Here is a 288358-nt window from a genome sequence, read left to right on the forward strand (position 1 = left end):
GCGCAGGCTCAGCGGCCATGGCTCACGGGCCCAGCCGCTCCACGGCATGTGGGATCTTCCCGGACCGGGGCACGAACCCGCGTCCCCTGCATCGGCAGGCAGACTCTCAACCACTGCGCCACCAGGGAAGCCCAGGGACCACCTTTGGAGTCGCAAGGCTGTTGGGTTCCTTTAGGGCCCATCAGTTCCCTTCCCTCATACCTCTTCACTTGCAAGTGCCTAAAATCCACCTTGATTATACAACTAGAGAAAAGGTTCAACACAGCCGAAGTGACAGTATCAGTGACGAATTCTTCCACAGGACGAAATGACTAATGTGCCTTTTGATGGTGGAGAGAGGATGAGGCCCTGACTTTGACCCGGGACAAAGGACAGAAACAGGAGTCTGGGGAAGCCAGGATCACTTTGAAGACTTGACTGTTGTGCACAGGGCAAGCCGAGGGAGTCCTGGCAGCCGCCGTCTGTCGGTGTGGCTCTGGCTCCACGCTGCTTTGGCTGTTTACTACGTCTGACTTCACAGAAAGGGGCTTTGTTTAGGGGGTGAGCTAACTGAGGCATCAAGGTATACGATATAGACCTTGCCGTCCAGGAGTGTAATGTGATTTTTAACTGTTTCCAGAACGACTTAAGCAACCCAGCTCTGCACAAAAGCCACCATGATTAGTTTTCAGTTTCTAAGCACCTTCTCATTCTCGACCGAGAAGTGGACAGTCCTGAAAGAGCATATGTGTTCTTCTCCAAAAGCCACAGGCCCCTTACATGTCAGAATATATTCAACTTTGGGGGGAAATGACATGACAACTAATGTTCACATAAAATTCATCTTCACAAAGAACAGCAGGCAATACACAATAACCGTGCATGGGATGCCTGAGATTTATTTTTCTTCTTAAAACATGCCTTTTACTGTGGTTTTAATGATGTGCATACAATAAAAACATTCATTTTAGAAGGTCGAGTAGTCTCTGAACTGTTCCTATTGTGCATTGTATTGGTAAGGATAGAATAAGCTCATTATTCACATACAGTCAGGAGAGCGGGAAGTGATTAAACCTTTTGATAAGAAGATAAATGATAGGAAATCCATCTGAAAGCCTGTATACTGCCCCGAGTCAGAGTTTCCACTTTGAGCCAGCACAAAGCCTGCCTTCTGTGCGAGGCGTCTGGGCATCCTCCCCCTTCCTGCTGTTGTCCCACTTTGGCTGTGACCCTCTTAGAGACTCACACCTGGGGCAGTAGAGTTTCCTGAAAGTAGGAGCCGGAGGCATGGTGGGGCCCTTGCTTCTGCGCTCCTATCATACTCATTACCCTTGAAACCATTTGTTGTTCAGTGTGTCCTTCCGTGATGTTTGATGCTTCCAGATGTTGGAGACTGGGTCTCACGTGCACAACCTGGCACACATGGGCACTTGGGAATATTTGTTAGATGGATGGATGTATAGATGGACAGATGGATGGGCGGACAGATGGAAGTTTATCAAGCTTTAAAGTGGCCTTCATTGAGCGCTTGGCCGTAGGCCAGACTTTTGTACGAATTGGTAATTGACAGACCATGCGAACGTCACTTGCCCCTCCAAGGGGCAGGCTTCTCCTTGGGGGAATCAAGGGAAGCCCATCTTTTCAGGAATTTTATGCACACACTGTGATTTCTTTAAAATGCACTGAAAATTATATCTACTGATCCCCACACTCTGAAACAACACAAACCACCTTCAGTTTGTCTGCTTCAGGTACCGTAACTCGCATTCAGGGCCTTGAAGGCACTCAGGGTGTAGGACCCTCCAGCTCCCAGCTACCTCCCATTTCAACTCAGGTTGTGGCAGAGCAGGGTCTGGACTTCCGGTCCCAAGTTTAATATCCAGGAAGCAGGGAGTCACTGAGAGATTATGGAAACACCACTCCGTTGCCCACCTTCCTCCCATTTCCGTGCGTCTGTGCTTCAGGTACAGCAGAGCATGATTAGAATTAGTGACTAGCCGACTACCAGCAAGAGTCCACTCATTTCACTGAAGCTTCTGAACTTCTGTGTAGCAAGGATAAGGAGTTTTAAAAGTCTAGGTGACATTACTCTGAAAAAAAGAAAAGCTTCCTTTTCTTATGTACAGGTAAATACAAACAAAAGAAAACCCCCCAGACTTCCCATTAGACATCCTCTTTATGCCTTTGATCTTGTCTGACAAATTAACAACGTTGTCACTTCCACAAGCCATATTCAGCTCTTCACTTTTGGAATTAATTGTGATAGGCTGACAGAACTCCAGAGAGCACTGAAGAATACATTTGGCTCTGTTACCAGCTTACTGTAAATTTGGTCTCACTCATGTGAAAGCCACAGCACTTGGTCATCCTGAATCAGGAGTTTATCAAATTAGAGCTTTCTCTAGTGTCAGAGTAAATTAGAGCACAAATTATTTTCTAGAACATACTAATAAAATGAGGCCAGTGGTCTCATTTGCTGTCTTGTATATGAAATGATATTGTTTACATGGGTTGATTTTTTAACAGGTCTTTTACTCAGGAGTGCAGGATAAATTGACCCCAAATTTACCTGTTAAGACTGGTTAATAAAATATAAAAAGAGGGACACATCAATGAAATTTCTTTGGGCCCACAAAAATCTCTGGGTTAGGAATCAAAACATGTACATTCTAATACCTGCTTTGCCATTTACTTACTGGCTCTCTGTCCAGAGTGGACATCTGTTGTTTTTGCCTGCCCATCACCCATGTCCTTGTCTTCAAGTAACAGCAGCTCTTTCTCACTCGCTCATCATGTTTTCCCTGGGACTGATCCCATATCCCAGCCCCGAGGAATGTGCGAGGCCAGAACATTCAGACTCATGGTGATTAGTTCAGCATTGGGCGTGCAATTTAAACCAGGTCAGTGAAATTCAAGCTGTGACTTTTACTAGAACTACTCATTTTTGCTGGGATTGCCCAGTTGATAGACTACAATGCTAGAGCTTCTGGTGGACAGTTTTGCTCACAGGAAAGCAAATGCATTGCCAAGAAATGGAGAAACATACGTTTGGGATAACGTTAATTGAGCACCTGGATACAGCCGTACCTGCACCAATAATGCCTGGAGTTTTCAGATACAAGAGCTAATAAACGTTCCATGTATTTGCCTTCTTCTCCTCCCTCCCTCCCTCCCTTCCATTCTCCCTTCCTTCTTTCCTTCCTTCCAGCTTGGTTTTTGTCATTTGCAACCAAAAGAACAGTGACTTTAGCAAACGCCTTAACCTCTCTGGGCTTTAGTATACAATTGATACAATTAAATGAAACGAGATTCCTTTTATCTAAGAGTATTTGTGACACAAATATACACTGTAGAGACAGTGAAGCACTTTTGGAAATGTGTTTATTCTGGGACACCAACTAAACATTCAGGGACTGGAAAGAGGCAGTGCATCTCCAAACCTTTCTAAGCTCTGACTGCAGGGAGCAGTGGCTTCATTGTGTTACTGGCCATCTCATCTGTCCTGCTGGGCTGGTGAGTGGACTGACTGCTCTCACCAAGTCAGACCTGTCCAGAGGGTGATAACTTAACCCTTGCTAGTGCACGACAATCCCTGAAGCATACGTAACTGGCACATTGACTGACCCAAACTCTGTGGGGTCTAGGTAGAGAACAATTTTACTCTTTCTCATTGTTGATTCTTGAGATCCATTCTGTGGACCCGTTTTTACCCACCCATAATAAAAATTCTTGGGAATTCCCTGGCGGCCCAGTGGCTAGGAATCTGCACTTTCACTGCCATGGCCCTGAGTTCAATCCCTGGTTGGGGAGCTAAGATCCTGCAAGCCATGCAGTGCAGTCAAAAAAAAAAAAAATTCTTCCAGTCGCTTTAACTTTTAAGAATAATTTCAGTTCCATAGTTAAAATACCTGGTCTGTTGTAATAATTAAAACCTCAAACTTAATTCAAAAAGGAAAACTCTGGGCTTCCCTGGTGGCGCAGTGGTTGAGAGTCCGCCTGCCGATGCAGGGGACATGGGTTCGTGCCCCGGTCCGGGAGGATCCCACATGCCGCGGGGCGGCTGGGCCCGTGAGCCATGGCCGCTGAGCCTGCGCGTCCGGAGCGTGTGCTCTGCAACGGGAGAGGCCACAACAGTGAGAGGCCCTTGTACCGCAAAAAAAAAAAAAAAAAAGGAAAACTCTGTCCTCCCAGCTTAGGTTTGAGCAGTGGGAGAGAGGGATAATGGTTGGTTGGATTCTTTGCGGGTCCCCCCATCTCCTCCTCCTCTTTACTTCCCCAGGCTGCTTCGGCTTCCTCCAGGGCTTGGAGAGGGTGAGGGAGGAGAGGTGGGCGTAGCAAACTCATATTTGGCCGGCATCGCCATAACCCATGTTGTTGCCTCCTGGTTTGACAGGTTCCCAGCAGGGCCCATTCTGTTGGGTTTCGTGGGGGCCATTCTTGGGAGCCTTCAACTGCAAAGCGCATCACCTTTTGTCCTTCAGCCCCTGCGATCCACTGGCTCTGTTGGGTCCCATTTCCCTCCAGGTGGCCCATATGGACCAGGTCTAAGATTTTGCTAAGCCAGGTCCCTTCCTGGGGTCCCACATCTAATCCTGGGGAGATGGCCATTGTAGATGTGCAATCAGCCCTCAGTACACTTCTCTGCTCTGCCACCAGGCCGCTTCAGCAAGCCTTTGCCTGTGGACTTCTTGAGAAGTGAGTCAGACCCAGCCTCTGCCCCCTACATACTCCAGGAGACACAGGTCAGACTCTCCAAGTGGTTCTTTTGAAGCCCATGTCAGCTGAATAGAAAAGAGGGAAGCCTCATCCCTCCTCACGACCCCAGTGTAGGATGGAGCATCTGCAGACCGAGAGCACGCTCTCACCTCTCTCCAAAGAAGGTCTGGCAGCTTCCTTCACTTCAGCCCTTCTGTGTCCTCCAGGCAGACGACGGCTAGTGGACAAATCTTCGCAATGGCCTCATAATGGTCGAGCACCCCACTTTAGATTGGGGCTTCCTTGGCTCTTAGTGTTCACTGGTACCTCTCTGCCTCTGGGGCCTTAATCAAAACTGAGACATAAAGAGTCCCATATTAACATCCTGTCCATGCCTTGGGGTCTGTGTCAGAATTTTCTGGTTCCAGTTCTAAGTGTAAGTGGAATCTTCTTGGTAGAGGGGTCTCCCATCCCATCCTTGGGCTCTTCCCCCAAATCATCTCTCTGTCCAGGAGCCAATAGGATCTGGGCCACAGTGGTCCCAGGAGTGAAAGGAACTTACCTTTGCACAGGAGTATTCATTCAGATGCCTTGATGCTTTGGTCATTTGGAGGGATTTCAATCCTACCTGATGGGACTTCCAACCACTCTTACCAGTAATTTGCATCGTTATTTAGATTCTAACATAAATTATTGGTCTGAACATCTTTGTGAGTTAGACTCCTAAAAGGAGACCAGAGAGGTTAAGTAGCTCACCCAAGGTCACGCAGCGGAGCCGTGGCAAAATCTCGGAGTGTGACCCCCAGCCCGTTACTCTGGCCTCTAGACCTTGCAAGCTCCTTCCTAAGCTCATTATCATCTGTTAAAATCCCTTCTCCCGTTTTGCACACAGTCACCGAGATGTCTGCAGATTCATTTGAAACAGAATGCAAACATTTCCAGAATTCATTTCCATTTCCATTTCCAGCTCTGAGGAGGTGTTAACTTCGGAGTACTTCACTGATCATTTTTCCTCTAGCAGCAATAATTGTTTTGAAGAACTTGACACACGTTTCACCAGGGCTCAGTGCTACCAGGCAGGCAGGGAGCAGTGAGGAACTGAATTCCAAGAGCTACATTTGCATTCTGCAGCGTCCCGGAGAGTGAGCTGAACACCCCACTCCCATTAACAGTAATGAGAGGTGTGCATTAAGCTCTTCCTCATTGCCAGAAATATATTTCATCCTTTGGGGATCTGTTCTGATCCTTGGCCCTTCTGTGCAACCAGCCACCGCAGCATTTGCTCGGTAATTTATAAAAAGATGTGTGTTGCACCTGGGTGCCTCAGAAAATGTTAAATAATTTAAAAGCATTCAACACCAGCCTTAAATTAAAGCGCCCCAAATCCCTTGCCAGATGAGTATAATTAAACTCAGACCCACATAGGTGAGTCTTTTAATACATTTTAGGGATCAGGAGGCCCGGGCTGGGTCTGAGGCAGGAGCAATTCCGGAGACTGCAGGCAGCACGGCATGCTGAGGGCAGATCCCAGTCTATAACAAAGCTTGGGAGCGCGCCATTATTCCAAGGCACTCTGCCTGCTTAACAGACGTCATCTTATCCATCTGACTCCACCCATCAGGGAGAATGGCTTTTGCTTCCCATTCAACACCCTGGCCAGCAAGGTCCAGGATGGCCTGACCCCAGGCTTCTCAGCAGAGCAGGAGGGTGAAGGACTCAGAGTTTCTCCCAGGGCTGGGGTCACTTGCTCAATGGCGGTGGGTAGGTTCACGTGCAAAGTGCTTGAGGTTGGGACCTGAATAATCTGCTACAAAAATAACCACAACACTTCCCAGTTTACCTTAGATTTTATTTTCTGAAACAGTTATTTTTAAACCCAAGTCCCTGGAACCTTGGGTACCGTGAAAAGCACCACTTTGGGAATTAAAGGGACTCCAGCTTGAGTCTTGGCTCTTACTACCCACTAGTGAGTGACCTCCAATAAGTTACGTCACCTCTCAGCTGATTTTATAAAAATTTTATAATGAATCACTCATTAGTGTATAGGCTAGGCTCCTGTGAAGCAATCATATCGATTACACTAGGCTACCATAAGCCAAACATATTGCTGCTTTGTTATCAATGCATGAACTGTTATATCTGTAAATATGTTATACTTGTAAAGGGCAGGGGGATAACAGTGTCCACTCTGCCATGGCTGTCTTAACAGACAGACTTGGACACTCTTTTATGCTTCCAGGGTTGCCCTACCTCCGCGGTGCAAGCTGGGTAAATTCACATGATGCAGAATCCCTGGCACTTTATCCCAGGCTGGCAAATCATCTCCATCTTTCCCTTATTTCCAAATCTAAAAGCAAGCGTGCTCCATAATCTCCTAGGTAAATACATCCTTATGCTCCATTCGGGATGGGATTCTAGAGAAACAGAATCACTCAATTGAGACAATAAAGAAAAAGCTGAGCTTAGGACCTGAACCATCCAGATAATGGCTTTACCTGTGTACTTGGTGGGACTGGAGACCCTGACTGGGATTGTCCCTTAGAATTGCACAGTCCAATGTGTGTGTGTATGTCTCTATGTGTATATATAGTATATATATATACAAATATATATTCTCATTAAACATTTTTATATTGCTTACATGTTGAAATGGTAATAGTTTAGATTTATTGGGTTAGATAACATATTTATTAAAATTAATTTTACTGACTTTTTAATATGGCTACTAGATAATTAAAAATTACATATGTGTTTTATATTATATCTATACTGCCCTGGAGGTATCTTTCGTTTCCATTGCAAGAGGTAGATACACAGCAGGATCAGCTCAAACAAGGGGTTTTATTATCTGGATCCACGTGTAATTGTTCAGAAAACTCAGAACCTCAAACCCCAGGGTGGGTTTCGCTCAGATGACTGGATCTGGGAGGTATTCCCGGGTCCACAGTAGCTTAAAGGCCTCCAGCAACAGGGTTAGAAACGATCTTCGATCTACGTGGTTCACCAACGCCTGTTCCTGCGTTTTCTCTCTCCTTGCGTGACCAATGGGTAGCCTCTCTCCAGGTTTCCTGTTTATATTCCTGAGAGAGGGGGGATCCTACTGGCCCAGCTAATGTCATGCTTTTCCTTCAGCTCTCTTTGTCAATCCCAACAGCATCCAATTGTTGTTTGGATTCTGGACAAAGCACAGAAAGAAGCTCAAGTGAGGTGTACACAGAGTAGGAGGAAATCACGCCACTGGGGGGAGGGGGCCCTTGTTACGGGCTGAGTTTCGTTCTCCCCAAATTCATACATTGAAATCATAACCCCCAGGACCCCTGAATGTGACTGTATTTGGAGACAGGGTCTTTGAAGAGGTCATTAAGATAAAATGAGGTCATGAGGTGGGCCCTAATTCAAAATGACTAGTGGCCTTATAAAAAGATTAGGATGCAGACTTAGAGTGGGAAGACCATGTGAAGACACAGGGGAAGGTGGCCATGTACAAGTGAAAGCGAGAGGCCTCAGAAGAAACCAGCCTTGCTGACATCTTGATCTCAGACTTCTAACCTCCAGAATCGTGAGGAAATAAGTTTCTGTTGTTTAACACCTCATCTGCAGTACGTTTTCATTGCAGCCGTAGCAAACGAACACAGCCCTCAAAGATGAATTTTCCCCAGGCTCAATTTTTCTGTCTGCTCAGCCCGCCTGGGCTGCAGACTTGGGACTAATGAAGGCAGCCAACGAGATTTCCCAACAGGAAGTCAGACCATCCAGGTGTTCACTTCTCCCTGAAACCGTAGGGGGAGGCACAGGCCATGGGGGGAGCCCTCCCCTCACCCCTGCTGCGGTGGCATTTCAGCCAGCCGCTCCTTTCTGCTCCGTTAGCTCCTGGAGGACGAGGTCGGCTTTCCACACCTGCTGTTGACTGTCTTTCCCTCCTGAGTTGGCAGCAGGAATACAAGGACTTGCCCCGGCTTTTCAGCAGCTGTGAGGCAACCATTTTTGCTTTGAAAGTCACAAACCTGGGAGCCACCAGAATTACTACCCCTTGGGTGGAACAGGCCCTGAAAGACCAGGAACAGGTCCCGAGAGACCAGGTGGCAGGACCAAGTGCCAAGAGAAAGCTTAGTTGTCATCTGAGGCCTTGAAACTTTTAAAGTGACTCAGCAAAGCTGTGTACACAAAACTTTATCAATTATGCATCATAAAGAAGTCATTTAAATGCACAAAGTACTAACTGAATATTACTTTAATTCATGGCAATATGGAGCCATTATGAACCCCACTCCATCCCCTTTCAGAATGCAGAGGTGCGCAGAATGGACTGCCCTTGAGATGCCTTGCCATTGGGGAAAAATGCTCAGAGTGTATTAATGTGAGGCAGTGGAGAGATGCCTCTTTCGTTCATTTCTGTACCTGCCTTTGCCTGTCCTCCGGTGACTGCAGAAATGTGCATGCCACAATCCCCATTCCTCCTCTCTGCTGAAGGGCACACTTGGACCTGGGACACGTGTGGATGTAGCCCAGCGCCGCCCTCCAGAGAGGTTCCACCTTCACCTCCAGAACCTATTGCTTTGCATTGTCTTGGAATGTTCCTTATAGAAATCACTTGCCAGGTGTCTTGTTATATTGAAAGAAAACGGTTTAATGAGGAATCAGAGTGATAGTAATTTAGTTTTTAACAAGGGAGAGTTGAGATGCTTACAGATAAGATTCACTTACAGTGGTTATCTGCAAGGGTGTCGTCACCAGGAACTTTTCAATTTTCTGCTCCATTTTTTGGTAGGAGCATTTCATTCATTTTCTAATAGTAATAAAAGAGACAAAGCATATAAATGTCTCCTTTCTCTGGTTGAATCAGATGCCCTGCTTCATGGCTGTGACAGACCATCGAACCAAACTGCATGGAGTCTGGGATGGCATCCACCCATCCCACCAACAGTGGGATGTGTGGCCCACCAACAGTCAAGCCCATTGCTTGGAGTGGGGTCGCCAAACAGGCCTGAGTGTGGGAGAGAGCGTCCGGAAGAGGGAAAATCCAAAACGTAGCCTGTGGCAAAGGAGAGGACCTGGGCAGAGCCGGCTGTGAAGCACAGCCTTGGCGGCCTGTCTTCGCCCAGCGAAGGTCTTCGTCCGTGAGGTCTGCTCCCCAAAGCCAGATGGTGTGAAAGGAGCTGGTGTCCCTGAGAGCGCAGCAAAGCTTTCCTGTCTTGAGGCCTGGAGGCGCAGGGGTGAGAGAGTAGAACTGCAGCTTTCTGCCTGGAAAATCCACATCTAAGAGTCCTGGCAGCAAACTCTCCTTCCCCCTGCGGGCTTCGCATTGGAAGGAGCGAGGGCGTGCATTCTCCTAGGGAATGAACGGTCAGTATTTGTCAACTGTGAGCCAACTGCTCTACGTGAAATAATCCATCTGAACTGTCACAAGGACCCGGAGAGATTGGGGTGGTAATCTACTTTTTAAAATGAGGAAACTGGGGCTAAAGATCTAAGAAATGAGTCAACTAGCATCATGTAGCCCATAAGAGAGACAGTCAAGATTTGACTCCAGGTTTTCTGACTCTGAAATTCAGGCTCGTGGCTTTACTTCTGGTGCATCCTGCAGGGTTAACAACTAGTTCTAAGACTCCGAGTCTAGTTTTCTTTTTTCCTAAAATTTACTTCTGTGGGCTGAGAGGCTGTTTTGCCTGGCTTTGTGATATGCGTAGATACAGAGATGCAGATATATGGTTTCTAGAGTATTGTCCTGCAAGACAACAGGAAGGTGACCACACTAGGCTAGAAAATTGCAGATAAAACAGGTTGTGTGGCTTTGCCATCCTTCCTCTCGTGAACACGGACCTCCCAGGGCATGGGGAGTGTCATGTCCCCTGCCCGGCGCCCTGCCCCTCCTCTCCCACTACTGCACCCAGCGCTGCTCTTCTCTTTAGCAGAAGCTAGAAAAGTGTTGAACCACAGTCAAAATAAAGTTGTGAGCAGATGAACCTTTTATTATGTCCCCAGCGTGACGTCTGCCTGTGAAGTGTGTATGAGAATCACCTAACCACCGGGGCACGTTTAATCATGTAACTCATTGTTCTTTCAGCATCGTTGAGAGGTCCTTGTAAGTCCAACTGCCTGGTCACTGTTTTTACATAGCCAAATGTGACATTTCTGGGCTCAGCGGGTGTGTGTGTGTGTGTGTGTGTGTGTGTGTGTGTGTGTGTGTGTGAGTGTTGAAGGCAAGGAAAACAAAACAAAATACTTTGAAGAAACGTGGCCCTGAGAAGCCAGACGCCTTTGAAGACATTAGAGGAAGAACCAAGGGCAGAGTTTCCTAAATGGCCTTCCTTTCTCTGCCACCTTTATAATTTTTGTCAAATTTTGTCAGTAGATCACTGAGCTATTACTTATTTTATATTTTAACTTGACTCACTTGGTGAGTATTTTGGCCCCCTCTCGGGCAATCATACCCATGAAATTACTTACCAGTTATGTCTTTTTCTAAAGCACCTTTAAATTAGGATAAGTGAAATAAAAAGTGTTTGTGTGGCATTTATAAATCGTCTGAGGGGCACACTTTGGTGATCAAGGTGCAAGGGGACCGAGAATGCTTTCTCCCTCTGTGCGGGGCTGTCTGTTCTTGGGGCTCTAAGAGCTGGAAGCTGTCGGCTTGGCTTCCACCTTCCCTGGTGTTGGAAAGGACAGCGACAGCACAGACAGGCCCTGAGTGACATCTGGGCAGCGCCTACCCTCTGCCATGGGAGCTGCGTTTCCTGAGAACCCAGACTAGCTTGGCTGCCGCTCTGTGAACAGTAGCCATACTTCCAGAACCCTAGATCAGGATACATGGTTCAGTCACAGGATAGAAGAGTTTTAAATGAAACAGTGCCAGAAAATATGGAGAGCGAGGTTGTTGTAGTCACAGAGCTTCCGGAGAGGGTGGTGGGGTGACTCTTCACCCCCAGTGGACCCACCTGGAGACAGCTTGTGCCCTTTGCTGCCTCACTGGGTTTTATGGGCTAGCTTAAATGGAAAGGGCTAGCTCATTTTCTAAAACTTTAATTCCTTGTATCGTATTACTTGACACAGTCAGACTCCTTCACAAGCATGCATTGCTGTGGTCCAAACTAACTAGAGAGGGAGAGAGGGAGAGAGAGAGAGAGAGAGAGAGAGAGAGAGAGAGAGAAAATAAAAGCTCCCACTGGGATGGGTGTCTTTATAATATTTGAGCAGAGTGAACCGTTCACCATGTGCTTTTGCTGCCCCAGTCACCTCAGACAATTTTCTTTGTGTGTGTTGATTGGTTAGGACTCTTGATTACAAGTGACAGGAGAGCCAGCTCCAATCGTCTTCAGCAAAACCAGAACGTATTGATTCACGTAGGCTGCATTGCACAGGAGGAGGACTGGTTTCAGGCATAGCTGGGCATGAACCTCAGCTGTGTCCTCAGGACTCAATTTTCTCTTCATTTTCCAGCTCTCTTTACTGAGTTGGCTTCCGTCTTTTTTTTTTTTTAATTGGAGTATAGTTGCTTTACGCCGCTGTGTTAGTTTCTACTGTACAGCAAAGTGAATCAGCCATATGTATACATATATCCCCTCTTTTTTGGATTTCCTTCCCATTTAAGTCACCACAGAGCATTGAGTAGAGTTCCCTGTGCTATACAGTATGTTCTCATTAGTTATCTATTTTGTACATAGTAGTGTATATATGTCAGTCCCAATCTCCCAGTTCATCCCCCCGCTCCTTTCCCCCTTGGTATCCATACATTTGTTCTCTACATCTGTGTCTCTATTTCTGCTTTGCAAATAGGTTCATCTGTACCATTTTTCTAGATTCACATATAAGTGATATTATACAATATTTGTTTTTCTCTTTTGGACTTACTTCTCTGTATGACAGTTTCTAGGTCTATCCAAGTCTCTGCAAATGGCACTATTTCATTCCTTTTTATGGTTGAGTAATATTCCATTGTATATATGTACCACATCTTCTTTATCCATTCCTCTGTTGATGGAACTTTAGGCTGCTTCCATGTCCTGGCTATTGTAAATAGTGCTGCAATGAACATTGGGGTGCATGTGTCTTTTTGAATTATGGTTTTCTCTGGGTATATGCCCAGGAGTGGGATTGCTGGGTCATATGGTAGTTTTATTTTTAGTTTTTTTTTGTTTTTTGGTTTTTTTTGCGGTACACGGGCTTCTCACTGTTGTGGCCTCTCCCGTTGCGGAGCACAGGCTCCGGACATGCAGGCTCAGCGGCCACGGCTCACGGGCGTAGCCGCTCCACGGCATGTGGGATCTTCCCGGACTGGGGCACGAACCTGTGTCCCCTGCATCGGCAGGCAGACTCTCAACCACTGCGCCACCAGAGAAGCCCTATTTTTAGTTTTTTATGGAACCTCCGTACTGTTCTCCATAGTGGCTGTATCAATTTACATTACCACCGACAGTGCAAGAGGGTTCCCTTTTCTCCACACCCTCTCCAGCGTTTATCGTTTTTAAATTTAATTTTTGATTTATATTGGAGTATAGTTGATTTACAATGTTGTTAGTTTCAGGTGTACAGCAAAGTGATTCAGTTATACATATACATATATCCATTCTTTTTCAGATTCTTTGCCCATATAGATTATTACAGAGTATTGAGTAGAGTTCCCTGTGCTATACAGTAGGTCCTTATTGATTATCTGTTTTACAATAATAATGTGTATATATTAATCCCAACCTCCTAATTTATCCCCCGGCTTTCCCCTTTGGTAACCATAAGTTTGTTTTCTATGTCCGTGAGTCTGTTTCCGTTTTGTAAATAAGTTCGTTTGCTTCCATCTTGACTTTACACGGTCCTAAGATGGCGGCAGGAGCACCAGTGCCTACACTGTCTTTGGTTTCCAGGACATATTCAGCTGCAACTCACTCCTCTGCAGCTTTTCAGCAGATCCAGTGTTGCAGGAAGGTAAAAAGCCATTTTGTACTGAGTTCAGGTCTAGCTCTGAATTGCAAGGGAGAAAACCTGAAGGGCAATGGCCAGGCATTGAACTTAGTTCAGAAAGATCTCTTTGGTGGTATTTGCACCTTAATATACAAAGTAAGTTATGGATTTCCATCATCCAAGGGGGACTTGGACTATCAGATTTCTGCTCAGTTTATGAAATCGACATTAAAAAAGCTGGGGAAAATATTTTTTAAAAGACAGCAATACAGCAGCCCTTTGCAGTGATTGAGACTTTTGGAAATGCTCTCTGGGCCGGGCTCACCACAGCCAAGGATGTCCTCGCCCACGCAGGTGCCCAGTGAACCAGGCTGGCTCTTTGATTGGTTCCTCCCCTGAATAATTTCCCCTTTAGACTTTCTACTTGTGTTCCCTAATGTAACTGACACCATAACCCAAAGGTATGGGTCAAATAGGAAACCAGAGGCACTTGGTTTAGAATTTCCTGAACAGAGAATACAGAATAACTCACACTTACTGCTAGACACTGACATTTATCTCCTTATAGAACCTTTATAATAACATCGATATTCTTCATGTATCTGTCTGGAGGAAGGGTCTCAGACAGCCTCACAGTGTCACCTTTAGCCCCGAGATGATGAACTGCAGCAACCTGTCCTGTGTTGCTCTTTCTTCATGCCCACTTCTCCTCCAGCCTTCCTTCCCTGGTAGCTGCCTGCAGCAGCCATCTCCTCTGCCCTGAATGTGGACCAAAGCTGACTTGGCTGGGAGAACCGTGGCTCTGCTGTCTGTTTACTTTGGAATAATACAAAATAAAGCTGACCTGACTCCCTCGGGTTTACCAAGAGTTTTCACTTTTCATGCCCTCTATCTCGTTAGATTGCCATAACACTTCCACGAGGAAGGCTGAGAATATGAGCTCTCCGGATCGTTGCTGCACCACAGCCCAGCCTAAAACACAGTGTCTGAAAACACCAATAAACACCACGAGGGATGAGCAGACACAGTCTGACTGGAAGCTGCAGGATGAACTTCCAAGACGGCTCACTCACCTGGCTGGCAAATTGGTGCTGGCCATCCAGTTGGGCTTCTCCAGGGGCTAGCTGGGTTTCCTCACAGCATGGTGGTTGGGTCCCAAGAGTGAGCATCCTGAGAGACATAAAGTGAAATTTTATCTTTTTTCTTTCTTTTTTTTTTTTTTAAAGACCTGGGTCTGGACACCGACATGGCAGAATTTGTGCCAGATTCTACTGGCCAAGCTGTCACAAAGCCGAGATTCCAGGGGAAGGCACAGAGACTTACACCTCTCAGTGGGAGGAGTGGCAAAGAATTTGGGGGCCAGGTTTTAAAATTGCCAAATTGAGATGAGGGAAGAGCCCCAAGAAGTCTAGTGACTTGCCTGAGATCACTTCAGTAGACACCTTCTGAGGTGCCTGTCCAATTTGTTACCACCCTCTCTGAGATTTGCTCTTTATCCATGGGGTGGCCCCTGAAGCCCTGTTCCTGCTGCAAAGCTAGGTGTCATAGAAGTTCCTTGGTATGTGTGAATAGCGCCTCCTGGAGTTTTTCAGTGCCACCATCCAGAGACCCCCACTGTGACTCACTCCAGGAATTTAGAATTGGGGTGCAGATAGATGGAGACTGTTACTGGCTGGGGTTTACAGAGAGAGGACTTTGGGTCCAGAGCAGGGGACACCCTGATGCATGTTCAAGATAGAGGAAGTTATTTCTTTTCTCTGGGCCTCAGCCTCCTGTAAGTGAGGAGGGCGAATGATGTTAATTAATAATCTACATTCTTGTGATTCACTACAGAATGGTAGTGTACAAACGTGGCTCCCCAAAGCACTTTCTTGTTTCCTGGTATTTTTTAACCATTTTTAAATTGAAGTACAGTTAGTTTACAATGTTGTGTTAGTTTCAGGTGTAGAGCAAAGTGATTCAGATATATATATATATATATATATATATATATATATATATATATATATATAATTTTTCAGATTTTTTCCATTATAGGTTATTATAAGTTATTGAATATAGTTCCCTCTGCTATACAGTAGGTTTATCTGTTTCATATATAGTAATGTGTATATGTTAATCCCAAACTCCTAATTTATCTCTACCCCGCCATCCCCTTTGGTAACCATAAGTTTGTTTTCCATGTCTGTGAGTCTATTTCTGTTTTGTAAATAAGTTCATTTATATCATTTGTTTACATTCCACATATAAGTGATATCATAGGATATCTGTCTTTATCTGTCTGACTTACTTCACTTAGTATGATCATATCTAGGTCCATCCGTATTGCTGCAAATGGCATAATTTCATTCTTTTTGTGCCTGAGTAATATTCCACTGTATATATATACACCACATCTTCTTTATCCATTCATCTGTTGATGGACACCTAGATTGCTTCCATGTCTTGGCTATTGTAAATAGTGCTGTGGTGAACATTGTGGTGCGTATATCTTTTCAAATTAGAGTTTTGTCTGGATATATGCCCAGGAGTGGGATTGCTGGATCATATGGTAGATCTATTTTCAGTTTTTTAAGGAACTTCCATACTGTTCTCCATAGTGGTTGTACCAATTTACATTCCCGCCAAACTTGTAGTTTCCTGGTATTTTGATTCTCATCTTAGCATTGCTAGAAGACTGAGAGTAGGGTAAGAGGTGGCTGATTTTGTGATTGATCCAACATCGTGAAGTCACAGATTCTCTGCTTCAGAGTGGAAAGGCTAAGGCTGAACTCCCAAGAGCACTGAGATGCCCCGGGCAATGGGGCAAGGGAAAGTTCCCATGGGGCCTTTCTTACCCCACAGGTCTTCTGTGTCTACCAAAGGAGATCATGGCTGGAGGGGAACTTTTCAACCATGAGATACTTCATGACATTGTTTTTGGTACCATTGCTCTATCCCAGTGGTTCTCAGTTGGGGTGAATTTGCCCCCAAGGAACAGTTGGCCGTGTCTGAGACGTTTTTGGTTGTCACAAGTTAGGAGGGAGTATGCTACTGGCATCTAATGGATAGAGGCCAGGGACGCTGCTAAACATCCTTCAGTGCAGAGAACTGCCCCCTTCTTCCCCAATAAAAAAATAATCCAACCCAAAATATCTATAGTACTGAGGTTGAGAAGTCCTGCTATATCCTATTGCCCAAGGGAAAATTTGAATTTACAATCTAGATTGAATCAAAGTTTAGATTATGGCTTGAGTTTTTAACACTGGGTTTTTCTTTCTGGGTTATGGCTTTGTAATCCAGATAACAGCTGAAATCTCCCTGTTTCTTGAATTAATTTCATGAAGTTAATTCAAATTCCAAGTCCATACCTCCTTGCCTAACGTTTCTTCAAACTCCCATGTATGAGTTTCTGATCATCTTCCTTTACCACATGTGTTGTCTGTTCTGTCCCATGTCAGCTCGTATGTGAAAACTCACCTTCTGTGTCAATTTCCATTCAAATGTTAGTAGGCACACACACACCCCATGTGCACTAGACAGTTTGTATGTGTGTGCAGTATGGTAGTGTGTGTGTGTGTGTGTGTGTGTGTGTGTGTGTGTGTCAGTCAGAGGGGACTGGGATGGAGTAGGAGGTTTATAATGGGGCATTATTCCTGTTCGTAAATTTCTTAACTGCTGTGCTAATGGGCCACGTGGAAACTGAAGAGCGGCAACAGTGGGTATATGAAGAGTAGAGAATGAGCAGATGTAATAATTGGTGGCTATGAGAGAATATTTTAAAAATGGAATGTTCTGTGAATGAAGAAGCCAAGGGAAATATTTTTCAAACTTTTTTGACCATAACTCTCAGGAAAAAAATCTGACACCCACCCAGCCCTGTACCCCCATAAAATATTACCTATAATTCAAGCAAAAGTTTCATGAAAAAATACCCTTATTACATGCAGTGATTGTGGATATTTTCTTTTCTATTTTATTTTGTAAAAATGCTGCAGCTCACTAGATTAACTTCATGACTCACCACTGGCTTTGACTGGAAGTTTGAAAACATGGTGGGGGTGATGCCCTAGGGTAAAAGCCTGGGCCATGGAGGTGGGTGGGTTGGGAGAGGAGTAAGGCTGCTTGAGTTGACAGAGTTGGGAACTGCAAAGCTCAGGTACTGTATGATCACTCACAGTGCTATCCAAGTTCCCCAGGATGGTGGTGGGACTAGTGGATCAGGGAAGGTTGTAATACACGAGCCCAAGTCATCAGTGAACATAGAGGAACCATCAGGATGTCACTCAAGGTCTAAAAGGAGGATCATGAGAGGGCAGGTTGGAGAAAACCTCAGAGGTAGTGTTTTTCTCTGAGTGGAGGAGTACTGGTGGTTTAGAAGTGTTCTAATCATCCTTCTGGTCCCCGGCACCCATGGCACAATACAGCTGCATTGCACAGGTGGAAAATCCTTGCTGATGGATTCATTCTTTTGACACACATTCATTCAGCACCCACTAACTTACCACCAGATCCATACACTTCTGTGTGCTGCTTTGTTCTTCCTAAGAGCATCCTAGGGGTTCACAGCTACACCTGGGGCGCTGCCTGATAACGTCATCTTTTTCCTCCCATACTTACCTTCTGCATGAACACAGGAGTCAAATGCAAGAAAGCGATCAGAACGGGTAAAAATCTGAACTTATCGCATAAGACTTGAAAATGGCTCCTGACACCATTATAACATAGATGTTAGGGCCAGATTACATGACTCATACGGTCCGAGACTAACTTCAGTGCCTGCGAGAGTGCTGGAATAAGTAAGCAGTGAATCTGCAGTCTGATGATGAAAGACTCAGGTCACTGGATTCCAATTATTACTTCAAACATCATGTCCCTGCTTCAGGCCCTTTGGGAGAAGCCTGTGTTTGAAAAGATCACCGTTTATTTACCCCTTTCCCGGCTCAACATCCATCTGTAGCTCTGCAAGAGTAAGATAGAGGTTGCTATCTCCAGCCCTCTATCCATTGGCAAAGTCTGGGGTCTGTTGGACCCATGTGAACCCGGGATCCGTTGCTCACCAGCTTTCCCATCTAGATGTCAGTTTTCCATTTATAAAATAGGGTTCTTGTGCCTGAAACACATAGTACGATACCTGGCACAAAATAGATCTCTAAAAATATTATTTCTGTTGCCATCCTTCCATTTATCTTCCCTCCTTATGGTAGATGGCTTATTCTCAATTTTCACCCCTCGATGTGTACCATTTCCCGTGTTCCTTCTAGCGAGAGGCAGAATATATTTTTCTGCCCCACTGAGGCTGGACCTGGCTACTTGATTTGATCTTGGGCATGTGACTTGCTTTGGCCATTGGCATATTAGCAGATATGACACAAGTGGAGGCTTGAAATGTGTTTTTACGGTTGAGCTTATTCACTTACAACCCCACTTTTTCCCATGAGAACAACAGGCCTCAAAAAGCTGCTGGGCCGGGGAGGATGGGAAACCTGTGCAGAGACCTGGACCCAGCCTGCAGCTTGGAGTCAAGCCCAGTGGAACCCAGCCTAGATCAACTGAACCCTAACTGATCTTCAGAGGGAGAAACAAGTGCTTATGGTTGTAGGTCTCTGAGCTCAGTAGCATTATTGTAGCAATAGCTAACTGATAACTACCTTAAAGTTTTCACCGTCCATAATAAATGCTGCATACATTAAGTAGCAGAGAGAGTAACTTTTCTAGGGAAGCAGTAGCATAAAGTGAATCACTGGTGCATAAAAGGGACTAGAGCTTTATTCTTCTGCTAAGCCTGAAAAACATTTAGTAGGTGTCACTTGGCCAAAGCAAGTCACATGCCCAAGATCAAATCGAGTAGCCAAGCCCAGTATCAGTGGAGCTGCAACTTCCCCTCCATCTTTATTTGTGGGTAGGGGATTTCATACCAAAATGAAACTGTATGGATAGTAGTTTCATTTTTGGATAATAGATAATATTTGGATAATAGATAATAATGCCAGGATTATTGTTTCTCTGAGACTAGACCCAAACTATTGTTAATAGAAAAAATAAGCGTATTTTGCACGAAGCTAGATTCTATTGGCTTCAGAAGAAAACTAATTCTTACTGGGTGAGGTCGTTTGCTCTTAGGTAGTCATAAGGTAACCCGAACCATCATGGTGGAGAAACTAAAGTGTGTCCCTGCCACGCATGGGACAGAGCCCCCCTCTCTCTACTTTGCAGCCTGAGAAGGAAAGCAGAGGAGAAAGGGCACCACCGCACACAAGTCCTGGAGACATCTTTCACATTCGTCTGCAGACTCGTCTCCCATGGGAGGGTGGAATCCAAACAGATGGGGGCAAGAAATGGGAAGGAGCAGAGCAGAGAGAGGGGCTACAGGAGAAGAGGGATGAAGGCGTGCTGGAGACAGAGTTGGGAGACCTTGGGGCCCCCAGAGCGGGTCGAGCATTAGTGAGCTGGTGGGCGAGTGAGGACGAGAATTCCAGATGCGCTCCACTTACCAAGCCAGGGGTCAGACATGAGCTGTGTCTGCCTAGCACACCATTGAGATAGAGATAGAGGGGACTTGCTTTATTTTCTGATTCTCACAGGAGCACAGCATAAACTGGCAGCTGTTCTGGGTAAGAACAAAGCACCGCTTCTGTGGGACTGTCCCTGTGGGACATCCTCTGAAGGCCTAAGCTCTGAGGTTTTGTTCTCCCAGCTCCAAATGTGTATGGAGCAAGAAACAATGTTAGTTAAGTAAAGCCACTTCTTCCGGCCCATCTACTGTGTCTGCTGTAGAATACCTTCTTGAACCTTCAGTAGAACGTCCTGCTGAGTTCAGAGTGAGCTCCTTCTGAGGAGGACGGGCGTGGCGCTTCTTCCAAAGGGGAAGCACCTGTTTCCTGATCACCTGGCAGCGCCCGGCCCTTCCGCTTTGGCCTGTAATTCCTTTAGCCCAAGGGACCATCATGCATATTTCTCTGTTTACCCAGGTTCCCCCTTTAAGTAGTGAGGGACATCCCACTGTGAGACGAAAAGAAGGTAGGGTCCTGATGCACCCTGCTTAAATTCTATTCTATTTCAAAAGTAAAAATGTTGCTCAGAGAAGTCCTACCTCTGAGTTTTCTGGTTGTATTTCTCTTTCCTCTGTTTGTATGACACTTGGGATAGATCCAAGTTTTGTAGGGCCCCGCGCTTATACAATGTGAAGGGCCTGATTTACGAAAAACTGTAAAAGAACAGGGTGGAGCTAGGTACAGAAGTGGAGCTTTACTTAGTTTGAGACTGGAAGGGGCTGGTGTAAGTACCTGGACCTGAAACATGGGCTTTCTTTGCTTCATGGTAGTCTGCCTCTGACTGCAGCTGATTTAACTTCTCCCCTTTTTGTCTAGGAGGGTGGGAGCCAGGAGCCAGAGCCTCCTCGGGGGGCGGGGGAGCGAGCTTCCTCCTGGGCTCCCTGTGGGAATGTCCTTCAGTTTGTCCTCGGCCTGTACCACCAGGCAGGGGTACCCTGCAAACAAGGCTGCTCGCCATGTCCTGTGGTGTCACCCTCAGGAGGGCTCCAGCAAGGGCCTAGCCAGGCTGCTGGGGCAGATTCATCTCTCCAGACCATAAAATGAGTGGGATCCTCATGCAGAGGTCTTGACACATGTCAAATGTCACCCTCAGCCCTTTGTCCCCTAGGTGGAGCCTACTGGTAGAGCTGGGAGATGCTGTGATGTACCAGAAACATCTACTGGCCTTTCCTATTTTCTCAAGGAGCACACCCAACCTCCCCAAAGGCCACTTTGTCTAAAACGGTCTCTTCTAAGGCTTCCTTTTCTTAAAATGTCCACAGCTGACCATTCTTTCAGGTAAGAAATGTATTCGGGCTTTTTGCCCTGCAAACAAATCTAAGAAAGGACAAGAAAGGAACCAGGGCAGGTGTGGAGCTCTAGATAGCCAGAAGCAGTGCACAGCGTTTGGAGCCCTACTCTTGGATACATTTTTTCCAGCTGTTGAGTTATTCTTTTGTCACTTCTCTCAAGGAGAGCCTGACTGGCCTGGTTATGGTCATGTGTCCACCTCTTGTTCATGACAGACCAGGTCATCCTGAGTGATGGTCCTGTCAAGATGGCATAAAATGAGGAGCTGAGGTTCTGCAAAGGGGAGAATCTGAGAGCTGCTACAGAAAATGGGGGAGGGACGCAGGGTGGTGCCTGTACTAGATGGATACCCTAGGTAGAAGCGCCTTGTTTCACAGTCTGCCATCTGAAGAGACTTTTGCAGTAGTGTCACTTCACCATGAGATTCATTAACAGAGTCCAGGGCGTGAGGAGATGGGGCACAGGGGAATTTGATGGACATTTGGGCTTCGGGAAAGTTCTGGAACATGGAAAGTGATAAGAGGCAAGCCCGGGTGAAGGATCTAAAAGGAAGAGAAGAGTCTGAGCCCTAGAGAGGCCTGGAGAGTGTTGGAGGTTAGTGCCAAATGAGATGGGGTTACTAAGAGGAGGAGGATGGGCCCTAACCAGAAACTGTGTGGAGTTCACCAGTTCGTCTTGGTAGAACTCTATGTTTTTCCTATAACAAAGCACTATCCTTTTACAGTAGCCATTTTCAAAACTGTATCCAGGCATCTCAGCCCAAATGGGGGTCAGAGAGTAAAAGAGGTAAGCTCGGAGGAGAGAGCAATTAGAGAGCAACTTTGTCTTTACCAGCTGAGTCTAAGGCTCTGAGCAGCATCTCTGCAAGGGATTCCGGGAGCTCTGAGGTGTTGAATGATCAGAGGCAAAGCCACCTGGGAGATATTTGTGGGGAACTCATAAATGCCATGGGAAACTATGAAAGGTTGCTTCTCAGAAAGAGCAGAGGACAAATAAACCACTTTTGGATTTTAAAAAGGCAAACAGGGGCTTCCCTTGTGGTACAGTGGTTAAGAATCCGCCTGCCAGTGCAGGAGACACTGGTTCGAGCCCTGGTCCGGGAAGATCCCACATGTCGCGGAGCAACTAAGCCCGTGCGCCACAACTATTGAGCCTGCGATCTAGAGCCTGCGAGCCACAACTACTGAGCCCATATACCACAACTACTGAAGCCCGCGTGCCTAGAGCCTGTGCTCCGCAACAGGAGAAACCACCGCAGTGAGAAGACCGCGCACCACAACGAAGAGATACCACCGCCCGCCGCAACTAGAGAAAGCCCGCGCGCAGCAACGAAAACCCAACACGGCCAAAAATAACTTAAAAAAAAAAAAAACGCAAACCAATTTGACATCACAGAGTCCAGTGGAAAGACTTACTGTATCAAATAGCAGGTCACAACAGATGCTCGGGGTCTACACCGCAAGGCCTTGATAGTCATAAAATGAAGGTGTCATTGCTGGACTGCAACGTACTCCAACTTCAGGGTTTCTGGGATCGTAAGTCACTTGCATGGTCAAACTGTGGCAATAGTTCCTTTCCCAGCAGATTCCTCAGGCTCAGAACACATGCAATGAGCAAATCTGTAGAGTGCTTGTCGCGGTGAAGGACCTCGGGCTCTTGCCAGCTAGGAGAAGGGCATTTGGTTATTGTCAGAGGCTGAGCAGAGGTGAGCGGCCCCATCTTTCTTCCTGCAAAGAGCAGAAAGACCAGTGCTCTGTGGTCTTGCCTCTTCTTGGCTTCCTAGGTTCCCCTCTCCCCCACTTTTAGAACAGGTGTATTTCCTGTCCACATCCCCCTGAAACCACTGGGCTCTGCCTAGAACCACTGATGTTCATCCCTAATCCATTCTGGGCTCCTGTCGCTCATTCAGCTGTGCTGCCCTTGGCTTTTTATCCCACTAGAAGCTGCTGCACTAAGGGGAACAGGCCACTGTGTTTGTTCTTTCAACTACACAGAGAAGCGGAAAGTACCTGTGTGTCCTTCACCAAGGAACATTTTTAGTTGGTTCCCAATGAGGCTTTTCTTTTCTTTTTTTCTTCCCAAATGCCTAGATTTATTCTTGGAAGCAGCCCCTTACTGCTGCTGCGACATCTCTCCTTGGTTATGCCTAAGTAGGATCGTTGAGCCAGAGTCCCTCGTTATCTGTTTTACGATGAGCGAGATGCTCTTCTGCTTCACAAAAGAACACCGAGCTTGTAGGAAATGCCCTTGTTTCAGCTCTTGGCTGCTCCAGCTGAGGTTTTGTTGGCCAATTTTAAACTCTCTCCATAAGCCTTGTGGGCTTTGACAATCTTAAGCAAATACACGAAACCCACGATCTGAGTTCATCACTCCCTGCTTAAACATCTTTGCTGGGTCACATGCCAAAGCTCAGGCTCTTCATAAAAGGCTACATAAAAGGCCCTTCACGATTTAACTGCAGCCAAACATTCAAGCCTCCTCTTTTTTTTTTTTTAAATAGTTCTATTATTTGATTAGTGAATTTCTTTCTTGTTCTTCCTTTTTTTTTTTTAAAGAAGATGTTGGGGGTAGGAATTTATTAATTAATTAATTAATTTTTACTGTGTTGGGTCTTCATTTCTATGCGAGGGCTTTCTCTAGTTGTGGCAAGCAGGGGCCACTCTTCATCACGGTGCGTGGGCCTCACTATTGCGGCCTCTCTTGTTGTGGAGCACAGGCTCCAGACGCGCAGGCTCAGTAGTTGTGGCTCAAGGGCCCAGCTGCTCCGCGGCATGTGGGATCCTCCCAGACCAGGGCTCGAACCCGTGTCCCCTGCATTAGCAGGCAGATTCTCAACAACTGCACCACCAGGGAAGCCCAAACCTCCTCTTGTTCTACCATGACTAGACACTACACCCCAGGCGTGCAACCTCACTCCTTTCCTCTAAAACTGGCTGCCCATCCCTGTACTTCCTCTACCCATATTAGGTCCTCAGCTGGGAACACTCCTCTTCCCCCATCCCGGTCTCCTGGATGGTGGCATCTCTCCCAACTAAAGTTCATGTGTCTCCCTTCTGTGTTTCCATGCTGATGGGCATCCCTCCTCTGGGACACTTATCAAGGTTCATTTTTATTATTTGCAGACATCTCCCTTCCTTGACCATGAGTTTCTTGAAGACACCAGGTTCTTATTCTCACCTTTCAAGCCTTAGTACGGGGTCTGGCCAGCGCTGGAGCCCAGTAAATATTTGATGAGCAGAATGAACAGTTCTGCAAGGGCAACTTTTCCTTAGACACCAGAAAATTAGCCCTTTTAAAATGGACACACATCCCTGCAGGGACCGGATGTTTGGGGAAGGATTCACACCCATTCTCCCCTCAACTGGCTCTCCTCTGGCCAAAGGGGCCAGAATTCCCGGGAGGTCGCTAATGCCTCTCCTGATGGTCTGTTTCCTGTTACTAGCTAAAGGAAACTATATACCATTGTGTTTGCTTTCTTTCTTTTTTCCTTTCTTGGAGGACAGGAAGTTCGGGGTGAAGCCAGTGCTTCCTGGTATAATTATTCTACAAACCTCCTCCCCCTTTTGCCTTTTCTCCTTCTTAGCTCTTGCCTTCTGACTTTAGTTGAAGAGGTTGCATGGTTCTTTTATATCCGTGCTTTTCATTGAAAGCCGTGTCACATCCTTCTGGAAGCAGGTGGGACATAAATAATAAATGAGAGATGAACATATGATACAGTGCTCTTATGTTGCTTCACAACAAGCCTTGCTGCTAATGCGAGAGGTTTCCCAGTCCGTCTGTGGGTGTGTGCTCCTGCCCTCCCCCAGTGCACACCCTGGATACTTGGTCACACTCACGAGGCAGTGTCATTGTTTATATCATCCCTAGCTGGACCTGGGGAGAAAGTCCTTTGACTATGTCCTTCTCCAGAGCACCTCTCACAGATTTCAGAGAAGGGGTTCCGTGCATGCAATGTATTCATCTTTATTGTAGATGGACCACGCTGACGTGCCTGCCATGTGCTTTGTAGGAGATTCTGAAAAAGTAGGGTGATTGGAAAAATACTATGCCTCAGCGTGACCACCTTTCATTAGCATCTCTGTACACATACACACATATACACATGCACACAATTTTACATACACCTTTGAGGCGTTGGGAACTCTGGTTTAAAAACCCATTCTCTACAAGATGGCTTAAATAGGATGCTGTTCCCGGTCAGGGATGGCTACATCCTAATCACAGCTACATCATATGTGGGTGAATAAATATGTGATAAATGCCAAGGAAATGTTGAAAACAGAACAGTATGATGGTTTTGCTTTACCTGCTTTAAAACTACCATAATTAAAAAAGGCATGGTGCTCAGATGGCCAACAAACACATGAAAAGATACTCAACATCACTAATTATTAGAGAAATGCAAATCAAAACTACAATGAGGTAACACCCCACACCGGTCAGAATAGCCATCTTCAAAAAATCTACAAGTAATAAATGCTGGAGAGGGTGTGGAGAAAAGGGAACCCTCTTGCACTGTTGGTGGGAATGTAAATTGATACAGCCACTATGGAGAACAGTATGGAGGTTCCTTAAAAAACTAAAAATAGAACTACCATATGACCCAGCAATCCCACTACTGGGCATATACCCTGAGAAAACCATAATTCAAAAAGAGACATGTACCACAATGTTCATTGCAGCACTATTTACAACAGCCAGGACATGGAAGCAACCTAAGTGTCCATTGACAGATAAATGGATAAAGATGTGGTACATATATACAATGGAATATTACACGAAATTGAGTCATTTGTAGAGATGTGGATGGACCTAGAGACTGTCATACATAGTGAAGTAAGTCAGAAAGAGAAGCACAAATATTGTATATTAATGCATATATGTGGAATCTGAAAAATTGGTATAGATGATCTTATTTCCAAAGCAGAAATACAGACACAGATGTAGAGAACAAACATATGGATACCAAAGCAAGGGTGGGATGAATTGGGGGATGGGGATTGACATATATACACTATTGATACTATGTCTAACATAGATAACTAATGAGAACCTACTGTATAGCACAGGGAATTCTACTCAGTGCTCTGTGGTGACCTAAGTGGGAAGGAAATCCAAAAAAGGGGGGATATATGTATCCATAGAGCTGATTCACTTTGCTGTATGGGAGAAACTAGCACAATATTGTAAAGCAACTATACTCCAGTAAAAAATTTTTTTAAAAAGGCATAGTACTGACACAAGTACAAAAATTAATAAATGGAAGAGAATATGGAAAGGGATCCAGGTCAGTCTGGAGACAGTGTCTGATAAAGGTGATGACGTCACTCAGGGTTCAATCACGGAAGCGGAACCACTCTCAATGATACAGAGCGGCGGTTCTGAATAGAGGCGAGTTGGCCCCGAGGGACATTTGGCAATGTGTGGCGACGTTTTGTTTTGTAGCCCCAACTAAGGGGCAGGTGCTACTAGTGTCTAACAGGTAGAGGCCAGGGAGCTGCTGACATCCTACAATGCACAGGACAGCCTCACATAACACAGAATTCTCTAACCCAATGTTAATAGTGATGAGGTTGTGAAACCTTCCTGTAGAGGATTTATTATTTGCTAAGGACAATACACTTATAAAGGTAACTTTACTAATATTCAGGGACATGGACACTAAAAGCAATGAGCCTTTGTGACCACAAGATTGACCCAACTTAAAAATATAGAGGCCCTTCAAGGGTGGTCGTGGTGTGGGGAGAAGGAGAATTTAATTTGTGATGGGTTGTTATGGACTGAACGTTTGTGTCCCCCCAAAATTCATGTCAAAACCTTACCTGCACAATGTGATGGTATTAGGAGACGGGGCCTTTGGGAGGCGATTAGGGTTATAAGAGGTCATGAATCGTCTCACCAGTGGGATTCACGCCCTTGTCAGAGTTCCCAGAGAGCTTGCGCCCTCTCTGCTCTGCCAGGTGAGGCTACAACAAGAAGCCGACGGTCCACAGCCTGGAAGAGGTTCCTCCTCAGACACTGATCATGCTGGCACCTGATCTGTTATTTATAAGCCACCCAGTCTATGCTATTTTGTTAGAGCAGCCCAAGCTAAGACATTGGTATTACTGTGAATTATAGGAGCATTTTGGAGTGATTTTCAGAAATAATCATGGATACCAAAATATACACGTCTTTTATAATAGTACTAATCCAACTTCTGGGAATCTAATAAGTAAAAATAATTTCAGTTTTTAATGATATAGCTTCTAGTTTATGTATTATAGCCTTGTGGACATGGGAACAACTATTATAAATACGTAATGCTACATATTTACTACGTTTAAAACATGGTGAAGTTCAATACCACGGTTAACTTGGACATCTGGTTAATGCAAATAATGTGATTAGCAATATATGGATCATGGAAATATAGATAGATTCCATATTTGAAAAGAATCCTGCAAAACAGAAAGTATGTGAGGGCACATGTCAAATTGTCAACAGTGATTACAATGTGTGTATTGTGAACAAGAGGAGGAGGCTGCCCATGAAAGGACAGTATTTTGTGTAGACATTGACTGTATCTATCATGTGTGCTGACTTCAAAGACCTAAGCGTCTGCAGAAATGTGTCCATCTTACATTTGAAGACTTTGGGTGCTTGCAAATTCCTACAGGAGCCATATTCTGCTGGGCCTTTTTAATATATGCTTTCTTTCTCGTGGGAAAAGCTCTGTATGCCACCTACTCCCAGGTCCAAGTATCAGCCCCACTCATGCAGCTAATTCCTACTCATCTTTTAAGACCCAGCTTGAGGGCCGCCTCCTCTGAGAAGGCTTCTGAAAGCCCCCGCTAGCCCCACAGTCTGGGTAGGGACCCCTCCTCTGATTTCTCAATGGGTCCCACATCACCAGATCCTGCCCACTTTTCCAGCCCCTAGAATAGCAACACGCAGCATGATGGGCAATCCATGTTTGCTCACTAATGAATCAGTTTCAGATTTTCTGACAGACATTTTACATTTGTTTTCTGGTGGCCGTTAGAAGTGTGCCACAATTCTTGTCAACCTAACACTACACCAGAGTGAGGCTTAGCCAAGGGGAGAGACTATATTATTAAAGCCCCCATCCCTCCCCACTGCACTCAAGCCCCCCCACTGCCCCCCATCTCTGAATACAATGCACATATTGAGATTTTCCCTCTTCACCTGACAGCTGGGTCTCTGATATCCCGGGAAAAATATATTTCCATTTTTAACCTTATAGAGTAAAACTACATTGAGCACCTATGTGGTCCCATTAACCATGTAGAATGTCGTGTTTGTTTAAACACATTCAGGGTCCAGAGACTGCTTACAATGTTGTTACTCAGCCTAAGGCTCTCACGTGCAGAGTCTGGATGTCAGAGCAAGCTCGATGAATTTGTATTTACAGTCAAAACAGACCTTCAGAAAAGCTAAGGAAGATCCAGCACTGCCTACACGTGTCTGAAACCTCCGGACCATGCAGAAACCACGGGAAAGAGTCCCTGTCCTCTGATTCCCCTGTGGCCCTCTATGTGGCAAGGCAAGATCGAGGGGTGTGGTGGGGAGAATGGCAGTTATCCTAGGCTTTAGGGCATATGGGTATTTTACTGTCTACATCTAGAGCAGCTTGCCGCTGTAAAGGTACATCACAATGATGTACCTTCAAGGGTACATCCAGTGATGTTCCTTTTGTTCAGGCATCAGTGCCAACCACTGAGAACAGCCTTCTCCTTAAGATTCTGGGAAGAAGACTTTGGTCTAGCTTGGGTCACCTGCCTACCTCTTGGTTAGGGGAGGACAAACAACCTTAATTTATGGTCCCATCAAGACCACAGCAAAGGGGGCGTTAACGCTACAAAAGGAAAGTAAGATGCTGTTATCAAAAAAAAAAAAAAAAAAAAGCAGCAAGGAAGCATGGCACCCAAATATCTACCACTACCTGAGGCTTTCATATGTAGCCTCTGTGCGTTTTCACCTGCCTCCTCATTATACCAAGGCACATGGGAAGGACTGCTTTGTTCCCTCCCCATGCATCCCCACGAGCTACATTAAAAATTGAATTTCCCGGGGCTTCCCTGGTGGTGCAGTGGTTGAGAGTCCACCTGCCGATGCAGGGCACACGGGTTCGTGCACTGGTCCGGGAAGGTCCCACATGCCGCGGAGCGGCTGGGCCCGTGAGCCATGGCCGCTGAGCCTGCGCTTCCGGAGCCTTGCTCCGCAACAGGAGAGGCCACAACAGTGAGAGGCCCGCGTACCCACCACCTTCCAATGAGGTTCCTTATATTCAGTGTAATCCGATTCAACCTGCATTTGAAAACGTGTAGGGTGGGGTTATAGGGTCCCTCTGGGGCCTGCCCTGTCCTTTAGCATGAGCTGGGTCCCTTGAAACCTTAAGGACAACCATTGTGCGTGTCATCTTGCTTTTGGTGGTTTGGCATTTTACAGTTTCTTATCTTAGTGAAAAGGCTTCAGATTCTGGGGTTCCTCCATTTTCCTGGGCAAGTTCTCCCACTCTACCATTTACAAAGGCAGTTATTAAGTGTTCTGTTGATCCTTGAGACTCTCACACCAATTCTCAAAGATCCTGAAAGAGAAACAGTCGTATTGTTTTCAGCTTGAAGAGGTTTCCTCCCAGAATGTCACCCTTACCCAGACTCAGGGGACATGAAGAAAGGTAGGGTGTACATGGCCTGCTGATGCTGGGAGGGGGTCCACCGCCACCAGTTGTCCTCCTGGCCCCCCTGCCTTCTCTGGGCTATCCCCAGTTCTTTGCACGGAGCCGGAGGTAGGGCAATGAGAGTACCTACAAGTGAGGAAGTCCTCGTGAGACTGCAGCCCCCTCCCACCCTTGCCCATCCACAAAAATATCCCAAACTTCTTCAAACGAACATTTTCATCTCCAATTTTTGAATAAGTGAAACTTGAAGTTTTGATGCCTTATTTATTTTAAAATCAAATTTAACTCCTTCCCACACAGCCCAGATGTTCCTTCATTTTTCCTATTTTGACTTCCTCTTGACATGAATGATGAATGGTGGAAATGAGGGCCAGCAAAGGTGTCATTGCAGACAACGCTGTGCTCCTTGAAAGGTTCATGACCTGTGGATTCCCCCAAATCTTTACCCAGAGCTTCTCTGCCGCCTCGAGACCCTGGTGATCTTGCCTCTGAACTTGGGAAATGGGTGAGCCTGCTAATTCAGGCACCCTCTGTCAGCTTGCAAATGCTGGCACAGCACAGAGACGGATGAAGAGCCCGAGTAAAAATCAACCTAAAATAAACGGTATTTGAAGACCTCGAAGCAGATTAATTTAGACATGGTTTGAAAAAAGAGTGGATTGGCTTTTTTTTCCCCTTAATTTCTTCGTTGGGATTTGGAGATTTTCTTTTTTTAATGGTCGAGCAAAAGATTCAAATTCTATCCCTTTAATTTCTTACTTCAAATGGCTGCAGAGAGTAATGAAGGCTCAACTTGGCTCAAATATTTTTCCTTTGTTTAGAGCAGGCAATTAACGAGGGGACACTCGGGCTTCTGGGTACAAGAGAGCTCGTTCTACCCTCCTAGCTCCCACTGCAGAGAGAGGGAGAGGCAGATATTAAACGCTGTTCAAAAAAATTAAGTAAAGAAGAGCCCTGGTCCTTGAACTACCTCTAAAAGATATCCTATTACATTTTTTCAGTGTTTCCTAGGAAACCAGTTCAGTGTAAAAACATATTCTTTGTCTTCTGCTCTTTGCAAAATTGTTTGAACCATCATATCTCATAAAAGGTTGCTCCACCGGCAATTTGAACAGCATTAAAAAAAAAGCTTAATCTGCAGTTTGCTGCACCAGTGACGGTGATACACCTTTATCGGAGGCTTGAATGCTTCAGACTGTATTTGCTGAAAACGGATAAGATTATGCCATTATTTCTGAAGTGTCTGTGAAATCAAATCTTGTTGTCTTTTTCCCCTCCATATCATGTCTTTTTTCCCCCAACATACCCACGTTGCATTAAAAAAAAATCTCCTAAGATGGTTTTAGGAGATTCTTCTCAGTACTTACACAGCAGAGCATCAAAGAATAGAGAAATAAATCTCTCTGTCTGTCTGTCTGTCTCTCTCTCTCTCTCTGTATTCAGCACATATGTGCTTGGTGTCCAGCACTGATATGCTTCTGTGTCCCCAGTGTCATCACTGGGTCACAATCCGCTAATGCCCACTCTGCTGTCTTGAGTCATCTCTGATTTATCTTCCACTATCATTGCATGTTTAGTTCTTATTGTGGTTTTGCAGATTGAGGTATTTGAGTGTGTACTGGGGTGGGGACCTCATGAGGGTCAAGGGTTTAGGGCACTGGGAGATTTCTTTGTTTGTTTGTTTTTGACACCTGAAATTTCAGTTGCTAACTTCATCTCCTATGTGAAGGCCCTTTGGAAAACAGGAGCAGCATCTCCTTAGTACCGACGTGGGCGTGCACATATGGAATATCTGCAAGATGGGCTGCACGGTGTTGTCTGCACCATCGGAAGAGTGTCGCTGAGGGGTTAATCTGACTGCCATCCCTTGTGTCATTAATCACTTAGCTTCCTGCAGTGTTGGCTGTCTCTTGGTTTCTGATAGGCACTCTTTGTCATGTTAAAAAAGCATCCCCAAGCCCACGTCACCTAATACGACACAAGGTGATTAAAAGCACTGGCTATGGTGTCACCCAAATGTACATCCTGGATCCACAAATCACCAGCTCAGTGAGCATGGAAGTTCTTCAGTTCTTCTGTGCTTCAGTTACCTTATCTGTCAAATGGAAATGACAAACGTAGGATTCTTGTGAGGATTAAATGAGCTAATGCTGGGAAAACACGTAACCCAGTACCTGGTACCTGGTGAGTGTGTAATCAGTGGTTTGTGACAACTGCTAGCAGTAATTTTGTTTCTGTGTGGACGCGTGTGGAGACTCAACTCTTACTATCTCACGTCTGATGATAACTTAGTTTAGCAAATTTCTTGTGTGCCTACAGTTTCAGGTTCGGTGTCGACTGTAGACTTACAAAGGTGAAAAAGATTCACTTCCTGCCCTTGATGTGTTTACAGTCAAGTGGAGAAGCAAATCTTTCCAATGGATTGTGGTACAAATTAGAAACCTTTATGCACAAGCTGCTTTGGGGGACGAGAGAAGGAAAGCCCAGCTCTGCCTGGGAACTCAGAGAAGGCTTGGAGGAGGCAGGGTACCTAAACCAGGTGTTGATGTAGCAATTGTGGTGGTTGATTACATTTCATTTTTGTAAATGAAATGTTTTTATGTGCACAGAATGTGGCAGGCTGCTGATATCCTGCAGTATCCATTCCCCCTTCTTTTTTTTAAAGTCCCAGCACACGCCTGAGTTTTAGCAGAGCACAATAAACTGAAGTTTCCCAGCTTCCATTGATGCCTGATGTAGCCCTGTGGTTACACTCCTGTCCCTGGGATGTGCTAAAGAGTTCCGTGCAACTACTGGGATTAGCTCTTAAAAATGGCTGGGGAGGGCTTCCCTGGTGGCACAGTGGTTGGGAGTCCGCCTGCCGATGCAGGGGACGCAGGTTCGTGCCCCGGTCCGGGAGGATCCCACATGCCACGGAGCGGCTGGGCCCGTGAGCCATGGCCGCTGAGCCTGCGCGTCCGGAGCCTGTGCTCCGCGATGGGAGAGGCCACAACATTGAGAGGCCCGTGTACCGAAAAAAAAAAAAAAGGCTGGGGATGGTCCACCACTCTCTCCTTTGCTCTTCCGGTTGACTGAGAAAATGGCACAATTAGAAACGCTTCTCGGATCCAAAGAAGGAAGGCACACATTGAAAGTTGCAGAGCTGCCCCACCCATGCTGGATCACGTGCTTTGGGGCTGTTACATGAGAGTGAAATAAGTTTCTATCTTTCAGCCTCCACGTTCTGCTGTTACTTTTTTTCAGTAGTTAAATATGTACTGCATAGCGTATGGTGTCAGGCAGTGAATTAGGAATGGGGACGCCTGCTTCTTGCCCTCAGCCCTGCCAAGAAAGAGCAGCGTATTATTGAGCCACCTCTCGTGTCATGATTTCGTCTTCTCCAAAAGGAGAGGGGTGTTGAACTCGATTTCTCAGCACCGTGAGATATATGCTAATGACTCTCACTGACATTTTTGGTATAATGCTTTACAGTTGTAACAAAGTAGTTTTTCTCTTGAAAGAAATGTCACAAACTCTTGGGATGAGACATCCCAAGGGATGGGCTTGGGACTGAGTGAGTGGTACATCCATCCAGGCTAAATGGAGCTGAGATTGGAAACGCTCTGGACCCAGACAGGGCAGCACTGCAGGTGTGCTCAGGGAAAACGGCTGTGAGGGTGTTGGCATAGAGTCCAAGGCATCAAAGCAGACAGGCAATCCAAGACCGCCGGGCGTCATGCTGGTGCCACAAGTATTGCCTCAACAGCAAAGGCGGTGAGTGAACCTACAGCTGTGTTCCTCGCAGTGCTTTCTGGGGCCCGTTCTCGAGGCCAGAGAGTCCTGCCCAGAGGCACCACTGGGGCCAAGGAGACAGGAAGAGTCCTGGCAGCAGGGAAGGCAGGATTCAGTGACAGGACAACCTGTTCTCCCCAGCCGGCCATCTGAGAAAGGAGGAGGGGCACAGCACTGTAGTGTTTGGAGCCCCCAGGCCTCCGAACAGGCATCGTGTGGCTGAGATGGCCGCAGCAGTGAGAAAGAGCCAGAACCCTATCGGGCCAAGCAGGGCTTTTGTTTAACGAGGTCTGGCTGGCTGCTTTTGTTGGCAGATAAGGAGTGTTTAGGGGAGAGAGAAAAAAGAGACATTTTCATTATCAGCAGGATGGGGACTCAAAGTCATTTATTTAATTTGAAGATTTAAAGGACTAGGATCCCATTTTGGATGCCAAGTTGGAGAAGAAGGATACGGTGGGATTCTGGGTTTTGTAAGCACCAGTAAACGTTCACCTCATGTGCCTTTTTTTTTTTTTTTTTTGCGGTACGCGGGCCTCTCACTGCTGTGGCCTCTCCCGTTGCGGAGCACAGGCTCCAGATGCGCAGGCTCAGCGGCCGTGGCTCCCGGGCCCAGCCGCTCCGCGGCATGTGGGATCTTCCCGGACCGGGGCACAAACCCGTGTCCCCTGCATTGGCAGGCGGACTCTCAACCACTGCGCCACCAGGGAAGCCCCACCTCATGTGACTTTTACACACTTCTGTGAAGTAGACGGGGCCGCCATCATTGTCTACTTTTGCACATGGGGCAAAGGACATGCCAAGAGTTTGAATGACTGCCCCACAAATGGGGAGGCCAGCTCAGACTAGACCCACAGACTCACAGTGAGATGCACTTCCTTCTCAGCTGCTTTGCCTTGTGAGAAGTGAGAACTCCAGATTGCCAGATGAGGGCTGACTGTCCCTAAGAGCCTCTAGGGGGCTGGCCTTGGTGGGCCTGGTCTTGGAGCACCTCACCCTCATGACACCACTCCCACTGAGCGCTGCTCTGTCCCTGGGCCCAGGCCTGTCTGCTGCTCTGGCCAGGTAATTAGAGAGGATCTTTTTGGGTCACTCTTTCCTGAGGACAAAACAAGCCCTTTGGTTTCTCAATTAGAAATCTCAACAGATTGAGTGACAAGGAGAAGTTTTTGATCTTGCTGTTATAGTCACCTAATTAAAATGAGAGGCAGATGCTCCAACACCTAGTAATTTTCACCTCACTTACTTTAGCTCCAGTTACAGCCCTTCCCTACTGACTTACACTGTTTTAATTACAAAGTCAGAGGGAAATAAGACTCTTTACCTGTTTCTATTCATACATGTCAGTCTAACACATTATCTTTTCTCCCCAAGCAAGAAATGGGATTGCAGGACTTCTCTTCACTCTGGAGACAGAGGGGGATAAACCTTTGGTTCTTAAAATTAAACACCAATAAGAATTCAACGCAGCCAACACCTAATCAGACTTCAATAGACAATTTTGTTTCAGACAACAAATGTATCCTTTTCCCAGGAATGGAGGAGGCAGGTCTTCAGAACCACTGCATTTGGTATTGTCTTGGAATGCACACTTTGGAATAGAAACCTTCCTTTTCAAAGTTAATCGGTTATTGACTCGGACCCTATAGATCAGGGAAAGTTAATCGTGTCAGAGGTCGTTCAGTTTACCGAGTACGTAATTAAGTAAATAGCACCGTGCAGCAGTTGGAATTATGTGTATATTTTATACCAGAACTACCAAAGTTGGTGCCAGCCAAGCCTTCATCTTTACTAAAAAGCATATTTGTGGGCTTCCCTGGTGGCGCAGTGGTTGAGAGTCCACCTGCCGATGCAGGGGACACGGGCTCGTGCCCTGGTCCGGGAGGATCCCATATGCCGCAGTGCGGCTGGGCCCGTGAGCCATGGCCGCTGAGCCTGCGCTCCGCAATGGGGGAGGCCATAACAGTGAGAGGCCCGCGTACCGCAAAAAAAAAAAAAAAAAAAAAAAAAAGCCTATTTGTATACTGAGAAAAGGCTTGTGGACTGGGAACAGGGCTTCAGCTGGCAAACAAATAAACAAACAAGCAGCAACGCTCCAAGCAAGCAGAAAGAAAACAGTGGGGTTAAGAAGAAGGGTGATTTTCCTCTCCCTCTGAGTGAAATCTGTCTGAGGTTACCAGTTGAGCAGGCAAGTGAAGATGCTGGCTTCCTCAGAGGGCTATGGAATAGCCCGACACGGCGACTGGCTGGGCCGCACTGCCCCCAGGGCAGGAGGGAGGCCAGCCACCCGCTCCAGACAAGAGGGCCCTGCCTCTTCTGCACCATGTGCCCTCATACCAAACAGCATGTGAACTCTAGGACAGCCAGTCTTCAGCACTGGCAACATGGAACATGGGCAGTGATGTGGCAGAGGAAGATCGTTACCTAGGTGGAGGCCATCTCTACCTTCTGTCTCCCATCGGGAGAATCATCCCACCATTGACATCAGAGATGACGTCGAATTGTTTAGTTGGTACCCATAGTGCCAAAGTGGCCAATGGGCCTAACATGAGAAGTCAGCAGGGGTATTTCTTTCTTACCTCTTCTTCTCATACTTACTTTACCTCATTCTTCTATGAAGGGAAGGGTAGGCAAATGCTTTACCCTTCTAGATATAGGGCATTTCTTCGACTCTGTTCCCAATTAAGCCTGCATTCTCTTAAGCTTCTTACATTTCTCTTGTGCTCTGTGAGGCTCGGGTAAAAGGAAGAAGCCCTGAAAGCCAGGCCTTTCATCTTTTTCTTCCACTGAGGCAGCCCTTGTCACTGCCCCTGAAGTGGGAGGGTGCATCTCAAGAAGGGAGGTCACGGAATTCGGCTTCAGCTCTTTTTTTTCCTGCTTTGTTGACAGTTCCTCATAACACTGCTGGCATCAGGACTTTGCAGACGCAGGAAGGAAGAGATGTATTCTTTAATGATGGAAAAATATTAGTGCACAATACCCTTAAAATAGAACGTGTGCGCCTGGCCTTTATTTGGGGGATTTTATTGTTGTTAGCCACCGCTCCTGGGAAATGCTCTTGGGGGGCTTTTCCTCTTTGGTGAAACAGAATAATTGTGTAACCTGAGGTGTCCCCGAGAGAGCTGAGGGGATGATGTCAACACACAGGTTTTGGAAACATGACTCCATTTTTATTTCAATCACTGTTCCAATAGATCCCTCCTCTCCAAACTCCAGTTTCTGTAAAATAAGAAGAATCATACATGTGCTGCTGCCCACCCCACTAGGCTGTTCTGAGGATCTAATAATAGAACGGACAAGATTATGTCTGCGAACTGTAAAACGCCCCCGACGTAAATTGTCATGTCATCGACAAGCAGAAGCCCTGCTCCTCTTGGGTTGGCACCATTCCACGTTTCATCTTTTATGAAGCAAAAGTTAGCCCTATTATTGACATTCGTGCTTACGCACTGACCTGGGCCAGGTCTGCAAAATGTTCTGTGTCCACACCTGAGAACTAAGTTTCTTACCCTCTCTCTCAAACACCCACTTTCTCACCACCCTGTAACATGGTCAGGGCAGGTGTCATGATGAACAGGATGACAGAGAGCGTTTGGCTCACAGACAAGAGTTCTCATCATCTTCCTCATCCTAGGAGACCCCTGGGAATCCTGCTGGAGTTTCTTTCATGCTGGTTACCTGGCATTGCTCTTGTGTAATGTCACCTTCATCTGTTTTTTTTAAAAAATGAAAATCGTCAATGAGAAAAATGCCTCCAATTTCATGGTTACTTACTTTCCCCTTCATTAGCATCCCCTTATTTGGACCGTTATTGCAGCTCCATCAGCGGGACCAGTAACTTGCTCTGGGGATGATGTTAGTGATTCTCAAGGGAAAATCTCCTTTTATTTGAAGAGATTAGGAAGATTAGGAAGAATAAAAAACTGCTAGTCACCGTGGGCTGCCAGCGACCCATGTCCAGGCCCCTCTGCAAAGGTCTTGTCTCTCACTCCTGAGACTGTAATTTATGACAGTTCACATTTGACCAGAAAGTGCTGAGGTGGAATGCATGTTTTACCAGGAAGAGGGGTGAAAGACCTCCCAAAGGGTCTACCTTCAGCAGACACTGGTTCTGACCCCTGTGACATGTTTGGTATTAGACACCAAGAGGAAAAAGCCTCATGACAGCAGCTGTTGGCACATGTGTGCAGGGATGTGTTTGCAGAGGGGGATGGGGAACTCCCCACCACTCATCTGCCTCTCTTGATTTACTCAAATTTCATTTCCATTTGCTAGAGGGACATCTGCACATTTTTCTGCCCAGTCACATTGAATGCACATCAGTTCAGATATAGCTCTCTGTTGAGGTCAACTGCCCCCCACCTCCAGGCATCCCCGGGGGGTTAGAGCTAAGGATACACAATAGTCTAAATGGAATACTGAAGATCCCCATCTGTCTGGCAGGCCCGATCAATAAATGTGAGCCCTTCCTTCCCAATTCTGTACAAGAGACACATCACCACGTGGGGTTAAGACAGGCGTGAGGTGTGGGTTTCTAAGGGTTATTGAGTCCAAGCACCCAGCTGTGGCAGTGCTCAGCCAGGAGGAGGATTACGCTCTTAATTGTGTTATTTTGTTACTAAAGGGTCTTTGAAATTCCCCTTACCCCTTTCCCTCGAGCAAAATATCCCATGTCTGAAATTGATTAGTACTCCCCACTTTTGTTTTGTCTGACACTTTTGTTTCACTTGCTGAATGACTTTTTTGGAAAGAGCTTTAGTTCATGCAAACGCCTAGGCACTATGGTTCTGGGCATCTTGTTTGGCTTCTGCCAACTTAGGAGACTGAACAATGAGACCAGATTGTGTTTGCTTGGCATGGCACTTAAGGAAAGCAGGCAGGTCTAAGACATCAGCTCTGGCCCCGTGAAATACCTAGCCTGTTGGCAGTGCTGGGACAGCCACTCCTGAGAGCCAACAGTCTGAAAACATCTGGCAGAAGCCACCAACCCTGTAACAGGCAAGCAGGCAAACACAACAATTCAAAATCTAGGTTATCTGAGGCACTCCTCAGGCCTGAGCAGGGACATCCCTGGGGCTCCAGCTAAAATACAGGCTGCACCTGTTCAGCCTCTGTCACCTCTTCACCAGACAAGAACAAAGCTGACTTCAGCAAAAGCCACCATCCCAAGTATCAGGTTGCACTGCAGGGACTGTCTACAGTGTGATCTGAGCTCCAACCGACCCACTTGCCTCGGCCCAGATGAAGGAATTTGGGATGCCCAGCTGGGGAAGAGTGAGGCGTGTCTGCGGGCCTTCCTGTGACAAAGGATGGCAGAGTGATTTGGGGATGAAGTTTGGGAGGAGCGAGTGTCAGGTCTTTTTAGCTAGCATTACTCTAATGATATGAATGAAGAGGGCATGAAAGACAATAAATTCGTCCTTGGAAGAGTGTTCTACTGCCAGCTTTGGGATCGTGGCAAGTCCTTTCACTCAATGGACCAAAGCTTTCTCATTTTTTAAAATGAAAGGGTCGGACAAGCTGTTGGCCATTCTCTCCATTTGACATTTGGATATAACCAGGCAGGGCAAACCCGTCAGTCACGTAAGAAGGAAGCTCTTCTGACCGACAAAAGGAGGAATGGTCACAGAGCTGATTCAGTTCTGTTTCCTAAAGAATCCGAAACTGGATGTGGGGTTTTCACGCATTGCTCCTACCAATTTGGCATGCCACGTGGTACATCGCCCAGCAGCCAGCAGCCTCTTCCTGGACCATTTCCACATTACTGCCAGGTAGCTTTCTAAAGCACAAACATATATATGTGCTTGTGGCTTTATAGTCTCCAAATGCACTCCACTGTCCATCAGCTAAAATCCTAGCACATGGTCCACAGGCCGCTCCCGATCGGACCCCAACCCCCTTCCCAGCCCTGGCCCTGTCAGGCTCTCTCACAGACCCTGCTCAAGGTCCACTAAACCTTCTGTGTCCCAGTCACAGCACCTTCGGCACCTTTGTACAAGTTTTCCCTTCTGCCTGCCCTAGCCGTCCAGAGAACTGATTCCGTAAGGACCAGCTCGTGTGTAGCCTCGAGCCCCAAACCTCTGGGCCTTTTCCTCAGCACTTTGTTCCTGTCTCCCAACGGCAATTACAGAGGCCGTGTCCACTCTCCTTATAAATGAGGAGGCAGCAACTATATTCTAGTCAACTTTTGTGCCTGACAGCGCCTCGCCCTATGGGTGGGATTCAAGTAACACAATTGGAAATGAGTTATCAGAAGGTGACTAGACCATTGTAGGTGTAAATTGAGGTCCAGCCGCAGCTTCCCACACTCAAACTGACCCAAAACACTTGTAAAAAATTATTTCAGAAGGTCAAAAGTAAAATACTACAGCTGAAGACTTATTTAAATAACTGTTTTAAAAATATTCCAGAGGGGGAAGAAAAGCCCTGATCGAGGCATTTCAAAAGGCTACGCTGCAAAATGAAAATCAAGTGCTGCATTGCACCATAGCTCTGACCGTGTCTTCTGGCTTACAAGAGATAGATGCGAACAAAGAGTAAAATCCTGCACCCTCCACCTTATTAATATGTAAAAAGGCTGAAGTCACATCTGTGCAAGGATTTTTTTTTTTTTTGCGGTACGCGGGCCTCTCACCGTCGTGGCCTCTCCCGTTGCGGAGCACAGGCTCCGGACGCGCAGGTTCAGCGGCCATGGCTCACGGGCTCAGCCGCTCCACGGCATGTGGGATCTTCCCGGACTGGGGCATGAACCCGTGTCCCCTGCATCGGCAGGCGGACTCTCAACCAGTGCACCAGCAGGGAAGCCCAGGTTCTATTTTTAGTGGACCTTACATAGTAAAATCCTAGCCTTGATCTCCTTAACTATCAAGCCTACCATAAATGTTTGATGATGAACAAGCCCATAAAAAGAAAATGCGTGAAATGAATTGAGGGAGTCAACGCATGCTCTGCCTTTTAATTACCAGTGGCTTCTGCTCCGATCCTGCTCCAGGCTGGGTGCAGGCAGAGAGAACACTTCAATAATTTGGGGAGCAGGGTGTGGGTATTGCAGACAAATGGTTCTAACTACATTGTGATTTATGCTTTGGAAGCCAAATAGAGATGGAGGAAAGAGGAGCACCCTAGGCAAAAAGGGGGAAATTATGAGATAAATAAAAGCATTCAGGACACAAAAGAGAATGTAGAACAGTCTTGCTTTATTACTTTTAAGTAATAAAGAGCCTTTTCCTTGCCTTTTTGTCTTTTTTTCCCTTCTTTTTTTTCTTTTTTACAACATACATTAAGTCGTGAATCAGATGTTAGGGGGTGTGGAGATGGAAGGAAAATTGGTGACATCACAATATTTTTTACAACTTTACAACAAATATAAATCTGAGTTGGTTGCATCTACCAGTGTCTAGCAAGGGTGGAAAGCAAAGGCACACTCAGGTTTATGGACCCTCTCCCCACACGCTGTGGGGAGCAAAAGAAAAAGGGAAAATACTTAAATGCAGAAGACCAGCTCAATACCTGTGGGCATTTCAGGGTTAACACCACAAGTGATGGGTTGTGGGATACAGGGACTGGGGTGGAAGTTTGACACGGGACTCTGTAACACAGCTGAGGCATTGATGCCCGCACATGGGGACGAGAGAGCAGGTGTTGCACCTCAGTACTTCTGGGAGTGAAGCTTGGGGGAGAGGGTAGCAGGGTGATACATACCCACATCTTCCTAAGTTCCACATTTCTAAAGAAAATAGAAGGAAGAAGACAACATCTCTGTTCCTAGCAAAGTTTCATGGTTTCAGGGTACAGAGTTCACGGGGTGTGAACATTGATTCCACTAACAAAACAAACAAAACAAAAACATAACACAAAAATAACAAAAACCTATCCCGAACAACAGCAAAACTGCAAGGGGTGTTTGGAATAAAAGGCTGTGCACGTGCCCTTGCGACACACCCAGGTCTCACTCTGTTTACGGAGGTACCACTTTTCACAGCCAATTCAAAATTATCCCCAACTGTCTTTTCTAGAAAGTTTTCTTTTTAAGACAATACTAAACCCAGAAGATCAAACTGGAAATGAAAAAGAGACAAAGAGACCACTAAATATACTGTTTAGCTGTTTTTAAAAAACCGATAACAACCAACAATGCTCACAGTTTACAGTATGTTGACAATTCTTTTGTTCGTGATAAGAGTAAACAAAAGTCCCTTGTGTGTGCTTGAGCTAATGAAAACCAAGGGGAAAAACACACGCCCGACCCCCTCCCCCTACAAACAATACCCGCAAAAGGATAAAGAAATTTAAAAAAATTAAAAACCTTTTGCCCCAGTCAACGTTTTTGTAGCATCCATTGTTGTTGGCCTTGTACTTGGAGTTACTCATTAATCACAGCAGGGACCAGCCTGCCTGCATCTATTTCCATGTCATTTCTTTGTGAGCATTGCACCTGTGTGCTGCGCACATGGCTTGGAGACTCCACCCAGGTGCTTGCCCAACCTCACTGCTGTGTTCTTCAGGCAGTGGACACAGCAGGAATGAGGACTGGGATGTTAGTCCCTTTTCTGCTGGCTAATGAGGATATCATCATTTTGAAATGATCTGAGAATACAAGGGAAGCAGGGAGCTCTGGAGGAAGAAAGGAGATTTGCCACCCACAACACTGGGGTCCACGCTTGGCAGCATGGCCAAAGGGTGGTTGGAGTTGGCACGACCAGAAGAATGCGTGAATCAGAGGGTGTGGTGTCACCCAGCTTTCCCAGGCTGCAGGATTGTAACCATCACCACTGCATTGTTCTTCCATCTGCTGGACGCTAATCTTCCAGAGGGCTGGACTGGGGGTGGGGGGAGGGAGGGTTAAATAAATATCTGCATTTATTTCAAAAGGGGGAAAAGTTGATCATAATGACAGTTTGCAAGTGTACACAACTCAGGGTGTAAGGCACAAATTTACATGTGGAAAACAGGCTATTCACAGATGTAACCCCACGAAAAACCTGTGTGATAAAACCATTAATTGATGCAAGGTAGCAGCCAGCATATTAATTAGTTCACACGGTTGGTGGATTTTGTTTTCTGTCTCACATGCAAAGTGAAATGAGATGGCGTATCACAAGCTGGTGCCTTCACAGAAAGTAGGAACCACTGACAAAGCCATGTTGGCAGCAATGGGACGCGATGTTCCATTCTAAAAGTTCCTCTCCTGGTTGCTTTAGAAGTTAGGATCTGGAAGGACTTTTAAACTAATTACTCTTTTGCATGTTATAAGCCAGGGACCTGACCAGCAAATTTAACTGGTAGATTTAAATAAATATTCCCCTCTTAAGTTTTTCCTTTAGCTAGATATCAGTCCAAACACAAGCTCAGGATTCCAGCTGCAACTTACTTACTCAGTGAATTTATTGTAAAAATAAACTCAATTATTCCAGTTAATGGATTTCACGTTAAATAGTTTTAACTGTCAAAGGACTTTCTGAAGAGCTGTTCAGAGGACGGTATGTGGAGAGTCCTTTCCTTAAGGAAAAAAGCGTGAAAAATAAATAGTTACTTGCGTTAACGGTCAGGTTATTTCATTAAAAGAGAGGAGCAGAAATTTATGACATAGTTGCCCAACATGGCATTCATCTGCTATAACAGAAAGCTGTAACACTGGTGGGCATTTCACAGTATCTGCGCATAGTAAACTTCTGCCCTTGTTAACGTCTGAGTTAGAATTATCAATGAATTCTTTTTTTCTTTTTAATTGTCATGATTTTTAAAAATGTATCTGTGTTTTGCAGGTTGGAACGCTAGCCCAGTTGGGCAGCGCTTGGTGCAGTCATGGACACAATGTTGCAATTGCCGTTCACGCGCGTGTGTGTGCATGTGTGTGACGTGCGCGTGCGCGCAGACTTGCGCGCAGGCGCACACGCGGGGCTGGGTGGGTGGGTGCGTATGTGCTTTTGGCTCATGTTTGTGATGCTGATTGAAGTCTTTCGTGAGTCCGACCTGTTGCAGGGCGTGGGGGAAGAGTGAAGGAAGAGAATGGAGGTGAGTCCCGCGTCGCGAACCTTCACCGAACAGCTTGGCCCAATTTTCAAGAGCGCCCCCCCCGCCCCCCGCGTCTCAGGGGAGGACCCAGAGTCCTGGGCGCCGCCGCGGCCGTCTTGGTCGGGTGGGTACTCAGCAGCCGCGAACCTTGCTGAGCTGAGCGGGCGCCTAGCCTTTCCTGCTGGTTCGACACCTGACCCCTCCCCCAGGGATTATGTACACGCATCGTTGGGCTTCATGGAGGTGGAAAGGGGGGCAAAGGAAGGTTTGGGGGGCACGTCCGGCTTTAGCGAGGGCGTGCGCTTCAGCCCCGCCCGGGTCAGTGAGTTGTAGGCGTTGAGGCTGGGCTGCCTCGAAACAGTCACGGCCTGGCCCGAGGGCTGCGAGCTGTGCACCTGGATGGAGTCCACCCTCTGCGGGGCGGGGGGTGGGTTGTCTCCCCGGCCAAAGCTCTGGTTTCTGGAGAGGTGGGAGGAATTGGAGGAGTTAGTATTGTTTCTTTTGAGCGTGGCGGCCTGGTGGCTTCTCGTGAGCGAGTTCGTGGGGTAGCTCCTCTTATAATCAAGCCCGTAGGACGAGGAGTGGTGCATCTCCAGCCGCTTGCTCAGGCCGTTCTGAGACAGGGAGGCTCCGGGAGGACCCAGGGAGGCCTCCCGCTGGGGGACTTTGGGGGGCAGGCTGTCCAGGTTCTCCACCAGGTTCACCCCATGGTTGGGACTCTTGCTGCTGAGATGTTCCTTGATGGTCTTATATTCCAGGGTGGCCGCCTGGTCCTCCAGCGCCAACTGGGCCACCTCGCTCATTTTGGGCTGGTCCACGTACTCGTGCTGGTAGCCCTGCTGCGTGATGGGCAGCACGACCACGCTGGGGATGTGGCTGGGGGAGGCCCGCAGGGGCAGGTCGGTGGGGATCACGGGGGAGCCCATGGGGGGCATGTCCTTGGTGCAGGCGTTGATGAGGTTCTGGTTCCTTTCCCACTCGCGGCTGCCGCGGTTGGGCTTGCGCTTCTGCTGCAGCGTCGGGGTGGACTCTGGGGTAGGCAGGGCGGCCAGGTCCAGGTGGTGCTGGTCAGCCTTGATGAGCATCTTAGCGGTGTTGCTGGGAGTGGCGAGCTTGCCGTTGTGCATGAGTGGCGTGAGGATGGCCTCCGGCTTGGGGTCTTTGGACTGGGTGTCCCCAAAGAGGCCGCTGAGCTTGGTGACGCTGCTCATGGAGCCGCGGCGCGAGTGGGCGAGCTCCTTCTCCTTGCGGTGCACGGAGGACACGTCTTTGCGACGGTGATCACAGACGCAGTAGACGATGATGCCCGAGAAGACGGCTCCCATGACAAAAGCCAGAATGACCGCAATGGCCAGGAGGGTGACAGGAACGAGCTGGTCGTGGCCTTTGAGATAACTCTCCCGAATCACTCCTGCAAAATGCATCGCATATGGTGTTAAGAAATGAAAGCAGACCGTGAGGCTGATTTTTGTTTGGCATGCACCCAGTTAATTAATAACAGTAATAAGTGAGAACAGCACCTCCGCAGAACTCGTCTTCAAGACACCGTTTGCCAATCGTTAACTAATTAATCCTCCCCACCCCACCCCCAACTATGTAAATAGACTTCAATTGTTGCCCTCTTTGTGTTCTAAAAGTGTTTCCCCCTCTTTTCAAGTATAGGCTCTTTCTACTTTGCTTCACTCCATGGAATATGGAAGTTTTTCCTTTCCAACATTTATCCTTCTTTCCCTCTCATCTCTTTTCAATCCTCCCGGTCCTAAAACTGCGAGATATTTTGAGTCTGGGGGAATAGGCAACAATTTTATGCATGTTAAATGAACAAACTGCACATCACTCCAGGCTTCCAGGGACTTTGCTGATGACTTCCTGTGGGCAACATGGCCTCTATCTGGAGAAAAGCTGGTTAGCATTTCAACCAACTGGGGGAAAGACAGGGTGTACCATTTATAGTGTAAGAGAATAGCTAAAGTGCACAGATTACAAATATTTATGCTGATTTTGCATCACTTCTACAAGGGAGAAGAAAATCCCTTGCACACTCAATTTCAGATAAATATGCTAAATGTTTGAATGAAGCTCTTCCCTTACTTGAGCTGAAAGAATATTTAGAAAAAGAGACCATTTGGGCTCCTGTAGTGAGTTTGAGAAGTGTCAGGTATCATTATTACCGCTAGGGTTTGTTGTCACGGTGAAATTCTTCAGCAGAGCTAATCTCTTCAGTTTAATAAAAATTGTGTGGCTCTACCTGTCAATAATCTTACACTACGTAAACCAAGATGCTGTGTTTCTGAAGAAAGTGGCTTTCCCTGGTCCTGCTTAATTAGCCACCAAGCTGAGAGACTAATCAGATGCAAACACTGAAGCTTTTATTTTTTAATACCAAGTGAGAATACACATCACAATTGTCAGATCTTAAGTGCTTGATGCAGTAGCTAAAAAAATAAAATCTCAAATACCTCAATTCCTGCCTCTGGAGAGAGAAAGAACATGAATACATTAGAGGCTCTGCATGGGCTGAGGAAATGTAAACATTGTTCCTATTATGGAAATGATAGTAAGACAGAAAATGTACCTTCTCTGGTCTCAGGAGACACATTTTTCATCGACTAAATCAACTCTTTCTGGAATATGTTTAATGTGTTTTACTGGCAGATATCAGTGGCATAGAATTAGAATGAAATGAAATAAAAATCTCTATCCCTTCCCAAAGCCACAACACACAGCCCTTACACTTCTGCTGAAATGCTTTGTGTCACAGCTGAGACCTTGAAGAAATGCAGCTTTGTCACGGAGTTTTTCTGCTAAAATATTTTGATGGGTGAAGCAGTGGTTTTAAATCTCAGAAACCTTAGCCTGAAGAAGAAAACGTTCTCTTTTCTTTGTGAACTCTCCTCCTCCCCCCAATTGTGACATCGCAGTTGGTTGCTGTGGAAATGATTGTCCTGTGACAAAGGATTGTGACTTCAGGTGGGGGGATAAATAGAGGCAGCAAATATCTCTTGAGAAATAAAGATTCTGTGATTAAACAAATGCCCTTGGTAGTGAAGGGCAGGGGAGGTAATTCACCCCAGGGAAAAGATAGTAAGACACTGAATGATTTCCGTATGTGACACTTGTCAAATATTTCAAGACTTATCTTCATGAACTTTTAAGGGGTAGAAACTGAGAAGCAAAAACGAGCCGGAAATTCAGCTGTAACTCACACCTTACGTGTTGTGGAGCTCCCCAAACAGTGGGGTGTCTTGTATCCAAATATGTTTTAATACCTAGTCACCAAGGAACTGTGCCAATGAGAATTTCTTCCTTAAATTTGCATTTCCTTGTTGTAATGCTAAAATAGCAACTGATTTTCTTTCAATTTTGGTTTTGAGTGGGTTTCTACTGAACATCATTTTTAACCACCTACATATGATGGTACAAAAAATGTACACCTGTGAATAAAATGGGTTTAATTTTGCTTATTGGTGATGTCACCGATGCGGGGTACTAAATTTTTTCATAGCAGTGGGTATTTCGTGGGTCCCTTCCAGCCAACTGTATTTACGGGGGCTGGGCCTCCCCAGTAGATTCATACCTGTGATAGGTAGTTATCTACAATTGACTTGGGATTTTACAATTTAAATTACCATCTCAACAAGAGAACTATAGAAAGCCGGAGGCTAGAGCAATCCCTTTGTTTCCTTTATTGTTTAATTGGGAGAACTCCAGAATTTTAAAGTTTATCTATTGCTCCTTTACTTTTAGCTCCCAAATAATTTTCTTTCATGTCTGAAGGTCCTTAACTGTCTTAGACTCATGGACCCCACTCGCTTTTTCACTGGGAAAAACTTTTAGTGGATGATATTTGAGTTCAGGTTTCTGGTTGTTAACAAATCAAGCAGGGTCTGACCTTTGAGAAAAATAGTGTCTCAGATGGCTTTCTCTGGCTCATGTTGTTATGTAAATAGCGTCCTTAAAAATCTTTCTGCATATACATCCCTCTTGCTTATAGCTGATTCACTTTGTTATAAAGCAGAAAATAACACACCATTGTAAAGCAATTATACTCCAGTAAAGATGTTAAAAAAACCAACCAAACAAACAAAAAACCTTTCTGCGTTTCTTCGGCTTTGAGATATCCACCGTGAAGCAGGTGGCTTCCCTCATCCACCTGTGCACATTCAGAAACCCCACGTCCAAAGTTAGAAACAGATCAGAGATTAAGTTGAAAGTCAAGAAGATAAGACGTTAAAAGTTATTTTTGGAAAACACCTTCCAAACTGAAAGCTTTCTACTTATATCATGAAAAAGGGCAAATGATTAAATCAACTTTTTGCCAATGGTCACTGCACAGGCTTGAACACACCAGACTCGTCAGTGAGGCCGGGGGTAGTGCAACACTAGAGCTCTCCAAAGGCCTGGAGTTTTAAGCTCCCATTTACTGTCGGGTGACCTTTGGGCAAATGACTTAACGTCTCTGAGCCTCAGTTTTTCCCATCTGTAATGTGGGGTTAACACACTTAATGCCTTACTGTGTAGTTACAAGAATCAGTTTAAATAATGATTAAGAAAGAGCTTAAGTGCTGTAGTTTGCTGGACAAATCTAAAGGTCAGAGGAAGCCACAAAAGAGAAATGGTGGGTTAGTAGTTCACCGAGGGCTTAAGAGTAACAGTCATAGGCTTTGCCATTAGAATCCATTTGCTATAGGTCTCCCAGGGGAGGGATAGACCTGTTCTTTCCAGCTCCAAACCTTCGGCTGTCCAAATGTTGCCAAAGGGTTGCCAGAGGTCGATGAGGCAACATTGGTAACATGTACCTCTGTTTCAGAACTGCCTATAGGTCCTGAGTTTTGAAATAAGTAAAACAACAACAGTGGGAAATGTTGAGCAAAACACAGAGATTATATACTCCTAGTGGAGGAATAATAATCCTGCAGTCCAGCTCCTTGAGGGCAGGGACCATATTTTATATGCATTTATAATCCTAACCATCCCCAGGGCTCTTAGGTCGGACACTTAATAAGTGATTATGAAAGAAATGGGTTTGCAGTACATTGTAGAGACATGTTTTTAAATGGACTTCTAAATTTGCTGGGTCATCTTTGGAGTGACTATGTATAACCTTGCTTCTGAAATCACAGAAACATATCTCTAATCATGCAACAGAATAATCATACTAACATCCATTAGGCAAAAGAATCTATACAGGTGCTCAGTATGTATTCAAAATAATAATAGGATAAACTTTTTTAAAAATGAAGACATTTGTTCTGGGATAATTCCACAAGAGAGGGTGAGGGTAAATGGGTTATTTGTAACAACTGAGTGCGCCAGTAGAATTAACTAATTCAGAACAAGTGCGTCTTTACAAAGGGCTGGGGCTGGAGGAACATCATTGCTTCAGGTGCTGCGATGACACCCTGGGGAAGCGGAGGGCCTTTGTAGGGTGGTATACTCCCTCCCCACGTTCCCCCACTGTAGAGGGGGGAAGTTGGCTCCACCCTGGGCTGTTGAAATGCCTTCCTCCACCAACCCCTGGGCCTTCTGCTGTCACCAGTTGAAAATGGGGCATTAGTAATGAAAACAGTATCTGAAAAACCCTTTGCATTGATTAATTAACCGCCAGCTATTTCTCACCAGTCATGAGGTGCTAAATGGTTATTCTTTCCACCTTCCTATTGCAGGAAGCAAGACACACAATGGCTTAGAGATTTCTCTGAAATCATGCCTTAAATTGGCAGAACTGAGAAAGAATAGAATATCCACTTTTTTTTTTTCCTCTGAGGTGAGAGAGTTTTCAGATGCTGCTAGAAGGAGGTCTCGGAGGGGCAGTTTGAAGCTCTTTAGAGGCTGAAGCGATGAAAAGATTACGAACAACCCCGCCCTCCAGGCCCTACAATATGTAATTCAAAATAAGAACAATTATAAACTGCAAAATAAGAGGAAACCCAACACAGTTCTGACTTTTCCTACGATGACTATATCAATGCACTCTGAAATTTCACACATCAAATTCTTTATTTAAATAATGGTTCTTGGTAGCTCGCGGGTACTCTGCTGTTGTCTCTAGTCTGCACAGGGAGCCCAGCGCCAGGCTCTGGGACAACATACCTCAGAAAATATGCTCTCCTATCTCAGGGCTCGATGGTGATGTTCTTGGTGCCTTCACTGTCACTCTCCTGGACTAATAAGGTTTTGGTGGCAAGCACCTTGCAGCAAACATTTACTAAGCACAGATGAAAGTACTATGCTGGGTTTTGGGGAGACAAAGGTGAAGGAGGCACAAACCCTGTGATCCAGTCGGGGAGAAGGTAGGTGCGCACACATCAACTACATCCAAAGTGCGGAAGCGTCATGAGATGCATTGCTTCTACCTAATATGGATGGGCAAAGGCTTTATGTAGGAGGTGACATTTGAGCTAAGTGTAAAGGGTGCGTAGGATGTCAGCTCAAGTGGAGACAGCAACAAGAACCAAGGCATGGAGGGGAGGAAAGTGAAGGCTGTGTTCAGTAATGGCCAGTGGTCCAACTTCCTTCTAGTCTCTTAGCTGTAGGCACCAGCCTCTCCGCTGCATTCGCACTTGCTTCTGGGCTTTCACACAGGCTGCTCCCTCTGCCCGGAATATCCCTGCTTACCTCCCATCCCACTGACCTTCTCCTTTAGGTCTCAGCTTACATGAGGAAGCCTTCTCCAACTCCCTCAAGCCAGTTTAGCTCTTCCTTCTGTAAGTGTCCCCAGAGCTCTGCACCTCTCTATCCTAAAATCATCAAGGAGAGATTTCCTGCTGAACCCCCAGGCATAAAGGTGCTCAGTAAATAGCTGTTAAATAAATAGTAAATGAATGCATGAGTGAATGAGTACTTGCAGGGGAAAACTAGGAGTGAGTGCTAAACACCATTTGGAAGCAGGCTGTGAAAAGCCATGAAAGTCTGAAAAAGATATTTAGAAGACATGTCAGTTTTGGAAGGAAAGTTATTGGTTAATTTACCTGTCATTTCAATGGTCTTCTTGCTTGAGAAAGCTGACCATGGAGTCAGAGCGGGGTTCAGCTTACTCTGTTTCACATTGAATCCATTATTGAAAAAAATACAGGCTTCAAAGAGTCAGTACCTTTGCATCAAAAGCACAGCCAGTCTACTTGAATTTATTATTACTGTTACTAAAATTAAGACTCTGTCTTCAACTGTACTTATCCCCTGCATCATACAGACATACCTGGGAGATGTTATCTGTCCTATGAAAAAATGAAGCCAAACAGACCAAGAAAAATACATGAACTCTATTGCACCTATTAAAGTAAGTCCCAAGGAAGAGCCCTACCCATCCCCATCCCAGTTACCTTGCTAAGTACGTGAGGCCTTGGGCAGACAGTACCTTGAAATGGTTAAGTGCACACTTTCCTCTCTCACCCCTGTTCACTGGACTGCCTGTGTCAGAGCTGCTGTGATATGATGGATGTGTCTGTCGCCATAGTGAAGTGATTAATAGGCATCTGTGTAAAGCGGACCTGGTGACCACAAAGACAACAAAGCCCCTCTGTGTCCTTTAGAGAAATATGCAAAGGCAAAAAGGAGGATGGACATTTCCTCCATCGTAGAGCCGGAGTGGGGTTCGTGTTGGGTCTGAGAGCTAAGAAGGATGGCAAAATACCAAGAAAAGCCCTGGAGTGGGATGCCCTAAAAATAGACTCTTGATTCTGCTTTGTAGTAAGACAAGCCTGTAATTCCCTTGAAATCCTCCTAACAACTTGGGTGGATGGAATCTAACAACCCAATCCTTCTTGTTTGAAAATCTTATTGCAGCAAAATGCCAGCCTCACAGTCCTGCAAGGCAGTGCGAGTGAATGAACGAGTCCCGGGCCAAGCATCACCCTGCTAACCACAGAGGGCCTGCTGTAATCCCTATGAAAGAGAGAAAAAAGCAGATAGGGGGAAAACCCTAACTGGAGACAATTTATCCTCAAAGCCACACCCCAGCCCACAGAGATGACCACACGGGAAGTGCAGTGGGCGCTCTCTGTGGTTATCTCGGCAGGAAGCAGCCTTCTCCTTGTCTTACTGCATAATGCGAACCAGATGGCTTAGAAATGAGCTGAACTGCCAGCAGCCGTGGAAATGGACTCAGAGTTTATAACTCAAACTTTCCTTTTTCTTTTATTTTCAATTTTTTTTTTTCCTCCCCCTGGCAGGCTGAAGATTAGGTGCCGGGAGGGGCCATGGTCTTCAAGATGTATCAAGTTCATGACTGACCATGCCAAAGTAGAGGCAGCTTCCTGGCTGTTTAATATCCTCAGTTCAGAAGCTATTTTAGAACTCATAAATTGAAATAATACTGACTGTGGCTGTCTGCAGATGAATCCACTTCCATTTCTATCACCTTTGAAATTGATACATTTTTACTTCTTGTTGGGATGCCATCGCAAGAGGGAACGGGGGAATGAGCATACAACTTCATTTTTCCCTCTGGGCCAGTGGGAGTTCTGGGTTCACTGTTCCTCCTCTGCTCCACTGCTTTAGACCTGGCACTGCCAGGGGGAGTGCTACACCCAGAGTGGAGATTGAGGCCTAGACCGGGGGTCATGATGAGATCGTTTAAAAAAGCCATGCTCTGGAATGTTGATCTGTGGTTCCATGTGTTAGGACTGTCGCTGTCTTTGTAATGACTATTTCAGATGGGCAAAGTTTTAAGCAGAATTTGCATGGTTTATCTTCCTTCCTTTTGAGGCTTTCTTTCTAATAAGGCTAGAAACCCAACATCTAAATAGGTTTTGAAACCAGACAAAGCATTTCTGTTTTCCAGCTTCCTGGTCCCATCTTCCTTTGCTCTCTTAAGAGGCATCAAAGCTACAAAATAGGGAAGTGGATCTCCTTATAAAATTGTGAAATTCAGGTGATTCTTTGGATTATTTGCAGTGCTTTGATTTTTTTTTTCTCTGCCAAATGAAGATAAAACAAATATGAGGAAATAGGTTTGTTTGAATATTCCTAAAACTTAAACTTGCTGGAAATATAGTTCTTGGGATCTTGGGTTATAGATGGGGCTGGGTATTATTGGTTAAGAACGTAAATCTTGAGGTCATAAAGACCTGGGTTCAAGTCTTGGATCTATAAGTAACTAGCTGTATGATCCTGGGCATTGTGCAGGACACATGTTAATGCTCAATTAATAATGTAAGGGGAGTGTTTCTAGAATTTCTGACAAGTTACCTGCCTTCTGCATGGTCTCAGATAGGCTATTTTAATGGAACGCTCTGGTTGGGTACAAGTGTATTAGCCAAGAATGGAGCAATAAGGATTTAAAAATACAACAAAATCTTGGAAAGTGACCTTAAATAAGAGCCCATACAACTTGGAAGGTGTCCTAAATCAGTAATACTCAGCGTCAGCATCACCAGGAACTTGTTAGAAATACAAATCCTTGGGTCCTCCTCGGACCTTCTGAATCTGAATCTCTGGAGATTGGGTTCCGAAATCTATGTTTTAATATGGCCTCCAGATGACTTGTATGTTCACTAAAGCTTGAGAGGCACTGCCCTAAATGATATGAATATTCCAGAAAACAGCATCAAGGAGTTATGCTTTAAAGTCCAACCCCAGACACCCCTGAGGCAGTGTATAGCCAGACTTTCAAAATTATTTGTAAAAAAATGAATAAATAGTCTTCCTTGATGTTCACTGAAGCGTGACTCTTTAGTGGGTCTCGTGTATGACATTTTCTTGCAGTTGCCATATTCTGACAAAGAATACAAAATGGATAAGGTTTTATTGGAGAGACAAACACATCCCTAACACTTTCCCTTGGTACCTGACAAAAGCTTGACATATGGCCTAAAATGTTGTACCACTACTTCCGTAACAGAATCAACCCAATATGCCAGAGCGAAAAGCTGCTGGAAAAATGCACATGGTTTCTTTATTTGCCTCAGCATAAAGACAGGGGAATTGTTGATGCTCCCCAACTCTGTCGCAGGGGCCATCAGGTAGTGGGTGGTACTAGAGAGCCCAGTCAGGACTGAGTCCCAGGGACAGAAGAAGCAGAAGCTTGGTAGGAACTCACTATTGAATAGAGCAACCTCCTTTAAAGCTTGCCTCACATGTCACCTTGAAGTCAACTCCACTCAAGCAATGCACAGCCATCAAGCAACATCTGATAATGACTCAGGGGATCTTTTCCCTCACCCCTCCATGATCAGACAAGAGAATAAGAAACTCAGCAAGATTCTTTTCCTTTCTTTTCTGGATGGAAGGAGGGACCCGAGCTCATGTTTCATTCCCCATTTTAAGGTGCTGCTTTAGAGTAATAAAAATGCCTGGTACAAAAGTGCCCTCAGCGGAGCTCCGTGCTTACACATCTGCTGAGTTGAACTGAATCTGCAAATCCATAGAATTACATAAGACATTTTAAGTTACATTAAATTTCTGCTGTGTGCTTTTAAATCATGGAGTGCAAGACCCATCATCACTTACGGTGTATTTATTACCTTAACAAAATGTCAGATGATTGTGTCCAGTGTTATCTATTATTTAAGAATAATAAGAGGCTGTAGGACTGGAAACAACAAGCTCTAATATGTCCAAAAGGTTAGGCATAACGCAGTTTGCTGCCTTATAAATTTCTTGACATCGTTTTCCCTTCTAATAAAGCATTGTCAGTGGTGACTATACTGAACTTCCATTATTTCTATACAGTTCATAATGGCTGCCCCTGCCTTTAGCAAAGAAATCTAATTGCAGATACTTATTTGAAAAAGAGTGCATCTTTTAAAAAATACAAATTTTAAAAATAATTGCATTGGGAAGTTCCTGTTATCCCATTAAAAAGGAATCTCTTCACAAAGATAATGCCCAATTGTAGACTTACAAGAGCTTAAAAAATACTCATTAAGGATGACAGTCCTTCATACCGCCCATAATTAGCTTTCTGACACCGATTAAGAGCTGTGTACTCTGTACCCGGTGTATGTGAATTTATCCAACTGCGTTTCACTAGTAGACACCAGGGCCTTTCTACCACTAAAGTGCTGGGAGACTGACCTCTGATACCGTTCTTGCAGGTCTGCTCAGGCCCGCAGTGCAGTCCACGTGCTTTGCAGGACTTCACCTGTTTATTACTTGCACAGCCTGTGTCTCCCTGGGACCAGCGAGTGGACACAGCTCTTCTGTCCTCTTTCTCTCTATGGCAATGGCATGAATTATGTATTCTGAGCAACTCTTGCAGCTTTTAAGGCCATTCTCATGTATAATGTCAAGAAAAGAGAGGCTGTCCGCAAGAGATTTCCTGGTTTCCACTCTTTTGCCCTTGCTAGACTACTTTGTTGGTGGAGCAGCAAGGTTTGCAAAGTAAAACTTGTGTGTTACAAGCATTTTTTTTTAACTCCAAGAAACGAGGCTATCAGAAAGACAGTTTTGAGACAAAGCTAATATTATTTTCCCATTATTACACATGCTCCAAAATATATGTCGACTCTTCACAATTTTATTGTTAGGACAAAACAAATTTGAGATGAACACAGTGCAGCTGAACCAATTAAAGAGCACTTTTTTTTTTTTTTTTTTTTTTTGCAGTACGCAGGCCTCTCACCATTGTGGCCTCTCCCGTTGCGGAGCACAGGCTCCGGATGCGCAGGCTCAGCGGCCATGGCTCACGGGCCTAAGCCGCTCCGCGGCATGTGGGGTCTTCCCGGACCGGGGCACAAACCCGCGTCCCCCGCATCGGCAAGAGGACTCTTAACCACTGCGCCACCAGGGAAGCCCTAAAGAGCACATTTTTAACTACACCAGATGTTCAGTTAATATGATCATGCCTAACCTAGTCCCTGTAGTCCTTGAAATTTCCATTAAGCTGTCAGAAAACTTTGTCATTTGTGTGTGTTTTTGTGCAAAAGATAGGAGGGAATGGAAAAAAAAAAAAGACTGAAGGAAAAGGGTGGGAGCAAAATGAATTCATGTCAAGGGTGATGTGGCTTGAAAAAGTGGCTACAGATTAAAGTAAGTAGCACTTTTAGAAGGTGAATTGATTTTTTTAATACCCCAAGGTTTAAGTTGCTGATTTTAAAAGAAAAAATTAAAGTCTCGATAATCATAATTTAAGTTCTTCTTTTTTTTTTGAGAAAATGATGTTAGGCAAAGAGAAAAGGGTTTAACTGGTATCTCTAGGAAAGAACATTCAAATATTGGTGTTCAGATTCAGGCAGGCAGGGAGATGAAACAGCTTTCTACATGGCTGACATTTAACTTTTGTTTTTTTGCGGTACGCGGGCCTCTCACTGTTGTGGCCTCTCCCGTTGCGGAGCACAGGCTCTGGACGCGCAGGCTCAGCGGCCATGGCTCACGGGCCCAGCCGCTCCGTGGCACGTGGGATCTTCCCGGACCGGGGCACGAACCCGTGTCCCCTGCATCGGCAGGCGGACTCTCAACCACTGTGCCATCAGGGAAGCCCTGACATTTAACTTTATTTTTCTTCTACCCTTTCCACAATAATCTCATCAAGACCTTAGATAAATTCAGCAAGTTGTCAAGAGGATGCAAAATTAATTAGATCAAATCTACCTCTCTGCCCGCACTGCTGAAAGAACAATTACAGCCGACCACGTGGGCATCCTCCCCGCCACACACTCACAGGGAAACTTGCATGTCTTCCAGTAGAGAGCAAAGCACCTGACCTCACAACCTATCATTTTCCTGGGTGCCTCAAAGAAAAGCCAGAGACTGCAAATAGATTCCTTTTCAGTAGGTGATAAAAGAGATATTAATTTAGTAAACAAATAAATGGTGGCACCCTGGATTATATTAGCATTTCTTTCTCAGTCTCTCCACCAATTTCAAAATCTGTTCTGGATGAAAAGTCTGCCATGTGCCCTGCACCCCAGTGTTTAAACTAAAGTGATAGAGAAGGCCGAGTCTGGAGTTGAGCTTGCTTGGGGCTTTACCTAGGATAGCGCTCTTAGCTTGGCAAGGATCATCTACAGAAAATGCCAGTGATGTGTGGAAACACACTTTAGATCCAAAATTGATGCAAGATTCCACTTCCCAAGCTTATTGTGTGTACGTGCAATTAACCACCTAATATGATTGAATAATCAATTTATTATATATCTGTCATCTGTCAATCTCTTGACCTCTGTATTTCCTTCCCTACCACCCATCTTCCTTCGTATCACCCACTGCTTACAGGTAAAGCCAAAACCCCTTAGCATGACTTTTAATCTCAGTTCCCTTTCTGGCCCTTTTAAATGCTTCTCTTCCTCTCAGACTTCACTCTGCCCCACTGCTAGCCAGGATGTCACCTGTGTGTACCCCCCGCTAAACTGCAAGCTCCTTGAGTGCAGGGCTTATGTTGGATCAGATCAGTGTGTACTGTAGCATTCAGCAGAAGGCTTATGTGTAGCGCATGTTTGCTGAACGTCTGTTGAATGAACGAAGAAAGAAGTGAACAAACGTTGCCATTTTGCCTTTCTTTGAGACTAGGGTTATTGTTACCATTATTACATTTTCTCTTAAATCAGCTATTAAATTAACTATTATTTTCTAGTGCTCTGATTCCAGTTCATATCCTTCAAAGTTGTGGAAATGAGAAATGAAAACAAAGGCAGCCGTATAATTGAAGAAGAAAAATCACCCCATATAGTTTACATAACTGTTGATAAAAACCTGAGGTTAAATTAAAATTAGAAACAGTAGTTTTAATCATACCCTTGTTTAGGAACAGTTTGACTTCTAAGCCTTCTTCACTTAAAAGTGGTATTTGGAAGCTTGCTTTCAGTGATAATTTTTAAAATTACTCTAACATATTTCAAACGCATATACAACTTTTAGTGATATTTCTCTGGAATTAAATACAATGATAATATTTTTCACAGGATGAAATCTTTACTTTAATTCCTCTTATATGGGTTATTTTAGATTTTCTAACAGTTGAAGGGCAAATGTAGACTAGAGATTAGATCTTATATACTCACTGGAGAAGTTATCAGTAACCTCTTCAGTAGGCTTGCCAGGTAGCAAATAAATATACAGAACTTCTGGTTAAATTTCAACTTCAGATAAATAATAATGTTTTAGTATACGTATGTCCCGTGCAGTAGGTGGGGCATACTTATACTAAAAAATTATTCATGGTTTCTCTGAAATTCACATTTAACTGAGCACTCCATTTTATGTAGCAACCCTACTCTTCTGCCTCCAAATAATGGGCTTCTACTGGTTCCCCATAAATATTCTTCAGACTCACTCTAAACTTTCGGAGATTAAAATAGCTTAACAGAGCATAACAAAAATGATAGTAAGCCTTTATGGGGCAGGTTTAGCACAATTTACAAATTTAAAAATATACTAATGGACTAAATTTCAAGAATTGTATCTTCATCAGCAACAACAGCAACTTAGATGCCAACTTTCTTATGAACTTTGAAAGATACTTTTCCTCTAACCCTCAAAACCAGAAATAAGGAAACTCAGGGCTTCCCAGGTGGTGCAGTGGTTGAGAGTCCGCCTGCCGATGCAGGGGACACGGGTTCGTGTCCCGGTCCGGGAAGATCCCACATGCCGCAGAGCGGCTGGGCCCGTGAGCCATGGCCGCTGAGCCTGCGCGTCCGAAGCCTGTGCTCCGCAACGGGAGAGGCCACAACAGTGAGAGGCCCGCGTACCGCAAAAAACAAACAAACAAGCAAACAAAAACCAGAAATAAGGAAACTCTAATTCAGAAGCGTTGTTGGAAGAACAGCAACCAGTCCCCCATCTCTTAGTGTTCCCTGGCCCTGACCGTGCATGTTCCTACCTGGTTGAGTTAGTCATCGATTGTTAGGTGGAAGTTGCAGCCCTTTGTCCCCCCGCTAGCAGCCCCTTCCCCATCAAACAGAACCCCTCTCAACCCCCTTCTCTGAGTTCTCTTCCAAGACGGTCCTGTTCTACCATCACATTTAAAAATGGCTGTGATACTATAGGTTTTACTAATAAAAGCTATACATATTACCATGGAGTTAAGTTTTTTTTGTTTTAAATAGAGCTCAGGATGTTCAAAAAGAGCCTGAGTTTGCCAGCATTTCCACAAAACTTTTAAATATGAGTCCTGTACCAGATGTACCTCACTTCCCTCATCCTCCCTGTCAAGTGATATATGACTGCTATAATATTGGCACTGAAGGGGACGACTAAAGGGGCAGAGAAGCCGTTTCCAAGTGCTATGTCCTTGATGTGTTCAGCCAGGTTGTCTTCAGTTGTCTAATATCTTTTTCTAAAGTCTGCCGTGCACCGTTTTGCCTTGTTCACAGAGACAATAGCGGTTGTAAAGGCTTTTTGGTGCATTTTTGCGTCTTTGTGTGCTTCATCTGTCTCGCAGTTTGATATTTCTTGGACAGGAACTATGTCTATCTCTAGTTTAGCCTCTAATTCCTTATATTGGCATCCAATACTGCGCTGTAGAGCCAGTAATAAATTTTGCTTGAAGACTCCTCAGAAAACATTTTTGTTATGTAATGTTACTGAAGAAACGGCAGAGAAAATGCAGTCCAAGTTTAGGAGTCAGGGAAAGAAGAGAATCTTATTTTTCTCCCTTTATTACCGTCATCAGCAATAATTTTCTCTGTAAATAAGATCACCTGCATATGACTTGATAGGAACCAAGAAATCACTTTCCCCATTGGGAGAACTGAGATGCTTTAAAATCCTTCATCCATTAGATTTTAAGCGTTGCAGATTGTTAAAACACAGAAGCTGTCGGGCCAGGCTCTGTTACCAAATATACTCTCTCAAAATGGGATTTCCTAGCCTGTTCATGAAGAAAGCCTGGCTCTGTGGGTTTGGGACTCAAAATAGGTAAAGTTTGAAAGAGAGAAAAGGGAAAGAAGGGTCAAGTGTAGGTTACTGCCAAGTCAGGGGAACATGCTGTAGCCCAAGAGTCCTTACAGATCTCAGAAAAGTAGGCGGGAAGCAGAAGTGCTGGAGGTAAACTTCCCCGGGCCACAATTTGGGAAATAACGAGCTGCTGTCTACACTTGGATGCTCACTGCTGGTCTGGAGAATCATCTCGCCAGATGCTTAACAAGCCTAGAATGACTAATCTCTTTTTAGTCTAAATCCATTTTACTCTCAATTCCTACTTGACCAAACTTCTCATCCCTAATCGCAAAGCTCAGTAGTTGGAAGAGAAATCAGAAGAACACCAGGTCGTATAACTGCAGGGCTCAGAGCCCAGCTAGAAGGTAGGGCCATTATTCAGTCTCGTTCTTCCAAATGCCAGAAGCACAGTTTTGGTCTAGGTTAATCATCACTGGACTTTTTAAATTGCTCCAGGCCAGAGTTACCCACACTTTACTCATCAGCTACCAATGCTACAGTCCTAGTGAAATCAATGAGCCTCACTTACCATGTTATTTACTTTTTATACCTCTGTGTCCCTATACTTCCTGAATTAGTAGTTACTTAATATTTAAATTACCTTTAAGGTGAGTTTCCAGTGGAAACTTTATATAATTATCATAAATGGAAAAAAGTGTCACTTTTCATAAATAGAAGGTAACCATAAAAATAAAATTAACTGAAAGCAAAACAATGTTTGTTCCAGCTAGCTCCAGCTGCATGGCAAAGCCCCCAATCTAAAGCCTGTTCTTTCTCCTCAGAAGGGTAGTAGCAAGTTTCTGGAGTTGTTAAAGCACCAAACTGAGACTTTTGCCTTGACATAACCAAGAAGATGGAAAGAGAAATGAAAGGGGTGTTAACTTTCCACCACATGATTCAGTATTCTTGAAGGCCATGGTGTCTCTGAACCATCTAAATCAGCTCATGTAAGATGTGACATGTCCTACTTGGAGGCTGTGATGCCTTTGAGGAATAAATAATTGACTGTAGAGAGGATTGTTGATAAACTCTATGATTTATACAGTTCCATTCAGGATTGTCATGCAGTGTGGCCAGTATACTCATCATTCTTCATAGACCTTCTGAATCTTACCGGAATGTTATTTCCCAAACTAAAAATTGCTTACAAAATAGCTTGTACATTGATTAACATATATTCACCATTTGCTGTACATTTTAGGTTAAATTATTCATTTGATCCCTAATTTAAATTCTGTTTCTACATCTTTTCCTTGTCTGTAATGACATCTTCTTGACTAAATATAATAATGTGATAATATCTTGTTTTAAAGATTTCCCAAAATATATAAGCACATATATAAGCTCTGGCATTTCCAATCAAATGGGAACATTTTTGTATATATTGACTATTTCATCAGTTTTTTGAGAGCTCACAAGAACTCTAGAAAATAAACTCTGAAGTAGGGGATTTTCTTCTAATCTGATTTATTCTTGTGTCTTTGTGGCAGTGGTCCATGATTACATTAGACATTTATGCTACACAGCTCTCTTGGCAAATCTGTCCCTGGCTAATTTCCTCACCTATCTTGCAGTCTTCTTGGAAATCAGGTTTTGGAGGATTATTGCTTTTGGTCAGAAACAAGAGGCACAGGAGTGGCTATTAATTCCCAGTATTGCTTAACCTAGAAAAGAAAGCTCTTATTTCTCTTGCTGTGGGAAGGAGATGAGGGGAGACAAGCCAGATCTAAAAATAAACTGGATTTTCTTTCTTATTCATATGTAATTAGAGCCCCTTTGTAACTACTCATTACCACCTCGATAGTTATAGGATGAATAAATAATATATATTTTTAAATGTGGCAAAACCAAGAAAGAAGTAGCCAGGGCTGCTTCTAATTTATCAACTTGGTGATTAAAGGGCTGGCTCTAGAGGCTCCAGACATCTAGGGAGCCAGAGATAAAACAGGGCAGTTGGCTGTGTTTTTACTAATGAATCTAGGGCTTGAAAGATATCAGGCAATTTTAAAGAAAAGCAGCAAGGACAAGAGATATTAGACAAGGCCAGTAGGGTAATGAAGGACAAGGCCAGTTACTGAGCGAGAAAATTACTTCATTTTCTGTGATAATACTTGTGTGTGCTTTGTAGCTCTCTTCTCACGCTTTGTTAGTATGGCTGTACATATATATACATACAGCATCGGAATGCTACCCCCAGTGTAGAAGGAAAGAGCCTTGGAACGTTCCGCAGAGGGGCAGAGGGCTTGGGTCTATTATTTTGAAAGGGGGAGGCTAAGAACAATGGTAGCAGAAGGGGGTTAGATTGCAAGGTGAGGAACAGTGCTTTGACAGAACGTGAGGGACGCACAGGATTAAATCAAGACGAAAGACACAGCAAGGAAAAGAAAGAAAAAGGCAAGCAAACATACTCTGGAAATGCAGAACTGTTTGGAGGATGAGCTGGGACCCGGAGTGGGATCAACCCAGTGGTGCTCAACATTTCTGCAGAGCAGAGCTCTGGGCTCGTTTGCTCACTGGTCTTTTTTCAGCAGCCAAAGTGAAAAGGGCATGGGACACTTGACTCCTCAGCTAGCTGGTCAGCAGACACATTTTCTGCTTAGTGGGGAAATGTGCGGTATTTTACAAACAGTTCCAGAGTATATTTAGCTCCTAAAGCTGGGGCACACAAATGTCACATTCCCATAAGACAATTGGCCCAGTGAAAAGAGCACCCACCAGAGGCCCGCAGAAACCCCATTAAACTCTTGCATCCCAGGAGGTGCTGCACACCTGGATGTGACATCATTAAGGCACCCACGTCAGGGAATGGAAAGAAGCGAGGGGATCACAGGTTGGGTCAAGTTAAAGGACGTAATCATGAGTCAGAAAAGAAACAAGACTTTTCCAACGGAGAAGTAACGCCATCACCAAGTCATACCACACAGTGCTTGGCAAAACAAAAGTTCAAAATAAATCATGAACATTAAACAGAAAAACACTTCAGAGCAAAATGGAAATTAAAATCATAAAAAATCATGACAAAAGGAACATCAAGCTACATTACTTTTTTATTTTTAAAGTTTCTGCATAACAACTCATTGTCATTGCCCTATCAAATACACACGTAATCAGTTGTCAAAAATGAAGCTCAAATTTGACAGGGCAAGGCAAGGAGTTAATAGCACGAGAACAGTGATCATGTTAAACACCCATGCAATCACCTCTGCCACCATTGTTTGACAATCTGTAGACTGCTTCCAGCTTTGTCAATATTCATAATAAGACCCAAGAGAATGAACAATGCCGAATTTTAAAATGATCTGTCAAAGTGTTAATTGGACTCTTTGATAACCTCCCTCCCTCGGGAGAGGTAACGATTGGAGAAAATTCACACCATCCGTCTCAGTGAAGCGAAGAGGAAATGACTGTAACCAACAGCTAGATATTTGGTTGACATATTTAATGCTTTACTGGAAAGGCTGTTTGGTTTTTCAGAAAGTTGCAGTGGGCAAATACAAAGTGATTTTTACTGTGTTGTCTGTTCTTGAGAACTCGGCCAAGACTAACACATCTGCGGTCGGGAGCCACACAGAACAAATAATGGCACATGCTAGGGCTGGTGGCCTGCTGGGATAGTTCTGCCCCGTCACGAATTGGCCTGGTGCTTTCTTGTGATGGTTAAGAGCAGGGATCCCACCAATTTAGAGGCTGCTGAGACAAAAGCCACTTAAAAAAAAAAAAAGATTGGGGCAGGACATATTAACAGTAAGAAGTTATAGAAGAATAATAAAATCGATTAAGGGGATATATTAAAGAACGAGTTAAGGGACTTCCCTGGCGGTCCAGTGGATAAGACTTCACCTTCGGACGCAGGGGGTGCGGGTTTGATCCCTGGTAGGGGAGCTAAGATCCCACATGCCTTGCGGCCAAAAAACTAAAACAGAAGCAATATTGTAACAAATTCAGTAAAGACTTAAAAAAAAAAAGTTAAAAGGACTACATCTTCCCATTTTGGGCTTGGCATGTAGCAGCAGAAGGTACGACATTCTCAGGAGATGAGCCGCCAAAAAAAAAAAGGTGAAAATTTAGTGTGTGAGTCTGCCTAGCAAACATTCTCTAAAAGTAAAGATGGAAATATGTATACAGAAAACCCTGGGGGAAGACACGATAGAGACTGTCTTCCAAGGGTCACTGTGGCTGGTCTGCCCTTGAGACTCAAATCCCTGCTTGGATGAAACTCTTGAAAACATATAGAAGTAAACAAGGCTGAATGGGGGGAAACAGCTCGCAACATAACTGAGCTTTTCAGTCTCTGATTTACAAGACTTTTTTGGACAAGTAAAGGCCTCTTTGGTTGCAGCTGCAACTAAAGTAGGATGTGTTACCAGAAGCAGCAAATGGCGAGAAAAGAGATGACATTTCCTGTCTCTAGTTGAGCAAAGAAAGCCAGGGAGAATTTAGGACAGTTCACAGTAGAGTCCCTTTCATTTAGTGCAGCTTCCTTTCCATTTTAAATGCATAGCAATTCTGCTTGATTAAATAACATATTTTTGTTTTAGCTGTTATCCTCTAAGGGCAATGAAGTGCGTCCCAGGACCTCAGCTCTATTCAAATTCAGCACCATGCGAGAGTGAGGGATGCTACCAGCCAGAAAAGACTCAACTCTGCTATTTCTCCATTCACTGATTAAACGGGCTTTTACTTTGATTACATGTACTTGCCAAAGCCCGCACCGCATTCCATCCCATTATGGGGGGAAGAGAGGATCCAGAAATCACTGAACGAGCTAAGAGGAGTGGAAAGGGATCTCAGCGGCCAGTACCTGCTTTGGGCCAAGCCATGCCTCTCTTGGGTGGAGGAAGCTTAGAGGCTGTGTTATTTGTTTTGTGTGGTTTCTCCTTGGTCAGGGAATCATTGTGGATCAAGCCTAGCATAGAGGATCGGGTTGCAGCCTTTTCTGAGACGCTTTCAATCATAGTGTGTTGGAGGTTCGTTCCTTAAATGCTGCTATGATTCAGCTGGAAGCAGTTCCGTAGTCCTCCCCACTTTTCCCTCCCTCTCCCCCCAGAGGAAGAGGTACTTCCAAGGCCTTACCCTTCTTGTCTTGGTGATTATGGGAAGACACTGCCCCCAAAGAGTCTGTGCTGTCAGGTGAATCCTTCCAGTCCAGCATTCCTCCCCTAGACTCATACCCCTCTTGAGCCGCCGAATTGGACGTGGTGGTGCTGGGCAGGAGGGAACTGGAGTGCCCTGTTTTCATCACAAATATAGTTAGGGAAAACATCACCGGAGACACCCGCTCTCCCTTTGCTCAGAGGCCAGGAGGTTGGACACCCACTCTGGCTGTAAAAGACTCAAAGGAGATTGTCCTAGAAATAACAAGACTGGTGGGTAGGATTCAGCAGAAGACCCCTGAGATTGTCCTAGAAATAACAAGACTGGTGGGTAGGATTCAGCAGAAGACCCCTGAGATTGTCCTAGAAATAACAAGACTGGTGGGTAGGATTCAGCAGAAGACCCCTTGTACTTGTAGTTAGAGGATGAAGGGCCAGATCTCGTCTCTGCTGCTTGCTCGATGAGCCTGAGGGAATCCCTTAAGCTCTCTGGGCCTTGGTTGGTTTTCCCTGTGCACAAAGTGGAGATGATGTCGTTTACCTCCCAGTGTTGGAAGGATAAAGTGACATCACGTTGAAAGTACCTAACAGTATCTGACACACAGTAAGCGCTCAAGAAGTATCCGAGTCCTTCTTTGGTATTCTCACAGCAGCACTAAGGTAGAATGTGTCCACTCTGGGGACAGCGTTTGTGACGGATGGGGCAGGTTTATGGTAGTGGGTGAGCCTCTGCCCCGTCACAAACAGCTCAGCGGCCCTGAGCCTTTCCCATGGAGGACGTGTCTAGTTTTCAGCTGCAACTCAGCCTCACAGGCATTCCTCTTTGCGGGGGAAGTGACTGCTTTCTAAAGGGATCTGCTCCCACCCCCTCCTTCCTGGAACAGAGGCCTCAACTGCTCCATGTTGTTATGGCTGTGCCTTTTGTGTCTTATTCCAGCCAAGTTAGTTTCGTGGTTTCATGACTCATACGAGTGAGAGGTGGTTTTCTGAGGCCACACTGACTGATCCAATTCCGATTAGAAAGGGATAGCTTTTTGAGATCCAGAGCGGCCAACCCTAGGATAATGCCAGAGGAAGGATGGCTAGGTTGGGAGTTACGGCAGAAACTGGATGTTTCCTGTGAACACATTTCTAAGCTTTCCCCCCCATCATTCCACAAGGTTAAATGCAGATCATATCTGGTGCTTTGATCTAAGCTGTCACAATGATTTAAAGAAGCCCCACTACCTGTTCTCTCTGGTGGAAATAAAAAATCACCTCTCTGTGATTTTCCAGTAGAGTCTTTGGCTTATTAAAGCATCTTACCTACAGCAGCCTCTTGAACAATTTTTAAAAAGACATCAAGGCAACCACTGTGAATGTGTAATTGGGGCCTTTGGTAGAAAGTAGGACAGATTCACAAGTGGCTCCAGCCTTGGGCTGTGATCACCGCATATGTGATAAATATGATACTAGCCACCAGAAAGAAAGATGATAATGAATGCACTGCATTCTTCTCTTTTACAATTATGATTGGAAGTTGGATTCCTAGGAGACTTTAATACTGTAAATTACATACTGTGTATACACACACACACATACACACACGTGCGTGTGTGTGTGTATGAATAAAGCGGGGAAAAGCAAGCCAGCCAAGTGGCTTATCTAAGCTATAGGATTTCCATGGAGGCTCCACACTTGAAGTGTTACCACAAAGCTCTGGTAACATCTAAGAGGCCCCTTTCTGTGTAGAGCTTGTTTGGCTCTTCCACAGCTTCAAATATCTGCTTTGTTGCAAATAGTCTAGTTCGCATCCAACCGCTAAAAACCTGTTCATTGAAAAGTAAAGAATTCTTGCGTCTAGACTTTTTGTTTTTATATTTCTGGGTTTCACATCTCATCTCCCAATACTGGTAAGAGAACAAGGGTAGGAAAATTATTAACCTGGAATTGGCAATACAGACTTTCTTTTACTTCCTTTATGCTTATATTGAGGTCTAAAATATAGCCCTATTTTCTACTCTTGAATTCAACAATGCTCTCGTGCAGTATACGGTCAACCTAAGAGACTTCAGCACCCAGCCTAAGCAAACAATTAGAAATAGCTTTGCAGGGAGTCAGGAAGGGGGGAAGGAAAAATAGAAGCCTCTCCTCCAAGTAGCAAGAATTTCTTTTACCTGAATTGATATGCATTTTGAGCACTTTCAATTTAACTGTGTTCAAGGGGCAATTTTATGGTAATGCCATTAAGTATGGTTTAGGGAGAACATTTCTTAATACGGTAATCTAGGGGAAATAGATGCCTAAGGGACACATTCTCTGTAGAAAGATTTCCTGGACCATATGCTGCAAATATATGGAAAACTCATTGGTAATGGAAAGCTATGGCTATGAGAGGAAATTAATGTGGACCAGATGGTAGTTAGGTAGGAAAATGTTTCACACAAATGTGAGAAATCAGCTCCTGCCTATTGCTGAAGTGTTAGTCTAATACCCACCACATCTCCATATTCTACATGTAAATCTAGAGAAACCATGCATCTGATGTTCTCAAATGGAAAAAAAAATAGCGCAGCATGAGGTTTGTAATCTTTTAAACTTATGCTTGAGGACAGGCAATATGTGTCATGGGTGAAGCAAACAGTCGGAGAAAGCAATGCCTGATTCTCAAGAATTTTAGAACTACCATGTAGAAGCACCATGAAGCAGCCATCCTTAGTTTGAAATCAAAGAGGTGTATTATTATTACCTCTCCACCTGTTAAAAGGAAATCACTTATATTCCTTCTTAGAATCTGATTCTACAGGCTATATTGTTTTTGTGCATTCCCTAAGAGACTGTAACCAAAATAATGCTACAAAAATAGGCAATCGTTTGTGGATATGGTATTACATGTCAACAATTTGGAACCTATAATTTTGTGTTGTTAATCCAGTATGAAAAGTCATATTATCATCAATGGAGCTTATGGTGTATTATTCTTATAATATACAAAGAAATATTTAAAAAGTTAACTTTAATATGCATCATATTGTTTCTCTATATCTACAAGTCTTTGTAATTCTAGAGGTTAGAGATCCTTCAAACTACTCTAACCTATTAACAATGATTGTACCCAGTTAGACACAGAAGAGACACTAAATCAATACAAGAGAGGATGAGAGAAGGAAGATAATCAGGGTCCAATTCACTAAAAAAGGGTTCTTGTATATGTAAGTGGTGTTGCACAGAGCTTTTGCCACACAGAGAGTTTGCATGGCTTACCGAACGATCCCTTTTTCAGAGTTAGGCAGTTCTGGTTCTGCGGGTCACCCTATGAGTCTGTACTCAGCCACTGAACTTTTTATGGGAACATGCAAAGGACACAGCTAGACACAGTGGGTGCATTTTGGACTTTGGGGTTGGCTTCCTAGTCTACATCCATGCTCATAAAAACAGCAATTTGCTTTTTTCTTTGATGGTTCAAATATAGCACCTAATCCAGTACCTGGTACATAGTAAGCACTAAACTAATGTCTACAAATGAATGAGTTAAATCTCTTCTAGGTTTATTAGCTCCAAAATAAGCATCTCTTGCAGTAGTTTGTGAAAAGAAAGTCTCCTCTGTTTTTGTAAGTACTGTCTGGACCAGCCCTCATGTTGATGGTCAGTTAATCATCTAACCCCTTCACACCCGGGAGAGATTGAGCCTGAAATGGACAGGGTCATTAGTTAAAAGGAAAATTCCAACTCTTCTTTAGTTTCATCACAGAAACCGCTGACCGAGCGAATGGGCATTGTTCTTTAAAGTGTTAACACGGAGGAATTAATAAGTTCCTTTCCTTTTATAAAGGCAGTAAGAGAGATCCGTAAATTGAAGAGTGATTTTTGTTCATAAAGAGCATCCCATGGTTTAATTATTCTATCTATATGAGAAATTACCTGGGAGTTAAAATTGGCCGTAGTACTATTGATGAATGCTGGGGTTACTGGTTCAGTTAGATTCAAGACCTGAATTTCTCAATATCTGATAAAGATTATTCAATTATAGGAAATGACTGCAAAGTATGATATTGGAGAAGTGCAGATGCGAAGTGGGTTCTCTTTGTGAAGGGCAAGCTAAGCTAGATGACACTTGCCTCCTGAGAAGTGTTTCTTCCACCTGTTGGTGTTTGACATTCTGGCTTGAATCATAGACGAGAGAATGGTAAAGGTGGATGAATTCAGTGGGCTCATCTACGCCATGCTGCCTCACTTCACGACAGGAGAAACCGGGCATTGTTTTCCCTACCTGCACAGCCCCAGTTTATAAGATAGTCTTTAGGACTTTCAAAGAGGCTTTTTATTTATGCTAATTAGACACAGGAGTGAGAGTGTCCACAGAGCTATTAGATGTATTTGTAGCCATCTTGAACTATTTTTTTGAATCCTGAATCCACCTTGCTTTCTTTTCTTCCTCTTTTTTTCTTTTCTTTATTTTGTCCCCTTCCTCTATTACCTACCTCTACATTTAAAGACTGACCTAGAGCTGTTATTGTTACGTGTCTTCAACATAAGTTATAAAATGTGTATCAGTGAAGCTTGTAGTCCCCATCATAATGCAGAAGCTTAAATTTCCCATTACATATATGTTGTTCATTATCTTTAAAAAACACATGAATAGTTTACCTTAATAAACATTTGGGGAGGCTTTGAGAAATGGAACTGGAACATTTCAACTACAGTTTAACTTTTCTTCTAAAGAGTTCAGAATAGTCTGTTTATGGACTTAATGGCTTTGTTTAGTATAGTGTCTGTATATTTCAGAGCAGGAACAATGGGGTAAATCCTGTTTGCACATCATTTCCACTGCGTCACTCTTCCTTGTATACATTTAAAGACGTTTCACTGAAGATAGGTCTACGTATTCATACTCTTTGTGTGATTAAATTTCGATGGCTATATTGGAAAGCTTTGCCTAATAAGAACTTAGTATCTGCACTCTGTATAGATTTTCCTGCAGAGGGTATTGTTCTGAAAGTCAGCATTTTGGGGAATGATACTATCAGTTAAGGAGCTATGGCCTATGAGTTATAAGCACTATTCTTTTATCTTGGATGTACTTATGTCCAGAAGCAATTTCTTCTCCCTCAAGAACTCATTAAATGCATTCACCAAATTCCCTAAGGTTGGCATATTTCATGTTCTGTGGATTAAAAATATAGGACTCATTCTCACATGTCAGTTGTCTCATATATGTAGAGTAATTTTTGAAGCATCATGAAATCTATGAATAATTTTAGTGAATTGGGGCCCTGAAGTAGCAAAGAATCTGGTCCATGATGTTTAGAAATGAAGATTATAAACTACCACAGGATGAATGGCTCGAAGAATAAAAAAAAAACAACCCATAAACTGACCATATACTGTGTTGTAAGACATTTCATGATCTGGTAGAGGAGTTGAAATGTCTATAAAAAATAATGAGAATTTAAAAATTAATTTTAAAATAAACGTAAAATTCGAAAATACTCAAGAGGTTTAGTGAAACAGGATTTCTCAAATATATTTCCATTGCTATTAAATTATGAGTAATATCTTCCTTACCATTCAGTGCCACGAAGGAATCTGAAAGACAGAAGGGAGGAGTAGGTTACTTAACATTTAACACTCTGCTCAGTGTGACTTCCGTAATAAGTGGGAGTGAGCTGATACAGAGCTGTGCTAACATACGATCCCCAATACTAAGTAAGCGCTTTTTACTTTCTGCTTGTAATAGAAGATGCTTCATATTTGGTCCGATTTCATATCCTTATACTATCTCTTTCCCAAGTGAGCTTCCTCAAAGTCATGCCTTTGTTGCCAAGAGGCGGAGAAAAAGCAAGTTAGTGGAAGGAATGTTAACTGCGATTATATGTAAGCCCTACTCCATACAGAGGGATGTGTGTGTGGATAAAGTGAGTCACATCTGGACCACACTTACAAAGCACACTTTCTTTACATTCTCTCTCATTTCATCCTCCCAGCCATTCTGTGAGCAACTGTCCACTATCACAATGTTCTGAACTCAGCAGGAGTTTTAGTTAGGAAATTAACAAAAATAAAAATCACACATACAGGCAGCATACATTTGTGTGTGTGTGCACGTGCGTGCCCCCGCTGTGTGTCTGGGTCATGCCACTTGTTCACTCAGCCTGCTACTCAGCCTCTGACACTGGCTCTTTATGGTTTCCTCATTTTCCCTAAAACTCCTGTTAAAGAGTCATTGTGTACCAAATATCTAAATCCTTTGAATGCTTGTGTGTGACTGGATATGTCTGACAGAAGTAGGTCATGCTCCAGTGGGCGCCCAGGAGCAGAGAAGCCACTAGGAAAGGCGTTACCTCCTGCCCGGAGCAGGCACCCTACGTGCCTCAGCAGGAGTGGGGATCGAGTTACTGAGCACACGAAAACACAGAGGCTTGACCAGTGAGACGGAAGAGTAAATCACTGGCCTGGGGCCTGAGGGTCTGCCCTGCGCTCTGCCTGAGGACCCAGGCATGGTGTAAGCCTGCTGGTGTAGTGGATGCTCTAGAGAGCCAGTAACACTTTCACATTTTTCATATATTTACCTATTCAATCCAAATGGACACCCCTATTTTTCTAGATGCCTATATCATCGGATCATAAAAATATGGGGAAAATTATTCGCTAAAAACAGCTAATTAAGTTCACTCAGACATACATACCAACCGAAACCTGATTCCCTAAAAATGGGGCCATAAGGCACAAACGTGATCAAGACCCACCAAATCAAACATCAAATTGTTTCACTGCAGACACATAGCAGATCTTTTGGGCTCCGGACGCGCAGGCTCAGCGGCCATGGCTCACGGGCCCAGCCGCTCCGCGGCATGTGGGATCTTCCCGGACCGGGGCACGAACCCGTGTCCCTTGCATCGGCAGGCGGACTCTCAACCACTGCGCCACCAGGAAAGCCCCCTATGCTAATTTCTTAATTCAGATTTTGTGTGTGAAGACATAAGAAGCTTTTTCCGGTATATATTTGCAAACAAACAAACAAACAAAATATGACCAAGAATTTGGAGATGAGGCTCTGTGGCCCTATTTATTTGATTACGTCTGTTCTCTAGAGCATGGCTCAAAGATTTAGCGTTATATCCATGATTTTCATTATCAAATCAAATATCAGAAGTAATATAGTTTCATTCCCTTAGGAGCTATTTTTGGTGCCCTTCTGAATACAGGCTTCTTGAAATTTATCACGTACAACATTTAAAACATGGCAAACTAAATGTTTTCCAAGAGTATGGCATTATTCTCTAAATTAGCATTAATAAAGCATTTTCAGGAGAATATTGATATTAATCAGATCACTGGACAACTGGGCAGACCTTTGACCAGGTTCCTTTATATAAAGTTCTAAGTAAAACGTTGGCATGTAATAACTTTTGAAATGACCTCTGAGATTAGTATAGCAGGTCAGTTCTTATAAAAAGGTTATTTTGAGTCACCGCGTATGTAGTGGGTTCTTTCTGAAATTTTTTTCTACTGCAAATGGTAATAAACCTAAATCTAATTTAAAAAATAATTTTGTTAATCGATATGTTCAAGAGAAATAAAATAGTCCCATTCAATTAAAAAGCTAGAGTACAGTGATCAGTCTTTTTATTATTTGGCTGAAAATCATGGCAATAACATATCTTTAAAAACAACAAAACTGGTTTTAAATGGAAGTGCTGATGTAACTTACTGCTCTGCTGTAGTAGACATCCTCTAGAGTGAATTTGTTCACTCTATGTGAACAAATGAATGTAGGTGCCAGCACTTACGGCAACAGCATCGGCAACAGAGGCTTCAAAACACAGTTTTCTTTGATATTTAGAAGGTGATTTCTGTTATTTATGCATGTTTTAGAGGCAGCTGCACTCAGTTTCACATGTGGGGTCATGTTTCTAGGCCAGTCTATAAAAGCATCTTTTTTATAGAATAAATACCCAAATGGATAAAAAGCTCTACTTACTGTGACAGTCTCCCAGGCCATCTGTGTTGCCACGCTCTATGTCCTGTTCAAAAGTCAGTCTTCCAAAAAAAAGGAGGGAAGAGAAGAAAGAGAGACACAAATTCAATGATATGAGTCTATTGCAGGATGCATCTTAAGTTTCACTAAAGCAACTAACACAGTTTGATAAATTGAGTGACAGATGCCAAAAAAGTAGGTAACGGCTCGAAAGTTTATCTCCAAAGCTTACAGAAATGAGTCCTTTGTGAATCTCCCAAGAGAAGCCATGTTTTAGACAGTTAATTCAGGTATTATTCAGGGAGTTAATTAGTTTGTGGATTACCTATATCACTCTTTGCCTCTGATGCCCTGAGCATTTCTTAAATATCTAAGTTTACATGTTAACACACACTCCTTAGGTAAGTGATACAGACGTCTCTAAATTAGAAAAAAGTCTTTTCCTCTCTTTTGCCCCAACTCTTGCCTTCCTAGACCTTTACTTGTTTCTTTGCTTAGAAGTAGCTTTGTATAACAAAGTGTTCAAATGGTCAGCGGCTATGTGGGACCGAGAGGATGGACATGGCGGTGCATTTTGCTGAGACCACTCAGGTGTTTCGTTCACTGCTGCCCCAGGCCCAGTCCTCAGGAGTATTGCCCTCATGCTCCCCTACAGGCTCACTCTTCTTATATAAGGTCACCTTTGGGCTGTATAAGCTATTAATGCCATTAATAAGATCAATCCTAATAGAATGTATTTTGATTTTTAAATAAGCACACTGGAATACTCCAAAGGAGTCTTGTCCTTTTTTGGGGGGAACTTTGCACTTCTTTCTACACCATAACTGAAACTCCTGTTTTGTAACTGCCTTCAGAGTTTACTTATGAGCCATATAGGAAAACTTTTTGGAAAGTCACACCTTGATCTAATAATGCACCATGTTTGTTTTCCACTGTTTTTGTGTTGTATTAAAAATCAAATTCATCCTCAAAGGCTAAAGATTTCTAGTGCTAATGAAAGCCAGTATGCACCAGGCCCTGAAGGCCACTTTCCAAAGAGAGTTCCACATGTTTTTGAACAATGAAATGTTCTCATGTTGACTTTAAAATGATTCTTAAAAATCAGTCTGCCTACTTTTGGTCACACCTTGACTAAAGAAAGGAGACAGGTCATTTCTCAGCTTCCCTCACTGTGCATTGTGATCCTTTCTCCTTCACTTCAAGGTTCCGGTGAAAAGATGCAAAGCTTTAACACTGTAGTAGGTCAATATTGCTACTCACAAAGTTGATCTAACAGTAAATGGTGAGTCAACCCTTTGCATTAGTCAAATTTCCAGGTCAGACTTGATAGTTACCATTAGCTCTGTATATGGAAATACTTTCCCTCAAATTATGCAGGTGGTCATCAGATATGCCCTCCTGTCTGTTGACTAGCTATTCTCAAATGGGAGAGGAGGCTCAGAGTGATGTGAGGACCATCCTTTTCGCCCTTTAGATCAGAGGAAGTTGAAGAAATGGCTAAGAACTGTGCTGCCATCTGGCACGTCCCTTGAATTGCCATAACCTGTCAAGGACATGCGTTGACTATTTTTCCAAATGTCACTTTGGATTTCACATCCACTGAAGTAAAAGCATAAAACCTTTGAGCTAATACCATCCAGGCGTTTAAAGTCAGGGTAACAATTCTAAGCATCCAAATCACATGCATGGCAGACTAGCTTGATCTAGCTGATCTGCTGGAGAAATGCCAAGAATTGATTTTACTGCCTAATGAGTAATAGGGTCAACTGTCCTTCGGTGCAGGGGAGAGGTTTATTGCATGTATACACTGTGCTTGCAGTACAAACGCATTGCTTAACAAATGCTGGGCAGTTTCTTCTCAGCCCTGGATGGTCAATTAGAAGAGCCAGTTTTGCTGTGGCTGGACAAACCACATCGCTAATCTAATTGGTACCCTCCTGCTCCCTTTCTCTGCTGTTCTCGCACTGTGATGATCCAGGCATGTACCATCTTGTCCCTCTCTCCAGGGAATACGTAGAAGTCCACTGTGTTGTTTCTCTCTGTTTTTAATTAGTCTGAGGATGGATGATTAATCAATTGGAAATCTGCCACGTGATGTTGGGTTGTTCTATGAAATGGGAAAAGGAGGGAGAACGGCCGGCAGTCGTATTGATGAGGTTTGTGCACAGAAGGCTGAGTGGCGGTGGTGTGTGTGAGCGCAATTTATTGTACGTCTAGGCCGCTTTATACTCTCCCACACCTCGGGCTCCTTACCTACTGCCAGGTGACAGATGGGCACAGGCACCTCCTTCCTTTACCCACCCACAGTAGGGGTCTCTGGAAGCGATACAGGTTCTGTAGGAAGAGGATGACTGTGAGCTACCTAGGACTCTTTTCTAAGCACCGTGGACTTGCTAATGATCAATGAGGCAAATACATACTTTTTGCACTTCCCATGTCGTTCACACCGGCCAAGGGGAACCTTTATCACACAAGTGGAAAATGCAACATACAGAGAGCTGCTTGCTTTGTCCAGTTGCATGCCCATAATCCTCTTGTCTTCTACTCCGTCATAGCTGCACCTAATTTTATAAGGCAGGATAATATCATTCATAGTCTCTCTTGGGTCAGTTCTCTCTTTCCTGCCACCACCCTTACAGCCCACCTCCCAGCGCACAAGGTCAGATCTCTTAATCTGATCCAACTGAACGGGAAACAGAACCTTATGTGTGCACCCCCCCCACACACATACACATAAACACACAATGTATGTGTTTATATAAACACACATTATTAGCAAGGAGAAAGTAATGCTTTTAATGTATGAAAAGATTTTTACAAATAATACTACAAGTCACCTAAGTGCATAAAATCTAAGTCTGCCATGATTTCTCTGAATGGGAAAGGTAATAAAGTAACAAATAGTTACTAGGAAAGAACCAAACATTCTACGCACTTTTCAGGGTTGTAGACGCTCATCTCCTCCAGGAAAAGGCTGTCATTTAGGAAACCACTGTTTCCTATCCTGGCCAAGAACTTCAAGATGATTCCTTTCTCTGATCCCAGGAAAACCACAGTGTGATTCTGATATGGCCCAGCAGCGGTGTCCACCGCAATTTTGGTCAGGCGGTATCTAAAATGACAGGATCACATTTTTTATCTCTTCGTTGGTCTTTCATTAAAGTGTCCCCTTTTCCACTTCAAACAATTGGGATAGAGCTTTCTAGTAATAACCTCAAGAAAAATACATGCATATAAATAATGCTCTCAAGCTGTTCTGCTCCTTTATTTCCATATGTAGAGCATTAGTATGGCTCCAGGGGGGAGGAAAGAGGTATGTATGTGTGGAGGCCAAGTTACATAATAAATACGTAGCCATCACCATCTGAAACCACTCAGCAATTATCCCTTCCATGAACAACAAGGAAAGACTGATGTCTGCTGTGAAGAGGGGAAGAAATAATAAGTGAATTCATTTAACATTTCGCAATGCAAAGTACTAACCACTATGCGATCACAGCTAACATTTCACTGAACACTGAAAAGAAAAGCAGCGGCTACCATTTTTCCATACTCTTCCTCTGAGGTGCCAAGACTTGTCAACAAAATGTCAGACTGGAAAGCTTTCTGTTTGTGTACAGAGGGGTAGAGAGTTCTGGAGGATGGGGAGGTAGAGTGCTCATGGCAATATTAATAAAAAAATGGATATACAAGCCAAACAAGATCCACCTAAAGCCAAAGATGAAGGGCATTAGTCCTCTTGCCTGCCTAGATAAGTCCTATTGGGCATGCTCCTTCTCTGAAATCCCATAGCCGTTCAACACTCCACTCTCCTTAAGCATCATGGCAGGAACCAGGAAACATGGACTCTTCTGCAAGTTACATACCATGGTTTCCATCTTATGGGCAAGAGCCATTATAGTATTGGGTTGGCCAAAATCTGCCTTCGGTTTTTAAGTAAAAATAAAAGACACATTTTCACTGAACAACATATTCACCCTTTTGTTCCACTACCTTCTGCCATTTTTAAGGCAACTTCATAATTCCATCTTTCCAAAACTTTTAATCTTTTTGAGCATGGAACTGTTCCAGGTGCCTTTTACAGTCTTCCATGGAATTGAAATTTTTCCATTAAGAGAATTTTGTAAAGACCCAAATAAATGGAAATCCAAAGGTGCAATGTCTGGTCAATACAGCGGATGAATCAGAACCCTGGCCAAACCATAACAGTTTTTTTGCCTGGTCATTGAAGAAACACGCGCTCTTGCATTATCTAATGCATCATATAATTCTGGACGCTTTTCATCAAGTGCTGCGTTCAGTTGGTCTAATTGGGAGCAGTAATCGTTGAAACTGTTTGGTTTTCCGGAAGGAGCTCACAATAGAGGACTCGCCTCCAATCCCACCATATATGCAACATCACCTTCTTTGTATGAAGACCGGCCTTTGGTGTGGTTGGTGGTGGTTCATTTCGCTTGCCCCAGGATCTCTTCCATTCCACATTATTGTACAGTATCTACTTTTCATCACCCGTCACAATTTGTTTCAAAAATTGAGCGTTTTCATTACATTTAAGTGGAGAATCGCATGTAGAAATACGGTCAAGGTTTTTTTTTTGCTTAATTTATGTCGAACCCAAACATCAAAGCGATGAACATAACCAAGCTGGTGCAAATGATTTTCAACGCTTGATTTGGATATTTTGAGTATGTTGGTTATCTCCTGCGTAGTATAATGTTGATTGTTCTCAATTAATGTCTCGATCTGATAGCTATCAACGTCAACTGGTCTACCCGACCGTGGAGCATCGTCCAGTGAGAAACCTCCAGCACGAAACTTCGCAAACCACTTTTGACAGGTTCGATCAGTCACAGCACCTTCTCTATACACTGCACAAATCTTTTCTGGCATTTCGGTTGTGTTTTCACCTTTCTTGAAATAATACAGCATAATATGCCGAAAATGTTGCTTGCTTTCTTTCATCTTCAGTATTAAAATGGCTACACAAAAATTCACCGATTTTCATAAGTCTTTTTTAAAATGCACACTGATACGACAGCTGTCACACACAACCTAACAAAATTGCTTCGAATGAAGTTAAAGACAACTAAGTTCTACTAGAGCCATCTTATGGAAAAAACGGAATGAACCTTTTGGCCAACCCACTGCTTTAATATCTTTCAATCAAGTCACTGTTTAAAAATGGTGGTAAAGTTAATTAACATTTTGTTTGATGACTGCCCAAACTGGATGGGACTTGGGAAAGCCTGTTGAACTGTTTGGCAGTAAGCCCTAAATAAACATGAGACGGAGGAGTATTTAATGCTGTCACAGATTTCTAAGCAGCTATCCGTTCTCCATTGGCCACCACTCCAGACAACAAATGCTAAAGTACGAACCCTTCATGCTGGTTTACTTGTGCAAATGCTCCGTTACTCCATGCTCCGTATGACAGCTAACAATCTAGGGACAGTGCTCGGATGACGTCTGCAGCATGCTTTGCAACCATATCCAACCAAACAGGTATCTACATCCATTGCCTGATTCTCTTCACTGCTCCTCTACTCTTACACACATGGGATGAACAGGCTAACGCAGAAGGAGATATCTTTGTTTCTCTAATTGCTGGCAAGTGTCCAGTGAGCCTGAAACTATCTGAACTGTGTTCACTGGGAATGTGGTCATGGGGCTTGGTGGCATCCACCCATGTGCCCGGGACTTCAGAGCTGAATCAATGCCCAGGATAAGAGAAGATGTTTGTGGCATTTCAAATTGTGATCCACTGATGATAGGTTCTGTAAGCATGGGAAGGAACAGGGGAGATCCAGTGAGGACATGGTTTACTTGACACCCACCTGACCATCGTCCTAAGGAACCATGGCTTGTTGATGATGGAGGGCACGGCCTCATCCATGAGCGGGTGCGTTTTGATGAAATTCAGGGTATCGTCAGGAAATTCATTGGAGGTTGCATATTTTTCTAAGGAGGATGAGCCAGCGCAGCAGCCTGGCCTAAAAAGAAACAAAGGGAGGGGGCTTATATCACGCTTTATGGCAAATTCTTTAAATGAACTGCTTCTCTGTGCGTATTGCATGAGGGAGAATATACCGTAGGCTGAGAAGAGGAAGCTGAACAATGCATAATGCCACCAAAAAATATGCTTAGATTTCCTCAGGGCCACCTCCTCACTCCATAGAGAAGCCTGAGCCAGGACAGTTCAGCCTCGGCTGGGAGCAGCTTGGCTTCTCCGCCAGAAGCACAGACCCACCCCATAAACAGTGATGGAGCTTGAAACAAGTGAGGGTTTGGTTTGCACGTCTCCGGGACTGCTCTGTCTGTCTTAAAACACTGCTAGAGGGCTTCCCTGGTGGCGCAGTGGTTGAGAGTCCGCCTGCCGATGCGGGGGACACGGGTTCGTGTCCCGGTCCGGGAGGATCCCACATGCCGCGGAGCGGCTGTGCCCGTGAGCCATGGCCGCTGAGCCTGTGCGTCCGGAGCCTGTGCTCCGCAACTGGAGAGGCCACAACAGTGAGAGGCCCGCGTACAGAAAAAAACAAAAACAAAAAGCAAAACACTGCTAGAATTTCTGGAGGCATTTGCTCCACAAAAAGAGACAATTGGGCTTTTTCACAAATGTAGAAAACAAAGGCGTTCAAAAAGTTGCCAGCCTTACGTACCTGCTAGACTCAGTGTAACCATCTCTCATTAATAGGGGGTCAGAGAACATTTGGGTTTTGTTTTTTATTGTTTTTGTTTGATTTGGGTAGGTATGAAAAGCCATTTACAATGAAATTCTTGCCTGAAAAGGCATTTTTAAAATTTCTGAACAATGACACTGAAAATTCATTTCTAAAAGAAATTATGTGGTTTTAGGAGTCAAGGGCACATCTCAGCAAAGTCAGATCAGAGAGACACTGGCACCAGTCTTGTCCAGACACCTGCTTTGCCCACTGGTGCAGGAGAGAAAAGTGGACCCTGACAACACTGGCAGGGTCTAGCCCCAGGCACACGCTTTCATGGCACTAACCCAGCCAGCCAGTGAAAGCGCCCAGATATCTGTAAGAGAGACATGCCAGCACGTGGAAGGATGAAAGCAAACATGCTGCCACCAGTAGAAAGTCACTTGAAGTATGTGTCCTGGTGACAGCTGAGTGACACCATCTTTCGATACCCAGGGGAGCATATTACATAAGTACTCCCGAAACCTGATCCCTTAAGCTTAACTCCCCTTCCTGCTTACCTGGAAGGTAGCTAAGAATCCTAGGCAATGACTTAGAGAAGCTATCTGAGGTTACCAGGGTATGCTTTTTACACCTAGTCTGCTCTCCATAAAGAACAGAGAATGCACATGCCATTTAATTCGGGGATGAAAATGGATGAACTGTAGGGGTTTCTCCCATGGGAACAGTGTTTCATATTATCTAAGTTAGTTCAATTAAGTGAATTGGGCTGGGTATTTTGTGTGGGGGATTGGATGTCGGAGGAGAGAGTTGGAAACCAAAAAAGTTTAGAAGACACTGGGTTTCCTTCCACAAATTAAGTGGAGGAAGCCGAACACACAGGGATGTTTCTATATAACTTAGATTTCGAATGCTGTGATGGGAGGTATGCAGTGTGTGTCACATAAACAGGGCAGGCACAGGGCTGGGAGAGAGTTTCATCCTGTCCCAGTTAGGAGGAATGAGTTAACTGGTTTAGTGTGAGGATTTGATAGATATTCCACAGGACCAAAAGGTCTCTGTATTGTCTCTCAACAATAGGTTCCTCATGAAAGCACTTCTGGGGCACATTTTGGGGAGGGGAGAATCAACAGTGCATCTGGACCCCAAGCAGACCAGAACCTGACAGACCAGAGACATCCTAATAATGACCCATTGTACCTGCTGCCCTTGGCCCAGAGTCCGGGATCAGCTCTGATCCAGTCTAGTCACAAACTCCAGAGAACACCATTTATATTTTACTTTTTTTTTAAGGCTGAAAGACATGGGTCTCTGCAAAACTGAAGAGAAGCGGGGAGGGGCGGTGGAAATCATCTCCCCAGAGATGTGAACTTGCGCAACTCACTTTATACCTCTCTGGGCCTCAATTTCGTCAACTATAGACCATTGGGGCTGCTGGACCAGATGACTCCTGTCATCCTAGGATTGCATTGGATAATCCACAGATAGAGAGTCTAAGCAAAAGACTAGAGAGTCGCTGTTTTGAATACAACTATAGGTAATTTGGGGTTTCGGTTAAGGGAATGAAGGCAAACGGCCTCACCGGCCTTTCTGTTGTGTTGGCATTTGTATCTGCGTGGCCAGCATGGAAGGCACTAGTGTGCAGTTTATGAGATGCTTATTATCAGGGGAGCAAATGGCACCATTTCTAGAAATTCAAGAAAGCCGTATAAATATGTGCACATACCTAGGCTTAGGCACTCGTTCATCAGGAACTGGTGTCCACGTGGAATCTGGAGACTTCTGTTCTTTGAATCTCCCAGTAAAAACAATGGCGACATCATGCATGTCATAGGCACACACTGCAGACCCAGGGATGCTGCAGTAGGACATTTCACACAAAGTGTTATTCATGCAACAGTCACGCATGCAGTTTGGAAAATATACTCCAAAGTAACTTTCCTAGTACGGGCGGTTGAAATTTAATGTTTGCATCCTGAACACTAGAAATGTAAGGGATCCTGGCTCATAAGGAGAATGTTTCTGTGACTCAAATGTGCATCAGTGGCCTTAAAGAAAGGGCTAGTTACAGCAGGATCATAGAGGAACATCTCTTTATGTCTTGTGTCTGGCACTGCTTTTGTTTATAAAGGAGGAATGGGCGAGCTGGTGATTTATAAGTTTCATGAATTCCCTGAAATGATCAGTCTTTAAACCAAAGATAAAACGTTTGGACAACATTCTGCATCTCTAATACTGGTGAAAATGTGAAGTAAAAGTGCCCCTACTGTTCACATAGTCCTTCTTTGAATTTGGTTCCTCAAGCCAAGGGCTTCAGGAGTGAGGATGTACGCGTGAGGAACCCAACCATATTTTATGTTAGTCAGTGTACGTTGCAAAGTTTACTTCCTGTTTATTTGCATAAGACTAAACAATTGAAATCTCTAAAGCACCAACACTTTGCAAATAAAATGCTCTATTAAGTGCTAAATAATAACAATGACAGTAATCTCTACCTATAATTACATTCTTGCCTGACACTCCTAGAAGGATTTTGGGATTTTTTTTTTTTTCCATCAGTGGTGAACAGACATGAATTATTCATTCATCTAGGTACACTGCTTAAACCCATGTTTGTTTTTGACTACGGTCGTTCCTTGATTTTGATCAAATAAATTTCAGCCACTGGCTGGCCAACAGTTTTAATCGGGCTTTGAGGTAGTGGGTCACTGCACACAGAGGCATCCAGGGCAAGACACAAGCACTTTGCAGCATAAACATCATCCAGGGAGAAAGAATGATTTAGTCCTGATTTTGCAGATGTTGAAAGGATACGGAAATCACTTCATATATGATTAGGAGAATTTTATGCCATCTTTAATTTCATAACACAGTTATGAAGTATTACTAATAAAGCAAGAAATAGGGAGAGGATTAGAAAGCTTATTTAAAACAAGGTGGCAGGATGAATTTTAAAGTATGTAGCGTGTGTGTGTGTATTCATAGTACTGAGTCTGTAATAAGAAAATGATCCCCATTTGTTTTGAAATTTCAGAACCCCCAGCATTATTTAATTTTGTAAGACTCTCTCCACATCTCGCTTTCCTAAAAGAGGTATACCTATTTACCTTAAATATTAAGAAAAATAGGATAAATATTGAAGTATTTTATGAGGCACTTCCTAACAACTAGAGATACCCTAGGGTTTTATAATCTTCCTAAGGTTATACTCATTTGTAAATCCTTTCTTTTTCTTTCCCTGCTTTATTCCCTCCCTTTCTTCCCATCTTCTGTCCATTCAGCATATATTTATGGAATCCCTAATCTCAAGCAGTGAATGTCAGTAAATAAGGGCATCCTGCTCTCAGCTGACTCACAGTTCAGTGTGTAAGAAAACAACAGCAACAACAACAACAGTGATAATAACAACGATAACAAATATTCCAACACAATCTGGTAAAAAGAGGTATGTGCAGGGTTCCACGGGAGGCAGCTGGAGCCGCGGCTTGGGGCATCCCCGGGGGTTCAGTGGGCAAACCTGGCAGAGAGCAGGGCATGAGCAAGCTCCAGTAAGCCCTGTGCGCTGGAGGAGGAGCCCGTGCCTGATCACGAGGGAGCCTGCATGCTACGCCAAGGAAGCTGGGCTTTATCCCCAGGGCAGAGAGGAGCAGCTAAAGGATTTGAAACAACCTGACATGATGAAGTGTGCATGTGTGGAGGAGCCCGTGGAGAGGGATGAAACCAGAGGGAGTAAACCAAGAGAGGGACTATAATTTATATATGAAAACTGGTATGCATATCTTTGCCATTTTCTGATTTTACTAAACAGACACGGTTTCTGAGACTGCATTAGCACGCACTAATTGAATGTTTCCTAGGGCCCTTTTAAGAAAATTCTTTACATGGGAGTATACATAATACGCAGGAATCTACTACTCTATTGTAATCGTGAAGTGACTCACCCTCTCAAAAAACATACACAAAAACTAGAAATGTGCTCTGAAACTCCACTGGCACCTACATTCTGTGTTCCAAAATAGTATTCTTTTTCAACACTACTAGATACATCGGTTCCAGCAGTCAAGGCCTGAATTTTTTTATCTTTTCTATCCTCAAGTCTAAAAATTCCTTCAGATGGTTGCAGCTTATTTAAACCGAACTCAGTACCTCTTGCTGCAGTATGGGTTTATGTTTTCATATCTCTTCAGTGGGAACTCTTGACTCTTGCCCTCCATATAATTGGAGAACATTATTTCATCTTTCAGCTAGCTCTGTTCTGGGCTCTACCCAATTCTTAAGCATTTCTTCCTAGCGGCTATCCTGTCATCTAGCCACTCATCAAGTTCTTCAAAGTTTTTGTAAAAAGTATGATCCAAAACAAAACAGTGCATTCCTTATGGAAGATTATATGGAACACACAGAATTCTACATGGAAGTGAGAATATAGCACATGTATTTCAATTTCATGACAGAGTTAGGATCATTTCCACACAACGGTGCTAGTACTCTAAGGTTTGGGAGAGCCAAGTACCAGGGAACATAGTGTCCCTATTCCTTCTGTTCTTTAGTCTCTACACATTTCACTGTTCCAGGGGCAGTTATTAGTGTGCCATTTAATAGCTCAGTGTCTTAGCTTAAGTAAATACAAAAATAGGGGTGAACAGGCCGAGACGGTATTTCTCCGTGCAACGTTTGATGACTTGTAAGCCGTCAGTAGAACCCTCCAGAGTCAGACAGTAGTGCTGTGGTTGGGATCCTGGTTCCTCTGACAGGATAATAACCAGGGTCCCTTAGGTGGGATGCAAGATGGACTCATCTAATTCCTAAATTTCACTCTGTAGCATTTTAATAAGTTTCCAGTATTTTTACTTCAAAAATTACTGATCTAGTCATAGAAATATTAAAAGTCAAATAAAATGTTAGATGACCTAGAAGGGAAAGGAGGAACGTTCTTGAGTTCCAAAGCTGCTGCTTCCACCCATTGGCTACCTGGACCAGATAGTATAATTGAACTCAGTTTCCTCAAGTGTAAAAAGAAGGCAGCAGTATTCACTTTTCAAGATTACTGGAGGGATTGAGGAATAGCACATGAATAGTGTTTATACCCCAGGCATATGAAAAGACTATATTGTTATAATTTATCTAATTACTTTCTCCAGAATCCTACTCTAACAGTGCTTATAAGTGACTGATAATTTGTTGATGAAAACTGAATGTTAAGTGCTTCTTAGCTACAAATAGTGAATGGCAATTTTTCCATCAGTTGCAAATCTTGTGTGTTAGACGACAACCCCTTGGGAAAAGGAAGCCAGGAAGGACCGATTAGGTCCACACAGCCAGGGCATGGTTACCTGTTATAAGGTGTGGAAAAGGTTGCCAGGACAACATCACGGCCATTAATACGAATCACATCTGTAACGGCCTGGAGGATGTTGAAATAAAAATGAGAGTCCCCTGGAACTGAGCAGTTCAGGCGAGCTTTAAGGAAGGATGTCCACTGTTTCTCCAGGACTCTTTGTGACCCTCCCATGTCATTCTTACAAACCTGAGCCACTCTTGGGAAAACTACCTGCAGAGGAAAAACATGGAGAAAGCGGAATGCACTTACTTTTCGTGGAGATCTTAGTAGAATTTGCCTTTCTTAGAAAACAGAAACAGAACAACAAGGTGCTTAACTTAATCCTGTGTTTCTAAAATCAGTAGCAAAAAAAAAGAAGGGAAAAACTCAGCATTGGAACAGCATGTTTTGAAAGATAAGGCTGTGGCATTTAATACAGAGCCATAAATCCTTCAGGGGATCAGCTCCCAGCCACATAAACTCATTTCCATACAGACTGCTTAGCTTTTTATTTCCTCAAACAAAAGCACACTTGTATGCACCGTCTCTGCCATGCTCACTAGCTGCCTCTGGGCTCTGCATCTCATGCTCTGCATTCCTCTAACTGTGCAAGCCCCCCTGGCAGTGAATTGTGCCCTCTAACTTAGTGATCTTGATCTACTCTCTGATAAAAATAACTGAAATAGACATCCCCTAAGTGTTCTATTGCTTTTTGTAATACAGTCAAGACCCTTGGTTCTCTTAAAAGATATTGAATATTTACACTCTCTCTGGAGCGACTCAATTTAAAACAAAAAAACCCTGATGAGTGGACCTGGAAACCACATCTTAAGGTACTTGAAACTCAGTATGAAATCAACCCAACATCTGTCTATTAAATTTTCAATATAAACATTTAAGAGGTTTCCCCGTAATCTGTTACTACTCAGAAAAAGCATACAGGGGTTTGAGGAAGCGAAATGTTTCACTTCCACCCGTCTTTGGCTGGATCTTCTCAAAACGATGACCTTGTCATTCGATTTATGGTTCTTATTTCAAAGTCATTGATAACCACACTGGCCCCAAATGGAGACATCCTCCCCGCTTACCTTTCCCATGGTGTTGTACTCCACCGCTATTTCCCTAAAGAAGAAGTAGATGTAGTCTCCATAATCTACCGCTTGGACAAAATACGGTTCTGTGGACAAATGGGCACTTTAATTGGGGACATGTCACACAGAGTTAAAAGAACTGCAATCAGCTGCAACCAAAGACATGTTATTAATTAAAAGTGTAGGGCCATCAGACATTTGGTTAACACTAACCATTTCTAGTGACTTCACACATGCAAGTGCTGGTGATTTCAGAAAGCATTTAAGCCTACAGATTTTTATCTTTCAGAAGCAGTTGCAATGAACAGTGAAGAATAAATGAGTTTTGCATATCTATGTCATTTTATTTTCCACAATACAACGCTCAAATTACAGAATGGATTTTGTACACATCCCTTTGTCACCCTTGACTCATACAGTGTTGTGAACAGCTTTTTTCCTGTTCCCCACCACCTCCAATCCCCTGTTCCCTTCCATGAATGAAGTGTTTAGTTGTTTTCGCGTGGGACTCTGAAATGAGAGCTTGAAGCAGGAAAGATACATGTCACGTGTTCTATTATAGTGGCATTGGTAGTTTTGATAACACTCCAGAAACTCATGGGAAGTGAAAAGGGGAGGTAAATCAATCAACTGGGGGCAGAAGGTGCAATTTCCACCTTCCTGTCCGTGAGAAGCCATCACTAAAATGCAACTACAGTCTGGTCCATCCAGGCTCTGAATCTCCCTCAGGATATGTATCTCCCCCACCTCCCCTCCTTTTCTTCTTTTGTTTGTTCACCTTTCAACCATTTTGAATCATGCTTGACGGTCCGTAGGGTTGGGCTGTCTCCGAGACTCCGGTAGATGACTGCATCAATGGCAAGGAAGTCAGTCACTGTAGCAGAGTACAGTTTTCCGTCTTCGAAGAGAAAAAGAAGAGGTGGTCGGAGTTGCAGCAAGACAGTGGGCATGCGGGAATAATAGAGGCCTCCCCCGCCCCGGCTTTCCTGTATCAGGTAGATAAGATAGGGCACCTGGGAAAAGCCCAAGAGTCTCTGGGAAAACACTTGGCCCACATTCCTAACCATTTTCAATTGGAATCCTGAGAGATGAAACATTTTTCATTTTTTAAATTGCACGGCAATTTCTAAGCAGCAGCTCAGGGAACAGGGTAAATGAAAAATGTTGTTTGCTTCACTCGATTAGATGTACCTTGACGGAAATCTCAAGGCCAAGGCCTCTTGGACGCTGCAACTGCCACCACACCATGGTAAACTGGATTAGGGAGGAGCCCAGGGAAAGATAGAGGCTGATTTTAATCACCAGAAAATTTAAGTGCAAGCAGAAGTAACAGCGTCCTCGGCCTGAGCAGGTGAGGGAAGTTGAAGAAAGGGGATTCATAAGCAAAAAAGAGCTGACTAAAATTGCTACGTGTATCCTGCGCGTCTCTGCCCCTCTTTACCTCAGTCATGAGAGCCACTAAGCCCTGCCAATCTCGCTTTCCATTTAAGAAATATTTGCTTCATTATTTCCAAAGTCACAAACTGAGAACATTCTGATATATAAGAAGCCAAAGTAAAGTGGGGCGGGGAAGGGACGGTGCTGAGTTCAAATTGGTCTTTCTTTAAGAATTCATGCTCTTTGGGACTTATGCTTGAGGATACATTCAAGGCAAAAGAGAGCGAAGATGACTGAAGGTGAATCCTTGAAATTTTGCGTTCTTTTCGCGGATTAGCAAGCATTGTTTACACAAATAATCAAATGGGCTGTTCTGGAACAGCAAAATCTGTGTAGATGAAATGAAAACACTAATTATATTTAATATAAAAAATTACTTCCTTGGCTCATTTTTAATGGATTACATATCTTCATTAATTGTGGCTTCGAAAGCATCTTCAAAAGTGGTTTATATACAATACAGTGTTCTTTTAAGCTCTTCCACTTGTGGAATAAGCATATGGTTTTTCTTAAAAAAAGTCTTATCCAGACATACCTAAGCAAAGTTCTTGATGTCTACTTTTGGTCTTAACTGACATTTGCTTAGTTTCAGGATAGAGCTGTCTTCACATCTACACTCTTGGCATTCATATATCAGTAAGTGTTGACTGTTTGGGTTAGATTTTAACTGCAGACAGCACACCTTTCTATTGATAAACATATGTCTACAAAAATCACAACTTGTCCTATAGAATCCTAGCCCCAGGCCATCCAGATACACCTGAAGGGTGGAGGGCAGTGGCAGCGCTGTGTGTGCGTGTGAGGTTATTGCTGTTGAACACTCCCCCGTACACTGGGTGTCTCACCAGAACTTTTACTTGTAACATCAAGTACTATTTTGGCACTCTTCGTAATATGGCAACCGTTGAGGTGCAACAAATATCTTCTGTTTATAAGGGCTGAGCGCTTACGAGATTTCAGACATTTCAGTGAACACTGATTCAAGTATACCTGTTGGAGCGGGCAGAGGGGCAGTCACAGTATGGTCTCACATGGCTTGCTTCTTGAAGCTTGGTGGCCTTAGTAAACACTCTGCCCATTCTCCTCTTTCTACCTCAGGCTACTTCTTTTTAGTTAATGCTTAAACTTGTGTTCTCCACTGCAGCCCACATCCTCCATGGTACTGACGAATGCAGGTGCCAAGTGTCAGAAAAGTGTTGCTGCAGAAGTTATGCACTTAAGAATATGCTCAAACACCCTAACCACTGGCCTTGCCCCTGACCATGCTTACAAACAGGTTTACAAGACTTTGTGTTTCTCACAAGGCTGCTTCCCGACAATGCTGTGCTCTACCTTTGGAGGAGAACCTGAGAAACGTTTCCTTCTGAACCTGGCACGAACCACTTCTTCAATCTTTGACTGCAGATTCAGGCCCACAAATGGATGACACTGAGGATGAAGTTCAAGGAGCTAATCTTTTTTCATAATCGAAGCCCTAAAGTCTCTTATCTGGCTAGGATGCGCCAGTTTTTAGCTGCTGTGATGGAAATTATAGCTAACTGCTTTATTACATGCCATAACAATCACTGTTATACCAACACTTCTCCCTGTACCCACCTCCACGTGCACAGCTGGCCGTGAATTCCTAAATAAATTTCTAATTAAAACACACACACATGCGCACACAGAAATCCCAATCTGAAAGTCATGGCTTCCTTGCTGTTGTTTTATATCCTTTGCAATGGAAGGAAGGAGTAGGGATGGGGTGTATGGGTCAAGCTCCGCTAATCAGTATCATCCCCTTGGCCACTACAATTTTTCTAGCAGAGATAGGCATGCAACCTAATCAGGTCAATGATATTTGAGAAGATCTTTGCTGCTAGCTTATGAGTATGTGGTCTCACTGCTCTGATAGAGCTTCCAAAAGCTTCCTTTTGTCCCTTTCCTTCTCCCTTCTGTATGTAGACAAGAGGACATGTAGCCCTAATTGAGCCCCGGCAGCCATCCTATTATGACTCTGAGAACAGCCAGTCTCTCTCAGAGAAAGAAAGGAAGCAGAGCAGAGAAATGAAAAGGACCTGTGTCCTGGATGAGATTGTTGAGTTGTTGAATCAAACCAACCCCAAAGTCTACCCTACCTTAAATACTCAATCCACATTGGTGGTTCAAGGTGGGATTTTCTAGTATTTCAGCCCAAACATGCCCTAACCAGTATGTCGCACGTTCAGTACCAAGTTGTTATTCTTTCTGAAGGCACAAAAGCACGGGTAGGCGTGGCAAAGACTTCTCTTAAGAAGCGAAAGTACAGTTTCCATATGAATTTCAAATGGAAAAGGCGTTGTTAATTACACTGTTCACTAGAGAATCGAAGTACAACTGTGACTCTGCAAATCCTCCAGAGTAGATGTGTGGCCACAGGCTGAGCACACAAAAGCAAATGCAATGAGAAGAAATCAGGTCATTTACCTGCAAACAGTGCAACGTTGGCATGTTTGGCATCGTAAGGGCATCTGGCCATTCCACTAAATTCATCCCCAAAAGCTTCCAAAGTATCCATCTGAATGAAATAATAGGACTTAATTAAGAACAACAGAAACCAACAGTAGTAACAGCAACTAATATTTACAAAGCTCTTAATTTGCTAAGTAATTAATATGCATGGCGCAAATAAACCTCGAATACCCTTTGAGGTAAGTCTTTCGGTTTCAGATGACGAAGCTGAGGTTTAGAGAGATGAAGTCACTTGACTAAGATTCTACGGCTAGGAGAGTCAGAAATTCAGTCATGTCTGCTTGACTCTGAACCACTACAATAAAGAGATTCCTTTATTCCAGTAAAGAGTATCATTCTGAAATGCTCAAGAAGTAGCATCTTTCTCCTTGGAAAAGGAATGTCTGAGACAGACACCAGGAAAACTTAATTCCCCTCCTTCCTCTCCTCTGCATGAATTATCTGTTGAGTCATGAACTCTATAGAGAATGACTTCAGTTTTGGTTTTGTTGTGCCCGAGGAGTCCTGCCTTTGTGGGTTAAATCCTAGAAGACGACGCTGGAATTCTTTCTCGGGTTACCTGATAAGAATAGTATGGTGTCAGCAAAGGTACAAAAACATGGATGCAAGCAGAGCTCAGGTAGCCTTTGTACCTACTTCAGAAACATGTCCCATCCTCAGACTGTGCAGCTGAGAAAGGCCCAGAAGCTGAGAGGCTCCCAACAGCCACAGGCGGCTGCTTGACTTCCATCTCCTACTGCCCAACCCTGGCCTTGTTCCTGTGAGCTAGAGGTTATTACTGGCGAGGGGTTATTACTGGCCTGCCTGTGAGCCCTATTTTAAAAATTTTATTTACTTTTGCTGCGTTGGGTCTTTGTTGCTGTGCGCGGTCTTTCTCTAGTTGTGCCGAGCAGAGGCTGCTCTTTGTTGTGGTGCGCGGGCTTCTTGTGTTGCGGAGCGTGGGCTCTAGGCATACGGGCTTCAGTAGTTGTGGCATGTGGGCTCTAGAGTGTAGGCTCAGTAGTTGTGGCGCACGGGCTTAGTTGCTCCGTGGCATGTGGGATCTTCCCGGACCAGGGCTCGAACCCGTGTCCCCTGCGTTGGCAGGTGGATTCTTAACCACTGTGCCACCAGGGAAGCCCCTGTGAGCCCTATTTTAAAACAGGGAGATTGCATATAAAAACCTGGATTTCTTGCTTCTTTTGAACAAGTTGGAAAGTCAGTTTAGGCTGTTCTTACCCAAGTGGCAGCAGGCTATAGTTGAGTACTGGCAGCCCCTGCCATTTTCTTCAAACAGGCACGTGGTCTTTAGCACCAGGGCTCCTTCACCCACAGATTATCCTGACAACCTGATTGCTTCACTCCTGTGAGTTACCTGTCTGGCTCCATAGGCATTTGCAGGTGAGGCAGGGCCTTACTAGCTGTTCACCAAATTTCATTTCCCTTTCCTGCATATCCCACTAAACTACATTTCCCATCCTCCCTTGCAGGTCAGGTATGATCACATGACTGAGCTCTGGCCAATGGGGTGTGTGTAAGGCTCTGCACCACCTCTAGGTCTGGCCTCTAAAAACCTTGCAGAGTCCTCCCCTCTTGCTCTCTCTCTACATTCTTCCCTTAGATACAGAGGAGCCAGTGGAGAATTCCGAGATCCTAAGAGATGGCAGACACAAGAGCAGAATGGAGCTGGCTTTCCGAATAACTTCCTCATAGAACAGAACCTCTCTCACTGACCCACACTTGACTGTGATGTGAGCAGGAAATGAACCTCTGATGGTCAGCCACTAACACTGGTCAGCGGTTGGTCCACCTAGACCAATAATTAAGGGGGTTCCTACCACACAGGCTTCTTCCTTACGCCATGGATCGTCCTAGAATTTAAACCTCAGCAGCACAGAGTCCCTAGACAGATCTCCACACTATTAATGTTTTGACCCTCTCTGTAGTTCAGTCTTCTTTACCGTTTTAGGGTATTTTGTGTATCATGTGGCAGTTGCCTGGTTTGACTACATATATGAAAACGGAAAGAAGATAAACCTAAGACAGCCGTGGTGCTGAGGAAGGATCTGTGGAAAGGCCTTTAGCGCTAAATCAGGGTGCCTTAAATCAGGGTGCTTGGAGTTGCTGCCCAGGAGGAAGGAGCGAGGTTCTTACTGAGCAGCTGCTAGTGTTGTCCAACACTAGCCCTTTGCCCTCAACACACAGAAACCTTTTCAGGGATAGGACAGGCCATTTCTACGTACAAGCACTTTGAAATCTCCCCCATCGGAGCCATCCTGTTTGTTTAAACTGTAGCCGAGAATCCCATAAAGCAGTGTGTTAAAAATGTAATTTTAGGGAAAAGATGTTCAAGTTAGACATCCTTTAAAGCAAATGTACTCTCGCCCCAGCACATTTTTATGAAAGTCTTTTCCTGATATTTTGTCCCAAGGAGAGCTTCCTGATGAACTGTGACAGACTTTGCGGTCTGTGGCAAGTATTCAAGGTGAGGCTTAGTACACAGTGATGCAACGGAAATGCTGTTATCCCAAGCAGTGCATGCTGTAATCCTGGCAATGGGGAAACGATAATATACAGTGGGGATATATGTTTTAAAATGTACCTACTTGTAAAAAAGCGGCTATAGCTATAGCTAGTCAAGGGCAGGAAGCAATGAAGAATTAATGTATTGGTTTGGGAACTTGGAAAAGCCCAGAGACAAAACAATGCCATGGTGAAATCCTCCTTCCATGAAGTAAGAACTAATCCTTGTAGCAGTCATCAGATCTTAGACTTAATATTAGCCCCTAGTAAATTAAATCACCGTAGGGTACAGATAATTATACTAAGAACCAGCCTGACTTGTGCGGAAGTTCAAGAGGTTTAGAGAACAGGAGGGAAAAGGTGTGGAGTGTAGTTGTAGATTTATAGTGGGCAGCCTTCAGAATTCTTCCCCACATAATCTTATTTGGGGCTCTAATCTCTCTAATATATTCAGCTTACTTCTGTTACAAAAATTGTGTAAGTCAGGGCTTCCCTGGTGGTGCAGTGGTTGAGAGTCCGCCTGCCGATGCAGGGGACACGGGTTTGTGCCCTGGTCTGGGAAGACCCCACATGCCGCGGAGTGGCCGGGCCCGCGAGCCATGGCCGCTGAGCCTGAGCGTCTGGAGCCTGTGCTCCGCAACGGGAGAGGCCACAACAGTGAGAGGCCCGCGTACCGCAAAAAAAAAAAAAATTGTGTAAGTCAGGGCCCGGTGCAGAAGCAAAGACCAAAATTTTGTCACTCTCCTGCTTCAGATAGTTTAACTTGACGCTTCTGCGCTCTGAGAGTTGGGTTAGTGGAAGACTGGTCATTGTTTTTGCTTTGACCCTTTGGTCCTGATCTGGAGATAACAAGCACTTAAGAGAGAGGCTGTCCATTCTCCCTGCAGCCAAATACATTATGTCTCATATCCTCAGCAAAGTCCCTCGTGCCCCGAGAGTCTAAAAACACTTGTCTGAGCAATGCCAAGGGTTCTCACTACCATTCGCCGTGCTAGGTGTATCCTGTCTGTGGTTTCTGAGAGGCCCAGCCTCCTGGAACATGTTTCAGCAGGTGTGGCTAGAACAAGGGAGAGATGAAGGCATCCCTTAGAGATGAAGCGCCCTGGGGAATAGAACATGTGCAGGAAGAAAGAACTGGAACACTTGCAGGCCGGGCCTCACAGTGCCAAGAAAACCTGTAATTTGTCATAAAAGATAGCTTTCCAGCTAGGGAATTTGTTAGGATTTGTTAGAAGCACTGATCTTAATGAGTCCTAAACAATGACAAACAGGGATGGAATATTACGTGGTAGAATGGAAGTCCGTGCTCCAGTATACCGTTACTGGCTGAATGTTTGACTGGACTGCTGCCTCTATTACAGCCTGAATCGGCTCCTGTCATTATTTAAAATTTGGATATGACAGTATTTTTTGCATTAATTTAGATATAAAAAAATACTGCATTGAAAAAATCATTTATCTTGATTACTGAATTTTTGGATGCCCCCCCTTTACATGTTGCTCCTGAGCCAGATGCCTCACTTGCCTCACCCTAATCCTGACCCTGCTGGTGCCCGTTTCCAAACATAAGATGAAAGATGAGCATGAGGGCAAAACAGACCCTCCCTCCGATGTCTGTGCTAAGGCAGTCTTTTAAAACTGTCAGACCCAGGCTGGTGAGCCCTCTGGTCCTGATATCAGCCCAGCATTTTTTTGCTCATTCTTCACACCCCTAAGGTTTCACTTTATGCTGGTGAAACCCAAATCTAGATATGCCCCCCATGTCTCTCCCTAAATCAAGGTTGACCCCGTCCATCTTCTTGTTGGAGATCTTTATTCATGTCCTGTAGGCCTTGCCATCCATGGTGCCAGGAGTACTGCTAACATGCAAGATGGAACACCCGTGTTCTCACCACCCCCCTCAACCTCACTGCTCTTCCTTTACTCCCTGTCCAAACTGGTGGCCGCCCCATCCGTCCACCCACCCAGGAGATAGCCTCGCAGCCGTTCTTAACTCCTGTCTCTCCTTATCCTGTGCTTCTTGTTAATTAGCAAATCCTCCTGGTTTTTGTCACCTAAGTATTTCCTGAATCTCATCTCCTCCCTTAATCCCTGAGGCCACCTCCCGCTCTAGGCTCTTTTTTGTTGTCACTGTCACCTCAGAGTCCAGCACTTCAGAACCAAATGAAGTTTCTCAAGCTCAGTAGACTGTTTCTTACTCCATGCCTTTGTTCATGCTGTTCCCCTACCTGGAATGCCCTTCTCCCTTCATTTGGTAACTTCTACTTCTTCTCTAAGACTGAGGTTAGGCATTATCTCATTCACTATTTACCCCTCAAAATTAATCGAACACCTGTTCGGAGACACTGTGTCAGGTTCTGGGCAATCACAGACGCTTGGGTTTCTCCTGGGCTGGGGTGTTCGTGTTCCATACGTGGGGACAGCAGGAGGGAACACTTGAAGACAGGAGTCGTCTACCTCCTTCTGGAAGCTTTCCCTGACTCCACATCTCAGGCTGATATAAGCACTTTTCTGTGATACTTCCATCATGCTCTGCATTATGTCACCGTGGCAGCAAACCCATGGGATTGCAGTTTTCTTCTCCCTGTCTGGCTTCCCTAAGGATGGAGGCCTCCTATCTGTCTTTACAACATCAATGCCTGGTCACGGGAGAAACTCAAAATGGGTTTGCTGAATGACAGACTGTTGCAGAAAGAAGGGACAAGGAAAGACCTCAGATCATTGCCATCTCTGCTCCTTCAGCAACACCACCATCAGCTGCATCAGAACTAACTAGATTTATTAATGCTGCGAGGGTTAATTTTTTTTTTTTTTTTTTTTTTTTTGTGCGGTATGCGGGCCTCTCACTGTTGTGACCTCTCCCGTTGCAGAGCACAGGCTCTGGACATGCAGGCTTAGCGGCCATGGCTCACGGGTCCAGCCGCTTCGCGGCATGTGGGATCTTCCCGGACTAGGGCACGAACCTGCGTCCCCTGCATCGGCAGGCGGACTCTCAACCACTGTGCCACCAGGGAAGCCCGAGGGTTAATTTTTTTCCCTTGCATAAAGGCCAAGTTAAGTAAGGCCATAGTCAAGTAAGCTGAGTGCTGAATGGAATTAACTTCCTGGGTTCTTGAAAATCTTACCTAGAGGAAAGTCTGCAGTTTCCAATGACATGCTTTTGAGATCCCTTTAAAAATAGGAATCGTTCACAATATAAGTGTGTTTTTGTGCTCAGAGAGGAGATGGTAGGGTGGGAGGGAAAAAGAGAAAGGGAGAGAGAGGAAATCCACTATGTGGTACATATGTTGGCGTTCTGAACAATAGAGAATAGGGTTTTACAGAAACGAACTTAGCCGGGTCAGCTCTTTAAAGCTGCGTCAATCAATCCTGAACAAACAGGAAGCTTAGAAGCCTGCCCAGGATCACTCATGTGGAGCAATACATTAAGTCGAACAAGTGAGAGGAACCCAGGTGGTGTTGAATTAACCCTCTTAGGTTACTGCAGGCACAATCACAGTGAATTATGAAATACCTCCGGGCTGTGTGGTTCCAAGAGACAAGAGAGCATTTACCTTATAGTTTCTGCAGGAAGGGTTGAAGGCATTAGTTCCACAGACAAACAAAGTATCATCGTTTTTCTTTAGAAGCACTTTAATAAAGTTGTGACACTCATCCTGAAAAATAATTCAAACTTTTTGGTATCCAGTCCGTTCAGTATAGAGACCCCTTGACCGTGTACCATGATCTGCTAAACAGCAAGGTTAAAATGCTGGTGGCTGGAGCGTTCCCCTGTGAAAAGTTCGAGCCCCTCCTTATGTTTACCACAAGATGATGATGAGAGTAACAACTGCTTTTTCAACAGTAAATAAGAACATGGCATAGAGTGAAAATGTGTTTATGCCTCAAAAAGAAGGCAGGCCTGGAAGTACCAGCCTCCCCATCACATTAATTCTAATGCCAGAGACTCCAGGGTCCCTTGATATATAAGGTTCCTGGCTGAAGTGTGTTTTTATGTTCTATGACCAAAGGCACAGACTTTTGTATGTCTGCGGCAGCCTTTCTGAGCTCTTCTGCAGACTCCCTGAGGGCTCTGGACCGTGAGGCGTGGGCTCCCGGAGAGGGCACTCACAAGAGTCGGGGCAGCCAGCTTGGTGTCCATAATCCCTGGTGCCCCTAGATAGTTCATGACGCATCCCTAGCAGCTGTCGTAATGTTTTATCACATTAAAAGCAAACTATTTTTGCAAATTAAAGCCTTCAATAAGTTGATGGAAGAAACAATTACTGGGGGAAAAGGGACTAGTGTGACCCATTCCACATGACGGTCTACGGCTAGAGATAACAGTCAAGGACTTAGCCCAAAGTGGCAGCTGCAGGAGAAATGAAAATTGCCTACCTTATGTTTTCCCTTCATTCTGCATGTGTCTACATCGGCCTGTCTAGATTTCCATGTCAGTTTCTGCAGTGATCAAGAAAGAAATCAATTAGAACCCAGAGGTTGTTGCATTTGATTTTAGAAGTAAGAGTTCCCTGGGGGAGACTAGAGGCTGAACATATATTTATTGAAAGCTTTCCGCACCCTTTCTCCATGATTAATTCACCATAACAACAAAAGATTAGAGGTGGAAATGTTCATTTAATTTTGAACCCCTATCTATTCATTAAACTACAGAATGATCTTCTTCTCCTTGAGATGAAGATGAAGGAAAAAGGAAAGAAGAATAAACAACAGCGTGGATGGACATTTCACATAAAATCTCCACATGAACTTGCTAAATTACGCTCATTTTGATAAAATACATGTCCTTGCCCTTCTTTTTCACTTGATAAATCAGTTTCCGTGAAGCAGGCCTTTTTCTTAAAATATGGAAGTCATTTTCTTAAACATAAAGGAGACATTCACTTTAGGTTGACAATGATTTAATTCAGGTTATACTCCTTCGCATAAACTCATGGGCTGAAGGGATCATCTACTTCTGGGGCGGATTTTATTAACTAAAATACCTCCATGTGGAGTTACAAGGGAGGCTTAAGGTTATATTTTATGTGTGTCTGAAATGGGTAATTATCAAATTCCTGAACCACAACAGTCAACTCAAACTTAGTATTGCAAGATATGGAAACATAACAGTGAAACGTTTGTACGACAAAAGTTTCCATATGAAAACTGATATTTTCCAGGACAAACATCCAATATTTTATTAAAACAATTTAGCAATTACCTAAAACTCTAAAGTGTACATGCACACATAATTGATGAATAAAATATGACGTACATAACCATTTCTGGGTACGTATTAAGCCCTAACTTACCCCCAAATTAGGACTTCACAGAATGTTCCAAATTATTATAAGCCATGTCATCTCAATCAATGCCTTTAAAATACATATTCTCTTCAAGAACTATCCTAAGGTCCTTCATTTCAGAAAGAAGGTTTGAAAACTACTTACTTTGCTACAATAAATTTCTTCTGTGTGTGAGGTGTCTATATCAACAGTATAAATATGGTCCCTATAAACAAAGAAATATTAATACAACGTCAAACACAAGAGTCAAGATCGTTCATTTTCTCCTGAATACAAGTATATATCTCATTCAAGGCAGATAAACCCACATCCATGTTATTAAAAACAAAACATGCATATGCAAGAAAAAGGGGAGGGTTCAGCCTCCAAGAGATGCCTCTGGCTGACATGCAGCATCTTCTGACAAAATGTGGCATCTTGCCACAAGGGACACCTTTTATGAAAACTTTCCAGTCGTCTCTCTCATCATAGAACTATAACATCTGTATATATGTAGTTTAGTGGGAGATGTCTGAAAGTTGAATAGGCTTCCAAACTGGAACACAGATGGGTTCGCATGCCCTTTCACATGGTATTCAACACGCTACAGTTGTTCATCAAGGGAGCTAACAAAAAGCTCATCTCCATCTCTTTTTAGACAACATATTTTCAGCCTTAGCTTTGATAATTTGAGAAGATGGAAGACGATAAAAGTAAAACTGTTTCCAGGAGCCGCTCTCTCTTTTCACACGATGATGGTCAATTAAGGTCTAAAATGTACTTGAGCTAAAGTTTACATTTCTTGCTTCTGTTTACCTTCCTGTTTTGCTGAGAATTTGGTTGACTTTATGATTTGCTGCCATTCTCCCCTTGGAAGGGGAGAAACAGAATCAGCAGCTCAGGTGTGGGGCTATATTTAAACATCCCCTTCTGTGTGAACTGAGTACAAGGGCGTTTTTGTGTGGAATTCAGAATAAAGGAAAGAAAAGAACTACACTCAACTGGGGAGATGGGGGGCTAGTGAGGGAAAGCAAAACAGCTCGTTTTCCCTTGAAATAACATTGACTTTTTCTAAAATGCAGGAAGTCCTGGGGCTGGAAAATTACCCACAGCTTTAAAGCAAGACCTCAAGGCTCCAGTGCAGACTTTCAAGCCCCCTCATTACTTAAAAGAAACGGAAAGGGGAGAAGGAAAGAAAGAAAAAAGAAAGGAATCTGCTGTCAGGATTCACTTCAATTCTTTTCCCCCCAGTTCTTTGGAAATCTGTTTGCTACTGCTTTTAGGGAAAGTACAACAGAGAAAAATGGAAATAAAAACAGGCTCTCTCCTGTGAAAATAAAAGGGGGCAAGGCAGTTGGCCTACAACATTCCCTTGCTTGCTCCTGGACTGTGAAAGAGAGAGAGAGTGAGTGTGTGTGTGTGTGTGTGTGTGTGTGTGTGTGTCTGTGTGTGTGTGTGTGTGTGTGTGTGTGTGTGTAAGGGTGGTGAGGGGGAGAAAGGGGAGCCTGTTTTGTAAATTGCTGAATTGGGAAGTTCTTCAGACTTCAATAGGGTGCCAGAATCGCCCTGCCCTTTAATTCCAAGGCAGTTTTATGGCATTCCTTTTATCTCTTGTTTGCTCTATTGGTGGTGCTGTAGGTCAGGTTCATTATTGGAATGGAATTGCCTATTACTTTGGTATTAGGTTTGAGATGACTCGAGGTTTTTCCTGGCCCTGTCTCTCCTCAAAACTTTAGTAAGAGCTGAACATATGAATTGTAAACTAACAACTGATTAATATTGGCAATTCCTCAGAAAGCTCTTAGATTGCCCCCTTTTGGCATGGCCTGTTTATGTTAATTAGCAGTTCAGAGATTAAACAACAAAAAAAAGAAGAATTTACAAAATGGATAATAATAAAGCAGAACTGAAAAGCCTTCTTCCCATCAAGCTTCACTCAGTCCCTGGGCTCTGGATGGGACTTGGCTTCTGATTGCTGACACACATTGTCTAGAAGAATGGGGGAGCCTTTTAACTATAAAATTCTGTGAATGAAATCTCCTTTTGGACAGTGGCAATCTTTTTCAATCTCCAAGAGATCACATTGCCCAGCAAACAGAACGACACTGGATGCTAAACCACAGACCAGGGTCAGGGGTTATTCCCCAGCACCAGTGTGTGCATCCCAGGGTTCATACCCTGCTCTCACTGAATTAAGCTATTTGAACACAAACTGACTTAATCCAAGGACTTCCTCTTCCCCCCTTCAGTGAGTACCACTGAACTGTGTTGCCATGACTTCAGCGTGGGGGAAGGATTTCACTTTAAATCGTGTTACTTGCTGCCTGAGAATGGATCTCTCGGGGCACTGTTGGGAAACCTGAAATTAAAGGGAGAGGAGGGACCCTAAATACAGCGACCACAGAAATCATTTAGGAACTTCTCCAGGGGTGTATATTGAAGGGAAGTGGCTGCACGTAGAGTGAAAACCAACATGTCAATGCTAGGCTGTTACAAATTTGACCTTTAACCAAAGACAGTCTATTTTATGGTGTTAAAAAAGTGAATGTGTTTCCCTTTTTTTTTTTCCTTCTCTTCTTTCTCCTTTTCTTGGGGTAGGGAGTTACGATAAAACGGTCTTGGTTTTAACAAGCTGTAGTAATGGTTACTTTGAAGTCTGCGTAGCACCTTGCTCCTAACTCAGGTGCCCACCGAGGCCTGCAGTTCCCACCCATGCTAAATCATCAGGCACAAGCGCAGTCTGTTATAATGTTTCTTTTCCCCTAAAGACTCAGTTGCAAAGTGAGCAATTCATAGAAGATTCTTGAGTCAACCTATTTCTCATAGATGCAATGTTTAATCATTTGTTTTGACCATCCTTTAGCTAATTGGGTACAAATGTAATCTTCCAGACTTGCTACATTTAGGAAACTAAAAATGGGATTTAAGAAGGAGCTGATAACTCTCCCAGAGAGGCGGCTACTCAGGACTCATTGGATTGCTTTTTAATGAATACCTACAATGGCCATGTTCTTGGGCAACAGCTATGAGAAGGTTATCAGCCAGGACAAATAGTACCGCTTCTACGGCTCAGTAGGCTGCGGAGTACAGGGAGTAGTGACCCAGACTCTAGAGCAAGACCATTCCAGTTCAAATCCTGCCTCTGTCATTCTGACCCAGTCATTTCACCTTTCTGTACATGGTTTCCTCCTGTAAGACATGGGTATGATAATAGTTCCATCTCATAGGTTTTTTTCCAGGATTGAATGGATTAACATTTATAAAGGACTTACAACTGTATTTGCAATTTATATAGCACATACAACCAATAGGTACTACATAAGTATTTGTGAAGTAAAAATTTTAGAAAGTGCTTTGGCGTTGCTCCCTGTGACCAAATGTAGGGTACTCGTAGGATATTTTAATCCAGCCAGTGGATTTTTACTTTATGTTGTATAGCTTGTATTTTCAGGACATTTAAGTGCTTTGAAGGAATCCAGCAGTGTTGTTACTTACCTGTTTGTTGCCTGTGCTCACAGCCAAACAGGTACTACAAACATAATCTCTATTTCTCCTTCCCAGTGTAAAACGATTCATCAGGCTAGACCCAGGTTATACTTTATATTTTGAATGAGCTACACACACACCCCCAGATGGGAAATCATGTATTTTTAGAATCCCAAAGGACTTCATTAAGATAATCTAATCTAGTCTCTCATTTAACAGAGGACACTTACACAGCCAGAGAAGTTGTGGTCCAGGTGAATTAAGATTAGAGGTGAAACAAAAGCCTAATGCATGTAATTCCTGTCTGGGCAGTATTCTTACCATGCCATGCAGCCTTAAGACATGGTCTGTTTAAATGACATGTCCCTAGTGGATAAGTGTTTTCTTAACTAGATCCAAATCAAAATCTTCTAAAATGGATGGCTACTGCTAAAGTAATGATATATACTATACATTAGCTGCAAAAACACAAGATTAATATACACACACCCACACACTCATTGAACTTAAATCGATACATGTTTACACATTCAACTTAATTTAGTAAGTATCAAGGAGAGAAGCACTTTACTCTGTGCTTGAGCAAATATTTGTATATATATACGATGTTCAAGATAAACAGTGGATTATTTGAGTCTAAGCTCCAAAATATGCCATTATTTCTACCCAAATCCACATAATAAAGTTAAGCAGACACAGAAAATCTTGAAAGCATGACTGCTTGACAAACTAAAGTAGACTTTAAATTAAAGAACACTCTGTTGGGGATCTTTAAAACGATGCATAGCGGGGACATTTAGGTATTAGGACCCTTGGCTTGCTCTGAAGGCAAACGTGAGGAAAAGGTGGCTCACCTAGCAGCAATGTAGAGGGTTCTGTTCATGATCATGATCATCTGGATGTCCAGTCTATGCCTCTGTGTGGTGTTCCGTCCTGGCTTGTGGCCCACAAACACCGGATACTGTTTTGTATCTGTGAAAAGAGGACATGGGGCAAGAGAGGGGAAAGGAAATGAAGCCAAGAGTTGACAGGGCAGGGAGAGGAGGGGGGCAGCCACAAAACAAAACCATATTTAAGTCCAACCGGGCCACCATTTTCCAGTCTGTTATTTTAGGAAATGCTGTGATAGAAGAGTCCTCTTTAAGGATAATCAAGTTACAGTTTCATTTCCTGATGCTAATAAGACTGGGCTTAGATTTCTAAGTGTCACTCTTTCTGACTTGTCCTTCTTTCTGGGGGTTAAACTTGCCAGTGAACCCTTTACATGAAGGTGCTCTTTTCATCCACAGTTTTCTTTTCATCTTTAGAGTGCTAAGGCCCGAGGGGCAGTCTGCCAAAGATCTTGTCTCCGGACAAAACTATTTCAAAGCAGCCTTCCCATCAATCACCACAAAGGCAATGTGGTCTGGAGGCAAGAGCCCTCATCCAGGAGCCAGAAGAAAAATACAGTCTCCACAGGCGTCCAGTTGGAATAATCTACTATTGAAGGCAGCCCCGCTAGGTTGGTTGGCATTCTAGGAACTGTGGGAAGTTCGCTCTTGAGTTAAGCAATTGGCTAATCTCACAGAAATGGGGGCTTTGACAGGACAGGGTCAAACTGAGTGTAGCCAGTCGGGTGATCTGGAATTTTCCCTGACCTGGAGAGTCAGTGAGCGTATTTCTCCTTTTCTGCAATTCCCCTTTAGCTGAGAGTGGGCAATTTGTCATAATATTTGACCTTTGGAAATACCTACACCTCAAAAATCTCTCTGCCTTTAAACCTACAATCTCCAGAGCACTGGCAATCCTCCAGAGAAACTAAGGAGAAAAGAGAGATGAGTCACACTTAAAAGGCAGTTGTTTTGGGGGTGAGAGGGGTGGAAATAATGACTTGTAATCCATTCACAGATGTATGCTCAGACCCCTACACCTTAAACCCCTGTAGCATCTGAGCATGACTCACTCTTACTAGAGAGCCTCAGTATATTTCACTCACAATCAAGCTTAGTATGGGATTGTCTTGTGCTTTTTCCTCACTGCTCTGAAATTTCATTAACCCACTGATCAAGGAGGTTGCTAAAACAATTCATGTCTCTCTCCTATCAAAGATTTGACTGTCCACTGAAGCAGCACATTTGGGCCCGGGGTCTCTTCAGTACAGGGGCACCAAAGATAGAATACCTGCCTCAAATGGACATAAATAAATGCTTATTAAGGTTTGGTACCTTAAGTTAGGTGGACTCTGCCACTTCAAGAATGATGGTCTCAAACTACACAGTTTGGTCCTTAGTCATACCCTGACTTTTGTTCTCAAAGCTGTCAAGGCTTGACACCTCCCCTTCATATAAAATTATTTCCTTTTACAACCTAGACCGTCCAGCAGAAAGCTGGGTAGATCTCTTTAGTATCCTAGTATTACTGTCAAATACTTTTTTAAGGTTCCTTCAGTGTTTGGAGATTATTACTGTGAAGATAGATATTTGGGTAAAATGCTTTCACTTTTACTGTGACAAAATATTTTATCTTTTGGAGAGAAGGAAAAAAAAAAGTAATTGTCTATTTCATCCCACACACAGGTAGAACTTTCCTCTTTTTGAAGAGGAAACTGACTTTTTCATCAGGTTGCTTTCTACCCTTGACAATGAAGCAGAGATCAAAAGAAAGTTATAAGCAGTAAAAGTCAGTCTACTATGAATTCAGAATCTCTCTATGCAAATCTAGCAATGATGAAACTTCTAAGTCTAAACAAAAGTTCATTTTTGTCTCTGAAGTACTCAAAAACAGTCTTCTTTTCTGTTATCTTGTAACAATGCCTCTGTCGTAATTACTTATGAAAATGTGGAGTACTGGCAACACCCAGATGACGGTGATGTTCTCCCATAGCTGGTTTCCAGGCATGATCACAGCCTCCTTGTAGTAACTGAGACTTCATCGGAGGTATCGAGGGATGTCTCAAATCCTCACAACCACGTTTATTGGAGTTACAGAACAGTCATCCCACCAATTTTGGCTAGACTTGAATTATCTACCTCTGCCATCCACACAAGTTAAAGTGACTAACAAGTTTCCTGTTTCATGAAGTGTTTAATTTGTATGTTTTGCCTGTTGACGCAGGCTCAAGTGCCCACAGAGGGAGAGAGTGAGAGTGAGAGTGAGATTGTGGATACTTACAGTTGCCATGCGAAATACTGATTGGCTCAGAATCTTCTGGGAAAGCAGCCCCAGCGAAGTGTAGCAGTGTGAAATATAGCAGCAAAGCTTCTGACCTCATAGTAGTTCAGCGGGGAGACTTTATTTCTCTACTTCACCCTGCCAAAGAGCAAAGAAGGGATTTTTTTTTTCTTTCTTTTACAAGTCAGCTTTATTCCACTCCATAAAATGAAACGGGCTTGAAGATAAATTTTAGAGAAAGGGGCTCCAGTTTCCTGTCTCTTCCACTGTGAATTCACCGATGACAGTGTTTTGCATAAGGAACCCGTGTCCATTACCCACTGCAGCCTCCTTCCCCATGCATCTGGGCCCTTTTGCAAAGCTTCTACCAAACAAGTAACTCGGAGCCTTAACTGCTTTGTCCTGAGTCGGTGTTAGGCCATTGTGGGTGGCTATTTCACAGTCACGAAATAGCATTCCACAAAATGTGGATGATTTAGAAAGCTTTTTTTTTTTTTTTAAGGTAAATACATCTTTTTTCTTCTCAGCAGGGTTATAGCAGCATGCCATCCCCAGACATGAGTTGTTTGGGCAGCCCAGAATCTTCCACAATTTTGAAGTAGTTGCCCAATATTGAAAAATTAAATATCTGATATCATGACCTAAATGTCAGTTCCCTTCAAGCACCATGCTCCCATTCACCAACCCCCGTCCCCACTCTACTGGCCCAGTTCACTGATTTCCATTACCTGCTTGACCCCTTAGTTGAGATTTTCACTCATTTATGTAATTCTGTAGTAATTCTGTAGTGACCTTAGACATAAGTAAAATCACAGAATCTACGTTCAAAAAGAAATAAATGGATCCTTTCAGACTCTGTGGAGAATGTTATAGGGAGCACCTGAAACCACATCCTGAAATAGTATTGTTGATTTTTAAACATATCTCTGTATATTTTAGTGTCAGATACTACCTTGCAATGAAACAGTAGTGAATAAAAATGCCAATATACTGTTTTACCCATCTGCATTTTCTTAAAGATGCTCTTCATGTGTAGAAAAAATTCTTCTAAATCTTAGAAGTAAAAACATTCCCATATGGGGCTGCTGGATACAGTGAAAGGAAACTCGTAAGACAGTACATATTGCATAATTCTCAGGCATATTTCAAATAAGTGTTGATCTATCAGGGAAATTAATGTAAAATGGGGCTATCTTTTTATCTTAGTAAAGCCTTTGAAGTAGACTGCCAAAGGTCTTGTTTTGAGCAAAGCTATTTCACAGTAGTACATCAATCATTTAAGATTGGTGTGTAATAAAGTCAAACTTAGTAACTTAGATGTCTTTGAAAGTTAATCTGGCAAACAAACTGCTAACTTATGCTTTTTAGAACACACTTAATATGAGATACCTGTGTCTCTCTTCTTCGTTGCCAAAAAAAGCATTAACAAGTCCCGAGTGTTGCATCCCAACTGATAATTTCACAGACACAGCTGGGTCTTAATCATTTCTTCAGTCGAAAAGTGCACATTAATTAATTTGCTTTATCTTGAAAATCAAAGAGGGAGAGGTTGAGAGAAAAGCCTGAGCAATTCCATATCTCCATCTCTGATGTGTAGATGAAAATTAAACTTTAAATAATTACTTGTTCACAGGGCGGTCCATAACCAAGAGACACGAACATGTATTTACAGACAGGTGAAAAGCACCGGTCCATTCATTCATTTGCTAGTTCTTCCTATTCTGGAGAATCTAAAACCAAAGGGAAGAAGCTCTGTGGTGCCCTGATTTTGCTTGTCGTAGCTTCTGTTCAGTGTAACATTAAAGGCGAGAAATCAGTCACAAGAGCAAGTAAAACATTTAAAAAAAAAAAAAAGAGTAAAACATAAACCAGCCACCAGTCAGAAAGTATACGGGGAAGAGGAAGTGGCAACATTTACCGAGGGCTCAAGAGCAGTATTATAGTATTATACGGAAGCCTATTACCTCAGAGAGTTTGCAGCACGCCGTGGAAGAATAATGGAGACTCAAAAGGCTGATCCTCATTCCGTTAGAAATCTTTGGGAATACAGGTATACTTTTAAAGATTCATTTTTCTTGACATGACAAAGGAGTCTGTATCCTCCCATAACTGCATTCATCTTTGTACAGATGTCCTAAAGCTAACGAGACAGAGTCCTGCTATTTTAGTCTGTCTCCCAGTTTTAATTTTTTCCATCTTAAGATTGCATGGATTGATGCAACATTCTCAACCCAGAAGCTGGCAGGAAGAGCAATGCATGCATAAGAAATCTGTTATGCAATCCAATGGCTTTTTTTCAATCCTCATCCTAGCCAGGATCATGGCTAAGATGGGTTATTTAAATATCTCCAGGTTTACAGAAGGGCTCTCTGCCAGGAAAAATATCTGTTTTATGTGTCTTCCTGTCATCGTATCATCAGGTTGTTAACATGTACATCATGTGGGTGAAAGTGTTCTGGCAGTCCCGGTTCATCTTGGCCATTCCATACGAACGCTTTATAATTTTCTTCAGCTGAGGTTTTGATGTATTATTCCCTTCCTACACAACTTTGGGCTCTAACCCTTGTAAATATGTAGACAGTATATTTTCCTGTTGAAATGATTACTTTGTGGCGAGATCCCAATCAATCACATTGTCATTTTCCATCCTGCTGAACAGGGGCTGAGTCTCCCTGCTAAGACCTTAGCACGCAGACGTGCGCTAGCCCAGCAGAACAAAAACAAACAAGAACTTTCCACTGCGTTCAAAATCTGGAGCTAGCTGGGCTACCGCTACGAGGTTGTTGAAGCGATCTTGAAACTTTGTAAAGCGGTACCCACACATAGTACAGTTATAGGCATCTGCAGACACTTGTCGATTTCTCTCTTTGTGACTGTGCTTGTAGAGGCTAAAAATGACTTAGACTTAATCAGCTACCCAGAAAATTAGATCATGGGAAGACTGTCAACATGAGGATTCTAAACAAAAACGTTTACTTCAAAAAGAAGCTCATTATGCCTGAATTGTCCATCTGAATTGTTTCAGCCTCCCATAACTCTTAGCCTGAGGAGAAATGACCTCTGTAAAATACACCATCACTAAAAAGTGATATTCCTATTCTTCTCCACCCCAGAAAATTCACTGGAAAACCTTAAGAACAGGCAGGTGAGGTTAATGGGTAAAAAAGGCTTCCTAAGACAATGGCGGGAATGTTTCCACTGGGGGAGGGCCAGCCCCTCTACTCTGGGCACCTGCTGTTCAGCTCTGAAGTGCAGGCCCTGTGCAGTGTTGGCCCGCAAAGCCAGATCTCTGATTTTTATTTTTATTTCTTAAGAAGCCAGAAATCTGGAGTTGTATGTTAAACCTCCTATTTTTTTTTTTTTCTCTAAATGTTGGCACCTAACTTAGTTTTTTCTTCTCTGTGAGTCACCTTTGGCCAAGTCCTACCAGTTTGTGAGCCCAAGTACAATTTTCTGGGGCAGGATTTGGGGAGTAGTGGGCAGAGGATTAGAACTAGTATTGGGGAAGTATGAGGCGTACTCTGGCCAGGTGGGTTTGTCATGGCTTCTCGGTAGTAGTGGCTCTTGTGAAATTAACCTGATTAATCAGAAGTAAGATGTGGCCATTTGTGACCTGATTATCTGACTTCATAATCATTTCTGGTTCTCGTGACATCCCCTTTGCTTTATGCTCTGCTGACACAATGACTTCTTTCTTTTTTCATTTCTTTTTAGCTGTGTTGGGTCTTTGCTGCTGCGCGCAGGCTTTCTCTAGTTGCGGTGAGTGGGGGCTACTCTTCATTGCAGTGCGCGGGCGTCTCATTGCCGTGGCTTCCCTTCTTGCGGAGCGCAGGTTCTAGGTGCGCGGGCTTCAGTAGTTGTGGCATGCAGGCTTCAGTAGTTGTGGCTTGCGGGCTCTAGAGCGCAGGCTCAGTAGTTGCGGCGCATGGGCTTAGTTTCTCCGCGGCATGTGGGATCTTCCTGGACCAGGGCTCGAACCTGTGTCTCTTGCATTGGCAGGCAGATTCTTAACCACTGAGCAACCAGGGAAGTCCCAGACACAATGACTTCTATACTACGACAAGGGTATGAGGGGTAGATAGAAGTCCCAGTTATTGTCTGTACACACAAGTGAATGAACATTGCTTGTTTTAAAGACCCAGTTGGGCTGCCCCACATACCCTCTGTGTGTCCAACTGCAGCAGACAATGCATCAGTGTACTTGCACTTGGACTTGGCTGTACAGATATAGCTTGTATCTGATTTGGTACAACCATTCTTCCAGAATGTTGGTATCCAATGAACATTTTAATAGTAAGTGGTAATGATGAGAAAAATAATTTATCTGGAAACTTGCAAATGCAAAGTGCTCTTGATGGTAACTCTAAGTGTGGCCTAGAAATGGAGATGGAATCATGGTAGTGGCGCTTCTCTTTTTCTGTGGGGAAAATTATTTGCTGCCATGCTTCTTTTAAAAAGCACATTTTCTACTGACATAATAGGAAGTTTCAGAGATAATCATTAATTCATGCCGTCATTAATAGATGGAAGGTGTGACCCTGGGTCAGTCTCGTAGCTGCACTGGCTCCTAGCATCCTCACCAGTAAAATGAAAGGATATAAAATATAATGGCCTATCAAACTCCTCTGGACTCTGAGACTGTACAATTCTAGGCGATTCTGCCCTAGTGAAGAAAGGATTGGGTACCAGATGGTGACTCAGGAGGATAGTACATGAAGTGACCCTGAGCTCGGACACTGCAAGGCCACGGACACCTTCTGGAGGTGTGGGGCTGGGATGGGAGGAGTAGGCATCGACGCAGGGTGGGATACTGGAGCTCGAGACAGCGGGAGATGCAGTTGGGCTCTGGTGGCGGTTCTGTCCGCCACCCTCTGAGATGATGGCAGGGCGGGGGCAGGACAAGCTCTGTGCACTTGGGCAGTGATCTTTCCAAAGAGAACAGGGCTGGGTTTTTTCTGTACCCTTTCCTGGTTGCCCCTAAACTGCATGTGGTTTGGAAACTCAAGGAGCCATCAGTGTGTCACTGTGTGGTACTGCGTGTGGCAAACAGGAGGGATGGAACAGGTTCTCTTCAACTTTGCTCTTGGGGGACTGCAATAGGCAGAGCACACAAGTTGTAGGAAGTTAGTCAGGCTGGAGCAAAGAACTGTGACTCTGTCTAGTTTCAACATCAGGACAAAGTTCAAGTCCATTAAGTAGTTCCACCCTGGCCAAAGAGAACCACCGTTATTACCGCTGAATCATATCGGAGTTTAGTCGGGTTTTACGCTAAGATAACGTTTTCATTTTTATTGCTCCAGCCTTCTGACCTCATCCATCATCATCTTTGTTTTCACAACGGGAGTATCTTTAAAAATCTGACTTGAAACTGGCGTAAAAGCTTTTCCGAGAAATCAAACGATCGCTAATCGTACAGGGAGGCAGCGGGAGCAGAGGGTAAAAACACAGGATTTGAATGCCTCTGCTCCACTTATTAGCTGGGACCTCTGGCAAGATGCGGAAGATCTCTGAGCCTCAGTTTCCTCAACTTCAGAGTGGGGAAAAATAGCGTCTCAAGATTAGCTGTGAGATACTGCACGTAAAAATGGTAGTCCTCCATAAATGTCTGTTTATTCTTCAGTTGAGATACTAAAAATTGCCTTATTTGAATAGTTTCTCTTGGAATTCCTTAAATTCTCAGAGTAGCAGCTGGGGTTCTGTGTCTTCAGCAGGAGAAGCAGCTCTCTTCTTCTTCTCCTTGCCGGCCCCTAAGCTTCCCAGCTCTGGAGGTGGGTGTCTGGGAGAGGCAGGAGAGTCTGTCTCAGGATGGCACAGCTCGTGTTGTGTGATTTAAAAAAATGTGAATCACAGCACTCGCACAGGTGCAAAGGAAAAGATCAGTGTGGACATCAGTGAAAGGGTGGGGTGGAAGTGAAAGTTTACTGAGCACCTTCTACGTATGACGTACACGTGTGTGTTATTCTATTTAAATATGACAGCCATCCAGAGAGACAGGCCTTATCCTCTCCATTGTGCACACAAGGAAACTGAGGCTCACAGAGGTTAAGTAACATGTCCAGTCAATATCTATAGCCCATCAGTAAAAACAGAAGGCCAGGTGGCCAAGCCAGGGCTATGTGATGCCACAGTTGATGTCCTTCCCAGAATGTCAGGGACAGGGGAACAGAAGGAAGGCTGGGAAGAGAGAGAGGCTGGCATAAATGGAAACTGCACTTAAGATCATAGTTGAGTATAGGTTGATGCATCTATGCTTCCGTGGACAGAGTGGCTGAAAGTCCCTAATGGCTTCAGTAATAATAAATCTATAAAAGGAGTGCATAGTCGCTTGCAAATGTGTAGGCATGCGAAGGCTCATTCCACTTGGTGGCCCTGCGATTGCAGGCTTAAGGTGACAGAAAGATGCAAATGCTTTTCAACCACGGTTTTAGGAGGAATTGATGATCTCGTGACACCACTGGGTTAAGTGGAACCACGTGCCTGCTTGCAGCCCCCTCAAGAGTGATGTTTTAAAATAAATACACCAAAGAGAACAACGTCTGTTATGAAGGATAAAATCAAAGTTGCCTGTTTCAGGAGCTGAGAGGATAAACAGATTTGGGTACCTCTCAAATCCGAGTAGGGAACCTCTGCCCAGAGAGAGGTGGGAGAGCAGATGTTGGTGCAGAAAACCCAGCTTGCTGAATGCTGAAGACGGCTGGTTATTCCTGCACTAGAGGGACAGTTCAGGAATCAAGGAGTGTTCAAACAGCAGGTTTCCTTCGCTGGCCTGGACTGCCCTGTTTCAAGGGCTGCAGCATTACGAGGATGCTGCTGTCCACGGCAAGCACGGCCAGGCCACAGAAGGACTCCTCCCAGATGGAGTTAGGAACAACTTGGGCCCGTTGATCCTGGTTGAAATGTCCACTGTACCCAGTCTTCAGGGGTCACGCTGGCCACCTGTTTGGTGACACTGCATTAAGGTATAAGTTTTATGCAAATGAGAAAAACAGCTCTAGCCTTTTAATAAAGCATTTGATCTTTATGTTCTCCTCAGCCATTAACAGAGACATATAAGCTCCCATTTCAGAGGAAAGGGAAATGCCACAGACCTAACTCCAACACATTTTGGAGAAGGATGATGGCATTCAGTGGAGTATAATAATAAATATCGACTGTGTATAATAGATGTTCCAATTTGATCTGAAACCACTGTCACAAAGGAGAGAGAAAACAGCTGTGAATTCAGAAGTCTTTTTAGAAAAAAATTTTCTTTTTTAGGAAAATAAAAGTTGGTTGTAAACCTATGATCTTTTGAGGAGAGAAGGCGAGTCTTGTCTTTCAGGTGATCCTTTGTTATGATCATTTTCTTTCTTCCTACCAATGCTCTCCCTATCCCGTAAATGCTTGAGACAGTGCATTTAAGGCACTTTGCTTGGATGTTTCAGGTACAGTCTCATGACTCATTAGGGCTCTGCAGTTCTAGGCGTGATCTCAGCAATCTGTGCAGAATATCCTGTGGAAAACCACCTTGATCTCAAAAAGTTGCCACAGTCGCCAGCATGTTTACCCATGTCACACCTCAGCTTTTTGCCATCTCCATCTTTCTCAACTTTTACAATAGCGCTGACCTTAAACATATGCTCCAGAGACAGAAACAAATACCCGCTTTGTTCTGCTGTTAAGGAAACTGAGGCCCTGAGAAGTGAGATCATTTGCCAAATGTGGTGCAGCTCAAAAGTGGCCAAGCTGAGCCGCCACTGAGGACTCCTGGCTCCAGCACCGAGCTCTGTCCCTACATTACGCAGCTTTCAGAAAGGAAGCCAAGACTCATTCATTTCTCCTTGGCTTGCTGCCTGGTGTTCATTACTTCCATCGCTTGCTTTCCCTCTCACTGATTCCCTGCTTTCTGCTGGGAGCCAGGCTCCTGTGCTAGGTGCTGAGACAGAGATGGAAAAAATAGATCCCTTACCCTCTAGGACCTTGCTGTTTAGTAGGTGGGCCTGACAGTTCCAGATCATTGACCAAAAATAGAACACACAAACAATAATTTTTCCAAAAGAAATGAAAGTTCTGTTGGGGAGAATACTATCTGGAGGGTGAACGTGTTGCAGAGGGACGCAGGTGGGAAGCTCAGCGAAGGCCTCTGTTTGGAGGAAGCCTTGGCAGTTTGCGGGATTGTTCACCGAGGACTGGGGCGGTTAGAGGAGAGGCAGCTGGGGGGACATATCGGGTAGAAGGACCAGATCTGGAGAGCAGGGCATTGAAACGGACAACTCCGTGCTGGTTGGACTTCAGACACTTTCAAACTGGACCATTTCCCTCTTTGATTAAGGAGTTTCAAATATTTGTCTCAAGTAATGGATGGATGTTTTTTCACTTCACCCAAAGTGTGGTTTAAAGAATATAACTCAGAATAAAGATGGTATCTGATGACTTTTTTCTTCTAAGAATATGACAGAAGAAGAAGTAGTAGTGTAGGGAGGAGAAGTCTGAGGTAACAGCTGGGAATATTGGTATTTATTCTTTGAGTTATTGTCACATTATTCTCCCTAGCTTTCTGTACATTTGTAATTTCATTAAAGATGAAAGAGGGCAAACATAATATGCCTAAGCTGAAGGCACTTCTTACCAGCCCTTAGAAAGTTACTTGCAGAGCAACTTTTAAGGGAACAAACTAGGGATATTAGCGACTGGAGTTTTCCATGAACCTTTGTCAAAATCCTGAGCTGGTTTAAACCGAAGCAGAGCAATGGCTGCCCTTTGCCAAGATGACTCCCCCTCGTAATTTCTCCTCTGTTTGCTGTCAGTGTGGTTTACAGAAAACAGAATCTCCCAGCCATATCTCTCAGGTTCAGGTGGCTACGGCAGTCTCCCAGCCATATCTCTCAGGCTCAGGTGGCTGACCCTTCCTGGTTTTGAAGGGGAGGTCAACTTCAGACATGACTTGGAGAGAATTAAAAACAACCTGTACGTCTCTCCTGAATAACAGTCCCAAATAACAGTATCACCAAGCATGGATGATTGAAACTTTAACAGAACGCTACAAATTCTTACTGCTTTTTTGGTAAAAAGTCTCAAGATCAGGGAGTGAAAAACATTTCCTTGAGCTAAACTTTTTGAATCCGTTTCTCTGGTGTTTACCGCATGCCATCTTTCACTGTATTGCTTGTCTTTCTCTGTGACCTCTGATGCTCTCCCAGTACCTTGAAAGCCAAAAATAGACTTTATATTTGACTACAAGCTTCTGATTGTATATAGAGAGAGACATAATATCATTTCAGGATCTGTTCCATAACAAAGCATGATACTGCTGACTGGTACTTATCACCAGCAGAAGATCTACAAACACAGTGGACTATCTGTATGTTTCTGTATGTCTAGACACACCCAGAACAGAAATGAGATGGAACTATTGTCTCTTGAATTTCCACAATTTTCTTATATTCTTTAGGAAATTCATTTCATTTATTGAAAGGAAAAAAAAGTCCACTTTGTGTCCCAGTAAACTGCTGGGAAACTGCAAAGCCATACATTTAAACCTATTTCAGTTTATTATTGCATCTGGTGGATAGCACTACATCTTTCTGGAATTAATGATTTCTTTATTGGCTTTGTTCATGTTCTCTACACATAAAATGGACTCATTAGTCTGGCTTGATTTACTTAGAGCAGTGTCAGTTTGAATTGGGGTGGAGAAAGCACTATTTACTAGTTACCCATTCCCTAAAGTGTTCATTTGTTTTTAGTGTGAAATCTTACCCTCGAAATTACTAGCTATTTCCAAACATCCTGAAAATATGCTTCCTTAAGGCCAATGAGAGTAAGCTCCAGGAAATTATGGGTTTGTTTAAATATCTCTACCGCTTGGTGACTTGATTCCGCACACAGGTGACTTAAAGGTCACTGCACAGAAACATTTGAACCCCATCCACTGAGGTGAAGGTGGTCAGCACACAGGTGAACTATTTTGGTGGTAGTAGCTGGTTTTTTGTTTTTTGTTTTTTTTTAATTTTATTTATTTATTTATTTATGGCTGTGTTGGGTCTTCGTTTCTGTGCGAGGGCTTTCTCTAGTTGCGGCAAGCGGGGGCCACTCTTCATCGCGGTGCGCGGGCCTCTGACTATTGCGGCCTCTCTTGTTGCAGAGCACAGGCTCCAGACGCGCAGGCTCAGTAATTGTGGCTCATGGACCTAGTTGCTCCGCGGCATGTGGGATCTTCCCAGAGCAGGGCTCGAACCCGTGTCCCCTGCATTGGCAGGTAGATTCTCAACCACTGCGCCACCAGGGAAGCCCAGTAGCTGTTTTTTAAAATGCCTCACTTCTCCTTTAGTTTAAAGAAAAACAAGCAAGTTGCCGTCTGAAATACAGGTACACAATCCCTCATTTGCAATTAAAAACGAGAACAATCTCCCGCCCCACCCCGAAAACCAAGAGTTTTTTCCTTTTCAATGGGCAACAGAACTTGACCTACAGTGGCGTGACACTTTATCCCTCTTAGGATAAATATTTGTACATTTCACTGCAAAAACATTAATGGGTTTGATTACTGGATGTTGCCCACGCTGGGAGATACGTCCCATGTTACCTTTCTAAAATCTGAAAAATTTTAAATTCTGAAGCACATCTGTTCGAAAGGTTTTGAAAAAGAGACTTGTCCCTGAAGAGATTAAAAAACAAGGATAAAAAACAAATGAGGGAAGAGGAGATCCGTTAGAGCAGAATCCCCAACACTGGTTTTGCTAAGCCCAGCAGCTCTCTAATTACCCTTGGTGTATTGTGAGATTCTCACAGAATTAAAAAAATGTAATCTGATTTCATTAAAAAAAAAAACCGTATATCCTATTATACTTTGCTTGCAAGAATAATTCGGACATTAGGAACTGCAGACAGAGTCATCTAGCCTTAATTTTCTCTATTCTGTGCTCATAGTGACAGGCTCCCAGGCTCGGAAACCATTCAAGGGACTGACGGGTGCAGGCTTCCCCAAGATGAGTGATGCTCACAAGGTAGAGGTGATCTTGGTAGAGAGGGTCTCCAGGGCTCCCGTGAGTGAGCTAGGACGTCCAGCAGTAGCAGAAGGTGACAGCCTCACCAGGCGCAGCAGCCCTCTCCTGGGTGAGGGTTTTCCTCCCACCGAACAGCCAGCTACAGGCAGTTCAGCACTCCTTCCTCTCTCTGGGTTAAATGGATAAGACTTCACCAGGCTTTTTTGTGCAGTTGGTGGTGGTTTCTCCAAAGGAATGTCCATAAGGTCTGCAGCCTGTACTCTCTCTCGCCCATGGAATGACCCTGGTAATGGCTTTCTCTAGTCGCTATAATCAGAGGGAACTGCGGGCTGGCAGTGTCAGCCCTTTGCTTTGTTATATGTACCTGCCTTTAATTTTCAGTCACCTGCGATTTTCTTTCCATGGACAACACCAGTAGGTTGAAGGATTAAGTAATACCGTGAAGAATTTGAATTTCAAGAATATTTCGGGAGGACAGCTATTACCTTGGGCGGGTGGAGTGGCTGAGGAGGAAGGCATACTCTCTTCCCTTCCTGTCTGAGGGGCTCTTCCACAAACTGTCCCCCTCCTTTCTTCCTTACTAAAGGGGTAGGGGGCATCAGGCACGATGGTCATCAGTCCTAACTCTGGGATAAAATGGAGGCAAATGGTTAATAGCAGATAACCTGGACACCAGGTTAATCGCTGCAGTCTAGATTATCTGGAGGGAAGACAGCACATGGCCGTCAGCAATTAGCCTCCGAATCTAAAAATAAATAAATAAATAAACCACCATTCCTGTAATTAATAGCACGGCAGACGATCAGTATAATTACCATTTCTGTGAGAGAGTCCAGAATCAGGAGGAAAAGTGAAATTATTCAATAAGCTTGAGTGTGACAGGCAGAAACCAAATTAAAGTGCTGAGGGTTAGACAAAGGGGACACGATAAATCAGAGAGAAAGTGAGTGTGTGACCTGTGCCCAGCCCAGCAGGCGTGCCTGGGCAGCTGTCACCCCAGGAGCCCTGCAGGCACAGGCTCACCTTTCCGGGGAGGAAGTGGAGGTGCAGGAAGTGCATAAATGGCTCTGAAAGCTCATCGCCTGGTTACTGGAAAGCACAGAGGTCCATCTGGGTCACCCAGGCTTTCACTGGTGAGGATTCTAAAGGGCTGAGCCGTGAGATGGAAAAAACACAGCTGTGGAACACATGGAGAGGGGATAATACGGGAACTTCTTCCTGAAGGGGAGATTGCCCCGCTGCACTCTGAGTAACTAAAAGACTATGGCAGAATTATGTTCTACTCAAGTAGCAATATTCTTCCTGTGCAGTTCACAGAGCCTTCACCTCTCCAAAGAGTAAAAACAGAAAAGTCATTCTGAAGTGTTAGGCAAGAATAGGCAGACATGCTCCTCGAATATCTGTTTAATAATCAGTCCTGGGCTTCCCTGCTGGCGCAGTGGTTGGGAGTCCGCCTGCCGATGCAGGGGACACGGGTTCGTGCCCCGGTCCGGGAAGATCCCACATGCCGCGGAGCGGCTGGGCCCGTGAACCATGGCCACTGAGCCTGCGCGTCTGGAGCGTGTGCTCTGCAACGGGAGAGGTCACAACAGTGAGAGGCCCGCGTACCGCAAAAAAAAAAAAAAAAAAAAAATCAGTCCTTTCCAGCAGCACTAAAATGAGTAAGCAAGGCTGAGTCTCCTCCAGAATCTTCAGTGAGGAGGGAGCATGGTGCTACAGGGCACGAGGGCAAGATAACCCCCACTGGGGCACTGCTTCCCCATCTGCAAGTGAGGGACTTACGGATGCCTCCTCCTTCCTCACACAGAAGGTGTATTTGAAGGTTGAGAGTCGTTATTAGTAATTTTTCCATGTTTTGCAAGTACTTTTACTCCAAGGGAGCATTCCTTTTGTGCATCACGGATAATTTCTTTAATGTTTTGGGAGTTACCAGTAAGAACATTAGACGCGAGAAAATATCTTACAAGTGTGTAGGCACTGAAAGTAAAGTAAGAAACTGCCTTTGTTGATGGTTCACCTTGACTCATTCACTCATCTGTTCATTCACTCAAGAGTCTGATGTGAGCCAGCAAAGCACTGTGCTGGGGCAGTGGGGGAGACCCAGGTCATGGGTCGGTCTTGGGGTTCTGCCCTTGAGGAGCCCCCAGACTGCTATAGGAAATAGTACAGGAGCAGCTCTAACAAAGTGTTTATAGAAAGCATGTAAAGAAATACGAGAGGGCTTCCCTGGTGGCGCAGTGGTTGAGAATCCGCCTGCCGATGCAGGGGACAAGGGTTCGTGCCCCGGTCCGGGAGGATCCCACGTGCTGCGGGGCTGCCGGGCCCGTGAGCCATGGCCGCTGAGCCTGCGCGTCTGGAGCCTGTGCTCCGCAACAGGAGAGGCCACAACAGTGAGAGGCCCACGTACGGGAAAAAAAAAAAAAAAAAAGAAATACGAGAGTTCCTAGGACTGAGAGAGAACATCCTGGCATTGATTCTACAACCCAAACACCTGTCAAACCTCTCCTCTTCTCTACATGCTGCCTATGATCATCTGACCCTCCATCAGCTCCTGCCTGGACTACTACAGTAGCTTCCTCATTAATCTCCCTACTTCCACTTGGCCCTCCATCCATTTACTGTCCATGCAGCAACTGATGGTCTTTTAAAAACGTAGATCAGGTCATGGCCTCCCCTGCATAAAACTCTCTAGTGATTTCTTATTACATTTACAACACAGTTGAAACCCTCTATCCTGGGTGCAAAGGGCTTCACCTACCTCCCTGACCCTATTTTGTTCCATCCCACCATTGCCCACTCTGCTCCAGCCTCTCAGCTTGGGTTTCCTCCAACACAGAGCTCTCATTCCTGCCTTAGGGACTTGCCCCTCCCTCCTCGCGGAATGATCTTTCCCCACCCCGATCTTCACGTAGCGGGCCCACTTCTGTCCTTCAGAACTCACTTAAAATGCCACATCCTCGAACAGGCCTTCCCTGACCCTGAAAAGAGCCCAGTGCCTTTTCTTTCATCACTTTATTCTAAATTTCTCTGATGGATTTGCCCCTAATTGGTGTTTCTTCATTTATATTCTTATTTGTTTTTGTCTGTCCCTCCACTCCATTAGGAATATAAGCTTTGTACGGGCAAGTTTGTCTTGTTAATCATTGCATCTCCACGTTCTGGAACAGTGAACTTCCAGCAAATATTCACTGAATAATGAATAAATGTTAATCCAAGGAAGAGCATCAGAACAATTTCTGACGAATCAGTGTTAAAAGCAAAGAAAAGTGGAGATGCAAGGGGCAAGGATAGGTATTTTCAGATATCTGAAGAAAAACTTGGAAGACAGTTACGAGGGTAGAACTAAGATCAATGGGCAGAAATTATGAGGAGATAATTTCTGCTCAAAATAAGGAGGACCTTTCTAGTAGTCCCAGTAACACAAACCTGGACTGGCCCCGTAAGGGGCTGGGAGGCCAGAGGAGGGCTTGGGTGGAAGGAGTGTTGTCCACGGGAGGCAGACATCGGGTGTGGGGCTAGACTAGACAGCATTTAAGGTCCCAGTGGAGAGCCTGATTGCCTACGATTCTTGGATCTTCTGATGAGCCCTCCCCCCACGTCCTGAGGAAGCACTGCTTAGAGCAGGAAACCAGAGATGGTCCAGCAAAATCCTGCTGGTGACTCAGTCTCTTTAGATGAAATAATGTACCTGCAGTCAAAGGATCGAAGCGGAAGTCCTTGGGCTTTGGCTAGGCTTCATTCATTCAAGATCCCAGTTTGACCAGCCTGTAGAGGCTCTAGGTCAGTAGCCAAAAAAGTACATGCAAGGAGAGAGATGGTCATAACCTGCTGAGCATTACTGGCAATAATCAGAGGCCTTCTGGGTTGGGAGCATACCGTGTCCATACTGCCCTGCCTCTTCCCGTCTCTGCAAGGCTTACGGAAGGTCTTGAAGTGTGGGATACAGAGTTAAGCTCTGGTGTGTGGCCTTCCTGGGGATGCATGTCATCCACTGGCTTGTTACTAAGGCTCAATTGCCAATGACATACAGACCCCAGGAGATGATTTAACTCCACTCTTGTCTCACATCCCTTACCAGTGACTCATAACTTTCTCCCGACACCAGAGCAGCTGGGCCAGCCAGCCGGAGAGAAGACGTACAGATGTTGCTGGCTGGAGTTGGAGAGGGCTATGGGCCTCTCATCTGCAATCAGCGCAGAACGCTTCAGTGGGGCGCAGAGTGGGGTTGAAGACAAGATGTGGGTGCGGATGTCAGCTCTGTCATGGACCGTCTCTCATCCTTCCACACATCCGTGTCTTCAAGCAGAAAACACTGCAGTTCCTCTTCTTCTGCAACTCAGAGAAGTTTTATTTCTTTGGGGAATATGAGACCCTTAAGCCAATCCATCTGGAGAAGGTATGCGAGATAGTACTCTGGCCAGAACGTACCACCCACCCAGATGTGCGGGCTTAAAACAGATCTCGAATTAGAGAATTGTGAAAGGATGAGAAGACAAATGAGCGGGTGGAGGTGGGGGGCAAGGAAGAGATGATCTTTGTTTCTGAGAAAAGGATGTAGAACAAAGACATTCAATTAGATCTGTTGATTATACACCAGAAAAATGAAATATATACGTGTGAAATTCGCATTAGAAATGGCTTGCTCAGACAACATTTTGTACACTGAAGGCACTTGTTAAATATTTGTTGATATTGATCCAAGTGGCTTTGAGTATTTTTAAATATCAGTGCATTGAGTTCTACAGTGATTTGAAAAGAGGCAAATTTTTAAATGAAAATTGAAACACAAGTCAGGACTGACTGACTTTTTTGAATTGTGAACGTTGCAGTTCTGTTACATATGCAACTACTAATAGTGGCTGTCTCTGAGGGAGAAGGACTGGAGGTCAGATGTGGGAGAGAAACTCACTTTTTATGCTGTACCCTTTTATGTTTTTTGGAATTTTTTTCTTATGTATGTGTTTCATTTTTGGAACGAAACAAGTTATTTTTTTAAATCTGTGTCTCCAGAGGCAGACCCGGAACGCAGGCCTGCTGCTACCTGCCAATTCCCACAGTTTTTCCCAGGATCCCGTCCCCTCACAGTATGCTCAGCCAGTGGTCATATGCTGCAATACAGGATGAGGGTGAGGGACGTTTATAGGCATTGTAGTGTCAGTAGTGGTAACTTCATCTGTGACCCAGATGGAGATACACGGTGGCTGGTAGTTTTCACAACACCATAAACCCGCCTGTGTACCATACGAGTGGCTGCCTAATTTATTAGCTTTCAAATAAATTTTCAAATAAAAATGTAACCAACTCAGAAAAGCAGGACATAATGAAGTCAAATACAAAGAATCAGATGAGCTCAAAGCAAAACCCCTTCATATTTAAAATTTTATTTTCCATAAGGAAGAGTACAGGGCTGTGTATGGGAACTTACTTTTCCTCCCCTTGCACGTTCATATCTGGGCAGGCTCCTGCCCCCATGTTCTTTGGCACCATTGCCCTTTCTTGGCGTTCATGTCCCATGGCAAAGGAAGGCCAAAGGCTGCTTCTGAAGCATGCCCAAAGGATGCCCAACTTTTTAGAAGTGGAATGAGTGTTCTCTTCTGGGAATGGTCACCTTAGTCTCTCCCAGAATGACTTCTCCCAGAGAACAGAGGTCACTGACTAGAGAAAGAAGGAGACTTCATCAGAAGAGTGATGAGGGCTGAGTGGAGAGGTACCCACTGTACTGGGATATGATGGATGAAAAGTGTCCTTCACCCTTATCCCAGCACCCCTCTCTGGGGAGTGAGGTTTACTCAACAAACACTGAGCTAGGTGCTGAGATGGGGGCAAAGGCTTGTTTCTTCCTTCCTTGGTTTCCCTTCTCCCGAGAGCCTATTTCAACCACTGTGAAGTTGCTTCTCCTGTTGGGTGGGTCACATTACGCTCCTCTTCTTGGGGCTCTAGGTTTCTCACTGGGGTGGGAGACAGTAGTTTCTGATTTGAATTTCAACTCCAACTTGAACCTTGGAGGCAAGTGCTACCTATTGGAACATGCATGTTCTCTTTTCCACACTCCACCAGTACCTGCCGCCCTGTCTGTAGCTAAGTGCGAAAATGGACCATACTGTGGCCATAAACCACTGGTTTCCAAACTTGCCTACACATTGGAGTCACCTGGAGAGCGTCAAACGTTAAGGATGCCCGTGTCCCACACGCAGAGATTGTGACTGAATTGGCCTGGGGGTGTGACGTGTGCTTTGGAAATTTTAGTAGATTCCCCAGGTGATTCAAGTGAGCAGACAAGTTTGGGAACCGCTGATGTAAACACAAATGGTATCCAAATTACAATCCTTGTCCCTTTCATTCCAATGCCTTCAGCTACAGCCAGGGATAATTAATCATGATTCAAAAAACTTGCATTTGTGCCAGGCACATGGAGTGGCTTTTAAAATATCCAAGTTTATTTTGTGCCCACCACCCTCATGCCAAACCACTAGCAAAATATAATTTAATCCATTAAAAGTTACAGGGAGCCCTGCAGAAACTTCTTTTCCAGCATGGGGCCTGCAAAGTACTTTTAATGTAAACACAGACAATAGGTATGTTCTCTCTTATAACAGAGTTGAAATAAAGCAGATCTAATTAACCCACTCAGATGATATGGAGTGGAGGCCATGTGAACACTGCCTTAGGAAGCCTGTCTTGCAGCCTTATCAGAATGGCTTTTCTCTTCACCAGTGCCCTGGTAACCTGGGAAATACAAATTTTGATTACTAATTGCTACATTGTTAGTAACTGACTATATATCATCAGGAGCTGGTCACCAGTGTCAGCCTAGACTTAATTATCTCAGCTGAAGAGAAAGTAACCCTCTGAAAGAACTGTTTTCCAATTAAAGCAGCATAGAATATGCGATTTGTCTCTCTGGCGATATCCAATTCACGCCCCTTTTCATGTTATTTGTATTGTCTTCTTTTCCTCATTACAGGCTCAGAGTTGTGCATCTTGGGCTCCCTAACAAGAAACACATAAATATCAAGAGGGCAGCTGTCAGACCTTTGAAAAAAAATCATCACCACCACCAAAAACACAATAGTTATTACAGAGTTTCCACTAGCAAATGCTACAGCTAAGATTAAAGACAGCTTTCAGCATATCCATTTACTTTCACAGTTTCGTAACCTCAATAGAATGTGGGTATGATTACTTGTACACACACACACTCACATACTTAATTTTCAGAAGATGCTCTTTAGGGGTGCTTTGTCTTAGCTATTGTTTCAGTGACAAGGACATTTTTATAATAATACAAGAAAAAATATTTGGGGTAAAATCCCAGGCAGTACTATCTCTTTAATTCTTCATCTTTCGTATCTTGTTTCTTTTTACTGCTGTTAATTTGTTATTTATTCCCACCGAATGTGTGCCCACTTGCCTATCAAGGCAATTCTTTTTTTTTTTTTGCGGTACATGGGCCTCTCACTGTTGTGGCCTCTCCTGCCACGGAGCATAGGCTCCGGACGTGCAGGCCCAGCGGCCATGGCTCACGGGCCCAGCCGCTCCGCGGCATGTGGGATCTTCCCGGACCGGGGCACGAACCCGTGTCCCCTGCATCGGCAGGCGGACTCCCAACCACTGTGCCACCAGGGAAGCCCAAGGCAATTCTTTATCCCAGGAGAAAGTATAAGTTTGTCTCTCTGTGACTAGCTCGACCCTGACCATGCCATAAACAAAGGTTTAGAAGTCTGGGTTGTTTCAGAAAAGATTTATCGAGCACCTGCTGTGTGCCAGGCACAGGTATATTCTAGTGGGTTTCCAGCCCATTCCTTCCGTTAATGGCTACGTGGCCTTGAGTTGGCTATTTAATCTCTGTAAGCCTCTGGTTCTTGTAAAGTGGGACAGTGATGCTTTCTCTTCAACCGGTTGTGGTTAGGACTTAAAGCCCCTGGGCCCTGAAGAGGTGTTTAATATATGCTTCCATTTTCTTCTCCATCCCCTTTGTGCTTGGGGGCTGGCATTGGGAAACTAAGGATCTTCAGGTTTCAGCATTTTCAATTTTGTGTACTGTGCTTATGCATCACTTGTTTCCTAAAAATACTTCCTCTTTGTAGTTTCAATTTTCTGCTTTCCCTAAAACTTCCCAACCACACATAACCTTCTGTGTCTTGCCTTGGAGCTGCCCACATTTTGATTCACTTATGCATTGCTGCCATTCTGAGAAGACAGTAATTGCAGTTTGGTACTTAACCAAAATGTCATGGAAGTTTAAATTACTTCTTTGGGGGAGGGAGTGCTGTATTTTTTTTGATGCATTTTTCAGGGCCATGTCATTTTAAAAAGGAGGAATAGCCTATGGTCACTGGTGTTAGTCATTATCTACTAGTCTCATATCCCTCTCCCCAGCTACTTTACAGATACCTCAAAGGAAGGAGCCCTTTTATAATAGACAGTACATTGAGCATTTATTGTCTATATTGATGAGCAAGGTACTGTCTCAGGCACTGTGGCCAGTACAAAAATGAAGGATGGCTAATGTACAAGAACTTGGAAGGAAGCAGCATTAAGAACATTTCTGGAATCCTCTCACCTAGCATTTCTTGGTGAGTGCCCTGCCCTAGTGCCTTGGCTTTCCTGCCTGTGCCCATTATTGGTTTTTCTTCTCTCCTGTCAGTCCTTTGTGTCTGTCTTGCACTGCTCTTCCCTCCACTAGGGGTGGTTTCTTTTTTCCCCCAGTGTTTTCCTCATTGCCATCCCCCGCAACTCAGCCAACTTCTTTATCCCATTCTTTTTCCTGCCTTGGGAATTCCTACCTTTTCCTTAAGACACTCTTCAAATATCACCTCCTCGTGAGGTCTTGTCTTTCCTGATCTCCACTGACAGTTAATTACTAATGTCTCTCTTCTTTCTTCCACATGAAAGAGTTCTGTCATAACAAACTGACATTATTTGTTTACTGATCTGCCCGCACCACTAGACAGTGAACTCGGCAAGGGCTAACAAAATAACAAAGGTTCGATGGATAAATAAATGGATCAACGAATGAATAATCGAATACACAATCTCTGTCCCCAGAGGATTTACAATTTATGGGGGAGACAGATATGTCAATAACGAACTGCAAAGTAAAGTACAAATACGAATGTACTATAAGGAAAATGCCACACATTTTGAGTTTTTTCAGAAAGGCTTAGATTTACTTGCTTAGTTCACTTCATAATGGATTGGAGCCGTGAAGCAGTTACTGTAGATTGCACCCGACCTTCTTTTTTAAAGGCCTTAGTCTAGCTGGCCTCAGAAACCCTGTTATGTATATATGCCCTGGTAACACACAGCAGCAGACTAACACAGGCTTGGCCTTTCTATTTGCAAATACAGGCTCTTGAAATATACATGAAATGTAAGACGCTGGTGTTCGCACAGTGACATGAACACCTCCGTATTCTATGAAATCCCTGACCTAGTTACACTGCTGAAAGCGTAGCTTTAGTGCATGTAATGCCCAGCACGTGGAAGAAATTGTTATCTTGAGAAAAGTAAATTTTGCATTCCCCAAGTTCTATATTATTAAATCTGTGATCTTAATATTACATTAGAGTAGACATTTTATTCAATTATATGGACAATGAAATAAGAACTGAGAAAGAGGTAGCTGGCCCAGATTCCCCTGGGTGTGAAAGGATGATATTTATTTTATCTGCTTCTGACAATGAAGGTTAAATTGTTACATAAAGCTCCTACCAGCAAAATATCAATTCAGATGGAGGTTAATTCTTCAGTCATACTTGGCTTTCAGCATTTTGTCATCAGAACTAAGCAGCTGAACATTTCTGCCCTAAAAATGGGTGGAGTTGGATCTTCCAATATGCTGGATCAAGAAAATTGAACGTGGCCGAGAGCTGACTATTGCCAAATTAAACAAATGGACTTGGGGCTTGCTCAATAAAATAAACTGTTTCTAATGATCCAATGCATGGAAATATAGGGGCTTTTCTTTTTTCTATATGGAGGGAAATATTTCTCACCAACGTACTTTCAGAAAGTGATCTTTTATACCCAGTAGGCCATGAAAAGGTGAAAGTATAAATGAGGTTGGAGGAGGAATTCTTCTCCATCTTCCTCCTGCGAGCTGATGTTTTAGCTCTGTTCTAGGAGAAAGGGGTAGGGAACGTGGACCGTTTCATCTGTCCTTGTCAACCAGTTGGTTCTAATGAAGTCTAACGATTAGTCTTAGACGGTCTGTTAACTGCATGGTGTGAAAGTCGGTAAGAACCTTCAGTTAAAAGTCAACCCTGAGACCACAAAACCTTAGATAAGATTAAATTCTAACATCTAAAGAGCTCTCCACTAATCTGTCTAACAGGCTGAAATCCAACTCAAGTGTCATTAACTTAATAACACTCAAGTCTAACTGCCACAAAGCAAAAGCTTATTAAAAATGAACAACTTAGAGAACCAAAAAAGGGAGGGGGAGGGAAATGAGGATTTTTTTTTAAATTAACAACTTCTTGCAGGATATAAGTTGCAGGTATCATTTCCTTTAGGCCAAATCATTTAAGTGGATCTAGTTGTAAAGCAGTTTACACTCTGCAGGATCACTAGAGGTTAAACACCTAATCAACAAATGGTAGCCTGTTTTGTCGCTTCCCTTTCCTTTCTTCATTTCCTTTCTTAACAATTGGATACGATTCCTGAGTGATTAACATAGCACATGATCTCTTTCTCATTTTCCAACTTCATCCTTTGAAACCAAAAGTGAATTAACAATCATCCCTAAACTTCCTGCCATGGTTCTCACTTGCTTACGGATGTGATGTGGATTTCTGGAAATGCCCAGTTAAAGGAGAGTATGTCCACATAGACTCCAGTTCCCTGATGACCAGCCCCTCTCACCTCACCCCATCCTCCCATCCTCATTTGCCTTTACAGTATGGAGCTGATACTGCAGAAGCAGCCGATTATCAGGAAAGCCAGATCAGGTAAATTAACTTAATGAAACAGATAACTCTGTATATAAGTATACCTTTGAAACTGACTAGGCTCAAATATCCACTCAGCTAATGAGCCTGCGATAGGACCCTGGCAGAGGTGTAATCCTTCTGCCACTAAAAGCCTTTCCACAGCCCTGCATCTTATCTTTCTGTCCGAAAACTAGGCAGGAGCTTAACAACTGCCGAGCTTCCAAAATGCAAACAGCAGCAGTTGCCTATCTAAGTTGTGATTGATGGTGCACAAAAATACACAGCTACTTCATAGTTACGCTGGCCCGCAACAAATTAAGGATCTAAACCTTTGTGCTAGGCAGATAGCCAGTATATCGTGGGGTACTGCTGGGGCTCTATAATTATATCCAGCCTGATAATTATCCATCCCACCGCTGTGAATGGCCGGCACCCAGGGACTTTCATTTCACTGTCCCCCTCCACCAGTTAATGCCTGACCCTATGTCACTCTGACTGTGAAAGACGCTGAAGGAGACAAATGAGTTTTTCTCTGACTATGTTAAATTAACTAATGGATTCTGATTGTGAAACGGGCATCGTCATAACAAACCAAGGCTCTGTTTTGCTGGGTGGACATGTAGACAGTCTCTAAGGGTTATTAACTTCAGGCATTAGAACAAAACGGCAATAAAACCAAAAAAATCTGGCGAGTGTGAATGTAAAGAACCTATTTAGTGTGAATAGTGATTAACGAAATACTTTATATTTCAACCCGTTATTTTGGTGTCCGAGACACATCTACAAGAGAGCTGTTGTAGGGCCTAAAACTAGGGATTAAGTGACCGGTTTTAATCAGCATTTCCCACTTTTCTTTGAGTGCTTTTGTTCTCCTACTCACAAGGTAGCTGTAATTCAATATGGCTGCACATCTATTTGAGCTAAATGTAAATCCTGAATATCTTAGACTGAAAATAATCACTGTTTTCATTGCTTTCATTCTAATGTAAAAGGCACTATTGCTTCCAGTAATTGGTAAAGGACATTATAGTCTGTCCAATAGGGTAATTGTACAGATTCCAGTGTTGTAGCTATACAGACACTCCCTGTTACACATGGTCTTAATTTTTAATATGTATTTTTCGTTCAGTTCACTAAAATATTATGGGTTTCATTTTCGTGCAGCTGAAAAGATAAATGTCCTTTCCCATGTCCCCATCACAAGTCTGTGTTCTGGGAGATTAAAAAACTGTAACTCATCTGTTCCGTACCGTATTAAGAGTGAAATTTGGCAATCTAGATGTGAATTTATTTCCAAAAAGAAACAGAATCTGGTAAGTTTTTGTCTTTTAGAGGAAAGAATATTTTAGAAGCTTAACTTATTTTAAAAAAGACTCATACTGATTTTTTAAAAAAGATAAAATTGTATATAATTTTATTTAAACCCTTTGGACTTCTGAAGAGTAAAAAACCCATATTAATCTAAGAATTTTACTTTTGAGAACAGGATACTGAAAATGCAGAAGTCATAGAATCTTTCTTAATCAGTGACCAGAAATACCTGTTTACCTTTATTGTAGGTGGTATATTTTCAGAAGGGTTCCCTCTGCCCAAGAGGAATTTATTTTTGCAAAATAATAACGTTTTATTGTGTTTACCATGAGTCAGGCTCAGCACTCTTTATGTGTTATGACTCATTTAATCCTCACAACATCTCCAGACAGATGCTATTATTGTCCCCATTTTACAGGTCAGGAGACTTCCTAAGGTCACACAATAGTTAAGTGGGGGAGCATGGATTTGAACCCTGGGCAAGCCAACTCAAACGCCTATTCTTAACTACTATGCATACTGTCCTCTAATCATAGTCATTTCCTAAATCTTAAATTCACTAAACATTTAATAAGTGCCTGCTATTCTAAGTGCAGGGCATCGTACTGGAGGTTGGGGGTTAGAAATGGGAGGGTCTAGAGTGGAGAAAAGGGGGGACAAAATTTTAAAGAAACATTCTTCCTACAATCGGGTCAGATGGACACAACTCCATGACTTTGATTTGATGTTATAAATCCTGCCTTTCCCAGTTGGCCTTTCCATCTGGGGAACTGTGGGACCCAGAGGCTAGTGTCAGAGGCACTTGGGTCTCTCGGGTCCTGCCCGGCCCAGTCGACCTGTGTAAAGGCCCTCCTTTGCCACTGGAGACATTTACAGGGTTACCCTCCTAAAGGCATCCACAACCTGGTGGTAAAAGTCCTCACCTGCGTCACATCACGGTGCCTTGTTATTTTCCCTCAAACTCCAGTGGACATCAGTCACAATGCCTTTGGATGCAGTTGCTTTGAAACCACTGGCTCTTAGCACCCTGTCACACATAACCCAATTGTTAAAGTGTCATTAGCAGAGACCCAGAGAGATGACAGGTGTAAACAGTTTATAATTTACAAAGCGCAGGATCAGGTTTCTCCACGCCCTCTGCCAGCAGCTCACAAGCACTCCTTAGCTTGGCCCTGTGTATGCACTGTACACATTTTTACAGGACTGTTTTAAAATACATCCCATGTCGTACCTATTTAGTAACCTTTTGGCCATTTGAATCCCTTTGACTGTTCGGGAAAACTATGCAAAGCTATTGGTTCATTTTGAAGTTAAGATTTCAAAACGTCCTGTCAACTAAGTAAAACGCATGTGCCTTGGAATCCTCGGAATGGACTGTCCTTCAACTCTGTGCTGTGGATTTCCTTCTTTTCTTTTTCCGTTTTTGAACCGGTGGTGCTCTTGTGCATTGGAGATGGCAGGTTGGTAAATGACTAGCTTTTAAAGAGACCGGCCGTTTGTTGCTCTGTGCACAGATGTGGGATTTCTGACGCCTTTTTAGTCGGTCCTCCTGAGCCGCCTTCTGCATTTTTCAGTGCTGACATGTCTCAGTAAAACTTTGACTAACTGGGATACTTGGGGGAGGGGGGTTCTGGCTGAATGATTTCCTGGTTAAACTGAAAGTTATTTAGAAAGCTCTTGTTATTGAAAATCTTTCCAAAATACATCAGCACACTTTTCTCTGGAGTGAGGCAGCACGGCTGGAGAAAAATTGAACATAGCTGTTTGGAAGGGCTGCAAACAAGTTTAGCAACGCTGCTAACTGCTCTCCAGTCCTTTCTCTTACTCGAAAGCAGCCCCTCTCTGGATTGACAAGGCAGTTCAGATGGCAGACCCGTACTACCCTCTTCAAAACCTCTTTTCCTGTCTAGGTGGAGGTCCCACTTCCTACCGGGGGCGTAAAACCAAGGCCAGGTGGCCATCGGCTGTTTCTTTCCCGTCCTCACACACCTCCAGGCTTCCCTCCCTCGGGTTTCCACTTGCCTTCAAGACTCACCCCTCCTTCACCTCGTTCCACATTCATTCTTTCCACCCTCCCCAAGGAGGCTGCCTATCTCTTTGGCCCTTTCTCTGGAAGTTTCACTCTCTCCCAACCCACTGACACAGCCATTAACACGCCTGTCTCCCTACTCCAAACAGACCTTTCTCTCCATCTGTCCTCCCCTTGAAGGCCTTAACCTTCCTTGCCAGATGCCTCGCCCGGGTTGGTAGAGCTCCAACCCGCATTTACCTCCCGACCTCCATCCGCTCCCCAGTGATCTGTTTCCCCTTGCCTGTAACTCCGCCGGAGCTGCTCTCGCAAAGGCCGTCAGGGACTAGCTCCGGAATCCAGTGGCTCTATCTCCCAAGCCTTGTTGATTCTTCCTAAATACAGCTAGAATTCCTTCCCTTCTTTCCACATCTGCTGCCACCTCTGTTCTGCTGACTGTGTATGGAGCATGAAGCGGGTCTCAACCTGCTTCACTGCTTCCACCACACTTGGAACAAAATACAGACTTCCTGAACCCACGGCCCTGCACACTCAGCTCCTGAGAGCCCGTCCCCACATTCCAGCCAGCCAGCGCCGGGGACCCTCCAATGTTCTAGAGCTCCGTCTTGCCTGGAGCTGTTTTCACTCGTGGTTCCCTCAACCTGGAGAGCTCTTCCCCCTGGCCTCCCTGGCTGGGCCCTCCTCCACTTCCAGCCCTTAGTTCAAATACTACCTCCTCTGAGACCTTTCGTGCCCAAACCATCTGTGTGGGTTCCCGACACCCCCTCCTCATCACAGCGCTGTTTGTTGTTGTTTTGTGGTACGCGGGCCTCTCACTGTTGTGGCCTCTCCCGTTGCGGAGCACAGGCTCCAGACGCGCAGGCCTAGCGGTCATGGCTCACGGGCCCAGCCGCTCTGCGGCATGTGGGATCTTCCCGGACCGGGGCACGAACCCGTGTCCCCTGCATCGGCAGGCGGACTCTCAACCACTGTGCCACCAGGGAAGCCCCACAGCGCTGTTTTTCATGCAACCCCGTTCTTTCCCTTCGCGCTGCTGACCACAGGCTGTCGTGGGCAGTGTACTCACTTGCTCACTGGTCGGGTTATCTTTTGTGGCCACTAGACTTTGAGCTTATGAATCCTTGGATCATGTCCTGTTTATTCACCACTAGACACCCAGTGCTGAGCCCGCACTGGGAACGTAGTTACTGAATGACTGAATGAACAAATGAAGACTTTCTACTTTTACAACAGAGGACCTTTCTAGAAGGTTACAGAAGCCTCACCAAAGATATAACTCAATAAAGAGCAGCTGATGAAGTTCACATTTTCAGCTTTCTAGCGTTTGAAATTCTGTACGCATCTTTACCTATACGTAAATCAGGCCCCTCAGCCGGGAGGGGAAAAGCACTCAGCATCATACAGATACACGTGCTGCTATAAGGAGACGAGAGTCTAAAGAAAAGCACAGACATTGTGTCGAGAGCAGGGACGAGGGTGCCCTGAAGGAAGGGAGGAGGGCAGCCTCTGCCCTGGGAGGTTAAAGTTAGACCAAGCAAGAAGGTCATTGACCTGGCTGGGCAACAGGGAAGCTGGGTAGCAAGTGGGATGCAGAACTGCAAGTCTGCACAAATGCAAAGTTGGCTTTGCGACGGCGAGAGGGAGAGTACAGGAAGGATTTGGGTGGAGACAAATAGAAATCGCAGCGATGAGCAAAATCTTGTGGCATAAGGGGGCTGCTGTGAGTGAGCAGCGGGAATCTTGTGATAGGCACGTGATCTTGGATTTTGAACACGATGAAACTGTGACCCAGGTAATATCACAGTTATTCTGACTTTGTATCCAATCAGAAACACAGGTAATTGGGTTGATGATGTTTCTAATGTTAGATGGGAATGTAAACTGCAGGAATAAAGGCTGCCGACAGCCTGAGGGAGATGATGAGAGCAGCCCATCAGCTGGGGCTCAGCTGGAGTCATAAAGCATTCCCATGCACACTGGCGTCCTGCACGGTCCAGCGGGGCCCACACACCCTGAAAAGCGGGGCTGATGCTGAGCTGAGGGAGAAGTTGGAAACATGCAGCACCTTTCAACAAATGTACAGCTTTTAAACAAGTCATGTTATAACTGTAGGAGCAGAGTTTCTGCTTAAGACTCCTCCTGTGAACGATTTTGTAAAACAGGTTACACCCACTCCCTCGATTTTTCTCCAATCCAGATTTTCCTATACTGAGACTGTTGACAGCAGGGATTTCTGTATCATTCTAAAGCAAGAAGATGTGGTAGTCATTTTGCATGGCCCTTAAGTTTTGAGGCATTATAAAACAACTATTAAAAAGTTAAATGCCAGTACTAAATAACTCAATCCTATATACCCAAAAGGAAATGATTTCAAATAAAGATTGATTTCAAATAAAATCCATCTGGCTTTTAGTTCACCCAGCCCTGTCTACCCACAGGGAACACAGTCATTTCCTCTGCACAGACGGGTTCTCCAGAATCATCAGTTAGAAAACTCACCTTCGGCAGTGTGAGGAAGCATCAGCCAGCACCAGTAAAGTTGCCTTCCTCTTCCTCCACCCCCTTATTGCAATTAGATTCGTTTTTTGGTATTATTTTAAGAGTGATTGGAATTTTTTTTTTTGCGGTACGCGGGCCTCTCACTGCTGTGGCCTCTCCCGTTGCGGAGCACAGACTCCGGACGCGCAGGCTCAGCGGCCATGGCTCACGGGCCCAGCCGCTCCGCGGCATGTGGGATCCTCCTGGACTGGGGCACGAACCCGTGTCCCCTGCATCGGCAGGCGGACTCTCAACCACTGCGCCACCAGGGAAGCCCGAGTGATTGGAATTTAATTTTAGTTAGGAAGAGCTGGGCCCATTGTTTACTTACAAACAAACAAAAGAACCCTCTCCCAGGCACTAGAGTCCCTGCTTGGCTGGTTTTAAATAGATGAGGCTGACCAGATATTTACCATCAGCTTGGTGAAGAAAGAGACATTGTCCTAGGGAGCCAGAGCCCTGGGAACTCAGTTCACACAGTGATGCGTTGCTAACTGGGTGTGGACTATGACCAATCAAAGTCTCACTGTACATTTCACGGAGGTGGGACCAAAACAGGAAAAGAAAAAGTCCCCAAGTGTCAGCATGTTGGGAAGACATGGTTGCAATAATATTGTGAAACAAACGCTGGCTGGCAGACAACAACCAATAACAAACTGCAAACTGCTTATCGGGGTTTGACCGAGAAAAAGGCCCCCAGTCTTTCTGAGGACACTGGCAAAAATCCCAGGTCCTGCAACTCCTGGAGAGCTCCCTGAGCAGTGTTTCCTTCAGGTACTGCATTGTCAGCAGCGAGATGTTCTCAGCAGTCAAGGAACAGCTGCACAATGCAAGCAGCCTCTGAATGGTGCAAGAGCTTTTTATTCAGCCCTTGTGTGATAGAAAAGAAACAAAAAAACACACACAAAATCACCCCAACTGGTATTCTTTTGTGCTTTACAAAGGCATTACTTTTCTGGCTCCAAGTTCAAGACTCATGGGCTATTAGGAGAGGCATGATAGACAATGTATTAGCATGTGTGAAAAAGAATAGGCATTCCTAAAAATCAAGTCCATAATAAGAGCAGCCCAGTGTTTGGAACACCTACCTAGTCAGAAACATTTCTAGCAGCAGTTAGAAGGTAAGCATTTTGATTCATGTGCTTTTGATGAAAATCTTTTGGCAATAGTCACACACACACACAAACACACACGCGCGTGCGTGCGCACGCTCCCTCAAAGATCTATCGATAGGAGACTATAGCAGGTATTTATAATAAACGTATTCTTTACGTAGGATGGTAATCGAAGCTAGAATCACAGAGAATTTAGAGCTAAGAAATCATCTAATCCAGTATCTCAGGCTGCAGAGAGGAAGAAACCTTCTTCCAGAAGAATAGGCTTCTGGAGAAGTTAAATGACTTGCCCAAAGACACAGAGATACTTCATAAGGAAGCTTTCATATGCCCTGCATGTGAGACAGTGTTTAGGAGTCAGTGGAGACCAGATCATGGATTTTGCCATCAGTCCAGTCTGGGCTTGGAAGCCTAGCACTGCTCATTTCCAGTTGTGTGGTCTAGGGAAACATGCTTTTACTCTTCAGAATTTCAACTAATTTAACTAAAAAATGGGGATCATAGTAACAGGTGCCTTTAGGGTTGCTGTTCGGATTAAGTGAACAAATAGCATGCACTAAAAAAATACTGGTTGCTATGATTGTTGCTATTATTATTATTTTTTAATTAATTTATTGGCTGCGTTGTATCTTCGTTACTGCGCACGAGCTCTCGTTGTGGCAAGCGGGGGCTGCTATTTGTTGCGGTGTGTGGGCTTCTCATTGCAGTGGCTTCTCTTGTTGCGGAGCACGGGCTCTAGGTGCGCTTCAGTAGTTGCAGCACGCAGGCTCAGTAGTTGTGGCTCGCGGGCTCTAGAGTGCAGGCTCAGTAGTTGTGGCACGTGGGTTTAGTTGCTCCGCGGCATGTGGGATCTTCCCAGACCAGGGCTCGAGCCCATGTCCCCTGCATTGGCAGGCGGATACTTAACCACTGCGCCACCAGGGAAATCCTTGATTGTTGCTATTATTAATAGTAGTCATGTTTTCACCTTCTTGGGAATTTTAGCACATTTAGAAAAAATAACAGAAAAGATACTAAAAAACCCCCAAGAGAGTATATGAGTTAGCATATGGAGAATAAATGCAGGCAGGTCACACAAGCAATATGTTTAATTGCTTTATCTGCTCTTAAAAACTTAGGTCAGCTGCTCTGTAGGAATAACAGTCTGCTGTCTTCACACATGAATATATCATTCCTCTTACCCATCTACTTAGGTTCAATGGTTTGAGGGTTTATTTCCCAATGTTAGTAATAGGTATTTGTTGATTCTTTAAAAATATTTTACCTTCCTCAAATAACTTACTGCTGAGCATTTTCATTTTTTCCCCCTGAAGATGGGTGGGTATCCTAAAGTAATGAACTTGGATGGCCAGGATGCAATGCCACTTACTGTCCTGAGATGTCAGCCTCACATATGTGGAGCCACCCAGGCTGTTGAGATAATGCATGACTTTCAGGTCCTTCAAATTCCATGTGTTCCAAAGCCCTTTTAACACTATCATTTTACATGAGTTCTCTGGATAGTTCTGTTCAGAGGAATAGAATTTCAGTTAGTGCTTTTGCTTTCAGCAACAGTTTTGTAATACTTTTGTCTGTTATCTTATTTAACCTGTTGTGTATATGTTAGACTATACTTAATAACTTTTTCATGCGCTTATATTAACTCGGAGTTGGTAGTGTTTTTTGATGGAAGTCATTCATAACCACCAAGAAAATATCATTTTCAGTTGTATGTTCTGCAACCAGGCAAATTTTTCTTCATTGTATATGAAGTGCAGTTTTAAACGGCTACATCTTTTCCTTACGTACCGCACCCCAACACCCCGACTTATGGAAGTTAGAACAAATGGCATTTCTTTCCTCAGCCCTAGGCAGCTTTCTGCGATGGGGTTTTAGCTGTGATGATCTGGGCAAGCATTATGTGGTAGGTCTGCTTCCTAAAGCTGAAGGTGATACTGGGTTGCTTTTGTAGTTCTTGTTGGTTTTTGGTCTTCTTCCTGGAATAAATGTCACAAATTCCTAAATCTAAGGGTGCTTAAGAGGTGTGAACTGTGGAGTATGCACATAATCTGACATGCTATGAAAAGCATTCTCCTGGTTTTGCGATCTGATAACAAAACAAATCATTGACGCTTAGCGCTTGTAAGAACCGTCTTGCCCCTGCAGCTGCGCTGGGTGGTACACAGAGCTGCCATCCATACTCTTAGGTTATATTTCAAAGAAATGGCTCCCGGTATTCTAATATGGTAACCTTGTACCTCTCACTAAAACACATCTTCATAATTCCCCTAATGCTGACTTGTGTGGCCTTTCTTTAATTTGTGCCTGATTGATTCCCCTCAAATCTCACATAAACATAAAAAAACTGATGGATTTCCTTCAGTAACTTGATTTTCACTGCTAGAATTGTTAACACCATTTCCATCAGTGGTAGACGTTCAGATTAGATGATTTATGGGTCTTCTGTATGCAGAAAACTGTAAGACACTGATGAAAGAAATTAAAGATGATACAAACAGGTGGAAAGATATATCATGTTCTTGGATTGGAAGAATCAGCATTGTGAAAATGACTCTACTACCCAAAGCAATCTACAGATTCAATGCAATCCCTATCAAACTACCACTGGCATTTTTCACAGAACTAGAACAAAAAATTTCACAATTTGTATGGAAACACAAAAGACCCCGAATAGCCAAAGCAATCTTGAGAAAGAAAAATGGAGCTGGAGGAATCAGGCTCCCTGACTTCAGACTATACTACAAAGCTACAGTAATCAAGACAGTATGGTACTGGCACAAAAACAGAAATATAGATCAATGGAACAGGATAGAAAGCCCAGAGATAAACCCATGCACATACGGTCACCTTATTTTTGATAAAGGAGGCAAGAATATACAATGGAGAAAAGACAGCCTCTTCAATAAGTGGTGCTGGGAAAACTGGACAGCTACATGTAAAAGAATGAAATTAGAACACTCCCTAACACCATACACAAAAATAAACTCAAAATGGATTAAAGAGCTAAAAGTAAGGCCAGACACTATAAAACTCTTAGAGGAAAACATAGGCAGAACACTCTATGACATAAATCACAGCAAGATTCTTTTTGACTCACCTCCTAGAGAAATGGAAATAAAAACAAAAATAAACAAATGGGACCTCATGACACTTAAAAGCGTTTGCACAGCGAAGGAAACCATAAACAAGAAGAAAAGACAACCCTCAGAATGGGAGAAAATATTTGCAAATGAAACAACTGAAGAAGGATTAATCTCCAAAATTTACAAGCAGCTTATGCAGCTCAATATCAAAAAAACAAACAACCCAATCCAAAAGTGAGCAGAAGACCTAAATCGACATTTCTCCAAAGAAGATATACAGATTGCCAACAAACACATGAAAGAATGCTCATCATTAATCATTAGAGAAATGCAAATCAAAACTACAATGAGCTATCACCTCATACTAGTCAGAATGGCCATCATCAAAAAATCTACAAACAATAAATGCTGGAGAGGGTGTGGAGAAAAGGGAACCCTCTTGCACTGCTGGTGGGAATGTAAATTGATACAGCCACTATGGAGAACAGTATGGAGGTTCCTTAAAAAGCTAAAAATAGAACTACCATACAACCCAGCAATCCCACTACTGGGCATATACCCTGAGAAAACCATAATTCAAAAAGAGTCATGTACCACAATGTTCATTGCAGCTCTGTTTACAATAGCCAGGACATGGAAGCAACCTAAGTGTCCATCTACAGATGAATGGATAAAGAAGATGTGGCACATATATACAATGGAATATTACTTAGCCATAAAAAGAAATGAAATTGAGTTATTTGTAGTGAGGTGGATGGACCTAGAGTCTGTCATACAGATTGAAGCAAGTCAGAAAGAGAAAGACAAATACCGTATGCTAACACATATATATGGAATCTAAAAGAAAGTGGTCATGAAGAACTTAGGGGCAAGACGGGAATAAAGAAGCAGACCTACTGGAGCATGGACTTGAGGATATGGGGAGGGGGAAGGGTAAGCTGTGACAAAGTGAGAGAGTGGCATGGACACATATACACTACCAAACGTAAAATAGATAGCTAGTGGGAAGCAGCCGCATAGCACAGGAGATCAGGTCGGTGCCTTGTGATCACCTAGAGGGGTGGGGTAGGGAGGGTAGGAGGGAGGGAGACACAAGAGGGAAGAGATATGGGGATATATGTATATGTATAGCTGATTCACTTTGTTATAAAGCAGAAACTAACACACCATTGTAAAGCAATTATACTCCAATAAAGATGTTAAAAAAATGATTTACGGGTCTCTGAAGTCCAGATACTTTATATTTTAGTTATTATTTTACTTCTGTCCTGGAATTACTTAACCTCTTGATTTTTATATAAAAATTTAATTATTTAGGTCATTGGTCACATCAGTTGTTCTCTCCCATGTATCTTAAATTAACATTAGCTGTAGAACACATTATATTGCTGTGGTGAATTTTTAGTTTGTTGGGTAAGTGTTCTTGAAAATTTTCTGATCTCGTTGATTGTTTTGGTAAGTCTTCTTTCCATTACCAGTTAATGTCATCATATTCATTTTCTTGTACTAAACTGCATTTTTTACAAAACTTCTTTTCTTTTACTGTAACTTCTTGGTTAGGTAAAAGATGGATCTTTTTTATATGCTCAGGCTGATATTTTCTTCAGATAATGAGACAGGATCCAAATACTCTTCTCAGGGCATGCAGTTATTGTAACACTGAGATATACAGATTTTTTTTTTTGATAGGGAAAAGTATCCATTATCATTCTTTTGATTCACCATCAGTTCAAATACCACTTGTAAAGTAGGTAAGTGAAAAATGACTATGGTAAATGCAGGCCAAAATGGACTCTGTCATCACCGCAAACTGCAACACGGAAGCCACTTCCTGCCCTGTGCCCTCCATCTCTGGCTAAACTCCTGCTTCAGGTGTTCACAAAGATCCCTTAATTTCTAGCTATAGCTCTATTTCAAGCCACTTCTACTAGAAGAGGCTGGCCCCTGGTTATTCCCTGAAACGGAGCAGAAATGAACTCCCCCATCTTTGCCACAGGTCACTCTAACCTCTCACTGTCAGAACCATATGGCAAGATAAGGAGGTGGGGCACGAGGGTGCACTGGAGTTTTGTCCCCAGAGTCCCTGTTTGCTCGTAATCCGGCATCCCTCACATTTCAGAGACCGATGTTGTGTGTACGCACGTGTTACATACCTAATGTCAAGAGTGAGAGAGCGAGAAAAGCAAACTTGGTCCAAGCTAACGTTTTTCACTTGTGTCTTCCCTGGCGGTTTATTCTCGTTTGACTGGCACCAGTACCAGCCAACACCTTTTCCTTCAGATCAGCATCGTTTGGCTTTTAGATGACAGTATATTTCTGCATGGCTGAATGCAGACAGGAAAAAGTCTTGTGTAAATAACATTTTCCATTAGCAACGGTGAACTGATGTAAGAGCTCTCGATCCATCCCAAGACAATAAAATTCACAAGCACGATAATAGGAAGATGACAAGGTAAATGGTTTACGGTGGAGATTGTGGTGCTCCACTTGATTCTCATTGGGGCAAAATAGAGGAGTCACATCTGGAGCATGTCTTTCTCAAGCTGCAAATGCTTGATAACATTCATGTGGATCAGCGATGATGGGTGGTGCCAGTGGAGGGTGAACACAAAAACAGCTGAATCACTTGCTGGCCTGGCTATGCGAAATGCTAATTAGTGATGATCACTGTGTCCGATGCACGTTAAATACTCAAAATAAGAATCCAGATTCATACCACAGGTCTTTGATCTAAACCTGTTGTGTTTGTTTTCAGAAATCTTATTATGACTATTGGGTGTGAGGGAGGGGGGGAGGCAGAGTCACCAAAATTCTTATTATTTATTTTTTAAATGATAACTAGTATTCCAGGACATTTGAAAGCAATATTCTTAAAAGGTAGCAACCCTCGACGGATGTGACTAAATAAAGGGTAAATGACTGCGTGATCCTATGCCGAGGCCACACGCACAAGTTCATTCTGTCGGTACCAAGCTCACATTGTCGTCGCTGTAAGTTCAAATGCTAATTAATAGTTAGAAGAACTTGGTAACATCTTACACCTGAATGGGTATCTAGGGCAGAAGAAGCTTTAAGCTTTTTAAGATGCTTACTTTATCCAGTTTCTCATGTGCAGAAACACATGTTGTATCTTGGGAAACGCACTGCTGTTTGCCCACTGCATTTCTTCCCCATGTTTTCTGAAAATTCTGTCCCTGCTGCTGGGAGGGTAGCCTGGAGAGCCATCAAAAACTAAGTCTCTTTATATTTCGTCTTCCTTTGAGATAAAGGAATTGGTGTGGGATTTTTTAAAAGACTTTGGATAGGGAGTTTGAGATCATCATTTCCTATATCCTTTCTAGTTGTTCTTTGCTAACCAAAAATAGTGTAAAGGTCTAGGAACTATGCACCAAAGCCACTACCATAACTAACCAATATTCTGGTGTTTATATAAGTCAGAAATCTGGACAGTTCTTTGAGAAATAAAGTATCTTCTAAAGGACACTCAGCATTTTCATCTTGGTTGCTCTACTGTGTTTTCTTTCTTTCCAAGAGATGCCTCCCCAGCCTCTTCACACACAGATACGATTTTAACAGCCTTTTTTTAAAGGGCCCTGTCTCTTTATCTTTCATTAACAGGGTTAAGGAAACATTTGTTTTCTCCCCTCTCATTTACTTTAGACTACAGGGAATTTAAAAGCAACACCCACCCATACATCTACTGTATCAAAGAAACTAAAAAAAAATTTTTTTCAAAGGCAAATAACACACTCTACTGGATGCCGAAAGAATTTGGATTTCTTTGAAGGTGAAGCCTGACCATTTGCAGATACTAGTGGATCAGGGCAACCTTGTGGGGTTTAGCATCATTTTAAACTCGGCATAAAGCTGGTTCCTGTGTCACGCTTGGAGAAACAGGAAGCGTCTGTGGCTGAATGGTCCCAGGAGCAAGGAAGTGAGGGTGCCAGAGCCTCTTCTGTTCGGGATTGCTTGGTTCACTTCTCCATCTCTTTACTCCTCTAGGCCGGCAACCACTTCCCTTATTCCAGAGGCTGCTGTTTCAGCACCACTTGAACCTTTTCCCTGATATTTTTTGTCCTGTGGGAGATAGCATCATTTTCCATTTGTAACATTGGGATTCTGTGATGTCAGTCTATTTGAATATTCACAGAGCCCAAGCAGCATAACATCAAGTTGAAGGTTTTTCTGCCCTAAGCTCTGAAAATACTTTTCTCTTCCAAAATGATGTCAATTTCATTTTTCAACGACTGCGGGTTATGGTTGGTTTTTTGGTTATGCCTATGCCTGCGTTCCTTTAAGCCTTAGAAGGTGCTGCCTTTCTATTTCATAACTAACTAAATTTTACTTAATGTTTTTGGAAAGCCCTTACAAGTTCCCTTGGTTCAGAAAAACCCTCTCCCCCTGCGCCCTCCCATGCGTGGAGCCTGAGAGCCCAGATAATCCAGGTCAGGAGAGGGTCGCTCCCACGTGGAACCCCTTCACTCTCACCTTTTCTGGGATCCTCTCTGCAACTGCAGATGTGTCTCAATCTTTTGTTTTTCTCTTGATCTAGTTTCTGCTGCAAATACTTTTTTCTTCCTAGAATAATTCTCATTACTCTTGAACCCTAATAGGTTCTATTGTAGAAATACTATAGAAATACCCACTAATCTAAAAACAATACTTCTCCTTAACCTCTACACTTGTTAACCTTTTAAATAAGACCAAAAATTTCATTTTCTAATTCCAAGTGGTCAAGACTGGCCAACATGTGCTAACTCTTTGATCTTCTCCAAAAGTTTATAATCCTACTAGTTTCCTGGCTTGGCAGGGCTGTCGCACCCAGATTAGGCAGCAGAGATACCACTCCCACATACTGACATGAGTTTGTGCTGGAAGAAGAAAAAGAGAAGTGAATGGGACAATACGATAAGGCACACCGATTTGGTTAGATGATGCGGTTAAGCCTCCACGCTCTTGGTCAAGTCTCCAGTGTGGTCAGATTCATGCCCAACTAACCCTTTTCACGTTTGTGGTAGACTTCATAGGTTGTCTCTTCTCCTTTGCTTGTCATTAAATTCTTTAACCTTTTGGGCAGCTCTTAAAATACATTTGGCCAGTCTTTAATTACATGGCAGTCAGTATTCTCTGCTGTATTTCTCAGGCAGATTAAATGTGCCTTGGTAGAGATAGGAAAAAGAAATTCTCTTTGGTCCCTAGTATTTCCAAGAAATAACTCGTCTACTGGAAAAGCTTGGAATAGACTCTAGTCCTTCTTCCAGCAACATATTTACACTTCCGGTTTATTACTGCCGAAGGCACTCCTTCCAACCTCTGTCACTAGGGGTGGCCCTTCCTTATGAGAGTTGGTTTCTGAGATCACTGAGGAATCTCCTTCCCAACTGTCCCTCCCGAGCTTGGGGTCAGGCACAATCTGGGACACGGATGCAGTTTGCAGTTTCCTTGTGTACTTCTTGGGAGAGGTCTTGGGAGAGGTCTCCTGTGATTCTCAGAATGAATTCTGCCTGCCAAACAGGACTGAGATGATTACATCAAAATGTTACAAGGACAAAAAATTACTGGCCAGCATGTAATCACTGTGATATCACCATTCCTAGTCAATATTTCTCTAGCTTGGTACTTACTGCTTTTAGACTTTGGCATGAAAGGTGAAGTGGCAGGGGTTTATCTGCAGCCTCACCCTCCACTGTTACAGGAAACTGTAAGAGGCTTATTCACATACTACCTAAGCACTTGATTGCTCTGGAAAATGGTGGCCCAGAGTGGGAAAGTAAGAGACAAGGGTCGATCTAGTCTCTCCATGGAGGTAGGAAGAGGCCATTCAGATGTGGTGACAGTCTGCTCTGAAGAGGAGCCCTTTTTATCCCGCCATCTTCACAGCCCCATCCAGTTCTGCTGTCCATCAAAATTGTGGAGGTGATGGCAGAAATCCTCATTTGCCTTAGAATCAGAGAACACTGTGAGCTATCCTGGGAAGCTGTTATGATGATGAAGATTGTCGTGGGCTGTAAAGCATTTTGGAAGCAGGAAATTTTAATAAAATAAGTCATTTCAGTAATAAGTGCATCCTAGAAACCAAGGGCAGAGTCCTGTTTCCTAGAGCCAAAGCTCTGAGACCTGACGAAAGCCATAATCCTAAAGGCCATTGAGATTAGTGTCACTCTTCTTATCACCCAGCGCTCTCACCTCAGTTCTGTTTGCCCATGTGGCCTTGGGGCTGTTAGACAAATCTTGGGCCCTCGTGACTCCACAGGTACAAGCATGTCAAGGTCCAAGTTAACGACTTCCCGGAGACATTCTGCTTTACATCTTGAAAGATAAACTACCAACAAAGATCATCACATCCCTACAGTGTAGTTAGCTAGCAAGCTAAAAAGTTTTTGTTTCTCCTTTTTCTATGACGACCCCATATTTGCACCCCACATTCTGTGTGTCCTCACATCTCATGTCCATGAATCCTTTTGCCCAGTGCCTCTCAAACATAACTGGGTACCACAGTCACCCTGTTACAATACAGACTCACCGCCAGTCAGACTGGCGGGGTGTGGGGAGGCCTGAGCGTTTGCGTTTCTAATAAGCTCGCAGGTGGTGCTCATGCTAATGCTGCTGGTTGGTGGGCCACACTTCCAGGAGCAAGGCTATAGATCACCTGTCAACTGGATCCTAGGGCTGGAAGTAGGTGATGTCCGAGAGCTCTTTCCTGCAGCCAGAAGACTGTCCAGATTGCCTGGAAAGCCCCCATACCATTACACAGGTCCTTATCATAACCCCTTCCAGTGAACATAACACCACAAGGGGGGATTAAAGGGCTTTCAAAACTCGGATCTCGAAAACGACCCTGAGTCCACCCATTTTCCCTGATTCCATGTCCCCGCATGTTAGCCACTCCCACCTCTTTTTACTGCTCATTATAGCTAGTCTGAACAAACACAAGCTTTGGCCTGATAAGCTATCAACTGACTTTTCCATAGATTCTCATGAAAAACAGAAAGAAAAGGGAACAGAATGGAGAGGTGTCCTATGTTCAATTTATTTTTGGTTCCAAACCTATTTCTTTCCTTAGGCTTGTTACCTGATTTCCATGAAGTCATCCTGTTTGCTCTCTGCCTTTGCATCAGTTTTTCCTGCTCTACAGAGACATTAAAAGGATTTTGAAAAAAATCTATTAGCCTTAAAAAAAAAAATCCATCCTTTGATTTTAGTGGCATTGAAGAAATGGACATGTCTACCAAGTGTCCTGAAGAGGTATATGGCCCTGATGTGGCTGAAGAACCTCACATTCTATTCTATGGATCTTTGCTTTGATCCTTTTCTTCCATGTCATCCCAGTTGGGTTCCCAGCCAAGGAATCCAATGTGCTAAACCCTCGAAATATATTCACACTATATTTGTATTTGTTTATTTTTCAGTATTCAAACATGAAATTAACTCCTAAAATGCCAGCCAGTCTGGGGTGTATGTTATCAGAAATGAGTGGTTTTTATATATTCTTAAGGTGAAAAGGGACGTTTTAAAAGCATTTACCATTTTTTCTCATTAGTAACCTATTTGATTAGTATTCTCTCTTTTTAAAAAATATTTATTTATTTATTTATTTATTTATGGCTGCGTTGGGTCTTCGTTGCTGCATGCGGGCTTTCTCTAGTTGCTTCTCATTGCTGTGGCTTCTCTTGTTGTGGAGCACAGGCTCTAGGTGCGCGGGCTTCAGTTGTTGTGGCTCACGGGCTCTAGAGCGCAGGCTCAGTAGTTGTGGCGCACGGGCTTAGTTGCTTCACAGCATGTGGGATCTTCCCGGACCAGGGCTTGAACCAGTGTCCCCTGCATTGGCAGGCGGATTCTTAACTACTGCCCCTCCAGGGAAGTCCTTGATTAGTATTCTCTTAAGTAATGTACTGATTAAGAAAAGGCCTTTATTTCATCTCTTAAGGAAGCCTCTATAACAGAAGCTTTTATTTCATAACAGTATTACTAAGAAGCCAGCATTCAGACTGGCTAATAATGTCTTTGGATCTAAACCAGAGGAGGAACTCCAATGATATAAACTCCTATACATTTGATATTTAATAAAAGAAGCCAAATGATCTCTTGAGTCAACACCTTGAATGTAAAGTATTCTGCAAATAAGGAGGGAACATGATCAATGCTATTAATTAAGGTGTATTATACCCAGAACCTTCTCCCTGGGAGGAGCTGAAAGCACTTTTAGGGACTGCAAATTAACGCCATCTCCAAAAGTGCTGAACCTTATTCCTGGACATACCTTTTGTGCTGAAAGACTCTGGCCCCATGGCTATCGTGGTTATTGTGTAAGACCATCTACCCTATCACTTACATTCACACCTGCAGACAGGAATGTCTGGCAGCCCTGGAACTTAATTGTTTAGTTTGTGGTTGATCAGTCTTGAATTGCTTCCAAAGCTCCGTGGGTGTCCACACACCTGGGCACTACAGAACAGCAAGAGCCAGTTATAATGCCTTCACCCTCCTTGACAACTTTCTTTTCTTTCTTTCTTTTCCGTACTTGAGATTTGCTTTATGGACCTTAGTTCTTGCTCCCAGGGAGGACTGGCACACTCCTGATACTGCCCACTTAGCTGCCATCTCCTGGTCGGCTCAGCAGTGGTTCTCAAGGCTCATGATGTGTCTCAGTAAATATCACATTTTCCACACTGGAGCAGAAAACTCGCTTTAGGATGGTGTATAGAGAAAAGTTTCAGGCTCCTGCTGTGCAGGGCGGAAACTGTGCGTGTCATTCTGACACAGACTACTTTGAAAATGGGTTCTGGAGGGTTGTTGTGGGCTGTTAATACATCTCTGGGTTTTTGTTGGTCAAGAAGTAGAAAACAGGCCTCCCAGCATTTGTGCTACATTTTTTCAATTTAATCTAGAAATATAATAGTATATACCATGCAGAAGCTGTTGTGCTTAAATAATACATTTTTCATTAATATAGCTTCTTCAGCTAAAGAAAGGGTTTTAAGATATGTTTCCAAAAATCCCCTTTGCCATGAGAAAACTGAGGCCAGGGAACAAACAAGGCTTTCTGACAGATAATACCAAGTCACAAGAAGATATACAAAGGCAACTGTATTCTCTTTGTCTGTACAGCTTCAGTTCACCTTAAGACAGTACTGCTCCACACAGTTCCATTCTGTACACCATGATGGATAACCAAAAGGGTTTTGTTACTCTCCAAAAACATTTAAAACTCTGTTCTTAAGTGAATGCCATCTTGAAAACTAAAGGAATAATGGGACAGGCCTAGCATTCTCTGTCGGCAGTTTTTACTTCTAGAAAGAAGTGTACAATAACTAAGGCATTATCTTGTAGATACAGTATTGTAAACCACTCATTTAAAGCTTCTCAGAACTAGCTGATGGGAAGATCAGATAAGGACTTTTCAGGCTCTCGATGGATCAACTAAAAATACAGTTAAAGATCATTATAAGCAAACAAGAAAATGGACCTGATAAATCATCTCTTAAATGTCTGTGAAAATTAGGGGGAAAAAAATCACAGGCTACATCCCCTCGATATAGCCAAGGACCTCTAAGAGGTTACTTCATAAGCCTCTACCATTTGAGGACTGAATCAAGAAATAAGAATTTCTCTTGCAGTCTGTTAGCCATAACAACGCGATACATTCTGTTTTGTACCATCCCACAGCATGTGGAGATCTCAGATACCAGAACACAGTTCAGGCTAGAGCCTGAAGAGAGATAAGCAGCAGAAGGATCTTGATGATTATGTTTATCTCCTGGAGAAGACTAGACTACCGGGAAACCCTTGCAACATTTAGAAGGGGAGGAAAAGGATGGGGAGCTGACACGGGGCGGGGGGGGCTTCAGCTGGAACGCCTAGTGAGCCATTCCGCACCCCCCTCCGACTGAGAGTTAGAGAGGTTAATTTCCTTTTCACTTCTGCCAACACTGACCAGAGAAATAAAATGTAAACACAGATGGAAACTGGAGACATGACATAAAAATAATTTTATTTATAATAAGTGAGAAATTACACTTTCCTCTTCTAATGAGGCATAAATATCCAATTCTTGTTAGCAGAATGTGCCATGTGAGTACTCTTCTGCTGACAGCAGGGATGCGTGTACCATCTATGCAAAACGCACCAGAGTTTTCCCCTGTATCATTCATACCGTGTATAAATGATCAATTTTCAGAGCATTTAAAAGTATACAAACAATAACCAAAACACTTAACCAATATTCAGACACTGTCACAAAGACCTCACTGCCAAAGGCCAGTGCTACCTTTTGGACTGGTGACAGCACACATTCAATTCACTTGGCCGTGACTGGTTCCATTGTTCGTGGGCCTTCTAAATGGGCATCTTATGTTCACGTTTAAGTCAGTGATGGATCCTAACTTTGTACAAATAGAAAATAAGGAACTGTATCTGTTTAGGGTTTGAATAGAAAGGGGTTCATGGTTTAAAGAGTTTATATTTTTAGAAGGCATTTTAAACAGAGATGTTCTAATAAATATCCCTCAATTATTTCAGGTCATTAATTTCCTAATATTTCCTTCCATGCCCACTTCTAAGCCTCCTTAATTTTATTTTAAAAGCAAAATAAACGTATCTGCTGAGGGTTAGTCACAAATTTCATGCTGTCAGCAATGTCTGGAGTATTTTAAGAAAGGAGAGATTACCAAGAGAATGATCCCCTCCAAGGTTATCTGACACCATTACTCTACCTTTTAGTTCTTGAACTTGAAACCAGCTCTGTGAAATAATACTGTGTAAGTGCCGATGTTAACAGTATCTAACGATGCAGAGAACCCCATGTCCGGTTCTGTGGGCTTGAAACCTTGCTTTTAACGGACTTCTCTGAATCATAGCAAAAGCAAAGGAGATGCCAAAGGAGAGATCCTTGCCAGTGACCAGCCGCCGAAGGCCCTGTCAGTGTGCTCAGCAGACATCTCTGTGCCCTGTGGTCTAAGGACCGTCCACAGCATCCAGGGGCTCTGTATCTAACAGCAAGAATAGTACCTTAGGTTCGCCTGGTGCCACCCTGGGTAACAACAGGTATGACATCTGCAGCAGAACCTTGGCAGAAAAGTTTGACTCTCTAATCATCTTACACCGTGAGGAACATTATTCTCAGAACAGTTTACTAATCAGAGGCTCCCCACATTGACCGATCATCACAATCACCTGAGGAACATTTGACTCCTGTTAGTTCCCAGGCCTCAATCCTGGAGATTCTGGTTAGGTAGGTCTTTGGTTGACTCAGTTCCCCAAATAGCCTCATGCCTAAAATTCTCATCTTTAAGGACAGAAATCCAACATTATCAAAAGAGGTCTCGGGTTAGCTCCATTTTTAAATATTAGCATCCATTAGCTCATTCAAAAAGTAACATTGGGGCTTCCCTGGTGGCGCAGCGGTTGAGAGTCCGCCTGCCTATGCAGGGGACACGGGTTCGTGCCCCGGTCCGGGAAGATCCCACATGCCACGGAGCGGCTGGGCCCGTGAGCCATGGCCGCTGAGCCTGTGCGTCCGGAGCCTGTGCTCTGCAACGGGAGAGGCCACAGAAGTGAGAGCCCCGCGTACCGAATAAAAAAAAAAAAAAAAAAAAACACTGAATGCAAAGATGATAAGGGTATATAGTCTCTGTTCTTGGGGACCTCAAAGTTGAGTAGCTTTATGGAATTTGCAAAACGTCACTTAGGTGGGATACAGGCCATGACCGAAGAGAACATGGGTAGAAGAATCTGAAGCGGGAAGGTGGAGGACGGGATTGACAGAGCAGGGGCTTTGGGTGTAGGGAAGGTGTCAAAGCAGATAAGGTGGGCCCAAAAGGGCAAACTTGCCCATGTCATAATTCGTGTCGAATCAATTCTATATCACATTCTCTAGCGCGTGCGCGCACGCGCGCGCGCGCACGCACACACACACACTCTTTGTAGCTTATTCCTCATCAGCATGCTTACATAAACAGATTTGGGGGCAAAAAGTAAAAATACCAAACACTTATCTACTGCTTAGTATGTAATAGACCCTTAAGGCAATTTACACATATTGACTCATTTAATCCTCAAAGCAACCCTCTGGGGCAGACACCATTACTATTCCATTATACAGAGGTGTGAACTGAGGAACAGGGAGGTTAAGAAGTTTGCCTGAGGTCACACAGCCCAGTGAGTGATGAACTTTGAATCTGTACCCAACTTCCAGCCTCTCTGCTGGTGACCACTGCCATGCTCCCTTTCTTCTCTCACACACATGGTTTCGTTTGCTGAAGTCATTTCCCTCCCACCCACCGTAAGTTTTGACCTGATTATTGGATTCAGATAGAATAGGTATCTTAGAGGATGTAATCACAACAGGCTTGCTCTGTCAGCTTCCTCTTTGGAATTAAATGCAGACACGCCACAACAACAACATCAATAATCCCACTAAGGAATTAGAATGTCTGAACCGACACTTAAAAGTATCAGGAGCCATCAGCTTTCTGACAGCTAGGATAGGGCTTTAAAAAATACTTGCCTGACGTTTGCCACAAGGCCTCTCTTGAGAGTGTGTCACAGGATCCTGTCTGTAGATCCTGACTCACCGATCTACATTAACCTAAAGACGCGGTGACAATAAAAAATGCAGGCAGGCCACCACCACATGTCACTGACAGCAGTCGGAGAATTGCTGATTAAACTGGAGAGCACTACGAGGTGAGCCATGGTCTTTGTTCTTACTCTTGAAAATTTCCCAGAATGTGTAAAATAGCTGTAGTCAGGGCCTCAGGCTTTCTCTGATGTTCACATTTCTGTTTAAAAAAGGATTTTGTAGCCAACCATCCTTTTCAACATGTTTCAGTGTGCCAAGCTGAAAATTACAAAGCACAAAAGTTGGGCAAAATAATGAGCACACATAACTTTACACTGACTGTCTTTTTATTCAAGAGGAGAATGTTTCTTCTCTTTTTCCAAACTAGGGCAAAGACAGGTGCCACAGTGTATTGTGAGAATCAAATGACATGGTGCATATAAAAGAGCGTTGAAAGCCTTGCACTAATTACTTGGTCACCCTCCAGGTCAATTACTGATTTGGTACTAAATGAAATCCTCCAGGGTGGGGCCCGTTAGGATGATGCATGCTCTCCGGCATGGTTGCTCGAGGCCATAGAGCGAGCTGGGTAAGCACCTGAGGAGTTGGAAGGTGAGAAGGTGAGGTCATTTAGGTGGGGCATTAGGTTGCATCCTCTCTACCGGGAGGAGCATTTGCACCTGTCATTCAGGTGCAGCTCTGCAGATCAGATCCTCTCTCAAAGCCTTTTACATCAGTGGTGGATGATTGTTTATACTCACTTACTTACAGGAAGTGTTATTAATGGGGCCGTTTTACACATCCAATAGAAAACTATTTCATAAGTGCAGCCACATGCTGCCAGAGGTGACAAGAAAAAAACAGAACATTTTCATTCAGGCATTGCCAAAATATACTCAAAAGTTAAGAAAGTGGGCTTCCCTGGTGGCGCAGTGGTTGAGAGTCCGCCTGCCGATGCAGGGGACGCGGGTTCGTGCCCCGGTCCGGGAAGATCCCACATGCCGCGGAGCGGCTGGGCCCGTGAGCCATGGCCACTGAGCCTGCGCGTCCGGAGCCTGTGCTCCGCAACGGGAGAGGCCACAACAGTGAGAGGCCCGTGTACCGCAAAAAAAAAAAAAAAAAAAAAAAAAAGTTAAGAAAGTGAAATTTTACGTGGATTGGATATAGGGATACGTAAGAAATGATGGAGATCCTGTCTCCAGGAGAAAAGCATCTCCCTGACAGATGAGGATCCAGGGGGAGTTGAGTGTACTCTGGAGAGCATTCCTTCTTCCCAAGAATCCTTGAGAGGCACCAAAGGACACTCACTTCTCCATTGGGAAAATGAGGACAACGTTACGAGTTTGCAAACTGCTTTGAAAACTGTAGATTAAAAATATAAATGCATATAGGACATTCAAATAACACATTGTATCAGGCCTATTTTTCGTGACTGTATTGGGAAACTTTTATTAATATGTTCAATTTAAACACAGATAGCCACCTCATCGATCGTTAAGCACTTGAAAATCCACCAAGTATAATTTTAGCCGGATTTTCTTACAAACCTTCATGTAACCACTGTAGGGAGACCACCTCTGAACTCCAAGTTCAGTCCCTCAAAGGGATTAAATCTTAACCACACCATCACGTCGACTGCTTTCAGTGATCACGCTCGGTGTCATTAGCATCTATTTAATATGGCAGCTGATGCCTTGTGGCCCCCTGCAAATGGGGGTGAGCAGAGCCTTGGCGAGAAGTGAATCGTAATTGCTGGCCGCGGGGCTGTGCGGCGCTGTGACAGCGGCAAGTGGGGAAAAGAGGAAAGCATTAGAGAAGGTCTGTTGTACTGATGAAGTAGAATTCCTAGAACACACTGTGCTATCAAATGAGATTTGGCTCCACAGTGCTGGGAGCAAACAATGGACTCAGTAGGACCCAGCATTGGTTGCTGCGCATATTCTAGCTCCTTTAGTTGCAGCTGCCTTTCATTCGGGGGAGCAGGAACCGCACTAGAGAATGGAAAGGAGGGGCTGTATTTTTGGGCCAGAGAAATCCAGAGAGTAAGATGTTAGGGAAAAAAACCTAGAGAATTTCAACCAGGATGAATACAGTGGTAAGTTATCTTCTCACACTCAACCAAGTCTATAATTTTTTTGGATAAACAGTTATAGAAAGGACTAGTAAAATGTGTCCAGCCTCTTTAGCTGGGTTAGTATAGAGCATGTTTTAGAAAGAACTGGATGGAGGATGAGTCTTTCTTGGACCTTTAGCTCTGGAAAGGGGTGGGGAAAAGGACGCTTTAATGCATGGGGGTGGGAATAGGGGCTGCAGAGTCTGAAGTGTTAGGGAGGGTCTCTATTCTGGGTCCTCATCTGCATATGAGCTGAATCCAGGGAAAACAATGAACAGTAACATCAGGAAAAAAATGTTCCAAATCACTTATTATAAAACTACATCTTGCTTTACAAAGAATTATTTGTCAGTCTCCAGATAGGTAATATTCTGTTAGTAGTAATAATCCAGGATATAAGAGTTTGTGCCCAACTTGCAAAATGGAGAGAAGAGAGGCGAGAATCCCTACTCAAAAAGTGCCTGAGGCACCAAAAGACAGTTTGACTGTTGAAATCAAAGACAGTTGATTGTAGCCTGTACAAGTAGGAACAACTCTACCTAATTATGAATGGGGCATTGTCAAACCAGTTTGCCCCTGAAATACTCACTTTAACTTAGTTTTTAAAAAATCCATTTTATCCAAAATATTTGAACAAAATTATGCTGCAGCTGTTACTAACCAAGTACAACCAGAGGTATGAAGTGCACACATTCTGTTTGAGGGTTCACATGAAGGTAATAATTTTTATAAAGCATGTGTTCAAAAAACACTGCATAGAAACCAAATTTGTGGAGAAAATTCCGCACTCTTAAGAACTGCCTAGGAGGGCGGTGAAGTCCAAACAACCCTGACTTGCCCACCTTCTTGAAAGGTTTCGATTCTTAAGCACCTACATTCAAGCATCCATACACTCAAAGCAAACACTAAATATCTGTTGTGGAGGTTTTGTCACAGAGCCCAGGAACCGCAAATCCCTGAGTACGGAGAAAGCTGGGTTTCCCAACAAGGCCTCCTCCCTAAGCCGGGAGAGGCAGGCTTGGACCTTGGGATGGTCACGGCAGATCCTGCCCATTCGTGCCTTATTTGTTCTGATCGTTAGGAGGGTGCCAATTAGCGCCTATTTTGATGACAGTTTTGTGTTGTGGACGTCTGTCCACTAGCATCTGGCTAGGGTCCAAGTCCATTTCACAGGAAACAAACAAACCAAACAGCTGTCAGATGGTCCTGAGTTTGGGCGAATACCAAACAAACACAATCCTCCCCGCCACAGGGGAGGAGGGCCGGCGTTCCCATCATCCATCATCTCAGGAAGTGCGCAGTCTCCAACCCATTACCTAACTCCTGACCGGCAGCTCCCTTATTTTTGTGAATTAGGCTTTGCCCACTGGAGTAAGTACTTAGAATGGATAAATCCAGAATTCACTTGTGTTTGCTTGAGAGCTAACGATCAGCTTGGCCCTTGTGTTTCTTCTTAAATCACTGAACCTCTTTTCTGTCCTCTCATTGCACCCGGGGGGAAGTAGGGGGTGAAGGCTGGGTTGGAATAGGGATTCACTTTCCAATCCAACTACTTTGCTGTTCAGTTCTTGGGTTTTGTGAAAAACAAGTGTTTAAAGCCAGTGAATCAGTTTGACGCTTTTAGCTTATTGGTGTAGGTAGTTAATGCCGTATATACCTTAAAGTTTTGTCGTATAAACTTTTTGTATTCACACATTGATTTTGAGTCAGGTTAGATTAACAGAGACCTTTGGGCCCTCTTTGAAATATCGTGATTCCAAATATAACATTAACTACAATCTAGCACAGAAAACTCCCTCAGTATTATTCCTTTGGAGTTCCTACATGGTCTGTTCCCAGAGTGTAAGAAGGCTTGTGGCATAAGCCTGATAAACACAGGCTCCTCACTGAATGCCAGAACCAACAAAGGCAAATTAAAATGGGATCAAAACCTACTCATCTAACATCTACTTAATATTTTGGGATTATCCAGTAGGATCTAATATATAATATAGCTCAATGCATATTGTAGGTGTGTGCTAAGTATTTCCTAAGTAAAATGAAGAAATGAATGATTATTCAATCAACTATTTAAAATCAGGCTCTGACACACAGAAGTATATAGAGAAAGAGACAGAGATAGAAGCAGGCAGAAAGACTCATCTGGTCACTATCATCTTGTCACTTCAGTTTTAACTTACATGCCAACAACCATGCCCTCCTGGTGGCATGAAACACTGAATTTAGCCAATTCTATAAGGAGAACTTGGTGTCAAATTATAATAGATAATTTTTATTGTGTGCTTACCATGTACCAGACATCATTCTGGTACATATGGTCTCATTCAACCATCAGAATTGCTTTATGAGGTTGGCACTATTAGTATTTCCATTTCACAGGTGAAGAAAACAAGGCCCAGAGAGGTTAAGTGACTTTCCCAAGATCTCACAGCCAACAGAACAGGAAACTCGAGCTCATACTTTTAACTCCTGCATCATGTCACCCCTCTAGAAGAAAAGTTGACTCCCAAATGCAATTTTAACCCTCAGCTTCATTCTGTGTCTCTCTAGCAGTAATGAGATCTTAGTTGTTTTTCCTGATCTTAGTCTCAAAATTAGGGAAATCATCATCATCAGTCAACATTTCTATCAAATTCATGTCAGTCACTCTACTGCTATGAGCTGGATGTACCTGGAACATTGTAACGTTACCTCCGTAACCCACTGAGGATGCCAACATTACACATGCAAAAGATAGCTACGGAGATTGAAATTTACTCTCTCCACTTATTGCAGACTCTGGAGTGTGCTTACTCTTCATCTGAGAAAAAGCAGAGCTGGCACTACTGTCAGAAAGTACTTAATGCCACAGTTTAGGCTGCAGTGCTGTGCTTCTCAATATCTTCAGAGGATAATCTATAAAGTGCTGAAATTTACTCATTGAAGGTCTGTAATAGGATAGTGTACTGAAGTTAGAGAACTCTTCCCTGAGGGCTAATTATGCCACGACTTGGAGGTGAGGCTATCTGGTCAAACATCTCCCACCCAATGGTGGTTGAAAATTCTTTCTTGACGTTTATAATTTTAATTTAAACTTATTAAAGAAGGTCTTTTAGACTTATTTGACAGAGCTTATTTCATCGTATATTGTTGTTTTGCGTGACGTAAAAGAAAATATAAGTGAACTTAATTGGATAACGCAGTCTTAAAACTTCTTGTTCGGTGTTTAACTCCTTATATGGGGTTGGAATTCCCAGTCATGAGTGTGTGTGTTTTTCCACACCATATTGTCCTCTTTGCCATCAAGAGCTTTGATGATGGACACATTTAAATTTGTTCACCACCTTTCAAAGCAGGTATCAAACTTCTTAACACTATTTAGAGACAGTGACTAGCTGGGCTAGGTTAGCTGCTAACTATCTGTAGATGGTAAGAGTCTCTGTTTTTTCAGCTTTCCTGGAATGTAAACAAAAGTAGTTGTGTTAATATCAAGTAACACTAGAGGGCAGCCTGCAAGTTAGAAAGTAAGTAATCCTACACCAAGCACTACTTTGGCATAGTACAATAGATAACAGCAACTCAAATATGGTGTCCCAGTGTAAAAAAAAATCATCAGATCGTTCTTTAATGTTTAATTCGAATGTGCCTTTAGAAGACTTCAAAGCAAACAATTTCATAAACGTTTTCTCCCTTCTAGAAACTCCCTTATTTGTTAAAGTCCCCTGAAGATACTTGATGTTTCCAATCCTGTTTTTTTTCACTTCCATTATTCAACCTCTTTTTAAAATGTAAAACAAAACTTTATTATGGAATAAAACTTTCCTGTTAGAAGTTTCACTTAGAAGCCTCTGAAATAAAAATGCACTGTGAAGGGTAAAGACAGAATATCCATCTTTTTAGGGTTTTTTTAATAGCATAAATATTAGTTATTTTCAACTATTAAAGGTCTTTGGAGGATTCTTGTGGACAACTGTACTGTATCAGTACTTATCTAAAGGTTGAAACCATAAAACGAAATCTGTAATTCCTCATTCACCTATGTATTGAAGGTTTATTTCTTCCTAAATAAAATATTACTGAACACATTTTTTTTCTTCTACAGTAAGCAGTGTTCAGTTTTAGCATAATGCAGCAAAACTAGGCTTAGCTGTCTGCTAACACTGTCTTATTAAATAAACAACACAATTTAGGTGTTATTTGTGTTTTGTGAATTACATCATCTGTAACATTTCAGTTGCAGGAGGCAACTTAAGAGATAAACACTGGTAAATATGCCCCAGGCAGGGTTAGGAGGACAGAGGGGAGGAAGGGACAAACACATCTACATTTAGTTTCAGAATTCAAAGACTTGCATAAAGTAAAACCGTTCAGAATGAAAAAAAATAGGAAACAGGTGGCTCGACCTATGCCCTGATTCTTCCATGAGTGAGTCACGCACGTGCTCTCCTTCCTCCTGTACTTTGTAGCCAGTTTTTATAGATGCATTGGACGGTGCTTCAGTCTTTCTTATTATTATCCACCTCCTATCAGGGTATTAACCTCCCTAATGTTGGAGAAAGTGGTCCCAGCTGCCAGACCAAATGCAACAGTTTAAATGCTCTTACTTTTAAAATCTTTAGCACTCATTTTACAGAGCTGGGTATGAGCACAATAGAACTCATCCCAGGCTTTGGCGTTTGGCTTCTTGTGTGTCATTTACATATGGTTTTATGATAGCTGTTAAATATTAACTATTTTGTCTGTAAACCTGGGTTCCTGTCCTGGCCAGTGCCACCACGATCCACTCAGCTCCCCAGATGTGACATCTTGGAACCATTTTTTACTACTTCTACCCCCTTATCCCACACGTCCAACTGGTCCCTAAGTCCTGACGGCTGTACTTTGTCAACACACCCAGAATCTGTTTCCTTTTTTTCCACTCACAGTGCTAGCAGATTTATATTTCTAAAACACACATCTGAGGATATCATCATCTTGCTGAAAAGCTTGGAGCCTGCAGCTCCAAGTCCCACCTCTTCAGCAGGGCAGAGCCCTCCACAAGCTACTCTCCATCCCTCTTTCTGTCCGCTGGGCTTTCAGGCCACATCACCAGTCATCAGGAGGCCCCCTTGCTGCTCTGGGGCCAAATCCTGCATTTCTCTGCCTCTGGCCTTTGCTCCTGCCTCTCCCTTAGCCCCACTGCTCTTCTGCCCCTTGCCTCCCATGTACCAAAATCTCACTCATTCTTTAGATGCAGCTGAAATGCTTCCTGCCCAGCTGGACAGAGCACTCCTTCCTGTCCTTAGCATCCTTACCACTCTGCTTTGGGGATGGAGAATAGTCAGACCTCAGACACTATAGTAATTTTTTGCAAATCTAACTTCCTCGATAGAATGTCGACCCAACGTCTGGCCTTGAATGGGTATGCAGTTAATCAGTAAATTCTGAAGTAGGTCATCATTGTGTCTCAGCAGTATCTAGAACTTGCCTAGAGTAGGTGCTAAATATCTATCTGCTGAATTAAACGGAACTGCTGCTTTCACTAGACCCAGCAGCGTGGACCAGAGGAGTAAAATAACCTTGGTCAGAGGGAAGATCCATTTATGTTGAGCCATCTGGTCTACTTTATTCCTTGCAAAAAGTGTGTTTCTGTTTCATAGGTACAAGTTGCAAGCCCCAGGAGGATATTCCTGCTGAATATCTGGTTCACCCCTCTGTCCCTCCAGTTGTACCCTGCCCCAGGGTCAAAGTTTCCACTTTTATGTTACTGTTTATTTTTATCCCTACTATAAAACAGGACTAGAATCCTCAATAACAACATCCTCCATTTTTCAAATGATGTCCTTTCGGATGACAGACTCAAGGCCCTAAGAGCTGCTGGAGACAATGACCTGCAATAGCATTCCACCCAGAACCAGGAATTTAGGTCCCAATGGCAGTGAACCCTCAGGTGAAGTCCTTGGAAAGCTACTTCTAAGCTTGTTTTCGTGGCAGTAGTCAACCTGCATAGTAGGCATAATGTAAAAACATCTTCAGTTGGAAGACCGTAAATTGTTTTCAGAAATTTTTAAAGTATTGAGTAAACCGTACAATGGCACGGAACATAAAAAACGCAGATTCAGAAGGCTGGGGACCTTGTCTCAAGCCCCTTACCAGAGGTATATACTCTTAGGCCAATCATTTGACCTCTCTGAACCTCGGTTATCTCATCTCTAAATTGGGCATAATAATTTCTGCCCTGCCTAACCCAGGTTGTAATAATATTAAATGAGGTGATGTTTATAAACACACTTTGAAAAATATAAGCACTATATAGTGAGGTCTTTATTAGTAGTAATAACACTGTTAAATACTGTTGATGTTGATCATCACCACTAAGCCTAAATCTGATACGGGACTTGGCAAGACTCCTTCCTGGGCAGAGCAGTCCTGGGTTTGCACCTCACGGCTGTAAGCCAGTCTGTCCTCTCCCATCCTGGGAAGGCCGGCACTTGAAACACAGGCAATAAGAAACAATGAAATATGCCAATGCATTATGATTACTTTTAATAGAACGAGCCCTCCAGTGAAGACTGGGTATGGTTGACAACAAGCAAGAAAAGACATTGCCCCAGTCCTACGCTGGAAACCTTTGCAAGCTCTGCTCAGAGGAATTTGCATTTCAATAACAATGCGATAATGTCAAGCTATTCACAACATTGCAAAGCCTTCTCTTGCACACCTGGCTTGGGGAACTGGAAGTGGCTGTTTTCTAACAGCAATGGCAGTTATGTTGTCCTTTTCATTCTTGGGAATGGATGTGTTTGGGCAGTATTCGCAGGTCTTGTGTTCTGGACATGACAAAATATGAAAACGAAAGCCCCACACTCCAAGATCTCCCAGGAGAATTAATTAATCAGCATATTCAACATGTTGAACTTCCCCTCATCACCAATGAACGGAAACAGCATGTAGATAAAAGTTGACTTTTTAATAGAAAACTTTTCCCTGTATGCTGAACATCACCTTAAAAAAGAAACGTATCCAAAAGATGTTTGTTACCTTCCTCTTGGCTACATATGAAACTACTCTGTTCCTTCTAGATGACACCAGTAGCATCTCCTCTTGTCTGGGCAAACATGGGATCATAACACAGGGTTGACTTAATTTATATTAGAAGTAAAACCATATTGCACGCAGTGGGACAACCATCTTGCCAATTATTTCAGATAATCACTCCCCTAGAACACAGTACAGCAAATAATACCAATCATCTTAGGTAATTTCTCATTAAGACGCTTATAGATCAGTAAGCTTAATTGTAAAAGCTAAGCATTTATAATTCGTAAGCACAAATTATGCTAAACTAGACAGGTTAAATGCTACTAAGAGTTTCCTGTAAGCTGCAAAATGATTATTCACTCAGTAGTTTAATCCAGAAGTTGGCATTAATATACTATACCTAACTTTCATTAGGCCCCTCTAGTTAAAAGCTGAATGTAAATAGCGCATTAACATGACAGTTCAGCTTCTTGATATCTGTTCTAAAACTCATGACACAGGAAAAGTACTGTAAATGAAAAGTAAGGCCTGTTTCTCTCCAGTGCCTATAGTGTTCTGGTCGTTATGGTTAGCACTCGGTACGGAGTACTTTTAGGCGAAGGAAATACCACTTGGTCCAGTATCCCCAGCATAAGTGGCTTTCATTTGAAAGAATTGGGGCACTGCTCAAAAGCCCCATTCAATCTTTGGAAGTCATGGCCTCGAATCCAGCTAGGAGCCAGTATATATAACAATTTTGATAGGTAAATTCCTTTAAAATACAACATGATTCCTCTAAAGATTCAAAACACTCCACATCACTTATAAATTTCAGCTGTTCCCCAAGTGATATTTCATTCTTTATATGATCATTCTGCAAATGACACAGAATCACATTTCTCATAAAAGAAGAACCTAGCATGGTTTGCATGGCAAGATAATGGAAGCATATTCAAGTCACCGCTGTCTGAAAATGTTCCAGCAAAAGGCAGCCTCCGAGGCACGGATGCCTTGGAGACACCAAAAAATCTGTAATCAGAAATCATTAATTAAGGTTACCTAAAGTCTACATTGTATTTGACTGACAGCCTCACAAAAGCACTGCTTACTTTTCGTAAGGCTGCAGTGTGCAATGTCGTCTCTGACCAGATACCAAAGAGTAATCACAACCTTGTCATTGTCGACAGGACAGCAAACTGAATCCCCACAAACTCTTCTTCGAACAAAAAAAGCTTCTGATCTGAAATATTAATCCCATTGTCCTCCCCACTCCATGCTTTTTTCTTTAAAAAAAAAAAAAAAAAACTATCGTAAAAGAATACTCTAAAACAAGCAGGACCTATTTTCTGACCCTGCCGAATAATCAGAGGTCCCTAATACTGAATTTACAAATGGATATTTTCTTTGCTTCACAGAGATATTTGAGGGGGAGGTGGGGGAGGTCTGGGGGGATAATTGCAGCCTATGGGTAAGCCAGACCACATGATCAAAAACTGCTGTGACACTTAAAAGTGTTTCTCCACAAGGAATTCCTGTGCCCAGAAGCCTGGTGAAGCCAGTAGCAATTAAGGCCATGTTATCCTTTTAATTTACTTCAAATTATTGGCCTCTAAGATCAATCATTTAGTGTGGTTGAGTAAGGGAGGGGTCAATATAATAGGCACGTGCATTAAAAATTCTTGTTGATCTTAAACAAAAATTTTGGCAGGCTGGATCTGGGGAAATTTAAAACGGCTGCTTTGAAGCTCACCCTGAAATAAAAACTAGTTATTTTCTAGTTTAAAAAAAATGACTAATATTCTAGATTAGGCCCATTTGTAATGAATTCAAGGTTTTCTTCTTCTGAAATCGCCTGGATTTTCAGTTGCTGCACTGCGTGTCCTGAATTCAGTGCTGTTTGCTTCAAGTGTGAGATGGTTTTATTTTATGTTTTAATTTACAAAGGAATTAAATGGCTGGGCTTAGACTGATGGAGGAGTCCTTGAAAGTCCACTCGAGAAATGGGAACTAAAACATTAAGAAGTGTACCAGTATCTGTTACACAAGGCCAACTCTACCTAACAAAGGAGAGCTGTGTTCTTCATCACACACGAAGCACATAAATCATGGGGTGCGTGTATCTCCCTCTTGTAGCAATTTAGTCCTCCAGATCTTTTCTTGACCAGGTCACACGAGATGTCCGCCACTGGAGAGCTTTTTCCTCATCAACCCGAAATAGCAAGATCTTATAATCACAGGAAGAAAAAAATGCTCAGACACTCAAGAGCTGGCAAAACAGTAGACCTTTGGGCCAGTGTTGCAAAATGCAGTCAAATGGTCTCTAGCCCTTTAGTAATGTGCGTCGAACCAAAGAAAATAAAGGCGAAACCTGAAGGAAAGCACGAGTGTTTACGTGGCCATACCAAAGCACAACATACAACACTCGTGAGGTCATTTTATTAATTTAGCCATCTGCAGAGCCAAAACCAAGTTGTGAAACTGAGATTTGAGCGAAGTCAGGAATGGCCTCGTTTACCTCCACGTTTAGAGACAGCCTTAATGAAGAGTTCGTACCCTTTGGCTTTCTTGTCGAAAGATGAAAGTGACATCAGCCCCTGGACTGTAATTTTTTACCAGCAAGACTGAGTAAGAGGCAAATCCTGGAGTAAATCATCAGCTTGGATGTGCACGTAACAAGGTCCAGAGAGACCCTCTCAGAAGTTGCCTCTTTTAATCCAACGCTGACTTATACGAGAAGCGGTTTTCAGTGCTTTCAGAAGACCACAACAGCCAAAATCACTGCAAGCCTCGCAAGCCTAGTAGATCTCAAACCTTTCCCAAGACATCCCAACACTATCTGAGGCCCTGAAACTATGGCAACCGAATAAGAAAGTAGCCTCCATGATTAATAGATGAAGATCCCAGCGACAGTGTCTAGCTAGGGCCATCCTTCATGATGCGAGAAGAATTAGCACAGAATCCATCTCAGAAACCATTAACAAGTATTCTTCTTATAAAAATCCACCCAACTGCCGTTCTGCTACCTATACCCCAGTTTAGAATGCCATGAACAGTTCGGTTTCTAGTTATCGCTCACTCTGCAGAGATGAGGATGTTTTCAGTAACTCAGATGCTCACGTTTTTAGAATAATGAAAGGCTTAATAGGCTGGTGTTCCACCTGGGTATCTGAGGCCTAAGAACAAAGGCGTTCAAACACCAAAGTATGTGAATGAAGTCGAGTGGCTCTCAGGGTAAAAAGGAGAGACAGTTGTTGGACTGTTCCGAGTGTTTTTTGTGGAGTGCAGTTTTTCGTAAAGCATTCCATTTTCAGGAAAGGAATGTTTCCATTCACCAGCTCCATCAGTATTCTCTTACTTTCCTCATTCAAGGACGGTAGGAGTCTGGGGGGGAGGCAAGCCCTAGAGTCGCTGCAATATTAATAAAAAGATTGAGTACGCTCCTGAAAAAAGGACTCGGGAATAGGAAAAAGGAAGGAAGAATAGATCCACAGAAAGCCTGGCTTTAAAACTCTCATATAACATTAAACCACAATTAATATATCCGTTATTTCCCGGTCCCTCAAATGCTTATTTTCCAATGGCATGTTTTCATTGTGTTCAATGCCAGCTCCTGTTCTGTTCTATAAATGCTTCAAATCAAATCATGGCCAAAGGCTTGGTCTTCAACACGTGGGAGGGCAGAAGGGATAAGAGAGGGATAAATGGCATCACTTTTAGAGATTCTTCCGCTAAGGTTTTTGAATTGGCTTGGATTCTTTGAATTAAAGTTTCTGCAGATGGCAATTATAGGTTAGTTGGAAACCACTAGCAAGCGCTGAGTCATATTAAATGAAAGCCTCAGGTCTCAAGGCTGTATGTGGAAACATCTATTACTAACAGTACTTTCAAAGCAACAGTCGCACACTGGCTGCTCCACAGGACCTGGTCCTTCAGTCTTTGGGGCATGTGAATTGCTGATTTATTCCCCTCTCTGTATGTCATCTTTCCACTTGCAAAATTGAAGAGAAAAACATTTTCCTAGATGAAAATAACTGTAATTCTAAGCCATGGAGGGATTCCTGTTCCTTCAGGGAACTGCAGCGATAATATTGCCCCTTTTGCTGTGCTTCTGAGGAGTCAGATAAGATAAGAAACTGTATGATTATCATTTGAATCAAATTTCAGGTTGTATAGCAATATACCAGCAGTAGAGTAATCACTGTCTCCACTGCGGTCAGGTGACTATTTCCCTGCATTTGGTGGAGAAGGTAGTGGTTCGCTTCTGCATGGAGATTCAGGTGCTCCCAAACTGTCACTGTTTCAGGCTTGGCCAGGGAAGATTGACCTGGCAAATATGGCCACCATAAAGACTCTCATGCAGTAGTCCCAGCCATAGCCTCTTAGAGAAGTTGATTGACAGCCAAGCTTCTCCCCTATGTGGTCCTTGGGGTCAATTCAACTCATCCCTGAACAGTCATTATGGGCAGCTCTCAGATTTCAAATGTGGGTACTCTCAGATTCTTTAGTGGGTGTATTTTACTTACGGTGTGAATGTTCCTTTCCAGTTCGAAGGTGTTTCCTTCGCATCATCTCTTTATGTCACAGATTTGTAAGGCCATTTCCTTTTGTACTCTCCCCACCAGGGCACTCTCCATGACAACTGTCACCCAAATAAAAATAATACTTTATATTTAATGAGTGTGTGTAGTGTATCCGGCATTGGGCCATGAAACTTACAGATGTCATATTTACTCTCCTTGAAAACTGTAATACAAATGTAAACTGTAGCATTTTACAAATGGAAACTGAGGCAGATAAGTAACTGGCTCAAAGTCACACCATTTGTAAATGGCAAAAAATGGGATGCAGTCTGTGTTGTGTCTGCCTAAGATGTGTGACCTCTGCATCACCTCCAGAGCTGTCTACAGCCCTCCCTCCAACAGTTCTTGCACATTTTTTATAAACTTATGCCACAAAATCGAATGAATTTGCCCTGTATTTGGTGGGGAAGATAGTAGCAAATAGCAAAGATCAAAACTTCTTTCCTCTCACTCCTAGTTCGCCCTGATGTGTCTGTTCTACGTTAATGCTTTCACTGACATGAGCTGTGTTAGAACTTACCTGAGCAAAAACAAGCCCTTACTTTTTTTTTTATAATGCCTGGCAGAGTGCCACTCCTATGACCTTGCCCAATGCATTGGTCACATTGGAAACAATCACTAGTTGACACAGTTGGCGTCTGATTCATAAATTTGCCATCTGTACACTGCGTAGATTGTGTATTTTCAGTGAATTTGAGGATCTTACTTAATTTCATAATGTGGTTTACATTAAAATGACATCAACACAGTATAATCTTTCTTTTATGATTTAGAAGACAATGAAGCAGGGTCTCTGCTAGGCCTGGGGTCTCGGGAGCAGAGGAAGGAGTCAGCATCAAACTTTTCAAATTTCCAGACTGCATTTAAAAATAATTAATTTTTGGCTGTGTTGGGTCTTCGTTGCTGCGCCAGGGCTTTCTCTAGTTGTGGCGAGTGGGGCTACTCTTCGTTGAGGTGCGCAGGCTTCTCATTGCGGCGGCTTGTCTTTGTTGCGGAGCATGGGCTCTAGGTGTGTGGACTTCAGTAGTTGTGGCACGTGGGCTCAGTAGTTGTGGTTTGCGGGCTCTAGAGCGCAGGCTCAGTAGTTGTGGCTCATAAGCTTAGTTGCTCCACAGCATGTGGGATTGTCCCAGACCAGGGCTCGAATACATGTCCTCTGCATTGGCAGGCAGATTCTTAACCACTGTGCCACCAGGGAAGTTCCAGAGTGCATTTTGTATTTTACCGAATACAGCTACATTCATGATTTCATATTATTCTCCCAGCAGTCCTACTAGATAGAAAGCATAGGTTTACGATTCACAATTTTTATTTAAAATAATGCAGCTTGAGAAAAGTGGCTTGTCTGTTGTAGTGAGTCTGGAACCCAGGTTGTCCAACTCCAACAACAGGGTCTTCAACAACACTTATCGCTGCAGTGGGACAGGATAGAAATGTGGGTTAATGGGCATACTATTTCCTCCTGGTAGGAAGTTGAATTTCATTTAATAAATTTATTTATTTATTTTTGGCTGTGTTGGGTCTTCGTTGCTGCGCACGGGCTCTCTCTAGTTGCGGTGAGCGGGGGCTACTCTTCGTTGCGGTGTGCGGGCTTCTTATTGCAGTGACTTCTCTTGTTGTGGAGCACGGGCTCTAGATGCGTGGGCTTCAGTAGTTGGGGTGTGCAGGCTTAGTAGTTGTGGCTTGCGTGTTCAAGAGTGCAGGCTCAGTAGTTGTGGCACACGGGCTTAGTTGCTCTGCGGCATGTGGGATCTTCCCGGACCAGGGCTCAAACCCATGTCCCCTGCATTGGCAGGCCGATTCTTAACCACTGCGCCACCAGAGAAGCCCCAGAAAGTTGAATTTTAAAAACTACTATTAGCAAACTCCAAAAAGGCAAGAAGGTTCTGTGGCCAGTGGTTAAAATGCAGAACAAATGAGTCCAAGGTCAAAAGCTCAGTCTCCGTAAGTGCTGGCTGTCTTCTTAGCTCTGTTTCTCAGAAGGGTGATTCTACCTAACTCACATTCCCTCCAGCTTCAACCAGGTGTCCCACAGATGTGTGCTCTTGGCTATAGAAGGGGACTGACTGGATGTGAGTGTGGGAACGAGCAGGCTTCAATCCATCACGAAGACTGGAAAAACAACCCAGAGTGAATGCTCCACTGATGATGCATGAGACACATCACCTATGTATATGGAAGACAGTGTTACACACACACACTCATGCAGGCAGAGAGGTGTCTCATTTGATGGACACATATCATAGAAAAACGAGAGCAGGCAAAAGAGATAAAGACGGGTTGTTTGCAAAAGATTCACTCTTCATTCATTCAACAAATACTTGTTATGAAAGGGCTGTGATGTGCCAGGCACAGGTTTAGGTGCTGGAGATACGGCAGTGAAGGAAACATAATGGCATTGTGTCTAGCAGAAGACAGAAAATAAATGAGGACAACAGACAGTTTGTCAGGATGTGAAAAGTGCTAAGAGGAAAAAAAAAACAAACCTGAGGCTGTCCACTGGGGTAAGGAGTGTTGCGACAAAAGGGTGAAGCAAATATGATCAGGAAAGGCTTCACTGAGGAAGTGACATGTGAGCAGAGAACCTGTAGGTGCAGAGGAGCAAATCCTGCAGCTCTCTGGGCAGAGGACCGCCCCAAGCCTTGAAAGGGCAAGTGCAGAGAGACCCTGCAAAGGGGCCCGGGGGGAGCACGCCCAGCACAGTCAAGTGACCCCAAGGAGGAGTGGAGGTCAGAGAGGTGGGGACCCGAGTGCAGATCATGTGGAACCACAAAGGCCATAGAAAGAACTCTGGCTTTGACTGGAATAAGATGGGAAAGCATTTGAGCACATGTAACCTGATCTGTAAAAAAAACTATATCACTTCAGCTGCTGTGTTGAGAAAAGACTGTAGGGGGCCAAGAGCAAAGCCCAGAGACTAGCTGGGAGCCTAACACAGTAGGTTCCCCAGCAGGAGGAGACAGTGGCTTGGCCAATGTGAGGGCCACTGAGCTGGAAGACCTAGAGGGAGTCTGCATGCTTTCTGAAGGTGGGGCTAACAACATGGCAGCTAGAATGGATGCAAATACCAGAAAGAGAAGAGTCAAGGATGACTCCTGAGTTTTTTGGCGTGAGCAAACTCAAAGGATGGAATTGCCATTTACCAAGATGGAGAAGATGATAAGAAAAGCATGTGTGGAGGAGAAAGATCCAGAACTAGGCGTTTGGAGCATTTGGGTTTGAGAAGTCTAGATTCTACCCCCTGTAGGCATTGTGTATATCACAGATCCAGGAGAGAGGTCTGGGCTGAGGGCGTTATTTGGGAAACATCAAAGTATTGATACTTGTGTGTGACGTTCTCCATTAGTGTAATTAGAATTATTCTAATAAAAAGGTTTGCAAGAACTCATCTGCTTCACAAAGCAAGATACCCTTGTGTATAAACTATATTGTAATAGTCCCATGCTGAGAAGTATCCCGAACTCACTTCTCCCCTTGAGGTTTGTGTGGTATGACATCTTACTTGCCCATTTCAAAGGGATTAAATGCCTCCCTCCTTTCCCTACCTTACCATATCCCCAAGAGGCAATTGTGTGGTTGCCAGCAGAGAACAGCTCAGTTGCTCTTACAGCACATTTTAAGGCAGAGGAGAAAAGCCTTCACTCTGGAATAGAAATCTCTCAGAGACAACTTGGCTCCAGGGCACCCCAAGAGAGTGGGGGGCACTGATACGGGAGGGCCCAGCAGGATGCTTCCAGGTTTCCCCTTCCCCTGGAGATGTGAACACCCAGGGAACACTCGCTGTGGGACGAGGGCAGTGAACTGTCGAAACTTAAAGTGTGTGCGCAGGGCGGGCGGCAGTGTCGAGATACGTGCAGGCTTTTCCACCGTCGCAAACGGCAGATGCCTAATTAAAGCATTTGCAATTAGTTTGGCTTGTTCTGTGATTCCTTTCTGCAAACAAATATGATGGGAGAATATATTAGCTCTTGGCAAATCTAGTTCTAAAAAAACTTTCTCTTCCGTGATTACTCTTTTGTCCTGCTCAGAAAAGAGCTGAAGCACTATGTACACACCCTGAAGTATGTGACTTACCTCCTTGTCCAAAACAGTATTTTTCCTTCCATTTCATAAAGGAGTGCAACTGCCCATTTGCCTTTAAAGCATGAGGATTTATTTTGAATTTAATACAGGTTCTTAATTTGGGTCTCTTAATTTTATTCAATGAATGTAACAGTCTTCCTAATTCTTGCCATCCTTCTGATTCAACACACTTGGCAATGTTATCCACCTCCTCAGAATGCAAATGCTATATTTTTTTAATGATGGGAAAAGCATTCACTAGACTTCGAAAGAACTCTAGGGGTGAGTGTTTGTGTGTGTGTCTCTGTGTGTGTAAATAAAGAGTTGCACTTATTGCCACTTTACAATAACCACTTACTTGAAGGCATAGACTTTCTTTTTCACTGTAGGGGAAAAAAAAGCCTAGGTCTATTCTAAGTGGAGAAATGTGAACTGTTTGGGACTATTTCTTTCATTTATTCATTCAATATTTACTTGAGTTTCTACAGTGGTTCTTATGAATTTTTAACCTATTTCAACTTAGATGTTTTATCCAATAAGTATATTCTGCAGGTAGCTACTGAGATCATGATTTTGGGTGTCCGCTGAACATTTACATATGTGGTTATATGCCTTATGAGAGTGTGGCCCATCTCTAAACGGTGATAACTGCAAAACAGAACGCTTTGGGAAGATTGTCACCAAACAGTGTAAATAAGAAACATGAACTAGAATGCCTCTTTATATCAAGTTGAAAAAAGACACAACACAAAAAAGAGGTTTAAATCTGTTGGTCATTCATTTCTCCTTTCAGATTGGTTTGCAAAGTGCCTCATCTAAGAATGTCCTAAACCCAAAATAATAACAGAGAGTGGGGGGTTACTCAAGAGTTGAATAAAAGTCACCATATAAACAAGCATGGGTAAACCAAATTCAAATAATTAGTGCAGTTATTTTTTAACAGATGGTTTAGGCTAATAGGTGGAGACACAGTGTTGCCACTGTAGTATTTAAGGTTAGGTTAATAATTAACTTTCGTGCCTGGAGTAGTTTAATCAAACCTTACTGTAAAAACTGCGCCATGCAGACTAAACAGGGTATTCAAAAAACCATGCAAAATACTTGCAATCTTGACCTCTGGTAGTCATTTGGAAAAAGTGTGAAAAAAGAAGATGTTTTCATTCAGAAATGTGCACTAGTATCTTTACTTTGGGGGAAAAACCTTCATAAAGGGTTCATATTATCTGGAACCAACAATCTTCTCCCTGCCATGAGAGTGGCTGACTGTGGACTTCAAATGCCCAAGATGTATGTTGAAAGGAAGACCAGACAATTATCGGGATTAGAGGAAGGCAAGGCAAAGGCACTGGACCTTCGTACCCGGAAAGACTTCAGAACCGGCGCTGGGGGGCATTAAATAGCTTTCCTGAGACCTGCTGGCACAACACTGTAACAGGGTTAAACATCTTTTCAGATACCAAGCACAGAAAGTTGGGCATACATGTGAGAGAGTGTGTTTGTATGAGTGTCTTCGCGCCCCTGTGTTTTAAACCTTTCATGGATCACATTCAATTGCAACTTGATTTTCATCCAGCCTAGGCAGAGAGTGATCCCACTGTGGCCGTCGCTGGCCACCACATTCCCAAAGCAGACGCCTTTCTCCCAAGGACCGATGCGGATTGGTAGCGGGGCTGCCCCCTGCAGTACAGGCAAGAGGCGGCCCCTGGAAATGCTCGCCTTGGCCGTGAAAACAGCGATTCCTACCCCGCTCCACGCACACCTGATTTCCTGCTCTGCCCCTCCTTGAACACCCGCCGGCTGGAAAACAGCGCGAGGGGTGCAGGAGGCTGGGATGCTGAGCTTGGAGCCAGCGAGCCCGGGCCCGTGCCTACACGCACCCGCGCGCCAGCCGCTGTCCACAGTGGCCCCGCCAGCCGCTGTCCACAGTGGCCGCACCAGCTTCCTGAGTGCTGCGCTGAACTTCCCCTTCTCGCCCCTCCCCACGCCCACCCCTTGCTCAATTGCTTGAGAGACTGGGCCAGCAAGTGCAGCGCCACGACCCCAACCAAGCTGACCACCGGTCGGGGTGGCACTCTCCGAAGGGCCGGCTGCTACCTCCTAGCCGTACGTATCCTGGGCGGTTCGCCCGCCTCCCTGGGGGTTCCGTTTCCCGCGGGCTGCACATGCTGAGCCCCAATTCTGTAGTGCCCCCCCACCCCTGGCCTTCAGAGAAACTTTCCAGAAGCGCCTGGTCGAGTGACCCCGCGCTGGAAAAAAAGGAGGCGGCGCTGGGCGGAGGGGCGGCGAGGGAGCGGGAAAGAGGAGTCCTGTTTCCTTCCCCCATACCCACAAATCCATACTGTTCCCTGGCTCCCCCTGTACCGTTACGGTCGTGGGAGGAGGGAACGGATCTCGGGATCCTGCTTTGCACCGTGTAACACAGTGGGGAGCTGAGAAAAAAGCGGAGCATCTGGGGGAAGAGACACTTGCCATCCCAGCAGGGTCGTGCAGAGTGGGTGGGCACTGTCGGGCTTGCTCCCGAGCGCCCCACTGCCAGCGAAGCAGCGCTCTAGACGCAGCAAGTAGTCCGGACAATCCAGAACCTGGGGCCCGGGCAGAGCTGTCGTCTGGTTAGCAAGCACTGAGCCATCTCTTGCCTGGTCTTCTCACCCTTCCCCCCCCGGGACACCTTCTTTCCAGAGAGGGACCTCGTAGATTCTGGAAGACGGCACAGTGGGCGCCAGTCCCGGCGTGGCGGGTTCTGTGCTTGAGGGGGACACAGACACGACGGATGCTGTCTTCGCCGCCCGGGAGGGAGCTGCGGCGGGGAATAGGACCCAGGGCGGGGGCGCCGCGGCACACTGGGAGGAGGCCACTCGTTCGAGCAAACAAAGCCCGGAACCTCTGGTGCCAGCGTCCGAGGGAGCCGGGATGTCACCAAGTGGTAGGGTGCGCGAGTGCCAGGGCCATTACAAGTTTCCCGCACTCCACTGAACCCAGCCCAGACCCCGCACCGACAACAAAAGATTCTCTTTGCTTCCCCACCGTATCTGCGGAACCCCTGAACCCAAACCTCGTGCCGAGCGAAAACAGCGCTCTTCTACCCAACCTCCTCCAGCTCTGGAGGGCAGAACCCCTTCCCCTGCCTTCGCACCAGGACCGGGCACTTCCGAGAATCTCACCCTTTCAGGGCTTCTCTGCTGCCTGCTGGCCCGAAAGTGAGGACGAACCCCCGGGTACTGCATACACATCCCAGGGCCAGGGAGCTATCCGCGCGGTTGGTGTCCCGGGCGGCGCCTGGCGTGTGCGCAGCGCGGGTGGGGAAGCTCGCAGCACGGAGCCCGGCGGTCTCTGGGGCGCCGGGTGGAGAGGAGCAGCGGGCAGGGCTCGCGACTGCTCCCCCAGGGCCGGGCAACGCTTGGGAGACTGACACAAGACAAAATAAAACGCAAGCACCACAAAGCCGAGACAGGGCGTGCGGACCGCGGCCCCGGGACCCGCAGGAGGGAGCCGAGCCGCCCGGGAGGTGGGGCGCGCCGGGGCGCCCCAGCCGTACCTTTTCGGTGCATCGACGGGCAGGCGGCCGGGGCTCGGAGCGGGCTGGTACAGCGTGTATCCCATTTAGTAATCCATTATCGAGGGGATCTCTCCGGGCCGCGAGCTGCGCTCTCTCCTTCGCAAGCCTTTGTCATTCCTACATGTGTGCTTGTCTCTTTGGGGTAACAGTCGCGGCGACTACTTTCTGGGATGCAAACGCGCTGTATTCATCTCCAATGACAGGCGGAGAAGGGGAGAGGAAGAAAGAAAGAAAGAAACCAACAAGAAAGGAGTAAATGTTCAAGAAACTCTTCTCCAAATCCAAATTCCACTTGGATTCCACTCCGGCAATCCCTTCGGTAGTGTCTGCGCCGATTAACAAGTCATTTCAGGGTGGGGGGGCGGGGTGGGGGCTGGCGCAAGGGTTCGCCCTCTAGCCCCGCTCCACGGCTGGGAGCGCTACGCCGCGGGTGTGGCAATGCTGGCCGCTGCCGCCGCTCCTAAGCGGACATCGCGGGCGGTCGGCCCCGCGGAGAAGCGCCGCTGCTGCGTCCGGAGCGCCTGGACAGCCGAGTGCGTGGGGAGCGGAGTTGGCTGCAACCTCACCCCGTGCGGCTCACTACTCCTCTGTCACTCGAGAGGCCGCCGCTCCGGGGCGGAGCCAAGTCCCGGACTGGATTGCGCAGAGCGGACTCTCCTCCTGCAACCCCGCCTCCTTTGGCTGGCGTCTTCTCCGACCCAAAGGAGAGCTGCGGTCTATGTGTGCGAACACTAGCGAGCGAGGCGGAGAGACGGAGAACCTACGCGGTTTGGCCGCAGGTGGAGCCTTGGATCGACTGGCCAGCGCAGCTTCCTTCCACCACTATTCCCTGCCCCGCCGCGCGCTCGGCCGAGGTCCCCGCGGGGGCGATGCCGGCAGGAGGCCAGCCCTTGCCTCCCCCAGCCCCGCATTTGCTCTAGCAAAAAAAAAAAAAATCCCGGACAGCATGGCTGAGCTCTGACAAATCAGAAAAATTAATAAAAATAGACGTAGTGCAGGAGCGAGTCACAAGAAAGGATTTCATCGATTTTCTTAAATGGAAAAGTTTTAAAGGATGAGGGTGAGTGAACGGCGAACCTTTCTAATTCTGATTACTGTATCAAGAGGTAGATTCCAGAAGTGATGGACGCTCTGCGCACCCAGATGAATTGGATAAAATCCGGTGCGCTTAAAAATACACTTCGAAGATACGAACACAGCTATTAGTTAACGTACGTACAACACAACACGTTAATAAAGCATGTTAAGTAAGCAAATAAACTATAGTGGAAAGGATGCTGTTAACGAAGATTTGCTTTTAAAGTTAGAAAGTGTGTAAACTGTTCTTAGAAATAACTATGTAAACTTCAGAAATAAGACACAGTTCCAACGAGAATCCAACAGCTTCATGGAATAAGTAAATCTCAACTTCTTTCAAGGCGCTTTTGTTACCATTAGAAGAAGAATGGCAGGCACAGCCTTCCTCCTCCGCTTGAAAGTTCAGTCGCCAAAAAAGCCTTGCTGTTACAGGCTTGGGCCCACTGGGCAGGCCACACGATGTCCCCCCTACCCCGGCCGCTGCGCGCTACCCGCCTGCTTGCCCCGCAGACTGCGCACGGTAGCACGTTGCTCCCCGAGTGGGCTTCTCACTTGGTTTGGATCGTAGCCACAGCCTTTAAAGAAGGTAACACGGGGCGGCCAAGCAGTTCTCCGATCATTACTTACTAGTCGTGGGGTCGGCCGAGAAAAGCATTGGGAAGCAGATCAGGGTCTCAGTCGCCCTTAGGCCGAATGCCGTCATATAAATGCAGTAGAAACTGTACCTGTTCCCTAATTGGGGCTAGGGCCACTAATAAGTCTACCCCCCCTTTTTTAAAATTACCGTTCCTACATGGAACTAGACTACATACAGACATCTGCTAATGAGGGCTCACGAAGAATAAAATAAGTGCACACGCGACAACAGTGTATGTATATATAAGATATATTTTCCACAAACCGTTTAGAAAAGGTGAGAAGGGTAAGCGGGAAAACGTCGGTCTCCCTGCTGTCTGCCAAAGGTGCCAGCAGGGGCCGCTATCCCCACCTTTCGCAGGCAAAAGCAGCTACAGATCCGCGGCGGCGGGGGGTTGGGGGGCTGCGGCCGTAGGTGCGCGCGCAGCCACCGCGGCACGCGGAGCCAGCTCCGAGAGGGGGCTGGGGCGTGGGGGCGGTGCTCTTGGCTGCGCGCTCCCGCGGCCCGGGTGGGGACTGGCTCGCGGACGTCCCTTTCGAATCCGGTCGGGACCCGGGGAGGGGCCCTGGCCGGCCGCCACCGGTCAATCGAGGGGCTGCGCTATTTAACGCCCAAATTTCGGCGTTAAGTCCCGAGCTCGTCCGTGCGTCCCCGGCGGGGTCCCGCGGCTCGCACGTCGGGCCCAAGATGTCCCTGGGGTTCTCCGCCTGGTGTCTCCATCCCGGCCGGGTCGCCGAGGCCCCTTCTTCCTTCTCTGCCGCTGATTTACATGCTAATTGTGTCTGGGAAAAGTTCTTTAATTGGCAGGATTAGTCAGAGCAAACGAATTGTTTCACAGGCTGAACTAAATTCCGGGTTTAGCGTCTTCCCTTGGAGAAACAGACAAACTGTTTTGTTTGTTTCATGGATGTATTGGAAATGCCCCACATCGAGTTTCAGGATATGTTTTTAAAGGGAAATTATTTTCATTATTAATACTTGCATGTTTAATTTGCAGTAACGCTGAGCCAAGAAGCAGGAGATTAAATTTACCTAGTTTAAAATTAGAGAATACAAGAAGAAAAGACTTTGAGTTAATTTTCGCACGGCTGGGAAATATCACCCAGAATCTTCCTGGCAATGACTAAATCCTGAAGCCTCACCATCCAATTAGGCACCCGTCATCCTGACCAGGTGAGATTACATTTCCACCTGCCGGGGGAGAGATGCTTCTGAAGCTGGCAGAAAAGCCAACTGTTGTGTCGCTCCCAAGCCCTCGGGGGAGCACCTGTGGGAAGGCTGCCCCCTGAAACCTCATGATGTCATTTCCCCTTCTGTGCGCTGCTGCAGACTCACTCCCAGAAGCCTGCCTTAAGTTTTCAGTAAAACTTCTGCCCTTTCAAAGCCTTTGAAGTCTGCAATCCACCCTGTCCCTTCAGGGAAGAAAGCCAATGGGAGTTAAAGAATCACCAAGTGTTAGAACTAGAAGGAAACTTGGACTGTTTCGTAGTTAAGTGGCATGAAGTGGAGTGACCAATGCCCCAGTCTCTGGAAGCCAGCTGTTGTTAGGGTAACTTACTAGCTGGTGACCTTGGGGCGGTCCCTTATCTCTCTGGAGCAGTGGACTCACTTGTAAATGAGGATTCAGCTACTACTGTCTTCCCAGGGATGGTGTGGATTAAATGAGATGGTGAGTGTAAACCATGGGTCTAGGGATAAAGGTTAACTAGCATCATTGTCATCCTTGTCATCACCCGTGTCGATCCTCCCACCACCGTTTACAGGGGTCAGACAGAGGCAGAGGAAAAAGGTGGCTTGCTTTGTGTCAGTGCTGGGAGCTAGCCCGTAACAACTCCTCTTCAATAAGCCCACACTGCTGTGCCCCACAGCACCTGGAAAAAGTGTGATGAAGGAGAAGAGGAACTGGAAAGGTAAACTCAACTCACCCAGGAACCTTTGGAACCTTTATTTTTTTTTTGCGGTACGCGGGCCTCTCACTGCTGTGGCCTCTCCCGTTGCGGAGCACAGGCTCCGGACGCGCAGGCTCAGCGGCCATGGCTCACGGGTCCAGCCGCTCCGCGGCATGTGGGATCTTCCCGGACCGGGGCACGAACCCGCGTCCCCTGCATCAGTAGGCGGACTCTCAACCACTGCGCCACCAGAGAAGCCCACCCAGGATCCTTTTAAAGACCGAATCCAGCTGTTTGATCAGAATCTCTGCTTTACTACAAAAGGGAGTAGTGAACTTGGAAGAAGTGTCTACTGGTGTGCACCGCTCAACTCCTTGTGGGTATGAGTTCCTGGAGCACACTGGGGAGTGCAGTTTGCACAATCAGGCCATTACCGCTCGTGATCAGGGAGCCTCTCTGTGTCTGTCTTTGGAGTCCCTTCTCCAAAGTTCTGTTCACCTGCTTGCCTTAAATCAGTGGTTTTAAAATCCATTTGTACATTAGAATTACGGGGGAGCTTTTGAATGGCGGAAATCCCCGGGCTCCAGAGATTCTGATCTATTGGTCTGGGGTGGGGGGACATGGGCATGGATATCTTTCAAAGCTTCCTGGGTGGTTCTAGTGTGTAGCGAGGGATGGATGAGAGCCACCATCACCATGGATCCTGGCTCTGTTCTAGAACACTGCTTTTTTCCAGCCTTCTTTGATGAGGCTGTTTGTTATCCTTCCTGCCTGTTTATCCCAGTGTCAGGAAGTGCGGTTAGTGTCCTTCTTGCTTCTCAGACCACTTCTCCTTCTCTCAAAAACACCCAGACCATTGGAGGCTGTGCGCTACAAAGACATTGGCACTATCTTCCACAGACCTCACTTTTAAAGATTTAGCACCAGGCTTACTGTCCTTCTACCTGTCCCACCACCTGTCACCATTCATGGGAGTGTTAGCGTCCACCTAACTACTAACGCTTTGCTTTTTCAGCTTCTTGCCTTCCTCATCTATGCTGTCCTTTGTTCCTACTCCCCTCTGCCCCCCACTCCAGGGCTTCATGCTGGGCCTTGTTATCAGGAAAGGTGCCATGTTCTAAATCGCTAGTTCTGACATCCCCTCTCCAATCACAGCTTCCTCTCGTTCCACCTTACTTGCCCACGCACCTCCCTGCGCTCACTCTGGTTGCAGGAAGCCCTCCAAGCCGTGGGTCCTGCCACTCTCTCCATCCATCCATTCCCTGCCTCTTTCATTCCCCTCTGTGTCCACTTCATAATAACAGTGTCTCTCTGGCTAACACTTTCAACTCCTGGCTCCTCTTCTTTTGGTCACACTCATCTGAGTGAAAACCAGTCCCGAATTATAGAAATACCACCCTTCTCTGCTCTTGCATCGGGTAGCTGAAGCCTACTAGAAAAAACATTTCAAGCACGCATCTAGGCAGGCTGCACACTCAGTCGTCAGCCTCAGTTGGGTCCTCAACACTGACTCGTCATCTTCCCTTTCTCTCAGTTAGTCTCTAACTTTCTCCCCTAATTGGATATTTCACCCTCAGTGCCTCCTACTTCCCTGAAAAAACAGAGTCCATCAGATGGGAACTTCTTGCATCTGTACTCATCGTTTCCTGCTTATCTCCTTACGGTGGAGGCAGTGTCCCTCCTCCAATCTGAGGCCAATCCCTCTACCTGTTTTCAGATCATTTACACGTTCTCAGAAATCTTGTCCTACTGTCTCCAGCTCTTCTGCATCTCCCCATCCGCACATAAACAGGTTTTAGTCTCTCTCATCTTAGAAACAAGCCTTTCTAGGGTTTTCTGTGCCTTTTACCCCTTGTCTCCTCTCTTCCAAAGACAAAGGATTGTTGACAGTCTGCATTGCCACTACCTTCTCTCCCACTTGCCCATTCCTGCCTAGCTTGTGTTCCCAGCATGCCTTTGCCAAAGCTTTTGCTCTTGTCTTCCGTGACATCCATGACGGTAAATCCAGTGGACGTTTGAAAGTTTTGATTTTATTTGAAGTCTCAGCATTGATGCATGTGACCACTCCTTCCTCTGGGAAATACCCTTTGCTCTTGATTTCGATAGCACATCACTCTCAGCTGGTTCTCCTGCCTCTCTCCTTTTTTCAACTTTGTTTTTCTTTTGAGGCCTTTGAAAGATACAGAAAATTTCAAAGAATAATAATAATAATAAATCCCAGAATTAGCAACGGTTAACATTCTGTCTTATTTGTTTCCTGTCTTTATTGCAAGAAATAAAACATGGTGTATAAAGCTCAGCTTCCTTATAATCAACACTGTCTTTCCCATTCCCCTCCATTTCCTCATAGTAACAGTGTCATGAGTTTCCTGTGCATCTTTGTAGTTCGTTTTCTATACTTTAACATAGATCATATGTGCCCACAACCAATATATAGAGAGATATTTTTGGTGGAGTTGTCCCCCAAATTAACATAAATAATGTCCTGTTTACTCTTTTCCTCCAGTTCACTCTCCACATTGTAGCTAAAGCTGTCTCTGAAAGATGCATATCTAATCCCATAGCTTCCCTGCTTAAAACACTCTGACATCCCGAAACCTTAATAGGACCTTCAAGGCTGTGCATGATTTGGTTCTTGCCTACCTCTCTGGTCTTATCTCTCTGCCAGGCTCCCATCACTTTCTTACATCTGCAACATCACTGGTATGGAAAGTTCCAAGCTCCTTTGTAACTACAGGCCTGCACTGGAACACCGTCATCTCCCCCTTTTACCTCTTTACCTGGCTAATTCCTACTCATCCTTCAGGTTTCAGCCTAAATGTTTCTTCCTCAAGACAGACTTCCCTGATACTCCAGAAGACATCATACCCCTCCATTATGTGTTCTCAAAGTACCCTGCCATATTTGTCCATCTATGACAGCTAGAGTTAATTTTCGGTCCAAGAGCTTGTTGAATGCTTCTCTTTCCTGTTAGATGAGAAGCTCCTTGAGTCATGGGACTATATCTTTTTCGTTTCTCTTGCATCTCTAGCACCTTACAGACGGTAGGGGCCTGGTACCTAAAAGAGAGGATGAATTTGTGAAAGCAGTGAGTTCTTCTTCAAGGATTCGGTGGGAAAAGAAATAGATTGTTGGATGGGATAGGACCATTTAAAAAGGGAAAGAAGAAAAAACACTAGAAAGTTATTTTGAGATTTCAGTTCTCAAGATGAACAAAATCTAAGCTTTCCCCCAACACAGAACTTTCAATGTACGGTGTCTAACTTGTTTTTTGAATGAGGAAAGAAGGATTTACAGGTGTGAATGATGAGTAAATACCACAATTACAAAACAAGATGCTTGAAACTAAGTTGCAATAAGAATATAAATACAGCTCTAAAAGACCACCAGTGGAAGGAGATAAAACTGCAATTTGAATCCCCTGGGGACAATGCAGTCTCTGGGGAGTGCTCTCGCAGCAGGCTGGAGTGTGCTAACAGTGATTTACTGTCTGCTCCTCCGTGAATAGTTTCATGGGTCGCACCCTCTCCGTGTAACAATCGTGCCACTGTCCCACAGGGCTGCTTGGGCTCCATTCCCTTCTGATATCAAATCATTGTTTGGGAAATGAAGAGAATGGTAGGTTAGAAATAAGGTCGTGAATGAACAATAAATGTTAAGTAAACCAGAACTGCATTTTTTTTCCCTTACAAGAGCACTTGACATTTAATCGAAGTCTTTAGTTATGTAACGCAGAGCGAAAGCTATGTCTGACCTTATTTTCATCTTTCTGTTCCAACCTAACTTCTTTTAATTGTCCCTCCTACTACCATTGAGACTTAAAAGTATCTGCTTGGTTATGAGTTTGTTTAAAAATGCAGTTCGCTAAATATAATTTATAATTTTCATAACCAGATAAATCAGATGATGAAACACTACTTTGGAATTTGCTGTTTAGTCAAAAGAATGGCGAAAAGTAAAATATACTTATTTTTGAGAACTGTTTTCAAGGCCTTTGCTTCCAGGTAGTGGAAGGTCTCTAGACGAGGGCTCTGGCCTATAATTAAATATCTAATTAGCTTCAAATTCAGTCCAAATCTAGTTTTTAGATTATGTGAGAAGACACTGTACTGATATCAACTGAAAGACTTTTTCCAGGCTGTTTCTGATGAGTGTGTATTTAAGAGCAATTTTATAACTAGAGAGATGGAGATAACCAAGGGTGTTTTTGTTTGTTTTAATATCGAAACCTTAGAAACGGGAAGACAGCTGTCTTAAACATCAAACTTAGGCTGGATATTGCGGACAATGAAAGTACTTAAAAAAAATGATATGCTTGGATCTAAAGTAGATTTTTAAATGAAATATAAAATATGACATATTTGGATATAAAACAATCCTCTGAAAACTCCTCTGTACTTATAAAATATAAGGATGGTTTCCTAATGTCTTAACCTGACTTTGGATTTCATACCTGGGCAAGTCTCTAGTTAGTAGTCCTATAAAACACTGACAACACGTAGCTAGCTAGATTTAAGAATGTTTTCAGAGATAACTTTTAGGTGGAAATTAGCTTAAATATTACCTTATAAACTAAGTAACATATTGTTCGGCACTTCCCCGAAATTTCAGATGATTCAGTCACAAGCTGCTAGTGATTAATTTGTACTTCACCAAAATTTAAGACAAGTGGAACAATTGATGTCACATTCTTTGTGAAACCTTTTAAATATACCTTTATTCATAACCGGGTACTTATTAATTTAAACTAGAATGTTAACGTTTTAACATTTGAACTGAAAACCTACCCACCCATTTTCTTAAGAAATATTGTGTCATGAACTGTATTATTAAGACTCATGTAAACACACACGTTGATTTCCTCCTATAGTTCCTCTCCCTCTCTCTCCATGCCTCAAAGCAATTGAGTCATTTCCTTTCTCCAAATGGCCCTTTAAAGGCTTTTTCTTGTTTAAGCAAATTTTTGGAGGCCCTAACCCTCGCTGCCTCCTCCCCATTTCTGTACCCTTCTCTACCCTTTGAACAAGATCGCAAGCATGGATTTTTGTATTATTATAGCCCAATGTTGACATCGTTTTGCTAGATTCCCTTGCCTTGGGCAGTTTTTTCCCTTTTTGCTTTACATTACTTTTTCCAGTCACTTTTTTTTTTTTTTTGCGAGGGGAGGGGAGAAAACTGTTTAGCTGTTTTTCTTATAATAAAGCACATCATATAAACTGTACTAAGAATGTTGTATGGTAGTATTGACTTACTCACGTGGAGGGAGAGTTACCCTTATGCTCTCAGGTTCCTATCAATGCGTTATTAGACGATGGGGACTCAGATGCAGTGGTGCTTTAGTTATCAGCATGCTGTCTCCGGATCACATCACGAGGTCATCGTCATCCTTCCAGCTGCTCGGGCCAAGCAACTTAGATTCATCTTGACTTCTCTTGGTCTCCCATTTGTCGCATCCAATTCATCAGCAGAACCTGTTGGCTCTACCTTCAGAATATATCCAGAGTCTGACAACTTCTCATTTCCCCCATTATCACACTGGTCCACGCCACCATCATTTTCACCTGGAGTCTCCTCATAGCTGGTCTCCCTGCTCCTGAACTTGCTGTATGCTGTACCCTACAATCTAGTCCCCAGATCACTGCCAGAATGATCATTTAATGTTTTCAATAAAGTCAGGTCGCTCCTCTGCTCCAAACCATCCAGTGGCTTCTCTCCCACCTCCTCAGGTTGAAAGCCAAGGTCCATTCTTCGTGGTCTGCTCTCCACCTCTCCTTCTCATCTCCTCTTTGCCCTTTCACTCATCCCACATCCCACCTCATGCTCTTTGTTTCTCCTCTTCCCGAAACATTATTTCCTGAGATATCCCTCAGGCTCACTTCACCTTCTTTAGGTCTTTGCTCATATGTCAGGCCTGCCTGACCACTACATATAAAATTACAAATCCTTAACCTATTATACTTTCTTTAATACCCCTTACCCTACTTCTTTTTTCTTACAGCCCTTATTGCACCTGTATATACTTACTTGCTTATTTGTTTAGTGTTTATTTCCTGCCACTTAGACTAAACTTCAATAGAGCAGGAACTGACTTTCATGTACCACTATATCCCCAGCACTTAGAACAGTGCCTGCCATATCTTAGAAATGCAATATGTGTATATATATATATATATTTTTTTTTTTTTTTCCTTTGGCTGCGTTGGGTCTTTATTGCTGCACATGGGCCTTCTCCAGCCTCAGCGAGCAGGGGCCACTCCTTGCTGCGTGGGCTTCTCACTGCAGTGGCCTCTCTTGTTGCGGTGCACGGGTTCCAGGCACACGGGCCTCAGTAGTTGTGGCTCATGGGCTCAGTAGTTGTGGCTTATGGGCTCTAGAGTGCAGGCTCAGTAGTTGGGTGCGTGGGCCCAGCCGCTGAACGGCATGTGGGATCCTCCCAGACCAGGGCCCGAACCCATGTCCCCTGCATTGGCAGGCGGTCTCCCAACCACTGCGCCACCAGGGAAGCCCACGATATGTATTTTTTGAGTGAGTGAATGAATAACCACACCTTACCAGGTTTAATGTCAATCATGTTAGAACCCCTGGGTGCGTGGACTATACTAGGTAACATTTAAAGCAAAGTGAGTAGCTCTCTGTTGAGAAATGCTCCCAAATACATGGTTCTCTAACAGTTTCTTTGTCTAATGTTACAGTAGGCAGCTCTTGGTGAATTTTTGTTTTTGTTAATACAGTTTGCTTTGGGGCAGTGCTGCTGTTTGGTGGCGAGAGTAGGAATAGGTATGCTGAGCTAGGAGGTTCTGAATGAGAAATACCTGGTGTGATGATGAGGCTCTTTCTTGCTCCTTGCTGGTTACTTCAGATGATCACTTTCAAAGACCAAGAGTAAAGGACAGCTAGCCTCACATCACAACCTTGGGCTGCCATAATAAAATCTCACAGACTGGGTGTCTTAAACAACAGGTGTATATTTTCTTCTGATTCTGGAGGCTAGAAATCCAAGATCAAGGTTCTGGCTGTTTGGTTTCTGGTGAGCCCTCTCTTCCTGGCTTGCAGATGTTTCCCTCTCACTGTGTCCTCGTGTGGCCTTTCCTGGGGACATGCAAACACAGAACAGAGAGAGAGTGAGCTCTGTTGTGTCTCATCTTATAAGGACACTAATTCTATTGGATCAGGGTCCTAATCTTATGACCTCATGTAACCTTAATTATGTCCTTACTGCAAATACAGCCCCCACTGGAGGTTAGGGCTTCAACATATGAACTTTGGGGGAACATAAGTATTTAGTCCCTAAAAGCCTTCCTTCCAGGGTTAGCTGAATCCTGGGAGGTCTCATGCTTACTGTCCTAGAGGCAGGCATACATAAAGGCGTGGTCAGCAGGGCCATTGGGTTTGGGCCCACATTCAGAAAAGTTCTCACATGATCTTTTTTAACCTTGTTTTCAAATAATGTCCATGTACATACATATACTACATGCATAAAAATAACCACATGCATAAAAATATTACATATAATATGTATATCTATATAAAATACATAGAATACATTATATATAATGTATATATAATTACTGTATTGTTATTTTATTGAAGTGTAGTTAATTTACAATATTATATTAGTTTTAGGTGTACAACATAGTGATCCCATATTCTTATACTTTATACTCAATTTAATGTAAAATATTGGCTCTATTCCCTGTGCATTACAATATATCCTTGTAGCTTATTTTATACATACCTCTTAATCCCCTACCCCTATCTTGCCTCTCCTCCTTCCCTCTCCACACTGGTAGCCACTAGTTTATTCTCTATCTGTAAGTCTGTTTCAGTTTTATTATATTGATTAATTTGTTTCATTTTTGAGATTCAACATACAAATGATAACATACATTATTTGTCTTTCTGTGTCTGACTTATTTCACTGAGCATGACACCTGCCAGGTCCATGTTGTTGCAAATGGCAAATTTTCATTCTTTTTTATGACTGAGTAATATTTCATTATATATATATTTTATAGCTTCTTTATGTATTCATCTGTTGACGGGCACTTAGGTCACTTCCATATCTTGGCTATTGTAAATAATGCTGCTATGAACATTGAGGTGCATGTATCTTTTCAAATTAGTGTTTTCATTTTCTTTGGCTTTATACCCAGGAGTGGAATTGCTAGATCGTATGGTAGTTCTGTTTTCAAATTTTGAGGAATCTCCATACCATTTTCCATAGTGGTTGCACCAATTTACATTCCCACCAACAGTGTACAAGGGTTCCTTCTTCTCCATGTCCTCACCAACATTTGTAATTTGTGGTCTTTTTGAAGATAGCCATTTTAACAAGTGTGAGGTGCTATCTCATTTTGGTTTTGATTTGTCTTTCTCTGATGATTAGTGACATTGAACATCTTTTCATGTGCCTGTTGGCCATCTGTATGTCTTCTTTGAAAAAATGGCTATTCAGGTCTTCCACCCATTTTTAATTGTTTTTTTAATATTGAGTTGTATGAGCTGTTTATATATTTTGGATATTAACCCCTTACTGGTCCTATCATTTGCAAATATTTTCCCCTGTTCAGTAAGTTGTCTTTTAGTTTTGTTGACTGTTTCCATTGCTATGCAAAAGCTTTAAAGTTTAATTAGGTCCCATTTGTTTATTTTTGCTTTTGTTTCCTTTGCTTTAGGAGACAGATCCAAACATATATGCTGTGATTTATGTCAGAGAGTGTTCTACGTTTTCTTCTAGGAATTTTATGGCTTCTGGTCTTGCATGTAGGTCTTTAATAGATTTGAGTTTATTTTTGTATATGATGTGAGAAAACGTTCTGATTTAATTCTTTGACATGCACCTGTCCAGTTTTCCCAGCACCATTTGTTGAAGAGACTGTTTTTTCCCTTTTGTATATTCTTGCCACCTTTCTTGAAAATTCATTGACCATAAGTGTGTGGGTTTTTTTCTGGGCTCTGTGTTTTGTTCCACTGATCTGTTTCTGCATTTGTGCCAGTACCATACTGTTTTGATGACTTTAGCTTTGTAGTATAGTCTGAAGTCAGGGAGCATGATACCTTCAGCTGTGCTGCTTTTTCTCAAGACTGCTTTGGCTATTCTGGTTTTTTTTTTTCATATAAATTTTAGGATTATTCTAATTCTGTGAAAAATGTCGTGGGTATTTTGATCAGGATTACATTAAATTTGTAGATTGCTTTGGATAGTATGGACATTTTAACAATATTAATTCTTGCAATCCATGAACATGGGATATCTTTACATACCTTTGTATCACCTTTAGTGTCCTTCATCAGCGTTTTACAGTTTTTAGAGTGTAGGTCTTTCACTTCCTTGGTTAAGTTTATTCCTAGGTATTTTATTCCTTTTGATGCAGTGGTAATTGGGATCATTTTCTTGCTTTCTCTTTCTTACAGTTCATTATAAGTGCATAGAAAAGGAAGAGTTTTTTTTTTTTTAACATCTTTATTGGGATATAATTGCTTTACAATGGTGTGTTAGTTTCTGCTTTATAACAAAGCGAATCAGTCATACATAAACATATGTTCCCATATGTCTTCCCTCTTGTGTCTCCCTCCCTCCCACCCTCCCTATCCCACCCCTCCAGGCTGTCACAAAGCACCGAGCCAATATCCCTGTGCCATGCGGCTGCTTCCCACTAGCTATCTACCTTACTACGTTTGTTAGTGTGTATATGCCCATGACTCTCTCTCGCCCTGTCACAGCTCACCCTTCCCCCTCCCCATAACCTCAAGTCCGTTCTCTAGGAGGTCTGCATCTTTATTCCTAAAGCAAGAGATTTTTGTTTATTAATCTTGTATTCTGTATTCAACTTTACAGAATTCATTTATTAGTTCAGATAGTTTTTTTGATGGAGACTTCAGGGTTTTCTATATGTAGTATCATGTCATCTTCAAACAGTGACAGTTTTACTTCTTCCCTTTCAATTTGAATGCATTTTATTTCTTTTTTTGGTCTAACTGCAGTGGCTAGGACTTTGAATATTATGTTAAGTAGAAGTGGTGAAAGTGGCATTCTTGTTCCTGATTTTAGAGGAAAAGATTTCAGCTTTTCTCTCTTGAGTATGATGTCAGCTATGGGTTTGTCATAATGGTCTTCATTGTATTAGGATATGTTCCCTGTATACCAACTTTGATGACAGTTTTTGTCATGACTGGATGTTGAATTTTGTCAGATATTCTTTCTGCATCTGTTGAGATGATCATATGATTTTTATTCTTTGTTTGTTAATGTAGTATATCACATTGATTAATTTGCAGGGTTTTTTTTTGTTTGTTTGTTTGTTTTTTTGCAGTACGCAGGCCTCTCACTGTTGTGGCCTCTCCCGCTGTGGAGCACAGGCTCCAGACGTGCAACTCAGTGGCCATGGCTCACGGGCCTAGCCGCTCCGCGGCATGTGGGATCTTCCCGGACCAGGGCACAAACCCGTATCCCCTGCATTGGCAGGCGGACTCTCAACCACTGTGCCACCAGGGAAGCCCGATTTGCAGGTGTTGAACCATCCTTGTATCCCTGGAATAAATCCCACTTGATCATGGTGTATTATCCTTTTTATGTATTGTTGAATTTGGCTTGCTAATAATTATGTTGAGGATTTTTGCATCTACATTCATCAGTGATATTGGCCTCTAATTTTCTTTCTGTGGTGTCTTTGTCTGGCTTTGGTATTGGCGTAATGGTGGCCTTGTAGCATGAATTTGGGAGTGTCCCCTCGTCTTTAATTTTTGGAATAGTTGGAGAAGGATAGGTATTGGCTCTATGTTATATGTTTGGTAGAATTCCCCTGTGAAGCCATGTGGTCCTCTTTTGTTTGCTGAGATTTTTGATTACTAATTCAATTTCACTACTAGTGACCATTGTGTTCAGATTGTCTGTTTCTTCCTGATTCAGTCTTGGAAGATTGTATGTTTCTAGAAATATATCCATTTCTTCTAGGTTGTCCAATTTGTTTGTATATAGCTGTTACTAGTATTCTCTTATGTTTTTTTTGTATCTCTGTGATATCAGTTGTAATTTCTTCTCTTTCATTTCTTATTTGGTTTATTTGGGTCCTCCATCTTTTTTCTTGATGAACCTGGCTAAAGGCTTATGAATTTTGGTTATCTTTTGAAAAAACTAGCTCTTGGTTTCTTTGATCTTTCTTTTTCTTTTTTGGTCTCTATGTTATTTATTTCCTCTCTAATCTTTATTTTTTTCCTTCCTTCTGCTGCCTTTGGGCTTTGTTTGTTCCTTTTTTATAATTCCTTTAGATGTCAGATTTAGTTTTTTAAGGAACCTCCATACTATTCTCCATAGTGGCTGTATCAATTTACATTACCACCAACAGTGCAGGAGGGTTCCCTTTTCTCCACACCCTCTCCAGCATTTGTTGTTTGTAGATTTTCTGATGACACCCATTCTAACTGGTGTGAGGTGGTACCTCATTGTAGTTTTGATTTGCATTTCGGTAATAATTAGTGATGTTGAGCAGCTTTTCATGTGCTTCTTGGCCATCTGTATGTCTTCTTTGGAGAAATGTCTATTTAGGTCTTCTGCCCATTTTTGGATTGGGTTGTTTGTTTTTTAAATATTGAGATGCATGAGCTGTTTATATATTTTGGAGATTAATCCTTTGTCAGTTGATTTGTTTGCAAATATTTTCTCCCATTCTGAAGGTTGTCTTTTCATCTTGTTTATGGTTTCCTTTGCTGTGCAAAAGCTTTGAAGTTTCATGAGGTCCTATTTGTTTATTTTTGTTTTTATTTCTATTACTCTAGGAGGTGGATCAAAAAAGATCTTGCTGTGATTTATGTCAAAGAGTGTTCTTCCTACGTTTTCCTCTAAGAGTTTTATAGTGTCAGTCTTACATTTAGGTCTCTAATCCATTTTGAGCTTATTTTTGTGTATGGTGTTAGAGAGTGTTCTAATTTCATTCTTTTACATGTAGCTGTCCAGTTTTCCTAGCACCACTTATTGAAGAGACTGTCTTTTCTTCATTGTATCTCCTTGCCTCCTTTGTCATAGATTAGTTGACCATACTAGCATGGGTTTATCTCTGGGCTTTCTATCTTGTTCCATTGATCTATGTTTCTGTTTTTGTGCCAGTACCATATTGTCTTGATGACTGTAGCTTTGTAGTATAGTCTGAAGTCAGGGAATCTGATTCCTCCAGCTGCGTTTTTTTCCCTCAAGACTGCTTTGGCTATTTGGGGTCTTTTGTGTCTCCATACAAATTTCAAGATTTTTTTGTTCTAGTTCCATAAAAAATGCCATTGGTAATTTGATAGCGATTGCATTGAATCTGTAGATTGCTTTGGATAGTATAGTCATTTTCACAATATTGACTCTTCCAATCCAAGAACATGGTATATCTCTCCATCTGTTGGTATCATCTTTAATTTCTTTCATCAGTGTCTTACAGTTTTCTGAGTACAAGTCTTTTGTCTCCCTAGGTAGGTTTATTCCTAGGTATTTTATTCTTTTTGTTGCAGTGGTAAATGGGAGTGTTTCCTTAATTTCTTTTTCAGATTTTTCATCATTAGTGTATAGGAATGCAAGAGGTTTCTGTGCATTAATTTTGTATCCTGCAACTTTACCAAATTCATTGATTAGCTCTAGTAGTTTTCTGGTGGCATCTTTAGGATTCTCTGTATAGTATGTCATATGCGAACAGTGACAGTTTTACTTCTTTTCCAATTTGTGTTCCTTTTATTTCTTTTTCTTCTCTGATTGCCATGGCTAGGACTTCCAAAACTATGTTGAATAATAGTGGTGCGAGTGGACATCCTTGTCTTGTTCCTGATCTTAGAGGAAATGCTTTCAGTTTTTCACCATTGAAAATGATGTTTGCTGTAGGTTTGTCATATGTTGTCTTTATTATGTTGAGGTAGGTTCCTTCTGTGCTCAATTTCTGGAGAGTTTTTATCATAAATGGGTGTTGAATTTTGTCAAAAGCTTTTTCTGCAACTATTGAGATGATCATATGGTTTTTATTCTTCAATTTGTTAATATGGTGTATCACATTGATTGATTTGTGTATATTGAAGAATCCTTGCATCCCTGGGATAAATCCCACTTGATCATGGTTTATGATCCTTTTAATGTGTTGTTGGATTCTGTTTGCTGTTATTTTGTTGAGGATTTTTGCATCTATATTCGTCAGTGATATTGGTCTGGAATTTTCTTTTTTGTAGTATCTTTGTCTGGTTTTGGTATCAGGGTCATGGTGGCCTCATAGAATGAGTTTGGGAGTGTTCCTTCCTCTGCAATTTTTTGGAAGAGTTTGAGAAGGGTGGGTGTTAGCTCTTCTCTAAATGTTTGGTAGAATTCACCTGTGAAGCCATCTGGTCCTGGGCTTTTGTTTGTTGGAAGCTTTTAAATCACATTTTCAATTTCATTACTTGTGATTGGTCTGTTCATATTTTCTATTTCTTCCTGGTTCAGTCTTGGAAGGTTATACCTTTCTAAGAATTTGTCCATTTCTTCCAGGTTGTACATTTTATTGGCATACAGTTGCTTGTAGTAGTCTCTTAGGATGCTTTGTATTTCTGCGGTGTCTGTTGTAGCTTCTCCTTTTTCATTTCTAATTTTATTGATTTGAGTCCTCTCCCTCTTCTTCTTGATGAGTCTGGCTAATGGTTTATCAATTTTGTTTATCTTCTCAAAGAACCAGCTTTTAGTTTTATTGATCTTTGCTATTGTTTTCTTTGTTTCTATTTCATTTATTTCTGCTCTGATCTTTATGATTTCTTTCCTTCTGCTAACTTTGGGTTTTATTTGTTCTTCTTTCTCTAGTTCCTTCAGTTGTAAGGTTAGATTGTTTATTTGAGATTTTTCTCGTTCCTTGAGGTAGGCTTGTATAGCTATAAACTTGCCTCTTAGAACTGCTTTTGCTGCATCCCATAGGGTTTGGGTCGTCGTGTTTTCATTGTCATTTGTCTTGAGGTATTGTTTGATTTCCTCTTTGATTTCTTCAGTGATCTCTTGGTTATTTAGTAACATATTGTTTAGCCTCCATGTGTTTGTGTTTTTTACGTTTTTTTCCCTGTAATTCATTTCTAATCTCATAGTGTTGTGGTCAGAAAAGATGCTTGATCTGATTTCAATTTTCTTAAATTTACTGAGGGTTGATTTGTGACCCAGGCTGTGATGTATCCTGGAGAATGTCCCATGTGCACTTGAGAGGAAAGTGTAATCTGCTGTTTTTGGATGGAATGTCCTATAAATATCAATTAAATCTATCTGGTCTATTGTGTCATTTAAAGCTTGTGTTTCCTTATTTATGGATGATCTGTCCATTGGTGGTGTCTTTCCATACTTCCTGTACCTGGATTTCTATTTCCTTCTTCAGGTTTGGGAAGTTTTCAGCCATGATTTAATCAAATATATTTTCAACCCCTTTCTCTCTTTCTTCTCCTTCTAGGACCCCTATTATGTGAATTTTAGTATATTGTTGACATAGAGGTCCCTTAAAGTATCCCTGTTTTTATAAGTTTGTTTTCTTTTTTCTTTCTTTTTTTTTTTTTTTTTTTGCTGTACGTGGGCCTCTCACCATTGCGGCCCCCCCCCCATTGCAGAGCACAGGCTCCGGACGTGCAGGCTCAGCGGCCTTGGCTCACGGGCCCAGCCGCTCCGCGATATGTGGGAACTTCCCGGACCAGGGCACGAACCTGTGTCCCCTGCATCGGCAGGTGGACTCTCAACCACTGCGACACCAGGGAAGCCCCTTTTTGCTGTTTTGATTGGGTGATTTCCATTATTTTATCTTTCAGATCACTTATGTGTTCTTCTGTATCCCCTAGTCTGCTTTTCATTCCTTCTAGTGTGTTTTTCATTTCAGTTATTGTATTCTTCAGCTCAGACTGGTTCTTTTTTATATTTCCTAGTTCTTCTTTACAATTTTCACTGTGTCTATCTATTCTTTTCCCAAGTTCAGTTAGCATTCTCATTACTAATGCTTTGAACTCTATCTGGTAAATTATTTATCTGTTTCATTAATTGTTTTTAGGGTTTTTTCTTATTCTTTTGTTTGAAGCAAATCCTCTGTTTTCTTATTATGTTTAACTTTCTCTATAAATTAGGTGAACCAGTTACCTGTCCCTGTCTTGAAAGGATGTCCTTGTGTGGGAACATCCCTGTGCAGTCTATGTGTGCTCAGTAGCTTTGGTGGGAGAGCTGGGTCTGAGGTGAGCACAGGTCATGTCTTTCCCCAGGATATGCTGGCAGCTATCACCTTGGTGGGAGGTGGGGCTGGAGATGGAGGGGGAAGGCCAGAGCCAGGTATGAGTCACGTCTTCGATGCTCAGTGGCTGTCACTGCCCTATTTGGGGCAGGGAAAGAGCCCAAGGTGTTGGAGCAGAAGCCCTGAGGGTCAGGTCTGAGCTGGTTCTGTTCCTGCTAAGGGTGTGTTCTCCAGTCTCCTGGCAATGGCACTTTTGCCCCAGAGGGGAGCAGTGCTGAAGCATGAAGAGCCAGAGCGGGTGCCAGACGTGACCCAGGGAGCAAGCTGGGATGGTCTTGGCATGCCAGTCAGAGTTCCAGACATCTCCCAATCCACTGCCTTCATGAGCACCAGTAATGGTGTCCTCGCTTGTTCAGATGCAGTGCTAGATCTGAACCAGCTCTGTCTCGCCAAAGTTTGCACTCTCCCTGGCAAGGGCAGCCTTCACCCTAGTGGGGAGCTTTACGGAGCTAGAGGGGCAAGGGCATGTGCTAGAATGGTTGCCGGAAACCAGCTAGAGCCCCAGGGAAGTGTCAGTCATCTTCCTCAGCCTTGTTCCTGGGAGTAAGCAAGCATATGAGCACTCTTCAGGAGCAGAGTTTCAGTTTCTTACAGCCCTCCTGCGTGCTCCACTGGTTTTCAAACCAGCTAAGGGGACACGTCTTCCCAATGTCAGACCCCAGGGCTGGCTTGCCCACTATGTGGTTTGAACCCCTCACTCCCCAGGGAGGATCTCTGAGCCTGTGTAATCCCCCCCCCCCCCCCCCCCGCCGCTTCTTTGTCCACTTCTAGGAGCACGGTTCCTGTGATTGCTTCTCTTCCCCTCCTGCTTGACTCTGTGTGGATTTTTCTTTACAGCCTTGGTTGTAAAAGAGTCTTTATTCTAGTCTCTAGTTTGTTTTTGGTGAGAATTGCTCCACATGTAGATGTATTTCTTTTATTTTTTTATTGAAGTATAGTTGATTTACAATGTTTCAGGTGTACAGCAAAGTGATTCAGTTATACATATATATGTCTATTCTTTAAAAGATTCTTTTCCATTATAGGTTATCATAAGACGTTGAATATAGTTCCCTGTGCTATAGTCCTTGTTGTTTACCTGTTTTATATATAGTAGTGTGTATCTGTTAATCCCAAATTAAAAATTTATCCCTCCCCCCCTTCCCCCTTATGTAACTCTAGGTTTGTTTTTTTATGTCTGTGGTAGATGTATTTTTGATGTGTTTGTGGGGGAGGTGAGCTCTGCCGTCTCGATCTCCTCCCCACTGTAATGTTATTTTACAAATTAAATATTTGCACAGTGCTTATGAGCATGGTATAGCACTTCTTATCTTTTTTAGTGTGATGGAGCGTCTAGCCTCTATCAACATCAGAGAGACTGCCTTCTAGATTTGCGGAACTGTATCCACCATGCTGGACATCCCTATTATTCTTGGTTATCATCCAAACATTGGCCCTTCCTCCCAGCAATTCTTTCCAGTGTCTTACTGTCCACACGGCTCTGAAATTTTCCCTTGACTGGATCTCCCACTCCTCCCTTCCAAACCTCCCTTTATTGTCCTTGTCCCTTTTCTTGTCCCATTCCGGGACTTCTGCAGGATGAACAATGCCTCCCATATCCTCAGCCTCTTCAGTGACTAATCTTCCCACCTCTGGTTCTCCGCTAATATGGCATAACAAAGGACCCTGGGTGCTTTACGGCCGTTCTTGGGTGACGAGGACTTCATCAGTTTCAGGGCAGAGCCCCAGACATACGAAGTGTTTCCCAAACTGATCATCCCCCAGGGTGGGGTTGACGGGGGAGCCCCTGAATGAGAACTGAGGCCTGGGTTGTATAAAATGAGGGCCTCTGGTGAGATACCATTTGGTACATGGGGAGGAAGCCTGTAAAGGAGCTAAAAGGCCACAGGGGTGGGACCCAGGAAACCTAGGTGACCCTGGCAATCCTGAGCCTTAGTTTTTTTAATCTGGGATTAAGATATCTGAAATCTCCTACCAAAGTGCCACTCACGAAAAGGACCTCAGACAGTAAACATGACAAGATGCCGTTGAAGCTTCATGGGGGAGCGGGAGTGCTGCGGACCTGGAGCTGGCCTGGGGCAGCTACGAAAGGGTCCAGGGCTGGGACGCACCTCCCCTGGGATCAGGCTGGGTGTGGGGATCAGGGTGCTCTTCTCATTAGGCTGGTGGCAAAGACATTTCCCAACTTTCCTTGACAGTGCATTCAGGTCAAAGACTCTGTTTTTGAGAATAAATAAGAAAGTCCTAATAATGGAAAAGAGAAGTGAATCTGAAAACATGCAAAGTTTAAAAAGGAGAAAAGTGGGACGGTATGAAAGCATCACCTGCAGGTCTGAAATCTTCCCCTGCCGTGGAACACTGGTCATGCTGGAGACTTCTTGAAGAGCTTTGTGGGTGTCAGTGCATTTAGTCTTTTCAATGATTCTAATATCTAAGTGTTATTATTATCCCCATTCAACAGATGAGGCAGATGAGGCAAACACATTAAGAAAACGTGGCCAGTGACTTCTTGTTGTGACGTGGCTGAGGCAGAATTCAGAGCCAGGCCTTCAGCGTGCAGCCACCACCTGCCCTGTGCAGTCGGGCCAGAGAAGCACGGGAGTTACATGCAGCTGATCCCTTGTTTCAGCCCTTTCGAGAAGCAAGTAAAAGTCCAAAACATCCTTGAGGTGGGTGGTGTTTAATGCCGCTGCTAACTTGACAAAATAGAGTCTGGTTCTAATGTGTGTAATGTTCTGGTGAATCTCCCCCAACACAATTTCCGACAATTGTTTAAATTTAAATGTGTGCTTATTCAATCAAAACAAAATTAGAGGAAAATCTTAATTGTAAAAGAGATAAAGCAGGGGTTGATAATTTCATTTATAGAAAAGGTGTTGTGCTTTTGAGAGACATCAATATTGAAGTCATCTCTCAATTCAAGTTTAATGTTTAACCTTACTAAAGTATCACTTACTGTATATGTCTGTTGCATGAAGAATGGATACACCCTGGGTTCTGTGCTTCCAAGGGTGTGGTCCTGTTCTTCTGGGGCATGTTGGGGATGTCTTTATACACCAGTGTATTTTCCTCTCGAGCTGGGTCCAGAAACAGTGAGGCACAAAAGGGTTTTCTCTTTTTAGAGCTTGAGCTTCTAACAAAAAGAGTCAGTTCTCTACACTGGGACAACTGGCTATCCATTCCAGAAAACAGTAAAGTTAGTTCCTACCTCACACCACTTTCAAAAGTAAATTCCAGACGGATTAAAGATCTAAAAGAAAAACAAAAACAAAATATAAGGCAGTTGGTTGAACATATAAGAGAACATGATTGTGATCTTGGGACAGAAAAGGCCTTCTTTGACCCTAAGAGCAAAACCTCTAAAGGAGACAATATATGCAACCTAAGTAACAGACAAAGGATATAGTACATGTAAAGGAGCCAGACAAATTGAGTAAGACAGTGATAAACAATTTGATAGGAAAAAATGGGCAAAACACACAAAGAAGCAGAACTTAGGAGGGAATGCAGTTGGCCAATAAATATCCCAAAGGACGCCTGACTTCACATTAATCAGGGAAGTACAAATTTAAACAATAAGATTACTTTTGTACTCATCAGATTGGCAAAGATATTAAAGTTTGATATCGCACATATTGCCAAGGATGTTCAAGTAGCCTCATAAGTTACTAGTGAGGATGTAAATTGGGATAGCCACCTTGGAGGACAGTTTGACGGTATCTATTAAAATTGATAATCTGCATATTCCATGATCTTGCAATTCAGCTTCTGGGTATCTACCCTGGAGAAATATTCATTCACCTTTGTCATAGAGAGGCAGGTATAAAGATTTTCATTGCAGGATAGTCTGTAATTGGGAAAAAATACTAGAAATGACTTAAACGTTTATCAATATGGTGGTAGTAATTTAAAATAGCTAATAGGATCTGGTAATCATATTTTAGAATATCGTGCAGCAACTAAAAATAATATAGTAGATACTTGTATACCACTCTGAGAATTCCCCAAGACATATTTTATTTTTAAGAAGTTGAAGAAGTCTACACCCAGGAAGATTTTAAAAACTAGACAGAATTAAAACGACCTCATAAAATCTATAGTTATTTTTTTGTTTGATTGTTTTTAAGAAAAAAGTCTAGAACATCCCTGTACCTGAGGACTGATAATACAGGGCATAATTAGGGAAGAAGCATTTAGGTGGGGGAAGGAGGGGATGACGTTGTTATGGATTGAATGTCTGTGTCCTTCAGAATTTATATGCTGAACCCCTAACCCCCGAGGGTGACTATATTTGGAGTAAGGAAGTAATTAAGGTCAAATGAGGCCATAAAGGTAGGGCCCTGCTTTTATGGGGTTAGTGTCCTTATAAGAAGAGACACCAGAGAGCTAGCTCTTCCCCACCTTGCCTCCTCTCTCTCTTTCCCTCTCTCTCTCTCTCTCCCTCCCTCCCTCTCCCTCTCTCTCTCTCTCTCTCTCTCCCCACTATGTGAGAACACACTGAGAAGGTGGCCCTCTGCAAGCCAGAAAAAGAGCTCTCACCAGAAACCAAACCCTATAAACCCTGTACGAACCTTGATCTTGGACTTCCAGCCTCTAGAACTGTGAGAAAATAAATGACTTTTTTAGGCCACCCAGTCTGATATTCTGTCATGGCAGCTCAAGCTGACTAAAACAGTTGTTTTAGCCTTAGCTGGCATGTTAGCTATAATGTTCTAATGTTCTCATATTTTAGAATGAGGATGTATTTACATATGTCATTTACATTTACGTATGTGATTAAAACTTTAACTTTTTAAAATTGAAGTATAGTTGATTTACCATGTTGTGTTAGTTTCAGGTGTATAGCAAAGTGATTCAGAGATATATATATATATATATATATATATATTCTTTTTCACATTCTTTTCCATTACAGTTTATTATAAGATATTGAATATAGTTCCCTGTGCTATACAATAGGACCTTGTTGTTTTTCTATTTTATATACAGTAGTTAAAACATTGACTTTTTAAAGTCAGTTGTCTTCCCTCTTCCCCTGTAATTGCCCTTCTCCCCTTCTTCTCCCCTTCCTCTGAGCTGTATTAATCTAGGCAGACACTTATGTTCTGAGCCTCCCAGCAAAATTTTCCAAGAAGACCTCCCATAGGTCAGGATTCTTCACCACAAACCTGTGAGGAAACACCATAGAAGGTACTTGAGGTTAGATCAATAAAGTAAGGCAGTGTAAATTGGGAAGGGGATTTACAGTAAGGGGAAATTGCTTTCTCTTAGAATTAAAGGAGAAATCTCAAGTGAGAAAGTCACTTTCTGTCATCTTCTAACACTACATAATATGCACATAGTGTCTTAAATGTATTACCTTACTACTGATGGCCAACATTTATTTCATCCCCAGTATGTGGCAGGCAGTCTGCAAACATTTTATGTGTATTATCTCATTTAATTCTCACAAACCCCCTATGAGGAAGTTGAGATAATTATTCTTAAATCACAGAATTTTCTCACTGAATTTTATTTATTATAAAACAATACTATATCAACATTGCAAGAAACTTAAAGACAAAATAGTTTTCCATTACCCTCCACTGTAAACACAAACATGATTTCCATTTGTAGGTGTTTCTAGGTTTCATCTATATGCTCACATATTTTTCTGTTGTCACTAAAGGGCTATATCATTTTTTACGTACCTTATTTCACTTAGAAGACTTGTTATATACTCCTCATAATTGTCATTTTAATGGCTACTCAATATTTCATTCAGTTGTTACGTTGGAATTTACTTATCTGTTCCCCTGTGGTTGACATCTAGGCCATTTCCAACTTATAGATAATGTTGAGTAAACATTTTCACACACATGAATTTTTAAATTTGAGTTAGTTCTCTTGGATAAGTTCTCAAACTCACTAAGGGCCAGATGATACAAGCAGTTTTTATTCTTATTGATCAAAATTGCTCAATAGCCTTCCAAACCTTGTGTCAATTAATGATGGCCCCAGCGATGTACAAATATACCACGTTCACCTCAGTATGGTCGGCATTGGCTGGTATCATTTCAAGGTTTTTGCTGATGTAATAAGTTGAGGGGCTCCTCAGCTCTTCTAAGACTACTTGGTAAGCTGATTGAAAACTCCAGAGATGCATAAAAGGAAAAGGATTATTTTTCCCAGCGCAGCATCCATCCTTTCCCTTTCCTCTAGGAACAGCACCCAGAGTTCCCCTGCTCTCTCAATCCACGTGGTGTGAATGGGACCCCCACCTACCCTCAGATCCAGGAGATCAGCATGTGACGCAGCGTGCCCATGCACACCTTCTCCCTCACACACATGCATGCGCACAGAGGAATGGATTCAATAAAAGGCGAGCAGAGCCGGGAGGAAGTGAGAATAAGTCCTGGTGACAGTGTTGGAGTCCCCAGATCAGCTGGGCTTGACGCCAGATCCCCCTTGGATTCAGGGCCATTGTATAGAGTTTGTGAATTGCAAAGGGTTCTCAGCCAAAGGGGGAAAAGGGGCTGAATCCATTTTGTGGCTCTGGGAGCCAGACGGCATCTACCTAGAGGAAGGGACATGTTTTTTTGTTCTCTTTGTTGTTTTCACACAAAGGCTCCCATTGGGTGCCAAACCACATACTCACTCAGGAGTCCCTTTTTCCATTTCTCAGAAGGGGCTGTGTAGGCTGCCAATAGCTTCGCAGTTATAGGAGCCGATAAATCTCCCCTTTTACTTAAGTCAGTTTGAGGTCTGCTTCTGCCCCGTGAAACCTAACTAATCCTGATGAATATATCAGATCGAGGTACTTTAAAACTAGGATAAACCTTGAAAATTCCTGAATACCTAGAGGTACTTTACAGATGAAATGACAGGGAGCTTAGTAACTTGCTTGAGGTCAGCATGGGCAAGTGGTAGGCCACTAGTCAGTGGCACTATGTTATACCACTGTGTTAGTGGCCGGCCAGCACTAAAATCCTGGTTCCCAAGTAAGCATTCTTTGCAACATAGTATACTGCCCCTCTGTTTACTACCTGAGATGCTATTTTTCGAGCTTGGGTTTGAGAGTCTAGCTCTGCAGGATGGCTTAGTTCCTCTGGGCTACTCTGCCTACCACGCAGCTGCCCATGGTCAATGTTGACCTCTTGGCTATGGCTTTGGGATCCAACTACTGACACGTCTCCATGGCATAAACATCAGAAAAATAAATGGTAGGATGTGATTTGATAAATTTATTTCTATGTATAAGAAGTCAACTCAGAAGGAGCTGGAACACTAGGAATACTATGACTAGGAAAATTAAACAGCTGTACTCTTTAGCCTACAATTTAAAGAAATAAATATATTTAGACATATTTGCATCTATCCTTTAGCTGTTACTAAACGCTGTTATTAAATTTGTGCATGGTCTTTTTGAAGGCCTAAGTAGAAAATTCCTCACAGGTCCTCTTAGACTCATAGATAAATTCTCAGAGGGAACTTCACCTTGGCCTGTGCCCAGCAAATGTGTCTTCTGACCACCCCCCATTGGGTTTATCATTCCCCTTACTTATTCTGATGTTCCTGAATTTTACTTCCCTTGGAGAATCTATCTTCTGTTCTATATACCTCTTCAAGCTGGAAAAAGGAGGGCACTTTCAGCGTTTCGACAAACGCAAGGAAAGGCTGCACGATTTCTCTGGGTTTCTGTCAAAGCCTGTTATCTCTTCCCGGACAGAAGAGAGAAATTTTCTTCCACCAGACAGCCTTCTTGCTACCCAAATTTGCCCCGTGACAATGTAAAATCAGATTCTGTGCCAAATTCTATAGATGTCTTCTTGTTCTGAGGCCTAGTTTCTTTGACAGTGACCTTTGAACAAATTACTTTTCAAGGAATAAGGCCCCTTTCCTTACGCTCATTGTGAAACCCATTCAGGCTGAGCTCTCAAACTGGCTCCTCCTATTACCGCATTTGGTCAGTGCAGTAGCATCCGGGGAAAGGTGTGGAATGGATGCCATCCAAGGGGAGCTGCCCCCCTCTCCCCAGGAGCCCTGTTCTGCCCGCAGGCGTGGACTCCATCTGCTGCCTGTCTGCAGCTTTCCACTGTCCGTTATCCCTGCGTACGTGTGTATCATGTGCTACTCATGCTCAGTCTCACCCTAAATAACTCCTTTTCTTTCCTTTTCTTTTTTTTTGCGGTACGCGGGCCTCTCACTGCTGTGGCCTCTCCCGTTGCGGAGCACAGGCTCTGGACGCGCAGGCTCAGCGGTCATGGCTCACGGGCCCAGCCGCTCCGCGGCATGTGGGATCCTCCCGGACCGGGGCACGAACCCGTGTCCTCTGCATCGGCAGGCAGACTCCCAACCACTGCGCCACCAGGGAAGCCCATAACTCCTTTTCTTAATCCAAATTTCCCTTCCAGATATCACCCCGCCTTCTTTTGTCCCGTTCATTCCTATGTTCTCTAAAGATTTGTCTGCACGCACCATCTCTGCTTCCTAACTACCACTTCCTCTTTCTACAGCATTCTCTATAGGCATCCTTCCGCATCTCCCCACAAAACAGCTTTGGCTCAAGGCATTAGTTACGGAAGCATACAGGCATCTAAGTAGCTCTAACACAGTAGATCCTTCCTGAGCACTCCATTATCACTTCCTGCTGACCTTTTCCTCCTCCATCCAGTCTTTAAATGATGGGATTCATTTGGGCTCTACAGTGCCAACCCCCTTCTTTTTTTTTTTTTTTTGCCTCTGTCTTCATTCCTGTGATTTGAAAGACCATCCGTATGTGATGACTCCCGAGTATGCATCTTCAGTCTACAGCTCTTCTCTGGGAATCAGATTCACACACCCAACTGCTGCTTGACACCTCCGTTTAGATGCCGTGCAAACATTATGACCCACATAGGGCTTTGCTTTTCTCCTCAAACTTGACCCACACTCAGACTTCCTCATCTCACTTTTCAGACTAGAAACCCAGGGATACTCCTTGATTCTTCCTCATCTCTCACAGTTAATCCATCTGCAAATCTCGTCTTCTGGTTCCAACATATGTCACATCCCTCTCTTTCTTCTTTCCTGTCCCACTGCCCCCACCCCCATTGAAGCCACTGTCATTTCTTAACTGTTTCACTGCAACAGCCTCCTAACTGGTTTCCCTGAATCCCATCTTAGTCCCCTCTAATCCATTATTCCTATTGCATCTCGAATAAAGATACAAATGTCATCATATCATTCTATCGCAGAAAATCATTTGCCATTGACCTTAAATCCTTACTGCCATCTGCAAGTCTTGGTTAATCCTCTGGAATGTAAGCCTCATGAGGGCAGGTATGTCTTCTCTCTCATTCTCTGTTTCATCCCCAGTGCTTAACATCATATTTAGCACATGGAAGGCATTTGATAAATATATTCAAAAAATGAATGATGAACACTTTACCATACTGTGTGGAGTTATTTGCTTAATGTCTATTCTCCCAACCGTGGAAACAGAAACCATGAATTTTGTTGTTTGACCCTTTATACCTAATCACTAGAAAAAGGCTCCATCATTAATATACAAGAATTGGGAATAATGGACTGGCTGTGTTTATGGCATTGTAGTTGTATCTAAAAACATAGTGCTGAGTGAGAGCGGTGTGGAAGAAAATTCAATATATAACACAAGGCCATTTAAAAAAATAACAAGTACGTACGTGCAGAACAGCAGTACATACTTGGCAGGATACAAATAAGAAGGTATACATTAAACATATCAGAATGGCTGCTTATAGAAGGGAGGGATGGGCATAGGAAATAAGATAAAATAGAAAAATATCTAAAGCCAGAGAGGACAGACGTGTTTGTTAAATGATTGATGAATGGAGTCTGCAGGTGGTATGAAACTCCAAGGTGAGGAAGCATGGATTTTTAAGCACTGTCAGAACAGGGCATTGAATGTGTTACAAAAATCCATTTGTTGGGGATTCTCGGTTTTGAGAATAATGATGGAAATGCGGCAGTCATAGCCTGGTACTTTAAAAAGACAAAATTCCTTAGCACAGACAATATAGAAACATTCTGATTCCCACTAGCATCAGACATTCCAAATATCTTATTTGGGCAGAGTTGTCCTCTAATTCTTAAAAAAAGTCCTTGAGGGGAGAATTCTGTTGTTCTTTCCTCTTGTGCATGCTAGTTAAGAATGGGTAAGTTGCAGTATCCTCAGAAAAGTGATTTCCAAATCTGATTCTGCTGATCTGCAAGAAAGCTCCACGAGTGCCACCAAATTCCTCAAACAAAATTGGCTTTAATTCATTTTAATAAGGACAAATAAATATGTTATGGAGCACTTTTAAGAGAAAAAATGGATTATCACATCAAATTAATGAGGCTGGGCATGATAAGTGAGGGACTATCATGTTGGAATCAAAACCTTAGGCTCTGTACAACATAGTGTAAAGATTTTAGGCCATTAAAAAAATTTCCATAGTTATCACATGATGGATTCATGGCTCAGCCTGAGCGTGTAAAGCCCGCTTTTTTCTGCTTGAGAATCAGAGTCTGCTGATTCCAGCACCTAAAGCACTGGTGCAGCCAAAGCAAAATTTACAAGTCTAAGCTGACTTTTTTTTTTTTACATCTTTATTGGAGTATAATTGCTTTACAATGGTGTGTCAGTTTCTGCTTTATAACAAAGTGAATCAGTTATACATATACATATGTTTTCATATCTCTTCCCTCTTGCGTCTCCCTCCCTCCCACCCTCCCTATCCCACCCCTACAGGCGGTCACAAAGCACCGAGCTGATCTCCCTGTGCTATGCAGCTGCTTCCCACTAGCTATCTACCTTACGTTTGGTAGTGTATATATGTCCATGCCTCTCTCTCGCTCTGTCACAGCTCACCCTTCCCCCTCCCCATATCCTCAAGTCATTCTCTAGTAGGTCTGTGTCTTTATTCCTGTCTTACCCCTATGTTCTTCATGACATTTTTTTTTCTTAAATTCCATATATATGTGTTAGCATACGGTATTTGTCTTTCTCTTTCTGACTTACTTCACTCTGTATGACAGACTCTAGGTCTATCCACCTCATTACAAATAGCTCAATTTCATTTCTTTTTATGGCTGAGTAATATTCCATTGTATATATGTGCCACATCTTCTTTATCCATTCATCCGATGATGGACACTTAGGTTGTTTCCATCTCCGGGCTATTGTAAACAGAGCTGCAATGAACATTTTGGTACATGACTCTTTTTGAATTATGGTTTTCTCAGGGTATATGCCCAGTAGTGGGATTGCTGGTTCATATGGTAGTTCTATTTGTAGTCTTTTAAGGAACCTCCATACTGTTCTCCACAGTGCCTATATCAATTTACCTTCCCACCAACAGTGCAAGAGGGTTCCCTTTTCTCCACACCCTCTCTAGCATTTATTGTTTCTAGATTTTTTGATGATGGCCATTCTGACTGGTGTGAGATGATATCTCATTGTAGTTTTGATTTGCATTTCTCTAATGATTAATGAAGTTGAGCATTCTTTCATGTGTTTGTTGGCAGTCTGTATATCTTCTTTGGAGAAATGTCTGTTTAGGTCTTCTGCCCATTTTTGGATTGGGTTGTTTGTTTTTCTGATATTGAGCTGCACGAGCTGCTTGTATATTTTGGAGATTGATCCTTTGTCAGTTGCTTCATTGGCAAATATTTTCTCCCATTCTGAGGGTTGTCTTTTGGTCTTATTTATGGTTTCCTTTGCTTTGCAAAAGCTTTTAAGTTTCATTAGGTCCCATTTGTTTATTTTTGTTTTTATTTCCATTTCTCTAGGAGGTGGGTCAAAAAGGATCTTGCTGTGATTTATGCCATAGAGTGTTCTGCCTATGTTTTCCTCTAAGAGTTTGATAGTTTCTGGCCTTACATTTAGGTCTTTAATCCATTTTGAGCTTATTTTTGTGTATGGTGTTAGGGAGTGATCTAATCTCATACTTGTACATGTACCTGTCCAGTTTTCCCAGCACCACTTATTGAAGAGGCTGTCCTTTCTCCACTGTACATTCCTGCCTCCTTTATCAAAGATAAGGTGACCATATGTGCGTGGGTTTATCTCTGGGCTTTCTATCCTGTTCCATTGATCTATCTTTCTGTTTTTGTGCCAGTACCACACTGTCTTGATTACTGTAGCTTTGTAGCATAGTCTGAAGTCAGGGAGACTGATTCCTCCAGCTCCGTTTTTTGTACTCAAGATTGCTTTGGCTATTCGGGGTCTTTTGTGTTTCCATACAAATTGTGAAATTTTTTGTTCTAGTTCTGTGAAAAATACCAGTGGTAGTTTGATAGGGATTGCATTGAATCTGTAGATGGCTTTGGGTAGTAGAGTCATTTTCACAATGTTGATTCTTCCTATCCAAGAATATGGTATATCTCTCCATCTATTTGTATCATCTTTAATTTCTTTCATCAGTGTCTTACAGTTTTCTGCATACAGGTCTTTTGTCTCCTTAGGTAGGTTTATTCCTAGATATTTTATTCTTTCTTTTGCAATGGTAAATGGGAGTGTTTTCTTGATTTCCCTTTCAGATTTTTCATCATTAGTGTATAGGAATGCCAGAGATTTCTGTGCATTAATTTTGTATCCTGCTACTTTAGCAAATTCATTGATTAGCTCTAGTATTTTTCTGGTAGCATCTTTAGGATTTTCTATGTATAGCATCATGTCATCTGCAAACAGTGACAGCTTTACTTCTTCTTTTCTGATTTGGATTCCTTTTGTTTCCTTTTCTTCTCTGATTGCTGTGGCTAAAACTTCCAAAACTATGTTGAATAAGAGTGGTGAGAGTGGGCAACCTTGTCTTGTTCCTGACCTTAGTGGAAATACTTCCAGTTTTTCACCATTGAGGATGATGTTGGCTGTGGGTTTGTCATATATGGCCTTTATTATGTTGAGGAAAGTTCCTCTGTGCCTACATTCTGCAGGGTTTTTAACATAAATGGGTGTTGAATTTTGTCAAAAGCTTTCTCTGCACCTATTGAGATTATCATATGGTTTTTCTCCTTCAATTTTTTAACATGGTTTATCACGTTGATTGTTTTGCATATACTGAAGAATCCTTGCATTCCTGGAATAAACCCCACTTGATCATGATGTATAATCATTTTAATGTGCTGTTGGATTCTGTTTGCTAGTATTTTGTTGAGGATTTTTGCATCTATGTTCATCAGTGATATTGGCCTGTAGTTTTCTTTCTTTGTGACATCCTTGTCTGGTTTTGGTATCAAGGTGATGGTGGCCTCGTAGAATGAGTTTGGCAGTGTTCCTCCCTCTGCTATATTTTGGAAGAGTTTGAGAAGGATAGGTGTTAGCTCTTCTCTAAATGTTTGATAGAATTTGCCTGTGAAGCCATCTGGTCCTGGGCTTTTGTTTGTTGGAAGATTTTTAATCACAGTTTCAATTTCAGTGCTTGTGATTGGTCCCTTCATATTTTCTATTTCTTCCTGATTCAGGCTTGGCAGGTTGTGCCTGTCTAAGAATTTGTCCATTTCTTCCAGGTTGTCCATTTTATTGGCATAGAGTTGCTTGTAGTAATCTCTCATGATCTTTTGTATTTCTACGGTGTCTGTTGTTACTTCTCCTTTTCATTTCTAATTCTATTGATGTGAGTCTTCCCCCTTTTTTTCTTGATAAGTCTGGCTAATGGTTTATCAATTTTGTTTATCTTCTCAAAGAACCAGCTTTTAGTTTTATTGATCTTTGCTATCGTTTCGTTCATTTCTTTTTCATTTATTTCTGATCTGATCTTTATGCTTTCTTTCCTTCTGCTAACTTTGGGCTTTTTTTGTTCTTCTTTCTCTAATTGCTTTAGATGCAAGGTTAGGTTGTTTATTCGAGATGTTTGCTGTTTCTTAAGGTAGGATTGTATTGCTATAAACTTCCCTCTCAGAAGTGCTTTTGCTGCATCCCATAGATTTTGGGTCATCGTGTCTCCATTGTGATTTGTTTCTAGGTATTTTTTGATTTCCTCTTTGATTTCTTCAGTGATCACTTCGTTATTAAGTAGTGTATTGTTTAGCCTCCATGTGTTTGTACTTTTTTTTTTAATTTTTTTAATTTTTTTTTATTTTTGGCTGTGTTGGGTCTTCGTTTCTAGAGGGCTTTCTCTAGTTGTGGCAAGCAGAGGCCACTCTTCATCGCGGTGTGCGGGCCTCTCTCACTGTCGTGGCCTCTCTCGTTGCGGAGCACAGGCTCCAGACGCGCAGGCTCAGCAGTTGTGGCTCACGGGCCCTGTCGCTCCGCGGCATGTGGGATCTTCCCGGACCAGGGCTCGAACCCGTGTCCCCTGCATCGGTAGGCAGACTCTCAACCACTGCGCCACCAGGGAAGCCCTGTGTTTGTACTTTTTACAGATCTTTTCCTGTAATTGATATCTAGTCTCATAGTGTTGTGGTCAGAAAAGATACTTGAAACAATTTTAATTTTCTTAAATTTACCAAGGCTTGACTTTTGACCCAAGATATGATCTATCCTGGAGAATGTTCCATGAGCACTTGAGAAAAATGTGTATTCTGTTGTTTTTGGATGGAATGTCCTATAAATATCAATTAAGTCCATCTTGTTTAATGTATCATTTAAAGCTTGTGTTTCCTTATTTATTTTCATGTTGGATGATCTGTCCGTTGGTGAAAGTGGGCTGTTAAAGTCCCCTACTATGAATGTGTTACTGTCGATTTCCCCTTTTATGGTTGTTAGTATTTGCCTTATGTATTGAGGTGCTCCTATGTTGGGTGCATAAATATTTACAATTGTTACATCTTCTTCTTGGATTGATCCCTTGATCATTATGTAGTGTCCTTCTTTGTCTCTTCTGTCTTTATTTTAAAGTCTATTTTGTCTTATATGAGAATTGCTACTCTAGCTTTCTTTTGGTTTCCATTTGCATGAAATATCTTTTTCCATCCCCTTACTTTCAGTCTCTATGTGTCTCTAGGTCTGAAGTGGGTCTCTTGTAGACAGCATATATATGGGTCTTGTTTTTGTATCCATTCAGCCAAACTGTGTCTTTTGGTGGGAGCATTTAGTCCATTTACATTTAAGGTAATTATTGATATGTATGTTCCTATTCCCATTTTCTTAATTGTTTTGGGTTCGTTATTGTAGGTCTTTCCCTTCTCTTGTGTTTCTTGTCTAGAGAAGTTCCTTTAGCAGTTGTTGTAAAGCTGGTTTGGTGGTGCTCTCTCAGCTTTTGCTTGTCTGTAAAGGTTTTAATTTCTCCATCAAATCTGAATGAGATCCTTGCTGGGTAGAATAATCTTGGTTGCAGGTTTTTCTCCTTCATCACTTTGAATATGTCCTGCCAGTCCCTTCTGGCTTGCAGAGTTTCTGCTGAAAGATCAGCTGTTAACCTTATGGGGATTCCCTTGTGTGTTATTTGTTGTTTTTCCCTTGCTGCTTTTAATATGTTTTTTTTGTATTTAATTTTTGACAGTTTGATTAATATGTGTCTTTGCGTATTTCTCCTTGGATTTATCCTGTATAGGACTTTCTGTGCTTCCTGGACTTGATTATTTCCTTTCCCATATTAGGGAAGTTTTCAACTATAATCTCTTCAAATATTTTCTCAGTCCCTTTTTCTCTTCTTCTGGAACCCCTATAATTCCAATATTGGTGCGTTTAATGTTGTCCCAGAGGTCTCTGAGACTGTCCTCAGTTCTTTGCATTCTTTTTTCTTTATTCTGCTCTGCAGTAGTTATTTCCAGTATTTTATCTTCCTGGTTACTTATCCGTTCTTCTGCCTCAGTTATTCTGCTATTGATCCCATGTAGAGTATTTTAAATTTCATTTATTGTGTTGTTCATCGTTGTTTGTTTCATCTTTAGTTCTTCTAGGTCCTTGTTAAATGTTTCTTGCATTTTGTCTATTCTATTTCCAAGATTCTGGATCATCTTTACTTCATTATTCTGAATTCTTTTTCAGGTAGACTGCCTATTTCCTCTTCATTTTTTAGGTCTGGTGGGTTTTTATCTTGTGCCTTCATGTGCTGTGTGTTTTTCTTTCTTCTCATTTTGCTTATCTTACTGTGTTTGGGGTCTCCTTTTTGCAGGCTGCTGGTTCGTAGTTCTCGTTATTTTTGATGTCTGCCCCCAGTGGCTAAGGTTGGTTCAGTGGGTTGTGTAGGCTTCCTGGTGGAGGGGACTAGTGCCTGTGTTCTGGTGGATGAGGCTGGATCTTGTCTTTCTGGTGGGCAGGTCCACATCTGGTGGTGTGTTTTGGGGTGTCTGTGGACTTATTATGAACTTAGGCAGCCTCTCTGCTAATGGGTGGGGTTGTGTTCCTGTCTTGGTAGTTGTTTGGCATAGGATGTCCAGAACTGTAGCTTGCTGGTCATTGAGTGAAGCTGGGTGCTGGTGCTGAGATGGAGATCTCTGGGAGATTTTCACTGTTTGATATTATGTGGAGCTGGGAGGTCTCTTGTGGACCAGTGTCCTGAACTTGCCTCTCCTACCTCAGAGGCACAGCACTTACTTCTGGCTGCAGCACCAAGAGCCTTTCATCCACACGGCTCAGAATAAAAGGGAGAAAATGTAGAAAGAAAGAATTAGTAGAAGTAGAAAGAAAGAAATAAGGAAAGAAAGAAAGAAAGGAGGGAGGGCGGAGGGAGGGAGGGAGGAAGGAGGGAAGGAAGGAAGACAAGAAAGAAAGACGATAAAGTAAAATAAAATTAAGATAAAATATAATAAAGTTATTAAAATTAAAAAAATCATTAAGAAAAAGAAGGAAGAAAATTAAAATCAAACAAAAAACAACCAAAAAAACCCCGGATGGATAGACCCCTAGGACAAATGGTGGAAGCAAAGCTATACACCATAAATCTTGCTCTCAAAGTGTACCCCCTCAATTTGGGATGATTCGTTGGCTATTCATGTATTCCACAGACATCGAGTTGATTGTGGAGCTTTAATCTGCTGCTTCTGAAGCTGCTGGGAGAGATTTCCGTTTCTCTTCTTCTCACAGCTCCCAGGGGCTCAGCTTTGGATTGCCCCCGCCTCTGCGTGTAGGTCGCCGGAGGGCGTCTGTTCTTCACTCAGACAGGACGGGGTTAAAGGAGCCGCTCATTCGGGGGCTCCGGCTCACTCAGGCCGCGGGGGAGGGAGGGGCACGGAGGGCGGCGTGGGCAGAGGGCAGAGGCCGGCGTGACGTGGCACCAGCCTGAGGCGTGCCGTGTGTTCTCCCGGGTAAGTTTTCCGTGGATCCTGGGATCCTGGCAGTGGCGGGCTGGACAGCCTCCCCGGAAGGAGGGTGTGGATGGTAACCTGTGCTCGCACACAGGCTTCTTGGTGGCGGCAGCAGCAGCCTTAGCGTCTCATGCCCGTCTCTGGGGTTCGCGCTTTTAGCCGCGGCTCGCGCCCGTCTCTGGAGCTCCTTTAAGCAGCGCTCTTAATCCCCTCTCCTCGCGCACAGGGAAACAAAGACGGAAGAAAAAGTCTCTTGCCTCTTCGGCAGGTCCAGACTTTTCCTCGGACTCCCTCCCGGGCTAGCCGTGGAGCACTAAGCCCTGCAGGCTGTGTTCACGCCGCCAACCCCAGTCCTCTCCCGGCGCTCCGACTGAAGCCCGGGCCTCAGCTCCGAGGCCCGCCCTCCCCGGCGGGTGAGCAGACAAGCCTCTCGGGCTGGTGAGTGCTGGTCGGCACCGATCCTCTGTGCGAGAATATCTCCTCTTTGCCCCCCCCGCACCCCTGTTGCTGTGTTCTCCTCCGCGGCTCCGAAGCTTTTCCGAAGCCACCCACAGTCTCCACCCGCGAAGGGGTTTCCTAGTGTGTGGAAACATTTCCTCCTTCACAGCTGCCTCCCACTGGTGCAGGTCCCGTCCCTATCCTTTTGTCTCTGTTTATTCTTTTTTCTTTTGCCCTACCCAGGTACTTGGGGGGTTTCTTGCCTTTTGGGAGGTCTGAGGTCTTCTGCCAGCGTTCAGTCGGTGTTCTGTAGGAGCTGTCCCACGTGTAGATGTATTTCTGGTGCATCTGTGGGGAGGAAGGTGATCTCTGCGTCTTACTCTTCCGCCATCTTCCCGGAAGCCACTAAACTGACAGTAATGAACAAAGAAAAGGTGAGAAAGCAAAACTGAAATATCATAATTAAATTTAAGTATTTTATCAAAGAAGGCCAACATCACTATAACAGACACGCACACTCACACTTTGTTGTACAAGTTAGATAACTAATTCTGAAGACACTATACAACTGCAGTTTATGAGATTACTATTTGGTAACTTCAGCTGTGTTGCATAATTGATTATGAAATATTTATAAATTTGGAGGGTTTGATTTCTAGACTTCGCCGAGGAATCTCGTATATCAATTTAATTGTAATCATAAACTTGACTCCTGCATCTGTATTCCCACATCCTAAGTTTCTGGATCATCTGAAGAGTTCCCCCATCTTCATATCCAAATAGAGGAAGGAGCAGATATTAATTGGGAATCAAGATTCCATTTATAAAACATGACCAACGTATTCTGTCCTGAGGAATATAACCCGGAGTGTTTTTACTTAGTTGTAATAACTGGTTTGTTGCAAGCGGGTTGACTTAGTAATACCATTTCTCCAGTACTCATTACGTGTTGGACTGGGTTAGTCAGGTTGTCTGTGCAGTGGTTCTCAAACTTGAGAGTACATCAGAATCACCTGGCGAGCTTGTTAAACCACAGATTTCCTGGGCTCCATCTCCAGATTTTCTGAGTTAGCAGGTCAGGGGTGGGCCCTGAAAATGTGCATTTCTAGCCAATTCCCAGGTGATGCTGCCGTAGAGAGTAAAATCTCAGGAGCTTAACACAACAAAAGTTTGTCTCTTGGTTTCACAGACTCCCATGTGAGTGGGCAGCCCTCCTCCGTCTTATGGCTGTGCCACCTGTGCACACGGCCTCCAGGGATAGAAGAAGCACTGAACTTCCTTGATCCGCCTGAGACATGGACCCCTTGGCTCCCCAAGGGATCCGGGAACCGGATTCCAGGAGCACTCTTTACGCCCAGCAGGTACTTGCCATTCACCGTCTTTTCTCTGCACCACAAAGCTGAAAGGCAGTGTGTGCACACTGCATTCAGAGATAAGAAAATTGAAGCTCAGAGAGACTACCTTCACAGGCCACACAGCTACTAGAGAAGGGCTGGAGCTGGGATGTGGCTGTCTAACTGCAGAGCTGCTGGGCTGTCCTCTTCAGAAAACCACTGAACTTGCTGAAGGGGCTAATTCAGTCAAGGGTTGGCACGGAGCAGGCTGTTCTATTGATGTTGGATGAGAAATTTGTCCAGCATCAACAGAACAGGCCCACAGTTGCGGGCCCACGGCAGGCTCCTTCCACAACTCCCTCTCTCCATATAGTTTGCAACTTGAGGGCCCGTCAGAGTAGCATGAAATAGCTGTGTATTTTCACAGTGGTGTATGCCCCTGCGGTGGCTAGATATTTTGAGGAAATGGATCCTGAAGAGGAGAAAGAGAAAGTGGTATTTAAACAAGAAACCTCTAGGAGATGGCAGAGGAAAGATCATCACAAGTACTTACCGATTCATTTCTCAGTTTAAAACACTGAGGAGAAATTGAGTCAGCCCAGCTCTTCGTTTAGTCTGTCATTTTAAGAAACTTCCAGCCATGTACCTCTTTTCTCTTTACCTCTCTGTCCAAGCTTGACCTCACCATAAATAATGCAATTTTGTGTTTTAAATATAAATCTTTCTTTATACTGAAGTATAGTTGATTTACAATATTAGTTTCAGGTATACAACATAGTGATTCAATATTTTTATAGATTATACTCTAAAGTTCTTATAACATATTGACTGTGTTTGCTGTGGTATACAATGTATCCTGGTAGCTTATTAACTTTATACATAGTAGTTGGTGCCTTTTAACTCACTACCCCTATCTTGCCCTTCCTCTTCTCTCTCCCCATTGGTAACCATTAGTTTGCTCTATCTGTGAGTCTGTTTCTGTTTTGTTACCTTCATTTGTTTGTTTTATTTTTTAGATTCCACATGTAAGTGATAACACAGTATGTCTTTATCTGTCTGACTTATTTCACTAAGCATAATACCCTCTAGGTCCATCCATGTTGTTGCAAGTGGCAGAATTTCATATATATGTGTATATATGTATAAAACACATCTTCCATTTATCTGTTGATAGATACCTGGGCTGCTTCCATATCTTAGCTATTGTAAATAATGCTGCTATGACCATTGGGGTACATGTATCTTTTCAAACTAGTGTTTTCATTCATTTTCTTCAGATATATACCCAGGAGTGGAATTCCTAGATCATATGGTAGTTCTCTCTCTTTTTTTATTTTTTGAGCAACCTCCATACTGTTTTCCATACTGTCTGCACCACTTTACGTTCCCACCAAGAGTGTAACAAGGGTTCCCTTTTCTCTACATCCTCACCAACATTTTTTATTTGTGGCCTTTTTGATGACAGCCATTCTGACAGGTGTGAGGTGGTATCTTATTGCAGTTTTGATGTGCATTTCTCTGATGATGAGTGAGGTTGAGCAACTTTTTGTGTGCCCTTTGGCCATCTGTAAATACAAATCTTAATAGAGTGGACTGATGCACAGTGATGCCTGCATGTCCAAGCTCTCCCACAGATGTTATTGACTAGTTCTTCAATTCTAGATGCAAGTGTACTTATTTAGTACTGCTTTAAAACTTGATGTTTCAGGAGCTAATGATCCTATTTGTGAATTATGTAGTCTTTATCAGCCTTTCACCTGTTCATTCCTTTCTTTTGGTTGTTTTGCTCTTCCATAGAGCTTTTAAAAGAAGTTGGTATATTAATGAAGATAAAGCAAAGCTCATTCCTTCCATCCGCCCACCATGCGTGTTTTGAGTCTTTTTTAGTAGCTCTTATAGGAGAATCAGTGGACAAAGGGGTCTGAAATACAGACTGAAGAGTCAAATTTTCTTTGGATTTACTTTATCCTTACTCTGTGACTGATTGAGAATTTATAATATCTCTTTACCAGTTCTACCAATTCTATAGGTTAAATTTCATATATCAGTTAAACTTGCATCTGTTTCTTTGAGGGAGGGTCTGTAGAAATTTCTAAGGTGATAATCTTTTAGATAGTCTTTAAAAAGCATTGTTTAAACACTTCTGGGGACACCAAAAGGTTATGTTATCTGCAGCATTTCTTTCTTTTTAATTAAGTTATTTACATTTTGGCTGCATTGGGTCTTTGTTGCTTCACGTGGGCTCTCTATTGCGGCAAGTGGGGGCTTCTCTTCATTGCAGTGCACGGGTTTCTCATTGTGGTGGCTTCTTTTGCTGCGGAGCATTGGCTCTAGGTGCATAGGCTTCAGTAGTTGTGGCATGCGGGCTCAGTAGTTGTGGCTCGTGGGCTCTAGAGCGCAAGCTCAGTAGTTGTGGTGCATGGGCTTAGTGGCTCCGCAGCATGTGGGATCTTCCTGGACCAGGGCTTGAACCCGTGTCCCCTGCATTGGCAGGCGGATTCTTAACCACCGCGCCACCAGGGAAGTCCCTGATCTGTAGCATTTCATTTCATTTTGTTTAATGACAGAAAATTTGGTTTCTTCAGGTCTATATACTTGTTAAATATTAATAAAATGAACCCAATCCTAATATATGGCATTTAAAAAGAACCACAAATGGTCACTTCTTGGCCTTTTGGCTAAGAACAAGTGTAGTAAAAAGAACCACTGACGTGGTAAATAAAAAATTAATTCAGTATAGGAACTTGTTACTTTTTGATTCAGAAAGTAAAATTAGCCACATTCTAAGTAAAATTAAGTATTGTGTATTTTTTTCAAACAGATATCATTAAACTGCTGAAAATGAATGTATTTATATAGAAAGAATATTAAGATTTCCTGAAAATTACTGCAAATAAATAGGCACATCTTAACTGTACTCTGAAAATATAGTGATTAAGCTTTAAGGAAAATCACTTTATTAAATGTTGAGACGTCTTATTCATCCAGGTAGAACACTTTTAAGAAGGGCACTTCTGCTTAATAAGTTTGGTTATGCTAAAGATAGTTTGAACCTTTAACAAAATTCTCTGACAGTGAGGCCAAAATAAGTGTATGTATGTTTTCTAGTGATCTAACTCTAATGGATTTATGGTTTATTAAACAGGCTCATGTCAAAGAACAGGGCTGAAGAAAAATGTATAGATCATAAATAAAGTAAAACAAAACATTTTAAAGTTAAAACAGACTAGAAGGAGTTTGTATTATATACCAAAGACTGAATTGATATCCAGAATATAGTTTATAAGAATGTCTATAAATCAGTAAGAAAAAGACCAAAGAGTAGAAAAAAAATCTGTAAAGGTCATAAGCAGACCATTATCAAAAGAAGTTCAAAAAGAATGAGCAGGTATGTAAAAAAAAGATTCACCTTCTCCAATGACCAAAGTTATGCAAATTGGTACAAAAATGAGATGCCATTTCACTCATCAGAATATAAATATGATGTCTATGTTGGCGAAAGTGTGGCCAAACAATATACCAATGTAGGGAGTACTACCATTTTGGAGAACATTCTGGAACTATTTAGTAAATTTGAATTTTGCATATGCTAATACTTAACATTTTCACTTCTAGATATATTGCCTATAAAATTTTTCACACATGTGCATAAGGAGGAGTAGCAAAAATGTTTACAGCGGCATTTTTCTAATGGCAAAAGCAAAAAACAATTGAAACAGTTTCAATGTCTGTAAATAGAGAAAAGCATAAATAAAAGATAGTTGGCCCTCGGTACCCTAGGATGTGGAACCCTTGGTTACAGGGGCCGATTATACTACACCATTTTGTGTAAGGGACTTGAGCATCCCTGGATTTTGGTGTCTTGTTGTCCATAGGGGTCTTGGAACCAGTCCCCTACTCATAGGGAGGGAAGACTGTATTGAGATGCCAAAATAACAACAGCACTTGAAGTGAATGAACTGCACCTTTATATATTAACACAGATCTTAAAAGAATACATTACAGCCTCACATATAAGTACAGAAAAAAAAATCAGAAGTATAAGTTAAAGAGTGCTGTTGGGTGTCCCAGTCTTCCCTGGGTATCTCCTAACCCCGCCCCTTTTCCAGCATAGCTCATGCTTCCTAATTCCTGGAAAAAACCTTGCTCACTCGCTGCCTTTCCCACCACCACCTTCCTCCTCCCACTACCCCAGGGCTGGGCTGCACTGTCTGGCTGTTTGTATCACAGTGGCTGTTTTATTTGTGAGATCCTTAAAAGCATGGTCTGTGCCTTTTAATTCTGAATCCCTAGCACTGAGCACACTGCCCAGCACATGGAATAATGGGTGAACGAAGCAGATTGATTTAACTGACGGCACCAGGATTCATCTGAGGCAGCATGAACAGTGACATGGTGCACATAGAACAGAAGACAGTTACAGATTATCATTTTATTTCTTTGAAGGATCATCAATATTTTAAAGAAATTTGTTGTTTTCTAAGTACAAAGGATGTCTGAAGGTAGTTAAATAAATAAACCATTACACTGGAAACATAAATGTCAACTGAGATCCAATTTACCAGTTGGACCTATAATTCTTTTAAGGTCTGTTTTTAATACAAATTAAATTCTCAGCTACTTACCTCCTTTTTTCTTTATTCCATTTTCATATAGGAACCATCTTTTAGTTTACAAATCAAGGATTTAAATACTGACCTATGTTTTTCTTGGAGTTAATTTTTCTTTACAGCTTTGATCATAACTAGATTGACTTCTTTAGTTATATCATTTGGGAAGATTCTTCAAAGTATGCAATCCATGTGGACACTGAACTACTGATAACTGCCCTATGGGCAGGACCTGTCATTTGAGGGTGTTGTTTACCTAGGAGTAACAACATAGTCCATAACAATTCTGAACTTATGTATGGAGGACATTTTCATATGGGGAGCTAGTCAAAAGTCTTCCTGAAATATTGATGCATTTTAACTATTATCAATCAGAGTTATTGCTCCATCAAGACATAGGTCAAGGGCTTCCCTGGTGGCGCAGTGATTGAGAGTCCGCTTGCCGATGCAGGGGACATGGGTTCGTGTCCCGGTCCGGGAAGGTCCCATATGCCGCGGAGCGGCTAGGCCTGTGAGCCATGGCCGCTGAGCCTGCGCATCCGGAGCCTGTGCTCCGCAACGGGAGAGGCCACAACAGTGAGAGGCCCGCGTACCGCAAAAAAAAAAAAAAGAAGACATAGGTCAAATTCCACAATTCTACCACTTCCACTACTGCTGCTGCTACTACCGCTCCAGCACTTTTGCTATTTACTAGTCTTTCTGCTTCACTCTGACTGTATACTCAAACACACACACACATACCTCCACAACCACCCAAATTATGTTTCAGTGGGGTCTGATTTTAATAAGTATTGGTTTACCCATTAATTTATTCATTCATTTAACAGAGATCTGTTGAGTGCCTTCTCTCTACAGTAACCTTGTAGGTATTCACATACCTAGGTGAACAAAGGTATTCACCTACCTAGATCCAGAGGTGGGCAAAGCAAAGTCTCTACTCTCAAGAAGCTTACATTCTGTTGCAGGAGATGGGTGAGCAAACAAATACGTGAGAAAGTAATATAATTTTTAATAGTGGTGACTGCTATGAAGAAAAGTAAGGCAGAGTAAGGGGTTGAAAGCGAGCCAGTGGGGAGTAGGAAGGGGCAGTTATTGTAGACAGCTTGTGCAGAAGCGTCTTATTGCTGCTGTAACAAAACTACAAACTTAATGGCTTAAAACGACACAGCTGCTTCCCAGGCACTTTGGTGAATCAGTCAGGGAAAAGGGCATAAATTCTAAACCAGAAAAAAATTGAGGTGTCCTCCTCCATCCTATGTTGAGGGCTGTGGTTGGGTAGTAAGGAGAGTTGAATATGATGCCTTCCTAACAGAAACCTTAGTAAAAGAGCTGAGATGATTTTGACTGTCTTCCTTTATTTCTATGTTTTTCCAACATAGGTAAAGGACAAAATGATGCGTCCGAGTTGGGTATATAATCTTCCTGGCAGAGACCAGAGAAAAGTGTGTATTCCATAAAATAGTTTATTATATAGGATTATTCTTAATTTAGTTAAAAATCACTGTCATTTTGGTTTATCCCCCAAGATATTAAGGTAATTTAGCTATACAGAAATATTTTTGTAGCAGTATACTTTGTGATGTAATTTTACCTGCAAGTTAAATTGACCTGCCATGATTCTCCTGTTACACAATCTTATCGGTTGCTATTTCATCATCTCTATTTACATTCTTCTAGGATTTTTATATTTAATATTTTTTGTGATCTTGGCCGGCATTAAAATTAAGCTGACCAATCTAGCATTATAAGCATAATGTTTTCCTCTTTAAATTTAAAGGATTTCAGGAAAATGGTATTTTTTTTGGTAGTGATCTTTAAGCAAAAGTGAAACCAAGTGTTTGTATGAACGTAACATACCTCACTACCTACAGAAATCATGCAATAATTATTAAAAAATTATTTTCCATTTTCTTTTTGACACTCTTTCTTTTTAAACATGAAGTTGGCAACTTAGGTCCAAAGACAGTAAAAGTCAGAGTTTTGCAGCTGCTAGCCCCGTTTATGTGCTCCGGAGCTGCAGCTAACCCTACAGTATTGTTGGAAAAGAAAATGCTCTCACAGGGAATGTGCGAAAGACATCCTGACAGGAGCGTAATGGATTAAATGCTCTATTCACAGCAAGGCTTCGTAAAGGCAGAGCATCAATCAAGAATTTAGTGGAGCAGGGGGAAAGGATTGCGTTTATCTTGGCAAGGTCTATGTTATCACAAAAGAAGACTGTGGGCCGGTGTAGACCATAACCATGCCTCCCGAAATTGCCGAAGTCAAGGAAAGGGTGTAATTGCCATAATTGTAAATAAGTGGCCCAGAGAAGTCTGTATTGTATCATAGGGGTTTTACATACATTTAAAACATTGAACAGATTGTTAAAGATCAATTGAAAATAATAGAAAAAGTATGAATGGGTAAATCAATAGCTGTCTCTGTGACCTTTCCCTTGAATCCTGCCATGGATGTAGCCTGGTCAGCTGGACACGAAGCAGCCTCCAGCGGTTGAGAAGCCATTCACACCCTTCAGAGGCTTGAACCTGGATTTTAACGGCTAATTTCAGTTATTATGAAGCCAATCATTTTTGTTCTTGGGACAAAAGGGACTGGAAAGAAGACGACACTCTAAAAGTTTTACAGTAGAGATTGTGCTAGAGAGAAAGTCGAGGCAAAAAATAAAAAATGAAAAAGATCCAGAAAGGAGATGAGAAACAAAGGGGAAAATAGAAGAAAACACTGAATGCACTAAAAAGGACGAAGAAGAACCAGGAATCTTATCTTGGAAAAGTTAGGGAGAACGTGGTTTATTCCCATGTTAGTATCTAGAAAACAGCTAATATTTGGCTGTTCTCATTAGCTGAAATAGGCTGACTGCCCAAATCTAGATGAAAAGTGAAAAATGTCATCAGTTATCCAGATGTTTCCAAATACCTGAATTTTTGACACCAAATAGATAAAACATCTCAATGATCAACTGAACTTTTTGCTTTGCATGTATAGATGTTGACATCACGTGACAGCCAAAGATGGCTTGGCACCTGTCCACATAAAATATAAAATAGGTTTCCAACTTGAACTTGTTTAACATATAACAACACTCAGGCAGCCTCTGTAAGCACGTGTTTGCTCTGGCTCTGACACAGCACTGTCCTGCCACTATCTTTGTGTATCGGAAGGAGAATTAATGTTAAGCACATTGTCATTACCCATGAAGAAAGGTGACAGTGTTTTGAAAGATACTGCAAAATACTTGGAAAGAAGAAGAATGCCTCTTTTCAACAGATGATACTCACTCATGCTCAAGAGTTTGAAAAATCTTTTTGATTTAATTCTAACCCTTGGGAATGGAGCTGGTGAAAAAAACACCTTAAAACGAGGCTCTGCAAACCCTTTCGGCAAAGGACCAGAGAGAAAATATTTGGGGCTTTATGGCCCCTACCATCTCTGATGTTACTTCTAAACTCTGCTGCTGCACCATAAAAGCAGCTGTCGACAGTACATACATGAATGAGCATAGCTGTGTTCCAGGAAAACTTTACTTATGGACAATACAATTTGTATTTCATGTAATTTTCATATCACAAAATATTCTTCTTTTGATGTGTTTGCAACTATTGAAAAATATAAAAACAATTCTTACCTGTCCAGCTGTCTAAAAGCAGGTGGTGGGCTGACTAGTTTGCTCTGCCCTGAAATAGGAGAGATTTAGAGGAATAAAAATGCAATAATAATAGTAAAGATTTGCAGCATGTTTAAAATTTGCAGACACTATACTAAACATTTCCCATGTTTGTTCTATAGCAATTTAATCCTCAAAACAATACCGTGAGATGGATACTCTCATTTCTTCAATAGACAAAGAGGAAATGAAAACTCAGAGATTTCAAGTAATAGAGCCACTGTGTACAGTTGTGTGGATTGCTTACTGCACATGGGCGTCTAGTCATGTGAGTGGGTGGGTGTGAGTCAAAAATGGGTCCTCACCCTCCTTGGGATTTCATCTGCCCAGAGGAGCGCCTGTTTCTAATTTGCCCGGAGGTCATAAGGGCCAGTCTTTCAAGTTGTTACATGCTCAGGTCTACGGTGGTGTTTAAGTGGCTGATCAGAATTTGAACCCAAGACTCTCCATCTAAAAACTCTGCTATACTGTTGAAGCAAATTCCTTGTGTCCTTTTGAATAGATTTTTATGTTCCAGAGGTAATTTTTGCACACATCTTGTTTGTTTCTTTATGAACTCTGTCTTCCTTCCTGAGGACTAACAGATGCAAGTTCTCTAAGGTGGCTTTGTTCCTGCAATTAGCTCTGTTTGTCTTTGTAGCTGCCTTTTGCAGCAGTGAGTCAAAGTGTCAGAGGACATAAAACAGCAGTAGCACCAAACGTTACAAGAATGAAAACATTCTGAGGATGGGAGCACTTGTTTTCTCTTCACTTCTGTAATTCTTTCCCAGCCCAAACCAAGACAACACATTTCCAGTGGGACTGAGGTGAACAGCAGCTTAAAATAGCAAACTACAGTGTAGTTCACAATTTTGGCCTGTAACGTTACTTAGATGGAGTGAACTGTCTTATGCCCAGTAGGTTCAGATGATTGTGGGCTCAGCTAGATAGGACGCTACATCATAATTCCCAACTTGCCAAAAGGAATTCCACTCTTCCAAACATGTTCTTCCACTACCTTAGGCACGAATTTCTTTCTCCGTCTACCCCATGCAGGTCTTTACTTTCCTGGATTACTGAAATGGCTTCTCATATACTCTGCCTCCTTCCAGTCTCACTGGCTGTCAGTAGTTTTTCACATAATTTCATGCTCATCTTAGAACATACTTTTTAAAAAACAATTTCACAGTCCAGTTTGAGACTCTGGGTTGGCATCTGGTTGCCTATAGTATCCAGTGCAAACTTGAGCCAGGCTCCCGAGACCTTCTACAGGGCTGCCCACCTTTATTTTTCTGTTATCCACTATTCCCTCAATTCATTCTGTCAGGTTATCTCCTTCTTATCATCACCCTTGAATGCATATGCTCGCTCTCCATCTGAGTCCTGGCTCCAGCTTTGTACATCCTAGCGTTACACCCTCTTGCTGAGGTACCACGTCAGGTACCCACCTTCTCCAGAGGGCTTCTTGTGGGTCCCCAGCTCAAAGTCATATCTCCTACCCCACATTCTGTCGTTTAACTGTTTTCTGTGTTTGCTGCTCTCAGATTCATTTTGTCTCCGTAATCTGCGTACTGGAAGCATAAGCACTTAGGGTAGAGTAATGCATTCTCCTTTAGCAGCCCCGGGATCCAGCCCCCAAACTCTGCTACACAAGCAATACTTCATCGTTTCGCTTTCTGTAGCGCAACCTGAGAATTGACCGATGCGCCCGTTCTGTCAGGCCTGTGGAAAAACAAGGCAACAAGCAAAACACAGCTAGATTTTAGTTCTTCTTGGGCTGCTCTAAGCCCTACTCTGGAACTGTGCCATGGTTCTGGGAGCTTCCGCAGAGCCGAGTATTGGGGAGGCGGGGGACACTGGGTCCTCTGTTAGTGCCCCAGACCGGGTAAGCCTGAGAGCCTGTCATCTCTGTCCGCAGCTTTAATACTCTTCTGCTGTTCCCATGTCATGCTGGGAGCCCAGGAATCTTCGTGAAGGCTGTTTATATTTCTGTCAATGTGCACAATGTAGCCATCCCTTTCGGGGCTGGCAGCCTTCCTAGCGGGCTGCTTAATGCAAGGCGCTGCTGTCTGCTCTTGGGACTGGTCCCGGGCCCCCGCCTCTTCCACGCTTCCCCAAGCCCAGGGAACTGGGAGACTTTAGAGGAACTGCTCCATTCCTGTTTCTTCAGGATGTGAAGAGAGGATCTCTCCCGTAGGTTGAGGCTTTTGGAAGACAAAGACACAAAAGCTTGTGGTTTGCCCTGTTTTCCGCTCTGCTGTGTGCCTGTCCTGAATGAGTGGAGATCTGATCTGGTGCTGGAATGGGGTGGGGTGGGAGAGGTTTACTGGGAAAGAAGGAGAAAACGAAAAATATGGGGGGAAAAAAGTAAGTGAATATTTTAAAAGAGTAACCATCCACAGGCAATTTTTGTTGTTTTCTATAGTGCCTTCCCAGCATTAGTGATGATGCAGAAAGAGCTTCATAAAGACTGTCTCATGTAACTCATGGAGCTCATGACTTACGTGTACAATGAAAACAAGAGGAGCATCCATTTCTAGCATCTGACGTTTTCATGCAGTATTGTGTTTTGTTTACTTTTATAGCTGGATTAGGCTTAACTAACACGGTTACCATGTAAGCAAAAAGGTATCCTCTTCCAAATGGGTGCTTTTTCGTCCTCACATCACATCCTTGTCTGTAGAGAGGAGTGAGGAAGAAAGGTAGGATCTGTCTACAGAGAACTTTGGTTCTCAATGACATCAACAGGTAAGCAGGTGGCAGCGAAGTCTGTGCACGTAACTGGCAGGGAGGAGAACTCTCTCTGTTTACCTAATTCCTCGGCATGAGTCACTTGCAAACACTGTCCACTTAGCTCTGCCAGGTATGACCCTGTCTGAACATCTTGCTTCATCCAGTTGAATCCTAGGTATGTCTCCTGCTGAGTTTCAAAGGAAGTTACAAACAAAGAGTACTCAGGGAATGCCCAGTATTGGTAGTGGGAAATTTCTACGACAGCCTTAAATTAAGGACCAAAAAGGCAAGAGCAGCAGAGGGTGATGAGGCCGGCACCGGAGCCAACCTCTGGCTTGAGTTGCAGCTCTTATGAGCTGTGGGACCTGGCGTGGGAGCACCGTGCTTAACCTCTGGTGCCTCTGTTGTCTTCTCTGAAAAAATGGAGATATATGTAATAGTATTATAAGATTATTATGAAGAGTAAATGAGTTAATTTGTCTGCTGCTTAGAACACTGCCAGGCATACAGTAAGCACAATATAGTGTTATTATTATTATTGTCAGATCTCTATTCTTCTTTTTTGTCTATTATTCCTTTCCTGATCACACCTAGAAAGACTCTAAAATTCTTTACAGTTTAGCATTCTGTTCAACATAATTGGAGCTGTAATAGTGACTTACCATGATCTGTCATCTTAGGAGGCTTAGGCTTGCGGTCCGGTTAAAGCCATTGCTCTGTATAAATTTATTTATTTATTTATTTATTTATGGCTGAGTTGGGTCTTCGTTGCCATGCGTGGGCTTTCTCTAGTTGCGGCGAGCGGGGGCTACTCTTTGTTGCGGTGCACGGGCTTCTCATTGCAGTGGCTTCTCTTGTTGTGGAGCACAGGCTCTAGGTGCGTAGGCTTCAGTACCTGTGGCGCACGGGTTTAGTTGCTCTGCGGCCTGTGGGATCTTCCCGGACCAGGACACGAACCCGTGTCCCCTGCATCGGCAGGTGGACTCTCAACCACTGCGCCAGCAGGGAAGCCCGTCATTTTAATTTTTAATGTCTAAAAGCATTTTGCTCTCTGCTAAAAATCTCATTTGGCTCATTATGTTCAAAAGGACTGGTTTTGTTTTGTTTTGTTTTTGCTTGTTTATTTTCTGTATTAACAGCAAATATCATGATTCATACCTGTCTTGGCCACCTGGAATTATAACTGGCCACAGCAAGAAGTTAGAAGCTCTGCCCTTTGCTAATTAAACTAGGCATAACTTTAAAGGGCTAATTAAGTGCACATAAAGGCTTATTCATATATTTTTAAAGTAATTCTTTATGGTGTCCTGCTTTTTAAAGAGAATGTTGGTGGAATTAGGCTTTCACAGCTTGGATATATGTTTAGATACATTCATTTTTGAATCCTGACTAAGCTGATGAACTAGCAGTGGGTACGCACTTGTCGAGGGGGACACGCACCTCAGCCCTTTGGCCTGCCAGCCCCCATGTGATAATCTGTTGTTCTCAACTGTTTTCCCACCAAGTCACTCATTAAGGAAGATGTTCACCCTGAGGACGGGCTCTCATGTGCACCTTGCAGTACATCCACGTTTCCTTAACCATTCCCTTCCGCTGAAACAAGAACACATCAAAATGCAAGTAAATGGGGCTTCCCTGGTGGCGCAGTGGTTGAGAGTCTGCCTGCCGATGCAGGGGACACGGGTTCGTGCCCCGGTCCGGGAGGATCCCACATGCCGCAGAGCGGCTGGGCCCGTGAGCCATGGCCACTGGGCCTGCGCATCTGGAGCCTGTGCTCCGCAACGGGAGAGGCCGCGACAGTGAGAGGCCCGCGTACGGCAAAAAAAAAAAAAAAATGCAAGTAAATGAGAGATGTATTTTTGCAGGCATGAACTTGAATCTGCTCTAATTTATAAAAAGAGAAAAGTTATTCTCAAACTTTAGTTTTTGTATTATTCAGGTAAGGCTAGATTATGCTGCAATATGAAACAACCCTTCGTGGCTTAACACAACATTTTGTTTCTTACTCAGTGTGAGCTTACAGTGGAGGGGTCCCTGCAAATCACCCAAGGACCCCACTGACAGGATGCCATCTCGAAGCAGCTCACACAGTCACAGAGCTGGGCGAAGCCAGCATCACCAGTCCCAAAGTCGCTCTTAATGTTTTTACCCTGACATGACACACATCATTTTCGTCCCCATTTTATGACCAAGATGAGTCATGTCGGCCGTGCAACGTGCCGACAGCAAAAAGTGGTCCTATCATTCGCTCATATGAAAGCCCAATGACCACTACAGGTTTAAAAAGAGAAAAATTATTAGTAACAAACGAGCCCTATTGTACCTCATTGCCCTGCTCATGAATAGTACCTTCTGCTAGCCAGTAAAACACTGTTGGGCAAACCCATAAGCTGAGGAAGGTGCTTCCTGGACCATTTTCTCTATGTTTGCTACTTGGGAAGAAGAACTTTTTAGATATTTTGCTGATGCTGATTTGTTGCACATTCTGGTTTAGCAGAATTTAGAATTATATGTGTGTGTGTATGTATATATATATGCAAGTGTTGCATAAACATAGGGCTACTTTATAATGTATGCTCAAACCCAAAAGACGAAAATAGTCCTCCAAGAGTACAATGAAGAACCAGCCTGAAAACCTCAACTTAAATAGCTATCTAACAGTGCATACAGTGAGATCTCCTTTCTATAAATACCCATATATGTGTAGTTGTCATACTCAGGAAAACCCTGGAAGCAGATTCACTAAAGTGCTAGGAGTGATTATATCTGGTTATAATAGTGAATGGTATTGTACTTTTTATTTTACTTTTCTTTGTATTTTCTAAATTTTTAATAACATCTTAAATAGAAAAATAATCTCATTGCCTTATCAGTTAGGTGAGATGGCTGAAAAGCAATTGTGGAAGCAGAATTCCAAGATGGCCCCAAGTCTCCTGCCCTCAGTGTACGTGCCTTGTATAATCCCCTCCCCCGAGTGTGGGTGGGGCTGTGAATATCATGGGATATTACTCCCGTCATTATGTTATGTTATATGGCAAAAGAGATTTTGCAGATGTAGTTAAGGCCCCATATCAGTTGATTTTGACTGAATCAAAAGGGAAATGATCCTGGCTGGGAGTGAGCTAATCTGGTGAGCCCTTACAAGAGAGGAGAAGCAGCAGTAGCAGCAGTAGCCCTATTCTCCTGGCCTTGAAGAAGGAAGCTACCCTGTTGGGAGAGGAGGGAGCCATGTGGCCAGGACCTGAGGGTGGTCTCTAGGAGCTAAGAACTAAGAGCCATCCCTGGCTGACAGTTGCCAAGAAGCCAGAGGCCTCAGGAGTTCAGCTGCAAGAAATGAAGTCTGCCAACCACCAGTGAGCTGGGAAGAGGGCTCTACACCTCCGAGGAGATAGCAGCCCTGGATTACACCTTGACTGCAGCCTGGTGATGTCCTGAGCAAAGGACCCAGCTCACCCATGCCCGGACTCCTGACACCTGGGCATTAAGAAAGAATAAATTTGCGTTGTTTTAAGTCGCTAAGTTTGTGGTCATTCGTTACACTGTGATAGAAAACTAAACAGCAATGCCAACAACTGCCAAAAGAGTCTACGGAATACAATCAAGAAAAAGTGAAGGTGAACAAGTGTTTTCAAAAGAAGAAAAAGATTCTTCAACTAGAAGTCAGGATTGCAGTTAGCTTTGTGGAGAGGTACTGGGAAGGGCAGGAGAGAACCTTCTGGAGTGCTGGTGGTTGTCTACACCTTGCTGTGGTCACTTGATCTGGGCATTGGTGTGTACACATATGAAAATGTGTTGAACTGTATACTTAAGACTTGTGTGCATGTAACATATCTCAATAAAAAATAATGAACTAAAATAAATAAATAAAATAATGAACTAAGCCTAGTGAGCTCGGTGTCAATCATTACCAAAATTCTGTAGGGAAAATCTGTGTGTCTTGTGCATGGCAGGTATTCGAAAAATATTTTTTCTTGTGGTAAAATATACATAACATAAAATTTACCATTTTAATCTTATTAAGTGTACAATTCAGTGACATTAAGTACATTGGCATTGTTGTGCAACCAGCAACGCTGTCCACCTCCAGAACTTTTAAATTATTCCAAACTGAAAAAAAAAAATTTTTATTGTTGAGACTCCTGGCTCTATTTTCTTTTGGCTGTGTAAACAGGTCACGAAACAATACAGGATGGTCAAGGCACTGTTCATATTATGCTTTGTTTATGTATGAGTTGACATGTGCTCTGACATGCTTCTAGGTTTTAGTGGAGTAAAAAATTCTTGGAAGATGGCCATTTATTTTACACAATTTTATAAACTAGGATTTTTGTAATCCCTTTCCAGCCCCACTTTTCATCACTTTCTCACTCATTCTCTATTGTAACAAGGTATTTGTGATTCTCAAAACGAACCAGGACCATTTGACCCTTGCCTGGGTACCTGCCCTGAGATGCTGTCACGTCCTTCTATGCCTGGCAGATTTACTCAGGTAACTCATTCAGAACATCTTACTGTGCACGTACTCTGTCCTAGGTGCTGGAGACACACGGGTGGACCAGCCTTAATCCTGCCTTCGTGGCACTAAGGAGCGAGAGGGAGATGGACACTTGTCCTTTAAATTTTTATTCAGATATCAGCTCCTTTGTGAAACTTCCGCACCTGCCTTCCTCTGTGGCTGCTCTTCCTGTCACAGTTGCCTGAGGCTCTTTTAGCAATATTATACATACATCCCCCTTCAGACAGTCCCTCCCTGTATCACATTTATTTATATCCTTCTCTCCTCTACTTAACTGAAAGTTACTTAAAAATCAGGCTCTCCCTGTTCATTTCTGTGTCCCGTGTACCCAGCACACTGCCGGGCCAGGGTTGACACTCATTTACTATTCCCTGAATGACTGAGTTGGGTGTGGGGTAGGGATGCTAAGGGTATAATTAAATCGCAAACTCTACCTGAGGATCATGGCAGCTGAACATCTGTAAGTTACTGAAAAGTTCAGTTAATAGTTCAATAGGTAGAGAAAATGCAGAGGGCACTTTTAGAGTCTCCTTATGATGGATTTATATTATTAATCAAACAGAGGTATGTAGGAACCTGTGAACATGTACTTCCTCCTCTAGAAATCAGCTCGCTTTCCTATTAATGAGGTTGGATATGGTATAGTATAAATCTCCTGATGCTTGTTCCACTCTTTTCATACATACTAATGAGGACGCGCCTACGAGTGTGTTTGTGGTGGGGAAAATAACATCAAGACTAAGTAAGACCCCCTGCTGACTTTGCACCCAGTTTTTTAAGGATTGTTATTGGCATGCTAATGAAGTAGCTGAGTGCATTAAATAAAGAGCATGTCACTGCAGAAGTTATTAGCGATTCCTTGTGTTTCTCCACATCACATCTTGTAGGGGAGGGTGGAGAGTATGGACATTATCTCCCATTTTCAAGTTTTCTGCTTCCATCAAAAATTAATCACAGAGTTCAGAGAATTTTCAGAGTTCCCATTAACTGTGGAAAGACTCTTTTTTTTTTTTTTCGATACGCGGGCCTCTCACTGTTGTGGCCTCTCCCGTTGCGGAGCACAGGCTCCAGACGCGCAGGCTCAGCGGCCATGGCTCACGGGCCCAGCCGCTCTGCGGCATGTGGGATCTTCCCAGACCGGGGCACGAACCCGTGTCCCCTGCATAGGCAGGCAGACTCTCAACCACTGCACCACCAGGGAAGCCCTGGAAAGACTCATTTTGATACAAGACCCCATAGTGATGCTTGTCCCCTTTATACTGTGTGTATTTAACATTTAAAAATGTGGATGACAGTCTCATTAGCTAAGAAAGAGCATATTCTGAAGACATATCCTCAGACTTGATGACTGTGCCTAGATTATTTACTAATTTCTAGAAAGAGAGAAAAGGGTAAGATAAGTCCCTGAGTCATTGTTTTATCTTCAGGAAATGATTTGTGTTCTTCCTGGAAGTGAAATTTGCATTGTTTTTTTACAAACCCACATGCTTAGTCAGCTCTGTTTGTATCCTGCCTGACTATAGTTAATGATGGCAGAATTGAAACACAGTAATATTAATTTTACAGTATATCACCTACTAGTTTACTTTTTGAATGTCAGTACAAACAAAATTTTTCAAAAAGCACATGGGAAGCATTTGTGTGTGTGTGTGAATATGTTAAGATGACTTTTAAATTATTTCATGAGTATTGAAATGAAACAGTCTTCCTACAAGAAAGCAGGTGACTTAGTCTAACGGTTTCCTTCTTTCCCTTTTGCTTCTTTGTATGTTATGGACATAAAAATGTAGGAACAATTTACGATGGGTAAGTGCCAGTGGATTGATTAACTGATTGGATGTGTTTGTTTGGATTGTGGCTGGACCAAAATTGGGAACTGAGGGCCAGAAATTGGCACTGTGTTGGCCAGTGTCACACAGCCAATTAGTAGCATAGACAAGACCAGACCGTCAGCTCCAACTGCCAATGGGTTCTCTTTCCACTGGAGAAGGAGACACAGTTGCAAAAAAATTTCCCCTTTCTTTGCTTTTCTTATTTATTTTTCCCCATATGTTTTCCTCCATCTGTATCTTGACACTATGTATATTAGTAGTGATAAAAGAACTCACTTTTGTTTTCATTTCTGTTTCTCTTGATGCATCCAATTTTCCCCCCACTGGGCTCCCAGCTAACTGTTGCCATCCCTTCTTGTCAATATTCTGTTCCCAGGGAGCTGGATCTGTTTTCGATGTTTTCCTGGCTGAAATCAAGACAGCAGGAAGGGTTGCAGTGTTGACTCTGTCTTGTTTCTTGTTTTACCATGAAAGTTGGGGGAGGTAGGATGGTGGGAGGGAAATCTCAAATCATGGTAAGAAACTCTTCCCTCCCTTTTCTTTTCTTTTTCCAGGTCTCATTTTATTTTTTTCCTTTTTTAAAAAACATTTTCTTGGAGTATGGTTGATTTACAATGCTGTGTTAGTTTCAGGTGTACAGCAAAGTGATTCAGTTATACATATACATATATTCTTTTTCAGATTCTTTACTCATATATGTTATTATAGAATACTGAGTAGAGTTCCTTGTGCTGTACAGTAGGTCCTTGTCGGTTACCTATTTTATATATAGCAGTGTATGTTAATCCCAAGCTCCTGGTTTATCACCCCCCCAACCATGTTTCCCCTTTGGTAACCATAAGTTTGTTTTTGAAATCTGTGAGTCAGTTTCTGTTTTATAAATAAGTTCATGTGTATCATTTTTTAAAATTAGATTCCACATATGAGTGATATCATATTGATATTTGTCTTTGTCTGGCTTGGTTCACTCAGTACGACAATCTCTAGGTCCATCCCTGTTGCTGCAAATGGCATTATTTCGTTCATTTTTTATGGCTGAGTAATATTCCATTGTATATATGTGCCACATCTTCTTTATCCATTCATCTGTTGATGGACATTTAGGTTGTTTCCATGTCTTGGCTATTGTAAATAGTGCTGCAGTGAACATTGGGGTGCATGTATCTTTTCGAATTATGGTTTTCTCTGGATATATGCCCAGGAGCAGGATTGCTAATTCATATTATAGCTCTATATTTAGTTTTTTAAGGAACCTCCATGCTGTTCTCCATAGTGGCTGCACCAATTTACATTCCCACCGACAGTGTAGGAGGGTTCCCTTTTCTCCACACCCTCTCCAGCATTTGTTATTTGTGGACTTTTTGGTGATGGCCATTCTGAGGCATGAGGTGATACCTCATTGTAGTTTTGATTTGCATTACTCTGATGATTAGTGATGTTGAGCATCTTTTCATGTGCTTTTTGGCCAACTGTATGTCTTCTTTGGAGAAATGTCTTCTTAGTTCTAAGTGGAGGTTTTTCTGTCACACCAGCTGCCTTGCAGAACTAACTCATGGATCAGACCGCATTTTCTTTGCACTGCATCACCCAGTTACCTTCTCTTTGAGACAGGCACCTTGGCGGGAGAGAAGTGGGGTAGGGGAGGGGGTAAGCACTGCAGGGTGGGGGAATGTATCCAGCATGTCTTGGAAGAAATGTACCACTTAAGAGCAAACTCTCAAGATTTGATCCCCTGCCCTTCCACCTTTTAGGGCAGGCCTGGGTAAGCCATGACCCCTTTGTGCCTTGTTTCCTCATCTACAAAATGGGGACAAAAATATCTCCTTCCCAGGTTAGAGGTGAGGATTAACTTAAGTGCTTGGCACAAAGCCTGACCTGAAGGTAGTTATGATTTTTGGAGTGACACCAATAGGCAGGACATAGTTTCTTGGGAACACTCTCAGATTCTCCCTGAACCAAGAGGTCATGGATTGGAGCTCTGTTTCAACAAGTTCTCTTTCTTGGAGTTTGGGGTAGGAGAAAGTTCATGCTCCCAGGAGGATGAAGGAGGAAGATGGTAAGACCCAGGTTGGATGTCAGGGCCTCAGTCAAGTGGTCTGAGTCCCAGCTATGCTCTAATTCTCAGAAAGAGCTGCAGCACCAGGCTGGAAACAGATAAAGCCCAGAGACCCACACGTAAGACTCTGGCATTTCCGAAGCTACTTCGGTGTGTGCAGTTTAAAAATTTCAACACTGGCTTTTCCTGCCTGCTTTGGTGTAGAGGTGGCCAGCATTATACAGCAAGAATGGCTGCAGGGCTTCCCTGGTGGCGCAGTAGTTGGGAGTCCGCCTGCCGACGCAGGGGACACGGGTTTGTGCCCTGGGCCAGGAAGATCCCACATGCCGCAGAGCGGCTGGGCCCGTGAGCCATGGCCGCTGAGGCTGCGTGTCCGGAGCCTGTGCTCCGCAACGGGAGAGGCCACAACAGTGAGAGGCCCGCGTACCGCAAAAATAAAAAATAAAAAAAAGTATGGCTGCAGGCCTGTGCGGATCCTCAGCTGACCTGGAATCTCTCATCTCAGAGACACTTCACGGGAAGCCTCTTTAGGGCGTTTATATGTTGTACTGGGCCCAGACTCCCAGCCCCAAGCTTGGTCCTCAAGTCTTGGTCAGCCACCACGAATGGGCCTCAGCCCAGCAGCTCTCACTGTGAAAGCCTTGTAAGATGTACGTGGTGCCTCTTCTTTTCCCAGCATTGTTCTGTGTGGACCAGACTTATGGGCTTTAATTGAGTCGACCCCCTTTCCTGTGCTCCTCCCACTGTGATGAGAGGGAGAGTGGGGCTCACTATAATCTAGTGTGAAAGAGATAAGAGGGAGCAGAATCCAGGGTAAAAATTCATTTTTCTTGTTGCCATATTTCTTTGCTGGTTATAGTTTCTTTGCACCCTAGAGCTCTTGTCAGCGACGCATTTTGTGAATGGAGACATTTCTGCTTTGAAGTCATAATTTATCCTGCAAGAGCTGCTAAAAGAAGCACTTTTAAACTCAGATCTGAGTGTAGGCTGGGAATTGTAAGTCACCTCTGAGCACTTGGGTAAATTGCAAAGAGTAGGATCCTTTTTACCTTAGGGAGTCAATTTTAACTTATTGCTTTTTCCTCTGAAGATAGTTTTCTCAAACATTTTCTCCTCCTTGCTTTCATTGCAAATTCTGACTTAGGTTGTACGAATGAGCCATTTGTGATTTATTTATGACATTTAATTTGCTGTTAAGTTAATTTGTGACTACCTTATCATTAACCACCTAGCTAAACAAGAGTTTTAAAAATTAACCTGTGGAAGGTCTAGGGGAACACTATATTTTTCCAACCTGCTCCAAAGACAATTACAGTTACTAACTAGCCATCTCTGTTCCTAAGCCTTAGAGAGAAAATATGGCAGAGAAGGTGAGAATGTGAACACTGGCATCCACATGCCTGTATTCAAATTATGACTTTATTACTTATCAGCTCTGTGACGTAGGGTAAATTACTTGACCCCTCTGTGCCTCAGTTTCCTCATCTGTGAAGGGAAGTAAAGCTCATACCTTCCTCCTAGGGTTATTGCACATAATAAATGAGTCAAGATACCCAAAGATTTTAGAAGTTGCTTGACACGTAGAAAGCAAAATGTCAGTACATCTTTTTCTTATTAAATTGTCTTGTAGATGTGTAATATTTGAGTACGGAAAGAAAGACATCCAGATGGACCAGGAAAGCATATATTTGTAAAAACAGGTATCTTTTACTTTTATGGTTTGATTAATCTTAAAATGGCTGTGAGAAGTGAGTCAGATTTAATCAAAGGTGATCCTAGATTTAGTCACTGAAAATGTTTTGTTTTTTGTTAAATTATATCAGAGGCATAAACTATTTAAATCTTCTGGGTCTTTTTACAGTGCTGTTTTGAATGTCATGTTTTAAAGGTTGAAAAGAATGTCTTCAGTTTGTGAGTTTGCATAATACAACCATCTGACTGAATAGGGCTATATTAAGTGGCCGGCCAGACTCCCTGGGGCTCCCCCCAACCCTTCCTTACCTTCCCACATGCTCTCAAGAGGGACATGTAGCACATGTTATGCAAGCTCTACAGGAAAGAAAGATAATAAAAACACATCTCTGTCTCCATATGTTACTGCTTCTTCTACACACTGAGTTTTCAGGGTAACTATCTTGTTAAATTTGTCTATTGCTGACAAAGCTATTCAGGATTAAACAATACCCGGTGTCGTTTGATAGGAGGCCAAATTTCCCTAAGAGGATTCTTTTGGAACCCCCTAAAATGTCCTTTTGTTGCAACCCACAGAAAGTCACAAGAGAGCAGCTGAACTGTGCAACTGAGTTTTGTTCATTGAATGTATACACATGCGTGTGCTCACATATGAGCACACACACATACACACACACAGAGTCCTTGTGCCTTATTCCTTCACATTTTTTCTGGGATTGGTTAGTGAAGAAATTTGGGCATAAATCTCTGCTAGTTTGGGGCCATGATTGCTTTACGTTTCCAGGAGTTCAAATGCATTACATTCATTCCTTAATCTTCACAGTGTGCATTTAGTAGGGCTCTATTATACCCATTTTATTATCAGAAAGTCCAAGGAGAATTCTAGGGATTTGGCCAATATTGGCAGATGAATCACCTGGCAGTCACAATTTGGCCATGTGGACTCAAGCCGCTCTTTAATTGCTTGGAAGCCCCCAAAGGGAAGGTTATGCAACTTGAATTTATCGGGGAGATGGATATGGGGGAGAGATTTGCACAGTCTTAACCTAGAGGCTCAGAGTTCTGTTTCCAGGATGGTTCCCTTCCTTCTAATCACACAGGGAAGGCCAGGTCCTCCTGTATCTTGCTTTCAGAGCTCACATATATCATTGTCTTCTAATACGTATCATGTTGTAATCTCATATTGATTTTTTAAAATTAATTAATTAATTAATTTATTTTTGGCTGCGTTGGGTCTTCGTTGCTGCATGTGGGCTTTCTCTAGTTGTGGCGAGCAGGGGCTACTCTTCGTTGTGGTGCACGGGCTTCTCATTGCAGTGGCTTCTCTTGTTGAGGAGCACAGGCTCTAGGTGCACGTGCTTCAGTAATTGTGGCACATGGGCTCAGTAGTTGTGGCTCACGGGCTCTAGAGCACAGGCTCAGTAGTTGTGGCACACGGGCTTAGTTGCTCCGCCGCATGTGGGATCTTCCTGGACCAGGGCTCGAACCTGTGTCCCCTGCATTGGCAGGTGGATTCTTAACCACTGCACCACTGCACTACCGAAGTCCTGATATTGATTTTTATCATCACTCGAATAATTATCTCCACCCAGAGGGCCAGAACTCCACAAGGAGAATGTTTTACTAATCACTGTGTTTTCAGTACCCAGTCCAGTGCCTGGCCTACAGTTGGTGCCTAATAAATAATGACTAGTTGAGTGCTCTCCTCTTTGTACATATTTCTTGTGCCAATTCTCAGTGTCCTTTGTAACACCACTGACTCAGTTAGTGCTGACTGGGGCCAGACGTGATTCGGGGGCGCAGAGGGGCTGAAATGACCACATAATCCTCTAGGCAGCCAGGGAGGTGTTCCATCAATCAGTACTTTAACAAGAATTTATTAGATTTGAACCATATGCTTTGTGCTCAGTGTTAAAAATCGAGGGAAATATTGTAAAGAATAATAGTCTCCTTGCCTAGAGAATTTCAAAATCTAGCTGGCAAGATGAGTCTTTTACAAATATCACAATTAAAGGCTAATCAAAAAGATAAAAAACCAAAAAACTGAGACTGATTCTAAGGGAAGTAAAGTTTCAGAGAATGGAGAGATGAAGGTATTCTGAAATGGACAGAAAAAGTTCATATGGAGTTAGGACTTAAGTAGGAAAGATGTGTAGGATTGGGATTATCAGGGGGCAGAGTGAGACTTTCTATATGGGAAGGGGAGACCCAGTGAGCAAAGACATGGGGACTGGCATGAACATGGCTTATGTGAGGACAGGAGAGGCCACTAACCTGACTGGAGTGGAGTGTGCTTGAGAGAGAGGAGGAGATCATAGCCAAGTAAGTGATGGAGAACCCTGACAGGTGCTTTGTGATCTTGACTCAGCCTGGTCAGGCTGGGACTTTTGTGCTCAGGGTGGTGGTGACAACAGTTGGAGCAGTAGTGGAGGTTGGAGGGAGCTACAGGGGCTCGTCCTAGCGCCTCCACGCCACACTCTCCTCTTGGTTTTGATTTCATTACAATCGGCACTCAATTTTTTGACTTGAAAACTCCCCTTGATGAACCAGCCTAATCTCTTTACAAGGGAGTGGTTTTCAAACGTGAGTGTGCATCAGCACCCTTTCGGGATCTTATTTTAAATGCAGATTTCTGAGACCTTCCCCTACCGCACACCCAAGTTCTGATTCCATAGAATAAGACTTAGGGAGCTGCATTTTTGCAAGAACCCAAGGTGCTTCACAGACCACACTTTGTGAATATTGCCCTAAGGAGTAAGTGGTCCAAGGAGCAGTAAAAACTTAGAAGATGGACAGCCAGCAAAAGGCGTGTGTAATAGAAGCAAACTGCACAATTAGTCACTGGGACGTTGTTCTTTGATGAAATGTAAACACTATCCAGATAATTCTTAGCTTTCCCATCATCTGGGGCCTTGCCTTAATTTGATGACTAGGGTGATATATATATGATAGACATGGAAATGGTCCACTTTCCAGAAGCTCAGGTAGTGAGAATACGCAAGCTCACCTTAATCCGGGGACGTCCTAAGAGCAGCCACTTGAATTTGTGCTTTCCTATCAGCTGTTTAAAAAACTACAATTAGTAGCAAATGACAGTCAGACCGACTTTCAAAAGAACTGGTTACATTCTGCTAGGAAACAGTTTAAAGGATCAGATTCGTGCTGCCGCTAAATCAAACAAGCTCATCTGGCCCCTGAGACTTGGGCCTCCCAACCCTGCGAAGTCAGTGAGTTGGATTCTCTTTCAGCAAAAAGCGCAGCTTCGGGCTTTGGTATTCTCATCAGTGTTCACTCGTACAATGGCCTGATCTGCTCAGGGAGGATGCAGAGAACTCCCGCGCAAAAATGCAGAATGGTAAAGATGTGTGTTCCTTCTACATCTCCAGATGGGAAAACTGCCAGGGACTCTGGTGCCCGATCTGGTTTCTTCAATCATGTGCTGTAGCCTCTCTGCAACCCTTGATGGGAAGTAGAGAGGACCTTGGAGGTAACACAAAGGAGGGGGACTCTTTTCTGTCAACTGTTCTTTCATTCAATCCACATTGAAGAAAGGGCAGACAGTGCAGAGTAAAATCATGCCACCGGGCTCCCTACAAAGTCACGCCATTCGAGTGTGATGATTGGAACGCTGTCAGCTGACATAGTCCGGTACAGAGTTGGAAGGTGGGGTGTGCAGGTTGGGGTCCAGTTTTGAATGGATCAAGTGAACCTTCTCAGAGTTAGAATTTGAGGAAATTGTAAAAGGTATTTCAGTTTTTCTATCACAGCTCTGGGGGGGATGGGTGGGGGAAGCCTGCACAGTAGTCGTTTTACCAGAAATTTGTTTTGTGTTTCCCACTCTCCTACAGCTTTACAGTGACAGCACAGCCATTTCACCAGAGATAAAAGCAAAGGAAAGAACTCTAATAGTGAAGGAAGCATATTTTAGAACTAATACCACTCTGTTTTTTCAACCTGCCAGCAAAAAACTGTTTGGCTTCATTTTATGTGATGCTGGTTAGCTAGAGTCAAGGGTCATTAGGGAATGTGCAGAGCCTTGTATCTTAAGGTTAGGTGAGTCCAGTGCAGCTGTCTTGGCTCATCCATGCCCAAGCACAAGCACCTAGAATGCCTGGAGTTAGGGAAACAAAAGCCCCCGCTTCTGTGAATCTCCAACTAAAGGCACCAAAGGCAACCTTCGACTCCCCCCAAGGCCAATACAAAAGAAGGGAGAGAATGTTGTTGAACTAAACTGAATTTTAATTGAAAGCCAACGCCCTTTTCAAAAATGTAAAAACTTCTGCTTGCTTAGAATATCTACCACGCACTGAATGGGTGGGTCACTGGCGGTTCTCCAGGACCACCCAGTCTCTAACTACCATCCAGGTATCTTCCAGTTTCCAACTCAAGGTAAAGGAGAGACACCTATCCTAAAAGACATCTTGCATGTTTTCTTCTTTTATTCTCTTTCTTTGACCATTCTCCCTTTACCACCTACCATGGATGAGTTAGCTGTCATAAGGGGAAGCTAGAGATGAATTCAGTGTCTTCATGTCCTGTATTATACACCGAGGTAGAAAGTGTATAAACATAAACCCAGGGCCTCACGTCTCCTCAGCACTTGAGGGGTGGAGGTAGGAACACTTGTCTTCACCCTCCTGAGCTGGACTGCTGGGAATAGGGTGGATATGCCCATTCTGACCAAGGCCTGGTATTTTTTTTCACTCCCTCATGCACATCATATCAGCTCTGTGAACTAGGTATTATTATCTGCTCATGAGGAAATGAAGGCTCAAAGAGGTTAAGTAATTTGCTCAAGGTTGCACATCTGGGAGGAACTGGGATTCGGATCCACATCTGACTTGGCCCGGGATTGTTCCATCATACCACATCTCTAGGGCCCTGTGTAGAGCACTGCCCAGGCCTCTAGAGATAGGCAGCTGTGCCTGTGGGATGCGGGGCAGAGCCATGCTCTCAGAGGACAAGCCCGTCACCTCTGATCCTTGACGCAGGGGAGAGGCTGTATGTGTGTACGTTTTTTGGTCCCGAAGGACAAAAACACAGGTGAGACGGGCTATTCTGCTCAGCAGGCACTGCTCCTAGCCACCTGCCCTAGTTCTCGCCACTTTGAGCATTTTTTTCCCCTCTGAAGTGACATTGGAGGAAAAAGGATCTTGCAGAGGTGTTATGAATAATGACACTAGGGTTATGTGTTGCATAAGCTGCCTGATTGCATAGGGCCAGCAGGAACCTGGGTGGGACTGGGGAGGTGGGGGAAAGGTGCGGTGCAGGCATCTTCTTTTCTTTAGGGGGATGAAACTTAGACCACCCTGCCTGTTAGGCAGATATGCAGCAGGGCACTGGTTCTCATGCCCTTAGCAGAGAAGATGCTTTTGTTGAAGCACTTTTGTTCACTTTTTCTGGGTATCTGTTTAGAGGCTGGTTTCCTCCCCAGGTGGCCCTCTGAACGGAGGTGGGAAAGGAGATGAGTGAGAAGGGAATTTACAAGTATTGTCAGGTGCAGTGTGTCAGGCACAAGGCTCCCAGCTTCACCTGCACTTTCAGAACCAGAGAAGACAGGGCTTGCTACCTCTTGGCCCAGAAGACTGACTCGGATCCTCTGCGTTGGTTTGCTAAGAGCACTGTGAGAAAAATGTTTTCTAACGTGGGACTTTTCTTGGAGGAAAACCTCTGAAGAGGAAAACCCATAATCTAGTTAAGTTGTCATTTCTTCTTTCCTTTTGCTTGCTCTAGGCCTTCATTCATTCCATTTGTCTTTTAGACATTAGGACTGTAATTAATCCCACTTTTTCTCTATCTCCGGAGATTTAACTTTAGCTCATTTTAAGATGGCATATTACCAAACCCTTTTTCTTCATCTTTCCAAATGTTTGCAAACTGGTAGGACGATTTAAATGTGGGTAATCTGAAGAAATGTTGGCTTATTCTATCCAAACATAGATTTTTTTTTTCCTGAGAGAGTACAGAGTGACTTTTTGGAGTTCAGAGGAAACTAAAGTTATTTTATTATTTTACACAGGAAGACAAAACCCTGAGAAAGAGCAGAAAATGATATAAGAATAACATCAGACTGGGGTGGAAGTTTCTATACGTTTCCACGTTCTTAATTACACGAACACTCACCGCCCTTTTCCATAAAACCTTGTTAGGAATGCTGACATTGCTGCTGCTTTGACAAGGGTGAAAAGTCAATCCACTGCCATGAGTTTGACTTGCAGGATTATTACTGGAAGAAAATCTATACAAGTGTGCTTTTCGATGGCCACGGCAGACTTTTTAATTTCTCTGATAATTCCTTCACTCTTCTGTTTTGGTACAGCTGGGACTGACCTGCTTTGTTCCTTCATTACAGGGTTTTGCATAGGTATTAATAACAGGAGAGGGAGGCTCTGATGCTCAAACTCGTCCCTGAAACTCAGCAAGACTTCTCAACTTCAAATCCCCAGACCAGCTTCATGGATTTTATTTATGTATTCACTTATTTATATGATTTCTGGTGCTGAGACACGGATGAAAAATTAAAACATAAATTCATCAGCAAGACCTAGAGGAGAGCAAGATTAAAATTTGAACCCCTGAACTTCCAGGCACCTCCTGCCACAGAAATAACAAGATCATCACTGAACTCCACAAACAAAGGGAGCTCTCTCTCCTCCCCCAACAGCTGGTGAAAAGGCAGGCCTGAGAATACACAGGCTCAAGACATCACTCAGAACATCCCAAACCAAAACAAAAGCAATGCACCAAACAACCAAAAACAAACAGAGGTGGGATCAGATTCCAGCAAGCCCTGGTGAGTTGCCAAATTCGGTTTCTGGCTGTTTGCCCCGCGGGAATTATGTAATTTCCCAGACAAGGGCCCTGGACTCAGAATTGCAGCCGCTCATCTGTGAATTTTACTCCTAAGAGCTGGCAGCAAAAATAGGTGAGAATCTCACTTCCACTGATGCAGTGAGGCTGCTGATTTCTATTAGGTAATTTTGTTAGTGTAGTTGGGATGGTGTTGGAAGGAAATGCCGTGTTATGAGATAATAGAGTGAATTCCCTCTCCCCTAAAAGTAACTAAATTGCCCTCCATTTTATACTCTTAAGTAATCCGTGCCCCAGTTCTCTGAGGGCAATCAATGGGAGTCTCCAAAGCAGAGCGAGCCTTGTTTATTTCACCCTTCCACAGTGGGACAGCGAGCTCAGACTGAGGAATGGGGCTGACGTGCTGGGGATTCACTAAAGAAAAGCAGGAGGCGTAGGAGAGAGTTGAGGCTGGTATCAGAAGAATGAAACGACCGACCCCTGTGAACCAGATACCTTCCAGATGTCCTCTCATTTCATACTCACAAGAGCCTTATAAAAAGTAAGTATTATTCTCATTTCATAAGGGAGGAGATTGAGTCTCAAAGAATAAAGCAGGGCTTCCCTGGTGGCGCAGCAGCTGAGAGTCCGCCTGCCGACGCAGGGGACACAGGTTCGTGCCCCGGTCCTGGAGGATCCCACATGCCGCGGAGCGGCTGGGCCCGTGAGCCATGGCCACTGAGCCTGCGCGTCCGGAGCCTGTGCTCCTCAACGGGAGAGGCCACAACAGTGAGAGGCCCGCGTACCGCAAAAAAAAAAAAAAAAAAAAAAAGAATAAAGCAGCTTGCTTGAAATCACGCAGCTGGTTAGTATGACCGGGGCTTATAAGACTTCAAAGTTTATTCCATATCCCAGGCCAAGAGCACTGCTCTGTCAGGTTCAAGGGATTTAGGTAAAGCATCCAGTGGCTTCATTGGTTCCATAGGACCTTGTGTGATTGAGCCACTAAAGGTCTTTATCGCTAGGGTCAAGGCCTCTGTATTCCGTAGTCTCTCTGCTGTCTCATGGCTACAAGTCATGTGTGGCCATTTAAATTTAGATTAATTATAGTAAAACAAAATAAAATAATTTAGTTTCTGTGTCACACGAGCCACAAGTCAGTGCTCAGTAACCACATGTGGCTAGTGGCTGTCTTTCTGGACAACACAGGCTTCTAGAACATTCATTTTCAACTTAACAAAGTTTTGTTGGATAACAGTGGAGGTGGAACATTCTAGTTGTTGATGGGACCTCCCCCTTTCAGGCTGCACTTAGTTCTTCTGGACCTGAGAATCCAGCTCATCCTGCTTATCAAAGCAGAAATGTTCAGTCCCACTCTGGGTTTCCATTGGGAGGGATTTTCCCTAAGCACATTTACGACCTCTGTCTGCCTCTTTACTCAGTCTACCCTGGGGAGGTGGAGATGATTTACTGATTGGTTAACTTGGGGAGAATAATTGGGAATGAGTTACCTACTGAAAAGAAGTTCTGCTGTTCCCCCAGGTCTCTGCCCCTGTGGTGGGCATGGTTTGGGGGTGCCCTGAATACCTTCTGTTTGCCTGTAAATCCACTCTCTACCCTTCTCCACCCTGCTCTGGGCTCCAGGAGGAGCAAAAGAAAAATATGTATATATATATATATGTATATATATATATATATATGGGCTTGTGGTCAGTAATCAATGGTTTATCTGATTGATCAAGGCCTGGAAAGAGAAATATTGGAGGATTAGGGACCAGGAGGTCTGGGGAAGAGGCATGTGGAAGCATCTATGGGCTCGAGCATGATGTGTGACAAACTTTGTATCAAATATTAGTGCTCAACAGAGAGCATTTATTTACCATGGAAGGACACTAAACAACCAACTTGATGAAATGACTTAGCCAGTTGAAGTCAGTCCTTGGATACTCCGGTAACTGGCAAAATGGGCTTCATGACACGGCGTCCGGGATGGAAGCTATGCATGGACCCAACAGCATGGGCTCCCTCTCACCAAGGCTGGTTTGCCACTGCTGAAAGCCCAGCTTTCTAGGAGCAGAGCGGAATACTGAGCTGCTGATTTGGCACCGCTATGGGGACCAACCAGCCACTTGGAGGCAAGTGATTACATCAGACCCCTCCCATCTTGGAATGAGCAGCCATTCGTCTTGACTGAATCAGCATGCACACCAGATACAAGATTGCCTGAAAGCGTCTGCCAGCAAGACAGTCAGAGGACTTACCGAGTGCTTGATTCCCTGCCTCGGGATCTCGTTGAACTGAGGAGCCCAGTTATAGACCAGGATGTGTGGCGGTGAGCACGTGACCATGGAGTCCGCTGGCCTTATTACATACTGCATCATCCAGAAATGGTTGGCTGTGATGAAACAGCTTCTTAACAGCCACCAAAGATCCAGCTTAGAGATGATAAGCTCTGAGGACTGGCACCATCCTCTAGGACACAGTATATATCAACAGCCATTATATGGGGCTGTGTTCCCAGTAGGTAGCAAGCATGAATCTGGGAACCTAGGAGTAGAAGTAGGTGCAACTCTGCTTATATGACCCTCGGTGACCCATTTAGGGAATTTGTGCCTCCTGTTACTGTATTTCTAGACTTTTGAGGTTCAGTTTCCAGAGGGAGGACATTTCTATCAGGAAACTCAGTAGGGGCCTCATTAAGTTTTAAGCTCTATCTGCTGACTGACCCTTGTGCCAAAGTCTACCAAACCCGGGAACTAGTCTCCATCCTAGTAGGAGTAATTGACCCCAATGATTAGAAGATGTAGGGCTGCTGTTACAGCCTGGGTGTCTCTTGGAATCCCCTTAGCCACTTTTAACAATAAGTGGACAAAGGAGTAGCCATAGCCTGAGAAGGGCATAGTGACCAGGAGCTGAGATCATCTCACTGATGAAGGTCAGTGTGACCCCACCAGGTAAGCCACTTAGACCGACAGAGGTGCTGGCCAAGGGGGAGAGGAATCTAAAACGAGTAGCAGAGTGGAGAGATGATGTGTCTCAGTTACCTTGAAAGCAGCAACAGGGGCTGTAATTCATGTCACTAACCTTGTAAGTTTAAACAGGAAAACAGGCCAGCCAGAATCCTGGAGAAGGTGTTCTCAGATTTTACAAGTGAAGAAGGTGGGGCTCTGCCCAGACCCCCCTTTAGGACGAGGAGACCGTTCTCCCAGCTTCTGAGAATGGCAGTGACTGGGTGACTTGTGCCTCTCAGATGAAGCCTCTCCAGGAGTTGGCTTCCACCAAAGAGAGCCACGGGTCACACTCCACTCCCAGGGGCAGCCCGCACCCAACGTGTGGTCAGTGTAAATGCCAGACTTCCTTCCATCAGACAGGACATCTGGGCAGGTTCCTCCCAGGCTCTGGGTTAGATGAGGCTTTGGACGCCGCTTCTTCGCAGTTCAGTACCTCCCTGGGCCCAATTCCACTTCTTTGCTACAGGGGTAGCTCTTAAGTGAACGCGCAGCAAACCTCCTGTGTGCTAATCTCTCTCAGAGCCTTTTTCCTGGGGCACCGACTTCAGACAGTGCTGTTCTTCGCCTCAGAGTACTTTCCCTGCCTACACTTCTGACGGATTCTTCATGGATTATTCCTAATTTCAATGTGCCCTCTGAACACTGCTGGGACCCTCACTGACTGGCACAGCAACATGGGACAGGCCTGCTCCAGGCTCTGGATCCCCAACAGGTGGGTAGTTCTGCCCAGTTCTGAGGTTCAGTATCTATAGGACCCCCTACCCATGGATAGAATCTGCATCCTCAAACCTACAAAAATCAGCTTGATAAAGATATTTTGGCCTCTCCATTAATTCTGTGTTTAAATTAGTCAGACCATGGGTGGGGAAATACTCATTTGTGGCTCCTTCAGAGACCTCGGCCCCGTAGAGCGCAACTTATACCAGATTCAGATGCAACAGCCAAGTGTTTGGCCTGTTCAAGGGTGCCTCTTTGACGTGTGCGTGCGTGTGTGTGTGTGTGTGTGTGTGTGTGTGTGTGTGTGTGTGTGGCAAGCTTGGCCTACTTTCAGTAGGATGCCTATTTCTCCCCCTAAACGGGGCCCTGATAGGATAAGTAGGTTGATTGAATCTCTTTGATTCTCAAGGTTATTTAAGACATTGATGTGTTCTGTATCTAAAAATCTTTTTAAAATTTGTTGTTTCATTACATAATTAATAAGTGAATTCATTCACTTTGTTTAAAAAATAAAGCATCACAGATGAGGCTAAAATTCCGTTTGGCTGTCACACCAATCCCCTCCCAGAAGACAAATTATTACCCTCCAGACTTTTTCCAAATCGGCAGTACCTATTTAAATTAAAGTTGTTCATTTTCTTTGACCTGGAAATTCTAGTTTTCAGAAGGTACACTTAAGAAAGCCTCTTGGATACGCATGAGAAAGAATGACAAGGATATTTACGGCAGCACTCTTTATAATAGCCATAAAGGTAAGTAACTTAATAGGGGTCTAAATAAATTGTGGTATATTTTTACAATGATACTGGATGCAATAGTGAAGACAGGGAAGTGGCTCTGGAAATGCTAACAGGAAAAAACCTTCAGGAGATACTGTGGCATGAAAAAGGAAGTTGCAGAGTGATAAACGTACTATGATTCTGTTTTATCAGGGCTATTCAAATAATTGCCTAACTGAAACGACCTGGGTTAGAGGAAGAGAAGGAGGGAAGGGACTAGTCCTCTCCTCTGCCCTGCCTCTCTTAGCCATTTCTTCCCATTTTCCTGTACCGTTTCTGCTTCCCTTTCACTCCATGTTCTTCCGTCTTTTTTTTTTAACTTTTTATTGTGTATTGGAGTGTAGTTGATTAACAGCGTTGTGATAGTTCCAGGTGTACAGCAGAGTGATTCAGTTATACGTATACGTGCATCTATCCTTTTTCCAATTCTTTTTTCTCTCTCTCAATCACTGCTTTTCATGGGTTAACACTGGAGCCAGATCTACATCCTGTGAACTGTTTTTATTTACTCTCTTTAACAACCAGTTGAACTCAGTTGATGAGCAACATGGCCAATCCAAACTGATAGTTAAAATGTCAAAATAAATGGTTGCATTGCCTGCGCCCCAGCTCAGGTGATGTAGTTGATGAATAATTCATTGAGCAGCAATATGATCTGTTTGTGGAAACTTGCCCGCTTTGGCTACTCTAAAAGCTTCAAAGATAAACCAACAATTTGACCAAGTCATAAAAAACAATGTATATATAAAAGAAACTTCAATTGTGGGTTGAATAATGAAAGTCTAGTGTTTGCATTAAACAAAGTGCAAGTAGCCGTTGTATTTTGTGTTACTAGAGCATGTAGATTATTTGAATTAAAGAATTCTAGTCTTGGCTTCCCTGGTGGTGCAGTGGTTGAGAGTCCGCCTGCCGATGCAGGGGACACGGGTTCGTGCCCCGGTCCGGGAAGATCCCACATGCCGCGGGGCGGCTGGGCCCATGAGCCGTGGCCACTGAGCCTGCGCGTCCTGAGCCTGTGCTCCGCAACGGGAGAGGCCACAACAGTGAGAGGCCCGCGTACCGCAAAAAAAAAAAAAAAAAAAAGAATTCTAGTCTAATGGCTTCCTTTTAGATTGGAGAGAATTGTGGCCCAAGAAAGTGAGGTTGCAAAGCAGCATTCCCGGTTCAGCTGTTTTCTGATGATACATTTTTTAGACAGTACAGATGTTCATTCTCCTGTACTCTGGGAATGGTCCTATCTCTCTCTGGTATGGGATGATCCAAATGTCTGTTCTTTTACTCATAGGTCTGTGATTGGGGCACAATCTTTATGGGATGGATGGAAATGGTTGACACAGTCCTGAATGGGGTAATGGCAGGAGGGACCAGCTCTGTGCCTCTCTGGAGTTCCCTGTTATGGTTTAAGGATGTTTCAACGCTAGAGGGTCTGGGAATAAAATCACATGAAAATGGCCACAGAAACTGGACATTTTTTTTTTTTTTTTTTTAACATCTTTATTGGGGTATAATTGCTTTACAATGGTGTGTTAGTTTCTGCTTTATAACAAAGTGAATCAGTCATACATAAACATATGTTCCCATATGTCTTCCCTGTTGCGTCTCCCTCCCTCCCACCCTCCCCATCCCACCCCTCCAGGCTGTCACAAAGCACCGAGCCAATATCCCTGTGCCATGCGGCTGCTTCCCACTAGCTATCTACCTTACTGCGTTTGTTACTATGTATATGCCCATGACTCTCTCTCGCCCTGTCACAGCTCACCCTTCCCCCTCCCCATAACCTCAAGTCCGTTCTCTAAGAGGTCTGCGTCTTTATTCCTGCTTTACCCCTAGGTTCTTCATGACATTTTTTTCTTAAATTCCATATATATGTGTTAGCATACGGTATTTGTCTTTTTCTTTCTGACTTACTTCACTCTGTATGACAGACTCTAGGTCTATCCACCTCATTACAAATAGCTCAATTTCGTTTCTTTTTATGGCTGAGTAATATTCCATTGTATATATGTGCCACATCTTCTTTATCCATTCATCCGATGAGAAACTGGACATTTTTAGCTGGAAGAAGAAATCTAGGAGTAGGGTTACCAGATAAATATAGGACATCAGTTAAATTTGAATTCAAGATGAACGATGAATACTTTTTAAGTATAATTATGCCCCAGATATTGCATGGGACAAACTTACACTAAAAAAAAATTATTTGTTGCTTATCTGAAATTAAGTTCGATTGGGTCCCGTGTATTTTTGTATTTTGTATGTTTCTTTGTCTTGCTGACTCTAAAATTATAAATTATGACCAAATTCTCTTTTTTTCTATCGTCTGAAGCTTCTAGCTAATTTTATGATAGCACTGTCACTGCTCTCATAATGCGACCGTTTCCCCAACAGACACGCTGGTCTCTCTGACTCTTCAGGGATATTCCTCCTGCCCTTCAGGATGGTCCCCTGTGTATCCACAGTGGGAAGATGTCCAAGTCCCTCTAAGTTAAAAAAAGGTAAATGAGCAGCATGCATGGTAAGATCCCATTTGTGTAAATTTTCAAAAGCATAAACAGAAATACAGGTAAAAACTTTTTTCTGGTTAAATATCTAAGAAACTCTTAAGACTTTATTTTAGGATGGGATCAGTTATTAAAGGCTGGTGAGGAAGACTTAGTTTTTATTTTACACCCTTATGGATGGATATTTTAAAAATAACTGTTCACTTTGAAACAGTCTAGGTATTTACCTTTTAGGAGCACTGTGGTGGCATTCCCAGTGATGGGTTAGGATTTGTGATCGAAGGACGCCATCTCACGTTCCTTTCAGTTTAAAGATTGTATACATTTAAATAGTTTGAGGCCCCGTCAGATAGTCTGGGTAACACCATTGATACGTTTGAGCATTCTCGATCTCCCCTGCCCACCTAAAAGCTCAGGTGAGAGGGAAGCATCTCCCAACGCAGCCGTGGCCAGTTGCACGTATGTTAGCCAGTGAGTGTGTGCGCACCACCTGAGGGTAAGGAATATGAGCCCAGGGTCCACGAATCCACATGCAGTTCTTGGCCTTACGTTCAAGGCAGGTCTGGACAGTTCAACAACAAGGAAAACAAACTTTTTTGTTCTCCTCTTCATAATAGCTCAGTCCACATTGAAATTGCTGTTGCATAGGCCAAAAAAAAAAAAAAAAAAAGATTGCCTGAATGCCAGCAATTTCATATAGTTCAACTAATACTACTTTGGGACATCACTTTTTACTTTCTCATTTGATCAATTAGAAAAACAAATCAAAGCAACTAAAGTATGTATATTTCCAGGCTTCCAAATCTGCCTTACCTTTTATTTACCTATTCTTTGTGATACATATTAATAACAGCTAAAACTTACATAACATTTTGTCTGTGCCAGGTATTTTAAATGCTTTGCATATAGATGCCCATTTAAACTTTCCAGTAAACCTATGAGATAATTCTGTTTGTCTCATTTTGCCAGTGAGGAAGCTGAGGGGCGCAGAGTTTCAGCATCTTGCCTGTGTTGGTGCAGCTGTAGGTGATACAGCAGAGGGCCCTGAGCCCAGGCAGCGTTGGCTTGTAACCATGACATCACGCTGCCTCTCCTTTGTTCTGGCCCCGAGTTCCTGTTATGATAGGCCCGTCACTGCCCTCTTATAACCTGACCTACTAACTCTTTCCTCGGCAGACGAGTTGATATGTCTAGATTCCACAGGGGTACACGTACCATACTTTAGGATGGTCCCCTTGAAGCAGTATAGGAGTTTATCCAACTCTGGTGAGGCCAGGGTGTCCCCGCACCCAACAGTTTGGATTGGGGGCCCTCAGGCAGGCAGCCTGATCCTTCCTTGCTGCCAGTGCCAGCCTTGCTACAAGGAAACTGTCCTTGATAACAATCATCAGTTTTCCCCTGAGCTGGTGCTCCTGCAGGCCTGGTGGAGGCACCTGATTTAACCATCCCCACAAACACGCGCTCCACCCATTGTACACCGAGCTCGCCTTTGTGCCTCTGCTTCATTTCTCCTTTCCTACAACGGTGGTGCTGAGGCTGCAGTGAGGCAGAGTGGCTGGTGCGTCTCACAGACAGGAGAGGAGGACCCACCGCTTAGTGCCTATGGGCGTGTTAACTTTTCCGCAAGTCAGTTACTTCCTGTGTAGAATGAGCATGCTAACACTGATGTTTTAGGGGGTGGTTGTGTGCCTTAACTGGGTCCTGGACGTAAAGCCCAGTATAACATGGGACATGCAGAAGATCATAGGAAGCAGCAGCACTGGGGCGAGATCACTTCTGTGTGAGGCTGGGCCTGTGACGTGGGCTAACGCAGCTTTCTCTGGCTTATAAAGTGTCCTTTTAGCACTGACCACCTCACTGAAAGGCACTTTTGCATTTATTAATTACATCTTCTTATCTGTAAGTGAGGAAGTTTAGACCCACTGTTCCCTTCCACGAGGATGGCTTTGGACTATTTTTGGTGTCTCGGCCTGCACTCTTCCCTCCCCCCGGGGGAAAGAGGAGGGTGTGAAATTACCTGTTTGGTGAGTCTCTCCTTGCTTTCTTCTTACTCCTGGGGCCTGTTAGCTCCCCTGAGCAGCCAGCCTCTTCTGTTCCCAGCAGAGACAGCTCCCCATACCCACTGGTTCAGAATCTGGGCTAGGAAGGCAGGTTCTGTATCACAATTTTTGTTGAGATATTAGACCACAGGGTCCTTCTCAGAAATATATCTCAGAAGATCTATTAGAATTCGATTTCTCCCTTGCTCTCAGACCGTACTTTGGCTTTGCCCCAAATTTCAAATGCTAATTAAACTCATGTGTTGCGTATATCTAGTATTCTAGAAGGCAATAGCTACCGTATTCATACGAACATTTGAGATATTTGAATAATTTGATACTAGAATATTATAGGCATTCATGCTGATTTTAAAACATGGGATGGCGTAATAGATTTTTCATTTATTTTTGTGACTGTGTTTTTTCTACACTCGATTTTGGAATGGAACGAACGCAATATTCATTTTAGTGTGATTGAACTTCGGGCTTACTGATGAAATGGAGTCTGTTCCCTTAGAAGTGCCTCACAGTTTGCTTTTTAAAGTGAAGTAAAATAAACATATAGAAAAGTACATTGTGATGTAACCAGCACTCAGATGGAGAGAGAGCACATTACCAGCACCCCAAAACTCCCCATCACAGCCCCCACCTAGTAAACTACAGCCTTGACTTCTCACATCATACATGAGTGTTGCTGGTTTTTGAACTTGATGTACATGCAGTCACACAGTATGCACTTGGTGGGATCTGGCTTCTTTGAGTTAGCACAACTCTAATTTCTTGATTCTGAAAATAATGCTGTGATGGTTTCTAAACCACTTCTTGGAAAGGAAAGGAGGGAGGCAGGGAGGAGAGAAGGGAGAGTGGGGAAGAGAGTGAGAGGTGTGTGTTGGGTACCATTTGTCTGTAGCTACTCTGAAAGGGATGCAGCCCATGAAGAACTTTGGGAGACTATATACCAGCCATATTAGCCAGTCTCTGGCTACCTTAGACCTTATTTATGTGAGAAAATAAATTGGACCTGAATGAAAATTTTGTTGAACTGACTTGCTTTGGCTGTGCCGTGGGGCTGTGGACACGTGGTCCTGATACCTGTGAACCCTAAGAGGACCCCAGGGTGTTGGCCTGGCTGGATTTTGCAGTACTGCCCTGAGTCTTAAAGTTATAGTCTTAAAGTTATAGTTTTGTACCCCAGCCGTCTTCCCAGGATCTAAAAGAAATCTCTGTTGGAACGTTTCCTTCTAGGTTTCCATTGTAGTGTTAGATAATAAATGGATGACAAGATCTATACAGAAATGGAGTAGAAAGGAACTTAGATGGTGTGATTTTTAGAGACATTATGGGGCTTCTCTTGTCCCAAAGTAGCTTTCCCACCACGATACCAAGGCACCACTGTCCCCTCCTCTCTGTCCTACAAGTCCTACATTAGATTCAGTCCCTATTAATCCAGAGTAATGAAACCAAATAGCTAAAACACACACTTATTGTGAGATGTTGGTAGGAGCTCAGAGAAAAGTCGGGTCTTACCTCCTTTACACATTATGCATCCTCTTTGGAACACTAGGACGTGCTAAATAAGAGGGAGACTATGTTTGTGGTGGCCATATTCACACTACGGAGTCAGGCTTCATGATGGAGGCAGCCTTGTTCGTCCTTGTGCCTCCCAAATTCTTCAACTTCTGTTCCCAAGGACACACCCTGAATATTGTCTTTCAGGGTCTGGGCGCCTACATGTTGCTCACTGCTCAGGTTGGAGGGTGAAGTTAGGTAGTTTTCTCAGGCTTCTGAGTGAGAAAGCTAGAATTTGAATCTAGCAGTATGACTCCTAATCCCGTCATTATTTACTCCACTGCATGGATGGAACAGTGGTCGTAATCCACTCCTTTAACTTTTCAGATGGGGCAAGAAGATTTTGTAACGTTTCCAAGGCCCAGTGCCCTTTGAGTTCATCACCCTGTCTCTTGTCTTCCTTACCTCTTTGCCAACCTCAACCCAACTTTTCTCTGAGCTCCTACCAACATCTCACAATAAGTGTGCGTTTTAGCTATTTGGTTTCATTACCCTGGATTAATAATGACTGAATTTAATGTAGGACTTGTAGGACAGAGAGGAGGGGACAGTGGTGCCTTGGTATCGTGGTGGGAAAGCTACTTTGGGACAAGAGAAGCCCCATAATGTCCCTAAAAATCACACCATGTAAGTTCCTTTCTACTCCATTTCTGTATAAATCTTGTCTTCGCATTATTTATTTGTTCAAAAATTATGCATTGAGCACCTGCTAAGGGCTAGACAATACTCTGAGGGTTTGGGGGCACATCCATGAGCAAAACTGACAAAAGTCTTTGATCTTATGAGCCTTATATTCTAGAAGGGAGGGATAGAGAACCAACAGTAAGTATTATAAATGATAAATGCATCAGTTTCATGGTCTGTTAGATGATGATAAGTGATACGGAAAACAGCAGAGTAAGAAGGATGGGGAATGTTGGGGGCAGGTCACTGCAGGTGTAGTAGAGTGTTCCGAGTGGACTCACTGACAAAGTGGCATTTGAATAAAGACTTGCAGGTGATAAGGGAATAAGCTACGCAGATATCTGGAAGAAGAGTAGTCCACAAAGAGGGACAAGGCAAGGCAAAGGCCTTAATATGGGAGTATGGCTGGAATGTTTGATGTAAAGTAGAAGACGAGTGAGGGAGGAGAACAATAAGAGGTGAAGTCACAGAAGTAACCAGGAGTCGAACCATGTAGTTACTTGTCGGTCATTGTTAGGACTCTAGCTTTCCTGCTGATTGAAATGGGGGGAGGGATTGCAAAGCTGTAACACAGAAGAGAGACATGATGTGACTTATGTTTTAACTAATCATTTTGGTTGCAGTGTTGAGAACAGGCAGTAGGTGGGTGGGAGACAGGGAGGGAGACCAATTAGGAGGCAGTTTTAATAACCAAGGTGAGGGATGGTGGTAGCTTACAACAGTGAAGAGAAGTGGTCATAGTCTGGATACACGATTTCCTGATGTAATGGACGTGGAATATAAGAGAAAGAGAAGCCAAGAATGACTTCAGTATTTTCGCTGTAAGCAACTTGAAGATTGGAGTTGCCATCAGCTGAGATGGGAACGACCATGGGAGCAATGGAACAGAAGGTGGTCTCGGAGCTCCGTGCTGGATTCATTGAGTTCATGATGCCTATCGGACATCTCAAGTAGAGGTGTTGAGTCTGGAGTTTGGGAGAGAGTTTCAGTGGGGGGATACTGTGGGAGTTGATCCCCACATACAGGTGGTATTTAAAGTTAGCAGACTAGAAACTTAGCAAAGCAGTGGGGGTAGATAGAGAAGAATTCAAGGTCTGAGCTTACAGCACCCAACATTAAGAGGTAAAGAAGAAGAGGAGAAGGAACCAAGAGAGGAGATATAGGAGTGTCACCCGGCGGGGTGGGGTGGGGAAGGGTGGTGTTTTGGAAACCAAGTGAAGAAAGTGTATGAAGGAGAAGAGAATGTCAACTACATCAAATGCTGCTGAGGGGTTGAGCAATATGGGGACTGAGAATGAGAGATGGTCCATGGTAACCTTGAGAAGAACAGATTTGGTGGAGTGGGGAGGGTGAACACCTTATTGGGATGAATTTAAGAGAGAGTGTGAAGAGATGTGGATGAAACAGTGAGCGTACAACTCTTTCAAGTAATTTTTTTATAGAAGGGGAGAAAACTAATGGGTTGGTGGAAGAAGTGTGGTCAAGAAAAGTATTTTTTAAGGTGGGAGAAATAACAGCATCTTAGTATGCTGATGGAATTGTCTGTATAGGAGGCAGAGGGATGGACTCGGGAGCACTGTGGTGGGAGGGAATAGAATCCAGAGTTAGAGCAGAGGGACTGGCTTTACAATGGAGCATGGATGGTCTATGTATGGAAGGCAGAGGGCCCGTGTGCAGAGGCTGGTGCCTGAAACATGAGAGGGTAAGGGGTCGATGGGGACTCTCTTGAATTGCTTTGTTGTTTCAAAGAAGAAAGAAGGTCATCAACTGAAAATGAGGAGGTAGGAGAAGATGTTGGTGCTTGAGGAGAGGGGAGAAGGTATGAAACAGATGTCTGGGAAAGCAGGAACATGAATGAACTAGGGAAGCACAGCACAATTGCCGGCAGCATTGAGGTTCAAGGTCATGGATTTTAAAGGAAACCTGTCAGCATGATTGTGTGTTTTTCTCTAGGGATCTTCATCTGCACAGCTGATGTGCATGAAAGGTGGAGAATTGGATCTTTTCTCCTTTGGAAACTTTAAAAATGCAACAATTTAAATGTTTTGTGAATGAAAGAGCCGCTTCAAACCATTATGCCTATTTGCTTGCATGCTCCCTCGCTCCCTTCCTTTCTTCCTTCCAAAAGCACTTGTATCTCCTAAGTATATAATAATCATATCTGAAACTAGTTTAAAGCAATCCCCATTTCTTCAATGAACTTTGTGTGTTTACTAAGTGCCAGGAGCTCTGTTAGGTACCAAGAAGATACAAAAAAGAAAAGAAGACCCTAGGTGTTCATCTAGGGAGAGGTGAAGATGAAACATGTCTATGATAATTGTAATATAAGATGGAAATCGGTGAGCATCAATTTGAAAATAGAGTGTTGTGAGAATTGAGAGAAGGAAAGCTCGTTTCTAGCTGGAAATTAGAATACCATGTGGCCTGAAGGGTGGCCACATGGTTTCTTCCATCCCACGTGCTCTTCTGGGTTGAGACATTGCTACTCCCCGCATTCAGAGTGGGAGTGGATGTGTTCTCCTGAACGGGCTTGTGACTCATTCATAACCAATACAATGCACAGCAGAAATGACGCCATATAACTTCTGAGTCTAGGCCAAAAGAGGAGATTTGGCTCCCACCCTGTTTGCTGGGACATGATGTAAAAAGTCCTGAGCCTCCATGTGAGAAGTCCAGTTCCCCTGAGGCCACCATGCTGTGAGGAAGCCCAGGCCACATGGGGAGGATACTTGTAGGTGCTCTGTTTGACAGTGGCCAGCATCAGCAGTGGACATGTGACAGAAAGCACCTCCACATGATTCTAGCCCCCAGCTGCTGAGTCACCCCTGGCCATTAAGTCTTTCCAGCTCTGGTCCCAGACATCATGGGGCAGAGTCAAGCCATCCCTACGCACTCTCCGAGTTCCTGACCCACAGAATCTCTGAGCGTCATACAATGGACTTTTTACACTACTGAGTCTTAGAGTGGTTTGTCAAGTAGCAGTAGTTATCAGAACAGAAGATTTCTTGAAAGAGGGAACCTGAGAATCAAGTCAATGTTTAGATGTGAAGAAAATGTGATACTAAATGAGACTGGCGATTTTATTGATTATGGAGGAAATGCTTGGAATTTCCCTTTCACATTTGATATTCCGGCTATTAAACACTGTTTTGTAGAAATATCTCTAGATTTTTATCTGAATTCAGAAAATTTATGAAGACTTTGGAATGCAGCTCTTCCTGGTGATTTGATTTTGTGATGACACAGCACCATCAAATACATTTTAGCAGAACCTAGGTCTTTTATTTTTTAATTTTTATTTTTTTTTGATGTGGACCATTTTTAAAGTCTTTATTGAATTTGTTACAATACTGCTTCTGTTTTATGTTTTTGGTTTTTTGGCTGTGAGGCATGTGGGATCTTAGCTCCCCGACCAGCGATCGAACCCACACCCCCTGCATTGGAAGGCAAAGTCTTAACTACTGGATCGCCAGGGAAGTCCCCAGAACCTAGGTCTTGAAGAGAGTAACTTTCATGCAAAAAGTTGACAACTTCATTAGCAGAGTTACTAGTATATTTCCTATAAAACTAACAGTATTAAACAGTACTGTTTACATGGTTGTGTAAAAAAACTTGGTAGAATATATATATTATATATATAGTATATAATTTACTTTTAAAACTCATTTTTATTGTAACCACACCAATGTTTTTATTTTTGTCTTGAACTTTTAAACTTTTATTGACTTACCAAGAGAAGAAAAAGGGAGATATTTTAAGTATGGTGACTGTATACTTACTGGCTCATTTACCTGGCTAATCTTCCCTGCCTTTCCTAGTGCAGTAGATTAATAGGTGATCAAATGGTTTGATTTTCTTGATTTCCTCTCCTCTGTCCACCTTCTGGCTGCACTGATCTGTTAGTGCTGCTGCTTTCCCAGTTAAGGTGCTTTGTTCGCAAGTAGCTGGGGTCAGCACTAACCAACTCAAGAAAAACCAATAATAACAAGAGGGCATGATGGGATTTAGTGCCAGGATCTGAAAGTGTTTCCAGAATTAAAGGGAAGGCTGAAGAACCAGGCAGGGTAGGCTGAGGAGCAGGGAGCTCCAGGAATACAGGAGGTGAGAAGCCTCTTCCAAGCTCTGCCCTGGAGGCGAATGAGCTCCAACTGTTCTTGGGCGCCATATTCTTCTGTTCACAGCTCTAGTTCCCCTGAAGTATGACTTGGCCTGAGGAGGGCGAGTCCCTCCATGAAACTCCCTTCTTGTCTATATCCAGTGGGAGGTATTTCCCAAAGTAAATCTGTACCTTTTATGATCTGAAGGGAAATGGAAGTCAGGCAGCACAGACAGCAGCTGTCCACCCCACTGTTGATTCCTGGAGTCATCTCAATGGCCAGTAGCAGACTGGACCTCATAGATTTTTAGTGCATTCATTGAATCCAAGTGTTTCTGTTAACTAGCGATATACCTTATTTTAAAAATCATCTCTATACCCAGATTTTGAAAAGAGTTAATATCTTTTAAAATAGCTTCCTATTCATTTGCTCCTTCTTTACTTAAAAACTTGATGGAGTAGAAAGAAAGAACTAGGATTAACATTCCCTCTTGAGAGTGGAAAACTGGAGGTGCTAGATGTTTAAGGCACTTGTCCCAAGTAACTCTGATGTCTTAAAAACATAGTCAGGGCTCCAGCTGAGTTTGACTTTCATTCATCCATCTGTTCTCCTTCTCTTTTTTTATGAGGCAATTTCCTTAAGGACAGTGATTGTACCTCCTGCCCACGTAAGTCTCAACATTCACTAGGAAAGAAGAGTGCTTTGGAAAGGGAGGATTCAAGTCTTGGCTTTACCACCTACAACCTGATGGTCACGATCACAGTCTCTCTTACCTGAACCCTACTGGCTGGTCCCTCCCAGGGCTGATAAAAGAATAAAATGGAGGGATAGATATTACAGGGGGGGTTATAAAGCAAAGTGTCACGCAGTTGTGAAGTGTTATCACTTTATCCATGCTCTTAATTCTCCTTATATGTGTAGGGATGTCGTACATTGTCATTGATTGTTACGCCATGTGCTACTGCAACATAGGAGCAATAGCAATGCAAGGTGGATTCCCTACGTTTTATCAGGGCAGACGGCATCAGTGGACTCAGTCCTTTACACCTGAATCACAGTCTCTGCAGTTTGTTTTTCTTGCAACCTGTTAGGCATGCAGTAGTAAGGTGTTCGATTTCCAAAGAATACTTAAGCCAAGGACACTGTGTCCCATCTTGGATGAAATACAGTTTACACTTTCAAATCAGATCTTTCATTTTTAAAGGCTGAATAGAATAGCATCTAAAAAAAGAAGTCCCACTGGTTAATTTTAGGCTGCTGGGGAAAAAAAAGAGTTTAATGTAAGATTATTCTTGGTACAGAAACATTTTCACTTGGCTGTGAATTGGATACATTTAAAAATCATTTTAGGCTCTTGCCTTTGAAATTGTGTGTGATAAGCGAGATTATCAAACAAATGTCAATAGGCATCTTGGATCCAGTAACGCTGCTTCCCTCATTCTAATGAACTAGCTCACGTGTGAGTGCCAGGTAAAGGTGGTCTTCTGCTTGCAGGAGCACTTAACAGTGACTGATTGGTGGAGAAAGGTTGATGGTAATTTTACCGGTGTTGCCCTCTCCATTCACGATGGCTTACCTAGTTCCTGGACAGGCAGGACCTTTGTCTTGCGTATTTAAAGCTATTAGCCTTATCTATACAGGCCTAGGCATATAAGTACAGATGGCAGATCTAGCCATTTCAACAGACATACCAATTTATACTCTCTGTTGCGGATCTTCTGCATATGATTACAATAATAGATGACATTTAATGAACTTGTACTACGTATCAGTCTGTGTACTAGACTAATAACTCTCTATATGTTTTTAAACCTCATGCTGTAAACATAAAAGTTATTGAGGAAGATAATACGACTCATCTGGCTATGAAATAGTCCATCCATTTGCCACATATAAACTTGACCATCACCGGCTAAGATAGAAAAAAGAATGCCATGCATCTTTCCTTGAAATTTAGAAATATGTGCTTTCTTGCTGCTTTAGCAAAGAAAGAGCTCCAAACAAAAAAGAGGGATGGTTCTTTCTCATCCTGTCCCATTACATTATCATCTGCCAGATGGAATGAAGAGAGTCAAGACTCAATGCTGGTCCCCCTGATGCCTCAAACCCTGTGGACCCTAACAGACTCAAAAGGAGAAAGTGATCCCGCAGGAGACCAGCTCTCATCCCCAGCTTACCCACTCCTGCCAGACAGAGCTGCTGGCATCCATCTGGGCAGTCTGCCCTTTTCTCAGGACTCTTTCTTTCAGCCACTTGCAAAGCCTGGACACATTGTCAGCCTTGGAGGACTTTTCTAAGAGGACCAGAAAGTGATGGAGCTGCTCTCCCTGCTGTGGGAAACAACAGCTTCCGTCATGAACCATGACCATTGGCAGGAGAGCGGCTGAGTTACAGTAATACCTGTCCTTCTACCTCCCAGGAATGTCATCGGTATGAGATGGCATCACGGATGTGGAAGTCTCTTGAAAAGTTTAAAAACATAAGTCAAAATGATAAAAGAACAAAGCACGTTATGATTGCTGGGACATCAGAGCATTCCAGTCCGGGACAGTCAGGGCTGTCGATGACAAGCCAAGTTCTCTTCAGGCCTCAGGATTTTCACCCAAGTTTTTAGCAGATTTGTCTAAAACTGTCCACTCCTTTAGCTGGGGAAAAAGAAGAATGAAAAAGAGCAGTGAGCTCAGATTTTGGGTCATACCCTACCCCAAATTTTCTTTCTCACACACATATACAGACTCCTACATGTACACACGATGTGCGTGTAAGAAATACATAACTTCTGTGTAAATGTTGAGAGGGGAAAAGTATAATCCAGATATAGCTGGAACTTCTCCGCTCTTACAGGTCTGGATCAATTACCTCCATCCTAACTCCACAGCAGGGGAGCCCCAGGCACCCTAAGTCTGTGAGATTTCTGCAGGCTCCCCAGGTTTCTTCTGGCTATGCAAGTTCTGGTTTCTGTCCTTGGATTTCTGTATCTGATAGGCGGACTGTTTGCTGCTTAATCTGGGCAGCACGGAGAAACTCAGCCCCTCGCTGATCTCAACAGTCAACGTTATCCATCCCAAATATACCAGTCGATTGTGCTGGCTTGGGTGAGAGTGTAGGAGGTGTGCTGTGGGACTGAGTTCACATGGCAACAGTGAAGACAGTGTGAATCAGCTCAAGAGGTATTGTCTGTAGTGACCACCTCTTTTCAGGGGAGATTGAGAGCCTGTTTCCAGTGACCTACTCTTCTTCCTTCCCTCTCCTCACTTCTGTCTACTTCCAGACACCCCACATCCCTAACTCCTTAGGGGAGTCAAATAATAGATTTCCTCATTTCAAGCAGGGCACCCGCCACAGCCCTGATGGTGGGAGGGCACCCCGCCTTCCACAAGTCGCTCTTTCAAACAATGAAGGGGTGACCCTAAGTGAATCTAGAGAATGAATTGTCTTCACCTCCTTCTAAAACTGTAAAATATTTACATATTACCTAAGTCTTGGGACCCATCAGGGCTGAACGTTGATAACAGAATCATGTCCAGTGTGTTTTTCTTTAAGGTATGTCCAATATGTTTTGACTGTAACTCTAAATAGGTCACTTAGTGAAAGCTTTTGGTTGGACCCAATTGTCTTGAAGATCTAGCTGAGCTCTGACATCCTATGTTGCTCTGTTATTCTATTGAGAGAAAATGAGGGGAGAAAAAAGCTTTATTTCTGTCCCTAGAAAAATGATCATCTGCCTAAAAATAATGTAAGGGGGACACCCATGATTCCTGTCCTTTCTCAAATGTCACATCCCATTGATCTAGGTCAGCCAGGAAGTCACTTAGCGAATTCTTTAAAAAGTCATATTGTCCAGGGGACGAAGGACATCTTCTTTCACTTCCAATCAGCCAACCCGTTACTCCTCTTCTCCATTTGTAAGTTCTCAGAGTAACTTAAGTGGCATGAGTCATGTTCTGAAAATCAAAATGCACACGCAGAGCATATAAAATGAACCACGAAGAGAGTAGGAATTAGAGACACGATGTGGCCCTTTGTGAAACATGACTACATCCCTGTGGGCCAAGGTTTCGGAGTGCTGTTGAACTAAGGAGGGTAATGACAGGGTTCAGGGTTTGCCAGAGAGTGTGTCATAACATGGAGATTTTAGGAGAAGTGCAGAGTGCCTTTAATCAAGCCTAAGAGGAGCTTGCTAATGGTGCCCTGTTTGTCAGTTGTTTATGCGGTGGGTGAGTGGGTGGGCTGAAATCAGACCGGTTCCATTTTTTGTTATGAAAATTTATAGAGTATCTAATTCTTCTACAAGGAAACATTTGCAGAATGTTAATTATAGAGATTCTAGCTTTACCTTTCCTGAAAGATTAACTCTGGAACATTACTTTTACTTGGGGTCACCTCTGTTAACTGGGAACTTGAGTTTTAATGACTTGGCATGTCACCGTCAGGGGATATCTGTGTCTTCAGAGGAACCCCTTGGGATCCACCACTTGTTTAGGGAAAGGTATTATTTTGGCCTCTGGATTCTGGCAGCTGGACAACACCTTGGGAGGATCCCAACCACACACAGATGGAGGGATTTTTACTTGGTAAGCCTTCCATTTTGCCAAGGTAGTTATTACCTTATTTCTGTGGCGATGGAAGTTTGTTCAGTCACAGAGTGTTATGGTTGAGTCTTTGATCTCATCTCCGAAGTTAATTGTAAAACTTTCGCATAGGATCCTCTGTATTCCTGGAGTACTAAATGACACCATCAGGCAATTCTTATTGTCATGGATAATTGCCATAAAGAGGTGAATAGGATAGAGGGCTAGAATAAAGAATGAAAGTAAACACGTATGGGGAACGTTATGCTTTAGAAAAAGGCGTTGCAATGTAACAGTATGATGATTTCAATCCCAGACTTATAGTGATTTAATGAAATAAGCAACATGCATTGACTCTAAACATATGTTGATGGAGACAAATTGAATATCAGAGATTTCTATTGTAAAGTGATTTTTGTGTCCAAAATGTCATTATCTTCAAAAGATACATAGTCCTTTGAGGTTTGAAAATACCGACAGTTTCGTTTTAATGCTTCTTGAGCTTAGCACTCATTGTTTTATCTTGGAAGACACTTGCTGTTGCCGCGTGTGGACATTGTAATAGGATTTACATTTCAGCAGTCAGCAGTCGCAAGCCAGGAAAGGCTTGGGAAGAATGAGAAGACTTCTTATTCTGGCTGTCATAGATGATGATTGGGTTTACAAAGGACTTCACATATAATGACAGGGAGAATTCATAACCTGATGCTTTCAAGTCATTTCTCTCTTTTCATTTGCCAAGGGACATACCTTTCCTTAATTTCTTGGGGGAGAAAAGTCTGCCAAAACTGGATGAAAAATGGTTGATTTGAAATCATGTCATAAAATAGAACTAAAGGAAGGGGTTGAACTGGCTGCTTCAGCCTGAAACAGCTCTCCAGGGTTGGTCCCGCTGAATGTACTGTTGATGGCAGAGAAAGCCAAAGCGAACACAAAATTGTGTTAAAGTGGTAACTAGTGCAGTCCTAACTTTGAATATCTGCCAAAGCTGGGATGTAGGATTTCACTTAACCCAACTATATATTTTATCCCACTGACATAATTTGAAATTCGGGGCCCTTTTCCACACAGGACTAGGAATCCCCCTTTGTTTGGTTTTAGGAGAATGATCACCTCATTATATATTGATCTGTGGCTTCCTTGCAACCCTTATCTTTGGTCCATAGCCCTCCCTTGTTGGGCCTTGGCTTTCATGCATTACAAGGGTATTCAGTGTTTTAAATTATACCTGTACTTACTCATGTTTCTTTGAGTACAGACCTAGGAAATTGTTACTGAATGAAGAGATTCAGCAGCTCCGTTTTAATATTTTCCTGTTTCTAAGTCTTGAATTCTTCTGCTTTCTGCTTACTCCAGGCTTCATTTATCCCAGCACTGGGATACAAGATTTCAGAGGTCACTTTTTCTCTTGAAATTCTCCATGTTTTTGACTTAAAGAAAAACGCTCATATTTCAGTAAATAATCCATCCAAATTTGAAGAAGGGGGTTAGAAAGTTCAAATGTTATTCCAAATGGATGTTTTTTCCAAAAGCCAAACTATCAAAAAATGAAGGTAAAATAGAACTAAGTAGAAAGCAAAATGCTTCCAGTTTGAATAAACAAAATTCACTAGTTTATTTCCTTGGCTATCAGTCTTTTCAAGATTTGAGTATCTAGTCGTTGGAAAGCTTTGCTCATTTTCTATCGTGGTAACATATATAGAGATTGCGGTAGCTAATTGCAATTATTAGACAAAGACCAAAAAAAAAGCATTTTTCTTCTTCCAATTTCTTAGTCTGTGTGCAAAATTGCCGTTCCAGATGGGGCCCATTATGTGATGTTGTATTTCAAAGGGAAACATTTCTTAAAGTTGCTGAAAAATGTCTATTAAGGAAATAAGAGCCACTGGGAAAAAAAAAAGACAGGTGTTATATATTTCTTCAATTAGTGGCAAACTCCTGGTAGTATTGATGCAGAATTGTGGAGGTTCTAAGTGAAATATTTGAATTATCTCTCCTTCCTAACCCACCCAGTGCTGTTGTAAAAAGTGAGAAAGAATCACAGGGTTTAATTCTGGGGGAGAAACCATTTCTGATTTTGTAGCTATGAGAACATAGTTGCGCTCTTTTGCTTAACCTGTCATTAATTAAAAGTTTTTGTCAGTAGGACAGCAAGCAATTACGTGAAGCAGCTGGGTTACAAGAAGGACTGATCACATGTTATTACACGCAGAGGAATTATGGATTATGGAAAGATGAACAATGTAATTATGCTCATGGAGTGTCACTTATTAATTTTTAAGGTGAGATTTGTAATAATTTCATAATAGCTATAAAACTCAGAGCAAATGTCTGGATTTCTAAGGGTCACCAAGGTTGAAAAACTGGTCCACGGGTTTAATTTTGTGAGAATGTGGTCCAGTGCCCAACAGTGCTCATTGTTTCAAGGGGAATGAAATCCTACAAATGCTGAAGACAAAATCTAGAACTTTTAATCTCAAACTTCTCATTTCATTAACTCTCATCTGTCACAACCTCATTCCCTTGCTGGGTTCATGTAGAGATGGACTCAGAATAGGATAGCCCACAACTGCCTTGCATTTACTCTGAGTAACTATGCAAAGGTGAAAAGAGGCTGTAATCATGGAAGTCAATTAACACCTTTCCTGGTTCCACCTGGTAATTATTTGAGAAGCATCATCTTTCAGAAGCCCCACAATCACTCAAAAATCAGGGCCATCTTTGCCTTTCTAGAGCCCCTCCCCTCAACCATTTAAAACCCTTTCTCTCATTCTTCCCATTGCCTCTTCCACCCTCTTTCTTCTCGTTTCTTGTTGGCAGTATTGCTAATTAGGCCACTATTTCAAACAGGATGAGGAATCTCTTTTGCCAGGTAAGTGGGTGGTATTTGCAGTAAGTAATTAAAATGGATTTACTGAATTTAAAAAAAAGACTAGTAATGACAGCAGCAAAAGAACAGCAGCAACAAGTGAGGGCAAAAAACTGAAGTGACCTGGAAATGAAGCTATGTTAGTAATCTGTGAAGTGGCTGGAAAATCCTGCAGGTGAGATAAGTGAGTTGCTGGAACAGTGGCTCTTTGGCCATCTAACATAAAATAAAACAATAAAGGAATACAGACTCTTCATTATCCCAGGTTTGGGATATTTTTAAATTTTCCAGTTGCTATATAGTTATAGAGCTTTAATTTTTACCTTGAAATATTTTTTTCCAAATGGCAATAACCTGATTTTTTTAGCCTCTAAAAGCCACGGATACTATCAAAAATTCAAATTAGGTAAAAATCCCCGGTGGAAAAATCTGCTAAAATTTAATGCCTATTTTTTCTAGCACTTTCTATGACACATAAATATAAATCACAGATACAAATATACGCAAATACATTTTTAATGAAAATTCATGTATTCAGCATTATTTATTGAGCACCTGTTAGGTGTTAGGCTATGGGATACCATGGTGGGTGAAAACAGACATAGTCTCTCCGCTCATGCAGCTTAACAGCATACTGCAGGAGAGAGCCGTTAATAAAGAATCAGGTAACTGAATATAATGTTTTGAATGTGGCAAGTGCCCTAAAGAAGAGGTACATAGTATAAGACCTTATGTTAGGGGACAAGGGCTTAACCTGGAATGCCAGAGAAGGTTTCACTGAGGAAGTGATGATATTGAGTTTAGATTTCAAGGAAGAGTTGGAGTATATATAGGTGGTACCTAGAGGAAGATGGGGGTAAAGGGAAAGGAGGGATCCAGAGCAGCTGAGTAGCTTATTAAAGACTTTGCGATAGCAGGGAGCATGTACATTTTAGAAAATAAGCTGGGCTAACATCTAGAGAACAAGTTTGTTGCAGTGGGAGAAACGCGCAGCGTGCTTTGTGGGGAGCCAGACTTTGTGGGGCGTTGCAGACCCTGCAGAGGACTTGGTTCTCAGCCCTAAGGGTAATGGAAGCTGTGATTCAGGCATGGAGGTGGCACGAGTTTCATCAAGCTTAGCCTGGCTTCAGTGTGGAGGACTGATTGAAAGGGGCCAATTGGATGCAAGGGGCTTAAATGAGAGGCTGTCACGGTAGAAGGGAGAGAGATGCTGGTAGTGTGAACTGGAGTCATGGTGTTGGAGCTGGAGAGACGAGCACTTGGTGAGGAATTGTATGTGTGGGTGAGTACGAGCAAGGAGTCAAGGGAACCTCTGTTTCCCTAGTTTCTTCTGTGGTTGACTCTCAAACCTTTGGCCCATTTGACTGTAGTGCTCTTTCTCTGTCTCTTCCTTACTGATTTGTAGGGTATATCTATATATTGTGGAGATTATCCTTCTTCCGTTACATGTTCCAAACATTTTCTCCTGGTCTCTTCCTTGTCTTTTAATTTTATCTTATAGTATTTTTTGATAATCAAGAGTTTGTTTCACATAGTTACACTCATCAGTCTTTTTTCTTCTTCTAAATTTTATGTCTTCTATGGTTTTATGATAATGTTTAGTTGGTTTTTAAAATTCACTTGGAATTTATTTTGAGGTATGTTATAAAGTAGGGATTGACCTTGTATTTCTAGATGGGTAAAAAATTGTATTTGTATCATTTATTCTCCTCTCCACTAATTTGAAATAAAACCCCATACACACACAAACACACACAGATACGGCAGGGGTTCAGTACATTATTCTAGTCCGTTGTTCTAGTTGCCTTTTCCTGTGCTAATCATGCATTGTTTTAATTAGTATAGCTTTATTTAATTAATTAATTTAAAAATATTTTGCTTTCTTTTCGTACATTTTCTTTTCCACAGAAATCCAGAGAATCAGCTTGTCAGTTCCATGAAAGGAACTGTTGGGGTTTCACTTGAGATTTCAGTAAATTTATAGATTAATTTAGAAAGAATTGGCCTTTTTTTTTTTTTTACAACATTGAGTCTCCTTACCTAGCAACGTGATATGTATCTTTCCATTTCTTCAGTGCTGTGTGTCTTCTTTTATGTCCTTCAGTAAAGTTTTATATTTTTATTCATATAGATCTTAAGGTAAAAGTATTTTGTTTGACTTGAGTTATTTTAGAGTTTCCTACTTGGTGACTTCAGTTAAATTTGTATATTTATAAATACCTATCCCATCTTCTCTGTGGAAAATAGGCTGATAATTTTGAGAAGTTGGTATGATTGAGATGTTGAGTTGTGTCCTCTCTCTCCAAAAGGTTTGACATCTGTTCCAGGCAGGAGACAGTAGGGAAGGTAAATTTTTCTTTTCTTGGAATAAATACCTTGGTGGAGAATTTCAAATCAGTCTCTCTCTGCAGCTGAGGGCCTGCCGTCTCTAGTACAAGGTTTAATGTGAGTGGAGGATGTGTGTCTGTGGCTGTATATCTACATCTTTAGAAACACACTGTATAATGATTTGGAGATATTCCAGCATAATTCCTCTGCTGGTACATGTTCAAGGCCCAGGTGAAGAATCACTCATCCTTAACCTTGTGTGTTCACCTGCTTGCTGATTCTTGACTACTACCTCTTAGATTCATTGAAGAGTCGAGGGAGTCTAGCCATAAGCCCTTAAGAACCAACCCTCAAGTTCATCTTCTGTGTTTTTTTTTTTTGTGGTAGGCGGGCCTCTCACTGCTGCGGCCTCTCCCGCTGTGGAGCACAGGCTCTGGACGCGCAGGCTCAGCGGCCATGGCTCACGGGCCCAGCCGCTCCGCGGCATGTGGGATCTTCCCGGACCGGGGCACGAACCCGTGTCCCCTGCATCGGCAGGCGGACCCTCAACCACTGCGCCACCAGGCAAGCCCTTGTTTTTGTTTTTTAAATTTATTTAATTAATTTATTTTTGGCTGTGTTGGTTTTTGTTGCTGCACATGGGCTTTCTCTAGCTGCGGCGAGCAGGGGCTACTCTTTGTTGTGGTGCACGGGCTTCTCGATGCTGTGGCTTCTCTTGTTGCGGAGCACGGGAACTAGGGCTCGCGGCTTCAGTAGTTGTGGCTCGTGCACTCTAGAGCGCAGGCTCAGTAGTTGTGGTGCACGGGCTTAGTTGCTCCGTGGCATGTGGGATCTTCCCAGACCAGGGCTCGAACCCGTGTCCCCTGCATTGGCAGGCAGATCCTTAACCATTGCGCCACCAGGGAAGTCCCATCTTCTGGGTTTCTGAAAGATGTTCTCTTCTTGCCCCTCCTGCTCCTGCAAAGAAGGGAGTTATCATTAGTTGATAATGCACACAGGGACATGCACACAAAAAAAGATCAAAGGCTCCAAACATATTTATCTGTTTGATGGATCCAGCATTCTTTGTTCACACAGCTTTGTTCAAAACTGTTCTTTCAATATCCAAGCTAAGCTTGCGTCTGGTAACTGCAGACTTGATTTAAATTAGAGAGACCTGGTCAATTCCCTGGGAGAGCTGCAGGGACAAAGCTGGGTTTCCTCAGCCTCTCTATCTTTCTATTTTCCCTCAACTTCTTTAGTTTTGCTTGCTTGTGAAACGCTATGAATGATACTTGTGTCTTTGTTTTGTAGGCGTAGCCTGGGCTCTGCAATGGTGATGGCTCGCCGCTTACTATCAATTTCTTTGGGGGTTAATACTTTCCTATTATACCTATTGTCTGGCCCTCACTTTCCTGCCTGGTACTGTAATACACAGCTTTCAGTATTCTGATGGGATTGCATGGGTCTGCCATCACTAGCTTGATTTTTAACAGGAAGCTAGGACAATAAAGGCCTTGAGAAAGCAAATGTGAGAAATGTTTGCTTCTGCCTAGGGACATGAGTGCAAAATGAAAACAATACTGTCCTTTTTGCTTGCTTCTGTCACCCTGTTTTGACAGTAAAAACTAGAGCCCTTCCCTGAACCATGGGTATGAACAAAGAAAAATGGCTGTAGCCATCAGAGGCTGCAGTTTGAGATATTAAATATGTTTTCTTATAAACATGTAATTATCACCTGTTGTCTGCTTTCTGTCCTTCCACTCAATACTCAACTCTAAGCAAATTCCTTCTTGATTTAAGGAGTACATCTTGAATACTACTGCTACTACTACTACTAACAATATCGATAAATAGCATTTTCAAAGAGAAACTCATAAAACCTAGCGGCAGGTAACTATTAACCACTCCACTATGCGTTAAGTGAACCTAAGCAGATAACATAGCACAGCTTTGTTGGGACCAGCTCCATGTGGAGGTGGCCTTTGAGGAAGGGACCTCTGTTTTTCTCCAGACTCAGTTAATGATGCTGTGTTTAATAGTGACAAGTTAATGAGACTTTAAACAGGATTTTGCAGCTTCTGGGGAAGAAAAACATTCAAGAAAGGATCATAAGTTTTAACTATTCTAAAGGGAGAAAATATGGAAAGTCAGAAGTGGTCTGTATTTTAGCTTTTAGACAATGTCAGATATCTAGTTTCTAGCTTTCTTTGCAGGGTCCTTCTTCTCCTGCTTCGTTGGAGTTACCCCATTGTTCTAGATAATTCCTCTTTCTTTGCCCTGGGTCTTTAGGGATATTGTTCTCTGCCCTCACATACCTTCTCCTACCATCTTGTACTGAATTCCAAAATTCTGTTCCTTCTTTCATAATTAGAGACTTTTGGCTTGGCACATGGTTGCCTACTTAGAAACTACATTTCCCAGGCTCCCTTGCAGCTAAGATTCTACCTATAAATTAGGTTCCATTGATAGAAGTTCTCACAGGAGACTTACAAGAGAGACAGGGGCTTCTATTGGATCCTGACTGTCTTCACTGACCATCCAGACTGTGGGTTTCCTGCATTGTCTTCCCATCTCCTCTAGCTTCCTGTTTGTCAAGAAGCAGTGCAGGTAGGGGCCCCCTCTTGATCTCACGTCTAATCTCTGGGTGCTGCGTCTCGTGTCCATTTTCCTGCTTACTGCTGTGGTAGGGGCCTCAGACTGGACTGTGGGCCTTGGCTCTAGTTGTGCCTTTGAGTTAGCAGCCCCTCTGCTAGGCTGGTTCTGGGTTTTTCTGGGAGTCAGCCCAAGAAACTCATCTCGCACTCTTTCCAGCGGTTTTATAAATCCCTCAATCCCTGTATTAAACTCATTTTGCATAAAATACCTGGGGTGAGTTGTGGTTCCTGCACTGACCCTACTATAAATAACATTATGTCCACTGCCATAGAATTTGCGGGCAGGGGTTGTCCTGATATTATAGTAGCTCTCATATAGGGCATCAGTGAGTTCCATGGGCCACGCTCCTGGTGAGGCCCTTGACATTCTCTCACTGACTCATCCCAACCACCCCGGGAGGCAGGCATCACTGCCATTATATTGAGGTCTCTATAAAGAGAGGGTTGGGGAGTTCTGTAACTTGCCTAAGGCCGCAGGGGTAGAAGTGAAATCCGCTTCTTCCTTTAATCCTTCTCTGTCACCCCAGCTATGAGCAAAAAATGGTTAGCGTGTCAGAAATAAATGCTGCCTCCTAAGATGTCAAGATAATGTCCTTCATTTTCAAATGGGGAAACTGAGACTGTTAGAGGGACCCGACCTCATTCCTTGCCTCTTCGTCGTGAGCTGGATGCTCTGCATGGCTGAGTTAGACTCATCCCCTGAATCCACTGTGGAATCTTATGCCTTCATGGGATGTGATGTGTTGCTCCTTGCAGGCTCCCCCTCAGGACCCTTCTTCTCCTCCAAGGAGGGGTAGGTACTATAATCAGTCCCTTATAAGGACTGCCAGTGGCTGAAGATTTTATTACACTCAGTTTTTTTAAAAAAAATAAATAAAAGCAGCAGTGCATGTATTGTGAACGCTTCAAAGGATCCCACAAGGCAGGAGTGGAAGCGAGCATGGAGGCTACTCCCTGCCACAGCCCTATTCTCTCTCTTGCTCTTTCCTGCATCCTTGGCTTCCCCTTCCTTACCTGGAGTTGTTTAAGGCCTGGGAGGCTCCCATCTCTCTGTCTCTCATGCTGCCCAAGTCCTTGTGTCCTGCTCTCTGTAACTGGCTCCTCTCACTTGGTGCTATACTCAGGACTAGCTTTTCCTCAAGCCAGAGTCATGAGACATACACATTGGGTTTGGGTTTTGGGTGAAATAGAGCAAGGCTTCTATGCTGTGTTGGGATTCTAGGGCATTTCAACCATCCTAACTTAAAGGCATTTTCCATGGGTCTCACTTAGCTTCTCAGAGTTTTTACTAAGGTTTAGGGTTGGGAGGGTGGGAAGCTAAAAAGAAAATATCAACTGGTCCTACTTTGCCTTTTTTTTTGTGCACATATATCGAGCGGGAACCTTGAGGAAAAGGGTGGGCAAGGCCAAAGCAGAATTTAGGGACTGTGACGGTACCGTTTTATTATCGCCCCTTATCAGCTCTCTGCACAGCCATCCCCAGAAAGTCCTCTCTCCCGTGCACAACCCTCCCCGCCTGAGTGCAGCCTGTCTTCTGTGAAGCCTCAGCTCTGTGGTTACCGCCTCTTTGAGACGTGGCAGACAGCATTAATCCCTTTGTCTTCAGCAGCCCACAAGCTTTGTTGACACAACAGAAATACTACTACAGCACTTAGCACGGTGCACTGTGCAAAGCTGTTTGCTTATCTGTGTCTCCCACTACATATTGACCTCCTTAAGGAGAGTGACTGCATCTTACTCAGCTCTTAATCCTCCACAGCTAAATAAATATTTGCTAAATCAAACTGAATTCACACCCCCAATTCAATGCAATCTGTCAGCTATAGTGGTATCATACAGAGTTCTTGAATTTTTAGGACCCGTTGATTGTATGTAAGATGCACCTTTGATTTAGCTAGTGTTCAGGGTGGATATATTCGATGTCCATGTGTGATATTCCCTTAAATGTATTGCTGATGAGTGTGGGTTCTGGAGCCCAGCTCCCTAGCATGAGCTCTGGCCAAACTCTGTGGCCTTGGTTGGGCAAGCACCTTAACTCTTCTTCAGTTTTCTCATCTGTAAAATGGGGCTGATGATAGTATTTATCTCATACGGTTGTTGTGAAGATTAAATGAATTACCATTTGAAGAGCATCTAGACTGTATCCTGGCACTCAGTAAGTGCTATATGAGTATCTGTTGTTATTATTGATACCAGATACAGTGAAATGTAAAATCAAAAATGTACATCTTAAACTCATTAAAAATAAAAAAATGCTGGTTTGAGCAGCTCTTAGTGTAGAACAATTTCCACAATGCTAGCTGCCTCCAAAATTGTCTCTTCTTTCTCTGAACACTTGAAGGGTTACCTTTGTTCCACCCACAGGGACTTTGATACGTTTCTTGTGCTACCATTTTTCTTCCTTTTCATCAGTCTTATTTTCACCTGAAGGGCTGGCCCAATGTCTTGTGTGCTTTATCATCAGCTGGCAGGACATCTAAGAGACAGTAAGTACCTAATAAAATAGTAAATGAACCAATGAGTCTCCAAGAGAACCCACGCATAACACCTGGAATCAATGAATAGCTACTATGTATTCTGATACTTGGAGTTAGAATCAACAGATTAACAAACAAGCCCCTCCTCCAGCTCTGACAGGCACATAATCACATTTTGGGGCCAGATCTCAATGGGTACCAGGTTGCTTATACATCTTGTGCCTGTTTCCTTTATTACATTACCCCCTTCTCTTACCTGAGCTGAGATGTGGACCGTTTTCTCCATGCCCTTCTTCATTATTAATCCATTGGCCCTTCTTGCTGTCTGCCTCTATCTCACTGCCCTAAAATCCACTCTCCTGCTCGCAGGAGTCCTTGGCCTGTATGTGACAACTGTCTTATCCTCTTCTATATATCCAGAATTTTCAGTCGACCATTTGTACTTTTGCTGCCATCTTTCTTACTTACATGCTCTGCTCTGCAAAGGCATGAGTTTGCCTACATTATTATCACTCCAGGACTCCTCCAGGTGCTACAATTGGAAACCATTTAATAAATGCTTTTAGATTAAACATTGGTACTAGCTTGGGTGACTTTTAATATGTGAGATAAATAATACAGATGATACGGTCAGTATGATCATTTATTCTTTTATTTATTAAGAACCTATAGAGCCTATATGATAGGAATGGTGCCAAGTGTTGACAGTCTAACTGGAGAGACAAGATTAAAAGATACTAAAATAGGGCTTCCCTGGTGGCGCAGTGGTTGAGAGTCCGCCTGCCGATGCAGGGGACACGGGTTCATGCCCCGGTCCGGGAGGATCCCACATGCCGCGGAGTGGCTGGGCCCGTGAGCCATGGCCGCTGAGCCTGCGTGTCTGGAGCCTGTGCTCTGCAACGGGAGAGGCCACAACAGTGAGAGGCCTGCGTGCCGCAAAAAAAAAAAAAAAAAAAATACTAAAATACATCATTACTTGCAAAATTGTTTGATACAGCAGTATTCAGTGAAAGGATCATCAACTGCGGAGGGCCAGAGTGGTCCCAGATGATTTTTGTGAAGGGAGTGGTACTAGACTGACCTTGAAGGACTGAAAGATTCAAGCTCGTAATGGGGAGGTAGTCAGGTATTCAAGAAGAGGAGTATGGCAGAGAGGCAGGAATGAGCATGCCACGTGTGGGAGTGAGACCAGTTTGAGGGGAATGGAGAACAGGAAGCTTTGAACCCTAGGTCCAGATATTCGATGTAGATGATGTAGACTGAATCAGGTTTCTGGGAGGGGATGGATGTGATGGAATCACAGTTAGGAGAAGATAATCTAAGTTTTGAAAATAGGATTGAAGAACAGGAAGCATAGCCTGAGGGAGGCCAGCTGGGAACCCCAGTGTGAATGAGTCAGGATGGCGGCATCGGGATGGAGAGGAAATAGGAACATGAAGACATTAGGAAAGAAAAGCAGAGCCTAACAGATCACCCTTCTTGTTATTTAATTAGACTGCCAGCACATTTTCTTGCCTGTGGGAATTCTATGGTTGCTTTTACATCACATTTCTGTAATTACTCTGGGCCCCATCTCACCTTACCGTTCCTTATAAACTATTCATGTAGAGTACAAGCCCATCATGATGTGATAGGTGGTGTGATGGTTAGTGTTCTGTGTCAATTTGCATGGGCTATAGAATGCTCAGATAGCATATTAAAAATTAGTTCTGGGTGTATCTGTGTGGGTGTTTCTGTATGAAATTAGCCTTTGAGTCTATGGACTTGGTGGAGAAGATTGCCCTCCTTAGTGTGGGTGGTTGTCATCCAATCTGTCCAGGGCCTGAATAGAACAAAAGGCGGGGGAAGGAGGAATATGCCACTTCTTTCCTGTCCTGATGTTGAGCTGGGACATCTCATCATCTTCTCCTGCCCTTGGACTGGGATTTACACCATTGACTCTCCTCGTTTTCTGGCCTTTGGACTCAGACTGAATTACCTCACTGGCTTTCCTGGGTCTCAGGCTTGCAGCCCCTAAAAATTGCTTGAGCTAATTCTTCAAAATAAATCAATCTCTTTCTCTCTCTGTCTCTGAAAAAACCAAAATATATATATTCAATTTCTGTTTCTCTGGAGAAGTATGACTAATACAGGTAGGGAAAAATTCAATCATGTAAAACACAGGTCTCTGTTATTGGGTTGTGTGGTGGTGGTGATGGTGATGGGTGTTAATGAAATGACCAGAAGACCCTGCACAGCTGGCCTGGCTGGCCTGGGACTTCAGGGAATCGTCCTCATTACAGCTTTGGTATAATGAATGACAGATGTCTGACACCCTTCCCCTCTCTGCCACACCCCTCCCCACTTCTAGCAAGAAAATAAGAAGGGAACGGAGGCACACGGAAGATAGAAATCAACCAATCATCAACTCCTCCTCCCCCTCCCCCAATTTCCTTTCTGTACATGTGTACTAGAGCTCTTTGTGACATTGTTAATCGTCTAGAAGACAGCTTAATGAAGCTGCTCTGGTAAGGACCCGGCTCTCAGTCACATTTAGGAACTTGACAAACATCACTGATATTTTCTCCCATTACTCTGAACTTTAAAGGTATTTTAGCCTGACATATTTGTTAGCCCTCACAGAAGCTGCTAGTATTCTTTTATTTATTTATTTTTTTTGCGGTACGCGGGCCTCCCACTGCTGTGGCCTCTCCCGTTGCGGAGCACAGGCTCCGTTCGCGCAGTCCCAGCGGCCATGGTTCACGGGCCCAGCCGCTCCGCGGCATGTGAGATCCTCCCGGACCGGGGCACGAACCCGCGTCTCCTGCATCGGCAGGCAGACTCTCAACCACTGCGCCACCAGGGAAGCCCTAGTATTCTTTGCTGTTGTTTTATGGTGATCAGTTTTCTTGAGGTTCAGTTTCTTTTGAGGGCCTGACATGTCTGGCACTTTTCTTTATGTCTGACAGAGGTGCTTACTAAGCAGTGGTTGAAAGAATAAATGAATTCCTTGGAGCGCTAGAACCAGTGAAAAACTCATGAAAACAACACAACTTTGCGATTGATCATGATATTTGAAGCACTAAAAATAACTGGATTCACAAGTAGGCAGATAAAATAATTTGAACAGGGGGGTAAGTGTAGCTTAAGCGTCAAGTATATTTACATAGACTTTAAATGATAATGAATGGAGGAATGGCAAAGCTGGAGCAGTGTCCTGGTCACAGAACCGTAGACTTTAGGGTATCTACTCTACTCAGATCCTCCCACTTTTTTTTTTTTTTGGCTGCACCACACAGCTTGCAGGATCTTAGTTTGAACCCACGGCCCCCGCAGTTGAAGCACTGAATCCTAACCACTGGACCGCCAGGGAATTCTAAGATCCTCCTGCTTTTTAAGTCATGTTTAAAAGAAAGAAGTGATTCGTCCATGGCACTGTATCTGGTGCTCGTGCCTGAAATAGAATCCAGAATGGCTTCCCTAAATCTGCCTTTAGGATGCTGGTTTTGGAGCCACATCCATCAGGGACCCCTCCAGAAGATCTGCAGATGCTCTTAGAGCTTTCCGTGCCCAAAATACTATTATTTCAAAGGCTTTGGCGAGCAGCTCTTCCCGAGGCTTTGCTGGTTAATGAAGCAGAGAAAAAGAAGTGCTAGCAATAGAAGAAAGATTAGGAATGTAAAGAAGGAGAGGGCCAGGAAATGTGGGGACACTGGTAATGGTGGGCGGGGGGAGTATGCCTGAGAATCAAGGCAGTGGTGACACAAGTTGTTATGGAGTGAATATTTGTATCCCCCTCAAATTCACATGTTGATGCCCTGACCTTCAGTGTGATGGTATTTGGAGATGGCCTTTGGGAAATAATTATATGACGTCATGAGGGTGGACCCCCATGATGGGATTGGTGCCCTTACAGGAAGATAGAGTCACTGGAGCTCTCTCTCCTCCATATGAGGACATGGTGAGAAGGCAGCTGTCTACAAGCTGTCAAATCCACTAACACCTTATCTTTGGTCCTGCCAGCCTCCAAGACTGTGAGAAATAATGTCTGTTGTTTGAGCCACCCAGTCTATAGCATTTTGTGATAGCAGCTTGAGCCAACTAAGACACATGTCGATGCTCTGAGAGTTTGGAGAGCCCCTTTGTGCTGCTGGAGCAGAAAATAGATACAAGTTTCTAGTGAACCAGATATTCCAGAGAGCATTTACAAACCTATTCAGAGGTTGCTTTTTTTTTTTTTAGGAATGTATTTGAACTGGGATGTGATATAAAGTGGGACATTCTTTCCCCTGAGTATGGAGAGGCAGAGAAAATTACCCTCAGAGAGAGAAGAAGCAACCTCACAGAGCAGAGCAAAGGCAAGAAGTGGCCCCCAGTGCTAGAGGGTAGAATATCTGTTCCTGCTCGCTTCCCCATCTAAGCCTCCTTCTACCTCTTCCTCCTACTTTACTTAAGCGAATTTAAATGAGTTTTTGTTCCTTGCAATCAGATAGTCCCTGGCTAATATCTAGGGTGATGAATTGCAGTTTTTTGCCTTCCTTCTCCCACAACAAATCCAAACACCTAATCCAAGAGAATTAAGAAAAACAAAATAACGAACAATTAATGCAGCAGCGATTAAGCATTTATGTGAAATTCTGCTGTCATTACTTGTTTGCAAACTGGTCTTCCAGACTGTCCTTTATAATGATACTTATATATCAGAACACACTTTGAGTTCTCAACAACCAAGTCAATAATTTTAAAACTTGTTTTAAAGTTAATTTCTGTGTGTATATGTGAAAGAAGTTGGTCCATTTGCAGGTTAATGGTATATATAGTGTAAAGAATATGGACAGTTTTGCTCTCTGGTAGCTGAATCCCTAGTAGCTGTGGGATACTGGATAAGTCAGTTAAGTTCTTAGGATGTCAGTTTCTTTCATCATTGCTAAAATGGGGACAAAAATATTCTTACCATCAGATTGTTATGAGGGGTAAATGACTTAGTCTACATAAGTTACAACTGTTTGACTCATAATAGCTCTTAACAAATGGTTATTCTTCACTTCTCTTTTTTTTTTTTTTTAGCCATGGCCAGGTGAGTTCCATCCATTGACATAAATGTTAGTCTCCTACTTAGGTAAGAACTTCAAACACATCAATTATTTGGTTTATTTTTGCTAAGTTCCAAATAGATGACAGTTGACTTTTGCATTACTTATAACCCTCTTTCAAAGTGTATTGCCTCATATTTTTTCAAATGAATTATTTCATTATTCCCTAAGAGAAGAGGGATTTTTCCAAAAAGGCAGTTAACTAAACATACATATTAACTCAAAGAGTTGCCTGTAAATAATCTCTGTATTTTATAGAATGATGACTATAGCGTGAAAGAGTAAGATCTCGTACTCTTTAGGAAAGCAACAGGGACAGCACCCTCTTAGAGTCTTTTTATAGTTAGCTAGAGGGATTCTGACTTGATTTCAGTGTGATTTAGTTTGTAACTGGATTAAACTTTGCCCTCCATTAAAAACCAATCAGCTGACTTGCCCTGCAGGGATTTTGCTTTTATGAACAAGACTTCATTTCAGAGCTCCCTTTTATTCCTTCTGGATGAGTTATTTAGCCTACAGCTTTCCTGGGTTTGCCTTATTGGTGTCTCCTTATCTTAATTTGAATATGGACATGAGTAAATTATAGATTCCCTGTTGGCTATGGCTTTGTTCTTTGGAGTGGAGATGAATTTCTCAAAGTTCTTTTCATCACATATCCTGTGAATTCTATTGCTGGAGAAGTTGAGAATTACTATGCAGAGTATGAATCTGGGTTTAAGAAGAGATTGGAATATGTTTTAATAGCAGATGTAACATAATCATCATGCAGATTATTGGGAGAAACGGCTCCATGACTCACGTGGGGCATCAGAGTACCCATGATTAATTCTGAGAATGTGAAGCCCATACCCTCTTTCTTCTGAACTTATTATAAGCCTATACACACGTACAGCTTGATAAGTATGCTTTCTAATAACATTGCATTTTAATGCGTGGACAGTAGTCAAACTTTTACACGTGAGTATGCCACAAGGCATTCATTTTAGGAAATCGGCTCTCATAGTTTTGCAACAGTAATACTAACAATAGAAATAAGACTGAAAAAACAACAAGAATAATGGGATTACTACCTCCTGAGCACTTAGTTTATGCCCAGCATTGTGCCAAGCATGTGACGTGCTCATTGCCTCTGAACACTCAGAGCCACCTTTTAAAATAGGTTCTACTGTTACTTCCTCTTTACCATTGCTAAAGTCAGATTAAGTTACTTGCCCAGGGACACATAGCTGGTATACGGTGCAGTGAGGTTCAAACCCAGGCAGTCCATTCTGCTGAGTAATTCCACCAGTACTTGGCATCTAATTCCACAGAAAAGTATTAGTTAGCAAAGTCAGATTGAATTTATTAGTGATGTGAGAACTATTTAGCAAATAGGAAATTTAGAACAGTTGGAAATATCTCAGTTAGTGACAGATGTTGTTGAACACAAAAGTTCTTACAGACTGCTTGCTTCATTGGTCAAATTCAGTTTTAGAAAGGTGCTGATTCACTGACACAGTTGTTTTGCCTTATGAACAGGTGCTTATTCAATACTTGAGAATGTTTCCTTTTGATTCAGTCTAATGGGAAATTAACAAGTGACTTTTGGGGAAAGCAAAAAATATAAAAGGGCTGGGGTAGGTTACAGATAATATTGTTCATAAAGGAGCTGCCAGCCCCTCACCCCCACCCCATCCTCAGCCTATGGCATCCCAGTGATTGCCAGTTGCTTTGTCTTGGTTGACACAGAACTCTGTTGTTTGCCCAACTGTTGCCAAGTGACACTTTGTCATTTGCATAGCCAGGAAGTTCTGGAAAATAGGGCTCCAACATTTCCCTGTATTATTTTTATAGTAATTAGGAGTAAAAATTATTTTTAGGTTTCTGGCAGGAATTATTTATTGCAGCTTCTATTTTAACTTTGTAAATAAAGTTCTATTTCCTGGTTGCTTGGAATAAGAAGTTCATGACTTATACTCTCTCCTGAAAGATGAAGGGGATTTCTGTGTGACTTTTATGAGACAACTTCCAGGACTGAGTAGCAATGAATACTTCATGGAAAAGCATTTATAGTGGGAACGTATATGGGAAGAATTACTCACTATCACTCACTGTACCTGCAAAATTATAGCACTTTTCTTGTTTTCATTGTTTTAAATGTATAAGGATTGGTAATTTCTATGGAATCAGAAAAATCCCTACTTTGTTCTGATAACTTAGTAGAACAAAGGACTACATGTTGCTTTGGCTCTAAATCTTTCTTGGTTTCACGTCCAGCTCTGGTTCTACCTCAGTATAGTGAGTATATTTCACCTTTGAATTAAGCCAGAATTCATTAGGAGGGTATTACAGTGTGCCTATGTATTACTTCTCTTGCTTTCTTAGCATATTACTCTTTTTAAATTTTACTGTTTATTGTTCTCTTTCATAGGATCTCATTAGGTTTGGCTTGGAAAGGAAGGGCTTGATTTTAGATCAAATCATTTGACATGTCTTGTATATGCTTGCGCAGTCATAAGCAGTGTGAGAAGGATTCAGAAATGAACTAGACATAATCTGTTCCTCCAGAATATAGTAGCAGAAAAGTCACCAACGAGAGTCTTGCATGGAAGGAGGAAGAAAGAAAGAAAGAGGAAAGGGCATCTTAAAATATACGTCGTCACTTAGAAATCTACTCTGTTTCTCTCCAAAGTTTAGGGTTAGAAATACTGATTTCTTGCCTATAGAATCAGCACCAGAAATATCAGTGAATTAGCCACTATTGACCTCTACCTTGGGAACTTTCAGAATTCAACGTTTCATGTGCTGTTCCCTTGGTGGGTTAAAAAATGTGGTTCTTACTTGACATATTGCATAAGTTAACAGTTTCTGAGAAGCTCTAATTGACTTATCAGAAACAATCTCTAAATGCACAGCAAATGCAAAGTCATATTCAAAGGAATCTACTGTAAGAAATTTGACGCCATGTGATTTAAACATTCCTCTAAAATGTGGGGCCCGAGTTTGTAGTTTTCTCCTGGATTTAAGAAGACATGTGAGCTTGAAGTGGGAGCAGAACAGAATCATTGATGGTTCTGTTTGTCCTTTACCCCATTCTCATGGCCTCTGAAGTGCACTTGTTTGTAGTTTGGTTGAACAAGGGAGATGATTAGGCTTTAGTGTGTGACCCTCTCAGTTTTAAGTCTATACCCAGGCTTTTCTCATCTCTGTGAGGTCATAGAGATAGGTCCTCTACCAATAGTGACTTGGTATTGGGGGCGTAGAGTGTACCAGTCAAACCTCCACCCACTCAGGTAGATGCTAGCATGCCTCAGTTCCCTGCTGGGTCTCGGCTGGAGGCTTCAGTTTCACTTCCGCAGGCGCCTCTCATAGGTCTCTTCAAAACATGGCAGCTTGTATCCCCCAGAGGAAGTGATGAAGGGAGGGAGAGAGAGAGAAAGATTGAATGAAAAACAAGAGAGTACCCAAGAAGCCACAGTCTTTTACATCCTAATCTCAAAAGCAATGTATCACAACTTCCGCCATTTTCTATTGGCCACACAGACCAAATCTGATACAATGTGGGATGAGACTTCACAGGGGTGCAAATCCCAGGAGGCAGGTATCATCAGTGGCCATTTGACGACTGGATATCATAGGATGCTGTTTATGATTTCGGTAACTTTCTGATAAAACTTTACTGTTTGTGTTGTGTTGGTAAAGGATAGAGTAAGAACAGGGTGCTCAGTGGTATCCACACTGACTGTTGTCTTTACCTGTGACATTTGAAATAATGGCACTATGTTTTATTATGCTTGCAGTCTGATGCTTTTGAACATATGATTAAATTTTACTAAGAGTTGACAGCACATTTCAGAGAATGTAGATTTATAACTGGTTGCTGACACATGCATAATATTAATGGTGTAAAGTATCCATATAGTGCAGGTATACTTAAAAGTAGCTTTATACACTCAGAAACTTTTGGTCAGTTTTAATATGTGGGATTTAAACTTGCCTTTTTTTTTTTTTTTTGCGGTACGCGGGCCTCTCACTGCTGCGGCCTCTCCCGCTGTGGAGCACAGGCTCCGGACGCGCAGGCTCAGCGGCCATGGCTCACGGGCCCAGCCGCTCCGCGGCATGTGGGATCTTCCCAGACCGGGGCACGAACCCGTGTGCCCTGCATTGGCAAGCGGACTCTCAACCACTGCGCCACCAGGGAAGCCCTAAATTTGCCTCTTCTTAGCTCTTTCTGAGTTATTAGATTTTTTCTCTTGAATTGTATCCTGTTTACTATAATTCTGCATAAGAATAAATATGCAAATAGCCTGTCCATAATGAAAATACCTTACTTTAACCCATTTGATGGACTTAAACTGCTTGAGACCTCAGTGTCCCTATTATGCCTTGTACAGCAGAAAGGAATATGTGTGTTAACAGGTCCTGACACCACACTGTATTTCGTCAGCTACTTTCTTTTGTGAATTAACATCCTTTGGAATATGGTTTATAGATAGGCTATGAAAGAAGTAGAGAGATTGAGATCTAATAAAATCATGTTAGGACACTAAACAAAACCTGGTGTTTGTACAGAAGAATACTCAAGTGTTTTAAGGAATGGAAGAAAGAATGTTTTCTAGTGATTAAGTAAATCATAATGAGCTTGGTTTTCATGCCATTATTTTATCCTGGAAGTTAGGAGGAGCTTGGCATCCTGGTGGAATACAAATAGGGATTCAAGGTGATAGGGAGAGGCTCCTGGATTTGACACCTCATACTTGAGGTTCAGTGATAACAGAATTTAACCAAGTGTATGTGATAGATTATCACAGTTTCTTCAACAGGGTACTCTGTTCGGCCCTTGGAGGATGACAGCATTGGTGGGAAAAAACATGGCACATAATTTTTTTTCAATAAATTTATTTATTTATTTATGGCTGCATTGGGTCTTTGTTGCTGCGCACGGGCTTTCTCTAGCTGTGGCGAGTGAGGGCAACTCTTCGTTACAGTGCACGGGCTTCTCATTGCGGTGGCTTCTCTTGTTGTGGAGCACGGGCTCTAGGCACGCAGGCTTCAGTAGTTGTGGCATATGGGCTCAGTAGTTGTGGCTCATGGGGTCTAGAGCGCAGGCTCAGTAGTTGTGGTGCACGGGCTTAGTTGCTCCGCGACATGTGGGATTTTCCCGGCCCAGGGCTTGAACCCGTGTCTTAACCACTGCACCACCAGGGAAGCCCATGGCACATAATTTTTGATCCTAGGAAAAACTGGGCTCTCCTTCAAGGATACTTTGTTTTCCTATGAAGAGGGTGTTTATGGTGAAAGATCTTGTTCAGAATCCAGTGAAGAACTGGTCAGGCAGGGTTAGTCAGAGCTACACCAGAATCTCTAGCAATGTTGATCATATACCTCTTTCAGCCTCTGAAATCTCAGGTTCCAGAAAGTTTTGCTATACTAGCCCTTTGCCTACTGTCTATGATGCTATCTGGTGACTTCTTGTACACCACCTTGAGTGATTGGCAGGGATGAACTCTTTAGGAAAAATACAACACAGCTACAATATAAATTAGTATGAAAAGAAACATTCATTTAGAATGCAAAAAGAAATCAACAAATTATACGTTTCAAAAGGCTATCAGATACCATAAACCTCAAGAAATCCGGAAAAGAAGCCAAAATAGCTTCTGGCTTCATGCATTGCAAAACTTTTTTCTCTTTTACCACCCACGAACTTTTGGTGCTAGGCACTGTGGGGCGAGTTCATATCACAGTATTACTTCAGACCATGTGCCTTTAGGACCCAACTGGGTGAACTGGACCTGTGGGCGAGAGGTCCATTACCGGAAGTCATTGTTACTCTGCGATTAGTGATAATTATGCACAGAAGTCACTGAAAACCTCATAAATATATTAAACCCAAGCCAAGGGATCCCCAACTCGACTTCCCATTATCAGGTACTCAAAATGCACATGACCACTCTGGGGCCTCCCAACATGAAGGACGTGTGATGGAGGGCAAGTCAGAGTGGAAAGAGACAGCAGTCTGTATCCATGGTAATTAGATTATCTTACTTTTACAAGTTTTATTAGAAAAACACATGGCCGTAAGAACACATACTTAGGACTCCTCTCAGAATCTGTGCAAAGTGAGGGGCCCTGAAACTTAAGTGTCCTGAGCGTCACTGGAAATCTACCTCTGATGCTCAGACCTGAAACCATTATTCTGAAACATGTTGACTGATCCAGACAGGCTGATCACATTTTGCCTTGACGTTAGGTCTTAACCCTTTAAGACCCGGATTGGTAACCTTAGAAATGTGAATACTTTCAGCTGTCCTCGTGTCCCTGGTCAGCTGATCCAGATTCAATATACTTGTCTCTGTTGTATTCAGCATTCAGGCCCTGTGTTTTGGAAAATGAAATGATGCTATTGATAGAGCCAATGCCGGAATTGGCTGTAACATCATTTTCTTTCTTTCTGCCTCTTCTCCAGTGGACATTGAACCCTGCAAGGGTCTAGGAATGCTAATTCAGGGCTGGCTTGCTATCATTTTACACTCATGGAAGTGACTTAAGGGTATTTTAATTCTCTGGAGACAGAGTTGAAACAACTGACATCTTTCCAGTGGAGATAGCGAACTAAGCATGATCAGAAAGTGAAATTATTAGCCTTTTGTATCTTGCGTAACATGAGCATTAACCTTACGAGTTTTAAAAAGCGGGCTTGACTCATCTCTGCCTCCCATAATAAACATTTTCTACCAACTCCATATGTATTAAGCATGCATCTTGCAATATAATGGATATCCCAGGTTGGATTTTAGTTTAATCCATCAAACATGTCCTTAAGCATACGGAACTCTGTGTTACACCCACCCTGGGAAAAATTGTGCAAGATCAGGCAGTCATGACGGGACAAGTCGAGCTCTGGGGATTCTGGTTTTTCAGGCTATCACATTCCTGTCTTGCTTTTCGTTTTCCTAATTTCAAGTAATTATCATCCTCACTAATCTAACACATAGCACAAAAGCTTAGCCATTCCCCCAGATCTGCAGTTCAGATTTCCTCCTGGTTTTTATGTCAGTTCCCTCCTCCTTTCTTTCATGAATCAATTCCTAGGCGAACAAAAGTGCTGTCTTTCTGGTCCAATTCTGAATTTTCACTCTATGTTGGCAAGATTGTCTTATCTATCCTGGTGGGAGACTTGGGCAAAAGTCAGACCTCCTGCTGGTTGGAACACCTGGCTGAACTTGGAAGGTAAACCGGGTAACTTGTGCCCAATGTAACCAGTAGGCTGGGCGATGTTTTTGTTTTCCTTTCCTCTTCTATACTTTCAAGCTCTCCTGTGCTGTATAACCGAAAATAAAATCATGTACAACTTATGTATATGTTTAATTCAAAAGCATTCCATGTCAAGATAAAACTGAAATTTCATCTTAAAGAGGTCTATTCATCTAGTGCTCTGGAGGCCAGCCAGGAATGAACTCCAAACGTGAGACAGCAACTAAAAGCACATGCTCTATGTGACTTAAACCTATATTTTCAAATGGCCAACAGAGCAAGCTTCAAATGCTCTCAAGCTGCAACTCGGCTCATATGGAGAGATAAACAGGGGCCCCAAACTGTGCACTGAATATATAAGTCATGAAAGCAATTTTAAAATCAATTCAACGTTTGACCAGGAGCCAGTACGGTTCCCCTGTGATTAGAATGACATGCTCAGCCTACTACTATGGGTAAAATTCTGATAGCAGTGTTCTGTACATACTGGAACCTGTGCAGGACATCCCCACGCCTTACTCCCCCCTCCTAGGAAAACCATAATGAAGCATTACAGCGGTGTATCTGCGAGGTCACTAACACATGGGCGCCAGTCAACTGTGAGGGCATTGATGAAATTCTAGTGAGTGGGCAAAAGAGCTCAAGACCCCAGAGTGGATGGTATGGTTCCAACCATATTTAAAACAAGCAAAAGGAACGATCATCTCTGAATCTACAGATAGTTGAAAATAAGCTTCTTCTAAGGATGGGGAATTTTTTTTTGTTTGTGGGGAGAGGGGCAGAAGGAGAATAGCAGTGACTAAAACACCATTGCATGCCCTCATATTTTTAATCTTTATAAGGGAAAATATAACAAATCTTGCTCCACCAGAAGCCCCTTTACCGTTGATATTTTCTCTCTTTATATGAGTTCCAGTTCTAAGTCTCTTCTTATTCTGAGAAGTTATCTTGGCTCTTCAAGGTTTAGAGACGAAGACCTGGTGTGAAAAGAGGGTGGAGGAAAATGGGGGCTCGATATATCCAGTTTTGCTTTATCATTTAACTTCTGCTTTGGCTCTTTCATTTTTTCCCACTGAACCTTCAGAAATAATTAACCTGTTTCTTCTTGGGGAAACCAGAAGAGACCAGTGTCTCACAGCTGTGATTCTGATGAGGCACAAAGCTAAATTTTCTCCTCAGCCTTCATTTCCCCATCTTTCAACCTCGTGCTCATCATCTACAACCATTGCTTTTGCACCTTGCTGCCATCTGGCGTCTCCAGAGCGCCGCCCTCCATTTCTTCTCTAGCATCTCTGTATGGCACTCCGGTCACAACAGGCCTCATTGGCTCTGCCCTGGTCCGCCACCATCTCCTTGGTCTTCATGCTCCAGGGAGAGACAGGTGACAGAGGGAAGGGCTCCCTACACAAGCAGCTACGCAATAGAGACTTTGTTCTTTGTTAGGATCGGTTCCCTCTGTTGGACCATGTGCTTTGTACATTCTTCTACCTGGATAAGTAATACCTAAAACTGCTAAAGATGCTGGAGCAAAGCCCAGATGAAATGTTACTAAATGAAGATCACAGATATGGTTTGGCCTGCTCCCTGTGCAACCTTCTCAGGAAAGGCACAGTCACGGAAAACTGCTTTTCTTTCCTCCAAGGGTATGAGGAACAGGCTTGGACCACCTCTAGGGGAAAAAAAGTATCTTCATGGTCAGATCATGCCAGTGTCCTGCTAAACACCCAAACTCTCTTTCATGGGGCTCTTATGTGAGCTTCCCACCTTTCTGAACTCACCCCCAGGCTCTTTCCTCTTCTCCCCTTTAAGTCCCATATACACAAGCTATCTGCATTTCACTCTCCTCTCTGCCTAGAATATTCTTCTCACGTGTTTTGTCACCTTCTTGTCAAGTAGTTTTTAGCTTAATTATTACCTTCTCAGTTGGTTGCTTTCACTTCTTACTCCATTTTTTCCCTTGGCAATTATACCTATGTGCATTTATATTTTAATTTTATTTGTTTACTTATCTTTGTCTTTCCCTGGTAGAGTAAGCTCAAGGCAGGAAGCTTGTTGTCCTATTTGCTGCTGTATCCCAACACCCAAAACAGCGCCTGGCCTGTAAGAGACACTCAGTAAGTAGTTGTGGAATGAAAAATGGATGGATGAACGTGGAATGATCCAACAATAGGCCTTTCTCAAAGTGATCTTCCTGTAGAATTATTCCTTTGAAAAAATTGTGCCCTGTTTGGCATTATCATAAATTAAGTTTGCCTACTAAAAATTAGGTGTTTTGGCGAATTCAGCAAAAACTTATTTAGGCTGTGCTTATGTAAGATACCATTGAAGGCAACATGAAGTGTCTATAGCTGATTGAAGATTGTGCCTATTATCAGGGACTTTAAACTTTGTTGAGGGTAGTGCTACCTCTTTGGGTGCAGTTTATGTAAAATAAGACAAAAAAGGAAAAGCTAAGTGGAGACTAGCATTTATCCTCCTTCCTCTCTGTTCACATTCAAGTCCACCATTTGAAGTTTCTACCTAGTATATTTTGAGTCTGTTAACCAGTCTTTGGACCCATTGCCAAGTCTGTAGTTCTCCATCAGCCTCAAAACAGGTCTCCGTCTCTACTCCAAACTGGCTTTCGTCTCTCCTCCAATCTGTTGCTAACATGGTATTTCTAAGTTGAAAATCTCTGCAGTCAATCCCTTGCTTAAACCCTGCAATGACTCCCACACACTACTGAATAACATTTAAGGTCCTATCTGAGCTGACCTCAGCCAGTTTCCCAGCTTTGTCCCCACCCTGCCCCATCCTCAAGCTACAAAGAAGACACAAAGTTAAATATTCACTTATCTAAATGGCCCATGATCTCACTTGTCATATGGCTTTTTCACAGATAACCCCCTCTGCCTGGAGCTCCTGCTTACATCCGGACTTAATTTTTTTTTTTTTAGATGTTGGGGGTAGGAGTTTATTCATTTATTTATTTTTGCTGTGTTGGGTCTTCGTTTCTGTGCGAGGGCTTTCTCTAGTTGTGGCAAGCGGGGGCCACTCTTCATCGCGGCGCGCGGGCCTCTCACTATCGTGGCCTCTCTTGTTGCAGAGCACAGGCTCCAGACGCGCAGGCTCAGTAGTTGTGGCTCACGGGCCTAGTTGCTCTGCGGCATGTGGGATCCTCCCAGACCAGGGCTCAAACCTGTGTCCCCTACATTAGCAGGCAGATGCTCAACCACTGCGTCACCAGGGAAGCCCCGGACTTACTTTTAATGTCCTGTTCTCTGTGAAGTGTTTCTTGATCCCAAAGTCTGTCTGGTTAGACGCCCGCCCCTCACACCCCAGGTTCCCACACCATCTCCCTTTAGAGTGCTTATGATTCTGTTTGTTCTTTGCTTGTCTATTTCTCTCATTAGCTTGGACCCTCCTTGAGCACAGGGACAGTATGTGGTTGAAAAGAAAAAAAAGGGCAAAAGAAATAATTAATACATGAATGATTCAGTAAGGAAGTACAACTAATATGCTGTAGGATTTCCAAGGAGGAGATCATTGAAAACACCATGGAGAAGTGACATTTACTCTGGGCTTTGAAGGATGACCCAAAACTCTCTACAGTCAGGGAGGAAGTATGAAATATCTGAGGCTGAGGGCAAGGGCAAGGGGTCTGGCATGGGTGGAAGGGTATAGAGGACAATGAAAATGGCTTAAAGCTAGATCACTGAGAGTTTTGAAGGCTAGACCATGGAGTTAAGACTTATTCTGAAGGCCAGAAGGATTGTTTCCCTATAAGCGTGTGATGTGAACTGGTTTATGGATCAGAAAGGGTGAATGGGGTGTAAGATGGGTGGCAGAGGTGAGGGGATGAAGGTAGTAAAGCCATTGGAGACCACTTCAATAATCCAGGTAAGGGCTAATTAGGCCCTGGGCTGAGGCAGGGGTGGGAAACAGGTGGGTGAGGTGGGGGGAGACATGAGAAACATCGCGGAAGGAGAACAGACAGCGTGTAGTGTGGGAGAGGAAGAGGGGGGGTTGATCAGCAGGGAGGATGGTAAGGCGGATGTGCATTGGGGCTGCCAGGCTGAGTGTTGCAAACAATAGTCCACTGTACGAGTCGCTGGTCAGCACCAGCGGGGAGGGTGCGATCCACGCTGTGCCCTGCAATTTAAAAGAACATTAAAAAAATGTAGCAGATTCTGCGAAGGGCAAGGAAGAGGCCTGGAAACCTTGACTAATGAGAAGTGGACTGAAAAAAACAGAGTCGTTTAGTTTGGCACCAAAAAGAAAAAAACAATGTCAAGGGGAGATGTGACGGCTGCTTTCATGTGTTTTAAGACCGGCCTATAGAAGAGATATTACACATGTCCAGAGGGCAAACTAAGGCTGAGAGTGAGCTAGAGCTTAAAGCAAAGGCATGTTGTGGCTCCATACGGTGGCGGGGGGGGGGGGGGGGGTGGGGGGGGGGGGGGGGGGGTGGGTACCTTTCTAAACTGTAGAGTTGGAAGCGGCCTTGTCATCTGAAGAGCTTACAGATGACAATAGGCCAAGCAGAGAGTAAAAGATCTTGTTGGGACACATAGAAGAGGGTTTGGGGGGTTAAGATGGGAGATTAGACTGAGGTCCTACAACCTCGGAGACTTGATGTTTCCCTCCATTGATGTCCTAATTCACACCATCTTTTCATCATATAGTATTGAAAGCAGAGACTGTGGCCAGGATATCTAGTCAGGGAAGAGGAAATGTATTAGGAGGGCCACTCTGACGCTCAGGGAGAGAGGGCTTGGGTTGTGAAGTACCCCCTGGGGTACTTGCAGACTTCCACACTCCTTGCACCCTCCCTTCCTTCTTCTCTCCATAAACCATGGAATGGTTCTCTGAGCTGATGTGGCCGTTTTGCTCCCTATGTGCCAGCCATATGGCAGTCAGGAAATATCCCCACTCATTAAACCCTGAATTCTTCTTTCTTCAGTGTTTTCAGACATAGAACAGGGCAAATCCAGTGTTGGGTCTTGTCCACAGGGAATCTCCGTTTCCCTCTCCTGGGGTTCTGTTTCCCATTTCCACCTTCTCTGTCCCACTTACCTAACTAACTAGTTATCCTTATCTCTCTCATCCTAGGGCCCTGTCAGCCATTGATAAATTAGATCTTTTTTGAGGATCTGGAGATAAGGGAATATGCCACAGTCTCAATTAAAATATCAATGATAGTAAAGACTTTATAATTTATGTCATTAGAGCTAATATTTCTCTCTTGCTAATTAGGGCCAGGCCTCAAAACAACCCTATGAGGTGAAGAAACGGAAGCTTGGAGAAGTTAGGTATATTGCCCAAAGTCACACCCCTAGTAAGAGGCAGAGTCGAGGTTCTGTGTCTGACTTCAGAGCCTCCTCGACCCTAAATCCTAAACTATCCCACCTCGTTTTTCCTGGTAGAAGGCTTCAGATAACTCTACCTCATAGACAGATGGTCTTCAGACTTTTACTGTGTCTTCAGACTGAAGAGTCCCTGGAAGCAGGGAACTTTAATAACTGCATCGTCCAATACACAGTATGAAAAAAGTAATATGGTTTATAGGTTGAAATGATGCTATTTTGGATATATTGGGTTACAAAGCTAATGAGTTTAATTTCACCTGGTTCTTTTTTTTTTTTTTTTTTTTGCGGTACACGGGCCTCTCACTGCTGTGGCCTCTCCCATTGCGGAGCACAGGCTCCAGACGCGCAGGCTCAGCGGCCATGGCTCACGGGCCCAGCCGCTCCGCGGCATGTGGGATCCTCCCGGACCGGGGCACGAACCCGTGTCCCCTGCATCGGCAGGCGGACTCTCAACCGCTGTGCTACCAGGGAAGCCCTCACCTGGTTCTTTTTACTTTGTAAAATGTGGTTATTAGAAGACTTAAAATTACATGATGTGGCTCTTACTGGTTTCTGTTGGACAGCACTGCTTTAGAAGGGGGAGTCCAGGACTCTTCCCTGAGACCAACTCAATTGTTGTATTAAGGAGCTTGCAAAGGGAGGAAATTAGGGAGAAAACTGGAAACTAAACCCCTGTAAATTCTATGAATGATATTACATATGACCAAGACTGCCACTTCAGCACGACTCTGTATTCCTGGTCCCTTTCCTCCCCTAGACTCTTAAAGGTTTTGTTTTAAAAAATGGCCTCATGTTCACAGGACAGGTCCCTTTGTCCTGCCCTGCTTAGCAGAGAGCCTGTTCTGAGGCTGAGAGCACAGCAGCCCTCCCAGCTCCGCCCCTTTTGTCCACGTGGTTCCCATTCTGTAGTGCCCAGGGCTGAAGGCCTGTCTGGGGTGTAGATATATAAAGGCACAAAAGCATCCCTGGAGATGTAATGACAGGGGGAAATTCATATTGACCAGAATTCCTTTCTGGGTGAGAATTGTTTGGATTGAATTGTTGGAATAATTTGGTGTAGTGCTCTCTGTGGAGCAGGGTAAGGAACCTAAGGGCCTTCAGCAGGACCTAAAGTTACTAATTTGCCTTCTGAAGAGCATAGATTTGGTTGATTGCTGGGCTTTTGTTCTGCTGAGTTGTGAGTGCAAGTTTGAGGCAAGAGGTGAATTGCTCAGGACAGTGGAGAGGTGGGAACGGTCACAGGGATTCTCCCTCTCCTCTTAATTCATCCAGCAGGTGTTCTTTTGTCAAGAATTTAGTGAATACCCATTGGCTGGAAAGCAAATTATTAGTCCCTGGGGCACCCACATGTCTTAGCCTGGCACTGGCATGCTCTGATGAAAAGCATTTTCCTTATAGTTGCTGTCACTGCCTGACCTCGTTTGGTTAGGACTGCATGTGTCCGTGGATGAAGAAATGACAGAGCTGTGTGTGTGTGCATGAGGTTTCCCTGTGCCTTGAGAGACCATCTTCAGGAAAGCAAGGCAGGAGCCAAGTCTGCAAACTAGACTATTGATTCCTAGGATTTAGTAAATAGAACTTTTGCATTAATGGGAAATGCAAATGAATACATCCTCATATGAGCCTGTGAGGCCAAAGTAACAGTGGAAGATGTAGAGGGAAAGCCAAGGAAATACTTGCTCAAACTATAATCCATCCAGCCGATATGAAAAGAAAGGAAGTCTGTGACAGACTTAGAGAACGAACTTATGGTTACCAGCGGGGAAGGGTGGGGGGAGGATGGATTGGGAGTTCGGGGTTGACATGTACACACTGCTATATTTAAAATGGATAACCAGCAAGGACCTACTGTACAGCACAGGGAACTCTGCTCAATATTATGTAACAACCTAAATGGGAAAAGAATTTGAAAAAGAATAGATACAGTATAACGGATCACTTGGCTGTACACCTGAAATGAACACAACATTGTTAATCAACTATACTCCAATATAAAATAAGTTTAAAAAAAAAAGAAAGGAAAAAAAAAACATTCATCAGTCTGGTGTCTTGATCCAATTCTAACCCAAGAACTATAAGCAGATTCTATTCTTTTCTGTACCCAAGGAATAGCACCATCTTTAACTCCTTTCTAATAGCCCCTCTCTACCCTCCCCAAGCACTTAAGCTGGTATTCTGCATCCAGTAGATACTGACTACATAAAGACAAGGGACTGAAAAGGAACTTCTTGGCAGGGTTTGGCAGTGAGGGTGCCACTATGATCAATCCTAGTCGGCCTGGACCCCCAGGACTGATTCAGAGTTACTCTCTGTCTAGAAGCTGAGTATGACTTGAACAGGCCTATGGCTGTTTGCCATTTGCAGAGCCTAAAACTGCAGGACCTGATCGTGCGTGTGATCAGGTAGAAGCAGGCTGTCTGAGCCGTGGGGCCTGGCTCTTTGAGTTGTGCCTGGAGCGTGTGTGAGATACAGCAGCTCTGCACTTATGGGCCACTTAGATCCCAAAGCAGATGTGGGTTGATGAGTTTGCCGAGCTGCAGGGAGTTGTTCTGGACTTTCTTAAGAGATCTGAAGGACACAGAGTCACGCTTCTCCAGAGGGTACCTGGGCATCAGCCCAACATTCTGATGGTGACTTGTCATCTTTGTGACCCTTGTGTGGGTCTGCTCTGTGGAGATGCCCGTTCCTATCATTTCTATGTAGGAAATCAGAAAAGTGCCGAGAGGGATGCACTCCTTCCAAAAATGGAGTCACAGATTAGTCTATTCTAGTGAACACGGTAGCAGCAATTTCCGGTGATATTAGTCGTATTAACAAATACTTAAACGGGGCTTGCTGTGTGTCAAGTACCATTCTAGGCACTTTGCATATACCAAGTTAGTTATTTCTCAGAATCCATTATTATTGTTGTCCCCATTTTGTAGATGTGGAAACCAAGGCACAGAGAGGATAAATAATATGTCTAAGATCACACATTTGATAAATAGAATAATGTGAATTCAAGCAGAGTCTGGACTCTTAATCACTATACACTAGTTTGCCTTTCACTGTGTATTTACCCTCTAAAACACTTCTTGTTTGTTCACTCATACTGCAGTGGGGGAAAATGTGTGGCGGTATTTAGCAGTCACAAGCAAATTTATCACAGGGACCAAAAAAAGATTCAGCCCTAGGCGGAGGCCTCTACATCTCTGCACAGAACTTAGGCGTGCTTAGTAACTTAGTGACTTAGGAATGCTCCTTAGACCAAAAGGATGACAGATGGGAAATGTGTGTGCCTGTCTTGGTGGTATGCACACGGTGGTAAACTGAGCGGGCCTCACTTGCATAGGCAGGTCTCTTTGGCCTTGGCTGTGTACTCGTGGCCCCTGACACAGGGTCTGTGTAACTTCATCTAAATGCAAATCCCACAGTTTGGATTTTGATAAAAGAAAGGAGTCTTAACACGTACTGACCTCAGAATCTCATGATCATTCTGTGCAGACTTCAAAGGTTTGATAAGGCAGACCAAGGGGAGGAGCAAAGAGCAATGACTCCACAAAAGGTCACCAAACCAAGAAGCAGCGATTTCTTATCAGGTGATCTAAATCTCCCTTTAAAAGAGAGAGAAAAATAAATTCAGGGAACTATTTCTTGGGTAGAAAGATTAAGAAAGTTTGCCCAATGTAAGCATGTCACTGAAATAGTGCGGTTTAATGTTTGTGAGACTGTGCACTGCAGACCTAGTTAATTTATTTAGATTCAGCATGAAAATATGGAGGTCGTGTGTGTGTGTGTGTGTGTGTGTGTGTGTAACTTAAAACAATGTTAGTAACATTGGGGGTTAGGCCAAAGGGATGGATTGTGTAGACTCACATTCTCTCCCCCGTCAGCCATCTCCTCAAGTCCTTAGAATGAACAGACAGGGGATCAGGAATTAAGAGGAATCTCTGCAAGCTTGAATTTAAATGAGATCAGATTGAAGAAGGAATCCCAGCCCAAAACTGGTTCAGGAGAGGATGAGGAAGGATGTGACAATGACCCCAGGGGAGCTGGAGCTGAGAGGCAGTGGGTGGGGACAGGAGGGGAGTTGTGTGAAAGCATCCTGGAGGTGAGCGTCTTCCTTCCCTCTTTTACATAATAAATAGCTGCAAATCTGGGAGGTGGGGTGATGCCCAGGCTGGTTGATGAAGCATACAAGGGACGATGACCCCCCCGTGCCCAGAAATCCAGGTTGGTCGTGGTTTGGAGGCAGGCTGTGATCATAGACAGGCTAGTGGGAAACAGCTAATAAAATGATGACCTCATAACCCCAAATCAGGACACATTAAAGGAGGACGGTCATGAAAAACAGGCATAGTGTTTTATAGGAAAAAAAAAAAAAAAGGAATATCTGAAGGGATATAATTATATGTATAATTAGTATTTTCAGAGAGCTGTATGAAAATAGTATTCTGTATCCTATCAACCTATCGTTCAAATACGATGGTAAAATAGGACATTTTAAACAACGAAACACTTTATTATTTTTTTTTACATATTTATTTATTTGGCTGCACTGGTTCTTAGTTGCGGCAGGCGGGATCTAGTTCCCTGACCAGGGATCAAACCCGGGCCCCCTGCGTTGGAAGCGCGGGATCTTAACCGCTGGACCACCAGGGAAGTCCCCAAAACACTTTAAAATATGCCACTTGTGAACATTAGGTGGAATAATTAATAGAGAATATACTTTAGCAATATTAAAAATAAGCTCAAAAGGAAGATATGGAAGCAGTACTGAGCAAAAAAGCATAATTTGTAACTGAGTATTAATTATTTAA

The 288358-nt window shown here is 43.4% G+C and overlaps 1 protein-coding gene and 2 long non-coding RNA genes across 7 annotated transcripts; 2 read left to right on the forward strand and 1 right to left on the reverse strand.

Annotated features, from left to right (window-relative positions):
- Positions 1–41014: 41014 nt before the first annotated feature.
- SEMA6A (semaphorin 6A) lies at positions 41015–170913 on the reverse strand. 5 transcript variants are annotated; one of them, XM_019940871.3, is made up of 20 exons: positions 169942–170911; positions 104120–104257; positions 101824–101941; positions 97649–97709; positions 96594–96656; positions 95771–95872; positions 89670–89760; positions 86566–86685; positions 85785–85873; positions 84710–84927; positions 81106–81237; positions 78555–78710; positions 75656–75832; positions 75141–75281; positions 74974–75054; positions 72724–72782; positions 70308–70328; positions 70121–70171; positions 64744–64899; positions 41015–45265 (listed from the first exon to the last, which is right to left on the reverse strand). In XM_019940871.3, exons 2-20 carry the CDS (start codon positions 104217–104219, stop codon positions 44067–44069), a joined length of 3135 nt encoding a protein of 1044 aa, XP_019796430.1. In that variant the 5' UTR covers positions 104220–104257; positions 169942–170911; the 3' UTR covers positions 41015–44066. The 5 variants fall into 5 exon arrangements, with proteins under 5 accessions (XP_019796430.1, XP_073658528.1, XP_004327071.2 ...); XM_073802427.1 differs by lacking the exon at positions 64744–64899 and having other exon boundaries at positions 169942–170913; XM_004327023.4 differs by lacking the exon at positions 70121–70171 and having other exon boundaries at positions 169942–170912.
- On the forward strand, positions 43782–53605 carry LOC141278313 (uncharacterized). The gene is made up of 3 exons (XR_012330824.1): positions 43782–43854; positions 51047–51133; positions 51640–53605. It is a non-coding gene; the product is annotated as an uncharacterized lncRNA (long non-coding RNA).
- Positions 170914–235248: 64335 nt separating the features above from the next.
- Positions 235249–239311, forward strand: LOC141278208 (uncharacterized). Its single transcript, XR_012330555.1, has 3 exons — positions 235249–235629; positions 236011–236187; positions 239157–239311. It is a non-coding gene; the product is annotated as an uncharacterized lncRNA (long non-coding RNA).
- Positions 239312–288358: the final 49047 nt, after the last annotated feature.

Source organism: Tursiops truncatus, chromosome 3 (assembly GCF_011762595.2).
Source record: "Tursiops truncatus isolate mTurTru1 chromosome 3, mTurTru1.mat.Y, whole genome shotgun sequence".
Classification (NCBI taxonomy): Eukaryota; Metazoa; Chordata; class Mammalia; order Artiodactyla; family Delphinidae; genus Tursiops; species Tursiops truncatus.

What these genes read in the sequence shown, in the direction of transcription:
- SEMA6A (XM_019940871.3), bottom strand. Translation starts at nt 104,219, where the DNA reads ATGAGGTCAGAAGCTTTGCTGCTATATTTCACACTGCTACACTTCGCT. An exon ending in CAGTATTTCGCATGGCAACT is followed by an intron (nt 101,942 to 104,119) that starts GTAAGTATCCAC and finishes CTCTTTTCACAG; the next exon opens with ATACAAAACAGTATCCGGTG. An exon ending in AGCGTCTACAACCCTGAAAA is followed by an intron (nt 75,282 to 75,655) that starts GTGCGTAGAATG and finishes TTATAAAATTAG; the next exon opens with GTGCAGCTATGACGGAGTAG.